Source organism: Patagioenas fasciata, chromosome Z (assembly GCF_037038585.1).
Source record: "Patagioenas fasciata isolate bPatFas1 chromosome Z, bPatFas1.hap1, whole genome shotgun sequence".
In the NCBI taxonomy this organism is placed as follows: domain Eukaryota; kingdom Metazoa; phylum Chordata; class Aves; order Columbiformes; family Columbidae; genus Patagioenas; species Patagioenas fasciata.
The window spans coordinates 53,174,420-53,456,048 of record NC_092560.1 but is presented as its reverse complement, the minus strand read 5'-3'; the positions used below and the strand labels follow the sequence as shown (position 1 = coordinate 53,456,048).

The 281,629-nt window shown below is 38.4% G+C and overlaps 2 protein-coding genes and 1 long non-coding RNA gene across 26 annotated transcripts; 2 read left to right on the top strand and 1 right to left on the bottom strand.

Moving 5' to 3' along the window:
• Positions 1-89,503: 89,503 nt before the first annotated feature.
• On the bottom strand, positions 89,504-180,740 carry CSNK1G3 (casein kinase 1 gamma 3). 23 transcript variants are annotated; one of them, XM_071802769.1, is made up of 17 exons: positions 180,357-180,740; positions 163,304-163,375; positions 159,448-159,860; positions 155,669-155,709; positions 154,137-154,187; positions 149,179-149,248; positions 122,090-122,238; positions 120,579-120,813; positions 112,702-112,787; positions 112,485-112,569; positions 108,214-108,416; positions 107,098-107,193; positions 106,002-106,097; positions 98,200-98,306; positions 97,814-97,837; positions 93,060-93,143; positions 91,699-91,810 (listed from the first exon to the last, which is right to left on the bottom strand). In XM_071802769.1, the coding sequence occupies exons 3-16, from the start codon at positions 159,623-159,625 to the stop codon at positions 93,086-93,088; spliced, it is 1,479 nt and encodes a 492-aa protein (XP_071658870.1). In that variant the 5' UTR covers positions 159,626-159,860; positions 163,304-163,375; positions 180,357-180,740; the 3' UTR covers positions 91,699-91,810; positions 93,060-93,085. The 23 variants fall into 23 exon arrangements, with proteins under 23 accessions (XP_071658865.1, XP_071658864.1, XP_071658868.1 ...); XM_071802771.1 differs by having other exon boundaries at positions 106,008-106,097; XM_071802770.1 differs by lacking the exon at positions 93,060-93,143 and having other exon boundaries at positions 91,619-91,810.
• Positions 180,741-180,913: 173 nt separating this feature from the next.
• Positions 180,914-202,824, top strand: LOC139826452 (uncharacterized). 2 transcript variants are annotated; one of them, XR_011736526.1, is made up of 4 exons: positions 180,914-181,175; positions 185,702-185,787; positions 200,140-200,208; positions 201,680-202,824. It is a non-coding gene; the product is annotated as an uncharacterized lncRNA (long non-coding RNA). The 2 variants fall into 2 exon arrangements; XR_011736527.1 differs by lacking the exons at positions 180,914-181,175; positions 185,702-185,787 and adding an exon at positions 190,539-190,770.
• A 954-nt stretch (positions 202,825-203,778) lies between these two features.
• CEP120 (centrosomal protein 120) lies at positions 203,779-243,654 on the top strand. The gene is made up of 21 exons (XM_065860711.2): positions 203,779-204,046; positions 205,427-205,583; positions 206,494-206,608; positions 207,428-207,569; positions 210,190-210,338; positions 211,536-211,733; positions 213,970-214,197; positions 214,442-214,649; positions 215,670-215,777; positions 216,985-217,162; positions 219,347-219,496; positions 220,342-220,524; positions 222,402-222,498; positions 222,584-222,736; positions 223,448-223,537; positions 224,025-224,117; positions 225,716-225,877; positions 229,370-229,492; positions 230,955-231,053; positions 240,840-240,985; positions 241,636-243,654. Exons 1-21 carry the CDS (start codon positions 203,995-203,997, stop codon positions 241,874-241,876), a joined length of 3,072 nt encoding a protein of 1,023 aa, XP_065716783.1. The 5' UTR covers positions 203,779-203,994; the 3' UTR covers positions 241,877-243,654.
• The last annotated feature ends 37,975 nt before the right edge of the window (positions 243,655-281,629 follow it).

Genomic DNA, 281,629 nt, shown 5'->3' with positions numbered 1-281,629 from the left:
TCAGTGATGTATTTCCTTATTCCACAGTTTGTGTTACCTGCTTATATGAAAATCTAATGTAAAAATATTGTTTCTCACCAGAAAATCACTTCCTTCCTAATGCATCAGAACCAGCTGACAATAAAATGCAAAAGCACACACTTCTGTCTCCTTGTCTAAGAATTGTTTTGTCATTATCTCTGATTTACCTAATTTTTCTGGTAACTGAGTCTTGTTTTATACTTTTAACAGGTTGACGTAGTAAGTAGAAGTAACTGTATACAACATAGGCCTAGAGGACCTTTTTGCTATAATGATAAATTATGTTGAGATGTTTGAAGCTTGGTGGCCCAGCCTACCATTTTCCTGTATGTTGCTATTATTGTGGGAGTTTCAGAATTCCAAAATTTTATTATTTGGATGAGCATACTAGTGCATTTTCTCATGCTCTGGTAAATATAAATCTTGCAAGTCTTATTGTTTAAATTACATCTGTCAAATTAGAAATCACACAAGCCTGGACACAGTGTAATTTATGCATATCTGATCGACAGTCTTCCAGACAGTTATGAGCTTTTAATGCTGTAGTATACTTCTATACAGAAAGTAAAGTTAATGTCTAGAGCCTAACATTTCTTACAACTTATTGCATCTGATACATTTTGGGTTTATGTATGTACTTTTTACCTTCCAGAAGGAATTAGGATTTAAAAGATTGCTTTGCCACATGTTACAGGAAAACGCATCATTCTTGTGTGAGGAAACCTTTTGTGTTCAAAGTCTCTGTTAATCACAGATATCTCTCAGTAGTTTGAAAACTGAAAGATTTATGGGTGTCATTCTGTAGGAATGCTTGGAAATTATTACTGCATGTTCATCCCAAATAACCTGGTATTTCCCTGCTTTTGTTTACTTACAAGCTTAATTGACTTGTTTGTACAAAGTCTTTGGATCTACTGTGCTGAAAATATGGCTCTAATCTCTCAGCTGTTGTTTGTGTGAAAAATTCTTGTTGAGGTGATTAGGCTCTGTGAAATAATAACCATTTATGGGAGCAGAAGTTGCCACATCATGTCAGATCTGGGCTGCAGCACCTTTTTTTCCTTTCAGCTATGTATTTTGTTGGAAGATCAATGAAGCCATGCAAATGTGAGTAACATACTGTAAAGAAGAGTATGTCTCACTATTTCTATCATCTTGTATCATGTGCCAGAGAGACAGCTGTTTTCTCCCCTACTATGAAGACACAGATGCATATTAAACTGTTGTTTCTGGCTACCTTTCAGAACAATAAGAAACTACACACCTGTCAGCTCTTGGCAAGCAGGAATAGCAAAATTACTAACTTTGTTTCCACAGCATTCTCTCACTGACAAACACACCACTGGCTTCATTTTTCTCTCCATCACTTCTCAAAAGGTTTAGATTTCTCCCTAGAGGCACAGAAGAATTAAGCAGTTTTACTACTGCTTCTCATAAATGGCCTACTTTTTAGAAAGGGTACATTTTTATGCTAGGCTTGCTTTATTACTACTTTTCTTATGGAACATTTTTTCTGCCAATCAGTGTTTTGCATCTGTAAGCCTTTGTGCTATATACTATCCTGCTTTCCTAAGGCAATCCAAAAAAGATCTGCAAGCTAATGGCTCATTTAGTGATCAATTTGTCACATAATATTCACAGATGTTTTTGTGGTAGTACAATGCTGGTAATACCCATGTGAATGATTCCTTCTCATACGTGGCTAGGTACAAGATTTGTTCTGTAAAGTGTAGTGTTGAGTTCTCCAGCAGCCAAGTTTCTCTCTTGCCTGTCAAGCTTTTAATCATGGCATTCAGTTTTCAAAATGAAATGTGAATAAGCATAGAAGAAAATTTCTGTCCTCAAGGAGTTGCCATAGATGACTGGGATAGATTTAAGAGCTGATTTTAAATTTTGGCTCTGCGTCTCATGCTTTTGCGATTTAAGGTAAATCAGTAAACTTATAAGAAAGCCATTTTTGGGTTTGGTTTAGGTTTTGGTTTTTGGTTTTTGTTTTTTTTTTTTTTTTTTTTTTTTAATTTGGTATACTAACAATAAAACCAAACTGAAAACAAAGCTGGTTCAAGACACCTTACAAAATTATTAAACACCTCTCCATGTTGTTTCTGCCCTCACTTTTCCCCTCTTCCCAGTTCTTACAGCTCCCTCCCACTGCACCCCAGGTTAAAAGCACAAACCAGGAATTCCTCAGAAAGTCTTTTACAAGGAATGTTGAAAACTTTGAAGACATTAATCTGAAATGATCTGTCAAAGATCCAGAAGAATGGAATCTAACTGAACTTTAACTACTTTATCCTACTTAAGCCGGAACAGAACTGCTGAGCCGAGCAATTTAAGATTCCCACAGCTGCACTAGCTATGTTTTCGTTCATGGTACTAAATTGTTTCCATTAGCCTGAAAAGGGTTATAAAACCTACAATCAATTTAGTTTCTGGGGCATTGTGTTTTGAATACCATTTAATAGGGTGTGACAAAAACACATAATTTCTCCACATGTTCTTACATTGCAAGCAGATTTTGCTTGGTACGAGGCAGTGCACCAAATGTTCTGGACAGAAAAATGTTCAGCAGAGAAAGCACTGGAATTGGAAAAAAAGGAATAATATCAAATAGCTAGAATGCCCAGGGCATGACAAGAATCTTAAGTACAAGAGATGAGCACAAAGGAATAATAGGAATCTTTATCATTCATTTGCTCATCAGCTCCACATTTGCTATGGATAGAAATCATTAGATTTGTTTAATGTAGGGGAAAAGAATAGATTCAAAAACTGAGAACATGAGTGAACCCAATTGGACAAGAATATATTTAATACTAATAATAATAATCAGAGATTGCTGAATATGATGAACAGCTGTGGGCAGAAGGAGGAGGATTCTTCCTTTCTCACAATGAACTCAGTGACTTGGATTACTTTATCAGCCTAATGCACGCAGAGCATTTTTGTTACATGAATAACCACATTTATTTTAATAAGACTTCTTGATAGTGGAGGACAGATTGATTTACTCACCTCTACTAATGCTCGTAATCTGTTTATATACCATACCTCTTTACAGTGCAGGCACTTTAGCTTGTGTTTTGTATTCACAGTGTACCTTAAATCAGTATTGCATGGGAAAATGAGACTGTTTAATCAGGAATTGTGAGTAAACATGTTCAAACAAGTTATAACATATTCCTAAGTGGTGATGTGGAAAAAAAAACATTGACCCATGACAGCATGTGCCTAACTGTGTTTTGGTGGCTCTGTATTTTGTGCTGAGGTATGCTGTAAAACATATGAATGATGACCATCAAAAAGGGAGTAAATTTGGTTTCTGACACTGTATGAGTTTAATTTTCTTTCCTAGATGTTTTATTGTTCCTTAATTTAAACTTAACATTTTTTAAGTGGAAGCAAAAAAAAAAAAAAAAAAGAAAAAAAAACAAAACACCTGACAAATTTCACTTTGAATCTAGAAATGCATTACAACGTTAACAAGCCAGCTCCTTGCTAACCAGTGCTGTAAGGTAAGGAATGAAGCAATGAACAGGATGAAATTGGATTGTGATGGTTGTAGTGCACTGATTTCAAGGTGTGCTTTTTAAATCTGATTTGTTCTTGCTAGTATTTTTAATATCCCCTTTTAGAAATCTTAAAAATTGGATGAGAATGGTTCCACATTGAATTTTTAAGCAGAGAACGTTATATGCTGCTAAAGGAATGTGTCATAGACATTTCTAAGCTTCTTCTCATTAGCATGCATTGTGGTTATTTAAGTCCTACATGGCAATAGATGATATCACTAGTATTTTGTAAGATGATGACAATAAAAGCCTCATTTGCTTTACTTGATGCATAAAAGTAGCAAGAATTAAACCGATTTGAGAATTGCTACACAATCTTTTTATGCAACAACATATAAGATGTGAAAATGTTGGTTCCAATGTGCAGTTTGTTGGCCTAACTGAAGCTAGCTGTTGTAAAGCAGAGAAAAATCACACAAAAGCAGAGCTCGAGGGGTATTAGAGAACCTATGTGAACCATCCTGTCCTCCCAAAGCTGAACAAAGTGTCCATTCCACCCAAGGGTGTTTCCTTGATCTGTTCTAACACATTTTAATAGAGGAAACTTAGCAGCTTTCTACATCTGTTCCAGTCCTTCTCCGTCCTTTCCACTGGGGAAGTTTGCTTTATACCTAACCTGATCTCCCCTACCCAAACTTAACCCTATACCTTTTCTCAAACTTGGTAAACATGGAGAACAGTTCTTTCATTTCTTTGTACTTGGGTTTTGCAGAAGAGAGTTATATTGCATCTCTTCTGTTCTTTCCTATCACCATAACACTCATCACCATTTCTTGATTTCCTTTTGTCCTATTGCTTGTTACTTGGGAGAAGAGACCAACACCCTCCTTGTTACAACCTCCTTTCAGGTAGTTGTAGATAGCAATAAGGTCTCCCCTTAGCCTCCTGTTTGCCAAGTTAAACAACCCTGGATCTTCCAGCTACTCCTCAGAAGACTGGTGCACCAGACCCCTCAGCAACTTCGTCACCCTCCCCTGCACTCACTCCAGTACCTCAATGTCTTTCTTGTAGTGAGAGGCCCAAAACCAAACACAGGATTCAAGGTGGGGCCTTGCCAGTGCTGAGTTCAGGGGGATGGTCACTTCCCTGATCCTGCTGGCCCCACAGATTCTGATACAAGCCAGGATGCTGTTGGCCTTCTTGACCACCTGGGCACACTGCTGGTTCCTGTTTAGCCAGCTGCTGACCAACATCCCCAGGTCCTTTTCCACCAGGTAGCTTTCCAGCCACATTTCTCCAAACCTGTAGCCTTGCAATGGGGTTGTTGAGACCCAAGCACAGGACCTGGTACTTGGTCTTGTTCCACCTCATACAACTGGCCTCAACCCATCAATCCACCCTGTTCAGATCCCTCTGTAGAGCCTTCCTACCCTCAAGCAGATCAACACTCCTGCTCAACTTGGCGTCATCACTTGGTATCTACCTTGTCACTTCAATGCTCTCGTTTCAGTTGAGCACATTATACAGGCCAACAGGATCTTCTAGGGCTCTCTACAGGGTGGAGGAATTCCTCTGTTTGTTTGTTGCATCCCAGAGTCCAGCGCTGATGAATCACCTTCTGTTTGTGGTTTCTCCTCATTCCCAGAACCAGTTACCACCTGGTCAGTATGATATATCTGCTACATGGCTATCCAGAAGCAAAAGCAGAATTTTTTTTCTATTTTTATTAAACTAAAAATTATTTTCCTTCTTTGCCATGTGTCCAATCCATGCAATCCTTATGATTTCAAATCGTACTTTCCAGTATGAATGAAAATTTGATACCTCATTCAGTACACAGCAAATTTAAATTTTCAGATTTTTTTTTTTTTGGTGATAATCATTATTGAAAACCTCACAGATAACTGATTTATCTCTTACTGTCCTTTTTTTACCTATCCTTTCTATCCCATACTGTAGCTTGCTTTTTACCTGTAATGTACTTTTTTATTAAGGAACTACTAAATCTGTGAAGTATTTTCCTCTTATCTTTGTATACACAGGGTGCAATCTACTGCTTATCTGAAGGTTCCTTTACGAAAATGAGTTGTCACTATTTTGTCAGTTTTCTCATGTAAAAATGACTGGTTACAGATAACATTGTTCAGTACCTGTAGTAACTATTTGATTCCAAGTGCTAAATACTTTTGAAAAAACAATAATCGTCATAGCTAACTTTGTTTTTCAGGCTTGGTTTCTGTGAAAGGGTTTTTAGAGCAAAATAGCTCATCCATTTTTGCAGAAAGGCTTTCAGGGTTTAGTGACCCATTAACTATTTTTTGATCTTTCTAGCATTGAGATCCACATGTAAAAGCAATAGGGACATGGATGTGTAGATGCAGTGTGATCACTTGTGTCATACAGAAAGGGTAAATAGCAGCATTTTGACTCTATCATACGTGTGTAATATGTTAATAGATTTTTTTTGAGCAAACTATGCAACAAGTGGTAGCAGAGATGAAGATCCTGTAAATGATCATAACCTTGGAAATGTAAGGAAATCAAAGAGGTTACTGCAGCTTGGGTCTATTCAGAATGTAGAAGGGATTTTTAAAAGAAATAATATTTCTATAGTTTCAAAAATATCTGTCATTTGAAAAAAATAAACCAGTTCATAGCATGATTGAGAATGGACTTTTTTATGGAGAAATGTTAGAAAAGAGTATAATTGCTGTTGAAATGCTGAGGGAAAAAGAAGTTTACTTCACTGAAGTGTGTTGGGTAACGTTGCTTCTTAACTGCTATACAGTTCAGTTCCTACTAAACTAGTATAGGAATAAAGAGAAATGTTTGGAAATTTTATGTAATCTTCTACTCCTAATACCCTTAATGATTGCAGAAAACTTTCCATTTTACTGAAATATAAAAGAACATTGAAGTATGAGTACATAAGTGTTAATTTTATCAATATTTCAAAGTAAGAAGCATTTTGAATAAGAATAAAGAACTTTTTTGACTCCATAGTAATGAAATAATCTAAACTAAATAAGGTCTGAGACTGATTTGATCCTAGCCAAAACTGCCGCATTTGTTATGATAATTTCTACAGATGTTTGGGAACTGTGACAGTTTGATGTAATCTCTGCTGTGTCAAGATGGAGACAATGCATGTAAAGACTCTACTTCTGTCATGGGAAAGAGTGCCAGAGAGCAAGTGACCATTGTCCCAAATACAAACTATGTGGGAATTCAAATAAACAGAAACATGAAGATTTTGCAGGGGAATGTAAGAAGTGGAACTGACAGCGTAATAGCAAGAAAGCAATGTACAATACTCTTGACAAGTTATGGAGCACACAACTTTTTCAATGCTGAAGCAGCTCAGTCCAATGGACTTGAAATATTTTGAATAACCTAACTATGGAGCACAATTACTAGAGTGGGTGGGGAAGAGAAGGTGGGAAGGAGGAAGTGTTAACACTTGTAACTCCAGAGATGTAAAATTTCACAAACTCCAGCAAATATAACAGCAACAGTTTAACCTTTAAAAAATGCCCTTTTGTTAAACATAATCCTTGGTCATTGGAATAAGGGACCCACACTTAAACTCTTGACGAGGAAGGGTTTGTGCTGATGTGCTCAGTTTTGTGGTGGAGTGACTGTTGTATCAGCCTATTTAAGATATCTGATATGGAAACAGAGCAAAACCCATGGAAAAAAAAAAGCAGTAGTGGACACGGTATGATTCTGTGAGTATCTAGATTGCCCTGGATGTTTGCTAGATGAAAATGAGTCAAAACACTACCAAATACATTTTAAACTCTATACAGTTTCACACAATTGTTGAAGAAAGTTGACTAGAGGTGGCACTAATAGCTTATGAAGACACAGCATTGTGAAATTTGGTTCTGTTTTGTGCTGGTCACCTATATGCATGTGGTTCTGAACATGCAGTTCTCAGCTGACTGATACATGCCTACCAGACTGATGAACTAACACCTGGTTGTGTCCCTGAAAGGGTCCTTCTAGAGAAATTTTACAGTTATAAATATTAAATCAGTTCTACATTAATTAAAACAACTGGGTTTTGGTTGGGTGTTTTGTTTTTGTTTTTTCCTCTGTGTGTGTGTGTTTGTTTTCGTTTTTGTTTTTTGTTTCTGTTTTCCCCCAGGAAGGGAGTGCTTATGTGAGATTTTCAAGATTTTCAAGACGTAAGTTGTTTTCAGTTGCCATCTTCCCCCATCTTTTTACTACTGCCTTTTTTTTTTTTTAGGTTAGTGAGAAAAAATACAGAATATACACCCAAATTATTCCAATTAATTTGTCGATTTCAAGTGTGCTTTCTTAAAATACAGTTGTCTACTATAATTGTTTGTGATATCTCCCAGATGGTTAAACTGCACATGACAAATCATAGTAAATCTGACTTTTTGTGTTTGAAAACCAGAGTTCTGTAAATGATGCAGTCACTACATGTGAAATACCTGTATTTAATAAGGACTTGTAGAAGCCATGCTCTGAGTATGAATACATTAAATTGCAGATGGCTTGCAGATTATGTTATTGATCATCTTTGCAAGGTCCTGAGACAAAATTTTGCAGATGAGGTTAAATATGCTGCAAGAGACATCTCACATTCCAGACTTCTTTGTGGTTCTGCTCCTCATTCTTTCAGTACATCACTTGCTATTACTGAGCTGAGAGCAATGATAATTTCACACCATTTTTGGTTTCCAATCTTTTGGTAAACAAGATGCATCTGAGAGAATGAGGACCCTGCTACCATACTTGTTCAAGAACAACACAGGATCTTCAGGCCACATATATGTGTAGCAATGCTTTTAGCATATTGGACACCACTCATATGGCACCCTGATAGGGCAGTGAAAGGCAGTGAAAGCTTGTGGCTCATGTTTCTGTCTCCTCACTTGCTTTGCAGCATCAGAATGATTCCACTGCTTGAAATGTTGTCTTTCATGAGGATATAGGATGGCAAGGAGGAAACAAGAAGCTCAGAGGAGTGAGAAATAGATATAATTGACAAATAAGAATTTTTAGTGGCTCATCTTCTTTTTTTGAATTACATGTCTCTCTGCTAGTCATTGGATAAAACATATAATCAGGTTTAAAAAGACAATAGTGAATAGAGGGATGCAGTTTGATGTTCTCAGACACTGAGGGTGTGCTGGACAAAGCTTCTGCTGACCATGTCTTCTTGCTCTCAGACATGAGGAGGAGAAGGACAAGAGGTCATAAATTTCATTATGGAGGTAAAATCGTTCTCCATGGAAAGTTCTCCAAGAAGTACAAATTCATGAGAGTAAGTCTCATGGACTTTATTACAGTATTATGTCAACCCCACAGAACAATTTTTAAAAATAAATTTTCCATAAAGACTATTTTCAGTTTTCATTAACTTTAAGTTAAATGCATTTACATTTGTTAAATATTTTTACCCAATTAGAATTAGTTAATTTTATTGTTGAATACGATGTTCTGTGATTGAAATGAGAGTTTGCTAGTTGATAGATTTCACTGAACAATACTGATTTTCATCCTTCTTATGGAGATATAAAAATTTAGTAGAACTAAAGTTAATTGAAATATCTGCTGAAACTTTACTCAAGAATATAAATAAAGTTTATAGCTATTTTTTTCTAAATTAAATGAAAAATGTGCAAGATGTTCATTCATAGTCAGAGTACTATTGCTTTGAGAATTCATTTCAGACTTCCACTATGGAAGAAAACTAGAAAAACCAGAACTTTAAAGCAAATAACAGAGATATTGAAAAATACTTTAAAAATATAGTTGAAGTTTTCTGAAAATCTGAATACCAGATATCACATAGCTTGAAAGTTCTTGAAGCTATTGCCTTCTTTCAGAAATTTTAGGTATGAAATTTAGTATCACATATGTGATTTGGTTATAATGCAGTGTACTTTATTAATATCCTGATCTGGGTTATGTTAATGGGTCTGCTGCTTTTTTCATCCTTGAAACTACAGATACCTTTGGCTGAGTTTTATAAAATGTGCTCCCAAAACATTATTATAAAACCAAGCATGCTCATTGTATGCGGAAAAGTAAGAAGCTGTATTCACAAGGTTTGTGTTTATGCACAACCACATAGTTATGTTTACATTTTGGAAATAAGGTGATCTGTTTGGACTTGTTGATCCGTACCTGGTCTAACTTCTATGCATACAATAGACCTCTTGCTTTGCAAAACTGGCTTCATACTTCTAACAGAATGAGAAACAGATTCAGTAAAGTGTTTGACATGTAAAGATATGTAACTAATGTAATTTTATGGCATTATGTAAATAATAGAAATTTGGAAAGCTGAATGAGAGTATATTAGCTACCAAGATGGTACCAATCATCTTAAGAAGTTTTTTCATTGTAAAAATTGTTAGTTATGAGGAAAGAATTAATTTAGCTCATATCTCTGTAATGAAAATAATATCCTTTACAGAAGAAAGCTCTCACTCTGCACTTTCCTTAAAAAATATATTTTATTCAAAGAGCCTGTTTACTTTCTGTTGGTGCTATCTGTAGAGATGTCAAGCAGACACCACAGTAGATCAAGTATCTGTTTAAATAAAAAAATTTGCTGCTGTATGAACTTTGTTGTTGTTGTTGTTACACAGATCCTGGACCACCATGGCACAGAATGTGAGTAACTTCTGTTTTCTTGCAGCCTTCTATTTAACAAGCTTATTGAAAGAAGGGTCAGCTATTGAGATTGCTGTAGCCTTGCCCACTTTCAAACAGTACCCTCATTTTTTCAACAACATCTGGATTAAGCTGAATCTTGCCATTTTCCATACTTTATATGATGGCCTCTGGTCCTCAGACTTTGTAATCTATATTCTCTCAATTACTGTGGATCTTATAAGTACCTGCTTCAATGAAGAAACTGGTTATTTAGTTCATTTGTATGGTGATGTTGATTCCATCTTGCAATATGAGCAGCATTCAGTTTGTCTTGTACCCAGTGTAATTTAATTTGTTATGGTTTATTTGGCACGTTATAATTTTAGACATATTGAATTTATATTTTTATTTTTATATGTACATAATGGAATTGAATCTCTTCTGTGCATTGAGTTATTTGTGCAAGCTGGTTTTGAAATGTTGATACTAAGGTGTTTGCTGGGTCAAACTATGTTGTTTAAAACTCTATGTCAGTTTTTGGTAGTTTGGATGACATAAGAATAGCACACCACAAAGGTAATTGAAAAACAAAACAAAACAAAACAAAACAAAACAAAAAACTAAAGGAAAAAAAAATTCAAATTGGAACAAATGAGAATTATTCAAGTTTCTGCAGTTATTAATGGCTTGTGTTAGAAATTAGGCTGATTTTAGAATTTATGCAGGGCTTTTTTTTTAACATGAAAAAATCATATTAATTATCTTAAACTATTGGAAAGAATCACTTTCCCAAAATTACAAACTCTCCTTCCAGAAATGAGGCTATTAAAGTATTTGCTCTAATGTAGCTGTTGCTTCCAGGGCTGCAGTTGAAACCTCACTGTATACTTTATCCAATGGTTTTGTGCTTTTCTCTGGAACACGAGAGCCAGGTTTTTCTGCTGTTCTCTATGGCCTAATCAAATATTTTAGGTGGGTTTGTTTGTTTGTTTGTTTGTTTGTTTGTTTGTTTGTTTGTTTGTTTGTTTGTTTAAAGGGATGTACTGAAAAGCAACTGATCTGTTTCCATTCATAAATCTCAAAGGCTATTCACTCCAATGCTTTAGCAAAAAGACTTCTAATTGCATCAGAAGTATAAAAAGTTAAATTCACAGGTGTTTGTTTGCTCTAATTACTCTGACCTTGATTTCAAAACCTGTAATTTGGATCTATTGAATCAGGGGAATTTTCTCTTCCAACTAGTTTTCTTAAGCCTGTTGACATTTGGAATTTCTTTTCCTTTCCATGTATGTTCTTCCTGACCATAATCTCTGAGTTTGCTCAGAAAATTGTTCTCCATAAGCACTTTGAGGCAACCTTTAAACTATTCAGGTCAAGCACCACCAGAAGGCCCTGTTATATCCTGGTACAAAATGTGTAAAAGGTGGGGAACATAAGCGCAAACTGTCCTGTCACTGTGCTTTACCTCACAAATTGTAGCTGCATGAGGGAACCAAAAGAACACTCTTTGCAGTACCATTATGCCTCTTGTGGGGTCCAGAAGGCCAATACTGAAACTGTTGGCATTTTTTTTTCCAATATTGCATTGAGTCTTGTTTCTGGACTCCTACTTGTCCAGTCAAGTCCTTGCTGGCAAATGTCCCTTCAGCCTCTACAAAGGGGATGATGTTAGCAAGCTTCCTGTTGTAGTTCATTCACCAATCCATTCTTTCTTCTTCTCTTCATTTTATAACTGAGTTAAACATTCATTTAGAAGGAATACTTTTGGTCCCTTCATGACTGAATCAACTCAGCTAGGAAGTAAATGTGAAAGCTACTATGCTTTTCTGTCGAGCACCTCAGTTAGTCACTTGCTCATATTGGATTTCATTGAAATAGTCTCCTCCGGTCTCTACCACACGCTTGTACTTTTCCCCAATGCAAGCCTTAAGATTCGTGGCATTTTTTATAGTAATTATCAATAGGGGAAATACATTATGCCAGAAGTCAAATAAGAATGTAGACAGTGAATCAGCTGTGTAATAGCTGGTTGCAGTTCTAGAGGGCTGTAAATAATCACTGAGAGCATCCTGAAGCACAATTCATTTTGACAGTGATGGCCTCATTGGTTAGAAGTTTTAAGATGACCTTTATCCAGTGGTAGGTTATGGATACCCTTCTAAAGCTGCGACACAGGGATGTCATAATTTGGCGTAATTCTCTTTAGACTGTTAAAGCTAATAATAATCACAACTAACAGCAACATGTTGGTTCTTCACTGACAAGGTGACAAAGTCTTTGAAAATTTCCCATTGCTGACAACACAGAATAAATGCATACTGAAGTATTGTGATTGTGTTATAGCTGTGTTTGTCTAAAACTGTAAGTGAGGAGAAGTTTGGTAATTTGTTAAGCCAAGTAATACTGTTGGAAAAACAGAAAATCCATTATGTATTGAAACAAGAATGGATTCTCCAAAACTTCAGAAAAACACTGAAGGTTTTTCTAGGATGTTTAGGGAACACATACATTAATTTACAATGACACATTTTTTCTTTAAACATTGCTGCATGTATTTCTTTGTGAATAAACCAAGATTGTTTAAGTGAGATTGTTAGGATTTCTTTCTCTGTGTTTCAGAATGTCTACGTTCACACAAATGAATGTTGTACTTTCCAGAAAAAGACATAGCATACAAATTTGCTGGATGAAGAAGGATAATCCATCTAATTTATTTTCTGAGTATGTAGCATACTGACTGATTAACCTTACTGGCATCTTCCTTCCACTTCCAGGGTGTAGCTCTGGGAACAGATTTAGTGAGAGACAAAGCCTTTGTTTTTTTGAGAAAATGCTCATTCTGATTTTTCCATTGGAAAACAGTGATAAGTAGTACAATCCCATGTGTAAGGGTGCTTATACGTGAATATGAGTGGCATAGCTATGTACATATGCTTGATATCTAAAATCTTTAGCAGTTGTGTTGTGGGAAAGACAGAGGTAGAAGGAATAATGAGTCTCTGACAAGAACGTGTTGGAGACTCCTGGTAAAGACAAGTCATTTCAATTATGGACAGCAGCGTTCTTAGGACACAGACCACACAACTGGGATTTGTATGTTTAAAACCCAAGTAGAATGGGAAGGATTAGAGTAAGATGTGAGCAATGACGAGTCTCAGTAGCTTGTATGGCTTTTCCACATTTTATGAAACAAATAGCTATTGAAATCTGAGCACACAGAGCATGTAGTAGATTTAGTAATGACAAGCAGTGTCAGCACACCATAATTAACAGAGTGGTATAATTTGTAAGGAATGTACTATGCAGTTTAACGCCAATGCAGAAAGAAGGGAAGGAGAGGAAGAATTGTTAGTCTGCAAAATCAAAAGTGTCTCATGCTTAGACGTAAACATTTTATTTCTCAAATGCTTATTACATTTTTTGTCACTAACAGAAGGCCTCTGTCATTTTGAGTCAACGCAGTGGCAAGCAAGAGTGAACCATGGAGATGACCTCTGTCCTTATGCCTCCATATTAATCTGAAAGGAAAAGTTTCAGCAGACCGTTTTTACTGTATGTAATTAAGCAATTCTGAATGCTCAGTGAAACTTGAATGATATGGCACAGAGCCTGGTAATATGACAGTTAATGAGATGAGACTTATTCTTATTCTGCCTCCGTAATAAGTGAAAGCTTTTGCCTCCAGATTGAGGGCAGACAGATACTGAAGCAGTCATTAAAAATGCTGAAACCAACAACAAGAGCACTGTTCTGTGTCTCTCTGTTTCATGACTCTCTCCAAGGAAGGAGAAACTAGATGAAATTAATACTTAATTATACTTATTCAATATCTCTAATAAGCTATGACATTTACATTCATGGTGGTGCAGACTAAAAAGGAGGCATTCAGGAAACTGCTAACAACACAGGAAGTGATTTATGCTGCTGTATCTTTCAGAGTCCAAAATATTCAGAATGGCTGAAGCTACAGAGTTAGTTTCACTCTGTGTCTGTAATAAGAAGATAATATTGCCTTGAAAATGCTTTTTTCCTTTTTCTCTACTGCATTTCTACACTCATATACTAAACAATTTTCCTTCGTGTAAGTATTCTATTTGCATTGGTGCTTGTGTATTTGCAGTGTGGTGTTCTTTGCAGCTATGTATAACGCATACTTAGAGAGGGGGCTTTCCAACAAGCCACCAGATTACATGATGTTGAGAAATTGTATTATCTGGATTTTTTTAATTTCCCAGATTAATGTTGGTACACACAACTGCATTTAAATTCTGTATTTTCAACAACTTTTTCCAAAAATAATATCACCAAAAAAGTGTTGTGAATGGTTTTCTAAATGTTCATTTATGTAGTATTAATACCAAAAATGTCAGTAATTACCTAGGGTTAGCTAGCTTGGTCATGTCTATTTGACTGCAATCCTAGAACTCTAGATACCTCCTTAGAGAAGAACAGTGACAAGACCATGTCTATATCTGAAAATGCAATCAAGGCCGGAGCCCTAAGCTTTAACCCAGGAAGCCTACTGAGACACCGCTGTTGTGTTCAAATTAGGGCTTTAGTCTGAGATTGAAGGAGGCAGCTGGGGCACATTCTTCTCCACACTGCTCTGTTCCCCTGGTGACTTGAGCTAACCTCTTTGATTTCTCTCTTAACCTGTTTACACCTCACGAGCATTCAGAGTCTCTCTTGCCTAGCTTTGTTGGCCCCCCTCCAGCTGCAGTGATTCTGAGATGCTGCCTGGAGACCATCCTGCCCCAGGGTCATGGTGTAAGTACTGGAAAAGTCTGTGGGTGAAGATGTAAACCCAGACTTATACACAGGCATACATTTGTTACAGGGGTACTGTATTGTTCAGTAATTCAGAATCCTCAAAATTCAGAGGAATTTTGATGTGCTGTCCAATGCTCAATACCATGAGCTTACTGTGTTTGTTTGTTTTTTTTTTTTTTAACAAAGATGCCAGTAAAAAGCCAAACTATTTCAAACGTTTTGAGCTCTAGAGAAATACTAGTTAATGGATGACTTTAAAGTTACATAGAGACTAGTCTTTGCTAGATGGAGTCCTCTCATGATTAGCAGTTCATACAAAACTGCTTTGTCATTTGTTCCAAAAGGAGATATATTAATAGTTGAACTTCTGATCCACAGAGAATTGATCTGTTCCATGTTTTTCCTAAAGAGAAAGTCAGTTTTGCAACAAGATCAGGAACTGCATGTGCCTAAGAAGTACTTCTGTATTTTGCAATGACTTTTGGAATTATCTCATTTCAGAATTTTATTCCACAGTTGAATTTATAACAAAAAAAAACCAAACAGTAAAACTTTAAGATACACTGTAGCATCAGCAGAGGGGCTTAACAGTTCAGATGTAATGTATTTTGGAGTACTACTTAGAGACATTTGAGCCTTGAACCTAGAAAAGTGAAACTTCAGGTCTCCTGATGATAACCCATGTAAGCCTTGCCTGAGAAAGGGTTGCAGGACTAGGGGTGTTATGGTATTTGTTTTTCATTGTCCTTTCCCATTGAATTTTATTCCCCTTGATTATTATAAATGCTGCAAATAGCAAGTGAATTCGTGGAGGAGGGGAATCAAGAACATTTTGTAATTCTTGAAAGGTTAATTGCACTATTTATAGACCTAACTGCAAAGGGAAAAAACTCTCAGAGTGACCCAGCAAGGTCAGTGTAGTAATAGCAACCTAAATGGAGCTCTGACCAGTCATGAATTACTGTCTGTGATACTGGAATGCTGACAGTTCAATCACAGTACTGTTTCAATAGAGAACTCCATATATTTAAAGCGCTGATACTGTTTTCCCTCTAAATGACAGCCTTGACAGATGGGCCGAAAGCACTGCAGACATTTGAACAAGGAAATAGAGAGGGAGCCTGCTGGAAGCAGGGCTTCACGCAGCCAGCCATGGATGATGAATAGAGTGTGATTGTGTCTGGCAGGTAGTAATATAGCTATTCATTCACCACAGAACACCTGGAGCACACTATATTAAATGGTACAAGATGGAGAGATTCTGTGACAGGAATGGGAAGTGTGAATCCCATGCTGAGTTTAGGTACTGCAATATAAAAGGTCAGGGGTCATGCAATATAAACTGCCTGAGAGAGGGCTGTAATTAAATTATTTGCTTACTAAAGCCTTTCTAATGTTTTGCTAACATGTTGCCAGGATCATTATTTCAACATGTCTGCATAGCTGAAATGAAAATAGCAAACGTTGCTTTGCTGACTACCATGCTCCCATTTTGTGTTTGGAAGCTCGCTAATGAAAGTGCAATCCGTATTGCACACAGCCGCATCAGAGAGCAGGGTGAGGACGGGCAGAGATGCCTGATGGTGTTCTGAGTCCTAAAAGCTATATGCTGTGTTTTCTTTCACATTCTGAAACTTGCATCTGACTTTATTCTAAGATGATGGGGGCCAGAAAGCTGCTATCTGAGACAAGCCCCTGGAGAATCAAAAGATACTGCACTTGTGGGTAATGTGGGATATGGAGCTATGTACCAATTTTGTTTTCGGTACTGTAGCTTTAAGTTCCTAAAATGTTGGTCTGAGCTGACAGAAGATGTCATGTTTGTCTCATAATGAGACAACTGTATTCAAAGCCAGACAAAATTCATTTTGCTAATTTATGTTTTGTTCTGTTTCTTTACTGAGTTGCAGATCATGCTGAAGTCTGGAATTGTTCTTTATATATATATATAAAACTATGAGCTGAGATCAGATCTGATGTCTGTATGAGCTGGAACTGAGCAGCAATAAATTGGCTTATTATATTACCAAGTGTTTTCCAGAAAGGAGCTACTGAAAACTTCCAGAACACTTTTAAATATTTTTTTGAGTACCCCTGGGATAATCAGGAAGGTTTTGGAAGATTTCAGTGGCTATTATCATGTGAGAATGTGAGTTTCCATTAAATAACATCGAAAAGGAAATCTTCATAGTAGTAACGTTCAAGTGAAGATTTTTACTGCAGTCCACGTCTTACTGAGCAGGATTGTTAACCAATTGCTTTTTAGTGTACTTTAATCTATCTGACCATTGACAACTCTTGAAATGTAATCACAAAAATGCAGTGTTCTTGTAAAAATATAGACAGCTAATGCACATATATTTCCTTATTTTGTATGCACAAAGGTGTGCTTTCATTTTGCAAGCGTAGGTGAGACAAAATAAAAAACCAAGAAGGCTTAAATTTTATTTTTTTACTTATTATTTTACTTACGGGGAATCTGGCACATTGTGTAATTAGAAATGTTACTGTGGAGGTGATCATGCATGATATCACTGTCCTTTGAGCTCAGATTATTAGAAAGTGTTAAATAGAAAGGTTTACATTGAAAACTTATTCCTTTTGTCCAAATTTCAATGTCTAATGAATTTATTGATTTTTTTTAACTAAAAACATTCAGAAAGGATGACTACCTAAAACCTCTCTGTTTTTTGCTGGTTGAAACATGTAATTTTATGCTAGCTACTCAACAGAAGTGTTTGAATTTAATCCCCCGCATTTCATGCATTATTTGACATTACACAAATAAATTGTTTCATTTTAAAAATTTCTATTTTCCAAGTAACACAGTGTATAGTATCAATTATTTATTTATTGAGTTTCAATCTTGTATATGCTAAAATTGTAAGTACTTTTTAATATTGTCTTGAAATAAAAATCAGAATTACATTCTGCCTTAGAATGGGCATTCCAGTTTCCTTTTTAATGTAAAATCAGGAGAGCAATGAACATTTCTTTCAGTGTAGTCAAACTCTTTGACCTCTGATTCCACTCCACTTCAGATTTTTTTGCTTCTACTGTGCCTCAGCATTTTATTATAGCAATGATGACATATTTCAAATTGTTTTGAAGTTGTCCTGCAAAATGTTGATTCTGATTGGTATTGTCAAACACTATGGTTGAGTGATTTTATTTAGCGTTACGCATATTTACACAATCACTTCAGATATCTCATGCAACATAATAATGAGAACCATACTTCTAAATATACACAGTTGACATGACTTGACTTGTCTGGGAAAGTCCTTGTGAAATGAAGTATTTAGTTGTTGATTTTCCATAACAAGACATTCAGCAGCTTTAATCTCAAATTAGTTTTGCTTGTCACTTTCTTTATTTGCTGAATTCTCTGGCTAGGTCAGTTGCTGTCTAAGTGCTTACTCAGTGACCTTTCATGAAAGCAGAAGGCATAGCAGGCACTCCCTCTTTCTCCTTACATTTCTAAATCTGGCAATATAAATAGTAGTGAAAGTATAACAATAAAAAGGAAAACAAGAAAAGAGGGAGAGGAGAGGAGAGGAGAGGAGAGGAGAGGAGAGGAGAGGAGAGGAGAGGAGAGGAGAGGAGAGGAGAGGAGAGGAGAGGAGAGGAGAGGAGAGGAGAGGAGAGGAGAGGAGAGGAGAGGAGAGGAGAGGAGAGGAGAGGAGAGGAGAGGAGAGGAGAGGAGAGGAGAGGAGAGGAGAGGAGAGGAGAGGAGAGGAGAGGAGAGGAGAGGAGAGGAGAGGAGAGGAGAGGAGAGGGGAAAGGGAAAGGGAAAGGGAAAGGGAAAGGGAAAGGGAAAGGGAAAGGGAAAGGGAAAGGGAAAGGGAAAGGGAAAGGGAAAGGGAAAGGGAAAGGGAAAGGGAAAGGGAAAGGGAAAGGGAAAGGGAAAGGGAAAGGGAAAGGGAAAGGGAAAGGGAAAAGGATGCCTTCCATCTGGAAATATTCACTCAGTGTGTCTGTAACTCTACACTGATGCTACACAAGAAATTGCCTGCGTTTTTAGTTACATTTTTTACTTATTTTATTTTAACAAACATTTTATCACAGTTCATTGTCTAAATTACTAGAAATATCTGCCTGTTACATTGATTTACTTGCTTTCCTTAATAAAGAAAGGGACATCAGATTATTTGGTGTATAAGGAACAAGGGTAATGTACAAACCAGTATCACTGAGTGTAAGAGACCTGCGAAGATTTCTGCTGAGGGAATTGAGGGCAATTGCAACCTTGCATTAGCAGAAACTAAATTACAACATCACTTTGTTTTGACAGGAGCAAAGATTTTTTTTCTCCCTCTGAATGTTTGATAGTTCCTTTCAGTATTCAATGAGGTTGCAGGTATAGCTGAAGGAAATATACCCAGTAAATTCACAAACTTTTCTGGTTATTTTAAAACTCTATATTGGAAAAAAAATTCCTCAACACGGTGATGTCATTATTTTTTTTTTTAATAAGATGAGAAAAATTCATCTTTTTTACTGAGCAGTTTACATCGATCTTGCTTTTCAGTGTCTCTAAAAAGTTACATGGTAATGGTCACCAAAACAAGGACTTTATGGACAGTTTACGAAGACTGCTGTGGCTGTAGAACAGTAAAGAGTAAGCTCTAATATGAGGCTGTCCTTCTCATCTACAAGAGAGTTTCTCCCAGGAAGAAAGATGTACTCGACTTCCATTCCAGTCAGTTCTTCCCTGAACAGTGGATACAGTTAAGTCAACTTTCTCCTTTTCCTATAGCAGTTCCATACAGCACAAACAAAAATTTTGCTTTTGTTTTGTTTGTGAGTCTGTCAACATCACCATGTGTCCACATCAAAGGACCTTTTTAGCACTATTTTGATGCTTACCTACAAAAATATTGACAAGAGGAAAAAGTCCAACACCAAAATCTCTTGTCCTGTGCATATTATATAAAGTATAGCAATTATTCCAAATAATTTCCTGTTTTTTTCTCATTTTAACAGTCTGATGAGATAGCCTGGTGAAATTGTCACAGTGGCATTCAATAGAGATGCTTGAAAGTTGAATACCTGTGTTTTTTTAGGTCTCCCATATGTACAGAACTTCTTTGTATTTCTTCATGTTTGCTATTAAATTGGATGCTAGGATGCATGTGGTGTGGACTCAACATTTTAGGACAGTGAGAGTATTACCAGCTACTAAATAGATTAGGAGATGGGGATTCAGGAGACCCTGAAATTTCCCTTAGCCTACCAGTTGCCCACAAGAGTCAGTGGACCATATGCTCTCTTCATATCAATGTCTAAAGCTGTGATTGAGGAACTTTCTTGACAGTGAAAGTTTGTTCTTCAGGTGCATGTGCTAACAGAGCAGTTTAACTGTAAAGTTCATCTTGTCATTGTCAGAACCACATGAATGTAAGTATGTTTGTTCAGCATTTGTCAGATCATGCAGGTGTTCTGCAATTTCTGAGAGTCCTTACTGCAATAAATGTCTCACTTCACTCACTATTTCAGGACAGAATCTGGCTCCCTAAGTATACATTTTTCTTGTTTGCTCCTGGATCTCTTCAGAGAAGGGAGAAGAGCAGAAGGAAAGGGTGTGATGTGGTGTAACATGATGCTCAGCTTTACACAGTAGTCTACTACTGATCAAAACATGGAAACAGTCACTGCTGGAAAAAAAAAAGAAACCAAGATTTTACTCTTTCGGTGAGTGCAGTAACGATAGACTACAAAAATATCCTACTATTTTTTGCTTAGTTCATAGTGACTACAGGACCACTTCCTTTCTCTGAGGAAGAGTCAGCTTGCTAGTCAGGGTATTCTCCTGGTAGTTAAGAGCCGTGGATTTAAACTTGGACTGAATTTGGGTTTCCTCATGTCAGGTGAATGCTTGTATCAAGTGCTTATTATGCTCTTTTTTGTTTGTTTATTTTCATAAAAACTTAAATCTTGTACTTGCAATGCCATAGAAGTATTCTTTTATTTCTTTTGTCACTGACAGGTAAGACAACTCAGTTATTCAAGGCAATCCGAGTGGCATGTGCAGGCCATAATCTGAGTGACAAACCAAGAATGTTCTTTACCGAAGGGAATTTAAAGGATCCTTCAAAAACAGAAAAACTATGCTCTGGTTTCAGCCATGTTCTTCAGATTTTCTCTCCCAGTGGAACCATCCCAGTTTAAAAATAAATGCATCATAAGGAATTACATAAGTTAGTAATAGTTGTATCTCCTCCTTCTCTCTCCTCTGCCCAGAACCAATGACCAGCAAAAACAGTTTCCTAGGCTGAGACCAAAGACTCCTTTATGAATGTTTGGTCATACAGTACCTTGGGGAGGAACTTTCTTAAGGAGAAAGTGTGAAACAGTTACTCCCTAACATTTTCTGTAACCATTTCTATTAGTGTCCTCTGCAATTGCTACTGATATATTCTCCTCCCACCCTCCTCACAAGCATATCTTTTTGATGAGATCGTGGGTCTGACACACTTTTGACCCAATATTGAGTACTATTTTCCTCCATCACTTTGGCAAATAATTTCTTTGGTAATTTATTATTTACCCAGATGTTTTAAGTTTGTATATCCACCAAAGGATGAATTTTATCCAGTTATCTACTAATATTTGTGGTACTCCTTTCTGTGCTAAGATTGCTGATTTTGGCAACATTCTACCTTTTTGTATCATTGCCTCCTTTAAGATGAATAAATGCCCTACTTCTTTACATGTAGAATATGCATATATGAGTTCTACTTTCTATTCATATGAGAATTTCATCACACTGAGCTGGGTTCTCGCTTTTTTTTTTTTTTTTTTAATTACATGTATCTCTGTAGCTTACAGTTTTTTGCTAACCTATTTAACCTATTGTGTTTCTTGAATCTCTTTTCCAATATCCAGGTTTATGGATATGGGCCTATGTTTATCACTTCTCTATGATAAAACAGTTTTATCAGGCCCGTGTGCTTTTCTTGCTTTGATCCTAATATCCACATGCTTTTCTTCCTCAAATGTCATTTCTTGTAACATAGCTTTTATTTTCTGAGCCGTGGCTTTGGAGCAGTCCACACTTTTTGAAGCTTCTGTATGGACCTGGTGACTTCCTGTACCACTTCTCACTGCTTGTACAACAGGCCGACTCTGGTTCTTCTGATGGCTTTGACTTGTTCCAAATCTCACTCATTATTCGATTTCATGTGACAATTTTGTATTTTCAGCTTCATGTGAGTTAGAAAAGATTCTACTTTTCTATGGTTCAAAATCACTTTTGTTTCCTACAGAAAGGTATTCTGAACCGGCCTTCGTTCTGTGTGGAACTCAGCACTGAAATTTATATTAAACAGTTTCATAATTACCTTCATCTCTGTAATTAACAGAATAGTATTTAATGTATTCCAGAACTGGCAGTTAGAAATATAACTGCCTCCACTCCATCTTCCTCTCTTCCTGACATCCACTAATTGCAAGTGTACAGTTGTGCTCTAATAAGCTGTATTTATGTAATATAGCAATATTCCAAATTTCTGTGAATTTCAGCTCTGAGGCAGCTTTTAACTGGTTCCTCCTGCTTTCATAATTCATTTATTTGGAGTCCAGAAATCACCCCAAACCTATGTCTTGGCTATTTGCTTTATTATCAGATACGAGCTTTTTTATAGACAACAACCTGTTTCAGTTGGTTTATGTCAAAACTTCTTCAGGCACTGAGAATGGAAGTGAGAGAACCAGAAATCTGAAAACGGCTTCAAAGGTATGGGAAAATAAAGTTGTTGGCACAAATCCAAAAATCAATTGGATTATGAAAAAAAAAAAGAAAAAAGAAAAAAAAGTGAAAGAGCGAGCTTGATTATTTTGTGGAAAGCTTTGTATCTTATCATGTCTTGAGAACAGAAACCATGAGCTAGTGACACAAATTATTCATTCTAGTCAGGGCCTTTGTGGCTTAGCACAGCTTTATAGAAAGGCTACCTGTTTCTTGGTGTATTTCTCAAGTGCCTAGAAGGTCTACTGGCTAGAAAGCCTGCTGGAGTCTTAGTTATGTCAAAGGGAACTACAGATACTTTGGAAAAATCAAACCAAACAAAACAACAAAAAACCCTCAAACAACAACAACGACAACAACAAAACAGGAAACAATTATTGTTTGAGCTTATTGTTTGAGCTGAAAGGGCAAAGGAACTACTGAAAACTCAAGACCTTTGTTTTATGCAGTTTTTTTTTGGTATTCCAAACCTTTAACTGCTATGGTTAAAGGTCTGGCCATGGTGTAGAACTTGATTGCTCTTCTCTTGGCAGAGGCTTGTGGCTACTGACTTATAGAAGTAAAGAAACACACTACCACTTGGCCCTGACAAGTTGAAAGAATCATCTATCCCCAAAAGCCTGAAGAGACTTAAATGTGCATCTAATGTGCAATATACTGTGGTGCTGGGACCTCTTATATTATGTAATTGAGCTTGCATTGTAGTGGGAGACAGAACAGTGGTAGTGCTGTATTAGTGTTGTGCCATGCAGACACAGTAGTTTTTTGGATGTATATCCACTGTCCTTTGCTATGTGTGCAGGACTATCATTTATCTCACTTCTTAGCCTATCATTTTTATTGGACAAAAATTTCAAATTTTTCAATATACTCTGCATTAAAGTAGGTGATAAGAAAACACTTGCTTGTTAGTGCAGCTTAAAGGGCTGCAGTCTTGCTTGTTGTTTTCATCTTGCGCTTTGCTCTGAAGGAAATGTTCCTGTTAGTAGACAATTACACATGTTTAAGTACAGAATCACACATTTCTATATGTCATAGAAAAGATTGAGTAATGTATTGGTTAAGTAGTTAAGAACTGAACTTGTATCACACAATGTTACAGACTCTTTGGTATTCAGTAATGTCTCATGTTTATTGATTGGAAGAAGTGCTGAAGAGTAAATACCTTCTTAACATGCTTTGTGGTGAATATTTTAACTGAGGAAGATTTCAGCTTCTCTGAAATATCATTTTTATTGTTTATAGTTGCTTTTCCTCTTCAGGAGTCTGCAAAAGGTATCATCATCTGGACTTTTTTCTTCTAACACATATCTCTCAAAGGTTTTGGTTTTTTGCTTTTTGTGGTTTTTTTGTTGTTATTGGTTTTTTGTTTGTTTGTTGTGGTTTTTTTACCCTGTACTGTTTTCCATGTTACTAATTTAAACTTTTTGTGTACTCTTAAGCTTTCATGTTAGTCTTGTATAACTCTTTCTGCTGAAAGTTTTTACAGTATTGCCACTCTATTGCTTTCGCAGTTTTGTCTAAGAAAATTTATATCTTCTGTGATTTCACGCTGCATATAGTTAAGCAGTTTCATCTCATTTCAGAGAGTTTCAATCACCTCATTTTTTGTCTGAAGTTTAGGTCAATAATTCTTGGTCTCATCTTAATAGGAAGATTAATTTAAGCTGGTTGTGGTCAGCATTACTCAAGGGAATGATCTGCAGATACTTCCTGAATTTGTTCTGGATATTTAATAATAACAAGCCCTCTGGTACACTCCAGAACTAGGTATTCTGAACCTGGTATACTGACCTGGATTCTGAAAAGAAGTTTTGTAATACAATAAATAATTTTCTCTCAAGCCAGATTTGCAGGGACTGTGTGAGCAGAGTAAAGGCTTATGTATTCAATCACTGTCTTACCCCGTGGCATGGGACATAGGGATGTACTGAGTGTTTTTAACTACGGAGAAACATTTTGTTACTCAAGTATAAGGTCACATTGGAAAAGATATCCAGCCAACTCGTCGGAAGTAAATGTCTTTTGCATGGGTACCTCCAATTTTGCGGCCTAGACTAAATGACTTATGGTCTATTTCAGTTCTATGGACCTTATCTGAAGGTGCAATTTGACCAATTCTGAGCACTGAAACAGGCTGCCCAGAGAGGCTGTGGAGTCTCCCTCTCTGGAAACATTCAAAACCAGCCTGAACGCATTCTTGTGCAATCTGCTCTAGGTGAACCTGCTTTAACAGGTGGGTTGGACTAAAGGATCCCTAGAGATCCTTTCCAACCCTAACCATTCTGTGATTTTGTGGTAATACAGTGTTCATTTGTCACTGGTTTTACCATGCTTATAGCTGTGTTCTGCAGATTTTTCATGATCTGGAGATTACCAGTGACACCTCAGGTAATTGTAACATCTTTGAGACTTCGTCATTTTTTTATTCAGAAAAAGATACGATTAGCTATCACTGTGATATCAATTACATAATAATCATGACACTTCAATGAACAATTCTATTGTCATTCAACTGTCTATATTGGCAGCATAGCATCACTGAAATGTTGATAATTATCCCTTACGTTTCTGTATTTGATGGCTATGGATACTGTAATTTGTGTGTTTTACAAGTGAATGTATTCTATCCCTTTTCCTTTCTACGCCATGTGAATTGTTCAGCCAGTATGCCTGAGACGGGAATTTATGTTCATAGGCTGTAAGTATGAGGCATCACTACAATCCATAACCAGGCCATTAGCATGCTGCTCGTGCGAGCCAGTGTAGCTACAATTTTCAGTGGCCTAATGTAACAGGTAATCATAAATTAGTATTTGCTTTGAAACAACACCAGGTTATGCAGTCTGCATGCTTAAGGAGAATGACTCAGTAACTAGTGCAATTTTGTAATGAAGTAGGAGCTCATTAAACAGATGCTATCTACTTCAAAGATCTACAGAAGCAGGAAACAAACCAAATGGAAATGTTTCAACAGAACACTGCAGTCAACCACAACAAGTTCAGGTTCATTTACTGTGGCAGCATCGACAGGAATTAGTCACAGTAATAATTGAATAGTTGCTTGCTAATTTATCTTTTTACATTTGTTATTGAATTTGCATAATGTGTTGATATTTTCCATCTTTGGTTACATTAAAATGCCTTCATCTGTGTATACAGAACCAGAAGACAGTGGGTGATTTTAAAATTCGTCAAACTGGAAGTGTTCAATGTCTATTGGTTGGTCTGTGTCTTTTAAAATGGTTTCTTTTTCATGGTTTGTGTGCATCTTTGCACATGCAGGCTTGCAATTAGTATTTAGGAAAACTGAAATGTTTCTTTCTTTATGAATCATAGGTGCAGGCATGTAGATAGGAAAAGCGACTAAGCATCCAGTATTTCTAGGAGTAATGCCTAAGAAATGGCAATGGATACTTTTTCAATAGGAAGAATAACCAGAAATAATAGTCCTTCAGAACTAAACTCCATGCATAGTTTCAAAGGTCAGTATTAGTTTTATAGTGTATTACCTGAAGGACATTCTGCTGACTACAGGGGCTTTGCAGCTGCCAGGGACCAACAGTACTGTATAACATTGTTATGTAATTTTATTTGAGACTAATGAGATGGAAAAAGGATAATGACCAGAATTTGAAGAATAGAAATAGGTTTTATCATAGCTACAACAATCTCTGATAGACAGAGAGTAGTGGTAAATGGGGCAGAATCTAGTTGGAGGCCTGTATCTAGTGGAGTGTCTCAAGCGCCAGTACTGGGACCAGTACAGTTCAATATATTCATCAATGACTTGGATGAGGGAATAGAGATGGCAGAGTTCTGGATCACATGTGGCAGGAACAGAATAGCAAGCAGAATCGCAACCCTGGACTTCAGTAGGGCCAACTTTGGCCTTTTCAAGCAATTGCTAGGGAAAATCCCATGGGCAAGGGTACTTGAAGGTAAAGGGGCCCAAGGCAGTTGGTTAGTATTCAGGGACTGCTTCTTCCAAGCTCAAGATCAGAGCATCCTGACATGTAGGAAGTCAAGGAAGGGAGCCAGGAGACCGGCTTGGTTAAACCGGGAACTGCTGGGCAAACTCAAGTGGAAGAGGAGAGTTTACAGATCATGGAAGGAGGGGCTGGCCACTTGGGAAAAATAAAAGACTATTGTCAGAGGATGTAGGGAGGCAACTAGGAAAGCTAAGGTGTCCTTAGAATTAAACCTCGTGAGAGGAATCAAGGGCGACAGAAAGAGCTTCTTCAAACACGTGGCAGATAAAACTAACACTAGAGGCAATGTAGGGCCACTGGTGAATGAGGTGGGTGCCCTGGTGACAGAAGATACAGAGAAGTCAGAGCTACTGAATGCCGCCTTTGTCTCTGCTCACACTGCTGGAGGCTGTCATAAGGAGCCCCATACCCCTGAGGCCCCAGAGGAAGTCAGGACAATGGAAGAGTTTGCCTCAGTTGATGAGGACTGGGTTAGGGAGCAATTAAGCAATCTGGACACCCATAAATCCAGGGGTCCTGATGGGATGCACCCGCAGGTGCTGAGGGAGCTGGCTGAAGTCATTGCTAGGCCACTCTCCGTCATCTTTGCTGAATCGTTGGAAACAGGAGAGGTGCCTGAGGACTGGAGGAAAGCAAATGTCACTCCAGTCTTCAAAAAGGGCAAGAAGGAGGACCTGGGTAACTATAGACCGGTCAACCTCACCTCCATCCCTGGAAAAGTGATAGGACAACTTATCCTTGGCACCATCTCAAGGAATATGAAGGAGAAGAGGGTCATCAGGGGCAGTCAACATGACTTCACCAAGGGGAAGTCATGCTTAACTGGCCTCATAGCCTCTTATGAGGGCATAACCAGGTTGGATACATGATGGCAAAGCAGTGGATGTGGTCTGTCTTGATTTCAGTAAAGCATCTGACACAGTCTCCCACAGCATCCTCGCAGCTAAACTGAGGAAGTGTGGTCTGGATGATCAGGTAGTGAGGTGGACTGTGAACTGGCTAAAGGAAAGAAGCCAGAGAGCTGTGGTCAATGGGGCAGAGTCCAATTGGAGGCCTGTATCTAGTGGAGTGCCTCAAGTGTCAGTACTGGGACCAGTACAGTTCAATACATTCATCAATGACTTGGATGAGGGAATAGAGTGCACGGTCAGCAAGTTTGCTGATGACACCAAGCTGGCAGGAGTGGCTGACACGCCAGAAGGCTGTGCTGCCATCCAGCGAGATCTGGATAGGCTGGAGAGCTGGCTGGGGAAAAATTCAATGAAATGTAACAAGGGCAAGTGTACAGTCTTGCATCTGGGGAGGAACAACCCCAGGTACCAGTATAAGTTGGGGAACAACCTGTTAGAGAGCAGGGTAGGGGAAAGGGACTCGGGGATCCTGGTGCACAGCAGGATGACCATGAGCCAGCACTGTGCCCTTGTGGCCAGGAAGACCAATGGCATCCTGGGGTGTGTTAGAAGAGGGGTGGTTAGTAGGTCGGGGGAGGTTCTCCTCCCCCTCTACTCCGCCCTGGTGAGACCGCATCTGGAATATTGTGTCCAGTTCTGGGCCCCTCAGTTCAAGAAGGACAGGGAACTGCTGGAGAGAGTCCAGCGCACAGCCATGAAGATGATGAAGGAAGTGGAGCATCTCCCTCAATAGGAAAGGCTGACGGAGCTGGGGCTCTTTAGCTTGGAGGAGGCTGAGGGGTGACCTCATTAATGTTTATAAATATGTAAAGGGTGGGTGGCACGAGGATGGAGCCAGGCTCTTCTCAGTGACAGCCAATGATAAGACATGGGGCAATGGGTACAAACTGGCACACAGGAGGTTCCACTTAAATATGAGAAGAAACTCCTTCATGGTGAGGCTGACAGAACACTGGAACAGGCTGCCCAGGGAGATTGTGGCTTTTCCTTCTCTGGAGACATTCAAAGCCCACCTGGACACATTCCTGTGTAACCTCATCTAGGTGTTCCTGCTCTGGCAGGGGGATTGGACTAGATGATCTTTTGAGGTCCCTTCCAATCTCTAACACTCTGTGATTCTGTGATTCTGTGCACAGCATTACCCCTTTAACGAAATAAACGTAAGTAAATGCTCAATATTTCCATGACCAAGGCCTGAATTTCTTGCAGTGCCATATGTCTGATGGTTGAATTAAGGCAAATCTGTTAACCTCTCTTTCTTGTGTCTCTGTTTCCTTAGCTGTGCTAACAGCTGAGCAGGCGAGGCAGGCAGGCAGAGACCTGGCTTGCAGCAGGCAGGGTGGCCGCGCTCAGTGCCCAGCAAATGAGACTGGGCCTGGTCGCGGGGGCCTGCAGGAACCGGCACGCAGGGCAAGACCCTCTCCATGCACCCCAACAAACCTGCCCGAGCACATGGAGATGTAGATGAAAAAGGCTTTATTGGGGGGAGCGGTCAAAAGGGCAGCGGCCCCTCGCTGATCACAGTGAGGATCCTTCCCACTGCATACGCCACGTTGTAGTAGGTCTCCTCACGCAGCACATGCAACAGGAGGCGGTAGAGGAACTCGGCGTCGCAGCAGGAGGCGTAGAGCACTGCAGCCGCCAGAAAGAAGAGGACAACCAGCTCCGGGATGACGAACAGCACGCAGAGCATCCTGTGGGGCAGAAGAGACATGGGAGACCGGAGAGGGTGGACGCCTCGCAAGCCGTTCTAGATATGGGATAGAGGGAACCCTTCTAGGAGTTCCACAGGCCACCTCCTCGGCCATTTCTCCTTGATCCCTTGGGCAGGCTGGGACACGAGACTCCACAAGCCTGGGAAAACATCCCAGCCCAGGGAAAAGTGACGCTGAGCACTTCTCAGCTTCCAAGGCAACAGGCGGCCAGCAGCTTGCCAGCAGCCTGGCTTGTGAGCCCCGCCGGTTGGAGCAGGCGTCTAGCCCATCATCCCAGCCACTGCCCAGGAGCGGGCCCCAGGACACAGAGGATCCAGTGGGGATACTCACTGCAGCCAGTAAAGGAAACCGCGTCTCCTGGCCAGCAAGTCCCTCTCCTGCAGGTCAACACAGAGCAAGGACACTTGTCAAGCACTGCCACATGGTCGGGACAGCCGGAGTTACACGGTGCCCCTGACCTCCACCTTGAGCAGGAGCGTAGCCCATGGTGGCTGTGCCCTCCATGGACCCCTCTCCCCACGCTGACCAGGGGCAGGGGCTGGCACACGCTCTCCTGCTTACCATCTGCTCTTCCACCACCTCTGGTAGCGCAGTCTCTGGCGTCTCAGCCTCCTTCATCTTCTGCAGATGGCTGTGGGCAACAGGGCTTGGTTGGATGACTTACAGACCTCCACGGCCACGCAGGGGTTCCCCTTCCAAACATACGCCACCCCAGGCAGGGATTGGGCTCCCCTGTCACACCCCCACCCATGGCCTGGCTCCAGCATTGGCAGCCCTGTCCCTGCGGGTGCTGCAGAGACACCCTGGAGGCCCGTATGGGGGCAGGGGCCCAACTCACCAGGCCTCTTCCTCCTCCACCTCCTCTTCAAAATTACGTATTTCCCGACGCAGCACCTGGGAGTCAGAAGAGTTGCAAGTGCCTGAGCCCCCTGTGGCTCACCGCCAGAGCCCCCACCCCAGGGCCTGTGGGCACCCCCCACCCGTTTTCCCCCAGCCCTTTTGACTTTACCTCGGTCTCCTTAATAGCCTGGTGCAGCAAGTCCACAGTCTTTGCATAGCGCCTTTCCTCCTGCTAAACAACGGGTGCACCATGCGGGCGGCTGGGCTGGGACACGGACACCCCCGGCCCTCTCCTGCCCCAGGGCCGTGCACGCTCGGGCCTCCTTCTCCCCTCTACCTGCTGCGTCTCTTCTCCTCTCGCGCCTCCCTCCAGACATGCCGCCTCACACTGCTCCTGCGGGAGAGGAGGGTATGAGGAGCAGCCATCAATCGGGGCATGGGGACAGCCCCACGAGTGCACTCTCCTCGCCATTATCCCCTCTCCCAGCTCCCTTCGGGCACCACCTTTGCCTGCCTCACGTCCCCTCTCCTTCCCAGCCTGCAGCCACTGTGGGCAGACAGAGGGACCCCCATGCCCAACTCGGGATGCAGTCCACGTCTGGACATGGTCCTGAGCAACTTGGCTCTAGGTGAGCCTGCTTGAACAGGGGCATGAGATGAGACAACACCATCTTCAGCGGTCCCTTCCAAGCTCAACCAGCCTGTGATTCTGCAAACTCACCTCACACTGGGCCAGCAGAACCTCCAGCTGCTGGAGCACCTGCTGGCAGTTCTCATAGGACGCCGCCGCAGCAGAGTTCTGCAAAGAGGAGCCGCATGGAGTCATTGAGCCCCTGACACAGCCTGAGCTGCTGGAGCTGGGGGAACATGGGCAGAGCAGGGGACACTGACCTCCTTGCTCAGCAGTCCTTCGCTTTCCTTCAGTTCCTCCTGATCTCCCTGGATGGGGAGAGGAGGGGTCAGGGGCTGAAATCTCACAGGCCCAGCCCACGGTGACAAGAGGACAACTCCACACCTACCAGACACTGCAGTGTCCCCCTTCGCCCTTGAGTCCCAGGAGAATCCTGAGACAGGCACTCCTCGAACATGTAAAGGTCTTTCTCCATCATGTTCATCTCCACTTCCTCACTCGTGTGTCCTGAGACTGCAAGGTCTGAGGGACACGGCTGTGGGCACTGTTGGGCACAGACACAGTTGGGGACGCTTCCCAAGAGCACCCGCAGCCGCGCTCTCTCGCGCGCAGGACACGGCCACACACGTGCACGGTCAGGGAAGACCAGGGCCTTCCGCTGCACAGCGAACACAGGACAGGTCGTTGGCGACTGCTCTCCAAACTCCTGCCCCGCAGCCGCGCTCTCTCGTGCACAGGACACGGCCACACAAGTTGCACAGTCAGGGAAGCCCAGGGCCTTCCACTGCACAGCGAACACAGGACAGGTCGTTGGCGACTACTCTCCAAACTCCTGCCCCGCAGCACCGAAGTTCTCCTCCGAATGCTTCCCCACCTCGGGGAGCAGCCGCTTTTATTGCCGCCAGGGTGCCCATGTCACAAACCCACAGTGTCATCGCGGTGACACGGCCAGCGCTGCCCATTGTGACACGGCCCTCCCCTCCCCGGGGCTGCTGGCAGGAACAGTTTTGGGCTCCAGCTGTGGCTGCCGGGGGATCAGGGCTTCCCTCGCAGCACCCACTCTTAGCACACAGGTGGAAGCGAGTGCGGGTGCCACGTGTCGGCATCTCCCTGTGGGCTTTGCCTGTTCCTTGACCGTCCGGCTGCCTCAGCTCCCCAGCCCAGGATCAAGCAGGAGCCAGACTGCGCATGTGCTCCCAGCCGGCACCTGCAGACTCTCTCACACACCCGTGCGTGCACACGGGCATGGACGACCACACCGTGTGGGCTCCAGCGCAGGGCTCAAGCATCCAGCCCCAGGAGGGAACTACAGCTCAGGAAGGGGAAAAATCAAGACTGGGGGCCTCTTCTCCAGCCTGGACAGAACCTGTGCTCTGGGGGTTTCTCTCTTGCTCAGAGAGCCGCAGCTGCTGCCCGCGGGGGGACGGCAGGAGGAAGGCACCCGACAGGCAGGCAGGGAACCCCGTGCTTCAGCTGCGGCCCTGCCAGCGGCTGCGTGCAGCGGCGCTACATTCAGCAGGTACAGGCCGCGTTGCTCCGGCCTCCAGCCAACAGGGCCTTCCAGGACGAAATCAGTAGATGCCATTTATTGCCATGAGTGCGTTTTTATACAGTTTGACCAATTCACGTGTCTCTTCAGTATTGATTATGAGTTACAGCAATAACATCTCATTGGCTAATTTTGCTATCATCAGTGTTACTCTTCTACAGGCTGCCCAAGGAGGTTGTGGCTTCTCATTCTCTGGAGACATTCAAAGCCCACCTGGACACATTCCTGTGTAGCCTCATCTAGGTGTTCCTGCTCTGCCGGGGGAAATGGACTAGTTGATTTTTCGACGTCCCTTTCAATCCCTAACATTTTGTGATTCTGTGATTCTGTGCTTCTGTGAATGTTAGTTTCTTATTTTCCACTGCAGACCTGTTAAACAAAACATCAGAAAGCAGGAGAAATATATGATTCCAGTGGCAATCTCTAATCCAAAATCAGCTTTAAGGATTAAGTCTCTTTCTTTTAAATATGTAATTTTGAGCTCAGTTAAGCCAATTGTGTACTAGTGTTCTGCCACAAAGGAACAGAAATGACTGACATACTAACATTTTAAATGTTGGCTTGCAAGCTGAAAAGAATGGCTCAACAAAATGCATAACCCTGGAGAATAAAAATGCAATCCTGAAGGTGAGGAACCTCCAGGGCAACAGAAGTAAGACATTTTTTGTCACACAGGTGCAAACAGAAAACTGCATTTTTTTTGTGCCCAGAAATCTCAGTTACAAATTGGGCAGTGTGGATGAGGTCCTTAGAATCGTAGAAGATCCTGAGTTGGAAGGAACCCATGAGGATCCTTGAGTCCAACTCCTGACTCTACACAGGGCAACCTAAAAGTTAAACCATATATTTAAAAGCATTTTTCAACTTCTTCTTGAACAGCAACAGGCTTGGTGACACTTCTCTGGAGAGCTTGTTCCAGTGCTTGACCACTCTCTCAGGACGAACTTTTTCCTGATATCCAGTCTGAACTTCCCATGTTGCTTTAATCTGTTCCTTCACAATCTATCACTGGATATCAGAGCAAAAAGATCAGCAACTTCCTTTCCACTCCATCTCATGAGGAAGCTGAGATTATACCTCTCCTCCAGCCTGGACAAACATAGTCCTCTCAGCTGCTCCTCGTAAGTCATGCCTTTTAGTCCTTCCACTACCTTTGTTGTCTTCCTTTGGGCATATTCTAGTATTTTTATATCCTTCTTATATTGTGAAGACCAAACCTACATGTAGCACAGGTGATACTGCATGAATGTAGATTATAGTGGAACAATCACTTCTTTTGACTGGTTAGCTGTACTGTGCTTAATGCACCTCAGGATATGGTTGGCCCTTTTGGCCTCCAGGACACAGAGTTTACTCACTCCAGGATAAACATCAACCAGGACCTCCAGATTCCTATCTACAAGACTGTAGCCTCTTATCCTGCAGACTATATGTACATTCAGGATTACACCACCGAATCTGGCATTTGTCCTTGTTAAATTTCACAGCTGGTGATTGCCTAGTACTATCAAAATCTCTCTATAAGGCCTTTCTACCATCAAGGGAATCAGTGATTCCTCCTAGTTTAGTATTGTTTGCAAACTTACTTAGTGTGCATTCAACTCCTGTGTCCAGGTCTTTAATAAGAACATCAAAGAGAACTGACCCTAAAATTGAGCCATGGGGAACTCCAGGACTAGATAGTAGCTAGGTGTTACCCCAAATACTACAACTCTTTGAGCCCCATCCTTCAGCCAGGTCTTTACTGATCATGCACGGATCATTGTGTACATGTCCAGCGGTATATTGGACATTTTGTCTGGAAAGTTACTGTAACAGACAGTATCAAAAGCTTTGCTAATTATTTTTTTTTAAATAAAACAAAACAACAAAACGTCGACTACCTTTTCTTTGTCTACTCTGCACGTAACCTTGTCATCAAAGGATATTAAGTTATTATAGTTAGGCTTGAACCTATGTTGTCTCTGACTGATGACTGCCTTGTCTTTCAGGAGTTTTTCGGTAACTCACAGAATAGTCTTCTCCATAATTATACCAGGTACTGAAGTAAGACTGATAGGCTTATAGTTACCATGGTCTTATTTCTGGCCGTTCTTGAAAATTGGAATGATATTTGCTAGCTGGCAGCTGACTGAGGCCTCTCTAGATTTCCGAGACTATTGATAACTAAGAGACATCTTGCAATAACATCAGCCAAATATTTCAGGATCATCAGGTCCCATAGACTTATGTACACACAGTCACAGCAGCAAATCCCATACAAATTCAAAGACAACTGGGAGTCTACCACTCCCCTAGCTGTGGTCATCCAGCCCAGGGCTCCAGGTATTCCAGGGTGCACCGCTACTCTTACAGACAGAGGCAAAGGCAGCATGAAATGTCTGCTATATTTTCATCCCTATTTGTGAAGTGGCAACCACCATAATCAAGTAATGGACTAATGTTTTATTTAGTTCCTCCTTTTCTTGTTAACATTCTTTAAAAAGCCTTTTTTGTTATCTACTGTAGTACTGGTGTGCTCCAGCTCCAAGCTTTGGCCAAACAAATTCTCCCTACAGTGGAGAACAGCATCACTACAGTTCTTCTGTGTTGCTTTACTCTGCTTTCAAAGTCCACACTTTTTTTGCCAAAGAATCCAGAAGAAGATCCCTGTTCAGCCGAACCAGCCTTCTGCCCTACCTCTTTGACTTCTGAAAAGTTGAAATTGCTGTCTCCTGTGCTCTTTTAAAAGGTGGCTCTTAAAAAGTGACCAGCGTTCATGGACCCAAATACTCTCTAAAGCAGATTCCCTTGGGATCTTACTGACCAGTTCCTGGAGCAGCCTAAATCCTGTTCTTCTGAAATCCAGGGTAGCACCTCTGCCAACAGTTTTTCTCATATTGACAAAGAATTTAAGCTCAAAAATTTCATCATCGTTGTGGCCAGGATAGTCACTAATCATCACTTCACCCACAAGACCATCTCTATTTACAAACAACAGATCTATGAGGGCATATTTCCACTTAGCTCTCTGAGTACATTTCTCAAAACGTAATTTTCAAGATGCTTGAGCACCTTGATGGGCTTGAAGAGCGGGCCCATGCAAACTTCATGAAGTTATAAAACGACAAGTTCAGCAACCTGCACTTGCATAGGGTCAATCCCTAGTATTGGTACAGACTGAGGAATGAAGGGATTGAGAGCAGAAAAGGAGAAGAACTTTGGGATCCTTGTGGATGAGAAATTGGGCATAAGCCAGCAACACATGCTTGAAGCCCAGAAAGCCAGTCATATTCTGGACTGCATCAAAAGACATGTGACCAGCAGGTTGAGGGAGGTGACTGTCCCACAATTCTGCTCTTATGAGACCCTTGCCTGTATTCAGCTCTGGCGTCTTCAGTACAGGAAAGACATGGATCTTTTGGAGAGGGTCCAGAGGAGGCCACAGAAATGATCAGAGAGATAGAACACCTCTGCTATGAAGAAAGGCTGAGAGAGTTGGGGTTGTTCAGCCTAGGGAAGTGAAGGCTCTGGTGAAACCTTATTGAGGCCTTTCAGTAGGACGGCCTATAAGAAAGACAGAGAGAAACTTCTCACTATAGCCTCTAGTAACAGAACAAGGGACAACAGTTTTAAACTGAAAGAGGGTAGATATAGATTGAATGTACAGAAAACAGTTGGGTTTTTTTTGTCATGGGAGTGGTGAGACGCTGGAATAGGTTGTCCAGGGAAACTGTGGATGTCCCATCCCTGGAAGTGTTCAAAGTCAGACTGAATGGGGCTTTAAGCAACCTGATCTAGTGAAGATTTCCATGCCCATGTCAGGGGTGTTGAACAAGATGCTATTTAAAGCTCCCTTCCAATCCAAAACATCCTGTGATGCTATGAATTTGCTAGACCTCTTCAGATCTGCTGTATGACACTTCCAGTTAACATCTGGAAAGGTGAAGTTGTTCATACGGTCAAGGGCAAATTATTTTGAGCACTGGGTTAAACCCTTATGGACTAATACATCAATGTCAATCCTGCCTGAGTGATCTATAGTAGACTTCCACAGCAATATCTGCTCTATTAGATTTTCCCCTAATCTTTACCCAGAAGTGCTCAACCATTTCACCGCTGCTGCAAGCACTGTGCAGTCCAATCACTCCTTTACGCACAGCACTACCCCTACACCTCTCTCTCCTGAAGAGCCTGTAACCCTCCATCACAGCTCTCCAGTCGCAGGACTCTCCCAACCAAGCTTCACTTAAGCCAAAGCTGCAGCAGCTCTGGGATTGAGCCAAAGCTTCCAGTTCCTCATGTTTACTCCTCAACCTGCAGGCATTCATGCACAAACATTTAAAATGTCCTCCATTGTATTGGGTGCATCATGGAGCAGAGTGAAAGTCCTCACTAGCACACTGTCACTCAAATCTTGTCATGTTGTCCCAGAGCTTATCACCAGTAACCCTGTCCTGCCTCACACCCCTGCAGCATCACCTTCCCAAGCCACAGCCTGGGCTTCTGCAGGAGAGGGCAGCCAGTGCCTCTGGCAAATGGAGGGCTGCTACACTGCAGTGCAATGCTTCAAGACATAGACAACAAGACATGCCACTGTGTTGAATCTTCATGCTGTGGACCCAGCTGAGACCTCAGTCCTTGAGAAGAAAAGCCAGCCTGAGAAGGCAAGCCAATTTCTTTGCCACTGCCACCTTGCACCAAGTGGCAAAGATGGGGTCAGGCTCATGTTTAGGGAGGTTCCTCTTTGTTCTCATTACACAAGCACCGAGATGGAGAAGTGGTGGGGATGCCTCCTCCTTGTTTCCCTCTCCACTCCCCTGCAAGCTGTAAGTAGCACAAGGACAGGAGCATCTCATGGCAGAGCTGGGAACACAACGCAGAAAGGGGGGGGAGGACGTGATGTGAAGTCAGACTTTGACCACCCTCCTGGTATAGTACACAAGTGCCTGAGCAAACCTGGATGGGAAGAAACTTAGGTGTGTGGAACATCAGGTGTTGGAGACAGTTCTTAGTTCATCCCTGAGCCTGGGCTGGAGTGGCCAGGAGGCATCAGCTAAGCCTGTCTGGCACTGTGGTTGCTGATATACCTTGACCCAGGCTGGACTTGGGCAACCAACCAAACAGACCTCCTGGCCCTGTCAGGGCACTTTGTCCTATCAAAACAGGCCTTGCTAAAAAAAGTCTGTTCCCATCTTTCTTATAGACCACTTTAAATACTGAAAGGCCTCCATGTAGTCTTCTCTACCCCAGGCAGAAAAATCTAAATGCTCTCAGCTGTTCCTCCAGCTTTCTGATCATTTTTGTGGCCCTCCTCTGCATCATCTCCAACAGGTCCATGTCTTTTCTGTACTGAGGCCTCCAGAGCTACATGCAGGACTCCAGGTTGGTTCTCACCAGAGCGGAGCAGAGGAGCAAAATCACCTGGCCATGCATTTTTGGTGCAGCCCAAGATACAGTTGGCCTTCTGGGCTGCAGGTGCACATTGCCAGCTCATGTCCAATCTTTCATCCACCAGTAGCCCCAAGTTCTTCTTCACAGGGCGGCTCTAACCCCTTCATCCCAGAGCCTGTACTGACTCTGGGTCTTGCCCTGACCCAGATGCAGGACCTTGCCCTTGGCCTTGTTGAACCTCAAGTGGTTCACATGAGCACACTTTTCAAACTTGTCCAAGTCAGGCAAGTCAACTGCACCACTCAGCCTGATGTCATCCACAAACTTGCTGAGGGTGCACTCAATCCCACAGCCTATAACATTGATAAAGACATTAAATAGTACTGGACACAATACAGTCCTCTGAGGGACACCACTTGTTACCAGTGCTCATCCAGACACTGAGCCATTGACCACTGCTCTCTGGATGTGACCATCCAGCCAGATTCTCATCCATCAAACAGTCCACCCAACAAATCCAAACCTCACCAATTTTGAGAGGAAAATGTTGTGTGGCACCATGTCAACAGCTTTACAGAAGTCCAGACAGAAGACATCCCTAGCCCTTCCTTAGTCCATTGAGGTAGTTCCTCCATCTTAGAAGGCCACTAGCTTGATCAGACAGAACTTGCCCTTGGTGAAGCCATGCTGGCTGTCTTGAATCACCTCCCTGTCCTCCATGTACATCAGCATAGCTTCTAGGAGGATCTGTTCCATGACCTTCCAAGGCACAGAGGTGAGGCTGACAGGTCTGTAATTCCCAAGGTCCGCCTTTTTACCCTTTTTAAAAGTGGCTGTGATGTTTCTCTTTTTCCAGTCACCAGGGACTTCACCTGACTGCCAGGACTTCTCAACTACCATAATGAGTGTCTTGGCAACTACATCAGCCAATTCCCTCAGGACTCTGAGATGCATCTCATCAGACTCCATAGACTTCTGTATATTCAGGTTCCTCAAGTGTTCAGGAACCTGATCCTACCTTACAGTCAAAGTGACTTTGCTCCCCTGGTCCCTGCCTTGCAGTTCATCCACTTGAGAGGTGTAGGAAGAAAGCTTGCCCATGAAGACTGAGGCAACGAAGTTGCTGAGTACCTCAGTCTTCTCCTTGTCCGTTGTTACCTGTTTGCCAATCTTGCTCATCAGGGTGGGTACACTTTCTGTGACCTTCCTTTTCTGGTTGACATACCTGTAGAAGCCTTTGTTGTTATTCTTTGCATCTCTTGTCAAGTTCAGCTCCAGATGTGCCTTTGCCTTCCTGACCCCATCTCTGCACAACCAGGCAGTGTCCTTGTGCTCTTCCCAGGATCCCTGTCCCTGCTGCCACCGCCTGTGCTTTTCCTTCTTGCCCTTTAGTTTGACCAGCCTGTCTCAACGCAACCATGCCGGCCTCTTGCCCTCCTTACCCCATTTCTTACACCTGGGGATTGTGAGCTCTTGTGCTCTATGGGAAGTGTCCTTAAAAATCTGGCAGCTCTGTTCTGCTCCCTTGTCCCTGAGCGCAGTTTCCCGGGGGTCCTGTTGACTAACTCCTTGAAGAGCTGGAAGTTGGCTTTCCTAAACTTCTGGGCCCTGACTTTACTCTTCACCTGTTCCACTTCCCTCAGGACTGTGAACTCCAGTCTTGATGTCAATGATTAGCTCACTTGTATTGGTGATGATCAGGTCCAGTACTGCATTCACACTGGTAGTGTCACTGCCACTGGCTCCATGGGGCATGAGGACAGCGATCTCTGCAGTGTTCCTCAAGCACCAAGAATGCATTCCCCTGGTCTTGTTAGGCCCCCTAAACCAACCTTTGTGACTGCCATCCAGCTGAAAGGCCCTGACAGCCATGGGCACCTACAGGTGTGTGTGGTGCTTCCTGTCTTCCCAGAAGTCTGTCTCTATTCTTTAAAGGACACGTGAAGCAGGACTTCCATCCAACAGATGCAGCTTTGAACATGGCTCTGCCAGGACCTGAGATTATAGCAGAGAACCTCCGGCAGTCTCATCCAGATGCATCTTCCTCCTGCAGCCCCTCCAGTTAATTCCATTGGACCCTCCAATACGTCCACTCCCTCTGCATGTCTTGTCTTCTTTAAATAAGTTCCAGTTTTCTTAAAAATAAATAAATACATTAATTAATTAATTAATAATGTTGTTTCTGTAAAAGTAACTGGAAAACTCTCTAAATGGCCTAAGTGAGAGTCTCCCAATGGAGACATTTGTTTTCATAAAGTACTTCGCACTCAGAAAGTTGGATGATGTAATGACTATTCCTTGTCCTTAGTGCATTATGTAGCGAAATACAAGTCATTTCCTCCGTAATTTATAAAAAGATAGAATGATCTGTGAATTCATATGCATACAGTGAAGTGAATTCAGAACTCAGTATTCAGCAACTACTACCACCTGGTACATTTTAACTTGCACCTTTCCTGGGCTACTGCTGAACACATCACCATTCCAAAGAGGTTGCTTTGTTTAAAGTGCTGGCTTGCAGGATTCCCAGTTTTATGCCGGGAAGGGAAAAAATAAATACACTCCATTCCCTCATCTTTCTATAGCCTGTTCAGACTTTCATTCGTGACTGTACTTAACATTTCTGAAAAGAGGACATAACAGCTGACAAATAAATGTCTGAACTGAAGTCAGATGATTCTTCATGATAAAAGAGCAGGAACTTATCCTGGGTAGTCAGATGCTTTACTAAAATGGATACTAAAGGCATTTTTACACTCAAATCTAGGCAAAAGGATTGTGAAGAAGTTGGTCAGTTTTGGATGTCAGTGATGGCTGTTCAGTGATTTCATTTAGATAATAATTGACTTGCTCCATTTCTGAACATGAGCATTCACTTTACACATAACAATCAGAAAAAAAAAACAGCTGGCAGCGCATGTATAACGTACTAGAAAACAGGGACTGCAACAGACGCCACAGTGACTCTGGCTTCTATGGTAATATAATTTGACAAATGCAGAGGGAGCAATGGGGCTGAGGACTAAGCACTGGCTCATACTTATAGCTTTCAGAAGGGAATCTCCATACCAAAAGCTTCTGGATGGAGATATGCAACACTGATAGTGCTGGGGTCCAGAGTTTACTGGCTAGCTGAAAGAGCTATCGTCCCTTAAGGCAATGGTCTGCTATTGTGTTGTTGCCCTACGGGTTTTCTAGCATTGACCACAGCACAGGAAATTAAAAATATGAATTGAGGCTGCCATGTAAAGCACAATAACTCCCACTATGTTATTTGCCATAAGTATTTTTTCCCATGTCAATCTAATTGGTGACTAGTGCTGTGTCATTTCTCTTCTACTGTTGTAAAGAAAATGTCACTGCCAAGACAATGCATTTACCACTTTACCATTATTATTTCTGGTGATCTTACTTTCTATAGTACTTGTTTTCTCAAATACAAATATAAAGAATGATAAATACAGATACCTATGTCTGTATTTCACCTCTGTACGTCTGCTGATCAGAAAACATGGCATCCCAGGCTACCAGTTCACAGAGTTGAGTTAACTTTCCACTCCCCTTTACCTTTTTCAGGGAAAAAAGTGCAACCAGATTGCACTGTGGTTTTTCACTGAAGGAGCCTCAGTGGAAATGAGCATTCCAGTCTGGACCCCATGGCAGATGAGCACAGATTCACTTCCAGACCCATGGCAGAAAGTGGACTGTCTCAGACAAACATATTTCAGTGTCTGGCAACTGAACAGAAAATCAGTAACTGAAGATGATTGAGAGTTCAGAGAGGTAGGTACCAGATATGAGTTGCCTTTGTGAAAACTAGAAAGAAATCTCACTGGGTAAGAATAACAACAACAGCTATAGCATTCAGATAACTGACAACAAATTGATGAATTTCTTTTTTTTTTTCTTCTTTTCTCCTATTTTCTTAAAGGAGAAAGAGTTATTAAGCAAGTGTACACCTTTTCTTTCCATTTAGTATAATGGGGAATTTATAACATTTTCTGTCTGGGATACTGCTCTAATGCTAGTGGCAGTATCAGAGTTATAAAGATTGTAATTTAGCTATACATTTGTGCTTTTGTTAAACCTGTAAAACCAGTTAAACCTGTAATCCCAGCTTCAAGTAAACTTGTTAGGAGCAGCCAGTTACACCCTTGCAAGGATGTATCACTAGTTGCCTGTTACATGTTTTCACTATTTTTTCACAGATACTTTCCCTAAATACATTACTCAAAGCAATAGCAAAGTTACTTAAGGCAACAGGAGCCCCAGACCAGAAAAAGAACTCCAAAAGTACAAATGCATTTGTCATAGACCTGTGAACCCTAAGATCCCTCTCACCCAAATTTGTTGCCAGTTTCATACCTGACAAGAGTAATAGCTCTATTGTAACCCTGGAAATCAACCTAACGTAACTTGGGTCTTTCTCATATCATTTGTTCAAGGTCATTTGCTGTCATGATCTGGTTTAAAATATGAATCACAGTAACAGATAAAACTAACTTCTCTTTCACTAACTTGGAAACTGAGGTATGCAGCTCTGTTCTTGGAGTATGTGAAAGTCTATGTAATAGGCCAGATCAATAGGGAGCTACCATTGTGTTGTCAATGTCCCTTCCTTTGATCAGGGTCCCACCAACTCACTTTCTGCATGCCCTTCACAGGCAAACAATGTGTTCACAGCATTAAAGGACTAGACAGCTTTCCAGATGTCATTTAGAAAACCTTCCTAGCCAAGGGGCAATGACTAATTTTGTGTTAAAACTCAGTTGGACAGTGCAGTACAGAAACACTGCAGGCCATGTCAAATACAAACACTGAATGCTTGTTTCTGTAAACTGACAGACCCTTGGGTTATGTGAGGTGAGTAGAGAATTGATGCCATTATGCTGTAGCCCTCCTAAATTCTAGAATGAATATATAATACAACAGTGTAATAGTTACAAACAACAGGTAGACGAAAAAGCAAAAACTGATTTCAGATGGACTGCCAGACATACAAGAACAATACAGGAAAACACAAGCAATTTCTAACCAGTGTGGAGCAACTTCTGTTTTCCACCTGTCTACCCCATGAAAAGTACTATGACTGCAAAGTTACATCAGACACATCTGTAAAAATAGCTTAGCAGGAAGACCAGTTAAAATATACAAAAACTTTTATTAAACAAAAAAGTTATGTTTCCATTATGCATAATTGTGCTTTATGCTACCTAGAAATGCATACAAATGTGCACACATGCATTCACTCACACAGCTAGGTTAATTTGTGCTGGAACTTCATCTTCTGATGCTGCCCAAAGGAGAAACTGAAATATCTTCCCCCATCCAGAATGGGCGCCTAGCTGTTTTGCAAACTGCCTAAGCTCCTGTTCACTAAAAACTTCCTACAATTAAACATATCAGATGTGACACATTTTGAAGTTCCTCCTTAGCCTAAAATAAAGTAAAAAGAAATTGACTGAATTGTGGGTCAGCAGTCAGCTGACTGAACTCAAATTCAGACCACCTTAAGTCATCATCTCCCCTTCACATTCTTTTGTTCTCCACTAAGTGAATACAAAATTCTTATAGTAAGCTTTATGTAATCCGCCTTCATACACAAAGAGAAGAGATCTCCTTTGAATTGCAGTTAGCCAGAATCTAAGTTGAAAGCTCAAGTGGAGAGAAAAAAAGACTAAACAACTTCTAAATCAACTTTCATAAAACTGAACGAAAGATAACTTCCCATTCCTGCACGATCAGGGTTATTTAAATGCCAACATAGCATATTAATGACACAAAGTTACAAAGCAATGGTACAACTGAATACTTTACAAAAATAAAAAACCGATTTATTAACTCTTCAGCCGAGTTATCTCATACCATGACTTTTTGTAGTGCTGCCCTTCAAACAGAGCTGTAGCTGAAGAGAATCTTGGCACTGAAAATGGCATACAGTGCAATAGGCGACTTACATAGCAGTGCTTTCTGCTAAAAGCATGTTGTGCTATCTTAGACCTACAATCACTGTCAGTGAGTTTACAGGTGAATTTCAATGAGGTCTGTGTTCTGGAACTCTACAATTCTATAGAAGAGTAGTTAGGACAACTTCATGTGGGTTTTTTTGTTTTTATAAAATTCTGTTGATTAATGTCTTCGCAAAGATACTTCAGGTCTGGTGTCCTCACAAAAGCCAGCTCATATGTTTCAAATCCCATTCTTCATTCTCTTATCAAGTATAAAATGGGATAGCTCAACAAAGTGTAGCACTGATGTACTTGGCAGTTGATGAAGACATCACTTAATAGAATTAGAAAAAAACTATGGTGGCAAAAAATAAAATCATTATAAACCCTGGCTTATGAATTCAATGTTGTTTACCATTACACGAAGAACCTAATACCATTTGTTAAAACTACAAATAATAAAAAAGCTCTTCTAAAATGTTCTTTGAAAAAAACAGAAAAGTTGTATGCTCATTAAGGATGCACATACTGAATATAATAACTGCATGCTATTAGTTCATATGACATAAGAACTTTCAAAGCACACAATCAGAAAGATATTTTGTATGGAAATCAAATACCTACATTCAAGGATCGTTGCCTGTATGAAAAAATTTCTTCTGTAACAGAAAACATTTATACTTACAACCTTTCCCCTCTCCTCCTCCCACAAATAAAGACACCACCTGAAATAATTTGTTCATCACTAAAAAAAAAAAAAAAGGGAATGAGTCACATATCAGGTTTCAGTTTAATGCATTTTTAAATGGCTGAGGTATAAACCCCTTGAAATCAAGTTTTATAATTATATGTTGATAGACCCTTAACTTTAATGGATCTTCCAAGTGCTTCTAGAGTAGGTGTTACTTACAATGTTGTAAAGTTTTTTCTAAAACTACAGAATTTCAGCAAGGCAGATAAACAGGTGTTCAAAAGGGCAACACTATTTAAACCTCACTGATTCATGGGACAGGCTGCAAGAAAAGTCAATAAGCTCTATGGAAGCTCACAGCAGAAACTGCAGACTTTAGTAGACACAATGCCACCGTTGTCTGAGGATCACCAATACATATTCATTTCCATGTTGTAACATTTCAGCTTCTGCATTTTGTACATGTTACCAGTAGTGAAATATATACCTCACCTCACAGGATAGGGTTTTCTTTTACTGGTATAGTTTTCATAGGGGATTGCGTATAATAAAATCCATTGCTCAGCTGTTTCATCATACACAGCAGTGAGTTACCTGTCACATAGTTCTTTTATTAGTCTAGCAACACCATTTCTTTTCAAAGAGTTAGGAACTGAGTGACTTCCCTCAGACTTCTTTGTGTAGAATTAAAAGCAGAAGATATGTTAGAATTTACCTGCAATATTACCCAGTGGTCAGAATCATCTTCCTGGAAATCATTCCACTATTGGAAAAGTAGCCAATAAACCATCAAACCACTTTATGTAATTGATTAGCATTTTCTGCTTGTTAACACACACACACACAAATCAATATTCTTATGGCTATGAGACCCAGCCTTAATGATTTAGTGAGACTGTAATTTACTCCAGGCAAAAACAACAACATAGAGTTTAAGTCTATCACAAAACTCTGCTTATGACCTTTGTTTTGCTTGATGTTGTTGCCACCAAGTTATGCTTAGGCAAAAGGGAAGTTCAGCACTAGCAAAAGCACAATAAATCTAAGGTTTCCTGATTACTATTTTTCATTCATCAGCACATAAATTAAAAACAAAAAAAGGAATCTTCAGAATAATTATAATTTATTATATTGGGATGAATCTTTTTCCCTTACACTTGATCTCCTTCCTTGTCTAAAACATCAATTTGGTGGCCATAAGAAAAATTCCTGATTAGGGTTAAATTCCCGTATTTTCTGGGTACCATCTGCTGCACCTGAAGATTATGTAGAGAAATGTTTATACCTTCTGTGCAAGGACAAGCCCTAAGATTACAATAGATGTGAGAGAGAAGTAAATTAGCAAGAGTTAAGAAGTGAGACAGTGCTTTAGCGTTGTTCTTCTTTGTGACTCATTGTAGGGATTATTCATTCAGTCTTTTTTTCTTCTTTTTACAAATTAAAAGAATGACAAGTCCATACTCGGAGTATAAAGGAAGTTATATTAATGAATACCATATTTGATACACTTTACTGTAAAGAATACTTTCAGATTAAATTTTTTGTAATGCTATAAAGAAGTCCATGTTTTTTTATTTTGTCTATGCCAATGTAGTTGGAAAGACTGTAAACCTACTCAGACCTTTTGTCACAGGTAATCTGATCTCTACCTGTAACATAATGGCAAAGAAGCAACCTTTGAGCAGTTTTGGATTTCACTGTGGTTGTTTTTTGCTGATTTATTTTCTTCTCACCTTTTCACTACTTTTTTCCCTTATAGAGCTTTGCTCTCATTACCATCAGTCCTGAAAAACTACATTGCCTTTAGATATAGTGAAGCCTAAAGAGGGCAGAAACAAGGACAGAAGACCTCTTCCACTGACCTAGACAAAGGGTCACAATAACGTTAAAATTACAGGTCCTTTAAAATGTGATGGTTTGATACCATCATGATATATTGTACTGCTACTCTGCTCTTCAATTCCACCCTATTCTTTATGTCCACAGGAAGCAGAATTCACAAGATTGTAGCTCTCTGAATACATTAGTAAGTTGTAGTCTTGTCCTTTTCAGTCTCCTGCTGGTTCATATGACAGGAACCAGTAGAAAGGATAGTTCACAGATCTTATGAAAGACTGCAACAAATGTAGAATCCTTGAGGTGGTTGCTGGGTCCCCTGCACCAACAAGCTTAACACAGTCACAATCTCCTTCAGTTTTTTCACTTTCTCAATCTTCTTTATTTTCCCTCTGAGTGATCAAGTGAAGACTGAGGGAAGAGGAAACCTGAAAGTGGTTACCCACACTTAGGGAGTATGAACTCATCCTTATCTTTGTTATCTGGTCTTCCTACCCCCTCCTGCCCTCTTGGCACTTTAGGGTTTAGACAAATCATAAAGTAGTTTCCATACTCTAACAAAAATATGTTTATCTGCTTTATTCCATGTGGTTTTGATACAAAGATGCATTGTTCTGTCAACAAAGCATAGGTCCTCCTGGCAACTCTCCATGTTTTCTTATTCTTCACTCTTACATATGCTAAATATGAATAATGAATCTACACATTTATTTGTATTTTCTCTCAGAGAATTAAAGTTCATAACTCAACCTTTCAGCTCCAGTATGTTGCTTATTTCAAGTATGGTTACAAAATATTATAAGGGTAGGAGAGTTGAATAGTACCTCGAAGAGGTTGCCTTAAGAATTAATTGGATTTTCATCCCAGTTTTATTTAGCAAATGTCCAACCGTTCTGCCAGTTTTCACAGCAGATCAGCATAAAGCTCTTTAGCACAGGTGTTTCTGGGACTGGGATTTGTTAGGAAAAATTTCTTTTTAACAGCTTCTGGCCATTTTAAAGCCAAAAATTATTCTAACATTTTTCAAGATCCTGTTGGAAATACCCATGCACTTCTTGTAGAGACACCTTGCCACAGATCTGATGATCTAAAAACCAATGTAAGTAATATTATGTAATATTTCCATCTCTAACGAGTACTTTATTTGTGGAATCTCATTTATTGCATTCATATATAACAGACAGTCAGTCAGCATAAACTTTAATCACACTTTTCATAATCAAATGATGAATGGGGTAAAGCTAAGCCACTGTGATGGGGACTAATTCATTTAAAGGCATGAAACTAGCAGTCTTTAGTTCATTTTAACACACCACTTCCACTGACTTTTTGCCAGATCTAAGTTACTGCAGCACTGCTTAATAACAATGTGTGGTTTCTGACATTTATTTATTGTGTACTAAAACCAAAATCAGGCTGGGTGGTAAGAGTTTTAGACCACCTGAGACGTCTTTAAATTATCAGCATATGGTCAAGTGTGGCAAGGACAGCAATATCCCAAATATGCAGTCATCACACTATCGGTTGATTCACCCTTTGAAGTTATAGATTCATTTTAGGGAACTGTTTTTCCCAAGTGTCCTTTTGAAAAATGGTTTGTTGGAAATCTTTTTATCAGTTAAGTGATGCAGAAATACTTGGAAAGACAGCAGTGATTTTAAAATTTTATTTTAAAGTGAGGCCATGTGTGCACAGAAAATTGATGGATTTTCTGGAATTAATTTACTTCTTTTTCTTTCACCCTCTTCTTTGCTTTGTGTGAAACAAGAACTGTATGTTTAGTGTGAGGCAACACCAGTTGTTTGTTTAGTTTTATGACTGTGTAGCTGTCAGTTTAAGATGTTTTTTATGTAGTAACTGCTTTAGAAAAACTACATTTTCTTTCAAACTTTTATTTTAAAAAGACTTTCCTAAGTGTCTGAAGGGTATTTAATGTGGGTAACAAGGTGACAGTGTAAGGCAACACCATTTTTACTGACCAGGAGACTAATCAGTCCCCTCCTCCTCCATCTGTATTGTCATTTGATGTGAAGGACACACTTTGTCCTCTGTCCAGCAAATCATTTAAGCATTTGTAGTCTCCTTGACTTCAATAGTATTATTCATGGGCCCAAAGTGAAACATGTGCTGAAGCGCTTTGGTGTATTGGATTGTTGTTGAGCAAGGGCAGCAAAGCAGAATCTAGTACAGAGCCCCTAGTGCAGGAAATACTGCAACAGTAATAGCAAACTTTTTCAGGAACAATGGCTTTTGAATTTTCAACAACAAATCTAGATGCAAAGAAAATTATGAAATACATGATTTTGCTTTTTTTAAAAGGTTAATTAAAATAAAACGAAACTTAGAATCTTAGAATGTCCTGAGTTTGACAGGACTCACAAGGATCAAGTAGAACTCCTGCCCCTGCATAGGACAACCCTTAAATTCACACTATATGTTTGAGGGTGTTGTCCAATCATTTCTTGAATACCATCAGGCTTGGCACCATGACTACCTCCCTGAGGAGCCTGTTCCAGTGATCCAGCAACCTCTGGGTGAAGAATCTTTTCCTAATGTCCAACCCTGTCACATCTTCCTGCCATTCCCTCAGGTTCTGTCATTGATCACTAAAGAGAATATATAGGCACCTGTCCCTCCTCCTCCCCTTGTGAGGATGCTCTAGTGCTCCAGGTGAGGGTGCATCAGTGTAGAGCAGAGCGAGACAATCACCTCCCTCACTTGGCTGGCAATGCTGTGCTTGATGCACCCCAGGACATGGTTGGCCCTCTTGGCTGCCAGGGCACACCATTGGCTCATGTTCAACTTGCCATTGACCAGAACTCCCAGATCCCTCTCCATGGAGCTGCTCTCCAGCATCTCATATCCCAGTCTGTATGTACAGACAGGTTTGCCGTGTCCCAGGTGCAAAATCCAACAATTGCCTTTGTTGAACTTCATGTGGTTTGGTTGGTGATTGCCCAGCTTTCCAATTTGTCCAGATCCCTCTGGCAGGCCTCTCTGCCCTCAAGAGTGTCAACAGCTCCTCCCAGTTTTGTGTCATCAGCAAACTTAGTTACTATTCCCTCAAGTCCTGCATCCAAGTCATTTATGAAGACATTGAAGAGAGCTGGCCCTAAGATGGATCCCTGCAGAATGGTACTAGTGACTGGTCACCAGCCCGACATAACCCCATTTACTAGAACCTTTTGAGCCTAGCCCATCAGCCAGTTGCTCATGCATTTCCACAGTGTATTTATCCAGCTGTATGCTGGACATCTTGTCCAGGATAATACTGTGAGAGACAGTATCAAAGGCTGAGATCCAAAAGGATGACATCAACACCTTGGTCAACGAGGTGGTTAACCTTGTCATAGAAAGAAATTAAGTTGGTCACGCAAGACTTTCCCCTCCTGAACCTGTGCTGGCTAGGACCAATGACTGCGTTGTTATTCAGATTTTTCCAATAAATCCCAGAATAAATATTCTCCATAATTTTGCCAGCTACAGAAGTGGGGCTGACAGGCCTGTAGTTGCCGAGGTCCTTGCTGTTGGCCTTCTTGAAAACTTGGACATTTGCCAGCTTCCAGTCAATTGGGACCTCTCCAGATTCCCAGTTGCATTGAAAAGTCACAGAGAGAAGCTGGTATTAAAAAGCAACAAAACCAGCCTTGATTTGACACACGATGCTATCTGAGCCAGAGGCACCCTTTGTGTGAATTGGGATAGGTTCAGAATACTGGAAATTTCCTGACAGATGCTGAGCCTCCAATTTCCACTAGTTTCACACTATTGTTAAATGTTTCCCATATAACTTATATTGACCCTCAATTTCAATTGCTTTTCTACTCTGCCAGTAAACAAAAGTACTCTGGAAAATTAATAAAGTCTTCATGAGCCAAACATTTCTACCAATATGTAGTTGACAGTTAATATATCAAACTTTCTTACCTATAGCCTTTAAACTAATGGACGAAATAATTCAAGCATTTGGAATTATGTTTTCTGCAAGAGACTGTCAAACAAGCTCCCATCCCACTGACTCAGTCTAGCTGAGATTTTCAAGTAACAAGAATTTCTTTTTGTGTACGGTACGGGAGTCTGAGAAGGACATAGACTGTTGGTATTGTGCTCTGGCCTCTCTGAGACAAGAAAGGCCACCATTAAACAAAACAAGAACAAGGGAGTCCTGTATCCTTCCCCTGCCAGACTAAAGACAGTAGGTCAAGGAAAAGGAGTGAATGGAGGTAATTCCATGCTTGGGGTGGCAGGCAAAATCCCCCTTTGCCTCCTTGCTTTCCCCAGTGCCTCTGTACAACAGGTACAAGGCTCTGAATGTGGAAGACCAGTCAATGGACGAGGAAACTGGAGGTCCGTCTACACCATAGGTGTTGACAGGATCAGAGAGGCCTACCCCATGTATCACAACTGCCTTCTCAGGGAAGAAAAGCAGGGTTACAGTTGTAGGTGACTGCCTTCTGGGGTGTACAGATGGTCTAACATGCCAGACAGACTCTCTTCTTAGGGAAATCTGCTGCCTTCCTGGGGCACAGTTATGGCCTTCGGACTACTACCTGTTGTGGGTTCACGTGGGTGGGGATGATGTTGCAACCCATAGTCCAAGACTATGGTAATCAAGAGGGACTTTAAGGCCTTGGAACAGTTGGGAAGGGAATCAGGAGCAAAGGTGATTTTCTCCTCTCTCATTCCAGTTGTGGGCAGTGACATTAGAAGAAACAAAGGGACACAAATGGAGAGATGCAGGTGAATGGACAGATGTAGTCTATTAATACATTGCTTTGTGGCTATGTCACCACCACAATTTCAGGGTTTTTTATAATGGAATGACCTACATGACACCAGATTTGCCGGCATCAAATGGAGTTCACCTTTCTGAAAGGGGAAAGAGTGTCTTTGGACATGAGTAGCCAGGCTCATCAACAGAGCTTTCAACTAGACATGATGGGGGAGGGGGATGATGACAAGGGGCCTGTGATGGGACAAGCTGTGGAAGGGGACACTGAGGATAGAGGAGTGGGGTGCTAGCAAGGACCTTCAGCCAGTGGCCCTGAGATGTGCTAGCTTCAGTGGAGCCCACCTGAAGTCTCATGCAGACAAGCCAGGGGCTCCTGAGGTAATAGTGGCCAACAGAAAAGCACTAGTCAAATACTTCAGAGGAATCAAGGGGTGTTCCTCTAAGAAGGTGTCACAGCCAACAGCCCTGCTGAAGTGGGTCTACCCCAATGCTCACGGCATGGTCACAAACAGGAGGAGTTGGAAGCCACTGTGCTGCTAGAAGTCTATGACCTAGAGGCCATTACTGAACATTGGTGGGATTGGTCTCATAACTGGAATGTGGCTATTGGTGGCTACAGGCTTTTCAGAAGGGCCAGGCAAGGAAGGAAGGGTAGAGGGGTTTCCCTCTACATCAAGAGATGGATAGAGTGTGAAGAGCTGCCTCTGAAGAACAGCCACGAGCAGGTTGAAAGCTTACAGGTAAGAATTAGAGACTGAGGCAATAAGGAAAACCTTGTGGCTGGTGTCAACTACAGGCTGCCCAATCAGTGGGAGACAGTTAATGAAGCCTTCTTCCTCCAGCTACAGGAGGCATTGTGCTCACAGGCTCTTGTCCTTCTGAGGGACTTCAACCCCCTCAACATATCCTGGAAAAGTAGCATGGTGAGCTGTAAGCACTCCAGGAGACACCTGGACTACATAGAGGATTGCTTCTTAAGCCAAGTAATAGACATCGCTACCAGCGTGAATGCAGTATTGGACCTGATCGTCACCAATACAAGTGAGCTAATCATTGACATCAAGGCTGGAGTTCACAGTCCTGAGGGAAGTGGAACAGGTGAAGAGTAAAGTCAGGACCCAGAAGTTTAGGAAAGCCAACTTCCAGCTCTTCAAGGAGTTAGTCAACAGGACCCCCGGGAAACTGCGCTCAGGGACAAGGGAGCAGAACAGAGCTGCCAGATTTTTAAGGACACTTCCCATAGAGCATAAGAGCTCACAATCCCCAGGTGTAAGAAATGGGGTAAGGAGGGCAAGAGGCCGGCATGGTTGCGTTGAGACAGGCTGGTCAAACTAAAGGGCAAGAAGGAAAAGCACAGGCGGTAGCAGCAGGGACAGGGATCCTGGGAAGAGCACAAGGACACTGCCTGGTTGTGCAGAGATGGGGTCAGGAAGGCAAAGGCACATCTGGAGCTGAACTTGACAAGAGATGCAAAGAATAACAACAAAGGCTTCTACAGGTATGTCAACCAGAAAAGGAAGGTCACAGAAAGTGTACCCACCCTGATGAGCAAGATTGGCAAACAGGTAACAACGGACAAGGAGAAGACTGAGGTACTCAGCAACTTCGTTGCCTCAGTCTTCATGGGCAAGCTTTCTTCCTACACCTCTCAAGTGGATGAACTGCAAGGCAGGGACCAGGGGAGCAAAGTCACTTTGACTGTAAGGTAGGATCAGGTTCCTGAACACTTGAGGAACCTGAATATACAGAAGTCTATGGAGTCTGATGAGATGCATCTCAGAGTCCTGAGGGAATTGGCTGATGTAGTTGCCAAGACACTCATTATGGTAGTTGAGAAGTCCTGGCAGTCAGGTGAAGTCCCTGGTGACTGGAAAAAGAGAAACATCACAGCCACTTTTAAAAAGGGTAAAAAGGCGGACCTTGGGAATTACAGACCTGTCAGCCTCACCTCTGTGCCTTGGAAGGTCATGGAACAGATCCTCCTAGAAGCTATGCTGATGTACATGGAGGACAGGGAGGTGATTCAAGACAGCCAGCATGGCTTCACCAAGGGCAAGTTCTGTCTGATCAAGCTAGTGGCCTTCTAAGATGGAGGAACTACCTCAGTGGACTAAGGAAGGGCTAGGGATGTCTTCTGTCTGGACTTCTGTAAAGCTTTTGACATGGTGCCACACAACATTTTCCTCTCAAAATTGGTGAGGTTTGGATTTGTTGGGTGGGCTGTTTGATGGATGAGAATCTGGCTGGATGGTCGCATCCAGAGAGCAGTGGTCAATGGCTCAATGTCTGGATGGACACTGGTAACGAGTGGTGTCCCTGGGAAGACCTTACTGTTGTCTTTCAGTATTTAAAGGGGTCTGTAAGAAAGATAAGGACAGATTCTTTAGCAGAGCCTGTTATGATAAGACAAAAGGTTTTAAACTAAAGGAGGGGAGTTTCAGGCTAGACATTTGGAAGAAATTTTTTTCCATGCAGATTTTGAAACACAATAATAGTTTGCACAGTTAAGTGGTAGATGCCTCATCCCTGGCCTCATTTGAGGCCAGGATGGATGGGGCTCTGAGCAACCTGATCTAGTTGAAGATGTCCTTGCTGATTGCAGGAAGTTAGACTGGATGACATTTAAAGGTCCCTTCCAGCCCAAACTATTCTAGGAGTCTAAGATCCCAACTCTGGAAAAAAAAATAAATTTAAAGTGCTAAAATGTGCAGTAAGTCTGTTGGATTTACTTTTGTTTTTTCAATTTTTCTTAATTTTATAAATATAATCACAGGACACGTTAATGAAGGCCAAATCAGAATAACCTCTGATGTAAATAACTGTTTAAATTCATTCATTTCATGTAGGGTAGTTACAGTCACAACTATTATTAGGGAAATACAGATGACATAAATGCATTCTGTGAGAATTGCTCTTAAAAAAAAATCTACTTTTCCTACAAGAATCTTATTTTTAATCAAATACACTTTACTTTTCAAGCCGGAAGCCAATTTGGTGTTGCAAATGTTTCTGCTAAGTGATGGAATGTGCAGTCATGCACCAGCAATTGAATCCTGAAATTCAGTTTGTCAGCTAGGCAAGAAAAAGCTTTTGGGTTCAAGCATGTACTATATTACAAGGGGAGGCACTTAAATACATGAAGGGGAGGCCATACATTTTATTTCAGAAGACTGAAATACATCTTGCAACGCGGAGCTTTGATGTTATTCATATGCTAACAATATACCATTTCCTCCAAGTGCTCAATACACTGGAATAAAAAGACATAATTTGCTGACATTGTGCTGAACACTTCCTGTCCAGAATACTGATCAATTGCCGTTCAGCTTCCAAAGCTAATCCACCCAAAATAGCCCTCAACATAACCTTTAAATTATTCTTTTAACACTTTTAAATTCCAGTTAAAATAATTTACCATTTTACAGAATAAAATGGTGAAACAAAGACCATAACTGTATTTTCACTCTGCTTCTAAAATGCAGTTCTAGTGCCCCAGGGACTCCTTTCATCTAGTGTAAGTGCTGGCATATGATGTGATTGTTAACATAGCTGGCCACCAGATGAAGTGAATTATCTAAACTGCCAAGGTTCCTACTTTCACTCCAATTTAAACATCAATTTAACACTGAAACTGAAGGGTATTATGAAAGCTTTAATATGAACCATTTCAGACAAGAAAAAGAAATAGAAGGATTTCTCAAACCACCAAAACAAACAAACAGGTAATTCATTGAACCCGAAGATGAGTTGGAAAGTGATCAGTGCACAAAGGCATGTCTATCTAACGCCCCATGCTGATAAATTAAGGCAGTATACTGAGGGCACCTTGCAAAAAATGAACCACCTGTATGAATCCACAAGGGCATTATCCAGAAGCAACTGTTATACCAAATGGTTAAAAGTGGAGCCTGTAACCAACAAATATTTGGTTACTTTTTCTGAGGGAAAACAGTTCATAGTACATTCTTGCCTTTATGATTACCATATTCAGGAAGGATTTTCTCCAGTTAAAAAAACTGTATTACAGATTTCTTTCTGTGAGCCACTTAATCACTTTTTTTCTCAGCTCCTTCCTCCTCCATATAATAATTCTCTCACTCTGCTCAATATCATACCCACAAGGCTGTGAGTTCTTCAATACAGCAGCTCTCTTTGCACAGTACAATACAGTTGCTGCTTATCTAAGGTACTGAAGCATCAATAGACATAAAATCCACAAGCAGTATTAATCAGTTTTCTGTGCACTAAGAAAATGTTCTAGTCTCAAAGCATGTGAGAAAATTCTCTGAGCAAATGTTCTGGGGCAAATTAAGTTTTTATAGAGAGAAGGGCCCACATCTTCAAGGATTTATGTGACTAGCTAGTGATTTAAAAATGAATGACTACTGTTAAGATATGGTTGTTTATAGACAGTTTGCGTAGGAGAAGAAAAACAATTGCAAAAAATGTAAGCAATAAGTCTAGTATTTCTTCCTCCAGTACTATGTAGTACTACAAGACGTGTTCAAATGAGAAGAAGATATTTCTAATGAGGTTAATCACAGTGCACACACTAGGCATGTACACAGCTTTTTGTAAAATCCAAGTTTATTACCTACTAGCATAAATTATCTTAGTCCTTTAGTGGGAAGAAATGCTATTTCTGCATTATACTTGAACAGAGAAAAATTTATAGGTGGATGAGAGTAAGAAATTACCAAAGCAAAGGAAAGCCTTTGAAGAAAATGCAGATATGGTTGCTGTGCTCTGACATTAATGAGACTGTGCTGGATATACTTTACCCATTTGGGTCAATATATTACAAAAAAAGAGTAACAACGAGATTGCAAACACCTCCCAGAATTATTCAGGATTGTGAGGATACAAGTTGGCTTCTAAAATTAAGAGGGAAAGAGACAAAGAAGGGCAATGAAACTGGTGAAGGGTCTAGAGAACAAGTCTTATGAGGGACAACTGTGGGAACTGGGTCTGTTTACCCTGGAGAAAAGGAGGCTGAGGGGAGACCTTATTGCTGTCTACAACTACCTGAACGGAGGTTGTAGCATGAAAGGTCATTGGTCTCTTCTCCCAAGTAGTGAGTGATAGGATGAGAAGGAATGGCCCCAAGTTGTGCCAGGGGAGGTTTAGATTGGATTTTATAAAAAATTTCTTAACATAAAGGGCTGTCAGTCATTGGAACAGGCTGCTCAGGGAAGTAGTTGAGTCACCATCCCTGGGGAAGTTTAAAAGACCATTCACTTAAATCTAGTGCTAAACCATGTCCTTAAGAACCTCACCTGTTGGACTCAATGATCTGGAGGGTCTCTTCCAACCAAAATGATTCTATGACTCTAAGTGACAGACTTCATGAGAGCACGATATGGGCCCAACCTATAAAATGAGTTGGATCACTAATTAAGCCAAAGTACTCCTCTTGGACTCTAAATGGGAGAGGGAAAAAAGCCCATTCTAACATCATTTACATGAACAATGGGTGTACATGGAACAGAGCACCAAGGCAAAAAGGTGGTGACTATCACTTTGAAGGAGATTTGACAGTTTCGATGGGATGAAATCAGTCGACATACCAATAGATGGTTTCTTTGTTTTACACTGGCAATTCTGTATTTGTCTCAGCCAACTAGCTGCCAAAACCTCAACTCTACAGCATAAGCAAGAAAAAAAAAAATAATTCATACTAGAAGGATGGACAAACTACTCTTTATTTACTCAATATGCCTGTATCATATATAGAGAGCACTTTCCAAATACGTCAGTGCAGGTTCAAACACATATATCCAAACCCTGGATTTACATGCTTTAGATGCCAGATCCTTTTCATGTATAAAAACACATGTTTTTCGAAGTGCCATAGATGAAGCAAAGCAAGTCAGAAAACTTGCAGCATTTACACATAGTAACCAAAATTTCAGCACTGGAACTTAAGGTCATCCTCCTGTTCACTAAACAGTTTGGTAGTTAAACATAAGCAAAATTGTAGGTAGTGAAATTTAAGTTAGTATTTCTAAAGGCAAAATAGTTTTCAATTTACTTCCACTTTGGGCATTTATGAACAAGAGTTAGATAGCCTATAAATCAAGTCAGCAATTTCACCATCTAGTTTAAGTGACCCCTCCCACTTAAAAGGTACTGAGAGAGCTGGCAGAGGTGCTCATCAAGTCACTTTCAATCATCAATCAGCAGTCCTGGCTAACCAGGAAGGTCCCAGTTTACTGGAAGCTGGCAAACATTACATCCATCTACAAGAAGGGCCAGAAGGAAGATCCAGGAAATTACAGGACTGCCAGTCTGACCTCCGTGCCAGGGAAGGTTAGGGAGCAGATTATCCTGAGTGATGTCACACGGCACATAGAGGACAACCAGGTGATCGAGTCCAGTCAGCATGGGTTGATGAAAGGCAGGTCCTTCTTGACTAAACTGACCTCACGCTATGACAAGGTGACCAGCTTAGTTGATGAGGGAAAGGCTGTGCATGTTGTCTACCTAGACTTCAGTAAAGCCTTTGAAACCATTTCCCACACCATTCTCCTGGAGGTACTTGTTGCTCATAGCTTGGATGGCCGTACTCTTTGCTGGCTGGATGGTTGAATCCAAAGAGCTGTGGTGAATGGAATCAAATCCATCTGGTGGAGGTCATGAGTGGTGTTCCCCAGGACTCAGTATTGGGGCTGGTTCTTTTTAATATCTTTATCAATGATCTTGATGAGTGGAGTAGGTTTGCAGATGACACCAAGCTGGGTGTGAGTGTTGATCTGCCTGAGGGTAGGAAGGGTCTACAGAGAGATCTGGACCAGCTGAATCAATGGACTGAGGCAAATTGTATTGGCTTTTGCAGAATACATCTAATCACTTTTTTCAATTTCCACAGGTACAGCCCAGTAGTTCAATAATATGCTTTTGTTGAAGAATAGCTATAAAAATTCATAGATATGTATTTTAAGCAAAACTATGGTTCATAAGTTATTTTTCCTCTTATACAACAACAACAACAAGCACCAAGAAAAAAACATCCATAATAGCTTGAGATAGGAAGGACAGATGGGAGTATGGGAATGGAAGGTCACAAATCTTGCCCTTCTCAGAAAAAGAGTAGGGATGAAGTTGGGGTAAGGGCCAGAATTAAACATCTCATACCAGATTATTGATTCCATCACAATATATATTTTGTTTTCCCACCTATCTCTCCTTTGACAAATATTTCAAACACTTTTTTTTTTTTAAACTCCTAGTTGATATGTCTTCACAAGACACCTAGCTCTAGGAACAGAACATACAATGTACTATGATATCCTGTATCGTGTATCTATTTCTACTACTTATTGTAAAAGATACAAATGGATCAGGTGTGTTACTTCAATACTGATGCCAGCCTACAGGCATATATTGCAAATATTGCCTTCTTATCAATGTGTTTATTCATTCCATCACACTTTTAATGAACTAGTAGTTTACCATTACTTTACACATCCATGAAATTCCACACAGATGGAATAAAACTGTAGTGTTTTACATAGGGTCCTCATAATTTGTGCATTTCCATCCTACTTTTTCTGAATCTCAGGCTTTTGTCTGTGTATGCATTCCTATATTTTTGTGGCTTTAGCATTATGTTTTTAATTCTTTTTTATGAGAAATAACTCATTGAAAGTGAAGGCACACAAACACACTTTCTGGACTAGCTGAATCAATGGACTTGCAAATACAACACCAGCAATGCTTGTCAAGTGTGGAAAGGAAGATACAATCAAAATACATACAAATACACAAAGGATTCTTACTTTTTCATATTCCTTTTCAACTTTCTGATATTGGACATTCCGCTCAAGACTCAAGACCATTTACAGTAGTTCCAAAATGCTGACATTGTTAATGCACAGACCTCAGCAGGACAAGGAGTGTTAAGGATGATTGATTGAAATTCAGAACATCTCACAAAATGATTTGTTTGACATACCCAGTAGGGAACTCTTGTTTGTTGAACTTATTATTCATTCATGTATTCATGAAAAAAAATACAATAAAAGCATAATCCCTCCATAGCGCCGGAATGATCACATTGAAATGAACCCAGAGCTTTGCAGTGCTAAGCAAGGTTTTTACTTTGCAACAGAACTGTTTTATATTTCAATATCATTAGCTGAGCCTAGAGTTTACATTATACTTGTAAATCAGCAAAGGAAATTTAACCTGCATTGTAATCTAAGGTTATGCTGAAAATCAGATATTAAAAATACACATGCATAATAACGACTGCTTGTACAGCTATTTTATTTTCTTCTTCCTAAATGATTTAGCAATTACTGTGTTGAAATGTAACTAACACTGGGAATCTGTTTGCGTTTTGACAACTAAAATATGGGTCAAAGAAATACAGAGGTAACAGATAGCTGTGGTGATTTGAAAGAAGTTCTTACAATAAACCACTATCAATAGGGAAAAAAAAACCTGTGTTCAAAATACTGAAAAAAATAAAGGACAGCAATTTAAGGGAAAAGCCTTTATCATAAGATCCAGCACTGAACAGCATCTACATTCACAAATGTGAGTGGGATATATTACATTTTCCAGTATAGTGTATCAAACAATGCTTGATTTTCCGTTCCATACTAGACTTTCCTATTGCTCCTCTTCCTAAACTAAACTTTTGGATGTTTCTATTCAGCTTGCACTAGTTTTACATTGTATATTCACATCCTGTCTTATTCTGAGAAGAAATACATTGACACATTGGAGACACTGGGTTTTGCATTACTAACCCCCATAATTTGTCATTTTCATACAGTAGATGCAGAGTCACTTGGCAACACAGTGTTACTGTATCTGACCTTGCTGTTGTCAAACTGTTGCACTAAACCAACTGGACCTCTGGAAATCTCCTTGTTTCTGCTTACTTCAAAGAGAATCTCCCCACCTCTCTGCTAAATGCTTGTAACTTGTGATAGATGGATAGGGTGTCCTTTCTGACTTTGCAAGCTTGGGTCAACTTTCCATTGAATACATTCTATCAGTTTTGATCAATCAGATCAAAAGGGTGAAAAAGCCTTGAGTTAACAAAGTATTCCTGACTGCATAAAAAATTATTTGGGAAGCTATAGCAAAAACAATTAGGCATGAGCCCAGCCTTCCAAAGCTGAGACTAAACAAAAGAGTAAGCTGTTATCTCAGTTCTCAGTATGAAAGTTGCAGGAATCCTGTTAGGGGACACGTATGCTCTTTGCCTTCCAAAAAAATGACTTACCTTGCATTAATCTGTGTTCCTATTCCTTTGCCTGTACAAAACACTTAAGTCAGTCAAGGTTGTGTGGTTTTTTCTGTTTCCTGCTTGCAAATAAAGTTGATGAGTACCAAACCATGTGAGGTTTTCGGTACAGAAGACTTTCTCTTCCTTTTCCTGTGATCTAAGCATAGGAGATTTGCATGATGTCACCCCAGCAAAAGGAAAAGCATGAGGTTTCACCCCTGAGTTGATGCCCTTGGATAGAATAGAGGAACAGCTAAGTCTGTAATGAAAGAAGATTTCAGCCTTTCTGAATAAACAGCACCTTCAACAAAGAAAGTGACTTAAGGTTGGCTTCAAAATAACATGTCAAAGAGATTTTAACACCATGCCCAGTCTCACTGTGTGTTGTAAAGGGTGTTGGGGTTTTTTATGTGGAAAGCTTTAAATATTTTCTTTTATTTACTGTCAATGCCTCGATCTGCTGTTACCACTGGTAAGCATTTTGCTATGTTCATATACAGAAAAATTAGTATGTATGCCTAAAAGACAACAGTACTATTTTCCAGATAATGGTGAAATAACAGCTTTTTAAAGAAACTTTTCTTCAATTGGGAAACTGCCAATTTGTTATCAGCTTGTCAGCACTTCACCAACTACTTCTGAAATAACTTACAATTTTTTGTATTTTGTTTTCTGCATTTTATTAATGCTATGAATTACTGTGCTGGTTCGAATGAAAATGGGCTAATTCTCTTCATGCAGTTAGAAACCTTTCTTTTTCATAGCTAGCATGTTCATTATTTGGACTTAGTTTGAGAACAAGCAGATAACACCCCAGCACAGAGTTAATGTTTCTAATTGCTCTGGTCTGAGAGCCAAGGACACTCTGAGTGCTCTGCCCACAGGTGTGAAGCATTGAGGAAGTGGGGCAGAGATGGGGTAGAGCTTGACTGATACCCAGACTGATCAATAAGAGTATTCCATCCCACTAGCATCATACTCCTTATTTAAGGAGCTGAGTGGGCTTTCCCCCTCTTCCTCTCTCTCTCTTGCTCTTGCTTGCCCTGGAGTGCAGCCAGGAGAGTTTGGTCTGGACATTTAGTCTGGCCTTTTGCCATTTTGCAGAGGTGTCTGGGCTTTTCTGCCTTTTTTCCTTTTTTTTTTTTTTTCCCCCCTCTCTTTTGGATCGGCTGCTCAGGACTGGGGTATCACTTTCTGGGACTGGCTGCTGAGTGTGGACAGAGTTCATGGGGAATTGCCTTGAGTAGTGTATTAGTATCTTTTTATTTTATTACACTGTGTTTATCTCAATCCAATTTTCTCCCTTCCCTTTTGATTCTCTCCCCTGTTGTGGGGCAGGGGGAGGGGTTGAGCGAGCAGCTATCATGGTTGTATTGTTAGCTTGGGTTATACCATGACAGACACAAATTAACAGGAAGCCTAAAAGCGTTACAAGCAAATATACACCAGCTAACAAGTCATTTAACAATAAAGCTTCCAACGCATTGGGGACATCTAAAAATGTCATTTCATATTCTATATCAGCATTACTTCAAATGGTGTTTCTGATTTGCGTCAAACTGGAAATTTTCAGAAAAGTGAAATTAGCTAACAAGTTCATAAAATGCAAAGCCTGAATTAAAAATTTATTTCAGTCAAATAAAAATTGGAAGATGCTTTCACTGGAATTAAATTGCCAAAAAACACATAACAACTCAATTCTCAGAAACATGTATAACCTCTTAGGAGCATCTGTTAACAGAAAATAAGCTCTCTGCATGATGGGGTGGGCGAACCTTTCTCTAGTTCAGTAATGGGAATAAAAAGCCTCTACTTCCTCATCTCTTCAGAGCTGGGGGTCTACAAAAGGGTCTACACAAGTGTGTCTGTCTTCTCTCTGTTCTGAGCACCTTAAGGGTTTCAATTAGAAACCCACAGTCTGGTGGCAAGGTTTTATTCTCCTTATCAAGGATATGCAATTTTTCAGGCTGATGTCTACCACGCAAAGTATACTCACACACCATCCTACTGTATCTACAAGGCAGAGCATACTGTTAGGCCAGCAGAAATATTGTTGTATTGACCTTGGGAAGTAGGATTAGCTATTTCAATAGTACTAATTCAACAGTATTGATGTCACTACGCATCTTTCAGAACTTTGATTAGCTCACTTATCTTTGCATAACACCATACTGAATTTTACACCATAACCCAAGAGTCACAAATATGCAATAAATACACAGACTTTCTGCCAGTTCTTCAATTAAAGCTCTTACAGCCAAGAGCTATTCAGATTCTCTATTTGGAGGAATCATCTCCCTTCATTCTCAGGCTGCTCAAGCAGCCTTTTTGACATATCACTCTCTCCTGTATTAAAAGTGTCCGATATCCATATAAGGTAGAAATTTGCAAGCCCGTCATCTTCTAAATCAAATAAGACCCAAAAACTGAGTCTTAATTTCAACTTCATACTGAAGATGCTTCTTCTAATCCTTATCTGCGAAATGCTCCATCTCTTCTCTTATACTCATGCCCTGTGGTCATTTTGCTTTAGCTTATTCTGAGTAAAGCTAAATTGACCTAATTAGCCTGCAACTGTTAATCATATATATAAAGTGATTTTAAATTGTTACCCTGTTCCATCTTCAATGGTTATTGTATACAATTTCCTATACTGAATGCTAACACAGGAAATTACAGTTAAGAACAAGTGATAGGTCAACATCCCAGACAGTATCTGACTCCTTTAGGAACCCTCCAAAGTGATACTGTAAAGCCTTCCTTCCCTCAAAGTCCTGATGGATTCTAATTCTCTTATTTTCTCAGTTCGTCACACCATCCTCTTCAGGCAAAACTGAGCTGAACCTGCTCTAGCAGAGAATGGTAGATTCTCATCAAGGAGGACTATGTATTCTGTGACAGCAGGTCAGAAGAACAGCAGAAGTGTGTCTTCTGCTGTAGTGAAGGCCTCTTCAATGGTCAATTCAATTAATTTAAAAAGTCTTGCTCATTCATTTCAGGAGAAAAAAGTTTTGCCCTGTTTAGCATGAAGTCACTACTTATTACATAGACAAACATCAGCCCATTACCCACTTCCTATTAAACCATTATTAAATTTCTAAACTTGTTAGAAAATCATTCCTAAAAAGCCTTCCACTGACCTTAGTGCAGAGAGATTAACATTAAAGTGTTTGGGAGCAGCAATCTTTCCTGCTCACGCCCAATCTTTTGCCAGCTGATTTCAACAAGGTGTGAAAATGCCAGTCATTAGGCAAGTGTAAGCTCCTGTCCTCACATGAAGTTCATTTTAAGATCAAAGCATAAGTCAGTGTAGCCATAGCAATAGCAATTTTATTTTAGCACACTGATATCCAAACAGTTACCTTGGAACCTCGCTAGAAAGACTTGGATAATCAGTTGTGATTATAACAGTTAAATGGTCATGATTTAAATCCTACAAATTGTAATTTTCATACATGTGTTTGTATTAAATATTTCTGTCTTTTGAGGACAGAACAAGTCGTGCTTAGCATTGTGATACCAGTGCAGGTCATTCAGGAAATAATTTGCCCTGATATTCACACAAGCTTCTTTTCTATTTTTTTCATCCTTTTTTTTTTCTTTTTTATTTATCCTTAACCAACAGTCAAGTGACATTCAAAACAGTAAACTCACGCTGTCTTTGGAGATCAAAGAAAATCAAGGAAATTACTTCCAATCTGATCCTGAATAATCAAACTTTCAGCTGTTTGATATTTCAAAAAGCAAATACATCAGCACCAACTGGAATTGGCTTTTGCAAAGTAATTTTTTTATCCTGCAGTCAAATAAAAGTACAATTAACTTTCCCTGCAAGCTGATTTTGGGAAAAAAAAAAAAGCAGAGACAAGAGAAAAAGAATGAAATAGGATGATCCCATGACATTTTATAATGTAGACTTGGTTATTATTTTAGAAAGAACCAGAATAAAATGCAATTTATTGTTTTTTCCCTGATTGGTGGGAGAAGCAAAAAGGAGGAGAACAGAGTGAAATAGTAGACTGAGCAAAATAAGTGTCCTTGAACAGATGACACTGAATGCTTTATCAGTACATATCAGAATATACTGTCTAGTGGTCAGAAAATCAAATATCACAGCTATGCCAGGGGCACAGTTGTTTTGTGGATTCTGAAAGGAAAACAAGTCCCCCAAATACTCACTTCAGCAGAACAAGCGCAGCCTTCTCCACTCACAGTCTAAGATACTTTCAGGCCTAAGCATAAGCTACACCTATTGCTCATTTGAACAATCAAAGCATGTACAAACCAAAACAATGTGTTGTTTATTTTGTGCCATCTGCCACCAACATGCCATAAACTTGGACAGCATAATCCATTACTCTTAGTGCAAGAAGAGCGTGAAGGTGTTCACTGTTAGCAAGCTTTTTGTTGAGAAAGTGTGTTTATTTTGTAATTGTTCAAAGAATATTCCAATTTGCTTATGTAACTTCTTGGAGGAATGTTGTGGCAATTGAGGGCTTGAAGTCTCATTCACTTGAAAAATCTAATGTATGATAAGAAAAAAGAAAATACAACAGCATGACCATTATGCTGCTGCAAAGCAAAAAAATGCCTGCAGTAAAAAACATCACACTGATTTAAGCACTGCTGTCAACATTTGCTTCTTTTAGGCCCTAAGGACCAATAAACTCTTACAGGGAAGCAAATCTGGGTCTTACAGACAGGCAAAGCTCCTAGTACTGATTATTCACAGTCAGGTCCCCAGGAACTCTTACCGCATTTCATATTTTTTCAATGTGAAAGAATGCAGTACTTATCTTGAAACCTCCTTTTTTCCCAGAAATGTAATCCACCAATAAAAATGTAACATCAGCACAAAAAGACCCACAGAACTGATGTTTGCCTCTGATTTTCGCTTAAGTGTTAAATAAATTAATATATGACTATCCACCTCAAAAATCGTTATCCAACAGTAATGTCCATAACCATAAAATAATATTCACTGGTGTGAAACTAAATTGGAAGTCTCTATAACTAGCCATAGCTGCGATAGTCATCACTGTCACAGCCTTCTTTTCCTAATTGCATATGTATTTTTGCTTCTGGATTAAGCAATTGACACAATGGAACTGAGTTTGATAGTTACTGTTACAACAGCTATCCATTCATTTCTTCTAGCTGCTTTTTTCATCTCCTTGAACTGTGAAATGAAAGGTAGTACCTTAAAAGTTAAGTTATACTGAGGTAAGAGAAAAAAGATGAAAGATGTAGAAAATAAATAGCTGGCTCAGGAGAGACCTGAAAATCCAGACCTGGTTCAGAGACTGGTATTTAAGCTTCTGTCTCTAACATGAAAGCTAGCTGCAGAGACTTTTTTGTGGAGATGCATCTGGCTGTATGAGGTAGGATGTCAGAAGTAATGGAGCATGGAGCCTTCAGATTGGAACACACTCTCTTTCAACCAGACGGAAAAGCAAACAGAACAAAAGATAGCTCCTTACTGAAGATGTAGATCCAAATACCTCACACATATATGCAAATGACAAACTGTAAATTGAGTTTCTCTTGGTAACGCTACAACTTTAAAACTCCAAATCTTGGATCAAAATGAGGGATTGTGGTAAAAAGGGGAAAGAAAGATATACTACTTGCATGTGACCATGTTTTGTGCAATGACAGTATTTTTAAATGGCCATTGGTTAATCTTAAAAGCGTAAAAATAATCCTGTAAAGACCAGAACTCTTGAGACTTTGTTTCCTACTGTGTTCTCTGATCTATACCAATGCACACAGCATGGGCAATGAACAGGAGGAGCTGGAAGCCATTGTGATGCAGCAAAAATATGATATAGTTGCCATCATGGAAACATGGTGGGGTGCCTCCCAAAACTGGAGTGGTGCATTGGATGGGTATAAATTCTTCAGAAGGGATAGGCAAGGAAGGAGAGGAGGTGGGGTAGCCCTGTGTGTTAGGGAGTGTTTTGATTGTCTGGAGGCTGATGAGGGTGATGTGAGGGTCAAGTGTTTACAGATAAGAATCAGGGAGAAGGCAAACAAGTCTAGGGGCTGGATGGGATCTACCCAGAAGTACTGAGAGAGCTGGTAGAAGTCTTCACCAAGCCAGTTTCAATCATTTATCAGCAGTCCTGGCTAATCAGGGAGGTCCCAGTTGACTGGAAGTTGGCAAACATTACATCCATCTACAAGAAGGGCCAGATGGAGGATCCAGGGAATTACAGGCCTGTCAGTCTGACCTCAGTACCAAGGAAGGTCATGGAACAGATCATCCTGAGTGATGTCACGTGGCCCATAGAGGACAACCAGGTGATCGGGTCCAGTCAGCATGGGTTGATGAAAGGCAGGTCCTTCTTGACTAAACTGATCTCACGCTATGACAAGGTGACCGGCTTAGTTGATGAGGGAAAGGCTGTGCATGTTGTCTACCTAGACTTCAGTAAAGCCTTTGAAACCATTTCCCACACCATTCTCCTGGAGAAACTGGCACCTCATAGCTTAGATGGATATGTTCTTTACTGGGTAAAGAACTGGCTGGATGGTTGAGTCCAAAGAGCCATGGTGAATGAAGACAAATCCATTTGGTGGAGGTCATGAGTGGTGTTCCCCAGAGCTCAGTATTTCAGCCATTTCTCTTTGATATCTTTATCAATGATCTAGACGAGGAGATCAAGTGCATCCTCAGTAGTTTGCAGACAACAGCAAGTTGGGTGGGAGTATTGAACTGCTTGAGGGTAGGAAGGTTCTACAGAGATATTTGGACAGGCTGGATCAATGTACTGAGGCCAGTTGTATGAGGTTCAACAAGGACAAGTGCCAGGATCTGCATTTCAGTCACAACAGCCCCAGGCAACTCTACAGGTTTGGAGAAGAGTGGCTGCAAGTTTGCTTGGCAAAAAAGGACTTGGTTGGTTGACATGCAGCCAAATACAAGCCAGCAATGTGCCCAGGTGGTCAAGAAAGCCAACAGTATCCTGGATTGTATCAGAAACAGGGTGGCCAGCAGGACCAGAGAAGTGATCATCCCCCTGTACTCGGTGCTAGTGAGGCCCCACCTTGAACACTGTGTTCGGTTTCAGGCCCCTGACTACAAGAAAGACATTGAGGTACTAGAGAGAGTTCAGAGAAGAGCAATGAAGCTGGTGAGGGGTCTGGAGCACAACTCTTATGAGGAGTGGCTGAGGGAACTGGGGCTGTTTAGCCTGGAGAAAAGGAGACTGAGGGGAGACTTTATCATTCTCTTCAACTACCTGAAAGTAGTTTGTAGAGGGGTGGTTCTTGGTCTCTTGTCCCAAAGAACAAGCAATAGGATGGGAGAAAAGTTGCACCAGGGGGTGTTTAGATTGCATATTAGGACCAATTTCTTCTCTGAAAGGGTTTTCAGGCATAGGAACAGGCTGCCCAGGGAAGTGGTTGAGTCACCATTCCTGGTGGTGTTTAAGAGACACGTAGATGAGGTTCTTAGGGACATAGTTTAGAGGTGGACTTGGCAGTGTTGGTTTTATGGTTAGGCTCAATGATCTTAAAGGTCTTTTTCAACCAAAATGATTTTATGATTCTATGATTCCCTTGTTTACCAACAGCCCTGATCTTCCCTTCAGTCTCTGTGGTTTATTCCCAGTAGTGAGGTGTATGTGCTTGCTGAGGCTGGTGCCAAATGAACAGTAATGGTTGAGCTCTGCCTGGTATTCCTGCCACTGATCTCTTTTCATTGATTTTAATGCATCTTTCAAGAATGTAATTATCTTTGAGAAATTGAACTTTCTTTCAAAATTGCTTGAAACTGACCAATTTTTGGCAAGGACAAAGGGAATTGACAAACAGGTGGCTTCATTTTACCTTCTAGGTCTTTCAACAGTCACTCGTAAGTACGGGTGTTAGCTTTTTTGCTCATGTGTTCTTGGTTTCCTTGTCTGTTAGAGAGTTCAAAGAACCTAGGCTGGCATGTGCTCTAAGATACAATTTTTACTAGCATTAATTGAATGGGTGAAGTTATTAATTTATTTTGTCCTGACTTTTAATTCAAATTCAGACATCCTATTTCAAAAATTTATTTATGAGAAGCAGCAGCACCATAACTGCATACAGATACACAAGGAATGCAGTCCAACTGTATTATGTGCACAGAAACCAGACAAAATCCCCTAGTTTGCATAATAGTGTTCAATTCATGTTTTACGTTTTAAAATATGCACAGAGTACTGCATGTTCAGATGTTCTTGACATATTTAGTATATGAAAGGAACATATTTTGGAGAAAAAAGTCTCAAGAGTAGAACTATCTGAAGAACTGTTAACAGACATAGATAGTGTATTTAAGATAGAACAAGCAGGGCAACACCAACAAAACGTGATCAAAAAAAAGATATGACAAATGTATCTCAATTCAATCTCTCTCTAAATCAGCAAAGCTGAGAAACAAAGCATTACATTTTCAAGTACATATAATTAGGCATACTTAACCCCATCTAAGTAGTCATTCTAACCTTGTACATTTCAGTAGCAAGTGGACTGGTTTGTTATCCATCCTGTAGATTCAAATGCATATTCACACCCACAAAATAAATGGGAAAGCAAAGAGATTATATGGAAAGAATCCAAACAAATTGAGAAGGAAAATCATCAGCTTCAGGGAGAGCCAAATCCATCTCAGCAGAATTATTTACCTCTGAAGATCTTACTGTGTTATAGTTTCTTATTCTTCATAAGAAAGGCCTTCAGTTTTATGAAAAATAAATATCTTCCAAACCATGAACAGATGCATTTCAATGCAAGTCATTTTATTACGAGAGCTAAAGAAAACTGTTAAAAATTAGCCTCATCAAAGAAAAGTAAACTAAAGAAAAGCAAACACTTATTTTACTATGACAGTTCAGATGCTATGTTACATGTTCAGTGATAATCTCTTACATTGAAGGACATTAAAAATAACCAATACTCAACATATGTCATGAGTTCATTAACTTTCTGGATGCTAGACTCCTGTCAGGTCTCAAAATTATACTGATCTTTTTACATGAACACATTAGACATGCAAGATGTTTCCTAGGATGAGCTGAGGCTGCCTTGAAGACCAGCAGTACATACGTGACCTTGAAGGCCACTAGTGTTTTTTGTATTAACAATGTCTATGAGAAAATAAAATCAAGTTTAAGAAAGTAACCATACCCACGAGAGATACAGACCATGGTTTGAAGCTGAATCAAAAACATGTTCACATTTGGATTTCATAATACTGTAATTACAAGACTGTAGGTCATAACTGCAGAACTGTTTTCAGATTTCAAGAGCTTCCTTTTGGTTGCTTTGACCTCGAGGTTAAATGGTATAAGAATATTTTGGGTTATTTCTGGTAATTTTGTCAATTGAATTAGTAATAAAGAAATAAACATTATATACATAAAAGTACCAATGAGAAATACATAAAAGTACCAATGAGAAATACAAGGAATCTAATTAGGCCTTCAAGTTCAATATTTACACATAGAAAGTTAATTTGACCCCAAATAAAGTGCTTCTGCTGAAACAGCAGTATGCAAATAACATTTCAGTCCACAAATGTAACTGTTGTTTAATAAGCTCACTGAAAAAAAAAAAATAAAAATGCATGGTTTGGAATTATTTGTACAGAATAACAAAGACATTAGCAAAATATTTCAGTCAGACCTTCCAAATCTCACTACTCTAAGTTGCTCCATCTTAACCACATTTTAAACACAATGAGACTGAGCAACTATAATCTAAATCATACACTTACCAGTCTTTTTCCCACAAGCCTTGAAGTGTAAAAGTTACCATGGAAACAAATTCCACATTTCCACAAATCGGAAGAGCCAGTTAAAAACAAAACAAAACTAAAAAAAAAAAAAAAAAACAAAACCAAATATTAACTCATTGCTAACTATTCAAGGTATAAAAATGGCAATGGCTAACTAACTAGATTGCAAGCAGTCAGGAATAATGAGAGGGGCACTCTCATTAATTAATTAATTAATTAATCAGGCATCCAAAATAGCATGGGTCTTAAAAAATAATAAATAAAAAACCCACACTGTTTCTTCCAAATAATTATTTTTACAGTGTATTTACAACGTGCTGTTAAACTGTTAGTGTGTGATAAGAGTGCCACTAAACCACAAATTATCCCTTCACCTGTGTGGAGGCAGAACTCCTGGCTGAAGCTTTAGATTCAATCAGCATATACTCAAAGTGTCGCCTGCATCAGAAAATTACAGAAGGATTTAATCTCTCACAGCTCTGGTTTCCTATCTATAAAATGGGGATGGCAGTGCTTGTAATAGCAGATAATTCTTGGGAGAGGTACTGCTTAATGTCTATCTGCATGGATACCTAATCATGTAACGTCATACAACCACCATATTGTGCTCTATTTATATTCCACGATGCTTATCTGTGACTTTGAGCAATATAAAGAAGCTGTAACTCCCAAGGTCATCTCTTCTGTTTATAGAGGTGCACGGATGCATCTCCTGATACCAATTTTTTAACAAGGTCTGATACATTTCAGATTATACATGACCTAAAAGCATATGAAAAATCAAAACACAAGGGATAGAAGCCAAAAACATGTACAACTGGGGATCACTTATCCTTGTTCGACTATTTCTACTATTGGATGAATTAGGACTGGAATTCTTGTTACTTCAGAAGTCCTTTTCTCCTTCATAGGACATAAAAATAATCAGATATGGTTCTGATATGGGATTTTACTTGCAAAGTCTCCTGCTTCTGGGTGATATGATTCTCAAAATATCTAGGGTTGGGGGGTATTATCATCCTGTTCAGTTTGACATCTAATTTATCCTCTAAACCCTCGTCATTCATTTTAACCTTGTTTAATCACTATATTGATCTTAAACATTGTGTCTTCTGAGAATGCCAATGAATGTGACAGTCCTGATAATGGCTTATGTCATGTGAATCCCTGTCAATTATAAACCAGCTTCAAAGCACTAATGACACTGGAGTAAATCAGATAGTAACTGTTCTTAACCTAAGCCAGATTTGAAAACACAATGAAGAACAGTTGTATCCAGGTTTTTCACATTTTTTTTTCAGTGGGTATTTCTAAGAAATCTTTGAAATGCGGCAAGCTATTCATCGGGATTTTTGAACTTGTACAGTAAAGAGTCCCATTAACTGAAAAGGTTTAAAATCAGGACTACACTAGGAATCAGCAGATCTTTGGAATGCATTACAGCTTTATCCTGACTGCATCAGAAAGAATACAGGGGACGGGGAAGCCATCTCATTTCTGGTTTTTTGTTCACTTGTTTTGTTTTTTGTTTGGGTTTTATTTAACTATTCCATAGTTTAAGAAATTTATTGTAAAACAAGTGTTTTCTTCAGCCTCAACTGTAAAACAATAAGGCTACAAATAAAAACACAGCAAATATCTAAAGAATCTTTACATTTTTTACTTAAAAATAAAATTTAATAAATATTATGGGGATTTAATTTGTTTTCTTCAAAGTGTGCATTAGAGGCAGACTTTTTCCAGTACTCCTCAAAAATATATATGGCTACAAGAGGAGGTCGTAAAACTTCAGTATTATTCCTCCATGCTGCTTCAGTGCAAATGTTGAAATTATTTCTAGAAATTCAATCCACTGTTATAAGTGACAGTTACTAAAATCAAACCTATTGTTAAATACAGTTTTATTCTTCTTTTGTCCTAAAAGTCTTTCACTTGATGAAAACCAAGAATGAATATGCTGGTTTTTTGCTATAAAAACGCAAATTTGCAAAAACATTATTTTTGGAATATTGAAGACAAATCACAAATTTCACAAAATTTCTCAGCATTGTCTGCACAGGATAAACATTCACTGTTCTTACTAAGAAGTACATTTTAACATTTTCAGATGAAAAAATTGGGTGTTCATGCAGCTTTAAGACATTGCCCCAGTTTCAGATTAGCTAACATCTCTGGTCATTGAAGAAATGTCAGTGGTAGAGCTTATAAGCAAAATCCTTTTAGCATAATAAAAGAAAAAAAAAAAGTAACAGATACTAAAGGAAAGAGGGCAGAGACAGCAAGAGAGAATTGCATGTTTCTCAAGAGATACAGCAGAGAGGACACTGATTAACTGACACCATCTAAACCAGAATATTCTAAGGGTGTTTAAGGGGCAAAATAACTCTGCTTCTTTCTCTGCTAAAAATGTACACTAACTATCATTAAAAAACAAATAAACAAACAAACCAACCAACCACCTCAGTCTCTGATTCAATCTTCTTTGTTTCATAAATCTTTAAAGTACCTCTGTACTGTTTTTCTCAGGTCCATTCTCCTGATATGGTTTGATCACCTGTAACCCTGGTCTCCCTCTGAGGCTGGAGACTTAATATCTGTTTTTTTCTACATCTTCTATCAAGCAGGAAAGGAATAAGAAAATCTTCAATGATTTTTGCTTTTATAAAGCGACTACCATTCAACTTCTAACGCATTACTGCTTTCTTAAACTGTTTTTCTCATATAGCAAAAGGGGGCACACACATTTGACCCAACATTAAAAGCCATATGCTTTAGCAATTCAAGTAATTCATATTGTGCCCCATTACCTGCCATGACAATTGATGTACTGTCTGGCAATCAGTACGCATGCAAGTTTACAGTGTTATTCTTCTCATTTTGGAACAATCACCTAAATTTAACATAGCCTTTGATTTTCTAACAAACAAATCTTCTGGACTACAATCCTGAAGTTACCTCAAACTGAACTTTGTATATAAAATCATCACTAGTCTGCAACTCTACGGTGTTTCTCGAGTTCGCTTCACCTTTGCTTCAAACTCATTTACTTTCCCAGTAGAAGTCATGTCACCACTAAGATTAACACGTCAGTTTTACCACAAATTTTATCCAGAAACATTTCACAGTAACTTCAAGTAGCCAATTACAAGACATATTCTGGTGCACAAGGAGTGAAATGAAAAAGTTACCCTTTAGGATACTATAGTCCTTAGTTCACTGATGATGCTTGAACACCTTCTACAAACAATTCTTCTTTACTACACAGGATATAAAAAAACATCTTACTCCCTAAATAATGCACATTTTGTCTTTAAACAAAAGTTGCAAAATAGTTCAGGTTCTTATTAATACAGTACTTCGTACTAAAAGCATAATACCTTTTTTATCTGCATTCTCTTCCTGTCACAAGTATTCTTTACACAGACTCTTGCACACTAAGCTTGTTTGCAAAACGTAGATTCTTCATTACAGAATTCACTAACACTCTCCTTATGCATAACCCTGGAAATCTGTAGTACACTAACCCAGACAATAGTATGTTGCCTCATTTCCTTAATTCAAGGCTCATTTGATTAAGTTCAGTAACATGGAAAAGTCCTGTGCATTTTTAAGTTTAAACCAATACATTTTAACATCTTGCATACGTAAAATATTGCATATCTGTCATAAAATTCTCATATGCTAAGAATGGGAAAACTTTTTGAGAAATTTCTGGGTTTCATGTTTTGTGACACTTCTCTTGAAGGTTTAGACATGAGAGATACTTTCTGTGGTCTCATACATAGTCTGAAAACACGTTCACTCAAGTGAACTGTTGTAGACTTTCATCTTCTGACAACTGCCTTTTTAGTCACTCTGATTTTAAGCCAACCAACTTCCAGCCATACCTCTGTTTTCACTAGGCATAGAGAACTTTGACCAACACGTGGAAAACACCTTAGACTGTAACATCTTCCAATCTCTCAGAAACCAGACAACCACTAAAGAGAACATTAGCATCAAGCAACAGTTTCACAGACTGTGAGAGAGGGAGCCCTCACGTCTGTGAGAACAGCTGACAGCTTGCCCTCATTTGAGGAAGCATTAGCAATGCCTTCCAACAATAGTCCCAAGTCTATTCCACTTCTTTTCCACAGTGGCATAAAGGGCACAGATAGCATGTTCAGCTGCTTGTACAGATCTTCTTAGCACACCTGAGACTGCAAATCAGAACACGAAGCAAAACTCTATCAGGGTAGGTTCTGTGTTGACATGTTCCTGCTTTCATATCATCAAACTGTTGTGAAAACCATTCTATAACCATTCAAATTGTACCTACAAAGAAAACTGAAAATAATAGAAATAGAAAATAGTAGAATAGAAAACTGAAATAGTATCTCTTCTTGTGGCCAAGAGGGTCAATGGCATCCTGGGTGTATTAGAAGCGGGGTGGTTAGTAGGTCGAGAGAGGTTCTCCTTCCCCTCTATTCTGCCCTGGTGAGACCACATCTGGAATATTGTGTCCTGTTCTGGGCCCCTCAGTTCAAGGACAGGAAACTGCTGGAGACAGTCCAGCGTAGAGCAACCAAAATGATGAAGGGAGTGGAGCATCTCCCTTATGAGGAAAGGCTGAGGGAGCTGGGTCTCTTTAGCTTGGAGGAAACTGAGGGGTGACCTTATTAATGTTTATAAATATACAAAGGGTGAGATGGCACGAGGATGGAGCCAGGCTCTTCTCAGTGACAAACAATGGTAGGACAAGGGGTAATGGATTTAAGCTGGAACATAAGAGGTTCCACTTAAACTTGAGAAGAAACTTCTCCTCAGTGAGGGTGACAGAACACTGGAACAGGCTGCCCAGGGAGGTTGTGGAGTCTCCTCTGGAGACATTCAAAACCCGCCTGGACACATTCCTGAGTAACCTCATCTAGGCGTTCCTGCTCCATCAGGGGGATTGGATTAGATGATCTTTTGAGGTCCCTTCCAATCCCTAGCATTCTATGATTCTATGATTCTTCGCACTTACTCTGTACTATCAGAATACTTGCTTTAAAATTGTGTCCTTGCAGAAAGGCCTTCCACAAAGCATCTGCTTGACTTAGAACACACACATATTAATCCCTAAAACATAATACAATTTGAGAAGAAATTGAAACAAAAAATTCTGTAGGGAAAAATCAGTTAAACAAAATCTAATAAATATAAATACAACCCTAGAGTTACAGATTGAAGAGACTTTTTTGTTGCTATCCTGTCAAATGTTTAACCAATGCCAGATTACTACCTTTGCTCTTTTATTTATCTTATCTGCATTGTTGTTTTCCCAGGCTACTACAAACATTGCATAAAGTCATGTCTATATGGTAAGTAAGTTCTATCTGGTTACCTAGGCACAACACAAACCATTTTCTATGAACATAAGAAACTGAATGTCTAAAAATGCAAACCTTAGAGGAAAAAAAGACAAGTAAGGTTTTCTGCTAGAATGTATTATTTATATTTAACATTCATATTCTCCTGACAATTTTTTAAGCAATGAAAGTGAACAATATTTAGTGTAATTTAATTTTAAATCTTATGCTAATAGACAGTGATCTTTGAACCTTGGAAGTTGTGCTACTATCCGCATGGCAAATGTAATTATGGAATTTGATTTCTTAAATGTTGTAAACAATGAAACTGCTTTAACTGACACTGATATATATATTTGTAATAACTTCTGTGTAAATTAAAAATCAATGCCAATTTTGGATCCCTGGATACTATCTTTATCGAACTGGATATTTCTTTAGAATTGCAGAAATAGGGAAGAAAATGTTTTGCTGGATGTGCAATATATATTTTAAGTCCCAGTGTAGTTTGCATGCATGCAACTTATGTTTAGAGCTTGTGTATCTCACACTCACATATACAAAGACAAATCCCATTAGATCTAGGGTGCTGCCAGAAGGTTTTCTTCCAGCTGATATTTGATTGTCAAGCATGCTTCACAATGACTAAGTGGGATATCATTGTATTATCCAGCACCAGTGCCTCAGTGCACCACAGACATTCAAAACACGGCTACAAAAAAAAAAAAACAAACAAACAAACAAAAAAAACCACACCTGGAAGTAGAGTTATTAACTTTTTTTTCCTTCCAAATTTTTATTGGGTGATCTAGATTTAGCAAAACTTTCAGCCCTTTGGGGCTTTCAAATACATATTTGGCAAACATTTCTTATTTTATCATTTTACTTTGTCCTCATACTCATTAATTGAATGCTGGAAAGCAAACTACAAATACAAGTATCTAAAATAAAGTTACAACTTCATACCAAGGGCAATGTTTTTGTTTGGCTTCAATAAAAACATTTTGTGATCTGGAAAGACGTATTCTTTATGAGTTCAGGTAGATTTCAGTCTAGGTTTTTAAATAGTTGCTGTGGGGAGTGGAAGACAATCTTTGTGATTTCAGCCCTCCAAATCAGCAAGCAGAATTGCATAAAATGTTTTTCTATTGTCATTAAAAAATCACAATAACTTATATTTTTTCCCTAAATTAAAAGGGATAGAGGTACATTTTGAAATGACCTTTCACATTTAAACAGTGTTCACCATTTTAGCTACATACTAAATAAAGGTAGATTGAGTAACAATGAAGAGAATAAGAACACTCACAGCTCAAAGGTCTTGCCCTCACACACAGCACTGGGCCACATCTGATCTCACAGTGGTTTATCCTGCTGTGACTGCACAGACTTCATTAAGCTTCATCCTTTATATAAACACAAATGAATACACAAATAGAAAGCAAAGAGTTGCACAGATTTTACACGAGAAAAGGGGCGAGGGGGAAGGAACCTCAATCAGGAAGCACCCAGCTACATCTCCAGTTCTGTTTTCAAAAGCTGTTTGTTCACATTGTACTCCAGGCAAGAGAGCTAATTTACACCATATCTGCAAAGCAGCAAAATCAGTACAATATTATAAAATACTAGAGAAATTTTGCTTTTCAAAAAAAATAGTATTTCTCACCTGTAAGGGCAACTCAACATGACCTAAATTGAGTCTTTAAATCAGAGGCATTGAACCAGAACAGTGTTTATAACAATTTCTTTTTGCTCCATGTCAAGTGGAGAACTCTCTTCCTTCTTGGATCCTTCCCTAGCATTACTAGTCTGTCATCAGAATGTATCCAGGACTTGCACCCCACAGTGAGAATCATTATAGTCCCTCTCTCTTCAGGTTCCTTTCAGCAAATTGTATTTGGGAAGAAGGGGGGGGGGAGGGAGAGGGGGGAACAAAAACAAAAATACCAAACACCAAACTCACAAACAATAACAAACAAACAAACAAACAAACAAACAAACAAAAACGGAAAGCTTCAAACCATACTTAATTTCTGTTAGCTTGCTAAAAGAAGCACATTTTTGTAATCGGTAATTTTACTATAAGCATCTTCTCATTAACTAATTCCTTTTCTAAATAAAAGACTAAAAAGAAAAAATTTATGAGCTAGATTTTGTAACTGCCACAGCGGCCCAGCATAACCCAGCATACCTGTGGTTATATTTTACATAACAAACAAATCTTCAGCTTGTAATTTGCTTCTGATGTAGCCTAAAAGCACTTTATTATATTAAAGCTTATTGATGCCTGTAAGGCCATTTTACCTACAGCTATTTCAAATGTAGTGAAATAATGCAACACTAATCTCTAAGACTTTTATTCCATAATAGATGTTTTTCTCACTAAATCAATTCAAAGGCTAATTGGGGTGGAAGGTGACTATCTCTAGTGGTTATAAATACATTTGCATTGCTATCAATCTTTTTACACAACGGATGTTTAACGAGGCTGAACAAGAGCTCAGCCTGGCCTTAGAACGGTAAAACTCGACTCAACATGTAGTCAATGCTGCCCTCAAGTGGCACAATTCGCAGTTGCAGCACTCGGTAGTTTCCAGCTCGGATCTCCTCGCACATACTCAGTTCCCACACACCAAGAGGAGAGAGGATCGCGAGAAAGAGAGAGCAGAGATGATGCTTTTGCTCAGCTCCATTTTGTTCCGTGGGTTCCGGCGCCCGAGCAGCTCTTCCAGCACGCAGACACTGCTGTTCAACCTCCCTCAGCTCTGCTGGGTGCCTGAAACTCGACCCATTACCATCTGCCCACAGTCAGGGATGTAACGAAAAGCAGCAAACACCCCCGTGACAGTTTAAACCAGATAAGCCTTGCCTCAAGGTCTAGACAGACCGGAGAAGGTTATTGATTCCCTAAGTGCACCATGGATCATAGTCTTTGTCCATACATTCTAAGTCACTCAAAACATCTATAAGTGCATTTCATCCTCCTGTCCAGGGAAGAGTCCTCTTGTCATCTTCCGAAACAAGCTTACTCACATGTACAACCCAGGGAAAAAAAAAAGGCACTTTGCAGTTGTATTGGGCACTTAAGATAAGGTGCTGTATATACTCCACAAGTTCCAGGTGTCACAGAGAAACAAGAACCAACAATGCCCATCACATGACCATCTCAAAGAAATTTACAGGCAAAGATGTTTAAAATATTCCTGTGAGCTGGACAGAACAGGATATCCAAAATATATAAGTCCAGTTTACTTTCCCCCAAAAAACAATGAATTTGTCTGAAGCAGGTGATAAGGCTCTCCTTAGACAATAAACTTTAATAAATATTTTTGGGCTGAAGCGTGTTCAAAAACACCTTTACAACTTCCACCTAATAAGAAATATAGAGATACGAGAAAGAAACCATCTGTTTTTCTACCAGGAAGGTTACTTGGGGAAAGAGCTATTTTGTTTCCTTGGTTTGCCTGTGACAGAGTCAGATTATCTGAGCTCAGTGGCTCTTTCCTCCATACATCATTTCTGCATGGACAGTTTGCAATGAAGTGTGTATTGCTCTTGAAGAAAGGGTGACCTAAACCAATTATTTTGCATACATCTGCAACTTTTACCCATCACCAGCCAGACTGTTACAAGTATTATCACTGGAAGGATCATACATAGTGAATGGCAAATATATAATAAGCAAGCAGCCAACACAACCTTTATGAAGTTACAGTATTACTAGGTGCTCTCTAGAATTTTACAACCAGAAACTTTAAGTAGTTAATTGCTGCTATGATAGAAGACTGACTGGGTTTACCGAAGCCAACTATTATGATTCCAGAATTTTGCTTCCATGTGCCTAATGTTTCAGTAAACAGTTCATAAACCTCAAGTTGTGATATTAAAGCAGCAGGCAAGAAACTTGTATTCTGTTTTCTTTTCTGTATTCATTAGTACTGAGCATTTCTGCACATATGCAGAAGACACTATTTCTTCTGTAAATATTAATGCAGTAGCATGGTACTTCACATTGCAAGTAAACACAAGACTTTGTGTCAATGAATACACAGGCTAAAACAAGTATTGGAATAGAAGTGGAAGCCTAAGGGAAAATAGCATCATGAAGACAGAGAAAACGAATAAAACAAAAATAAAATAAGTTACAGACACATATGTGTAATGGCAGCTGACAGCACTTTCCCTAACTACAATGTAAATTTACACTGTTTGAAAAGAATCAGGGGATATACTTGTCAGATGGTCAGGGGAATTTTAAAAAAAAAAAAAAAAAGCAACAACACAAAGAAACATATTTTAAAATCTTTGAGACTTAAGCCAAGAATTCACATTGGGAAATTAAAAAAAAAAAAAAGTTCAATTTAGCAGGCCTGTGGCTAAATAAGGACTGAACTTTACAAGCAAAAGCAAACTTCCCTCAAATGTGGCACCATTAGTATTGCTCATTTCATGTGTTCTGAGATCACAACTGGTGTCACACTGACATTTTTAATTTCTGCCTCAAGTACTTCTAAACAAAGATGTATATAATTAGAAGACAACTGAATACATCTTATCATTTATTAGTTGCTCAGAAATCAGTATTTTCACTGTTTATTGGACAAATATAATTGGCTTGCACAGTGTAAGCAGACGTGAAAAACGGGAAACTAAGTATGTATAAAATATGCAAGATGTCAAAACAAGCATTCCAAACAGTAAAAGGATAGCAATTGTCCATTCCAGATTTTCTTTGATATCATGACATATTGCAATACATTATCAACAACAATTAAAAAGCAAAACAAAACAAACAACCAACCAAAAAAAATCCCACACCCCTTCACCTGTTTTCATTCTTCATTTCAATTAAGCATGTTTGGAAACACTACCTTTGAGAAAAAGTAATCAAAATTCATTAGAAATGTCCTTGTAATCAGCTGTCTATGCTGAGAATGTTTGTAGTTTCTGATAAGCCATCTTAGTTTAAATACATTTCATTAAAAGCTTCACAGTTATTGAGCCAGACAACCTTGTATCTTCACAGGAAAGACTGACTAGAAGCAATCTGCTGAGTTTCCACACAAACTGATTCTGTGCTTTTTGCTCTGCACCTGCTTTTTGCAGGTTATGACAGCTCACTGCTACATTGCTGTTGCACTAGCTTGCTTACTGAAGGTTAAGGCACAAACAAGCACAGTATCAGCAAGGACCATAAACCAACGTTTTACTTATAGGGAATATTTGGATTTAAATCACTAAAACACTTCCGCAACGATAAAATTCAGTGCAACCACAAAGTTCAGCAACCACAAAGTTCTATGTTTTTATTTTGATCTAAGAGCAGCATTCAGGTTTAAAAAGATTTTGTTGCATGGTAAGATCATTCACATGGAAGCAGATGTGGTTTGTCTGCTGAATCAGGCCCTAATTTATATCACATTTCATCCAGCAGAAATGCCCTGTTTTTGCTGTAACGTGTTACCATCTATTAAAACAAAATTGGAATCTTTTCAGTCCAACAGCTTTCCTTAAAAGACTCGTACAGGCAGGTCTGACCTTTACATTACAAATTTCATTTCATTGTAAGCTCTTACATTTATATTACTGCTTAACATGAAGTCTCACTGAAACGTGACCTGACAATTTCTATCTCTATTTACTCAGGCTAAGCTTTCTGCTTAACAACCATTGGGCTAAAAGTGTAGTATCGTTACTGTAGAAATAATATTTCCTTCTATTTCAGACAATGAAGGTCATGCTAGCTTCACATAAAAGCACATTTTTAAAATGTTTTCCAATTGTGGCATACATTTTAAATTCCTAGTTAAAATCACCTATAACAGAGTGTTTGCCTAAATGTTTTTTTTTCCCCAACTCCCTATTGTCTCTTTTAAGTCATGTATACAGTTTTTCTTTAGGCAGAAAAATAGTTTTAGAAATATGTAGATATTTTTGTGCTCTGTGGATATGCTTCCATGCTCATAGAATATGCTCTGTTGTACAATTTTAAACAATATACTTTCAACAAGTTGTAAACCACAAATATTTACAAGATAGTTCTTAAAAATAGATCTACAGTCTTTTTAAAAGACTAGTTACATGAGGGTGTCAACATTTATAGCAGTTCAACATATTAAATACAAGGATCAGTAGTTGGGTTGTTTTTTTTTTTATTTGTGTGGGTTTGGGGTTTTTGGTTTGTTTGTGGTTTGTTTGTTTGGTGATTTGGTTTTTGTTTGGTTGGTTTAGGCAATGCATTTTAGCTACAAAATTGAGAATTTTCTGAAGCACTTACTCCATTCCTGGTCACAGTTCTTGATAAAGCATATTTTATTTGGAAATTACTAATGATTTCAGTTACAAAGCACATATAATAAGAATTTTCAAATGCCTAATCTATGTGGCAGTATTGCAGCACAGTTAAATTAAGTATTTTAACACCCATAGCAGGAATTCTGTTAAAAAAAAAATAAACAAATCAAAACATAAAAACAAACAAACAAACACCACACCATGTAAAACTAATTCAGCAGCAATGTTTATTTTGTGTCTGTCTGTTTTGGTCCAGGGCTTCATCTCTTCCTCAGTCATTCTATGTCCATCATCCCAGACAGCCCAGCACCCATCTCACAACAATTCCTATTTCCATACTCCTCCATTCCCACAAGTAATTAACTCTCTCAAAAGACTGGAAGTCTACTGGAAGTTAGCTTGGGGAAGAGAGGGAAACATGAGCATCTGGTGAGTATGGTTATACAAATGTTTACTGCCAAAGTCTTACATTTGTACAAGGATTGAGATCAGGTGAGGCAAATATCATATTTGTGAAAATATGGAACTTGAGAGAAACAACCTCAATACTAACAGCAACCTAACTGCAGCTTATCAGCTGTATACAACGAAATCCAGCAGTTGATTTAATACACTGTAGTATGCTGGCAAAAAAAAACCAAACAAACATTAGATGGAGATGGGGTGGGTCATTACTATTATTTTCACTGGACATACACAAATTGCAACTAATTGCAGAACCCTATGGCCCATTGTTGTACTTACGTGCAACCTATAATTATGACAGGTCAAAACAGACAGTATATAGCTCAAGCTACTGAATACATAGTACTTGCAGAAAGACATGGTAGATGTCCCGTCCCTGGAGACATTCCAGGCCAGGCTGGACGGGGCTCTGTGCAGCCTGATCTAGTTGGAGCTGTCCCTGCGCATCGCTGAGGGTTGGACTGGATGCCCTTCAAAGGTTCCTTCCAACCCAAACTGTTCTATGATTCTATGACAATCAAGTTTTGACCCATCAGCTCTATTACCAAGTCCCTCAAAAGCTGCATCAAAAAACCTCATCACATACTAACTGTGGAATGTTATACATCTTTAATGTTGTACATCCAAAACACGAATATTCACTGTCTTATACGTTATTTGTAGACTTCAATACTGAGAATCAGTATTACAGAATGCTTACAGTGTGATGTTATACTAGGCAGGACAAGACAAACGGCCACATGACAGAACAGTTTAGCTGCTACTGACATGGTTCTTGTCAAGGTTAAATTCTGCCTCATGGACCAAATACAACATAGGAATTAGTGTAATAACTCCTCTCTAGAATATATCCCTCCAAAACTATTTGACTCTGGAAGAATGCAGACCACTGAGTTCTATATGTTAGTATTTGAATGGGTGACCTGCTAGATAGCAATTCCAACATGAAATCAAGTATCATTGTGAAGCACCTCTAATATGCTTTCTGTATTAAAACAGAGGAGTTGTGTATGACTTCTAGAACAACTTCCACATCAGCAGTTACAGTTGCATGGATTGTACTTGGTTAGTGTGCCAATAACTCATTCAAGCTCACTTATGATAGGCATACCATAAAGAAAATCTTTGCAGCCAAAAGCCTGAATACAATTATCTTCAGAAGAACATAAAACTGTCTATCAATAGAAATCATACTAAAATGAATGGCCTTTAATACTAGTCCTAAAAATGCAGTATTGAATCGCCTTAATTTTCTGGATCATTCAAATGAACACTGGAACATATCACAGCTTTTGAAAACTACATATATAATGATTGGATTTTTTTTCTTTTAAATATCTCAAATCCTAGTAGGCTTTTAACCTACTGCCTCTTAATTTTTCCCCTCATATTCCTTTACACACAGTAGGCATAACTCAACAAGTTTTATACAACAAATACACTCAAGCTTAGTGCAAGTTTTTTGCCTTTGAAGAACCAATAATTGTTCACGTTATGTGTACATACATGTAGAATTTTAAAATCTGGCTTTGATCACAAACCAAAAAGTGTTTGATGCATAAATCTCTAAAGTGTGACAGCAATGTAGGAGAGGAATGAACTGGCTTCTTATATAACAGTCCATATTATAAAGTCATGACTTTATAAGGTACTGGAATTATGAAATATAATTCAGATCTCAGAACTGACATGAAGTTAGGCTATCAATTCATCTGGTATGCAGACAAGATACACTTTTTAATTGGATAAAACTTTCAGACAAATTTTATATGAGACTGTACTTTCAACTGTAATTTTGTGCAGTGCATATGGATGAGTAATGCAATACCTAGCACATGTGGTAAGTACTAATTCAAGAACATGGCTTCCTTGCAGAGACTCAACTTTTCTTCAGAATGCCATCCTGACTGGTGAACAGTCTTCAGACTAATCCCTATAGCCTACATTTGTTTACTGGATTTTGTAAATATTATTCTTCATAAAATATGAGGAATTCATATCTCTGTTACGAGAAAAAGTCTATCAGTCTTTGGAAGAAAAAATATTAATACAAGTTTCCTTAAAAACAAGACAAACAAGTTTTAGAAGTTTCATCTTATTATTCAATAAATTTTTCACTACTGCTTTCTAATAGCTCAAAGATGTAGCTCACTTCTGTGCTGATCAAATCAATCCCATCTCAGTAATTGCTAACTGATCAATGAGGCAAATCAGAATAACAGGGAAAGAAAGCAGACATTACCACACACATTTTCTCTAAAATAGGAAAAATCTCTTTTTCTTTAATATGGGTATAAACACTACAAAGTGACACTGCAGTAAAATAGCCACATATTTTAATAGCAGATCTCTTCAATTATGCCAAAAAACTCAGTTAAAAAAAAAAAAAAGTCAAAATTTTAGTGCTGAATTTGCATTTTTGGTATTGTTTTTTATTGGAATTCTTTTAAGTCAAGACTGTTGGTCTCCATCAGATTTTATTTAATTATCCACTGCTATTAAGTAAAATGCAGTAATACTACTCAGAAATATTTAAAACATAGCTTTTAAAACCATTGCATATACAGGGTATTTCAAAAATATGAACCTGATTTCAAAGCACAGTGATTTCAAATTGGGTCCATCTTTATGCAACATCCCACACATGGTTACATGGTTCTCTGAGTAAACTAGACACTTAGAGCAGTAGCTGGTACAAACTTGTTCCTAGCTGTGTCCTCTTGGCTTGACTAGCCACATTTTCTTAGCCCACAAAGTACTTCTTTCCCAGGCTACTGACTTGAACAGCACTGCAGGGTAACAGCAAAGGTCTGTCGACTTGCAACTTGTATCTGCCTGTGCCAGGCTTTCAGAAATGCCCTGGCACTTGGAGGAAACCCTCCTTACTCTTCCTAAACTCCCATCAGTTAGCTCTACTGAGAGCATCCAAAGGCTTAGTTGTTCTCATTTAGTATACATCAAGTAAGAAAAGTATTTCTAAGCTTGCAGCAATGACCACAGGACCTGTGCAGTCCATCTCATTTCTTTGAAGGGGAGCTCTGGTGAAGCTGATGACTCTGCATTCCTTATCTTTCCAAAGATGTTCTGTAAATTTTTCCAAAGCCACCAGTTTCAGTCCATTCAGTGGGTTGATGATTGCATCTGTGTTGTGATTGATGAGGAAGTCTTCCAAAAAGAAGTGGTGGAGCAGATCACTAACCATTTCCCCTTGGATTACTGGGCTTTCATTGTGGTTCCCATCCCTGTCTTCCGGCTCACGGGGCTCGGTACCTGGAGCACAACTGATCTTACTATTGAAGACTGAGACAAATAAGGCATTTAGTACATCAGCATTTTCCTCATCCTCTGTCACTGTGTCTTCCCCTGCATCCACTAGAGAACGGAGTTGCTCCTCAGCCCTCCTTTTGTTGCTAATGTATTTATAGAAACATTTCTGGTAGTCTTTTATGGCAGTAGCTAGATTCTGCTATAGTTGTGCTATGGCCCTTCTAATTTTCTCCCTCCATAACTTCACAGCATCCTTCTAATCCTCCTGAGTTGCCAACTTCTTCTTCCAAAGTTTATAAATTATCCTTTTATTCCCGCATTCCAGCTGCAGCTCTCTATTCAGGCAGGTCGACCACCTTCCCTGCTGGCTCGTCTTCAGCACACAGGGACAGCCTGCTCCTGCGCCTCTAAGATTTCCTTCTTGAAGAGTGATCAGGCTTCCTGGACTCCCTTGTCCTTCAGCACTGCCTCCCAAGAGATTGTGCCAACCAGCCGCCTAAACAGGTCAAAGTCTGCCCTCCCAAAATCGAAGGTAGCAGTTCTGCTGACCACCTCCTTATTCCTCCAAGAATAAAAAAATTATTATAGTATCATGATTGCTATGTCCAAGACAGGACATAGGACATGTGTCACACCTCCCACAAGTCCTTCTCCTTAGACAAAATGGTTCACTGGGGCATCTGGATTCAAATACTCTCAAAAGCAGATTTCCAGGGGACCTTACTAACTAGTTCCTTGAATAGCCTACACCCTGCTCTTCTGAAATACAGGGTAGCACCTCCGCTAACAGTTTTTCTTATATTACCAAAGCTCAAAAATTTCATCATCATTGTGGCGAAGATAGTCACTAATCATCACTTCACCCATGAGACCATCTCTATTTACAAACAGATCTAGGAGGGCATCTTTTCCACTCAGCTCCCTTAGCACGTCTATCAAAAAGTAATCTTCAAGGCTTAGAGGAGTGGGCGCATGCAAACCTCATGAAGTTCAAAAACAGTAAGTTCAACACCCTGTACCTGGGTTGGAGAAATCCTTAGTATCAGTACAGACTGAGGGATGAAGAGATTGAGAGCAGAAAAGGAGAACAACTTTGAGATCCTGGTGGATGAAACACTGGACATAAGCCAGCAACATGTACTTGCAGTCCAGAAAGCAAATCATATCCTGGGCTGCATCAAAAGACACATGGCCAGCAGGCTGAGGGAGGTGATTCTCCCCCTAACTCTAATCTTGTGAGAACCTTGCCCAGAGTACTGTGCCCAGCTCTGAGGTCCCCAGTACAGGAGAGACATGGATGTGTTGGAGCGAGTCCAGAGGAGGCCACAAAAATGACCAGAGGTATGGAGCACCTCTGCTATGAAGAAAGGCTGGGAGAGTTGGGGTTGTTCAGCCTAGGGAAGTGAAGGCTCTGGTGAAACCTTATCGTGGCCTTTCAGTATATAAAGGGGGCCTATAAGAAAGACAGAGAGAAACTTCTCAACATAGCCTCTAGTGACAGAACAAGGGACAACAATTTTAAACTGAAGGAGAGTAGATTTAGATTGGATGTACAGAAAAGATTTTCTTACTATGAGGATGGTGAGACCCTGGAACAAGTTGCCTAGAGAAACTGTGGATGTCCCATCCCTGGAAGTGTTCAAAGTCAGATTGAATGGGGCTTCAAGCAACCTGATCTAGTGATGTCAGGGATGTTGAACAAGATGCTATTTAAAGCTCCCTTCCAATCCAAAACATCCTGTGATGCTATGAATTTGCTAGACCTCTTCAGATCTGCTGTATGACACTTCCAGTTAACATCTGGAAAGGTGAAGTTGTTCATATGGTCAAGTGCAAATTATTTTGAGCACTGGGTTAAATCCTTATGGACTAATACATCAATGTCAATCCTGCCTGGGTGATCTATAGTAGACTTCCACAGCAATATCTGCTCTATTAGATTTTCCCCTAATCTTTACCCAGAAGTGCTCAACCATTTCACCGCTGCTGCAAGCACTGTGAAGTCCAATCACTCCTTTACACACAGCACTACCCCTCCACCTCACCTGCCCTGCCTCTCTCTCCTGAAGAGCCTGTAACCCTCCATCACAGCTCTCCAGTCACAGGACTCTCCCAACCAAGCTTCACTTAGGCCAAAGCTGCAGCAGCTCTGGGATTGAGCCAAAGCTTCCAGTTCCTCATGTTTACTCCTCAACCTGCAGGCATTCATGTACATTTAAAATGTGCTCCATTGTATTGGGTGCATCATGGAGCAGAATGAAAAGTCCTCACTAGCACACTGTCACTCAAACCTTGTCATGTTGTCCCAGAGCTTATCATCAGTAACCCTGTCCTGCCTCACACCCCTGCAGCATCACCTTCCTGAGCAGTGGCCACGGCCTGGGCTTCTGCAGATCCAGGCAAACAGTGGTGTCTTAATGCTGCAAGAGCAGGAGGCAGAAACTTAGCAAAAATGGCCTAGAGAAGCCCTGCAAGGGGTTTTGCTGAGTGCTGCAGAGGAAAGAAAAAAAAGTCCCTCCTTCTTGCACATGGGGACAGCCTGCTTCCAAACCTCTAAGATTACCTTCTTGAAGAGAGACCAGCCTTCCTGGACTCCTTTGTCCTTCAGCACTGCCTCCCAAGAGACTCTGCCAACCAGCCTTCTGAACAGGTCAAAGTCTACCCTTTGGAAGTCCAAAGTGGCAGTTTTGCTGACCACCCTTCTAACTTCGCCAACGACAATAAACTCAATCATTTCATGATCGCTATACCCAAGGCAACCTCCAGTCGACTAGTGCCCCCTAGCCCTTCTCTATTTAACAGATTCAGCAGGAGTCCTTCCTCGGTAGTCTCACTAACCAGCTGTGTCAGGAACTTGTCTTCCATGCACTGCAGAAGCCTCCTAGAGTGCTTCCTGTCTGCTGTGTTGTACTGCCAGCAGACATCTGGTAGGTTGAAGCCCCCCATAAGAACAAGGGCTAGTGATCAGGAGACTTCTCCCAGCTGCCTGCAAAATATTTCACATGCCTCTTCATCCTGGTTGGGTGTTCTGTAATGCAGGGGGGGAAGGAGGGTCTGGTGTTAGGGGTTTTTTGTTGGTTTGGGTTCTCTTTTATATATATATGTGTGTGTGTGTATATATATATATTTTTTTTTTTTAACAGTAGTTTTAGATTTAGTAGCATTTCATAACAGGATAATATTTCAGAGGAAAGTTGTGTAAAGATGTAAATGTCTTAAATACCCCATATTATAGTATGGGAAGCCCCCAAAATATGCAGTAGAGCTGTGTTTTGAGTAAGGTTCAAACAGATACAGTAATAAGATATGAAACAGTCTGTCTTACAAGAACAATAAAAATTGAGCATCTGAGAACTGAATACATCTTTAAAACTATACTACCTCAGTTACTATCATTCATTCTGAAAACTTGAAGAGGAAGATATCTTCAGAAAATACACTACTTAATTTGATCAGACAATCAATGAAGCATCTTCACATTCAAAATATCTTTCAAAAAAGCTACTAAAAGCTCCTAAAAAGCTACTGAAAAACACACAGGGGTGTATTTTTTAGCACTCAGGTGTTAAAATTCCTCTTCAAAATTTTGAGGAAAACTTTTGTTTTAATAAAAAGAAAACATGAACTTGAAAAAATTTTTACTTGCAATAGTTCTGTGTAACAGCACGTGAATGACAAATCTGCTTATAAAGCAAAGTGCCAGCAATCTTAACTAGAAGTCTAGCAACCAATTTTGCCTATAAACATTGCTCTCAAATAAATATGCCCTTTTTCATATCATATCAAATGTTTTACAGCTAGGAACAATCATGTCCACTGAATAAAAGGTTGGAACTGAAAAACTAACTAGAAGTCTGCTTTTTCTAGATACCTACCTGGCAAAATTAAAGACACATTTATTGCATATGTCACAGTATCCGTAGCAGCTTTTATTCTAGGTAGCACAGACTGCATAGACTTCAATCCATGGAGACCCTGAGTAGACTTCCTAGTTACAAACACCTGCATTCAAGTCTCGTCACTCTATTGTTATCATTAGATATATTAAAGCATATAGCAATAACACCTGTTACCTAAGCAAACATAACTGCAATGTTGAGGTAGCATTTTGAGTAACACACTTCCAATTTCCTTGCTGTCCAACAAGATCGAAACTGTTCAGCAATTCTTAAAATAACAGCTCCCACTATTTCATCCAAGACTGTAGCAAAGGGGGGAAAAAGGCAAGTTTTAAAAAACTATCTTTATTTTTTTTTCTTACATTTAAACTAGGATGTATTTCATTAGACACCCAGCCAATACTGACTCCATTAGTTTAGTCAGGAAAAAAAAAAATGCAAATCATAATGACATAACCTGAACATAGCTGCATTAGTACTGACCATTTTGCTAGAAGAAAACTTTCTTCAGCATTTAAATCAAGCACTTAAAAAATATTGCTGAAAAGCAAGTCCCTAGACACTGGTCATTTCAGCAAACAAAGAGCTTATATACACACTTTCTTGCTATGTGTATAGAGTTCAGATTATATAAACACTGTACAGGTCAAAAACCTCTGAGAATAAAACTAATCAGGTGTGTGAGAAATACACATACCACATGTACTTAAAATCTTATGAAGCAACAAATTTGGTCGAGTACTACAAGGAAGGATGTGTTTTCATATGAGAATGGTCAAGTAACCTACCATTTCAGTTCAAATAAAAGCAAAGAAGTAACTTCATGGGTTTGAGATAACCAATCACACAAACTGGTGGAGTGGAAACTTATGACCTGTTATGTTTCTGTAGGCCAAGTTCAGGCTTTTTCAAACTAAAATTTAAGGTCACGAACAGTAATGGTGACAAATATCAAAGTATACATATGAGCACATAATCCAAACAATAAAATATACTTTGAGCTGTTAAGGAAAAATAAATTACAAAATACAGTTCAAATACTTGTAAATGCAGTAATGAATTTAAAGGTGTGCATTTATCTTAACATATATTTTAAATGCTACCACAAAACGGATTAAAAATAAATAAGTATGCCAAAAGGCATATGTGGATAGGAAAAAAAATGCTAACTACGTCTTGAAGAACTAAAAAAAATTTATATAATCTGAGTTTTGGTCAACAAATCTGTCTAGTCACATTTATTTTTCAAAACCTTTCTTCAATAACTGGCAACTAAACATGAGAAAAGCATACCTCTGTCACTATGGCTTTAAAGAAGCATATATTTTCTGAAGAAAATATAAAGTGGGCTGCATTGTCCACAGAATTGCTGGTTTGTTCAGACTGCAGGCACTTCATTGGACTGTGGGGAAGTACCTGACACTTCCTTCCTATCCTACTATAGTAGTGACGTTACACTGAAAGACAAGAAATTTCGAAGAAAAGAAATTTCAGGAAATTTTGGGTGCTATGTACTAGTATGCAGAGAAGGGAAAAGCCTAATTCATTTCCATTGCATTTGCTTTCTAAATTAAAGAGTAACACAATTTACAAACAGATCTTGAACATTACATGGCACATACATATTTTTGGTTTAAAGATGTTGTCAATCATCAACTACCTTAGTGAACATATAGGCTTTAATAGTGATTCCACTGTAACCAGATTCACATTTATTTCTCATTTTATAATTCCTCTGTAGATCTCTTTTGAAGGTATTTCAACCTTACTAACATAACTGGAAGCACAACTTAAATTATATAAACTTCTGTATTCTTTGTATAATACACACACTCTTGTCATTTCTAGTGTACTACAATTCCATTGTAGGCATAATAAAAGCAGGTTTTCAAACCTAGAAGCTACTGGCAATACTTTGTTCATCAGTATCACCAGCATTTAGACAACTGTCCACAGCTAAATCAGCATCCACAGTATCTCTAGACAGTGACTGTACCACAGGATTACAGACAGGGTTTAACACTGACACAATTTGATTACATCAGTAATATGGCAGGAAAAAAAAAAAAAAAAAAACCACAAACAAACAAAAAAAAACCAAACCAAAACAAAACAAAACATGGGTCAGAAAGGAAAACATTTTTCTATGGTTGTACATCTGTATTTTTCTTCTGCATTTTGGAAGAAAAGTGTTTTTGATACGCTGCCATGAATTCAAATAACAAATATACAGTATCTGTCTTCAGCTAAGACACTGCTAGTATTTCCTAGGACAGAAAAAATACTTTTCAAGCTTAGTTTTGCTGAAGATACTCTTCATTTGTACTGTTTTCTTGGTCCATTGGTTGGTGGTCAAAGAAGCACTCATATTTGACAAAACCTTAAAGCTTTCAGAATAGATGAACAGAAGAAACAAAAGATGGATGAAGGAGGACCAAATCAAAGCACACAGGCATGACATTGTTTCTAAGGGAGTCCTTGGAAAACGTGTGCTCATTATGGAGGTTTTCTTTTTTTTAGGATCACAAGACAGTAGTTGAACAAATAGGCAATTTCCCATGTTCTGCTTGGTTCTAGTCACTTGTGGCGCTGAATGGTTTTCCTTTTCCTCCGCTTGAAAAAACAGCAGCACCTGCAGGTGTGACATGAATTACATATGATATAAAAAGAAAACACAAAGTCAAACTCTGCTTACTGTATTTGTTTCATTTGAAGTATGTAGTTCAAGTATATACAGGACCATAAAGAATACATTAAGCTCTATTGCAGTTGATTAATTTATTAGTGAAAGAAACTGAAATAAGTATTTTTGCCACATTTCACTTTTTTTTTTTTTTTGAAAAAGGTTATGAAATGAAAAACGTTACAATAAAAATAGCTAACAAGTAGAGTATTGTATGAGGGTATTGAAAGCATAGGCATTATAGGCTGACTTAAAAATGTATTTGTAAGAATAAGGAATGTTCCATTACCTGAGTACTCTTTCACATTAACTGGTAATATGCCAAATAGAAGCTTGAGCTTAAGACTATGTCACCTGAACTGCATATTTAAGACACTACTGTTGCTAACACAAGAAAACAAACTGAGCTTCCTTTGTCAACCAGAACTTAGAAAAACCTTCTCCAAGGATATTCCACAAAATATTTTAGAAGAATTCATGAACAAGATAATGTTCAGATTCAATGCTGTGATGATATTACTACTGTGAAAAAAAATCACAGCTTTAAGTGTACTGACATTCTCTCTTGTCTTTCATTGCAAAGGAAACTAAAATTGACAAAGACTGCAAATATCACTTAGCAAAAAGAGACAATCCAAAAGTAACTGCAAAAACAATACAACAGGAAAAAGAATTGGAGGGAGTTAGACATAGACAATACAGAGGAGGATTGCAGAAGTCCAGGAAGTATTTTTGAAAATAAACTAAAAAGGAAAGCAACAAATACACAAAGAATAGTTTTTCATTTGCACATAATGTTAGCCTTATTTTAAGCAACAGTCAGCTCCTGAACACCACCTTTTAAAATAAACCTTGCATTTAGTAAAGTTTTCACAATTTGCAAACAAAAGTGAACATGCAGGCTGTCTACCTTAACAGAGCCTGCCCCATGGAGTTCTGCAGTTTGGTTACTGAATCCTCACCTGCAGTGCTATATACTCAAGAGCCTTTCTTAAACCAATGCAATGGAAGTGAAAACCTAAATGTACTGCATCAGTAACCTATCAGTAAGTCCTTAAGTTCACCAAACATTCTGTTGATTTAGTTTGGAATATGGGAAATGGGGAAAGCATCTGAAGAACAGGGAGAATAAGTGTCTAAAAATAAGGTTCTATAGGGGATCAGAACAACATCCAACGTAGGGGGAGACAGAAGTTACCTGAAGAAGGGCACCCTGTTGCTCAGTCACTGAAAAAGTAGCAGTGGGCAGAGGCAGGCCAGGGCTGCTCTGAGAGTTACATAACTTTTAGTAGAAAAAAACATTGGTTATTGATAGAGAGAAAGTCCAAAACTAAAACTCATTAGGGGAAACTACATAAATATTTTTACAGATCGCAGAAATATACTGTATTTATGAACTTCAAAGTACTTCTAAATGAGACATAATTGTTTTCGAAGGCTAGTAGCCATCAAATGCAACCAGAATTCTCTCATAATTACTAGCCCTTTTTATTAGCATCTGTCTACAACCACTAACATCCATTATCACTTAAGCTTTGAATTTATATGCAGATGTATGGAGTCCAATTTAGTTTAATCCTTCCTTCACCCCAGTCTTTTCCCAAGGATTTTATTTGTATATATATATACAACAAACATCGTATTTAAAAAAAAAAAAAAAAAAGCATTTTACAGTGCTCCTTCCCTTTCATTGTGAATTATCCTATGATACTGTAAACGAGGAAATCCTACCCTAGACTGTGATGGTAAATCACTTTTGTACTTGTTTCAGATTAGGAAGGCTAAAAGAAATCTTATAGAAAAATTTTCTCTTAATTTCAGTATATACAGGACACAGGTTACGTAAGTAACTGTAGGAAGATCAAACTGTCTCAGACAATTTATATTCTAGAAAAACAATACAGGATTTTAACTTTTCACTGTTTAACCACATTTTGCTTATATGGAGCATGTCTCAAGAAACAGCAGATCACATTTCTAATTCACAAACACTTTAGGTTTTCTTTCTTTCCTTCCCAGAAAATTTTAAGCCATTCTTGATACAAATCTTATACTGTCCTTCATTCCTTCTCCACAGCCTATTAAATTTGCTACTTCTCTGTCAACCAGGTAAGAACGACATCATGCAACACAGAATTCAAAAATTCTATTCTTAACCAACATAAAGCACTGCTTTTTTAATGGCCTCCTGGAGTTCGCATAATACTCTTGCAAAGACTATAATTTCTATTAATAGCTGGTTTTTTTCTGTTGTTATTGCTTGCGTTTTGTTTGTGTGGTTTTTTGGTTGGTTGGTGTGTATGTGTGTGAGGTGGGTTTATTGTTGTAAGAACTAATCAAATGCATTCTAGTTCAGAGAATTTCATTAAGTGCTGAAGACTGTTATTTGGTGTGGGAAAATAAATCCCTTACTAACATACAATATACCTAAAAAACGCTAAAGGAATGCAAGTTATGTAGAGCATTGTAAACCACAGAACTGTCTTGGAAACTTACTGAAATGTATATTTATCAGCCGGAGAGTGTTAGACCTGCAAACCTTCCAAGGCCAAATATACGTCATTTTTAAATATATTTACATTTACATGGGAATAAGACAGGTCAGACTACATTGCTGGTAATAGGTTTTATGAAAGAGAAGTAACTCTGATATTAGAGATCCATAGTGCATGATCTCTTGAAGAGTATAAAAGAAATACAGACATGTTCTTAAGAATACTGTCACTAGAGGGTGTCATTATCACTTTTCTATGTATATTACATTGCTTAAAGTCATACTAAAGCTACAGATAATGGTATTATTAACTAGTATTAAACCATGAGTTTATCATATTAATCAATACACAGGCAAAACGCATATGAATAAATGCACTTTGAAAATTTCTAATTCTAGGAAAGAAACATTTTTTCTTTAAAGAAAGCATTTAATGACTACTAACCTCTTTCTCTGTAGGTATTAAACATTTCTACAGCAGGCAGTATAATACCAATTTTTGAAACCTGAGAAACAACTTAATTTGCCTGTACAATCCAAAGTGACCTTTGAGATATCATCTACGGTAGCAATCTCCGTATTACGGTTACAAAAAACTTCTTGTCCTTCTTAAAACATTATCATACTTTTTTTCTGTTAAATACCCTCCCCTCTATCACTTGAGTACAACCTTGGCACAACATGCTAAAGCAACATCAGTTCTCGTTTGTGTTTAGATGGCTGTGGTTTTATATTTGCCATCTAGCATGTGGCAGCACTTAACTGATTATTATCATGTGTTTAAAAACGCAAAAAGAATGCGAGATGCAAAAAGGAAAGAGCATATCTTTTCCTGTTTGTCCTCCTCTGTCATCCCAGGGCAGAGCGTCTTAGTTACCAAATTACGCATGTTTCATAGATGCAACTGTTCTGATGTCTAGCAAAGAGTTAACAAAATAAATGTTAATTGCTCAGTGATAACTCAAAGACCACCCATACAAGACAAGATGTACAAGTTTCAGGGCAGAACAGTGATCAGGTTAGTTTTCTCCCTGTTTTACAACTCCAGTAAGTAACAACTGAAATAGTGCTGAAAGTGTTTTTTCTAAAAAAAGCAAAAAACAAAACAAACCACACAAAGAAAAAAAAAAGGCATAAAACCCAAACCAACAAAACCCAAACATCAAAAACTTCAAAACCCAACACCCAATGCTAAGCTGTGCTTGCTGTACATGTTTGCTGCACAGCAACACCTGAAGTGCATGAAGATGACAAGGCATAAGATTTAGCATATATACTGCATGTGAGTACATAAACATATAAGAAAAACAGGAAATGTTGGATGTATGTCCCAAAATAATGCAATGCTTACTGAAAAAAAAACCCTTCTACTTTCTGATTTACAGTATCTCACTGAAATGGTAACAGAAGATCTAATATTCAGGTAAGCAATATTTGTGTTCATAATTAAAACCATTCATGATAGGGCACCTGTTCTTCAGTCTTTTAAATGAAGATATAGTGATGCTAAGCTGCTAAAACTATGCAAACATCTAGAACAAAGAATGACATGTTTCTAAAAAAATATTCCAGTTTGTGTCCTCAGAGTATGAGGAAATGTTACAACATTAAGATATCAGCAAGAGACATTAACTTTGTTCATACTGTCAGATGGCAAAAAGATTATGGAAGAGGCATAAAGTGAGAGTCTTCCGATAAAACAATGTCTCCTTAAAACCAAAAAAGTCTGTATCACGACATGAAAGATACTGATCCTTGCATTTCCTTACACTGTTCAGCAGTATAAAAATCTATAAATGGATTTTTAAGTGTCTCACAATATCTTTGGATTACTTAAACCTTCTCTAGTATTGCTACTGAGAAAAGATGTATACTTAAACACTGATGTCTGATAGCAACGTGGGGGAGGTGTGGGTGTGAGGGTGTTGCTTTAATTACTACCAAAATACAGAACAACTTCTACTCCCGCAAATGTGGAATCTGCAGTTAAAATAGACACTACTGGAAAACTAGTTTGTCTGTTTCATACTGAAAAATAAGATCAACCTAAAGTGTAGTATATTGAGACTAGATATTTTGTCTGAAACAAAACCAGTGAAGAGAGAGCCAAAAAGGTGATGGATAGCATATTTGTCCATCAACTATTCATACCAAAGGAAATGAACATCTACACTTTTAGAGTAGCTGTGGCATCTTGCCTTCTGAGAATTCTCTTACTTTCTGTAGAGAAGTAACCATTGGTTTAATTGTGCTAAGGACTACTCAAAACTTAAGATATCTAATCTTTTCCTCTGTGTACATAAACTGGACATAAGGAAGGTTATGACTGCACATCTCCAAAGGGAAGAGATAGGGAAGTTCTCTATGTGCAGCCTACCAACATCCTTGCTCCTTGTGGTCTGGATTTTTTTTTGCTTTAAATATATGTTTTAGAAAACAGAATTATAGAAAAACCAGAAAAATAATACTACAGTACTCTGCAAAGATGGCAGATAAAGAACTGGTGTTCTCAGTGCTCACACAAAACTAACTCACAAGTGTGGCACAACAGGCACTTCTATTCACGATTTTTAACTACACATGCACATAAATCTTACACATGAAAACAAGAGCTTGCAGAACAATCACTTCAAGAAAAAAATCGTACTTTGAGAAACTGCCCCTTATCTAAAAGTTAGGAAAAAGGGCCCTACAAAACTTACTGCTATTAAGGAACGCTTACTGGATTTTTCTGCTACTTATGTATCCTTCATACTTGCATGCTCCCGTTTGATGATAAATGAGATGCATACCCTTGTAAAATTCTATTCTAAGCAAAATTATAAAAGAAATGTCAAAAGTTATACCGCCTTTAGCTATCAAGAATGTTTTTCAATACTATTTTGCAAGTCTGACTTTACTACTCAAATATATATACACTAGTTGTCCATCACATGTTAACAGACCTTAATGTTTTCCTCTTTAATTACACTGTAACTTTACGGAACCTTGAAGTCATGTTTTAGTAATTAGTTAGCAGGTTGTCAAAGACTAATCATCTGGGAAACAATGTTTACAGCGATAACGGCAAAGTTCAAACATTTGGTAGCATTTATTACTTGTTGATATAAGCCAGTTACTCTCTAGATGTTAAAATACTAGCTGAATGCTACAACATCTGAAAAGAACAATTCCTCCTCTAAAACAGGATAGTGGGTAAGGAAAAATATTCTACTACTCACTAAAAAGGATTAAATAAAGTACACCACAGACTACATAACTTAAAAGAAAGCAAGATGTGAAGCAGGTAAAATAGCCCCTGAAGGTGGCCATTTGTAAAACACTTGTTTCACAATAGTGAAACATGTTTTGTGATTTCCAAATTGACTTATTATTTTAAAGTTCTCTGAAATTAGTTTCAAACTAAATAATAAGAACAAAACCCCTGGGGCTATTTCTGCCTGTGCTGCGGAACTCACCACATGTTCAATACTTTCTGGCAGCTATACAGAAAGAAAGTAAGGGAAAAAAGAGAATCAGAATACAACACAGAGGAAGAATCTTACATTTTTCATACATAACTTTTGGTAGCCAGAAAATGTTCTTAAAATAAATATTTCAAAATCAGTTGAAATGTCAAAAATGCATGCACTTTTCTAGTGTGGAGAGATGTGTTATTGAGGGCTCAGCCTAAAAAGCATAAGCTACAGGAAGTCTATTATTTAAAGCCAAAATTACGTATAGCACTATAGTTTTGCCCCTTACCAATGGCTATTCAGTTTAGACAATATTTTTTAATAGCTATACAAAAATTTTGAAGAAGCTGAGCACACAAGATCCAAAGAATATAAAAAGATGGACATACTTAGTTTCATCCGTTACTTCTACTTCTGCAGGAGCTGTGATGGGTGCATTTGAACGGCCTGCAGTTGGGTCATCTGTGTTCAGTTCTCCATTTGTTGAGTTTACTACCTGAAATCACCAGAAATACCTGAAATTATGCTAGTGCCAGACATACATTTGTCAATTCCCAAAGTCATAACACATCTCCAAAAAACAGTACTTTTCACTAATTACATAACTCTTTTGATTCCAATAATAGTGTATTTCCAGGTTTCATTACTACATCCCTGCACTCCTGCAACTTTACTTTCATATATACCCGTGGAACTGACATCTATGTGACAGACTCAAAGTGAATGGACTAAGCAAAGCAATTCCATTCCAGGTTTGCTGATCTCCCTCATGTCTCTACAGAGCCTTAAAGCAAAGGTACTAACTACTTTCCCAATATCAATTCAGCACATCTTACCCTATCTCTGCTTCGTTAGTATATCTAAGCTCCTTAGGGGCCCAATTCAGTTGATCTCAGAGTACCCACCAGAAGAGGGGAAAACCAAAACATTTTCTAGATATAAGAGTGTAGATGGTGTTAGGTTTTCACTCTTAGAGCACAAAAACACTTACTACTGTCAAAAAAAACCCAAACCAAAACAAAACATTAATCTTCATTTCCATTAACTTACTCTCAAATTCCTTTATAAATTCTCCAGCCACCAGGACAGCTCTGGTTCTCCGGGAATGTTTGTTCTGACCTTAAACCAAATGGAACCTAATATTTCCTCTCTCACTTCCTGACATCTTTCCTGCATGACAAATGGAGCTAATCCAGAGGCCTTTCCCTTATTCACCTCACAGAACTGGCCAAGAAGATGGTTAACTGGATAAAAGACAAGTGCGCATCTGGTCAGAGCAGCTGACACTGGTAACAGAACCTTTAAAACTCAAAGAGGTCTACTAGCTAAAGACTAGCAGAAAATGATTGGACTAACAACACTGAACAAAAGTATCGTTCTGCCCAAATAACGTAAGAGCCAGCAGAAAACATCCGTAAAACATAATCAGCTAGAGGAATGTGGTCTGACAGTAGTTCATAGTTCAAGATTCTTACCAGCCTGATGGTCAGAGATTAAGGTAGAAGAAAGCAGAGAGAGGGAAATTAATCATCATCATGTTACTATCCCCCTCACCCTTCCAAGTTCTCTTAATGGAGCAGCTACATCTCATCTGTTTATAACCAGAGCTAATAGCCTTGCCTACTAAGGTTTGCTTTCCAGTTCCTATTACAACTAAGAACCGAGCTTCAGAAATCTGGGGAACCTAAGCCATTTTCCGTGTCATATGCCTATTTCAGGCTGAGTTTTCTTGGTTTTTTGAGTTTCACTAAAATAGAAGCCACTGCCAGAATACTGTGCAGCCCAATAACAAAACGAAAGATCTCTGAGATTGCACTAATCAAATTACTTAAATTTTGGTCAATATAACTACAGAAATTTTGGGAGATTGGACTTGATTTCTGTGGCGACAGGTAGGTCAGTGAAGTTTCAGCCAGGTGGCTTAAGCTTAGTTTCATATAATTTAGGATGGCAGAAGCACTAAACATTCAGTGACAGAAATAGGTAGGAATTGTACTAAAACATCGTAAGATAGGGGGTCAGGCATCTTAAACGCAACATGCTGGGATAGCAGATTTTTTTTTTTTTTACAAGTATCTTAATATTTGTTGACATCATTGTCCATATTTTCCAGCAAGGGGAAAGTGTATGATCCCAAGAATCTCACCAGGCATCTTACTGTGCAGGCAACTTCTTTCTTTTTTATGAAATATCCAGTTGTAACAGTGATAAGCTGAGCAGAAACATATGGTGTTTGCATGGGAAGTACTTGCTAAATAAGACAGGATCATTCATGAAAATGTAAGGGTAAAAAAATGTGCTCAACTTGTCTATCAAACGTATTTCGGATCCAAAGGATCTAAATCATAGCTACATAACTAATCACAACGACAGCCTGCACTAACCCATATACAGTAATGCCATCCAATTAAGATTGTGGTCAGCCTTGTGTGCAGTCCTAATCATTCCCGATTTCTGCTCCATTATCTAAACTTAAAATGAACTTCTCTAATGAGATCCTCAGACCTCTTCTCAGATTTTAGTAAGAACATTTGATAAGAAACAGAAGCCTTGTCTTCAGTTTTCTCCAGGGCAGGGTTCATCAAGAAACAACACAACAGGTATATGCCCCTTTCTGGATGGGAAGCATCCAAAACCCATACACCTTAGCATTCCTGATTGTTTTAAAGAACAGATGACAGTTTGCATAGGTATTTGCAAGAACTCCTATTTTCTTCTCTTTTCCTACAAAAAGCAAATGAAAACATTTATGATTTTTACTCAAATATCAAACATACTCCCCAACTCCAGCATCTATGGAGCTTTCACATGGCATTCTCCTTCACACTTCCTTCCCAGAAGTGCATGTTCAATCATTCACCTCTGTCTTCTTGAAGGAGATTCAAAAAAGGGGATCAAACTCAAGGATTTACACATTCTTCATTTGAACTGGAAAACATGAAAGCGGGTAACTAAAACTCCTTCCTACATAAATAAACTAGGTATGAACATTATTTTTCAACAATAGGTTGAGAAAATCCATCTTTCCCTTCTGATGGATAAAAAGTTTGACAGGAACAAAACTGTATCTAAGCATGTTTTTATAGTCTGTCATTCTATCCTGACTAGAGGAAGTTTATTTTCGAAAGGCAGGCAAAAAAAAAAAAGGCTTGCTGCTCTGGTTCATGGATGGTTCTTATCAGTCTTTGTCAACAACTCTCTTCTGGCCTCTTTGGAACCTCTCCTGGCAATTGTTAAAAGAACATGTGCAAGATTTAAGCAAGTCAAAATCAAAAAACTCTGACAGATTTTGTTTTAAAATCACAGCTAGTTAAAGTCATACTAATCTAAGCTGACTTCAGCTTTAAAGGAGCAATAACACTCTTCTGCTTGGGTCAGCGCACTGTCATACGGTAACAAAGAGTAAAGCTTATTTTAGTGTTTCCCAATACATTTATATGCTTACAAAAGAGGAAGTCTTTCCTTTCAAGACAGCATTTGTCCTAAGGTATTTTTTTTCTTAATTTAACAATGCTGTTTTCTCTATTAAACTTTGACACAAACTTTGTGGAAACCTTCACACCAGATGGCAGAAGACTGTCTTGCCTCACTTTGGTTGATCTCTATCAAAGAAAGAGAGACATCAAGGAGAAAGAGACCTCAGTCTTGCCCATATACATACACCAGGCATATCCAACAAATACACAACCCAACATGACCAAGTACAAATAGCTGTTGCATGGCTTAGTTTAGATGGGAAGAAAACGGCATTCATCTTTCTGGAAAGAGTTGTGATCTCTGAAAGCGTAAGTGAACCAAAGGGTATTGGTAGTTAAAAAAAAAAAAAACAGCTTCAGTCATCCTTCTCTGGAATCACAAATTCCCGGAGTTTCACTCTATTCTACTACTGCTGAAAAGAGCTCTAGGAACAATCTTAGTAAGATGAAAAAACAAGAATTAATACACCTGCAACAGAGTCAAATATTTACCTTTTTAAAAAACCTAATAAAGCATCATTCAAAGGCATACAAAAGTTAGGCAGGAATGCTTCAGTTCCAGTATCAGTAAGGGTACAACTGTATGTTCTTACAACCATAAATTCTGTAGCTTGTTAAAATAACCTACAATGCTGGAAGTTCATTCCCTGAACATTAACATTTTTCCATGAATATTCACAGAATTAGCTCTCTGAAAACTACTATTTTAAACCAAGTTTCACATTAGAAGTGTTGCAATGTTGAAGATTAACTTAAGCTACTCACCTATATACAAGTGAGAGATTAACCATTAAACTGAAAATCTAAACCAATTTTAAACATTTTGATAACAGATCTTATCCTCCTTCAAATTTAGTTCCTTCAAATTATTCAGTTCTTTAAAAGTTTATATAAAGAAGCATGTGTGTCACATTGGCTGTTTCTTGCTATCCTCTATTCCATAACGCAAACAAATTTAAAATACTAGACCCAGCTATCTAATAATTAGATCTATTAATTGTGGAACAGATTCGTTTCTTAGGTATACATCCTTATGAAGCTTGATAAAGGTCAGATATAGCAAGGCAGAGTTGAGCCTGAATACCAGTTCTCCAAATGGTAAATCGTCAGGCTAGCCCTGTGCTTTATTTTGGATTAGTATGTGAACTAGTCTTTTACTTGCTATGTTCAAAAATCTGTCAGAAACTCTCTCATAAGACAGATTTTGTTGTTTTTCATGCTTCTAATCACAATAAGAAATTGAAAAACATTTAGAATCACAGAGAAAATAATCATTGATTTCATTACCGATCTCAGTAACTGAATTCTTCACCCTTCAAAAAATATAGCCAGCCTTCATGCCCAAGCAATTAATTAGTGATATTACAGAATGCTACATTTTACCTTCAAAAAGCTTCCAGTTAAGACAAAAGATAATAATAAAAAGAATAAAAATCATAAAAATCATAAAAAAAATTAAAATAATTTTAAAAAATCACACTATCTTTTTAATACACAAAAGATTAAGGAAATTTATTTGTTAAATCTAACACATTGCTATCTTGACTTCTTGAAGAAGAGGTGTCTCACAATGCAAAACTACTTCCATCAAATATCTAACCTTTCAAGCAGTTCCTAAGCACCTTTCAAGACCTGTGGCACTTCACTGGGAACTCTTTAACCTGATGTCTTAATCTAACCTTCTTTCAAAGAATTTCTAAATGGGAAAACAGAAAGAGAAAGGATAAGGGGAAGGAGATAAGCTAGCAAGTGAGGAAACAAAGTCATGAACAGATTAGTACAGTCTTTCTGAGCGCATAAGCAGTTTGAAGTTCATGTAGAGAAGGAAACAATTCAATGTTGTACAGCTGACTTTTTTAGGAACTGAGGCAAACTTACAAACTAAAGACACAGGAAGTTGCTGAATGAAATGCTGGGAGGTACAAGGTGCTCTCATTAATAAGGCTAGAGCAACTAGAAATACAGACTGCCATACTACAGCTTGTTTATCTTATTCTAAATACAGATAAGAGGAAGAAGAGATGTGAGCTATTTCTGTAGGTCTTCCCTTTACAACTCAATTTGCTAATCGTATTTGAACTTTAAACACGAACTGATGCTACAAAGTAAAATTAGACATTGAGCATATTAATATATCATTAACATAGGTCTAGAGAGTTTGGGATAAATTAAAGTAGCACAAAACCAGAATGATCACTGTTAATGAACAAACCATTTAGAACCTGAATGTTTCCCACTTCAACATGATTAATAAGAGCATAAAAAATATGTACTAACACACATACATTCACATCACTTGAATTTAATGTCACAGTGAAGTATCACTAACATGATTTAATAATCTTCTACAAAAGGATTTTAAAGATGACATCAGCAGTAGTATTACAGATGAGTGTAGCAGTGACCTATGAAACATTTCATTGTCACTTTAAAATAAAATAAAATTATCTGCCAGGTTTTCATATATTGCAGAAAAACAGATAATTCAGCATAAAACTGATCTCAAAGATGAGCAACGACTCACTAATGTCACACAAAAAATAAACAGACTTCAATTTCATACCTTAGACTCAATTTTCCTTTGAACAATTATCCATGGCGCTTTTAGAATTAGTCTTCTTGGGTGCAACTAGGTATCCGGCTAAACTAGCTAGCTAATCGTCCAACTCAATAGCATGATTCAGTTAGTGTCACTACAACAACGGGGTATTTGACAACAGTCAAGGGCTCAAACTTCAAAACTGAAGATACTATGTGGTTTTATAAGTGCATTTAGTGAGGAAACAATCACGTTAAAAACCCAATCAAGCTGGCTTGAAAATACTCTTGTGCACAACACTTGATCTTCAAAGACACAGACCAAAAGTCTGCAGTTTGCCACACTGCTCTTTTTACATCGCAGCTCTGTAATCTCAACTGATCTAAATGATCTGAACTCAGAATACACATATTCTTTGAGGAAAAAAGAAAGATCGTTACATTAACAGAAAGCAGTACTACCAGTATTTCCTAGAAAATGTTCTCTCCACCCCCAAAAGGCATTTAATATATGTTAACATTACAATGTAATAACATCTCTCGTGACTTGACAGTAATTTCTAAAGCAGCAAAATTTAGAGAATGTTATATTTGAATTGTGTTTCAAAGCATTTAAGACACAGAATTTTCACACTGGTGAGACTACAGCATTGTTTTCTTTAGTCTGGACTTCTCATTCTTCAGGCATTGAAAATATTTTTCCAAACCAATATTCAGAAGAAATACATGTAACTTAGACTGTCAGAATCAAAAATGCAGCAGACAAAACATTTTTTCCCTACATAACCCTTTAAAATAACAATTATTTTCATTTCAGACCAAAATGTCAAAACCCCATACAGAATTTGCAGCTGGCATTCTGAATCACAGAATGTTAGGGATTGGAAGGGACCTCAAAAGATCATCTAGTCCAATCCCCCTGCCAGAGCAGGAACCTACATGAGGTTACACAGGAATGTGTCCAGGTGGGCTTTGAATGTCTCCAGAGTAGGAGACTTCACAACTTCCCTGGGCAGTCTGTTCCAGTGTTCTGTAACCCTCACTGAGAAGAAGTTTCTTCTCAAATTTAAACAGAACCTCCTGTGTTCCAGTTTATACCCATTGCCCCTTGTCTTATTGTGACACTCGCCCTTTACATATTTATAAACACTAATGAGGTCACCCCTCAGTCTCCTCCAAGCTAAAGAGACCCAGATCCCTCAGCCTTTCCTCATAAGGGAGATGCTCCACTCCATCATCTTTGTGGTTCTGCACCGGACTCTCTCCAGCAGTTCCCTGTCCTTCTTGAACTGAGGGGCCCAGAACTGGACACAACATTTCAGATGTGGTCTCACCAGGGCAGAGTAGAGGGGGAGGAGAACGTCTGTCGACCTACCAACCACCCCCCTTCTAATACACCCCAGGATGTCATTGGCCTTCCTGGCCACAAGGGCACAGTGTTGGCTCATGGTCATCCTGTTGTCCACCAGGACTCCCAGGTCCCTTTCCGCTATACTGCTCTCTAACAGGTTGTTCCCCAACTTATACTGGAACCTCTCCTTATGTATTATTCCAACCATCTCATCCCTAAATATATTCAAAGATAAAGACACTAAAAAGTAAAAATTAAGAGTAAACCAGTAAAAGAAAGCTCTTTGATGATTACATAAATTAATAATAAAGGAAAAATTCTTGATTCCTGCTCATTTTTCCACTGATAAGTGTGAAGTACTGCCCTGGGAAACATTCTTCTAGTCAACTACTGTTTAAACAAAAGTTGCAAAGTTGCATATTTGAAGTCTGCTTAAGGAATAAAAAAACATCACTTGAACAACACTGAATTCTGTCAATTGTGTTTTAGTTGCTAATACAACTAAGTAACACATCAAAATTCTAAACTTCAGCTGCTTGCACTCATCTAAGCGCATATTCCCTCAAAAAGAGACAGTTTCTTCAGTTTAGGCTTCCATTAAGAAACATGTAGCAGAAATTCCAGTACAAAAAGATCCATACGCTTATGCGCCTGTTCTAATTTCAGATTGAGACTTGTGAAGTAGGTTATGGTTGGAACGTTCTGAACATTATTGGACAGTAAACTTAATACAAAAACATGAATCATGTCATGCACTACAGGAAACTATAACAGTGTTATATAATGCAAAAAGATGGATTAAGTCATGGAAAGAAGCAGAAAATACCTGTACCGAGCCACCATGTCTGTCAGCTGCTAGATGAGCCCGCAAATGATGTTGATTGGCTTGCTGTGAGTCCCAAGCTGCCCTATGGTCTGTCGACTATCATTTTTTAGTGCATTAGGAATATAAGGAAAAGAAGAAATAAAAATTCAAAAAACAAAAAATTCATGCATTAATTATTATATATTATTTTTAAAAGCACAAAACCACCACAGACTCCACTCCTATAGAGATTGTAGATCAACATTATCTCCATACTGACATATAACTACACACAAATTTTCAAAGAGAGGGAGATAAAACTCAAAATTTCTAGCAAGAAACAAAGTCCACCAACACAATCCTGTAATCTACCATAGGTAAATGGACACAGATCTAAATTCCTAATATTTTTACCACCTGGGTCATTATCATAGAATAGTTTGGGTTGGAAGAGACCTCCAAAGGTCCCAGTCTAGTCCAGCCCCCTTGCAATGAGCAGGGACATCTTCAACTAGATCAGGTTGCTCAGAGTCCTGCCCATTCCAACCTTGAATGTCTCCAGACATGGGGTATCTAACACATCTCTGGGCAACCTGAGCCAGCGTTTCACCATTCCTAATCTAAAAAATTTCTTCTGCATGTCTAGCCTCAATCTACTGTATTTTAATCCAAAAACATTACTCCTTGTCCTATTGCAACAGGCCCTGATAAACAGTCTGTACCCTTCTTTCTTATCCTAGTTTAAAAAAAAAAAAAAGTGAAAATGATAGAACCCCACACATGTTACAGCCCCTAAAGATGATACAGCATATGGGGAAGAGACAGTGATTAAAAAGAGAGAACTAAAAAAAAAAAAATTTAAAGAACTATCAGCAGAGAGAAAATCCACTACTGATTTAAGCTATACATTTTATCACAGCATCAAACAAGCAATATTTTAGGACATTTTAGGATCTACAGATTTAGAAATACATTAACATGGACCTACTTTAATCAAGGAAAAATCAATGAAATCCTGAAGTTAATTTTCTTTTGGAGTTCTAATAAAAGAACAACATAGCACAAATAATTAGATAAAAGACAAAGTAATTACGATAATCTTATATGAACAGTTTACCTGATTTTTGGATTGTTGCATTTTTTCTCTGTGCTGATAGGCTTCTCTGTTTGAAGACAGTGCAGGGTCTGAATGTATTGAACCCACCGGAGTAGGCTACAAATATAAATAATATGTAGCAACTGGTAAAAAAACAGATTTCTAAGTCTTACGAAAAGTTACTGGTTTGTAAAAGAAATTAATCTTTAAATCTGGCAGTTTCCCATAACCCAAAATGATCAAATTAAAGTAAATATATAGTGAAGCTTTTGCTAATACCAAAGAGAAAAAGGTAAACCAAGACTTACACCATTTCACGAAGTAGCAATTCTGAGTACTATCAGATATTAATTTTCTGAAAGACTTTAGGCTTATATTTTCTGCAGTTAGCAGTTAGGACATTTTGATGAAAGCCTGAAGAGAGGCTTAAAGCATTTTTTAATGCTGAAAAAACATTTAGCAATAAAATACTACAATTCTTTCAGAAAGTCACACAAGGAATTTCAGGGTAAAATGTATAATCTGAAATCGTTCAACCTACACACACAGCCCCTCCTCTACTTATTAAGAAGATGCAAGGAAAAATTTGAGGTGTTTTGAAAAATTCATCTTTTACCCTTTAAGGAACTGAACACAGTATTTTTCTGTAACTTCATATGCACTGTGATCAAAACTGATATTCCACATCGTATTTCATTAGAACTATGCATATAAAGCATAGCCAGTTTCTTCATAATGAACGGATAAATATCTGGAACATACCTCAGATGCAGAGAAGTGATTGCTCTACATTTTAAAAACACTAGGAGCAATAAAGTCCTCAAAGCAAGAAAACACATGCAATAATGACAATCTCTTGCAAAATTTTAAATCCCTTCAACTCAGAAACAGTTGTTTCCAATTGAACAATTTACTTTGATATTAAGAGTAAGTTTGGAAGAAGACCTAATACTAAATACCACAGCCAAAAGATAATGTTTGGAAATGCATTTGAAAATGGGTTTGTAATAGCAGCTGTTCACAACTCTAACAGCAGCCATGAGATGCACATGCGTTCTAAAACTCAAGACCAACATTGGCTCAAAACTGATCACACAAGGACCCCCAACATATTACTAATACCTTAACTGTACTCACCAACTGTTTGCCAATCCAGTCATATTCATAATCAAACATATAGCCTTTCCGATCAAGTAAGTCTGTGAAGAGCTTTCTTAAGTAGTCATAGTCCGGCTTTTCAAAAAAATCTAGCCTTCTTACGTAACGTAGATATGTAGCCATTTCCTCTGTATATATATTAAAAAAAAAACGCACAATTGCCATACCTGTTTTAATGGCACCTAAAAACCGGTACTTAGTTTTACACTTTGAAGCAACTTGTACCTCTCACAATTAGTAACAATATTCTTATGGATATACGGCCATATTCTAAACATATCAAGTGGCTCCCCACTAATTTTCTCTTGGCATTACCTGTCAAGATCTTCCATACAACCTTCCAATTCTGATGCACAGTGTGTGAAAAAATTGGGAGAGAAATGCTTCTACGTTTTAATTTCTTTTTTTCAATTAACTGTGAAATGACAAGCCTAAAGAAAGGTAAAGAAGGGGGTGTATGCATGTGCAGAATGGACTATGTCTCAAAAACACCTGTTACTGGAATGTAACCTTCCTTTCTATAAGAGAGGACAAACATGTACATTCTGAAGGGGGCAACTCCAATTGTCCTGGCAAAAAACACTCGCTACAGGCTGTGTTGAGCTCTATCTGTAGTATGATTACAGAAGGTTGCAACAGCACTGAATGCTTCAGGCATCATGTTATATGAAGGTGGTGAGCAGAAGTGGCAAATATTCTGAACAGAAACCCTGCAGAGAAATACCAAGGTTACCTGAGCTATTGTAGAGTGATTTCTGACCAGTGTCAGTTTAATAGAACTGTTTAAATACCATGTCAGCATACAAATGGAGATTTGAGTAGGTATTACAGTGAAATGATAACATTGTTCCAGTAGTAGAGATGAGGGAGATTTCTGAAAGGGCCTGGGCCTGGGCCTGTAAAGATAAAAGGAGCTTTCCTAGCCGTTAAAGGGTGCACTACCAGCCAGAACTTTCTAGTTAAAACAAGAGTGCCAGCATAAACCTCATGGCTGTTAAGTAGAGCATACAGATGTCCCATTCTTGATAATGGGTTTAAGCCAGGAAAGGCTTCTGAGACAATAGCTGTAAGGAACAAGCATTCTTCTGGACAGAGGACACCAGAATCTAAGGGATGAAAGGGATGAACAATGAACATCTGAAGCAAAAGTTTCAAATCCTATTGAGAAACTGCTCAGTTTCGTGATTACCTTTGCAATAACTCCTGCAGGAATCAGCAAAATGAGGGCAGGTGGAAATAAAACAGTCTGAGAAAACAGCAGATGGTGGGAAGAGATACACATTAACAAGCATTCAAAAAGACGAAGTCCTACAGGTCCTTCCAATCCAGTAGGTATTATAAGAAAGAACTAAAGTACTAGAGGAATGAAGAGTTCAACAACCTAACCATATTGAAATTTTGGTCCATTCAGGCTGCATCCATCCGCACCTTATTGTTACAAGAGGAATAGTAAACGGAAAAAAAATCGTACTACAGTGGCTTGAAACAGAGTACTGCAACAACTTCTCACAATCTGATATGGATCAAGTGAAGCACTTGACGTGAGTCCTGGGACCCGATTTCCTGATGGACACAGCTCTTAAAACCTAACTTGTTTAGGAAACTTTGTAGTTCATGAAAGAGTGGGAACCCACCCACTCACAAGCCATCCTGAGAAAAGCAATGACTCCTTGCTCTCAAGCCAAAAAGGCTGTTTACATGGTCCCAAAGTACAAAAGAAAGCACCTTTATATGATCAGAATTGTCAGAGGATGAATAAGGTTAAAAGTAGGTGCCTCCAGTACTCACTGATCCTGTGAAGAGGTATGTAGATCAGAAGCAGTACAAGAGTATCACTGCATACTCACCCTGACGCACCCATGACATTTCAATAAATCTGGAGAAGCTGACATTTCATGGTAAAACAAGGTGCTGTAAGAAGCCTGTCTTTTGACAGAGGATGGCTGAGAAGTGAAGAGACTGAGCTATGCTAAGCTAAACTCTTTTGGAGATAGCAGGGTAGAAAGAAGGAGAAGTGAAGGTTTGCGACCAGCTTATTAACAAAAAGTTGTGAGGCAGCAACATATTGGTCCTGTCAGGAATTCACCACACAACAAAGGTGCCAAGACATTCAAAATTATTCAGTTCTGACAAAACCATAGTATTAAGCACTATGTTTTAGGCATGAGCAGATGGAGCAGTGGATAGGAGGAATTCCTTGGCAGAATAGAACTGAGTCTTCAGCAATACCAGCCAAAGAGACAGTTTTTGAAGAAGGCTAAGACAAATGCTGACACGTTGGTGGATCTCTTTAATCATTCTCTCCCAATATAAACCAGAAGCCAAAGCAGATATGTCTTCAGAGGTATGAAGGTTGGAATTGAGTCATATAACGCAGCTGAATCTGTTACAACTGGCTGACTCAAAAAAATCGAATACCACCCTAATCATGTATTTGAAGCAGAAACTCCAGAGTTTGAATCCTTGCTCATATTTTGTACAAGGCTTGAAATAGCAGTACTGTTACACACTCAAAGACAGTACAATTAAATGGAACAGGGGATGAAAAGGTAAGTGCTTCACATGTGACAAAGACTAAAATATCTTTCACTGATACTACAGAATTCTCTTGCCTTATGGAACACCAGTTAGCTCAGTCTGCAGGCTGACTGAAAAAAATTGAAATGGTGATGGATGTACTCATTTTATTCTATGTCCTAAGTGACAAGGAGGACAGGAAAAGGTGAAAAATCCTCAGATATCTGATATGCAAAAACTTCCACATACAAGAAAATATTTATTATTAAAAAGTACATGCGTACTGTCAAAGAAGTTTATCTTTCATGCCCTCCAAGGCCAAATATCTTTTCCTTGTTCCATTTTCAGATCTAAGCCTGTCAAAAAGTATGTACTTCATTAAATTTGGTGAAAACAGTCCACTAGATATATGGAGATACCCATGCATAATTATTTCCAGGGATTGCACCATATACACCTAAAGTTAGATATTTAAAGGACTCTAGAAACTACATAACAATCAACATGCAGATAAGCATGTACTACTGGATACACAAGACTTACATTTCAGAATACGTTTTTTTTCCCCTCACATTTAAACTCTTTTCAATTCACTAAACATTATGTTCAGACATTTGCTCTAAGTTCTGTGAAAAAAGTCAATTTCACTAGATTATTTTTTTTTTAATATACAGAAGTGAAATAAAAAACATAAGAAAAATTGATAATAGACCGATTTTTACTACAGGGTTGGAAGGAACTTCAGAAGGCCATCTAGTATACCACCCTATCCCATAGCAAATCAGTTACAGCCTTGTCTGACTGGTTTGCTTTCACACAACTCCAGTCAAAGCAACTCCATACTCTCCCTGGCAATAGTAATCCCTTCAGGCTCTTCACTTTGCATATAAATTTCAAACTCATAATTCCTAAGTGTAAGAAATATCTTCATTTATACAAGACATCAAAAATACGGAACAGATCCAGCACAGATCTCTCTGAAATACTGTTTCATGTTTTAAATTTTTTACACTCTTCTTCCCATAGTAGGTTCTTTGTGATTATGCTTTAAAGATTACTTGTGAGGCTACTTAAAAAGAGTGTCAAAAGCTAAAGTACTAAGATTTCATGACATAAAACATCTGCCTGCTGTCTGCTGTGGATATGATTTCCTTTCATAAGAGGAAATCAAATCAGTTTGTCATAAGCTATTCTCAGCAAATCTATTTTGCCTATCAGTGACATTGTGATTATTTTTCAAGGTGTTTACTTTTATTTTGGCAGAATTGTGTCCATGTCATACGTGTGTATTCCCCTGTCCTGAGCTGATTAGCCCAACTTCTAAAAAATGTCCTATTTGCTTCTCTCCAATTTTCCAATTGATTCTCCGTGCACGTAAGAAAGATTAGAAGCGACACCTGAAAGTACTTGAAAGTTATTTTAAATACTATTTCAAGCTGTTCCTAATGGAGTTTGTTTTTAAAAGGGACATATCAGTTTTGAGTTAGAAGACTTGCAAAATTTTGTATTACTTTTTTTAATGTTTCCTTTATAAGAATCTGTCTTTGAAGAACACCAGCATTAGCTTACTGCTGCTTCAAAGGATAACTATTGTACCTATTACAACAGTACATAATATATGTATTTGGAAGCATTATTTTATTTAACTTTTTTAAACCAGATATTAAACAATTACTTATGTCAGTTTCATTTTATAAATCAATACACTACATTTTATTAACAGCAGATATTACCTGGGAAGTTTTCACACAATACTTCTATAGGAGTTGTTCGTTTTGTGTCTCCAATTTTCTGGTAACGTTCTTTTAACGTATCAGCCTATGACATAAGAACAAAACAAGTTTCTGAAGTTATACAGCTTACAGACAAACTTCCAAAAAGAAAAAAGATCATGGCAAGAAAAGCTAATGATCTGATAACAGGATACAGGAATATATCAAAAACCACTACCTTTAAACCTTGCCATGGAAGGCTTCCTCTGAGAAAATACATAAACATATGACCTAAAGCTTCCAAATCATCTCTTCTACTTTGCTCTGAAACAAAATTTAATATTATTAGAACATTCAAATTTCAAATTTTTCAAAGTACATTCCATATTATTTTTAAATAAAATCCATTATTCTTAGGAAAACTGAATGTAACAGAGAATAGCATGTCTTCAGGTAACTAATAGAAAACAGATTTTTACATTTTCACCCGACTTCGTTCTGTAATGCTGTTGAAACAACATTTACTCAGTGTATTATGTTTTTTAGTAACAGGTAGTATTTACCTCTAACTTTGATTTCCTCCCTGACAAGGAAGAAAAGCAAAATATCAACATTGCTTCTACTCAGTATTTTCACTATGCTTGAGAAAATGGAGAAACAGAGCAGAAAAGTAAACGAAAAAGTATTTGCTAGATTTTGAACACAGGACAGTTAATAAAAGCAACCTGGTTTTGATCTGATCAATACAAAATATTGACACAAATACACTGCATTTGAAAAATAATTCTTAATCTTCATATAAAAAGAATAATTTATTAATTACTCTGTCTTCCATTCTTCTCATTTGGACACTGAGTAAACACAGTATAGCAAATGGACAAGAAAATACCAAACAAATATATGGTAATTTCAAAGAACGGGCTACATCTAGGCCATTATTTCCTCACACCTCTGCCAGTCATACGAGGCTCCTTCATACTCATGTCTCTTTAACTCATTTTCATGTTTCCAATTCCCTTGTCAACACTCTTGGTTTTGTCCACTCTTCCACTCATTTTCTCAGTGAGAAAGCCCAGACAACCTGGGCTTATTTGAGTTTCTCTGCCAACCCTGCAACATTGCAATTGCTGACCACATGCTATCCTGATGCAACCACATATGTTAAGAAGAAAGCAGATTTCTATGCCTGACAGTTTTCAGTACACAAGACAAAATGACTCCAGTTGCCTGCAGAAATCCTGTGCTCTTTACGAGATAGGGTGGAAATAGAGATAATGAGTACTTCATAAGCACCACTCATTACATTCTTTTTCATAGGAAGCAGATAATGTTCTGAATTCGGACAGAACAGAGCTCTCACAGGAAGCGGGGAGGGGACACAGACAAGACAGCTGACCCAAACTAGACAAAGGGGTATTCAACACCATATGATGTTGTGAGGAAGAGAAGGAGAACAGACCAACAGGTACTGCAGCTACTCCTACCCTCATGCTATACACTGCAGCTACTCACACTCAGGTGACAGGCACTGAGGTTGAACCAGAGAATCAACACATGCTGCTATCAGTTGCCTCTACAGAGAAAAGAAATACAGAAAAAAACCCAGCCTGTGTAGTGAGGGATGATGATGAACCATGGTCATCACAAGATAAAGACAAGAGGCAGAATCAGAGATAATCACCTGATCCCTATTGCTGAGTGAGCTGTGAGATACACAAAAAGATTTCAGCTGCTATCTCAGTGAGGACATTGTCATTTGGCTCCTCCGAGGCTGGCTTAATTGGGCCAGTAGCCTGGAATTAGAGGATAAGGAAGCAAAACACCTGGGATCCTTGTCAAGGGAAGGTAGCATTAACAAGGTGACTCGGAAAAAGACAGAAGCCCTCAGACTCTGGTGGTGACTTCTGCCAGGCGTGAAGAAAAGTTATCTCTTCCAGTAAAATGTTCCCTCTCACGCAGGCAAATGGATCACCATGGAGAAAGGTATCTAGTACCTGAGGGAATTAGTTGTGCTGGAGGTGATTTGCAATTATCCTAATAATGAGCCTTTACCCACAGACACAGATGAAGTTCAACGCACACAACTCGTGGCAGAAGTTTCTATGGAGCACACCATCATTGTATGTCAGCTCATTGACAGTAATGTCCTGGAAAGACAGCTGGCCAGCTCCAGCAATATGAAGGAAGGCTTTCTTCCTCCCTACAAGCCTGCATCTTGGCTATGGAGTAACTGCCAGACATTCTAGCTGAGAAACTGTCCTGAGAGTTTCAGAAATTTGAGGGTAAGTTCTGCTTCCCACCTGTACAGACTGGTATCTCAACTATTAGCAGTCTGTTCTTCAGACAGAGTAGAAAGGCTGGTCTTACTTCTGAGTCTCTTAAAGGGACTTCTGACTCATTTTTACAAAAAATGAGTAATGAATACTACGACCAGGACTAGAGGAGCCCTGGCTCCAGCCATGGGGAGCAGAGGGACAGGTTTACAGGACAGTGTGGATTCCATAGCCTGGCATGTGAGACCCCCAGGAGTACAAGGCTCTAGTGGACACTTGTGCAGTATACCCTAATGCCATCCAACTATGAAGGGGCAGAACCCATTATTTCTGGAGTGACAGAGGGATCCCAACAACCGCATTAGATGCTGAAGTGAGTGTAACTAGGAAGGACTAGCAAAAGCACCCCATTGTGACTGGCCCAGGGGCTCCACACATCCTTGGCACAGACTACCTCAAGAGGGTATTTCAAGGATCCAAAAGGGTACTGACAGGCTTTTGGCATAGCAGCTGTGTTGACAGAAGACATTAAACAGCTGTCTACCTTGCCCAGTCTGTCAGAGGACTCTTTTTGGTTTATTTTCTTACAGGATATGGAGAGGGTTCTCTTATTTAAGAACTAAAAAAGGTTATTTGATTTTTTCATGGCCTTTAACTGACACTATGCTTGAAAAATAAAGTGAATGCTTCCTTTACTTGAAGAACTTGTGTTCTAAAAGTTATGTTTAGAAAGCTCAAACCATGCTATCAAGTGTTAAATACTCATTATAGGAAGTATTATTATTTACACTATAAGTCATTAAATGAAAAATAATTTAATCTAATCTTAAAGCTCTTTGGCTCTAATATAGTGTAACAACAACACAGTTTTAGTCTTACTTGGTGAATAATATTAAAGCTAGCAAATATGACAAGCTTACAGTAGTTCAGCTACTTTTTACACATCCTTTTACTACGTGAATGCATACGGAATTAAGGTCAGCTTCATATACAATGCATTTTTGGACAGGTAAGTGGGGTGGGAGGTCTTTCACTATGTTTAAATTACCTGAAATATGCTAATATACTGTTTTAATTAAGACACTGCTCCTTATCAAGAATTTCAAAACTCACTGACATCAGCGATGGTAAGACCTGAAGTAATGAAAAATTTGTCATCACTGTGGTTACAATTAAAAAATATTGTAGCATTCTAGTACACAATGCTGTATTATAACAGTAGGATTCCATTTTCGAACACTTAATAACTGCTTAAATAAAGCTGGGACACATTTCTTTTCTACCATGGGGGAAAAGCCAAAATGTGTTCTAGTAAGGTAGTTCTCAGAAATGGTTTCAGTACCATTGTGGAAAATATATTCATCTGAAAAAGGAAAAGATTCCTATTTTTATACAACTGTAAAGCAATAAGAAAAGTATATTAGTTTAAGCTCATAACCATTACTTCCAACAAATATTAAATAAAAAAAATAATAAATAAAACCTTTTATCCATCTGACAAACTTTCAACTGCAACTGCTAAATCAGTAATAACTTCACGTGGTGAGAAAGCACAGAAAGTTTTCTGCTTTGTATGTACTACAAGAAGATGTATTACTGGTACAGGTTGCCTAAAGAGGTTGTGGAGTCTCCCTCCTTGGAGATATTCAAAAGACATCTGAACACTGACCTAGACAACCAGTTCTAGGTGGCCCTGCTTGAGCAGGAAGGTTGAATAAGATGACCTCCAGAGGTTCCTGCCAACCTCAACCATTCTGCAATTACCAGTCCACTACCGGAATCTTTCTTATTTGTCAAGGGCCACCAGACACTTCTGTAATGAGGAAAGGAAACACAGTGGCCATGACGCTATGGCAAATGGGGATGATGATTTAAACTCTTCAGTGCTGAAATATGTAATCAGTACCTTCTAATTTTGAGACATTTTCTGAGACTCAAACCAGCAGCTGAAAATGCACAAAACAGAAACAGGGTAATATCCTGATGCCAAGAAGCATCAGTTGAAATAAGGAGAGATTCCTCCCGCCTTTTTCCCCTGTCCACATGAAAACATGCGGGTACAACTGAAAACAATGATAGACTGTCAGCCAATATCTAACAAAACAGACCTTTGGAAGCTATTGGTCGCTGGCTGTGGAAGGTGAATATCAGATGGCTGACAATGAGCTTGGCCTTCCCCTAACAGTCAGAAATTGCAGCTCTGTGGCATGGATGACTGAACACTTCGTGAATCAACCCGTGAAACTTCACAGTTTTCTAGTGCAGTTCAGAGGTTTGATAGCTTTCATACTTAATGTTGAAACCTGTAGTTGTTCATAATTTTCTCAATTATCAATTTGGTCTCCTTTCCATGACTACTACCAATCATCATTTTTTCCTTATACAAGTAAACGTGACCTTCAGTGGTTCAACTTTTAATTTGCTATTGCACTGCAAGCTACAATAAGCTGCTACACAATTTCTTGTAAAATTTACTTTCATCAATTTATTTAAAACCTTGGAATTCTTTAACTTTCTACCACTGTTTTCTACTTAAATAGAGAGAATATCTTTCGAAGGAATCATTATTCACACTACTTTCTAAAGAATATTTTTGCTTAAAAAAAAACCCAAACCTTGCTCATCAGTGAAGAGTTGAGTAGAAAACTATATGAAGTAATTGACATACATCAGGTATTGAAAAGGTTCCAGAGAAGGACAGAACGTCTTGACATCTAAATATGGAAACCAGGGCTATTTAAGTACTTAAGTCAAAATTCAAAACTTGGTCCCTTCTACTTCTCCGCTCTGTTGTCCATGTCAACCTTGTTCACAAATTGCTTATTTGAAGGAAGGATCCTTCCAGAATTGATTTGTATTATCAGAAAAGGATGTAAGAATTATAACAGAAAAAAAAAAACTCCATCAAACTACCAAGACTCAACTTGCCAGCCAAAGTAGTTTTCACTTGTTTCAACTGTTCGAATACAACATGACAGTTAAACTTTGTATGTTGATTTAACTTCTTTAGGTACAAAAGCTTTAATCTCAAAAAAAAAAAAGAAAAAAGAAAACCAAACTGGGTAACTGTTTCACAGCTGCTCTGTTACATATAAACTCACTTAAAGTTAGTCAAGCAAGTTGAATTCTAGGATGCTCACAGAGTCAAAAGTCTCAGCTGCTTTTCACAAGACTTAGTTATGTTCTAGATATTAGATGTGTTTCTTTGACAAATGATATTGTTGAAATTTGTGCACTTCTGATGTGTAAGTACAAAGAATTACACCAGTGCTTCACAGACTTAGCAGAAACTACCTAAAATATCTGTTACTTAAATTAATACTCTACTTTCTACAGAAGCAATTCCATAAAACTGAGCAGATATGCACAACAGCCCAATCTCCCACCTTTAAAGTGAAGCAACTATTGTTTTATTTTCAGAACTTCCCCCAAAAAGCAAGTATATAAGGAAGGTAGCCACATTGTGAAGATGTTTCCAGCATGTTAATCTGCCAATGGCGTTTTAAAAGCAACTCAGAAGTCTGCCTCACAAATCAATTTTCAGTTACAAAGGTACACATTAAACAGCATTTTTTCCATTTCCCTAACAAAATACATAGTGTGTGCATACATAAAAACTAATTTAAATTTAGGTGAACGCTACCCAAATGTAACTCCCATCAAGTAACTGGGATTGCCTTTCAGAAATTGTCCAAGTCAGAGATTTTTGACCACATGCTTCTAATAATCTGGAGATTTTATATTCACTTACATATGGATAAATAACATAGCCATAGCTACACTTGCTTCTTTCTCCCTACTTATTAGAGAAATTTGAGGTTGTTTTAGGAACCTGTGGAAAAAGCAAGATCAACTGACGTCAGAATCTGCTTGCAAATCATGAAATTAAATTCTTCAGCTTTGGTTGTGAAGAAACAAATAAGCCAGAGGATGCGAAGATGCATGTCAGGTAAAATACAATTAAAAACTGATTTTAAATTATAAAGTAATATTTAGTCATGTGAAATCAAAATCCTTTTGAAATGTCAACATAGAAAAACGTATTCTTTTTACCACCAGTTAAATGCATCTGCTTAAGTCTTACTCCTATCTGTTCTGTAGATTTGTAGGTTTTGTTTGATTTGAAAAAGCTCCAGGTCCTTCAACTTGCCTGGAGATGCTGAAAATTTCGCAAGTTTTATGACTTGAAGTGCTGTGGAAGGACATGTTGTAAACACAGATCTACATTTGCCATGGAATGCACTGAACAGTAATTGTTTATATTCTTTCTCTACATTCTCATATAAAAGGTATATCTGAAGTCGGTTTAGTAGTCAAGAAAGTTAGTCAGATCTTTCATTCCAATTAATTTTGAGACTAAGGCAGACAAGAAGAGAAAGGCCGAAATAGACAGAAGAGCCTCACACTAATTAAGTAAAAAAATTTTTGCCTATACATGAGGTAATTCAATTCCGTATTAAAAAGGCATAAAGGCTGAACACATGTGCCTATTTATTGTTCTTTAAAGGATATCTGTTATTACTTCATTATTAAAAAATACATTAAATTGAACTACATTTGAGGTGCTGGAATGTGTCCAAAGAGCTGCTGAAGGGTGTGGAACACAAGTCTTATGAGGAGAGGCGAAAGGAACTGAATTTTTTAGCCAGGAGAAAAGGAGACATTACTGCTCCATAAAACTGCCTGAATGGAGGTTGTTGTTCTCTTCTACCAAATAACAAGGGATAGGACAAAAGGACACAGCCTCAAGTTGCACCAGGGGAGTTTTATATTGGATATTAAGAAAAATGTCTTCACAGAAAAGGTTGTCAGTCATTGGAACAGGCTGCTCAGGGAAGTGGTTGAGTCAGTATCCCTGGAGGTGTTTAAACAATGCACAGATGAAGCACCTTGGGACATGGTTTACTGGTGGACTTGATAACAGGTCTTTTCCAACCTAACTGACAATATGAGTCTATATGTTAAGATGATTTCACCAGCTACAGTTGCTAGCCACAAGCTGTTATAGTCTGATTTTATTGATAAAGCACCTCATTACTGTCTGTAAAATGTGAAAGGTTTCCCATCTGCCACGTTAGTAAAAAAGACCTTCGAACGATCAGTGTTGTGCAACGTATTTTATGACCAAAGAGCAACTTAATTAGTGATTACCATACAATGATAAGCAACTGGCTTACACAAATTCAAAGGTGTCAAACCTGTTTTCCCTAGAAAATCTCTATATAACTGAAAGAAAGACCACTTTGAGTGCACCTTGTTCCAGCTAAATTTATGCAATAACAACTTACCTCTCTGCATATATCCTATCATTTCTTTAGCTGATCATATTTACAATAGCATAACCCTCAGTTATTTTGACAAAGCCTCATTAAGAGCATAAACAGTAAAGAAAAAAAACAATAAATCAGCAAATATAAGCTACTTTTATTCCACTCCATGGTGCATTTCAGCAGGATTAAAAAAAATGGCAAGGTAGCATTAAAAACCTGTGTTGTTGCAATCTGTTCACTCTGATGTCTTTAATAAGCGTATCTACTTCCACCCCACCTCACCATGGTATACTTCTAATATGGAGACGAAGATACACCTCAGATTTGTGTTATGGACATATAAGAAAAATAACATTAGTATTTGCTGAGACATGACCATGATTATTAGAGAGACAGAAAACCTTATTCTCATGAATAGTATTTCCATAAGGACCAAGTATAATTTTGTATAGTACACAAATCTTGCAGTTCTTAATGACTACAGACTAAGAAAAACTACAAATCGAAAACAAGATTATTTCAGAGAGACGACAGCTGTTGCATTGTTTTCAGCCATTAAAAAGCACACATACCTTTTCCTGAATGTGTATTTATACTCATGTATCTAGCTGTTCCTGTAAGGCTCTTGTGTTCTCGATATGGTATGTGCTTCTTTGTTTCTGGATCTATATACTCCTTTGCCAAACCAAAATCTATAATATGAATAATATGCTGGGTTTTGTTTCCAGGTCTTCCTATTAAGAAGTTCTCAGGTTTTACATCTCTGTATATCAAGTTCTTTGAATGGACATATTCCATACGAGAAATCTTTAATAAAAGAAAAAAAAAAAAATTAAGTCTCAGGTTGCCACATCACGGTAGAAGCTGAATATCTTACATTGACTTTATATTTAGAGGAAATCACCCCACATAATCCCTTAAAAACAAATGATTATTGCTCGTAACAATGTATCTCCCAATTCAAGTCAATGAAAATTGTACACATCCCCTAAGCAGATACACCACTTGGTGTATTGGAAACTTCCACACTGGACATTAGATGTGAATCTGTATATAACAACAGAAGTTATCTTCATAAGGATAGCTGACACCAAGTATGTTCTGTGCACATTATAACCAGAAATTATGTCATCAAGCAGTGAGGAAAGTTTCATATAGATCTATTACATATTAAAGGTATAAATTAGAGAAGCACTGAAAGCTCACCACTATGCATATAACCTTCGTTCTAGCTGTATGCTATCAAAATTTATATCATCAGAAAGGAACAATAAGTTTTAAATGAGAATGATCTTTAGGACTGTGATGCTTTGAGCATTTTAGAAAATTAACTTCATGCTCTTGACTGTAAATAAGCTGAATATGTCTATATGTCTATAGTTGCAGGCCTATTATACAACTACAGTCGTTTATAACAGCTACTTTCACACTACATGGTAAGAATGTCACTATTTATTTATGGAAGTGGAGGCTTAGTATCATTAATATTTCATAAGAACATATTTAAAACGTATTGTATCAAAGCAAACATGCAAAGCCTTATTCCTCTTTCTCTCTTTTTCTACTCCCACCACCCTCAGGTGGGAATCAAATCAGTAAGTCTTCAAAGAAAGGGAAAAAATCTTCATTTGATCATTTTGTGCTATTTTAGTACTTCTGGAAGGGTTTGGGGTGTTTTTCCTTCATTCGTCTGCTTGCTTCATGAGAATGCCAAGGAAAAATATTTACACTATTTAGAAGTCCCGTCCAACTGTTCTTGTGAATAAAAATTGTTTTTGTTTCATGGACATTTTCTTTCTAATTTTGTCAAACTAAAATTTGCAATTTCAGATTGTGACTATAAGAACTCAGAAGACATAATGAAACTGCTCTAATGTAACAATTGTTGAAAATCTACAACAAAGTAAATGGAAGTGGCATAAAACAGTCTCCCCACTAAAACTGTATCATAGGCTCTTTAGAAGCCACCAACACCAATTTAAAACATGAAGTGCAAATCTCTTAAGTGCAATAAGCATTTAATCCACTGAAAACTGACTTAAAGATTCTAATGAACACTAAAATTAACATCTATTCTACTTACCAACTGTATGGCTATCATAAGAACGGTTTTAAGAGAAAATGTCCTACCACACAAATCAAATAAATCTTCCAGACTAGGTCCAAGTAGTTCTAGCACCATAGCATTATATTTGCCACATGGGCCAAAATAGTAAACCTGAGGTATTCCATCTGTAAAAGGAAGATAAAAAATAATTAAAAGGAGGTAAATAAGATTAATGAACATACCAATAAAATTCCTACTGCATTTCACATTGATACAAAGTTAAAAATACAGTTTTCAAACAAAGCAACAATAAAAACTTCTAAAAATTGCAGGTAAGAGATACAATGAGTATAACAAAGGTAGCACAGGTTTGTTAAATATTTTATTAATAACATGTATTTGACTTGTCAAAGATTTAAAGCTTTATATAAAAAAATAAAATCAGAACCTGTCTGCTAGGGTTTTTTTAACAGTAAATTGAATCAGGATTTTAAAAAGGTATAAAGAGTTGTTTAAATAAGCTCCTTTTCATAAAGATAGGTATTTAAATTAAGCTTTTAAAATTAAAGTTATGATAAACCTATATTCAGGAACAAAACCTCATTATATACAGAAATCACTTAAAAATCCAAAAGATATTATTGAGTCTTCAAGTTTAATAGGACATTATGTCAAGTTATACATAAAATAAATATACCATAGGTGACAAATTGTTATAGTCATCACTTGTATTTTTTTTTTTTTGCTCAATGTCCTGGTTTTGTTAAAAAACAAGTTTCTCTTTTAGTGAATTTGCCTGTCAGCTAAAGCCTTCATGTTAGCTGCATTTTCCTGGAGAACCCAACACATGTTTTGGTTAAACCTAGCAATGGAATGCAAACTTATTGATAAGCACGGATGGACATCTCACGAGAGGGGCAACGAGAAACTGATGTCCGAGAGACTGACCAACGGTGTATAACATTCCATTCACGTGAATACTTCATATAAAAGTGGGAGATCACGAGGATCTCGTCCCTTTTCCTTTTGCCCTTTTTCCCTTTTTTCCTCATGGCTGACATTAGGAGAGGACCTTGCTGGTCGTCCCTGCGAACTGAGGCCTGGTGAGAGACTGAATCCAGCTCCGGTTGGCTGCAGAGTCTAATCCAGGACTTTGGGTGCTGGCTCTGCAGTTGTTGAGACTTACAAGATTGGTTTTGCATATTTTGTATTATTTTCTCTATTCTTATTAGTAGCGTTAGTAAAACATCTTTAACTTTTCCAACTCTCTTCTCTCTGTCCTTCTTTCCCTCCCGATCGCCTGTCCTGAGTGGGAAGGGGGGAGAGGGAGGGGAGAAAGGGGGAAGTGGGGGGGGAGAGGAGGTTAACAATACATCTGCCAGGGTTTGATTGTCACCCCGCAATCTTAACCCTCGACAGATAATTGGTGCCCAACGTGGGGCAAAGAGAAAGGGGTAAATGTGGAGATTTTTGGCTTTTCTACTGCTCTGACGTACCTTTCAATTTTCTTGGCACGGTGCCAACTCATAGAGTTGTGATACTCGTGCGTCTGTTTGCTTTGGGTATTTTTTAGTGGTATTAAGGCAAAGTGAATTACATTGATTCAAAGATGTTATGGCAAAAGTTGTATCAGTTATTTTCTACATTGTGCTCACTGATCCCATATCTGTGTTGGTGTTTCTTTCTAAATCGAAGTATTCATTATATAACAACAAGAAACTGGACAGCGGTCATGATGATTCTGTGTGGTATGGCACTGGTTTATTTCATTATACTGCAGCCGCTAATGAATTTCTACTCGCTTCTGCTTTACCTTGAAAAACCTCCAGGAGAGATTAAAGAGCAGAATGGCTCTATATTTGCTAATTGGTCAAGCGAATATTTAGAAAGGCTGACTAACAATACTTTCGTGTTTTCGCTAGGACAGTTTGCAAATGTTTTATAGAACTTTGAATATCCTTGGAGCTTTGATAGAACTGTGATGGTGTTATCTGGTTTGCTGAATGTGTGTCAGCTTGTGTTACTGTTACGAGAAATGAGGTTCAATAGGAGGTTTGCGTCTCTTTTTAGTCCTGAGATTTGCGGTGCGTGTTCGGAAGCTTTAGCAAAAAGCACTCCTAGCCGCTCGAGAAAAGGCAAAACAGCCAAAGCTGCCACTGCAGCCACTGCCCCCCCAACCGCAGCTTCACAGGCTGAAGCTACAGCTCCTCCACAGAGCTCCTCTGCCAAGGTCTCTGCAGATAACGTTACTTCTCCAGCCTCAAAGGCTAACAAGGCAGCCCCCCCGTCTTCACACACGGGGCACTGTTGCTGCTATAACCACAGCAATCACTGTGACAGTCATTCAGACTCTGAAAATGAATCAAATGATGGTGAACCCATATCAGCATCAGTTGCTGGTTGTAAGAAAGTCACTAGAAAGACTACCCGTGCAGCAGGTGATGGCACAGGGCCAACATCAACCCAAGAGACATCATCAGGACAGGGTGGAGATGAAGTGACCACCACTCGGTCCTTTTCTCCACGTGAGCTGAGAGATCTGCGAAAAGACTTTAGTCGTCGTGAAGGCGAGAATATTTTAACCTGGCTGCTGCGATGCTGGGACAATGGGGCAGAAACAATTGAATTAGAAGGTGGTGAAGCCAGGCAGCTGGGATCTCTGTCAAAAGATTCCACCATTGACAGGGCAATTTCAAGAGAGTCTAATGCCGCTACTCTCTGGACCCGACTCCTGGCAGCTATGAAAGTCAGATTTCCCTACAAGGAAGATTGTATATCCAAGTTAGGGAAATGGAATACTATGGAGAGAGGTATCCAGTTCCTGAGAGAATTAGCTGTGCAAGAGATCATCTATCTAGGACCAAACAGCCAAGAGGGGACAGACCCAGATAGAATCAATTGTACAAAATCTATGTGGCGCAGATTTGTACAAAGTGCACCACCTGCATATGCTAAGTCATTGGCAGGAATGGTCTGGTCAGCTAGAGGTGTACAAGAAATTAATGAAGTGATTGAGCAGCTCCGGTACTTTGAGGACAGCCTTGCTGGTTCAATACGGGCTTGTGTCTCCGCTGTGGAGAAACTGTGTGAAAAATCTGATGACCGGTTTGAAAAGCTGTTGCAAGAAATCAAAGAGCTCAGAGAAGACTCGTACTGTTCACGACCTGCACAAACCTATGTTTCAGCTGTTAGGAGAAGGCGTTTCCAATCTCGAGAGAGAGGGCAGAGACAGCCCACAAAAAGAGGTTCACTGTGGTTCTTCCTACATGAGCAGGGAGAAAACATGAATAACTGGCATGGAAGGCCTACCTCAGAACTTCAAGAACGAGTACGTGAGATAAAAGGAAAAACTCCTAGGAAAGTGGCTGCTCCAGTTTACAAAAGGAGCAGAAGAGATTCTGATGCTCTTGAAGGAACCTCTAATTCACACCCAGAGACTGTGCAAAACAGGAATTAGAGGTGCCTTGCCTCCAACCAGGTGGAGGAAAGGGATAACAGAGTTTATTGGACTGTACAAATACTATGGCCTGGTACAACACAACCCCAGGAGTACAAAGCTTTAGTGGACACTGGTGCTCAGTGCACAATAATTCCTTCTAATTATAAAGGAACGCAATCAATCAATATTGTTGGAGTGACTGGGGGATCCCAGGAACTGACTGTTGTAGAGGCTGAAATGAGCCTAACTGGAAAAAACTGGCAAAAGCATCCCATTGTGACTGGTCCAGATGCTCCGTGCATCCTTGGTATAGACTACCTCAGGAGAGGGTATTTTAAGGACCCAAAAGGGTATAGGTGGGCATTTGGTATAGCAGCTGTGGACACTGAGAAAATTGAACAGCTGTCTGATTTGCCTGGTCTTTCAGATGACCCTTCTGTTGTAGGACTGCTGATGGTTGACGATCAGCAGGTGCCAATTGCTACCACGACGGTGCATCGCCGGCAATATCGCACCAATCGAGACTCTTTGATTCCTATCCAGAAGCTGATCCGTCAATTGGAAAGCCAGGGTGTGATCAGTAAGACTCGCTCACCTTTTAACAGCCCAATCTGGCCAGTGCGAAAGTCTAGTGACGAGTGGAGACTAACTGTAGACTATCGTGGCCTGAATGAAGTTACACCACCACTGAGTGCTGCTGTGCCTGACATGCTAGAACTGCAATTTGAACTGGAGTCAAAGGCAGCCAAGTGGTATGCTACAATTGACATTGCTAATGCATTTTTCTCTATTCCTGTAGCAGCAGAGTGCAGGCCGCAGTTTGCTTTCACCTGGAGGGGCATCCAGTATACATGGAATCGCTTGCCCCAGGGGTGGAAACACAGTCCTACCATCTGCCATGGACTGATCCAGACCACGCTGGAGCAAGGTGAAGCTCCAGAACACTTGCAATATATTGATGACATCATTGTATGGGGCGACACAGCAAAAGAAGTCTTCGAGAAAGGTGAGAGAATAATTCATATTCTTTTGGATGCTGGTTTTGCCATAAAACGAAGCAAGGTCAAGGGACCTGCACGAGAGATCCAGTTTTCAGGAATAAAATGGCAAGATGGCCGTCGTCAGATCCCAATGGATGTGATCAACAAAACTGCAGCAATGTCTCCACCTACTAATAAAAAGGAGACACAGACTTTTTTGGGCGTTGTAGGTTTTTGGAGAATGCATATTCCTGACTACAGCCACATTGTGAGCCCTCTCTATCAAGTGACTCGTAAAAAGAACCAATTTGAGTGGGGCCCTGAACAACGACAAGCCTTTGAACAAATTAAGCGTGAGATAACTCATGCGGTGGCCCTTGGACCGGTCCGAACTGGACTAGATGTTAAAAATGTGCTCTACACCGCAGCCGGAGATAATGGACTTACCTGGAGCCTCTGGCAGAAAGCACCAGGAGAAACCCGAGGTCGACCCTTAGGTTTTTGGAGTCGAGGATACAAAGGATCTGAGGCCAACTATACTCCAACTGAAAAGGAGATACTAGCAGCATATGAAGGAGTTCGAGCTGCTTCAGAAGTGATCGGCACTGAAGCACAGCTCCTCCTGGCACCTCGACTGCCGGTGCTGAGCTGGATGTTCAAAGGGACGGTTCCCTCTCCACATCATGCAACCGAAGTTACATGGAGTAAATGGATTGCACTGATCAAGCAACGAGCTCGAATTGGAAGTCCCAACCGTCCAGGGATATTAGAAGTGATTACAGACTGGCCAGAAAGCAAAGACTTTGGGATGTCTCCAGATGAGGAGGAAGTAAAACGTGCTGAAGAAGCACCACCATATAATACGCTTTCAGAGACTGATAAGCAGTATGCACTGTTCACAGATGGATCCTGTCGTCTTGTAGGAAAACATCGAAGGTGGAAAGCTGCTGTGTGGAGTCCCACACGACAAGTTACAGAAGCCACTGAAGGACAAGGTGAATCCAGTCAGTTTGCAGAAGTGAAAGCCATCCAGCTGGCTTTGGACATTGCTGAGCGAGAGAAGTGGCCAATACTTTATCTCTATACTGACTCATGGATGGTAGCAAATGCCTTGTGGGGGTGGCTACAGCAATGGAAGAAAAGCAACTGGCAGCACAGAGGTAAACCCATTTGGGCTGCCACACTGTGGTAAGACATTGCTGCTCGGCTAGAGAGGCTGCCTGTGAAAGTTCGTCATGTAGATGCTCATGTGCCTAAAAGTCGAGCCACCGAGGAACATCTAAACAACCAACAAGCAGATCAAGCTGCTAAGATTAAAGTAGCTGAGGTGGACTTGGACTGGCAACATAAAGGTGAACTTTTCCTAGCTCGATGGGCCCATGATGCTTCAGGGCATCAAGGTAGAGATGTAACATACAAATGGGCTCGTGATCGAGGGGTGGATTTAACTATGGACACTATTTCACAGGTTATTCATGAATGTGAAACTTGTGCCGAAATCAAACAAGCAAAACGGTTAAAACCTGTATGGTATGGGGGGCGATGGTTAAAGTATAAGTATGGAGAAGCTTGGCAGATTGATTATATTACACTTCCACAAACACGTCAAGGTAAGCGTTATGTACTTACAATGGTGGAAGCAACCACTGGATGGTTGGAAACATATGCCGTACCTCATGCTACAGCCCGAAATACTATCTAGGGCCTTGAGAAGCAAGTCCTTTGGCGGCACGGTACGCCAGAAAGAATTGAATCAGACAATGGTACTCATTTCAAAAACAGTATTATAGACAATTGGGCCAAAGAACATGGTATTGAGTGGGTATATCATATTCCATATCATGCACCAGCCTCTGGGAAAATTGAAAGGTACAATGGTTTGTTAAAAACTACACTAAAGGCACTTGGTGGTGGAACCTTTAAAAACTGGGATTCACATTTAGCAAAAGCCACTTGGTTGGTCAACACTAGGGGATCAACCAATCAAGCTGGGCCTGCCCAATCAGAAATTCTACGGACTGTAGAAGGAGATAAAGTCCCTGTAGTACACATGAAAAATATCTTAGGAAAGGCAGTCTGGGTTACTCCTGCCTCAGGCAAAGGCAAACCTATTCGTGGGATTGTTTTTGCCCAGGGACCTGGCAGCACCTGGTGGGTGATGCTTAAGGATGGAGAAGTTCGGTGTGTACCTCAAGGGGATTTGATTTTAGGTGAAAATATGCAATGCTGAACTGTATGATGTGAATTGCCGCACTAACAATGTTTAATAAGTGTCTTTCAGATCAAGACAATGGTGATGAAACTAGAGCTAGCTTCTTCGAGTGGCGCCCGACACCTTCTTCGAAGTTGGTGTCCTTAACCCACAAACAGTGGTCATGAGATGCACTTGTACCATTTTTCCTGCCCTGGGAGACTGTTGTGGCAAAATGAACTTAATGAACTTCTCAAAGGATGGTCCACTGATTAATTACTCCTGTGTATATATGTACATATGTGTATATATATAGAGAGAGAGAGTAGTACTGATTAATTAGATTGTATTGATAGATTGTATTGATAAGGTTTAAGTATTCAGTGAATGTCATATTATAAGGGGTGGAATGTCCTGGTTTTGTTAAAAAACAAGTTTCTCTTTTAGTGAATTTGCCTGTCAGCTAAAGCCTTCATGTTAGCTGCATTTTCCTGGAGAACCCAACACATGTTTTGGTTAAACCTAGCAATGGAATGCAAACTTATTGATAAGCACGGATGGACATCTCACGAGAGGGGCAACAAGAAACTGATGTCCGAGAGACTGACCAACGGTGTATAACATTCCATTCACGTGAATACTTCATATAAAAGTGGGAGATCACGAGGATCTCGTCCCTTTTCCTTTTGCCCTTTTTCCCTTTTTTCCTCATGGCTGACATTAGGAGAGGACCTTGCTGGTCGTCCCTGCGAACTGAGGCCTAGTGAGAGACTGAATCCAGCTCCGGTTGGCTACAGAGTCTAATCCAGGACTTTGGGTGCTGGCTCTGCAGTTGCTGAGACTTACAAGATTGGGTTTGTATATTTTGTATTGTTTTCTCTATTCTTATTAGTAGCGTTAGTAAAACATCTTTAACTTTTCCAACTCTCTTCTCTCTGTCCTTCTTTCCCTCCTGATCGCCTGTCCTGAGTGGGAAGGGGGGAGAGGGAGGGGAAAAAGGGGGAAGTGAGGGGGAGAGGAGGTTAACAATACATCTGCCAGGGTTTGATCATCACCCCGCAATCCTAACCCTCGACACTCAAATACAAGCATTTTCTATTTAAATTGCAGTGCAAGTCTTCTTCTGTCTCCTCTTATCCTGTTATTTTTGGCTTCTGTTTACATAGCACATAAAATAAAACATTTTCCTTGAATGTGAGTTAGTCTATTCACAAAATCACAGAATGGTTGGTGTTGGAAAGGACCTCTGGACATCATCTAGTCCAACCCATCTGTTAAAGCAGGTTCACCCAGAGCAGATCGCACAGGAATGTGTCCAGGTGGGTCTTGAATGTCTCCAGAGAAGGAGACTCCACAACCTCACTGGGTAGCCTGTTACCCTCCAGAGTGGTGCCAGATTTTTTTAATGTAATCATAAGAAGAGATAATGAAGGGGATTTTTATAAGTTTTTCCTCATATTCATATGGAACCTCCTGTGCTTCAGTCTGTGCCCGTTGCCCCTCATCCTGTCTTTGGGCACCACTGAAAAGAGTCTGGTCCCAATCTCTTGACACCCATCCTTGAGATATCTATAAGCATCGCTGAAATCCCTGTTCAGCCTTCTCTTCTTCAGGATGAACAGACCCAGCTCTCTCAGCCTTTCCTCATCAGAAAGATGCTCCATACCCCTAATCATTTTTGTAGCCCACCACTGGACTGTCTCCAGTCCACCTTAAACTGGGGAGCCCAGAACCGGGCAGAGAGAGAGGACAATCACCCTTGACCTGCTGGTTACACTTTTCCTAATGCACCCCAGGATATCGTTGGCCTTCTTGGCCACAGAGGCACATTGTTGACTCATGGTCAACCTGCTGTCGACCACAACTCCCAGGTCCTTCTCTGCAATGTTGCTTTCCAGCAGATCAACCCCTAACTTGTACTGCTGCCTGAGGTTATTCCTCCCCAGGTGCAGGCCCCTACACTTGCCCTTGCTGAACTTTATCAGATTCTTCTTTGCCCAGTCCTCCAGCCTTGTCCAGGTCTCGATGAACAGCAGCACAGCACTAAAACTCTAAAAACCACAGTATGGAAGTTCGTGGTATTTTGTGGTTTGTTTTGTTTTTTTTTTTCCTCTGGGTTTTTTTGGTTGGTTTTGTTTATTTGTTTTGGCTTTGTTTTTTTGTTTGTTTGCTTTTGGTTTTTGTTCAGGCTTGTGGTGGGGTTTTTTTGTAGTGTTTATTTGGTTTGGTTTGGTTTTTCAATCTAGATTTCTAATGAAATCTATGGTAGACTGAGTCTCATTAATTCACACTGCATGAAGGACAGTTTTTTTTAATGTAACCATAAGAAGAGATAACGAAGGGGATTTTTATAAGCCTCAAGGGGAACCTATGGTAAATATTCACCCTGTTTTCACTTCTGAAGCATCACACCAGAGACAACTCTTAACTTCTTAAATTATTTTAAAAATTGATGTCCAGTAAAAATCCATTAGATGCTGTTCTTACTGTCAAATCATTAACTTGTTTTAGAAGAAAAAGATCTTTGAACAAAAATCTCACATTTAAAGTTTTATACTAACAAACAAAAATTTTTACATTTTAGTGGGGGGTTGCTTTTGTTTTTGTTGTTTTTGTTTGTTTTTTCCTTTGGTTGGTTGTTTTTGTTGTTTTACTTAAAAAATTACTAAAATAAAAATTAAGTTCAGAATAAAATATACATAATTTCCAAACACTATATATGGGATCACAAATATCCTACTGTATGTTCAGGTAACAATTCCTTAAATACTTTGTAAGCAGGTATAAAATACATCTACCTAGGAGGGCAAAAGGCAAATTTCATGTTAAAGCTACACTTGTTTTCAAATTCTGTACAGAGTCTAAAACGTGAGCTGTCATTCTGATACCTTATTTCTCATTCTAACGTTTTTCCTGTTGTAAAATAAGCGTTATATTCTACAACACAAAACACTTGGAGAATATATTAATTTGCTGTTCATAAAAACTACAAAAACCTAAGACTGTACTTTTGTGTTGAAAAATTGATTTTTTTTGAGTTTTCTGTGGCAGCATTCCAGAAACACTGGTAGGGTTGTCTTGAAAACTAGGGTAAGAAGTCACGTGTGTTACACTGAGAAGATTTCTTACTATGTACTCGGTTACCAGAATCAGAGTCTCCTGATGTGCACAGCTTACAACAGCAAACTACATTACCCAAAAAACTACTTCTTTTAGCTTAAGAGAAGCATAATAAGCATGTCCATATAACACTTCTCCTGGCTAGGCAGAAGAACGATTAAAAAACAAATCAGTTAAACATATCTAAACCTTTAGCAGAGACATAATCATTTTTAGTTTCAGTTAGCAGTGTACATAAGATCACCCACATCATTAGAAAGTGCTTCCTGAAAAAATATTTGACAAAATAAACGCAGGCATCAAAAGACTGTAAATGTTCTTGAATAACCTCAAGCACGGCATTTACAATTATGCTACCAACAATGCCACGTTCTCTCTTTATGTTCATATATCTTCATATATAGTCATATACTTTATCAATAAGATGAAGAGGATATAGATTCCAAAAATTCATACAAAAATATTCTGCACTTCCTGACTATATAGCTTTATATAAACACCTACCTTAAAAAGCCAGGCAGTCTCCAAGTTTGAAAATATCAAAATTTAAAGCCTTATGATCCAATTTTACTTCAGCTTTTTTGTACATATGCATAGTGTGACTACATAATAAAAAATAACTTGATACCACTGCCCCTATACTTCCTCATATGCACAGGATCTCTTCCTCATTCAGCAGAATAAATTTTGTTCACTTAAGTAATCCACCTATTCTGGATTTTTTTTGCTCTTCAGTGTGTATTCTCTCTGTTTCACTTACTCTAAATATTCAATAGCCTGAAATTGAAATTTTCCTTTCATTTGAGCTTTTTCTATGCCATCCATTGCTACAATAGTGTACAACATAGAACTACAAAATCTGTTTTCGGAATAGCGTAATGAAACAACTGGATTCTGTCTTCCTTGTAATTGTGTCCACTATAGCTTTGGGTAAAATTACAAAAAAAAAAAAAACAAAAAAAAACAAAAAAAACCACCACCTTACTGTTTTAGCAAAGCAAAAAGCAAATGAATGCAGCATTTTTAAAAGCATTTTCACTAATCTTTTTTCCTAGAAGTGAGAATAATGAATAATGAAATAATGAATAATGAAATAATGAAGAATGAAAACATAGCCCCTAAAAACACAGTTTAACCGTTCCATTTTCTGAAGACTAGAGCTTTCATTTACATTTTAAATATGTATTATCAGACACATATTTATACTAAAATACTTAACATGCATAATCATACGAATTTCAGGAAGACTTCACAAGAGTAGCTCATTGCTACTAAAGAAGGAGCACATTGTACACTACATCAGAACATGGTACAAGATCGTGTTTCAATTCTAAAAATATCATCCCTACATTGTACACATAAGGGGATATCTTAATTCTAGAATTCCAGCTTTCTGCCTCCACTTTCTGGTGTGGTAGAATTACACACGGAGATGTGGATGTATCCCCAGCAGCAAATTCAGTTATCCAGATATACAGACAAAAACAAAACAAAACAAAACACAAAACAAAACAGAAACCACCCAAACAAAAACAAAAAAAGCACCTCACAAAAAAACAAACAAAACCACAATCTAAACCCACAAACCACCTAAGCATATAAAGAGAAAGAAAAACACTGGGAATCTGGAAGAAAGAGTACCACTTGTAATGGCCTGAGATGTCTTCTGAGAATCTCTGTTCTTATATTTGCATGTTTAAAGACATTAACTCCAAAATACTTTCAAGAGAAGTTAGTTGGTGTAAGAAAATGAGAAGAAAATACTGGGAACTTGTAAGACACATCCCAGTCTTCTTTCTGCGAAATTAAAGAAGTCAGTGTTCTTTGGTATCTTGTGCTCAATAACTACTTTGATTACTATGCAACCCTTTCTATTAGGTTGACGGATCTTCTGTCCCATTCCCAAAAATCCTTTTTAAAAATAAGTACACCACTACACTTCCGCCCAAATTACGTGCAGAATTCAACACCTGTCACACTGATGTCACTATAAAATTACAAATAACTTCCTATTCTTTCACCAACGAAGAAACTTATCTGTGACCAAAAAATATTGTCACATAGTAGCACTAAATTACTTGAACACTATAACAACCAATTCCTTTCTAGGTTTACAACTCTGAATACAGTATCGTTATTTTCAGATATGAGTCACATTTGCTTATCTTTTGATATTTTTACTTGCTTACAAGTAAAATGTTTTCAGTGGAACAGACTCAATTTACTAAAGCCATCTACAATGCTTTATGTGATGGTCCTGTCATAAAATTGTAAATCCATTTTAAATCAATATGACTCTCAATAACATTTGACTCGTGGCAAAAGCAAGAAAGTCTGGACTTGGAAATCCACTACTTGCATACTGCTTGGATCCCAGTTTCTTTTTCTGGAAAAGTTAGTTTTCATTAGCCACCTAAAAAGATGGCTGCTGTACACCAGTGGTTTCTGAAATAGAGTTCAAACACACAAAAAATGCACAGGACTGGGGTACTGGAAAAAATATTAGAACTTTTTTTTAACCTAAAAACAAGAAACAAAGCATTGCTAATATCAAAAATACATCTTGACACTGAAGCCCTCAGTCAGATGGTTGTGTCACATGCAGTACATGTGGAAGAGATTCTGGCAGGAGAGTGGGAATGGAGAGATGATGACAGCAATGTATTCATTTGTCCATTTTTGGCTTACTGTAGTTTACATGTGCCCAGTTACGTGGATTATATTGTGTAGTTTTCATTAAACTATCCTTCACAAAACAAACAAGCAGCTTAAAACAATTCCTACAAAGAAACCACATATTGAAGATAAAGCTACTAATGCTAGGACAAGCAAACAACAAAACATCAGAGCTGACACTTCTACTCCTTGTAAAAGTTTATTTTCAAGAATTCCTTGAAAAACTAACTACAGGAGACTATCATCTTGTGCCTATCAGATCAAGAAAACTGCACTAAGTATTCAATATAAATTATCACACTCTGGTAAAAATTGTGCATCAAAATATCAATTAAAAATATTATCAAAATACAATCAAAATATCAAGTAAGTGTCACATATCCTCCAGTTAGTAATTTTCTACCATAAATGCATAAACCGCAATCCCTCCAGTATTTTACTAAGTCAGACTTACACTTTGCTTTATATTCAGAAAGCAGAAAAGGAAAACAAGTGATGTTTTCTCCTTTTCGCAGTTTCTTAGGACTAAGTAATGAGTTACTGAATAGAATCACCTCTGTCATCTGTCAAGACTGGTTCATCACTTAAGTGCTTTAGTCCATCATGTTTATGTAGATGATGTCTAGAAAGTTTTTAAAGCTGACAAGTCTGACTTCCTCTGAAAGGATGACAAGATAAAAACATCAGAAACCTGAGGCTACATGCTGTTTGCTGCAATTATCTACTCCAACATACATAATGAGTAACATGAACACAGATCAGTATCTTACAGCAAAAACTCCAGCTACTTGCTTTAATGCAGATACTAGGTAGTAACCTCAATTATTGCACGTGTGTCTTCATTCAGAAAGAAACAAAAAACAAAAAACAACAACAACAACAAAAGTAAAAGCACAAAACAAACAAACAAACAAAAAAAAAAAATTAACAAGGAGTAGAGACTGACTGTCAAAAAATACGTAACACACAGGACAATGGCAATACCACTCACACTTAACCTTGTGTTCCCAATTTACCACTGACATAATGTTGAGCCATATCTTGGCAAAGTAACTCTGTAAAATACAACCTGAATTTGTAAAGCTATCAATCAAGTACGCAGCCTTTCAATGCTTTTCAGTTTCTTGTAATATTAGCTTCCTTCTAGAGTTTCCTCTCAGACAGTCAAGAAACACACCTACTGATGTGATCTGCATTGTATCTTATTGCTTAGATTGTTTGCTAAATCAGATCCATAAATGTCAGTAAAATACACAAGATCGCACTTGCAGAACAGGCTATTCCGTATCCAGCTTCCTACATCCCACTGTCTTTTACTTGTAGTTCTAATTTTCATATGTGGCTACTAATTGGACACAAGCAAAACACCCTAAAGTGAGCAGTTGGAAGATCTGCAGTAACAGCCATCATCCATGGCACACGTGTACAGGTACTCTGTCAACAACGCAATTCAACAACCTGCCACAAATACAAGTATGCCCTACTAAGCCTACAGAATCTGGCCAGAATCCTCTGACAGCAAGCAATTACAAAATCCAGAATAGTGTCATATGTTGTTTTTGACTTGAAGTAATGAAGCATACACAGAGGGCAGTATAATTTCTGGAAATGTAGCACTTCATAGCTACTGAAACCATTCTCATTCATGCACTGTAGAACTCTAAAAATGGAACAAGACACTATAAAAGAAATATTATTTCAGCACTGCTGAAATGCCATGTTGGAGGCACACACTGCAACACTTGGACTACTTTTTGTATTTACAAATACAAAAATATATTAACAAATATAAGAAATTGTAATATTTTTCTATTAAAATTGATCTAATAACTATTTACATTACTAAAACACAATTAGATACACATTTTTATTGTAAGCCTTATTAAATCAAATATACTTTTATGTTGCATTCACCGTGTTCTGTGAACTTTACCATCAAGCTTTCTTCACAGCTACATCTATCTATTATATTTTATCCAAAAATCACTGACTCTGAAATCTGTGTTTGATGTCACATTCCAACATCAGTGCAATTCCTTTTTATACTTCCAGGCTTCTTATGGCCAGTAATTATTGTTTCTCAGAAACATTAGCATGAGCACCTATAAGTTTCATCTAAATTTATGCAGCTGCCATTCTTAGCAGATCTTTCACACTTATTCTAGGGAAAAAAATTACTTTAAATATAATTTGAGAAAATTTTGTACATTTCCTTAAGCCAAATGCTACAAAGGACTCCCATAAAACAAGAAAAACTGCCGACAAAATTTTTTATCACTTAAGCTTATAGCTTTTGTCGGGCTCTATTTAAGTAATATATTTGCAATTATCAATATTGTTCATTCACTTAAATGTAAATATTAGTATATTCACATTAAGAACTGAGCAGCTAAACCCTCCTGTTAATCAGCAGCCACAGAACTCAAAACTGAGTCAGCTTTTTCCCCAAACAACTCACAACAAAACCACAGCAGTCATTACAGGTATTAACAGTACCTATGAACAGATAACCCTTCAGTCAAAAGATTAATAATTTGATTCAGGTTAAGTGCTTTTAACAAATTTTTAAATCAAGCACAGAAGATGACTTGCTAAGTTCACCTGCCCTGTGTTTTTATTATTTGAAATAAAAAACTAACTGCTTGAATTTGAGATTCAACTAACTGCTTATTGTTTATTTTCCTACATAACAGCCAAAATCAAAGTATTACAAAAGTAATAAAGTAGGACAGCATTAATAAAAAAAAAATTAAAATAATGAGGTTTAGAGCAAATTCTCAGTTACTCATCTAAGACTATAGCTCAAAGCAATGTTCATGTAAAGTTACTAAAAAAATCACTTTGTATTTATACTGAATAACTTTTAGCGAAATAAATGGGCAGGTTATGAAGTGAAACAACTCAAAGATACACACATAAGAACTCATAAAACATTATTTACATACATAAAACTAAGACTACCCTGAACTGAGTTACTTGCTATCTCTGTAGCTAACAGCTAGGCATTTTGTCTTCAACTTCCATTCCTACTAATTGTTAGAAACATAATGCATTTTAGAAACGAAATTATATTTTCAAATCTGAAGCTTCAGTAAATTATTACCATTTTAATTAAATAGTGGAAACATTCAATTAATTAATAGGTTTGCACATTTATCACATTAGAGTACTCTTGCAAAAATCATTTTTTTAAACTCACTTCGAACCCTGCTAACTTCCATCATTTTTACCCTACAATAAACAGCTAGTGCAGGCTGACAATCCCAAAGTATTTTGAAAAATACAGAATGGGGTAAGCTATTTTACATTGTTTCTATAAGATCCACAAACAAAAATGATCATTTGTCACATTAATCTAGATATAAGTCTAGCACTACAATAGGACTTGCTACTGAGATACTTCCTCATGATGTGGTAGAATATCAATCTAGGAAATAAGTTTCAATCTACCTATTGAGAAAGGAATTAAGACCATAAGACATGTCAAAGAAATAAAATTAACTAAAATGTTTCACTAATAAGGTTTTTAAATTCAAAAAATCTCACATTAAAAAAATTCTCAGCTTTACTGTTCAATACTCAAATTCAGCCAGCAGATACTGATTTTTCCCCTCCCTTGGATCCTCCTAGTAGGAAAGCACACTGAATCCAGGTGCAGTTGAATTATGGGTATAGAACATCAAATACATCTACAGTTCATCTTCGTAGCATGAGGAGAAAGACTGGCAGTGTACAAGATTAATGTAAAAAATCAATAAAAAATACAAAACTGTTTTCTATTCATTCTAAAAGTCTTAGTGTGATTTCAGGTAAGAATTCAGCTATAGTTTTATTTGTAGTACTCCGTTTATCATAATGTATCAGTTTTGTTACCACTTATACTTGGATGTTAAGAAAAAATACTTTCAACTAACATTTTATTGGATAGTTTAAATTCCACCTCCAGGTTGCTCATTCAGTTCACTAGAAATTTCTGCGTACTGACTAAATGATCTCTAACTTCAAGAGGAGAGTATGCTCACAGCTACTGAATGACAGAACTATGGCAGAAGAGGGACACCAGTTTTCATGAAAATCTCTACTGGTAAATAAAACTTAAATGAAAGTTAAATAATGATGCAACTAAAATAAGTCACATCTTTAAACCAATTTTAAAACTAGTTTTAATAACTTTCAGACCTGTTCCCCTGAATAATTAGAAATGTTTCAAAATAATTCCAAAAGTCCACAAAGTGTTTCCTGTTTAAGAAAGATTCGTCACATTTTTTACCTGTCAAACATCAAAATACTATTGCACGCTCACAGACATGTTCAGTGAAAAGCATATTTGAGAGTAAAATCACAGACAAGACTTATTTACGACCAGATTCTCTCCAAAGGAATGCAGTTTCAATATCTCAATCCTTTTTTCTGCAGGTCAAAAGTACTTCTTATTAAACAATGAATACTCTCAGTCCAAAAGTCCTGTGTATATAAACTGCACATCTATCACATTTAATGTCTATTTTTGCCTTGGTCTTTCAGGGAAGAGACCTATAAAAGATCTCCTGAATTTTCTACACTCGAGTACATCTTCCATGTCATGGCATTCAAGAGGTAGAATAGGAAGACTCTTACTATAGAAATTTATAATTAGAAAAAATGGTCTAAGTCACAAGATCATTAGAAAAGAAAGAAAAAGGGATATTATGTTTCACAGAATCACAGAATGTTAGGGATTAGAAGGGACCTCAAAACATGATCTAGTCCAATCCTCCTGCCAGAGCAGGAACACCTAGATGAGGTTACACAGGAATGTGTCCAGGTAGGTTTTGAATGTCTCCAGAGAAGGAGACTCCACAACCTCCCTGGGCAGCCTGTTCCAGTGTTCTGTCACCCTCACCGTGAAGAAGTTTCTTCTCATATTTAAGTGGAACCTCCTGTGTTCCAGTTTGTACCCATTGCCCCTTGTCTTATCATTGGCTGTCACCAAGAAGAGCCTCACTCCATCCTCATGACACTCACCATTTGAATATTTATAAGCATTACTGAGGTCACCCCTCACTCATCCCAGCTCCCTCAGCCTTTCCTCATAAGGGAGATGCTCCAATCCCTTTCATAAACTTCGTTGCCCTGCGCTGGACTCTCTCCAGCAGTTACCTGTCATTCTTGAAATGAAGGGCCCAGAACCGGACACAATATTCCAGATGCGGTCTCACCAGGGCAGAGTAGAGGGGGAGGAGAACCTCCCTTGATCTACTAACCACCCCGTTCTAATACACTCCAGGATGTCATTGGCCTTCTTAGCCACATAGGCACATCCTGCTGTCCGCCAGGATCCCCAAGCCCCTTTCCCCTACACTGGTCTCTGACAGGTTGTTCCCCAACTTACACATTTTGGCTTTGTCAATGTCCCTGTTAATAAGGTGACCCTGCTAACTGAGTAATGGTCAAAGGTTATTTCTAGTTTGCCTTTTGCCCTTAACATATTTTAAAAAGCCTTTGTTGTTGTCCCGGACACTACTGGCCAGCTGCAATTCTAATTGAGCTTTGGCTGCACGAATTTCCTCCCTGCAGAGGTGAGCAGCACCTCTGTACTCCACCCACGACGCCTGTGACCTGTCATCCGCTGACCATACTGTGGGGAACAACAGTGGGTGCGTGGATTCCCTGACGGAGGCCATGGGAACAGAAATTAGCCTTGAAAATATTAAGGCCTACCCGTGGGAAAGATGGGAGTAAAGGAGCATCCGGAGACATTAAGGTGTACCCGTGAGACAGGAGGGAGTAGAAGAGTAACAGTGATGAAGGCAAAATTAGCCAATGAGATGTTACTGCTGTAACTCGTGACCAGTAATGAAGAGACACAGGAACTGGTCAAACTGTATAAAAATGCACTTGTGGCAATAAATGGCATCTACTAATTTCACTCTGGAAGAACTCGGTCTATGTCGTTTGTCCATCTCAACCATGACACCATGCCATTTATATTTTTTGTGACATTTCAAGAAGGAGATCCCCGCTTGACCAAGCTGACTTTTTGCCACCCCTGCTAGAATTTTAGCATTTTGGAATTGCCCAGTCCTGTGCTTTCAGTAGGTGGCAATTAAAAAGCATCCCAACACCTTCAAAAGCATCTTCCCAGGGATTCTTACTAAGTAGTTCTCTGAGCAACGTGAAGTCTGCTCTGTTCATATGCAGAGGTCAGGTCTTGGTGCCTCTTTTCCCCCCCTTAGCACTGGCTGCCAAGGAGGGAAGGCCCTGTTGGCTGGAGGCCGGAGCAACGCGGCCTGTACCTGCTGAATGCAGCGCCGCTGCACGCAGCCGCTGGCAGGGCCGCAGCTGAAGCACGGGGTTCCCTGCCTGCCTGCCGGGTGCCTTCCTCCTGCCGTCCCCTCACGGGCAGCAGCTTTGGCTCTCCAAGCAAAAGAGAAACCCCCAGAGCACAGGCTCTGTCCAGGCTGGAGAAGAGGCCTCCAGTCTTGATTTTTCCCCTTCCTGAGCTGTAGTTCCCTCCTGGGGCTGGATGCTTGAGCCCTGCACTGGAGCCCACACGGTGTGGTCGTCCATGCCCGTGTGCACGCACGGGTGTGTGAGAGCGTCTGCAGGTGCCAGCTGGGAGCACATGCGCAGCCTGGCTCCTGCTTGATCCTGGGTTGGGGAGCTGAGGCAGCCGGACGGTCAAGGAACAGGCAAAGCCCACAGGGAGACGCCGACACGTGGCACCCACACTTGCTCCCGCCTGTGCGCTAAGAGTGGGTGCTGCGAGGGAAGCCCTGCTCTTTCTGCGGCCGCAGCTGGAGCCCAAAACTGTTCCTGCCAGCAGCCCCGGGGAGGGGAGGGCCACGTCACAATGGGCAGCGCTGGCCGTGTCACCGCGATGACACTGTGGGTTTGTGACATGGGCACCCTGGTGGCAATAAAAGCGGCTGCTCCCCGAGGTGGGGAAGCATTCGGAGGAGAACTTCGGTGCTGCGGGGCAGGAGTTTGGAGAGTAGTCGCCAACGACCTGTCCTGTGTTCGCTGTGCAGTGGAAGGCCCTGGGCTTCCCTGACTGTGCAACGTGTGTGGCCGTGTCCTGTGCACGAGAGAGCGCGGCTGCGGGGCAGGAGTTTGGAGAGCAGTCGCCAACGACCTGTCCTGTGTTCGCTGTGCAGTGGAAGGCCCTGGTCTTCCCTGACCGTGCACGTGTGTGGCCGTGTCCTGCGCGCGAGAGAGAGCGGTTGCGGGTGCTCTTGGGAAGCGTTCCCAACTGTGTCTGTGCCCAACAGTGCCCACAGCTGTGTCCCTCAGACCTTGCAGTCTCAGGACACACAAGTGAGGAAGTGGAGATGAACATGTTGGAGGAAGACCTTTACATGTTCGAGGAGTGCCTGTCTCAGGATTCTCCTGAGACTCGAAGGCAAAGGGGGACACTGCAGTGTCTGGTAGGTGTGGAGTTGTCCTCTTGTCACCGTGGGCTGGGCCTGTGAGATTTCAGCCCCTGACCCCTCCTCTCCCCATGCAGGGAAACCAGGAGGAGCTGAAGGAAAGCGAAGAGCTGCTGAGCAAGGAGGTCAGTGTCCCCTCCTCTGCCCATGTTCCCCCAGCTTCAGCAGCTCAGGCTGTGTCAGGGGCTCAATGACTCCATGTGGCTCCTCTTTGCAGAACTCTGCTGCGGCGGCGTCCTACGAGAACTGCCAGCAGGTGCTCCAGCAGCTGGAGGTTCTGCTGGCCCAGTGTGAGGTGAGTTTGCAGAATCACAGGCTGGTTGAGCTTGGAAGGGACCTCTGGAGATGGTGTTGTCTCATCTCATGCCCCTGTTCAAGCAGGCTCACCTAGAGCCAAGTTGCTCAGGACCATGTCCAGACGTGGACTGCATCCCGAGTTGGGCATGGGGGTCCCTCTGTCTGCCCACAGTGGCTGCAGGGCTGGAAAGGAGAGGGGACGTGAGGCGGGCAAAGGTGGTGCCCGAAGGGAGCTGGGAGAGGGGATAATGGCAAGGAGAGTGCACTCGTGGGGCTGTCCCCATGCCCCGATTGATGGCTGCTCCTCATACCCTCCTCTCCCGCAGGAGCAGTGTGAGGCGGCATGTCTGGAGGGAGACGCGAGAGAAGAGACGCAGCAGGTAGAGGGGAGAAGGAGGCCCGAGTGGGCATGGCCCTGGGGTAGGAGAGGGCCGGGGGTGTCCATGTCCCAGCCCAGCTGCCCGCATGATGCACCCATTGTTTAGCAGGAGGAAAGGCGCTATGCAAAGACTGTGGACTTGCTGCACCAGGCTATTAAGGAGACCGAGGTAAAGTCAAAAGGGCTGGGGGAAAACAGGTGGGGGGTGCCCACAGGCCCTGGGGTGGGGGCCCTGGCGGTGAGCCACAGCGGGCTCAGGCACTCGCAACTCTTCTGACTCCCAGGTGCTGCGTCGCGAAATACGTAATTTTGAAGAGGAGGTGGAGGAGGAAGAGGCCTGGTGAGTTGGGCCCCTCCCCCCACACGGGTCTCCAGGGTGTCTCTGCAGCACCCGCAGGGATGGGGCTGCCAATGCTGGAGCCAGGCCATGGGTGGGGGTGTGACAGGGGAGCCCAATCCCTGCCTGGGGTGGCGTATGTTTGGAAGGGGAACCCCTGCGTGGCCGTGGAGGTCTGTAAGTCATCCAACCAAGCCCTGTTGCCCCCAGCCATCTGCAGAAGATGAAGGAGGCTGAGACGCCAGAGACTGCACTGCCAGAGGTGGTGGAAGAGCAGATGGTAAGCGGGAGAGCGTGTGCCAGCCCCTGCCCCTGGTCAGCGTGGGTCTCCCTGGGGAGAGGGGTCCATGAAGGGCACAGCCACCATGGGCTACGCTCCTGCTCAAGGCGGAGGTTGGGGGCATCGTGTAACTCCGGCTGTCCCGACCATGTGGCAGTGCTTGACAAGTGTCCTTGCTCTGTGTTGACCTGCAGGAGAGGGACTTGCTGGCCAGGAGACGCGGTTTCCTTTACTGGCTGCAGTGAGTATCCCCACTGGATCCTCTGTGTCCTGGGGCCCGCTCCTGGGCAGTGGCTGGGATGATGGGCTAGACGCCTGCTCCAACCGGTGGGGCTCACAAGCCAGGCTGCTGGCAAGCTGCTGGCCGCCTGTTGCCTTGGAAGCTGAGAAGTGTTCAGCGTCACTTTTTCCTGGGCCGGGATGTTTTCCCAGGCTTGCGGAGTCTTGTGTCCCAGCCTGCCCAAGGGATCAAGGAGAAATGGCCGAGGAGGTGGCCTGTGGAACTCCTAGAAGGGTTCCCTCTATCCCATATCTAGAAGGGCTTGCGAGGCGTCCACCCTGCCCGGTCTCCCATGTCTCTTCTGCCCCACAGGATGCTCTGCGTGCTGTTCGTCATCCCGGAGCTGGTTGTCCTCTTCTTTCTGGCGGCTGCAGTGCTCTACGCCTCCTGCTGCGACGCCGAGTTCCTCTACCGCCTCCTGTTGCGTGTGCTGCGTGAGGAGACCTACTACAACGTGGCGTATGCAGTGGGAAGGATCCTCACTGTGGTCAGCGAGGGGCCGCTGCCCTTTTGACCGTTCCCCCCAATAAAACCTTTTTCATCTACACCTCCATGTGCTCGGGCAGGTTTGTTGGGGTGCATGGAGAGGGTCTTGCCCTGCGTGCCGGTTCCTGCAGCCCCCCGCAGCCAGGCCCAGTCTCATTTGCTGGGCACTGGGCGCGGCCACCCTGCCTGCTGCAAGCCAGGTCTCTGCCTGCCTGCCTCGCCTGCTCAGCTGTTAGCACAGCTAAGGAAACAGAGACACAAGAAAGAGAGGTTAACAGATTTGCCTTAATTCAACCATCAGACATATGGCACTGCAAGAAATTCAGGCCTTGGTCATGGAAATATTGAGCATTTACTTACGTTTATTTCGTTGAAGGGGTAATGCTGTGCACAGAATCACAGAGCATTAGAGATTGGAAGGGACCTCAAAAGATCATCTAGTCCAATCCTCCTGCCAGAGCAGGAACACCCAGATGAGGTTACACAGCAATGTGTCCAGGTGGGCTTTGAACATTTCCAAAGGAGGAGGAACAGGGCAGCCTGTTCCAGTGTTCTGTCAGCCTCACCATGAAGGAGTTTCTTCTCATATTTAAGTGGAACCTCCTGTGTTCCAGTTTGTACCGATTGCCCCTTGTCCTATCATTGGCTGTCACTGAGAAGAGCTTGGCTCCATCCTCGTGACACTCACCCTTCACGTATTTATAAATGTTAATGAGGTCACCCCTCAGTCTCCTCCAAGCTAGAGAGACCCAGATCCCTCAGCCTTTCCTCATAAGGGAGATGCTCCACTCCATCATCTTCGTGGCTCTGCGCTGGACTCTCTCCAGCAGTTGCCTGTCCTTCTGGAACTGAGGGGCCCAGAACCGGACATAATATTCCAGATGCGGCCTCACCAGGGCAGAGTAGAGGGGAAGGTGAACCTCCCTCGATCTCCTAACCACCCTCCTTCTAGTACACCCAGGATGCCACTGGCCTTCTTGGCCACAAGGGCACAGTGCTGGCTCATGGTCATCCTGCTGTCCACCACGATCCCCAAGTCCCTTTCCCCTACCCTGCTCTCTAACAGGTTGTTCCCCAACTTACACTGGTACCCGGGGTTGTTCTTGCCCAGATGCAAGACCCTACACTTGCCCTTGTTACATTTCATTAAATTTTTCCCCACCCAACTCTCCAGTCTGTCCAGGTCTCACTGGATGGCAGCACAGCCTTCTGGTGTGTCAGCCACTCCTCCCAGCTTGGTGTCATCAGCAAACTTGCTGACCATGCACTCTATTCCCTCATCCAAGTCATTGATTAATATATTGAACTGTACTGGTCCCAGTACTGACACTTGAGGCACTCCACTAGATACAGGCCTCCAACTAGACTCTGCCACATTGACCACAACTCTCTGGCTTCTTTCCTTCAGCCAGTTCACACTCCACCTCACTACCTGATCATCCAGACTGCACTTCCTCAGTTTAGCTGCAAGGATGCTGTGGGAGACTGTGTCAAATGCTTTACTGAAATCAAGATAGGCCACATCCACCGCTTTGCTATCATGTATCCACCTGGTTATGTCCTCAGAAAAGGCTATGAGGTTGGTTAAGTATGACTTCCCCTTGGTGAAGCCATGTTGACTGCCTCTGATGACCCACTTCTACTTGATATGCCTTGAGATGGCACCAAGGATAAGTTGTCCCATCACGTTTCCAAGGATGGAGGTGAGGCTGACTGGTCTATAGTTACCCAGGTCCTCCTTCTTGCCCTTTCTGAAGACTGGAGTGACATTTGCTTTCCTCCAGTCCTCAGGCACCTCTCCCATTTCCCACAATTTAGCAAAGATGATGGAGAGTGGCCTAGCAATGACATCAGCCAGCTCCCTCAGCACCTGCGGGTGCATCCCATCTGGACCCCTGGATTTATGGGTGTCCAGATTGCTTAATTGGTCCTTAACCCAGTCCTCATCATCTGAGGCAAACTGCTTTCAGGAAAATATTTCAGGAAAACAACCTCATTGTCTTCCAGAACTACTCCTTCACATGCTAATGCCCCTCACTCCTCCCCATGCCATGCCAAATAAACTGGGACTGCATAAGCGCTACAGGTATTTATCTCAAACTTCAGGTTATTTCACACTAAGCATGAGTCTGTTGTAGCATAACCTGTGGAATTAATAGTTCATATTTATGAAAAATGAAGTTCTGTTTACAGGATATAATGGCTCCACTTACAAAATTGGGAAAGAAAGGGAGCAATATTCGCTTTTGACCATTTGCTTTTCAAACAATTTTTTAGTAATCACTTGTTATTAATAAACATGTTTGCACGTACACACAAGGAGAACAAGCAGAAAGTCTATTTAATACCATTAAATGCAAAAGAAGCAGTCCAAACTCAGGTATAAAGCTATCACCAAAATTACAAGAAGTGTTGTACCAATGAACAAAAACAGCTAAGGAAAAGTCTACTTAATCAGGATGAAGAAAGCCTGCAAATATGGATTTTTAGTAGCTTGGTAGCCAGAAGGCTCCAGACAACTGCAACTGCTAGTACAGCCAGTAACTACTTATCAGAGAAACTAGCAATTGCTCACAGTTACTACACTTCAAATTTCTTCTAGGAATAGCAGCTATTTTTATATGTCCTACAATGGACTCTTCTGCCATATGCACAATGAAGATACGCTTCCTTCAATCTACTCTCTGATAAAAGAGAGTAGATTGCCCATAAAGCAACATTATCTGTATGGATAAATCTGACATAAGGCTTTCAGCATCTCCTGTTCTATATAGAAAGGATCAGCTGCTACTTGACTTCACTGGCTGGTCCATCAATTTTCCACCAGCATATTTTCAAGCTGTTCTGGTGACAAAATTTTTTACATCTACTCTTGACAGCAAACATATATGTCCCCAAAAGAAGAAAAAGAAAAAAAAAAAAATCATTAAAGTAAAACCAGTTGGTTCAGTTGGTTTAGATTATATGAGGACAGAAATTATATAATTCTGCAACTTTTTTTTCTGAAAGAACCTTAGCCTGCAAAACTTTCTGGGCTCAAAGGCCCAACTCCTGCAAAGATACAAAAAGGTAGAGTACTGCAGAAAAACAAGGAACCAGTAATTCTAAAATCAGTGTCATGTGGGGTGCCTGAGAAAGTCAAACAAGACTCAAAAAAGAGCTTACGGGGTTCTATGGCTGCTGAAGGGAGCTTTCACTTTGGAATACAAGCAGGTTACCTAGAAACCAGAGGTGGTCTATAACAAGTTTATTCATAAATATTGAAGGTGGTTAGTAACACGTCAGTTTTATCTTCTCGTTTTCATCTCAAAGATCTCCTTGTCTTCATGTAAAGGATCAGAGGAATCATTCTCCCCTATAGCACTTCAATAAGGGAACAGTGAAAGTGATGAAGTTATTGCAACCAACCAATAGGGTTACAAAGACTGAATGATATCAGAATTAAAGCATATTAACTTTGACTTGCCTACATTCTTACATTAAACACAGTCCCTCAGTCTAACTCAGTAAACAAAAAGTTAAACTAAGTTACATTTGCTAAGACATTTTTCCCAAGAAACATTCCCATATGGGTTCCTACCTCTGAGAAGCATTGCTTATTGCCTGTAGTTTAAGCTAGTAATTACAGATTTATTCTTATCTCCACTACACAGCTCCTTTGCAATTTTTGATACCTAAATATTGGTTTTCACAGTTCGATACTGTCCCTAACTTGTCGGTTGCTGTGTTTCATTAGTTAAGCGATTAAGATCTTTGCTTTCCACTTATCAGCTATTTCACAACGATAATCTGGTGTATGCTGATGATTCACAACTACTTACAAAAAAAAGCAGATATTATGCCCTGCTGCCTTTCTCCAACTCACAAGCATGTAAGACTCAACGCTTTGCACAGACATTCTGCAGCTTAATTTTCCATCTATGAACAGAAATAGTTCTTTGTAAGACATGACACTATCTCAAAAGATTTCTGGTTGCAGAGCATTCATACTACAGCATCAAAGTAAAAAAAAAAAAAATTTCTATATGGATTGAAAGTATTTGAAAGGACATTTCCCTAGAGAGGGTCTTAAAAGAAAAATACAAAATTCTGAAAGTTAACTAACTAGAGAAACACTATCCAGTCTCTGCATCAATGAACATATTATCACAAATTTTGGAAAGTGAAGGTAGTATTCTAAAAGTAGTAACATTCATCATAACACACACATTCAAGGTAACAAAATGGAAGTGGTATGGGCATGTTGATTTTGTATTCCCTGACTTTCAGAGATTTCTTTTCAGCTTAAATAGTATTTTATTCTAGTTTTAGCATAGCTTTAAAATCACCATTACCAAATCCAAGTTGCCTTTCATAAAAAAAAAAAAAAACAAGTGTCCCTGTATATAAAAAAAACTATTAGTAGTCAATTTTATACAATAAACATCTGCATTAGTAAAAAAAAAAAAAGTAACTAACCACATGACCTATGAAAAACTATTATAGGAATAAAAGGAACATTTTCAAGGAAAATACATGATTAGTTTTTTTTCCTAGGGTATAACTGATTTAGGGAAAATTTGTACTAACTTTTCTACTTAAAGAAGCTTCACATCTTGCTAGCTGACTAGATACAGTTTTATGAAAGGCACAAAATTATGTGAGAAGTTTTAGATACTGCTCACCTATAAAAGCAAAAGGTGAGAATTGTATATTTGAAGGGACCATCATAAGAGTACTTCTGGGTATAAAGGGACCACAGGGAGCAAAATGACAAATTACAATCTTAAACTGCATTTAAAATTAAACTTTAAAAAAAGCATTTAAGACGCTTAACACTAGCAAGCAGTAATATGTGTTGTTTCAATGGAGGTAAAACTGAAACTGAATCTCTTTAAGTATCATAGTAACTTCACATAAAAATATGTGATTAATAGATTAATTATTTGGCAATTTATAGTGTTTATTCAAAGAAAAACTGGGAATAGTCTAAGACTGCTTAGTTTAAGGTACACCCATATCCACACGAAGTATGTAATATTTAAGACTTATTAGTCTTAGGATTTCATATACACACTTTAAAGAGTAGAAGAAAAATATCTCACAATACTAGAAAAATGTATACATTAATCCACTGCTACATGGGGCTTTTTTCTGTTTAAAATAGCCAGAGACACTTTAGTAAATAGATTTGTACGCCTAACTCAGAAAACTTCTGTCAAAAATTGATACTGGATTACATCACAGTAAAATGCATGACACTGCTTTTTACCTCCAGATCCTAGCTGCTTGTAGAATCTGTATTCCAAATGTAGCTGTGGTGCTCTCGACTTCATTGGCTCCTGATTTAAAAACAAAAACAACATTTAAAACAAAGCCTCTCTGCCAAAGCCTAGAAACTAAAACACTAACCTACTACCAGTCAAACTAACCCTACTGTTTCTAAGCCATATGTAAAGGTTTACTGTTTCACCCAAAATGACTGGTAATTAACTAAGAAACCTAAGCCTGGTGAAGCTAGGGCATATAGGGACATTCACACCTTGTATTGCTCCAAGGGACTGGGGTCCAACATATACACCCAGTCTCAAACTCACAACAGAACAGCTAAAAAAATTATCTGCCTCTCCAAAGTGCGTGGGTGATGTATCTTACAGCTCTCATAAGGTAGCACTGACATGCAGCTTAACAGATTGAAAAGACTCTCCACACACTTTCTACACAATATAGACATATCTTCATAAAAAAAAAAAAAAAGATTAAAAATTGCTAGGATCTTGACAAAAACTACCAAATCCTTCCATCAAATAGTAGTATCTTAGTATAAATTAAGTGGCAACATCCTAAACTCTAAATTTAAAACAAATCAAAAGTGCAGTGGAATAAATTTGTAGTTTGAATAGCTCTTTTCACAACATAATTTACATAAATTAATGAAATCTTAGTTCTGTGGCAAGGTCTAATAGAATAAAGTGACATGAGATCAAGCACAGGAACACACAAGCAGCCTAAATGAAAGCCCTAACTTTAATATCTTTATCCTAAGATTCTGAAAGTAATTTCATAGAGCACCTTTTAGAGGACATGCCTGGTTTCTTGCGATACAGAACATCTTCCAGTGTATCAGTGATAATGTGGATATTAACTGTGCGTTAGTCTTACATTGACTGCTCCGAATAGAACTGCAGCACATAATTAGTAAGACTGTAAATACACTTAACAGCAATAACTTATACCACTGGATGTCAGTTTTCAGTAAAAGTTCGGACAAGGTGCTCATCTCTTTCTTCACATCACCTGCTCCAGAAGCTAACAGTTTAGTAACCTGTGTTGTTTCCCAGTAGCTCATCCAGGACATAGAATCCATGAGCCAATGTGCAATCATGAGAAACTTAGTTGTCTTCCTCCTCAAGCAACCTTCCTCGAATAATCAGGTATTTCAAATTGCTGCTAGTCTTACAGCCAAAGTCCTTGTCAGGATAAATTTACACATGTGATTTTGCCAGGGTGCCAGAGGTTGAAGCCTGATAGTAAAGAGGGGCCAGTGTAACAGTTTCTACAAACAAAATAATTTCACATATGCTTTTTACGCTCCCGAGCATTCATCCTAGCTGAATACTGTAGTTCTTTGCAAAGAAGGGAGCAGGAACTTTCTAAAACAAAAAGATGCTGATCCTTCACAAACCGAATATCTAAGTAAGACTAACTGGGTCACCAAAAGGCCTTTCTTACAGTTAATGAGAAGAACATATGAAATTTGTTGTTACGTATTAAAAACAGATAACCCTTGACATCTTACTGTAAATGTACACCTAAACAAATCAGTGTAACTATCAACCTTCAGTAACAAGCTTTCAGAGGTATAAGAACATCCACTATGAAGCAAATTACTGAAACATTTTAACCTTTATAAAACAGAACAATTTAGCTACTATCTTGCCTGCAGTAGCATTGTACAAATCTGTTAGTTACAAAATATACCACTCTCTACATTGTTTCTAATTAAAGCTTGTAATTCTGCCTGCTAAGAGGAAAATAGTCTATAAAACTCCACGTTCGTAGAATGTACCAAGACAAGACACTGGCTTATGAGCAGTTCAATTCTATTCAAATATAGTTTTTCCTCAATTGATAGTACCTTAGCAATTTAATCACCATTCAATGTTATAAGATGGTCCCATAATAAGGATGAAAAATAGCCTGAAAGTATTAAATTTATGCAACTAGATGACAAAAAAAAAACCAAAAAAAAACAAAAAAAAAACCCCACACACCAAACACACACAACTTCCAATTTTTGACATGTCTTTACACTTCTTGAAAAGAACACTACTTCATTTGGTCATTAGCAGGAAACAGTTTCAACAGGCTTCCAGAAGGCAAACATTCTCAAACAGTCAAACAAATCTAACTTGACAACTACACACCAACCAAGGACCAAGTTAAACCCTGCCTACCAGAGGCCAATTATACACTGTTACTCCCTCGAGTAATGGGTGAAAAAATGCAGTACTATGCACTTGTAGTCCATTTATTGGCTGACAGGCTTCTGGAAGGAGGCCTAGAAATCTTCCTGACTGTTCAGTAACTCCAAATACACAAAGAAAATGTAATCTTTTATTCAACAAAACTTGTGACAGGAAAAGCACAATAAGCTCCTCTCATAAAATTTGTTTTGTTCCTACATATCCCTCTTTGCAAAATGCAGTGAACTGATAAATGGAAAAAGACAGATAGGTACGCATAAATCAAGACAAAAATATGTTAAACGCAATCTTCTACCGTAACATAAGAATGAAGAACACACCACTGCAACTACATTTTTATTAATAAGTCTAAAAAGCATATTCAAGAATAAAGAATAAACGGCAAATCATGGTTCTGTTTTCATTAGTATTTCAGTACATTTCAGCATCTAAAAATAAGCTTGGGAACATCCAACTGTTCAAACATTATCTTAATCCCAGAGGACTTTGAAGCCAAGCTCTGCTCTTAGCAAAAGAAATTAGTGTATTTTGTTTACTTAAAAAAGCTTAGGTCTTCATTAAAGTATCCTAAAAGAACCATTCTAGAATTTCTGCAATGTTCTGTAAACAACCTTCACTACATTGCTTTTACATTCAAGTCTAATTATTTCCAAGCTTCTATATTAAAACTTAGCTAATTTTCTGTGCAAAAGGGCATTTTTCTCTCTTAATGAGAAGTCAGCATCTCGCTGCCATCGAAGAATTAATGTGCAGTTTACCAAGCACCATTACCCGAGCATCAGAAACAACTGTTCCTTAGTTCAGAGAGGTTGAGTAAAGTTTTTCTTCCCTTTTTTTTTTTTTTTTGTGGGATGCTTACACATTCAAACAAAAGGATAAAGACACCTGAAACGTGAAATTTATTTCAAGTTCATAATGCAATTTTTTGCAATTATTGTGTCAAATACATCAAATCAAACCCTATACAGCTTCCACGATATGCTATTTCCCTTCCAAACGGCATTCAGAAAACATTTACTTACTCTAAGGTTAGAAATTTTCAAGAAATCTGATATTAACCCAAATCACAATACAAACATTTAACTATTATGTCCTTTTCATGTTTTCAATCAGACAGTGATAACTCCTACTCAGTATATCTTCAGTTTCTGCTTTGTATTTTCTTAAGCAACAGCAAATAAAAGCTACTTTCAGAAAAAAAAAAAAAAAACACTTTTAAATTCTTTAAAAGGTAGGGCTCTTCTTACAGGAAAAGATCAGTCTATTGAACAGAGCTGCACTTGATTTGGATTTACTGTCGCCTTTTAAAGAGGTTCTGAAATTGTATCATAATACTATCATAATATATTATAAATGGTATCATTTTATAAATGGTATAATTCTAAACTGTAATAATTCTTTAAAAAAAAAAAAACAAAAATGGGGGCAAGGGGGAACATTCTGGCCTTGGAACCAACTACAATCTTCTTCACATGCACCCCATTTATAATTTCAAGGATTAAAATCTTAACAGTTGAATGATTAATGAATCAATGAATTAAAGATTACAGATTAAACACAGCAGTGACTCCTGCACATCCTTTAATTGGTATTTGGTTAGTGGTTAAGCATCCTACAGAAGAGATAAGTTTGGGAAATAGATAAATTTGTCAAAGGGAAAAAGAAGAATGACAGAGAGGGAAGAGCTGAATAGTGAATAGGAGGGTTAAATGAAGTCCAGGATCCTGTAATAAAAGTAGTAAATCTAACAAAAAATGAAGAGGTGAGCAGGAAAGGTACAGTTCATCCACACCAAATATTTATTGCTGAAGAACTGTGTGATCAGATAATAATTTGTATATTCACAGACCAGCAGAAACATAAATGTCACTAGACTGTGCAAAACAGTTCTTAAGAGTCTCACTCCAGTTCTTAAAAATAAAAGGTCTATTCTAACCTTTCAAACTTGAGCACCTGTCCAACCAGAACAGGCCATAGTGAAAGAAGTCAGATTAAGAGTAAAATGTTGGAACCATAGTTATTTTCCCAGAATAAATATACATTTACATATAAACTTATATATTAAAATGCATACACTGTATGAGCCTCAGATCCCACACAGAAAAATTACACGTTCACACTATTTCCTTACACAAGTAAATCCTGAAGTTGCCATAAGCATCATAAATAGGAAAATACTTGTATAATTTTGGCTACAATGGAAATAATAATTCAACACAATGAAAAATTTAAGTCAAACAGTAGTTATAAAATGCACTTACTTCTAACATCAGAAGCACTACTGCAAGCTGCTGTATCATTGTAGTTATTATAACTCATTGTCTCGAGCAAAACCCACACAATCCTCCTGCACTTGAGTATATAGTTACCATTTATACACAAAACATCTGGCACAGGAGATGCTCTGCTGCTCACAAGAAAACACTATGTCAACAATGGAATGCTATCATTAGGAATACAAATATGATTTTAGGACACCACAGGAGAGATATCAGCACAACTGTATTTCCAAGGGTAACTGCTCAAACCAGCAAACATACATAATTCAAGCAATCCCATCCAGGAGGGCTAAACTTGAAGTACAACAGGTGCAAAACAGTAGAAATTAAGAGTACTTCATTTAGAATAACTAAACAAAGACTGAGCACAGGCCTAATGAGTGCTCTTAAAGCACAAAGGGAGTAAGTACCAAAGACAGACAAAACTGTCAGGCTTACATTTTAAAAAGGAAAGAATGGCATACCACAAGCAAGTACAACCAACCAACTTTTAGAAAAAGGTCCTGGCACTGCCTCTGGTAGGAAAAAGAGCAAAAAAGAAAAATTCAATTAAATCCTACAATGCGATGCAGCTGCTTTTAACAGACTGAACCTTGTGACACAAATTCCTTCCCATTTAGAAACAAATACAAAAGAGCTGAATGCTATTAAAAAAAAAAAAAAAAAAAAGTGATAACCACATTAAAAGAACCTATCTGTTAATGAAAGTATTTTTACCTTGGAATGATGATGCAAACTCCAGTATTGATTTTCACTATGATTACTTACATCTGCTTACTGCAGAGACACTACAGCTTTTCATACCACTAATGGTAAAGTTCACTACGTATTCACAGTTCTTTAGTGACTTTGAAGTCAGTCACTCAGAAATGATAATTCAAGCTTTTTATACAGCTGTAAATGAACAGCTGTAAGATTGAGCAATTTGGAAACAAGCGTAGTTTTTTTTCCCCTTCTATTTTCCTTGGAAGCTGAAATGTGCTGATATAGTAGCTGAGTTTATAATGGTTGCATCTATAATACAAATGGTTTTACCGAAACTCACAGATCAGATTTAAATGTTCTCTTGCTCTACATTAATTAACTAATTAAAACTCTAAAAAAAAAAAAAATCACTATTTTGCAAACTATTTCTGAATGTGCTTTATAGTATATAGTCTTTAACTAGAGCAATTCTCAATTTTCAAGTTGTACCAGACATACAGAATAAGTTCAAGATATTTTAAGATCATTAATTTAAATCTGTTATAAAACACATTAAGCAACAAAACTGCATCCAATGTTGCTCTTTCAAAACATAAGGTGGATTTTTTAAAATCTGTAACTGCTGCTGAAATAAGTACGTTTCTCAGCAAGGATAGTGATACAAATATTTTTCAGGAGTTTATAGCATACATGTCCAACACTTTTTAGATTCCCCACCTAAAGCCATGTATTTCTATTTCTGTTTCCATAATTCCCTTTTTATTTTATAGAACGAGAAAGTCAAAAATTCTGTCCTACTGCAGTAAGACGAAGTTAATCGGAGTCCTAAAATTCCTTCAATAACAAGAAGTAAACAACTGAATTTCATCTTTAAGTACTTTGGTTATGAAAACGGTCATCAAGAAGTTAAAAGTGTCCCTAAGCAAAACAGGAAGTAAACCAAGTACTTCTGACAAAATATTTAGAAAGAGCAGAAGAGTGACATATTAAACAAAATATTCAAATCAACCATGTTTGTAGGTGAAGGAAATATTTTACACGTAATTGCAAATAAAACATGTGTACCAAAACTTTACAAACATAGATTTAGCCTTTAGAACAGTGACAGCAATTAACACTGGTTTTATTCAATATGGCCAAAGTATATAATTACATCTATCACCAACTGTCTTCTAGTCAGTTGAAAACATACAAGACTATTAAGGATTTTAATTAAAGAAGTCAAATCATTAAATATGAAAGTTCTGATCAGTTTCTCATCCCAAACCCTTTAAAAACCAAACAAACTTACCAGCTTAATTGCCACGTATTCATTTGTGTATAAATTTTTTCCTAAAAAAAAGAACAAAGAAAAAGAATGTGAGACATTGAGTTTCCTGTTCAAGAAAAATTCCATCTGAACCTCAAAAAAGTCTTTGAAACATTTTTGACCTAAGGTGCTAACTATTCTGGTATTGACTTGAAAGTGGCTCTATTAGTCCGATATCATACTTCAAAGAGAACTTTGCTCTTGAATAATATAAAAAGTGGCAGTTTCACTGAGCGTGAGTTTCAGGTATTTCACTACTCTTGCAAAATTTTTATATACTAGAAAAGCTTGAAAATTATCACATTCCACTATAAGTGGAAGGTGATATTCTATATTTTCATATTTATTTCTGAAAAATATATAAAACTTACATTAAAATTATCACATGGATTTGGAAGACTAGACACTAATTAAAGCTAGAATTAACTAGGAACACTTTTTCCCTCAATTTTCTAATTTACTAAGCTTAAAATTACAACAAACACTGCAAGAATATTACTGAGTTCAATGCCTACTTCATTTGGAAAATGTATGTGTTTCTTTAAAAGTGACTTTAACTGGATAAGCATATTTCAACAAGCATGACTTCAAACTGTATAAAATGACTAAAATATTTAACAAGCTTTACAGGTGTAAAATTTTATAATAGTGGATAAAGGAAAAAATAAGTTGTCACTTTCAACACTTCATTTCTCTACAGTCTTCAAGTTGGTTTAGTACTTGTTAACTTTAATGACAATCCTACTTTTTTCTCTGTAGTATTACTCAGGTCTGAATTTCCCATGTTTAGCTCAGTTTTGTTAAATAAAACAAACAGGGAAAAGACATGGATCAAGACAAAGAAGTTCCCTGCAAAGACAGTTATAGTCAAACACTATGATCTCAGCTCTAATCCTTTTTTTTAAAAATAGAGTACTCTTGCAAAGCTGAAAAGTATTTAAATCTTGTGTCTGTTAAGGGGTCAACTTTACAAACAAGCAAGTTACCCACACCCTGTAAAATAATAAACACAAAATCAGTATAGGCAGCATACCCTAACCTGACCACCAAAAGAATGGATAACTCCAAGACCTATTTAAGGACTAGAGTAGAAGTCCAGGCATCTTAAATAGTTTTCTTATGATCATTTGAGTTATATTTTTGACAAGAAGTGTACTTTGTGTGAAGTTGCTTCAGTGTCTTTGCATGCTATTACAAACCAGAAGATACTAAAAAACACTCCTGAAGGGATCTGGATCATTCAGTCTATTAGGTATACTAATGAGCTACTGAGGTAGATATAATAACAAATACAGTTATAGTTAAGTGTCTGGATACCACGTTCCAGTAGCCAAATGCAGTAATTACAGTCTTATCACTCTGAATAAACATCAGAAGGCATGTTATAACTTCCCATGTGGGGATTCATGACAATTGTCTCTTTAAAATACGGAAGACAGTAGATTTGACACTAGTAGCGATCTATCTCTAAACAAAGAACAGGTATTGCATAATGCATTACACGTGGCAGCAACAAGCCTTCTTTTACTACCCCATCAGTTTCCCTTAACTATAACTCAGCAGAGCTTCAAAGATTAACAGCTCAATATTAAAAAAAATTAGTCATTTGCAAGTTAATAGTTGCACATCACAGACACTCATTTGCTGCATACCACCAACTTACCATTTGATCCACAAGCTATTCCAGAATTCTGGCCATTCCTTTCTTCTCAGATGGAAGAACTACAATGGCTACTGAATTGTAACTGAACTTTTATCTCTTGAAGCACAACTTCACTGTTCTTTAAAAACTTCATTCCTCCTTTAAATCTTTAAGATTCAACCCTAAGACATACGCTCAAAACATATTCCAGCTTGCAGAAACACATAAACTGCTCGTGTACATTATTGTAGTAAGGATGCCCACTTTAAATTATCTGCTACTGCAGTAATGCAAATGCAAAAATAGCAAATTTAAATCAGAATCTGTAATACCCATCTTAACTCCTGCTTTCAGTAACTTAAATTTAAAACATCTTACTCAACAAATAACAATAAATAAGGATTTGAAATATCTACAGTATATGTAAAAAAAGTTGACATTAAAAAGGCAAAGCCCGAACTTGTTCTGGTGGCTGTACACTACATTATTATCTTCTTCCTATGTCCTTTACTTTTTTGTCCTATTTTATTTCAGTACTATCAGGCTTTAAGTCTTAAGTATTTTAATATTGTATTTAGAATGAAACAGATTATTTCACTCTGTATCTGCTGCAAGGAAATGAGCTAATCTGACATTGATCTGAAGTAGATAATCAGCTCTGTGTGTTATGACCACTCCAAGACAGTAAAAAGAGATAGGAAAAAATTTACTAGTTTACAGTTGTCTTCAGCAGTAAATGTGACATTAATTATACTAGTTTGATTTAGTTCACAAAGAGGTTTAAAAGAAAAATTATCATTCAAAGCCAGTTTAGAAAAGGTTAGGAAAAGCCAAAGACAGAGTTGAAGTTTGACTTGTGAACTGCAGAGGCACATATATAACACCGTGAAGGTCAAAATAGATCTATTTTGTTCAACTATTAATAGGAATAACAAGAGTACCTCTTATTTAGACAGTGTTAATTTCAGTATCTTCAGTCAGAGCTCCAGGAATATTACGTTTCATCCCTCTGCAGTATTAATATGTGAAGCTTGTTCACATTCTAACTTGGACTAGATATAAGGCCCCCAGAAAGCACTTTATTAAAAACATGTTATATTTTATCCATGTTATAAATATGCATATATAAACATGCTATATTTTATGCAAGCACTACATTAAAAACATTGTCTGAAGGACATTGAGTACTAGTTCCACCAGATGCAGATCATCAACAGAAACACGTCACCTACATAGCCCACCCTGCTCCCAAATATCCTACTTTAGAACCCATCCTTCTTTACACCTTGAAGTAGTGCATTAACTCAAGCCTTCTAGGAATACAGGAATATATGCTTGTCATAATGGTCAAGTTATCTTTGTTAACACAAATGGAATTCCCAAATCTCGAAAAGCCCTGCTAATCACGCCGTCATTCCAAAAATTTAAGTCCCAAAAACTAAATATATACTCTTCCAAAAGCCCACACCCATAACTTAGCATCCATTTTAATAAATGGTAAAATTTCCAGCTTTGCTGCCCAAATTCTTCAAACTTCCACAGGTCCTCCTCAGTCTGCCCCTTCTTCACTATTTGATTTTCATCCATTTGTTCAGCAGGAAACTATGTGAATTAATTACTCGTCTCTCAGATTCTCTCTACACATGGATTCTCACTGTCCCAGCCTACGAACAGCTCACTGTTTAGCCTCACTACACTGCTGTGGATGGAAAGGAAATGAAAGAATAAAAGAGCTTGCCGCTGTCAAAAACCCTGTAATGCCTGCTACATTCTACGATACACTGTCTCCAAAACCACAGAAGTATAATTCGGACCTACAGGAGGAGGATGTATATCACTTACACTTAGCCCCAAATATATCTCAGAAAACTGTCTCAGGAAGCCAGGAAAGGTAGCAAAGTACAATAACCATGAAGTAATTTCCAGCATCCTCATAGAGACAACTGACTGAATTTAGGATAGCACTGCACACTTATAAAACACTTAGTCTCAGAAACTCTCCTGCTACGGAGATTCTTAATGTGTGACAGAGCTTGCACTGGCCAAGGTCAAGCCAAGAAAGGTAGGCAAGGCAAATTTAACCTAACTGAAGGTAAAGTGAAATAAACAAGGATCTTACCTAACCGTAGTTCTCCAAAATTACCACATCCGATTTTTTTGCCAACTCTGAAGTTAGGGCCAACCATTAAGACTCCAGAATTTGAAGAACCAGTTCCACGTGGATTATGGCCTGACCTCCCACTAGGCCGTGCCATTCTTTCATCTGACTTGTCCTTGTCTTTCCTTCTATTATCCATGTCAAGTTTACGGTACTCCACCTTGATTTCTTCCGCTTTTTAAAAATCAGTATAAGTAATCCCAGATGGCCAACGTGAGAATGAAAACATTACCAGTGAAGTGCCTCGCTGGTTACTGTAAGTAGTCAATAGCAGCGTGTTCATCCCATTCACAAAGCCTTGGTAGCATCTGTAGTAAAAGTATTATCTCCAGGATGCACAACACCAGCAGAACTTACTAGTTTTTACAGGAATTCTGTTAAAGAAAAGAAAGTTACTCAATACAGTAAGATTCTTGTACAAAACTACCTCTCCCTCCAACCCATCATACAATTAAGTTACAACTAATTATATTTGCTTTACAGATCCTCTATAAAAAGCACTACTGGAAGGTTAAAGCCTCTTAATTCTAGCACATAATGGCAAAAGATATTGGTGTGACTGAAGTACGCTAAAAAATCTCAAGGCTTAATGCAACAGATAAGTAAAAAACAAACAAACAAACAAAAAAAAACAACACACAAACAAACAAACATACAACTACATCCTGAGAAGGTAAGCACACTTAAAAACTGACATTTAGACACTCATTGAATCTTCAGCTGCCTGTGCCAAAGAAAGCATTTTACTTCTGGGGTTTTTTTGTGGTGTTTTTTTTTTTTTTCCTTTACAAGTAGTATCTGTTGATCTAAGGAAATGCTCAAGCTGCATAATTATTGAAATTACAGAAATATATTCAAAATTAAAATGATTCAATTATCTTTTCTAAATCATTTCTGAGATGTACAACGTATAAACACATGGAAAAGACACTTCAGTTCTTTCAGTAGCTCCTAGATCCTGAAAATAGAATATTTTTACTGATTCTCCCCTGCACCTTTTAATTATGTCATCAATCTGCTTCCCCACTCCACTTGTATACCATTTAGCATCATTGTCTAGACACTAATTGCAACATGGATTACAGCAAAAACATAATGTTAACTTACTACTACAATTAAGAATCCAAAGAAAGCTTACATTTTTGTCTTGCCCATAAGAACAGTGGATATTGTTTTCTATTTGTCAACAGTGGCTTAAAACCCAAAAATTCACGAGATAGTTGTCTACTACATAGGAAAATTTCAGGGCAAATTAAATATCTGTTCAAAATTACTTTGCTACAATGTTGGGAATACACTGCAGTAAAAGAAGATATCCTCTGAAAAAATAGTGCATTTCATGTGCTAGAGCCTATTTTAAAGACAGTCATCAGGAGCTTAGTTTAAACACTGTCAACTGAAGACATCTACACTTCTTAAACCCATTTCTAACAAATTAGTACTCACATCATAGCTTACTACAATGTTTCAAAAATAAAAGATCCAGTAGAGAAAAGAAAACAAATAATACGAAAAACTACTCAAATACTTGCATCTACTGAACCATGGATATTCATAGCATGGTCATAACTCTATAATATTTTTAAATCTCTAAACAGCTGACCAACCTACAATCTGAACAAGGAAGCACATGGCAGTTCAACAGGCAAAGAAACATGATCACCTTACTATGAAAGATGGAATGAAATAATTTGTCTGAGAACAATAAAAAAATGCAAATAGAGGTTCCAGTCCAGGTAGTCTTGCTTAATGCAAGTGAAAAGGACCTGAGCAGTGAGTAATGAATGCAGTGGTGTGGTATGGTATAGAAAGACGCATTTCAGATAAAAATACAAATGTGACTACAACTTTATCCTGTACATTCAACCACTACTACAAAATACCCTTAAGTGACTTTCCAAACCACACATCTCAGAGGAACAAACTCAACAAGGGAACCAGGTGATTTTTCCTCACCCACTGTGCTACAAAAGCTAAGGAAGAACTGAAAAGACTAGAAACAGAGTGTCTTGAGATAGTACTTCGGGAGCACATTTAGCACTTGGAAAGAAGGTTAGTATATCTGATGCAGCAGAATTGCATAAAGATTTTATGCAGCAAAGAAAAAATAGTTATGTTCCATATCTTCCGTTGAGTAATAGTAAGATAAGCAATTCTAGACTTTTTAGTGCTAATACACTGACTTCATGGCAAACAGAAGTAATGCATCTAAGCACAGCATTTTATTGCCATCAGCAGAGCAAGAGCACCTAGACAGTTACTAAAACAATGCTTTGGTAATCTCGGCAGCAGTGGAAAGCCAAACTTCCTCACACTATTTTCCACATACCAAAATTTTTATACTGCCAAGTACTAAACGATTTCACTGAGAACAGTAACAGGATAGAAAGGCACTATTACTTCATACCAATGACACCAACAGGCTCCACAACAGAGCACTAGGACTACAGAAGGGACTAGGTATGCAGGCAAACCTGAAGAAATCCAAAGCCGATTTCAGAGTTAATAAGATTGTTAGCTTACAAGTTTTATATCGCCTACTTGTTGACACATATACAATAACTAATCACATGTCAAATGAGTTTAAAGTTGTATTCTTCTAATGCATCACAACTTCACTTCAGAAGGATAAAACAGTTCTAGTTTTGTCATTTATTTAAGATTCCCCCATTTTGTCTCCATATTTAACTGTCACTTGGGCACAGCATGTACCCCTGCTAACCAAGACAAAAACTTACCTATAACAGGCTGGGTTCTGCAAGTGCTGGAAGTTGTGACGCATCAGGAGCATAAAATTACAAGCAGGCAATACGAGGACAAAGGGCACCAGAAATTCAGTAGCAGCACTAAGGCTATGGTGAACTCTAAGAAGGCAATTGTGAGCCAAAGAAAGTACATCATCACTGGAAAAGCTTCCAGTCCCACACTGTTTCAGCTCACGTAGCAATAAAGCAGTACTAGAAAAGCCAAGCTGGGAGCTCAAGGACAGATTTTGTATTTACGCAAAGCATATTAGCTGCTCCGCATGTATGTTTGTCCAGATGAAGCCTAGGAGTTAACAAGACACTAAAGCTTTGCCAGTAGGAAATTAGTTTGCATAATACATTTTTAACATACCTGTAATCACAGGAAGATCTTAAATTTCTAAAGTCGAAATCATAACCAAGCCCACCCCTTAATAGTATTTAGTTACCAAAGATTAAGACTTGCAATACACACAGAATCACTTCAAAAATAATCTGTTCGCACACCTAAATATTAGTTTTGTAAATGGTACTAGCATTTTGAGAGCAAGATACTTTACAGTAAATAGTAAAAACTGATTACTGAATTCCTTCCTAAAAAATATTTTGTCACGTTTAATTAATGTATTATTGAGTGTTTTACTGAACTTTAAGGTAAAAATGCATGAAATGCATTAACAACATAAATTTCAGTTTCCAAAAATGTATCCTAGTATATGGATGAAACTATTATATGATAAATTACAGATATTCCAGTTGCATTATGGTTATGTTTTTTTATATAAACTGAAATTAGCACCTTTTATCAGACTCCCGCTGAACAAATATCAGAAGCCCTGTACATTTTTCACACAGTACATGTCAGAAGGAAGACACAAAAGCATTTCTGTCACAGATCTCTAGGACACAAGCATTCTCTTACAACATTTCCTAATAAAACAATCTGCAGCTAATTTGAAATAAGGAGTACACTTAGGTTTTCTTCATATTAAAGTTTCTGTGCAACGCTTTTATGTATTTACCTTAGAAATACAAAAGGTATTCGCAGTTCTGTTTATTTACACTGAACTTACCTATGGCATAGTTTTACTGTTGATGGCAATATCTTTTCTTCACCATAATGCTCACATTCTAGAGGAAAAGCACTAAAAGGCAAAGATATATATATATGTAATATTTGCAATTACTTGGGCATGCAAAACCTTCTGATATAGAATGCAAGTACATTACAAGTGATGTGAATCACATTAGTTTTCCTAGACTGTTATGGAAGATCCAGCAGAGTTTTTTTGAAAACTAAACATAATTTGTAGGGCTCAGAATTCAGACACTGTTCAAAAGTATGCATCATTTAAAGTGAAAAAATAAAACCTACAGTGTAAGCATTCTAAATTCTTTGCATAATCATTTTCTTGCTCTGTGCTAGCTATAGGGACTATATTCTCTTCACACGCAATCTGCCTGAAACGTGTCATACTTGTCCTCATTTCACAGCTTGACTTTCTGTTTAATTTTCATTTTTCATCTCTGCCTGCATAAATGAGCACACTTGACCCTTAAGCTTCAGCGAGACATCAGGGAATATTGTTAGTATTTAAATAAGCCTTCTTGTTCAAAAAATAAAAAGATCAGTATAATGGCAAACACACCACCACAGCCAAGTTAACAAAGCAATGTCATTGTAGTGAAATGGCTATTTATGATGAAGTAGAAAGAGGAAGAGAAGGTAAAGGAAGACATGAAAAAGAGTCAAAATGGTGTTACATAGCAGGAAAAGTAATTAGCTCCTAAGCAGAAATCAGATCTACAATTCATATAGATTGAAGATAAAAGGTGAAACAAGACTGGAAGACTTTTAAGGAAGTGGTCACAGTAGCTGAGATGCAAAACTAATAGCAGTTAATAGAGGTTTTCCTTATCAGATGGAATTTCATAAACATTACTAAGCACTGTAGAGAGACTGCCTGAAAAGCAAGGAGAGGAGTGATAAAGACAAGCAAGAAGAGTGAAGGCAATAGCTAGATACGTGTTTCAGTTGACTGATAGCAGTCATACACACAACACCTTGAGAAGACTAAAAGGAATCTCAGCTTCAGAAATATAAATAAAATTGATGGTAAAAGACAGACAGGCTATTTGTGTCAACACATGGCTTAAATACAGGACCTAGAGTCAAATTAACCAAATACATATGAACTTAGCCAAAATATTATAGTAATACCATCCCAAAACAAAATCCCAGTTTGCGATGAAGAAGCACACAGGGACAACTGCATTTGCTGCGTCCGTAGAGAACTATCTACTTCTGATAGTACTTGCTTTCCCACATTTTATGTAAGAAGTCAAAGGCAAAATTTAGTAGCATGGATCCACCATCACATTGGTGTGGCTAAACTGCTAACTCTGAAAGCACAGTAGTTACTACCAATTCGGAAGGGTTTGTTAACTTCTCTGCTCCATTAAATGAACATGCTACAATTCACCTACATCCATTACCACTTCCAAATTTTTGAGCACTTGATTTCACAACTTCAGTCATGTTCTGTCTTACCACAATAGCTGATTAAATACTTCTTCAGCATAGCCAAGACAAAGACTAAAAGATCCATTCCCTAAATATCTCTACTGTTTAAAGGTTAGATGAGCAATTTTGTGGTATTTGAAGGACTGACAGACAACTTAATGGACAAGGGAATTCCAACTCAGAAAATCCTGTTTGAAATGTTCGTTTTGCACTCTCTCTGCTGCACAAAACTCTACACAGAGAGCAACTGAAAGAGTTTTAACAGAACTATACACTTGTGTTAACAAAAATGATCCTTCAATTCACCACTATACTCAAACTATTTTTTATTTAAATCCATGCTGTGTAGTTGTATAAACCTGAATAACTAGGAACACTGAAAACCCCTTAAGAATATACACAGAACCAGACATACAGACATTAAAATTAAGCAAATATCTTCCTTACAAATTAATTCACTGTGTGAAAATGTCAGTATTTTTTTCCTCTTAACAAATAGATTATGATCTCTGAATGATTTAAAGAGTACTTGCCTAAAGATCTAAAGAAAAGTGTTTAAAGGCACTGAAAAAAAAACAAAGCACTGTAATATTATATACATGGTGAATAAAAGGATGTTAGAAAAACATATTCAGGCTCTATTCTGTCCTCTCTTCCACTATATGCTCACTATATTCAACAATTTTGCTGCTATTGTTCCAAATTCACACAGCACCCAAAAGAACACGTTCTATACTAAGCAAACATATGCTGCTACAGAAAACCTGTGAAGCTAAACAATCTTCACCTAAACCTGCACTAGATAAATTTTCCTTTAAATCCTCTTAATCTTTTCCTTCTTGATTCAGTATTCAGAAACCAATGGAACAGTGCAAGAAAAAGCAATAATTACACAAGGCCAACAAAAATTTGATAAAATCTTCTAATTATATTAGGATTAGAGTTCTCCAAGTGCCCTGGAAACAGCTGCCAGTTCTCCAGGTTCCATCACTAGCAAAGATCATACACACCCACTGAAACACAATTTCTTTCACATCTACTAGTGAAAAAAATCTCAAAGCCCAGGATGGGCTGGTAATTTTAAAGCACCATTACATTTCTTTATCACACAATTATTTCTAATTTCTTGCACAGCCACACTCATGTAAGAACATCCCATTCAAAGTCTGGTTTAGGATCAAGGGCAAATTATTGCCAGAAAGTGGCAGGCTGCTAAAGTCAAAATTCTAATACAGGGATTGGCACACAGGAAGAAGTTACACCTATAAAACATTGCGGACTTCCTTAGATTACAAAGATACATATCTACACATCTCTAAATCTCAGTTGAAAATGTCCAATTTAACACTACTAAAGACTATACATCACATAACAATAACCCTACTTCAGTGCAATAATGACTTTCTAGGACCTTATATAAGGCAGGGTAAAAGACTAACTCATTAAAGCACCTCCTTTATTCATACATCTCTCAAGTGGCTGTCTGCAGCAAGGGCAGCACTGTAATTACATGCAAGTTTACATATTCAGAGGTGTATGTCATAACAATGTTCACACTCAAATGTGCAAGTCACCTTTAAAATAAGAACTTACTAACTACTTCACTCCTTTTCACCTTCCAGATTTACTCTTAAATAGACCTGTTAAGAGAACATTAAAGCTGCTAAATAAAGCATTCCATTGTCAGGAAGTGACAAAATTAACGAAAAATGCAACCATAACTGCTCCTTTAGTTAGGTATCATATGTATTACCTTTCAGAGTTTAATTACAAAAATCCTGCATCACTGCTAGTATCAGAAAAAGCATATGATAGTGCAAGTGTTAGGGAGAAAAAGTAAATATTCCATTAAGCAAAAAGACAGTAAATAAACACCTCTGATTTTAGCACAAGGCATTTAGAAATTCACTCAGTCTCCTACATTTTCATACATCTTCAGTTTTTCTCACTCCTAAAGCTTCTTTGTTCACATACTTCTATTCCCAAGGTCTTATGCTTTTTGGCACTGACATCAATCTAGCAGCAAAGCTTCTCCTTACACCTTCTAAAAATGCACAGAAAGTTTCTAGTGCCTCTGTCACAGATCTCCAAGAGCCTTCCTCTAACATTACATATAGTTTTTACTGAATAATTGACCTACTAAGTAGCCTTGTTTCAGATGGAGAACAGTCACATTCCATTTCCAGTATTCATTTGAATGTTAAGAATACTTTTGGACCGCAGATAGAGTAACATGGAACTTGATTTTGCAAAACTCCTTTAGAAGTATTTAACAGTAGAAAAACTGCAATTCATACTACAAATCTGAAATCAAGCTCAGAATGAGATCTTCATCGGTAGTTAATCAATACACAAGTCAGATATCTAATCAACTGTTTCTAGTATTGTTTGTATGCCTCAAGGAAAGATTAAATTGTTCTTTCTAGCCCAGCTATGAGACAATTGCATCATTTTCATTCATTTTTATATACAGGTCTCCATGCAACAGAGGACACCTGCGAAATTTCAAATCTACAGCAAAAAGGTTCTTAATTGAAGAGTCCTTGAAAGTTTAGGATAGTTTATAGCCTTGAAAAACCCTTGGGATAGAATTTGAGTTAGAAAATAACTCTAAATTTCTATATCATTTAGTCAGAATCATTTTCATTTACTTAAAAAATAAATCCACTATTTAATCATTAAATATTTGATTATTCACATAATCTTCATGTCACCCAAAAAGCAGAATTGTTATTCCAACAATTCATATTACCAGTAAGTTTGTCTATACCTTTATTTTCACACAAATATATGCTTTTAATATCAGTATCACATGACTTTGATGGTTGTTTCTTTTTATCACTAATTTGAGCCTGAACAGAAAAACACTTTCACATACAAACTCCAAAATAAGAGATATTAAAAAGTTCATTGCGTAAGTCAATTAAATGTAACCAATCCAACTTTGACTTAAGAATATTATTTCATTATTTTACAGATTTCAGAAGCCAGAAAAAAGGCAAGATCATCAGCATCTCAATCAAAATTGAGAGTGAGAATGCTGAAATATTCAGCCCATAGAACTTCCACAGATGCTACTTACTCATGAGCTTCAAAAAACAAAAACAATTCCAAACTAACTTCTTCTGACGCAATTTTGTTCTCCAGCTATCGATGACCAGGCTGCGAGAGTTGGGTCTCTTTAGTTTGGAGAAGAGGAGACTAAGGGGTGACCTTATTAATATTTATATATATATAAAGGGTGAGTGCCACGAGGATGGAGCCAGGCTCTTCTCAGTGGCAAACAATGATAGGACAATGGGTAATGGGATCAAGCTGGAACACAAGAGGTTCCACTCAAGTTTGAGAAAGAACTTCTTCTCAGTGAGGGTGACAGAGCACTGGAACAGGCTGCCCAGGGGGGTTGTGGAGTCTCCTTCCCTGAAGACATTCAAAGCCCGCCTGGACACATTCCTGTGCGACCTCTCCTAGGCGTTCCTGCTCCAGCAGGGGGATTGGACTAGATGATCTTTTGAGGTCCCTTCCAATCCCAAAAATACTGTGATACTGTGACCTGTATAAAAATTGCTCATTACTGTATCATTATAAGCTGTTCTCTAAATTTAAGCTCAACATAATGAAAACTTATTCATTAGTAACTCATTTTGTTCACAACAATGTAATCCATTTGATTTATATAGGGAATTTCAGTCTAACTTTTTCAAGTCTAATGCAGCCTAATTTTCTAGATTTTTTTAATCTTTTAACATCATATATATATACACACACCTTGGCATTATCTGCTCTTTCCTTCCTACCATTTCTAGCACATCTCAAGATTAATCATACTTTCAGATGTTAGCTGATTCATCTAAGAACTTTTTCTTCTCCCATTTCTTAAGTACTTATCCTCGTGACTTCAGTCAGGTAAACCACTACCTTGGAAACACTGCAAAAGAGCATGCAAATCCTCTGAAGCAACACCATTCTGCCCCACAGAAAACATTATTTTGCAAGAAACAAGGACAAGCTTTTTCAGTTTTGCATAAGAGGACTGGTGTCTCTACATCATTAAGATGAAAAACATGTGGAACACACAAGACGTGAAGATACACCTGAATCACATCTTACACAGCATCCATATTCAGTTATAAAAAACATTGTTCACATTTCTTTCCCCGCCACCTTGTCTTTCAAAATACTGAAGACTTGATCATGTATATGCTACGCAATACACTAATGAGTTGCAAATACTTCCAACAGTTTTAGCGGAAAAGAGGTAAAACAAGCAAAGCAAGTACTACTTCTTGATCATATGCATACCAAACTCTTCACACTTCAGAAGACACATTTATGTAAGAACGCAAACATAATACCCTCATTTCAAAGGCAAATTAAATCTCCTTATAATAGATCATGCAGGAACTCAGGTGTGCAATTTGTTTCTCAGTATACATGGCCCCAAAACATACTGGATTTGTGTTCTTCAGCACTCCAAGGCAACTAACAGATCATAACTACACTTAAATTTTGTTTGCATTACCAGCACTTCCAACAATGTGATGCTTGTATCTCAAGTACTTTCTATGTTACTACTTCTGTCTTTTTTTACTTAAGTCTCAAGTTTTCCACGGATTCTTCTGTACCCTTTTTATAGGAGGACTACAGAAATGCTGCTCAACATTGTAGGGAAGAAATTCGTGCTGCAAAAGCTCAATTAGAATTGAAGCTGGCCAGTATTGTGAAGGACAATAAAAAAGCCTTTTAAAATTGTATTAATGGCAAAAGGCAAACTAGAAATAACATTTACTTCATGAGCATGGTCAGCGTTATGTAGACAAAGCCAAAATGTTTAATGCTTTCTTTGCCTCTGTCTTCAACACTGATCATGGATGTGGGGGCTCCCATAGGCCTGGGCTAGAAAACCATGGCTGCAAACACGCAATCAATCTGGAACCTGTACAGGATCTGCTACTCCAGCTAGATCCCTACATGTCAATGTGGCCTGATGGGATTCATCCAAGTATGAGAACAACAAGTGTATGGCTCCAGCCACCTTTATGATAAAGGAAGATCAATACTAATATGACCATCTGGATGAATAATACTAACATGATTAAATCACAGCAATTAGTCAAACAATAAGGGCCCTGGACAGGTTATACCGAAGCATGTTTTTTGGGAGTATAAGAAGCAATAGCCCAGGCCAGTGAGAATGATACCTTGGGCTGGAAAACTGTCTCCCTCTGTATGATGTGTGACTCTTGGGCCTGGGCATGTGAACAAGTGGGTTGAAACACTGTCCACAAGATATGCACAGGAATGTGACTAGAAACAGTCACAAGATGAGTGTGGTGTGTTTGGAACAACATTTTTTGAAAAAGCATCCTGTCTAACCTCTTGGTCCAGGCCTGTATCTGTAAACCTATAAATTGAGAATTGTTAATAAAAGAGGGATCAGATCAGATCAGCTCGACTCAGCTCTACCTAGCTTTGCTCTGGCTGCTAACAAGACCTCTGCATCTGTGCATCTCTGTATGCATCGTTCTCATTGATGTATACAAGGGCACATTAAGAGCTGCCTGACGTCACAGCGAGAACTCTCTCCGTGATTTTTCAACGCTCTTGAGAATCTCAAGACGTCCCAGTTGACTGGAAGCTGGCAAACGTTGTCCCAATCTACAAGAAGGGCAACAGGGATGACCCTGGCAACTACAGGCCTGTCACCCTTAACTTCTGTGTCTGGCAAAATCATGAAGAAGATTGTTCTGGGAGTTATTGAGAAACATCTGAATGACAATGCAGTCATTGGTCCCAGTCAGCATGGGTTCATGAGGGGAAAGCCTTGCTTGACAAACTTAATTTAATTTCACAACAAGGTTACCCACCTAATTGCCCAAAGGAAGCCTGTCAATGTGGTCTTTTTGGATTCCAGTAAAGCCTTTGATACTGTCTCCCACAGTATTCTCCTGGACAAGATGTCCAGCATACAGCTGGATAGATACACAATACAAATGGGTGAGCAACTGGCTTATGGGCTGGGCTCAAAGGGTTCTAGTAATGAGGATTATGTCAGGCTGGTGACCAGTTACTAGCACGGTTCTGCAGGGATCCATCTTAGGGACAGCTCTCTTCAATGTCTTCATAAATTACTTGGATGCAGGACTTGAGGGACTGCTTAGTAAGCTTGCTGATGACACTAAATTGGGAGGAGCTGTCAATGCTCTTGAGGGCAGAGAGGCCTGCCAGAGGGATCTGAACAAACTGGAGAACTGGGCAATCATCAACCACATCAAGTTCAACAAGGGCAAGTCCCAGATTTTGCACCTGGGACATGGCAACCCTGGCTGTAGATACAGACTGGGGTATGAGATGCTGGAAAGCAGCTCCATGGAGAAGGATCTGGGGCTTCTGCTTGATGGCAAGTTGAACATGAGCCAACAGTGTGTCCTGGCAGCCAAGAGGGCCAACCATGTTCTGGGTGTATCCAGCACAGCATTGCCAGCCAGGCAAGGGAGGTGATTGTCCCGCTCTGCTCTGCACTGGTGTGGCCTCACCTGGAGCACTGCGTGCAGTTCTGGGCGTCATAGGATAAAAAAGATACAAAGCTACTGGACAGTGTCCAGAAAAGGGTTAAGATGTTGGTGAAGGGTTTGAAGGAGAAACAATATAAGGTGCGGTTAAAGTCACTTGGTTTGTTCAGCCTGGAGGAGATGTCATCGTGGTCTACAGCTTCCTCACAAAGGGAGGAGGAAGGGCAGGTGCCAAACTCTTCTCTTTAGTGACAAATGACAGAACTCAAGGGAATGTCAGGAAGATGTGCCGGGGAGGTTTAATTTCGACATTAGGAAAAGGTTTTTCACCCAGAGGATGGTGGAGCACTGGAACAGGCTCCCCACAGAGGTGTCACGACCCCAAGTCTGACAGTGTTCAAGAAGAGAATGGACAATGTTCTCAGACACATCATGCAAACTTTGGTCTTGTCCTATTCAGGGACAGGATTTGGATGTGATGTTCCTTGAGTTCCTTCCTACTCAGGACATGTTATGATTCTATTCTGTTTACTTTTACAGATTTGTAAGATTCTCCCCACATAACATTAAGTTTTATGTAATTGAAAGCAAGCCTACATACACACTCAGTCCACAAACAGAGAATCACTCAAATAAGCAGCCTAATTGAAAATACAAAGGTAAGTCTGAGTGGATTTCTCATTAATCAAAATTTACACAGCCAACCTTTCTAAAAAGTCACATTTTCCTGTCAAGTTACATATATAAAAACATTTTCCTCTTACAGTATCCGCTGCCACACACTATTTTCAATAACAACAATGAGTTCAAGATTCTAGAACGAGCTTTTAAATTTGCACATATATAGCTATTTCCCCATGGAAAGTTCATCAGCAAACCACATAGAGTCACATATAATCCTTCTTTAATACATGAGATCTAAAAGAAAAAACAGCTTTGTTTATTAACATTTAACTAAATCTTCCTCTATACAAAAGGTAATAAAAAATATCTTTATTGAAGTTTGTTTTAAGAAGTCCATTCTGGTTAGGCTACTGTAAATTTTCTTGAAAGACTACTACCTAACCAACAATAATGCAGCCTTCACCATCACCCAACTGCCAGTTCTGGTCAAAATACTGTTACACCAGAAAATGTATATGCTACTCAGGGACACCCCAATTCACTACAGTTTTTCCCCAAATGACAGACTGGATTAACTACATAAAAATTAAGATCCCCTAACAATCTCTTCATCTCTGTAAATTTAAAATGAATATCAACTAAGGACTGCTACTTTCTGTTCAGTGCACAAGCATTTATGTTTTCTCACTGACTTTTCCTCTAAGTTTGGACCTAATCCACAAATCACACTTCATTACAGGCTTTCAACACAAAATCCCACTGACTTCACGTTTAAGATTTCACGCAACTAAAAGCATTTACTTGGTTTATTTTTTTTTGTGCATGCATCCTTCTTGCAGTATCATATAACCATAATTTTAGAGTAACAACTGAAAGTCAGTTTTCAAGAAAGGAGCGGTGTAACACAAGGAATAAATAAAAAAAATAATAAAGACAGTATTAAAGTTTATTAACTAAAGAGCAGAGAAAGGATGTAACTGATGGTTACACAGCATTCCAGTAATTTGTTTTTCTCACTTTTCCAACACCACCTCCACACATATTTAAATCGGCTATGTTGTTCACAGCTGACAGAAAGCTAATGCTGAGCTAGCTAATGCTGTACAATGGATGCTTCAATTTTCTACATCAAACATTGTACCATGTGCACTCACCTGTTATAGCAGAACAACTGGAAGGTATAGATTTGCTTAAAGCTAGGTTAAAGAAACAGTGAAGTTGAACACATCTAAAAGCTAGAACACAAAGCAAGGACAGCGTCACATTTTGTCTAACACCAGAACTATGTCTGAAGACAAAATTAAGCACAACGGTGAAGCACTCCACTGTGACGTGGGGGGAGAAAAAAAAACAAACAAACAACACAAACACACAAACAAACACCCAACCAAACAACACCACACAAAACCCGACACATTTTTCTAAGAGTCCAAAAGACACTAACTCTTTTCCAGTTTAGAATCTGGATAGAATTAAGTACATAGTTTGTTCTGGCATTCCACGGTGACTGCGAAAAGCAGTTTTCAAAATGAAAAATCTGGTTAATTCACTGAGACCAACTCCTCCTCACCTTTACCTTTAATTACTTAGTCATATTCTGCTATAAGAACTTAGAGAGGAGCCAAATTCAAGATAAACTATTTCAACTCTGGATTTTTTCAGCTTGAACTGCAGTCACATCAAACATTGATTACTGTGCTGCGCTCCTGAGAAACAAGCCTAGAAAATAAGACATCACGTGTTTAGGCCTGAAAGATCATTATTTGATCCCATAAGACAGTTATCTATTACCAGTAGTACTGAACATTATTCCTTTTTATGATACTAGACCTTCAAAGGCACATACTTCAGTTTCAAAGGCTCTAGCAACATAGAACTAATGAAAGCATGTTTTCGTATCTCTGCCTTTCCTTATTTTGACCTTACCAAATTCATTTGCCCTCTCAACTCTTCCTGAATTACTTGTAGTTTCTTCCCCTATAGCTCTTCTTCTACTTTAGTGCAACTACAACTGTACTGAACTGCAGCTCCAAGTGTGCTCTTCCATATGTGGCCAGTATGGATACATGCACTGGCATCTGAGAGGAGGGAAATACTCCTTTGTCCCCCAGCTCAGACAAATCCCAAGTGATAGCCCTAGCCACCCTCTCACTGTTAAGGTTTCCTCCTTTTTCTGGATAGAAGCAATGAAAACACCAAAAATCACAAGTCGGAAAGTCACTTGATGTTAAATTTCAGCGCCTGGCACCACAGCAATCTCCCATCAACATGACAGAGTAGGTTCCAGAGAAGTTTTGTTCCATTCATGCATCCCAGGATTGAATGCAGTCATGACTTAATTTTTGTAGAATTTCTTTTAAACTGTCAGCTCTGTTGGACTGTTCTAAATGATGTTTCAAAACCTTCCATAAAGTTTTCTTCTTGCTTTATAAGTTCAAAATGGAATTAAATGTTACAGATAAAAAAGCCTCAGGAGCCACAAAATTATAATCATGCCAGCCACTGTCATATTTATAACAAAAGATACGTAGTGACACAAATTAAAAAAAAAATTAGCCACGGTTACGATCTTAAGTTTAACCTCCTCATATAAAATATACTTAAATCAATGACTTCGTATGAAACTCAGCACAAAAAACAAATCTCTCAAAGTTTTATACAAAACCAAACAACACTGAATACAAAATAATCTGGTGTAAATTAGAAGTTCAGAGAACAAAACAACCTGTATGCTACCAGCATGAGTTCTGCCAGCATCTGAGGGCAATTGACTAACTACAACGATTTTAAACAAAATTCTCATGCACTAAATGAAAAATTGTCAGTATCTTGATGCAGGCACTGTGTAGCAAACTCTCAGTTTACTACTCAGGGAGACTAAGATCCAGACTAAGCAAATGGTTCCTCAAATGTAACAAGGTTAGTTAAGCTTAGCTCTCTATAGATTAGTGTTCAACACCCATACAGCCTCATTTGTATTAACTTCAACTTGCTGGAGATCTTCCATGTTTCCACAGAATTCCCAGGTCTTCCTCTGTTACATCTTGAGCTCTATTTTGCAAAACCCCTAGTTTCTTCCCACAATAAAACTATCATCTTCACTTCCCACTCAGCAGAGAGATGTACTGTTGCTTGCCCAGTACCACAAAATGTAAGCTGAACAGCTCTCAAACTACAACCACACAGAACAGGTAACATCCTTCCTTCACTGTGGATAGTTACAAGTATCTATCTACTTACTGTCACCTGTAAATTCAAGATTCATCACTTGTTTTCTCTCCAGATTTAGAGATTCCTCAGCCTACAGGCAGTAAACATTAAATAGAAATAAGAAACTTTCACAACCTGATACCTTGAGCAATCTCCTCCTGGAATAATGTAAGAAACTAATGACTAGCAGTTGCTTGAGGCAACCTTCCATAGAAAGAGAAAGGAAGAATGCTTCATACTGGACTTCTTCAGTTTCAGAAGCCAGTGTTTGCAAGACACAAATAAGAAAATATTAGTGGTTGAGGTGAGAGTGAAACATGTCTCCCACGAATCCCAGAGTAACCATGTCCCTAACTGCAAACTCTACAATATTACTTCATCTTGACAAGATTACTGCAGAATTATATATATTATATATACTCATTATATTCATCATATATAATATCTGTTTTTATATGAACATTATCTACATTTAAACTGACATCAACAATACCAAAGATATCTGAAATTAATTATGTATTTAATTTTGAGCTACTGGAACTCCTCTAAATCAACAATGAATACTTTTAGAAGATTGCTTTATATCATTACATTAAAAAGCTGTTGAAATATTAAAATTATTTAATGTCTTTACACATAGAAATGCAAGCTGCTTCATTTAAGTCCAAATATAAAGATCTAAAATGAAAAAATGTTTAGTGCCTTAAATGCAGAAAGGTATTCAAATACCTGTCAATAGAGACGATGACCCTTTCAACAGCCCGCGATGCAATTTCAATGACTCCTGTTTCACACAGGTTTGCTGCATCTCTTTAAACTACAGCACCCTTATGCTCAGTAACCACTATAGGCTGCCATCCAAACATCACCATTAACTATGCTTCTGTTCCATCTACTTTCTATTATTGTACATGATTTACTGAATAACAAGCATGGTACCTCAAGAATTACTCAATTAATAAACAAAAAGGTGTGTCAGACCACATACTTTAAACTGGAATCTGGGCCTTGCTTGTCATACATCTCTGTACTACTGAAGAGGGCATTATCTTCCCTTGTTATCATCCACATCCTGACTTAATAAAAAAAATAAAATAATTTAAACACGTGGTTGGGTATAAATTCCCATACAGCCAATTACAGCCATGTAATCTAGAAAAAAAAAATCCTTTCTAGGAAAATGACATCAAATTACTAACAGATTTTGTGAAATAAAACAGTTATTTAAAGTCTTGGTATGTTAAAAATTAAACAGACAAGTAAGCTTGCAAGGACAATCATAAAGCATGGAAAACACTGTTGTAATTCCATTAGTGATGTTCTACACAATGTCAGATTAAGCAATAAACCTACTTGAAGTATGCAAATCTTACCTCTGTGTCTGTCATGGACTTCTGTGACCTACAGTCATCTGAGTACAGATTTTTGCAAAGACAGTTCTGACTTGTCATTATTATTTCCTCCCATTCCTAACTCCACTGCACAAGGCAGCAATAGGATACTAGACACAAAAATAGTAAGAAAATAAAAGTCATCTTTCCATACCTACAGGGTATGCTTGTTCTGTATAAAACACCTCTCTTCTAAAAGCCAAAAGTGGATATTATCTATCTTGTATTAAAAAGCTTTCCTAAAATGTCTGCTGAGCTTTTACATGTAAATATACTCAAAAACAACAGATAAAGGAATAAAGAGAGAGAAGACTTAATGACAGGTAACTACAGCAAAATGTGTTCAAACAAAAATTCTAACAAATGCAGGATAATGTATTTGAATAAACATCCTAGGAGGATGCACTGGTAAACACACTTTTAATATTCTGAAAGTGTTAGATACTTAGTATTTTAAAATATTTTCTGTCCTTTTTCTTTGAAAAAAATCATCCTACTCATTCATTCAAGGTAGTGAACATATCTATGGAACAGTAGAACTAAATAGAACTAAATCTGATCAAAATAAATTAATCTATATTATTTAAACATAGCTGAGTACTTTACTACTTACTAAGAGTTTCAGAACTCCCTTTGAAAGTACAGCTTTCAAAGAGCTCTAAATAACCAAAATCCAAACCAATTCTAGAGCACAGACTGCTGTCTAATGTCTCCTTTTCCATATTCTCCCAATTCCGATGAGGAGACATTCCACTATAAGTGGCTTACCTAAGGTCACAAGGAAGGACAGATGTTCCAGTTAGTGTCTTTTATCTGTGATCATCAGCCTAGCTTTTAACTACTTTCTTACTACTCTGCTTTTATTTATGCAACTATTTAGCTTAAACACATGCATTTTCCTTCACTGAACTATTTCAGCTGTGGTTCACAAACCTCTAGAACACCAGCGACAATGTCTGGGAAGCTACTCTGAACCATGCTCAGAAAAACAAGCTCAGCAGCAGCAGGCTTGATTTCACTGCATTGGTTCTACAGCAGCACTTAGGAAGCATTAAAATGCTTGCACAGAGAAAGAAAAAAAAAAAAAAGAAAGCCAGAAAGTATATGGCAATTAGATAAAAGTTACTTATTCTTCATCTTTGAATAGATCATGGAAAACAATTACCTAGAAATCTCAAAACACTTCTGAAAGAACATTAAAGGCCCAGAAACAAGGCAAACAACATGTTGTAATTCTTAAGCTTTTACCTATTTTTCTAGGGTACATTAATTGCTCCCTGAGAATATACCATTCCATTTCATTGCTAAATAACCCTCAGCTTATCACGATGACTGTAAGATCAACTAACCACAGTCTGCTGCTGAAAAGTCCACTCCTCTACTAAACACTGTGTCAGCTCTTTTGCCCATACAGCTGCAGGTGGGGTATGCAGGATCAACTGAAAACTCTTGCAGATAGCTTCCAGTTGAATCAGTGAGCTTAAACTGTGAAGAAGCAGCGCCCTAAACTCCTCCACAGATTTGTTCTCCCTGTGATTTGTGTATGTCTTTAATTGTGTTATTACTTTTGTGTACACTAGCCCAAAACCATCAGTTAAAAGTAAAATGAAAAACGTAAGAAAAGTACCTATATGTTTGTTTACAACAGACTGGAAAAAAAAAAAAAACACAAACTGTTTAGCTAGTATGAATTATTAAGAAAAGTTAAGATAGTTAATGAAGCTGATCAGTACCCTGTTCTTTAGAAAGTAGTTTCCTGTAATTACAAGATACTGGAAAAAAGTAACCACTGCCATTTCTCTATTCCTCACATTTGATCTATTATTGCCTTGAAGTCATAACTAAACTAAATTCATCTTAAACACCAGAATACTTCTTAATATTTCATAAAACACAATTTTAAGACAAAAGTAAAGATGTTACAAATACATGTAACTTGGATACTTCTAATCACAGAACAACTTACTGTAGTCATTACTGAAGCATAGACAATTGAATTTTCATAGAACACACTTTGTGAATGCAGATGGGATGCTAAGTATTGATACACTGCATCAACTTCAAAAACATATTTATCTAGTTATGAGACTCTGAAAAAGTGAAAAATTGCCAGAGGAAGTAAATTCAGTCTTGTTAATTGTACATAACTGAACTGGATAAGGAAAAACTCTTTTGCAGGCCCAGTGATTTTTTTTTTTTTAATGGAAGAATAACTTCAGAACAGTTAAGACAGGGCCTGTAAGTCTTCCAAACAAACTGGTTGAATCTCCTAACTAACCTTGAATATCTTCATCTTGAACACACAGAAAGGAGGAAAAAAAAAGAAAAAAAAAAAAACACACAACACAGAACCAAAAACCACTTACAGAAAACCTTACATATCATTATATCAGAACTCTTACTCTAGATTCTGCAATTCATTTACATTTTAGAAGCAATTATATCCATTTGGTTCAAAAGCACATTAGCAACACACAAAGATTAATTTCATTAGCTGAAAGTCATTCTCAGCTGATGAACTAATCTGCTGTTTGACAGGTAGCTTCTCTGTTTCAGGCCAGCACAATAAAATACCACTTATTTCTATCCTAAATGTTGTTTCACTTGTTCAAACTTGTCCATTCAAAAGAAATTGACAGAAGCATGTTGAGGTCAGTAGAAATTATCTCCTAAAATATAGTTAACAAACCTCTATCTCATCTTTTCCCTCTAAGAGGAAAACTGCATTATTCCCATCTTGGGGTTTAATATCCCAACACAGCTCAGGATAAAATGCACCCACTAGACATTAGTGTTCAGAAAAGGTGTGAGTCTACAGTGCAGATAAGTTGTTTATTCCTACAACTGACTAGTCATAAGCCAGGTTAGCAACATTTAATGCACGTAACAGTGTGCTTCACTTATTATCGTGCTTAAGAACATGTCAATAAAGAATAATTTTACACAGTATATATCACTACATTTATACTTACAAAAGATGTTACATACAAAATGCATAAAGAAAATACCTTCATTTATTTTCCAACTCCTTTTACACATAGCAAGTCACTTTAACACCCAATAAGGTTTTGACAGCTACGTCAACAGAAAAGCCTCAAAATAAGCTCTGTGAAAGTTTCACAGCAAATCACCTGAAACATCACTCTTAGAGATTTTAATTAATTCAAGTTAAAACTATTACACCCAGAGTGTTTATAAATAACTTAAAAAAAAAAAAGGCACTGGCAGGTCAGTTTGCCTGTAATATGCTAACCTGCTAACCGAGCCAGTACAAACGCACGCCAACAACCTGCTTCTACAGAACAGGAAAACGAACTTACTCACTTGTTCCTACAAAAACAAGTCAGTGTTCTGTCGGACTAACCACCACCGGCAGCATCGAAATCGGCGATTAGTCAGGAAACCAAATAAGCCGCGAGCAACACCTCTTCGGGAGAGGGCGGCAGCCGGAGGTCTCACAGCGGCAGCTTCTGTCACCCAGGCGAGGAGACACGGGGAAGTGAGGGAGCCTCCCACCGCCCGCCGTGGGTCGCGACCCCTCGCTCCGCGCTGCCGGCACCGCCACGGCCCGCACTAGGAGGCGTTAACCCCGCGGAGGGACGCGCAGTGTCCCGCCGCCCACCTGTACGAAGCAGTGCGGCGGCTACGGGACCGACGGCGCTTCCCTCCCCCCGCCGCAGGCGATCCCGCCTGACCAACCACCACCTGCAACCGCCGCGACGCCCGCACACAGGGGGCTCTGCCCCCCGCTTCGTGGCGACCGGAGGCAGGGGGAGGGAGCCCGCTACAGGCCTCGGCCGAAGGGAGTGTTGCGGTCGCCAACCATCGACGCCCTAGCGAGAGGCGGACAGGGACAGTTACCTACCGGCTCCGCTGAACAGCAGGAGCCGCTGCGGGGGGTCTGAGGGAAGCCGGCTGCGCCGCGCGACACGGAAGAGGCTCGGTGTCCGGCCGGCAGAGTCAACGGCGAGCCCGTCAGCTCTGGGCACTGTTCCCTGACCCTGCCCTGCCGCGGCAGCTCCGAGATAGGGCCAGCCAAGGAGGGCGCAGCCGGGGAGGGGTTCCGAGTCAAAGGGGAAGCGCCGTCCGTAGCAAGCGCCCGCCCCTTCCCACCGCGGCAGGAGCCCCGGGCGGGCCGCACCTTCGCCCGGATGCGGAGGGGGCGCGCGCATGGGCAAGGCCTCTCGGAGAGGGAACGGGGAGCGTTCGGCCGAAAGCGATCGGCACCGCTCGCCCCTCGCGCGAGAGATTGACAGAACCCGCCAGCCACTCGGGAGATGAGAAGCGAACGCCAGGCCTTCGGAGGGGGAGGGGTCGCTGGTGGGCAGAGGAAGTAGCCAATGAGAGAGGGGATGGGCGTGGCGACGCGAGGGAGTGCGCTGGGATGCGCCTGGGCCGTGGTGTGGGCGGTGAGGGTGCGCGCGCTGAGTGTAGAGTTTCTGGCGGTTTGCTCCTCAGCGCTGAGGGGCGGATATCGGTCACGCTGCGGCGGGCGGCGGCGCCAGAGGGGTCTGGTTGAGGGACGGCGCTTGGGTGTGCTTACGGCACCGGGGGACGTCTGACTGCCGACCCCTAGCCCCGCTAGCCTCGGTGCTTCCCCTCAAAACTCAGAGATCCGGTTTAAAGAAGGCGGTGGCGGGTCGTCCTCGGCACGCTGTGAGCGCCTCTCTTCTTTTAAGCTTCGGTGAGCTGATGCTCTTTGCCGCACTCCTTGCTAGAGAGGCAAAAGTAGCTGCTTGAAATGGGAAGGGCTGGGTGTCCGGGAACGGCTCAGTCATTTACAGGCCACAGCTGCCCTTGATTCTGTGCTGCATACTCCAGCCCAATATCCTTTGACATCGCACTGCTCTCATTTACTAGTTGCTCAAAAATGATACTGGATGGGTGAGATTACACACTGCTGACTTCACTCAGGCGTCGTGCATTCCCTATGTCTCAAAACAGAGAAATGAAAACCCCACTCTTGGTTGATGGCTGTGAGAGCTACCATGTAAAAGTAAAAAAATAGAATTAAAAAGGCTATATAATAGAGTTTGTGCCACCACTTTTGCAAAAGGAAAAATCTTTAGGCCTTTGTTCGCCAATCAGAGGTCAGCAGCATGTTGACCACTGAGGGTCTAAAGTTTTAAGTAAACCTCTTTTTTTGGTTTGTGAACTTTAAAATAGCTTTAAAAGTTTATTAACGGCTTTTTTTTACAGTCATTATAAATATGGAGAAGATGCAAAAGATAAGTGTTGGACCTCCTGACAGGTCTTCAGTATTGCTTGCCCAAATCACTTGTTAGGGAAAGTCTGCATCTTTCCAGAACCTGGAAATCCTTGCAGAACAAAGAATTAAAAACAATATAGCTGCAAGAGACTTTAAGAAGTCATTGGCTTAGCCTTGTTTTCCTCAACTGTACATTTGCCAGCCTCAGCAGACATTTAATTATGTCTGCCAAAAAATCTCCATAGGCCATCCATGCTGTTACTCCCATTAAGAAATATTTTGCTGGTGTTTAACTGTTATTTACTAACTGAAGCCCATTGATAATTGTCTTGTATTCATACTAAGTATTTTGTGGTGTAGCTAGTATATAAGGCAGACCACATTCATTTCCAGAAATGTGTAACTACTCGCTTACCACGTGGAGCACAGATTCACCTTCAGAACATTTAATTTTCTTCCAGCTATTCATCTGGTCTTCTCTAGCATCACACAGGACGCGGTCTTGGGACAATGCAGAGAGCTTTGTGCTGTTTTGCATTGAAAGTTCCCTCTCTGTAAAAGATGATTTCATCGAATGGGAGTGAGCATGTACTTAGTTCGGATTAGTACTGCAGGATTCTGTTAAACATGCATTCCACTCTAACAAGCAACTAAGCAGAGACAAAAACAAGTCTTGCGTTACTGTGATTCCAGTTGTTTGGGGTTTTGGTTTTGTTTGTTTGATTGTTTTTTTAGAATCTGTCCTCGAATTTTCTATTTACTTTAATCCAAAATGGACACATTCTCACTAATACTAATGTTGCCTTTCCCAGTGTTTTCTAAGCAGACTGTCATAACCTAACAATAAGTGGAGATTTATTTTTTATAAAAAATCTGGAGAGTAGTTTTCCAGTAAAGTTATTATTTCCGACATTAAGAAAAGCGCAATTCATTGACTTTTAATTCAACTCAACAGGTTACTTAATCTGTAACTGTAGGATTTAGGTGAAGAACATAAGGCAAAAGGGAAAATGTCTTCCACATCTCAGAATTTTGAACAAAACATGCATCTGTTTGGAGTGGTTAGAATTACAGTCAGTCAGGCTGCAGTGGTGAAGAAAGTAGATACTTACTACATGTAAAATGTGTTTCTACTCTTAGTCTTTAAGAAAAACACAGACTACCATGCTGTATGCCAAGTACATAAAACAGAAAAGGAATGCTGTAGCTTCAATTTTGTAATGTGATGTACCTTGTAGTGTACATGCATGAATGCTGTTTCAAGCAAAGAAAATGCTGAGATAACTGCGCTTGTTCAGACTTCAGAAAAAAAAGTTTGAGGGAGACCTCAGCACCATGTTCCACTGTTTAAAGGGTGGTTACAAAGAATATGGAGACTCACTTTTTACAAGGAGTCATATGGAAAAGACATGGGGTAATGTGTACAGGTTACTTCTGGGGAGATTCCAATTGGACACAAGAGGGAAATCGTTCACAACGAGAACAATCAGCCGTTGGAATAACCTCCCCAGGAAAGTGGTCAATTCCCCAACACTGGACACTTTTAAGATTCAGCTGGACAGGGTGCTGGGCCGTCTTGCCTAGGCTGTGCATTTTGCCGAGAAAGGTTGGACCAGATGATCGTTGTGGTCCCTTCCAACCTGGTATTCTGTGATTCTATGATACTTTCAGTGTTTAGTTCCAGAATGAGCATTACTGCTTTCATGGAATCCTTTGAAAATTTCTGCATACACAGAAAAATAACAGAACTTGCCAGATGCCTATTTTCAAAGTTTTTTATTTATTAAAAAGTACGTCATCATAAAGTTGACAAGATATTTCATCCCCTGTAAAATTTCAACTTTCATTTTAATATCATTTTTCTCTAAGATTTCAGCAACTGTTTCCAGAAGCCTACAGTACTTTGATTATACAGTGTTTTTCTGATGAAATTATTCCTCCATGCCATGTTAAAATATTTAATTATTAGATACTAGTAAGTTAAGAACTCACACTAAAAAAACCCAACAGGCATAACTTCTGACTTTTAAGTATTGCAGTTCAGGTTTCCCGTAACAACGGCTCTTTCAGTTTGTTAAGATTTTTGTTTGTTTCACACATGTGGAAGAAATAATCATATGATTTGTTCTTCCAGCCAACGTTTTAAACTCATATTCAGTTCTTAATATTGGTATTTTGTCCACTGTCATGTGTCTTGAGCCAGTCAAGATAATTCAGAATTGTTGCTCTCACTGTGGTATCTTGATCACAGTCCTTTCAAATTTCTGCCATTCAGTACCCTGTAACTTAATCCATGTACCTAAGAAGATCCCAACACCTAAAAACAGAGCTAAACAAACAGTACTATAAGCTGCTGCAGTAAATTGATTCTTTCTTGTGGATCATCCAAATTCTGTTTGACTAACCTTTAGCTGAAGTTTTCTGTTCTAGAGTAAGAGTTCCTAGTGAATGATAGAAAAATTACTGCAACATAGTTAACTACATAGTGATGAGCCAGCACTTAGCCAACTTTTAGCCCTATGTGGAGAGGTAGTGGCGGGAATCTGTTACTGCCTGCTGTAAATATGTGCCTACAAACAAAGAAAACAAACAACACCGGGTACTTTTCATCTGTTCTAAAGTTCATGCGGTTTGGCAGCACATCCTGTTTGTGACGGAGATAGCCTTACCTGGCTGGACTTAGCAGATTGGGGTTGAGGTACACTTTTAGGTTCCAAAATTTCAGGATCACAAGGAACCTTTTATAGTCCTCTTCTGAGTGTAGAAAGCACAGCTAACACCGTGTGACAGAAGAGTGGAGCTTGCTTTCTGCTGTGCATGACTGGAGAGCCCAGAAATTAAGCAGAAACTCATGTGATTGCTGATGTAGTCCTGTCATTGCTAATGATGGTGGCAAAAAGCATGCCCAGTTTGAGAATCACTGTAATACGTCATCCTCATACATCATACAATATTAAGCAGCTGACAGAGTGTCATTACTTTAAATAAAAAAGCAAAAGTAGGCTTCGTCTGTTTATGTCATCTGACCCCCACACAAATGTGGTATTACTTTCTTTCCATAACCCTGAAGTTGTCAGTTGAGCTGACTTCTCAGCAGTTTGCTGTTCTCAATTTTTCTTCAGAAGAACTCCCCGTAACCTGGAGGGAACACTCCAACATGAGGGAGAGATGTGAAAAAGTGCTGTGCTTAGGCTAATCCCTTCCATACTACTGGACAGCAATGAGCTTTTAAAAGCTGGTAAAAATCAGAGTTGCACAAAGAAAGCAGAAAGAGGACATACAGATCTTCACAGCTGCTATGCCTCAACTGCATCAAAATCTATTTCAGTACAATTGGGGAATTAGCCTATTAAACTGTAATGAAAACATTATAAGTTATGTCAAGTGAAAGGGCTGGAAAGGCCACACACATGAGAACCACATTATGAGGTAAAAAAACACAGGCACTTTGGCAAAATGCTGGAATTCTCCAGTTTGAGATGGTGATAAGTGATCTGATTGTTGATCTAGGGCTGTTTCATATACGGAGAGGATTTTGTTTGAAGCATGTAATCATAGACCTTCAACCAATTATAATCCCTTTGTCATTTATCCAAGAGTTTGAACAGAAGTTCTGTATATTTTTCTTCAGGTAAAAGTGGTAGTCAAAGCTTGAAGTTTAGGGAAAAGAAAAATTGATAGATTTCTCCAAAATTTGTAAGAAGTATTTGAAAAGGTTTTCTGCCTCATAAGTACATTGAAAGCTAAGCTTTCCAGTAATTGTTGAAAATAAAGCTATGTCCTTGTGTTAGAATATTTAGAAATAAATGTATTGATTTTATTATTAAGCTACTTCTTCATTTTCATTCTGTGATTCCAAGTGTAATTAATTTAACTGAAAGCTGATACTGACTTTTAAAATTTAGATGTCTTTTGTTAATATAAAGAGGTGTGTTTTAGAGAAACTTTTTTCAGTAGTATATACTTCCTTATATTCTCTTTTTCTCATTTTCTGTTTTCAGTACGTTTTAGAAATGTCTCCATAACTCTGCAAGTTGAATTTAAAAAAAAAAAAAAAAAAAGAAGATAAAAAGAAGAGGAAATACTGGTATGATGTAAACATTTTCAGTATTTTTCAAGCACTGCATTTTTGTGTTTATTTTCCCCTCTCTTAATGTAACGATCAGGAAGTAAAAATGAACTATTTATGTGTTTCAAGCTATTCCACAATATTTCCACTTCCTTTCATGATAGTGATTAGTCAAATTCTAGGAGTTTTAAAGTGTTGCATTTGCTAATATATTACAAATTACACTATAAATTGCACTTGTCTTTTTGTGCCAGCTCCTGAATTATTCACAATCTGGCTTCAACAGTATTTGTAGTTCTTCCCAACCCTCTCCCTTGAAGAAAAGCAATGAATAGTCTTTTGCCTGAATCTAGATTTTTAGCCTTTTTACCCCCAATGCCCCACTCTCAAATCCTGTTCTCTAGTTTATTAATTGTTTGAATTCTACCTTAGAAAATCAATAGTGAATTATTCACAAAGCACTAATTCTTAGCACACAAAGAGTACCAAGAAGGCAACTGTTCTGCAATGCAAAAGTTACATTTTCCAACCCTTATTCTAGCTGCTGTTTCTCAGTAACTGACTCACGCTGCTCCTTAATCATTTCCAGAATAGGTTCTGTGAACAAAAAAAAAAGGAAAAAAAAAAAAAAAGGAAGGTTTATTAGAATCAGCTGGTAAGAATGCAGAATAAACATTCCTTTTTTTGTGTAGACACTTCGGCCTCCCTCTCATCATCTGTTAGAGCTGTTGCTCTTCCCCACTTATCCAATGATGTCCTTCATCGTTTTCCAAAGGAAATCCCACCACTGTCTCTATTGCCTCTGCGTCCCATGAAAGCCTCTCAGTTTGAGAAATGAGGCAAAATGTTTCATAATAGCACTGAGTTAATTTGTGTGCTATTGAGTATGGTGCAAAGTCATGCAATATAGTAGGATATCATTTAAATTGAAAGTATGTGGGGGAGCAGAACTATATTCAGAGGAGGGGACCCATTAATTAGCTTGCAGAATCACTGCCACTCTTTCTCAAGGCCAATTATTTTTCTTTCAATGTCATATAACATTATCAAGAATATCCTGTTACTAATTAGGAGATCACATATTCCATAATCTCTGTAAGTCAGATTTCCTGCACACATCAATGGCTTTGTCCATTTCAATACAAAAGCCTCTTTTGCTTTGGGTCACCTTTCCTTAAGAATCTTTTGGAGTCTGTATCTGCCATTAGTTCTGTGTATACCCTAAATTTGACTTTCCAAAATCACGAGAGTTCCTTTTGTCCTTTACCCTTACATACCAAAATCTATGCTGTTTATATGCTTACTTACATTCCAGGAGTCATTTTCCAGCCTTGTTCTACAGAGTGTAAAATTTCCATTTTGCCTTTTCTATAAAACTGGTTGGTTGATTAATGGAAAGTGATGAAGGTGCCCAAGTCTGTCACTCTACTAAACAAACAAAACAGATTCTACAGGTTTTCAGTTTTGCACTTTTTGGCTTCCTAATTATCCTCCCAATGAACAGCATTCTGCTCATTGACACTAAAAATATCCCTGAAATTGAGGAATTGATCAGATACAGAGCTACTTGGCAGAATTATGGCTATGCTGGCTACACCAAGTGGTTTTTGTACAGTAGAAGCTAGAGAATTCACTGAAGATTTGTATCCCATTATACTGGCTCTTACAAAAGTGGATGGTAGTGCATATTTCTCATTAAAATGTTAAAAATATGGAAATAATATCCATGGTCACCCAGGTCGTGCTTTCCTGTTGGAAATAACTGATTTTACAGTAGTAAAATTCATATTCAGATTTGTATTGCTTTTGTTTGGCTTCCTAGATATAAATATTGCACTGGATTGATCACTGTATTTTATGTTTTCTCTGAAAGTTGAAATCAGTGAACTGTATTTCAATAAAAGGAAATCAAGGCAGAACCTGGCCTTAAGAAAAATAATTTTGCTGCCAACTTGCATTCAAAAGGGAATTCTTTTGGCTTCATTTATGTTTCTATCTCTGCTATTGATTTCTTAAGAGTTTCTTCCACTACTTATGAATTAGAAAGCTTTGAACCTTTATTTGAGCATTAACCCTAAAGAAAGCCTGTGTGTCCTTTTAAATTATGAGTATTAAATTTCTGGAAATTTGATTCACATGGATTTGGAGGGCAAAATAAGATTTCCTGCTCCATACAGAAATAGAAACCATTTATACTGTCAGCTGGAGCATGAGAAATGAGGTACCAATAGCTTGGCTTCCTTAACATCGTTGCCTTTTCATTAATTCAATAAGAGTATGTTTTTAAGGACTCCTGATGTGTTCTGTGTTACTGCTACTATATAACATTCTCCTGAAACTCACTAATGATGTGCTGAAAACATGACTTTTTCCACAGAACTTGTCTTCTTTATTCATGAAAAGTAATAGTATAGTCAGTAAAATACTATGTTTACTATGACAAAATCAAGGACATTTCTGTGAACTGCTTTTCTGTGAAAATCCTTGCACTTGTAATCTACAAATTCTGGCAACTGCTATATAAAAATTGGATTGTGTGAGAAGGGTAAAGAAATAAATGTGAGCTTTTTTTTTTACAAACAGGTTGCTATACATAAATGGTTGGACTGTTTTGTTTTGTTTTGTGCAGGTGTGTCCCAGGAATTTAGATATTACTTTAATGAATTACATTGAAGAGAGAAATTTTCGTCAATCCAAAATCACATAGGCAAATTTCTAGTTTGGGGGATCACATTTTATCCTTACTTATATTTATTTCCAAAGGTTGCAAAGGTAAAATTATTTACATTCCTATATGAGCAAATGAGGCATTGGAATGTGACTGGCTTGAAGCAGATAGTGGATCCCTGAATTGACTAGCTTATTTATCTCCTGATTTTCCCTCCTTCGCTTTCTGAAGAGGTATCATCACATGCTTTTCATTTTCATCTGAAAAAAAAAGGTTTACAAAATTTCCCTGTTTTGCTAGGAAAATTACTTTGATATGACACATTGTAACTGCTTTGTATTCAGAGCAATACCATCTGAAGAAACACTAAGAAGAAGATAACACTAGACTGACTTAAAGTCATACTGAGGGATTTCCACTGGAACCAGCAAGACTGAAAGCCTGCAGCATCTTTGGAAACAGGCCCTAGGCCTCTACATGAAAACAAAGGCAAGCAGTGTTCCACAGCTACCTCATTATTTGTTCAAAGAACCTGAACAATCAATGCACAGGGATTTGTAGGAACATAGCAATCACTTATGAGTCTGCCCCCACATACTTTCCTAGTCACTGATAACTTTCAGATCAGAGAATTGCTTTCCTTTTTTCTGTTTAGTAACATTCAAGAGATTTCCTTTACAATTAGTCCTGTCTCCACTTGAAATAATACCAAGTTTTTGCATTGACAACGTCCAATAGTGAGGAGATTCACAGAAAACTTAGCTGCTGTCTGAAGAATTTTGCTCATTTTGAGCTTGGCTAGTCCTGGCCTTGGCTCTTTTGTTAGAAGCCCTGTTGAATTTATACCACCAGTGATTTTGCAACCTCTACCATGACCCTTACTAAATTGCCTTTTTTTCAGACTGAAAAATCCTACCTAACCCAGTTTTCTTTGTAAAGAAGCTGTTCCATGCTTTGATGATCATTGTTACCCTTCTCTGAATCTTTTTTAGTTCCAATACGTCTTTTTCTGAGATAAGGGGATCAGAATGATCCTCATGTCTTATTTCATATTGTTTTTCAAATAATTCCTAACATCCAATTTTCTTTCTTAGCCTCTGTAGAGCATTAAGCTGAAGTTTTGCATGGATGTTTCCTGAACTAACGTCCAGCTCCTGCATAATTATGGTCAGCCGATCATTTTATATGTAAAGCTAAAATTGTTTTTCGCCATGTCCATTACTTTACGCTTGTCTATCTTGAAGTTCATCTGGCATTTCAACTCCTATGTGATTTGGTCTTATAAGGTACAGTGTTGTCCAGGAAGTTTTATCATGAGATGATCTAAAAAATCAAATTGGTACACATTTCTATGATACAATTCAAATATACTTCAAGCTTGAGATTGTAGTTATCCTTTGTTTTTAAAAAGTGAAGCAGCATTGTAAGATGAAAAAGTGAATGACAAGGCATTTATCTTAAGAAAACTGGAAATTTCATCACATTAAGTTTGGTACAAGAAGCTGACACACTACTGAAGATATTATTATTCTCAGTGCATCCAACTCAAATAAAACTTACTCTTTGAAAAGAGTAAACACTTCATTATTTTCAAAACACTGCACTGAAGTTTTGGTTTTTTTCATTCAAATTGGCCATAAATCCATATCTTCATTTTTCCATGTGGCAAAATAATACCTCACAGTGTAGTTTTAGGTAAAATCCACACTGTGTAAAGGCATTTAGTCCCAATTCCACTACATACCATAAGCTGTAAACAAGAGTATGAATGTCCACTTCCTGGACAGAAGACTATGGTGAACTGTCTAGCAGGATGGGGCTCTCTAAGGTTTTTGAAGTTGTTGAACTTGAGGAATAATGGAAATAAGTGTCAGGACAAAGCAAGCATAGGAAATACTTTCTGCTGGGAGGAGAGAGGGGAGGAAGGAAATGCTTCAGGGGGTCTGAATCAACTTACTTTTGTTGTGAGAAAAGCGTGGCTCATCTGTTCTTAGTGTAGTTAATAAAAGCTCTGGCAGTATTATTTCTCCAGAATCAGAAATGCCAGAAGGAAAAAAAAAAAAAAAAGAGATTGATCTTACCAAGGTATCACTGAAGTCCACAAAATCTAAACAAGGAACTATGTGAATAACCAAAAAACCTACACTGAACACTGTACACTCCTGAATTAAACATAATGAACTATCTTTATGCCCAAACAATGTCTCCAGACCCAGAAGAAAGGTAATGAACAAAAAGGCTGGGATTCTGCCAGGACATATCTGCATCTGGAAATAGATGTCAAAGGAAGAAGAGAAGAATTACTTGGAAGGACCACCCCAAGGTTTGAAAAGGTGTCAGAGATAACACCCTTCTATTTTAATATTTTTCTGAATCTTGGCAGTATGCGTTTGTGTGATTTTCTCCTGGGGTGTGACATCCTCCAAGCTTTATGTTCTGATCAACTTTACAGCTGCATATTCCTAATATAAATCCCACAGAAATACTTTCACAATTTTCCTTCCAGTTTTAGTTTTAGTAACATTTATAATTATCTCTTAATAATGCTGTATTTTCCAGCAATATCAATCTAAAGGTACTGAGTTATCTTTCCGCTGTAATTTCTCTACTGCTATTTCTATTACAGTAATTTCATGGGGTAGAACCTTGTAGAGATATAATTTGGAATCTATATAAAATTTATTACATATTCCTATCAAGCCACAGCCTGTAGCTGTGCTTGTGGTGTATGCTACAGAGTATAGTGATAGATGTCTATTTTACATTTGTCCTGATACCATTATTTCTGCTATTATTATTCAAATTATGTAAACTTCCATATACTTCACACAAATTCTGTTTCCATAGAATGGATTCTCAATTATCTTACTAGTTATATGCCTCTTATTTTTCCTCTGGCAAAGCTAGCGTAAGTGAAACCATAATAATATGTAGAAATTACAAAGTCTTTTCTAATTCTTCCTATTCAGTTAATGTGCTATCTGTTCTTGTATAACCCACTGTAAAAATTTTTATAGCAACTCTTCATACTTTCTCAGCCATTTAGATAATTGTGACAAACAAACAAACCACCAACCTCCTAAGCAATTACAGCACGAGGAAATATTTTATGTGTCGACACACAATATTGCCAAAATCAAATAGTGTTGCTTACCCATTATATTTTGAACATTCAGCCAGAGGATAAAGGAACTGAACATTCTTTGATTCTCCATCTGAACAGTACTACTATTCAAAGGAACCATTTCCCTTCCTCAACTTTCTAGCTTTTCTAGAAAAATATACCAGCATTTTATCCAACTTTGTCTAACACTGCTTTTTGACTTCTGAGAAATTTGTTCCTTATTTTTGTGACCTGTAGTCATGTAATTTCTTGAAATAATGAGCTAATTAAATCTTGAAATAATAAATTTTATATTGTCAATACATATATTGTAGGCATCTGACAATTAGACACAAATTTAAAAATAATGCTCTAAGAGGCCCTTAGAGATCATTTCCAACTCCGTGTTTCAAGACTACACCTACATTAACTCAAACAGAAGCTTGTCTAATCTTTTCTTGAAAAATTTCCAATGGCCATGTAATTGAGAATACAGGCCAAAAGTCACTCTTGCCTTTAGTACTATGCCAATCATAAATTCTATACTACTAAAAAATTTGGGACCATCACAAAAAAGGCTTCATTTTATTTATGTGGATGATACTTATATTATTATGTTTCTTCTCAGAGAAAGGAAAACAATTGACTTATAATTTAAGTTTAGAAAAGGTATATAATCAATAGTTACAGCTGAACTTCTATAGTAAAAAACAGAGACATGAAGCTGAGTAAGTCAATACTGAAGTAGCTTGATCTGAAATAAATTAGTTGATGTCCTAATCTAAAACCTTTTAAAAGTCAATGTCACTGTTGAAAGTTGAATGCTGCCAAGCATTGGAGTGTGTGGAAATTTAATTGATTTATATGTAAGCACTCAAAATTATGGTTTTAAAGGCCTAATTACAAATGCATATACAATCAAGATGTTCCAAAACAGTGAGTACTAGGAGCACACAGCTAAGTGTAAACTAAGCAGTCATCTAGGAACAAAAGGAAAATACAAGGCAAAGTGCTGCCTGTCAACTTTTTTCCCTCTGCACAGTGTTACATTGAAACAACAAAAGAAAAATTGTGTGTGTAGCATTAACTTCCAGGGAAATGATGACAAAATAATTATATTAATTCACTTATCTAATAATTTAATCTACCTTTCACTTGAAAATTAATAATTTTTATTCATGTCAAATTATTTTTCTTTAAGTATGAATGTGATTATTTTGTTTTGTCATGGAATGAAAATATGAAATACTCATCAGGTATAATTTCCTCTCTCAGTATATCACTTTTTGAGATCTGGAGGACATATATTTCTCCACGATGTAGAATGACTGTGAGCCAGTTGTAAAGTTATATGCATTCTCGCTCTTGAGAACAAGTCATGCAAAAAATTTAAGGCCTGAACAATCTCAAGCATATGAATAGCTTTTCTTCCACATGAATTAGCCCATTGACTTCACCAGGACTGTTTACATTTTTCAGGCTTGGCAGGATGAGGATTATAATTTCTATCATGTTAAAAAAAATAATAAGATAAAACCAAGGCAGAAATTTGTTAGAATTAAGAAATCACAAAAACTTGTCCAATTTTCCCAGAATACAATACAGTGAAAACCCACTGCAAATAAACCAGATTTAAATATGCAGATATCCAGTAAAAAGAAACATTTTAGAATTACTGCTTCTCCACGCTTATTATCATCTCCTAAACCAACATTCCCCAGTGTATCTTTTGTTGTCAAAGCATGCTTCTTACTGACACATGCCTTTGATTTTGAGGTATTCTTGTGATCTTGCTTAACACCTTACGTGGAGTCCACCACCCCATTGGTGACAGTAAGAATTGTGCCCTTGACTTCAGTCCCAGAAATTCCTATTTGGGAGCCCTTACTGCATGCAAGTAAAAGGCAAATTATTTTATTAAAGAGATCCATCCTTAATGTGAGCATGATTCATGTTTTAAAACAGTTAAATCAAAAGTACATGGTGCTGACACACAATAATGCTGCATGCTATTCTTGATAATACACAGCACCAATAAGATAGTTTTCATCACAGTATTTGGGTGAATAAACTAGGGGGAAAAAAAAAACAACAACAAATAAATGTACAAAACTCCTGCTTAAAAAAAAAAATACTTCTAGTACACTTTCAGTATTTTCAGTGGATTGATATAAATCTAAAACTTCAGATTAAAAAAAAAATCCTGGAAAGAGATCTGCTTCTCTGATTTAACATTTATTTCAGCAATACAAGTACAGTTTTCAAGCACTTTAGAACACGCTTTCAGATTTTATTTTAATTTACACTGCTATATTATTCACTTAACACTTTACCCTTAAAATCTTATCCAAGAAAAGGACAAGCACCAGAACATCCTAGAAATGATTTCTGAATTAGCATCTAATTCATAGATCCTTCTAGAATTCAAAATAAATATATTAAATTACTAAAGACTTTTTTCAGACACTGAGGCTTACTGATCTTCTGCAGAGAGATTTTGTATTAGCATACAGCAGAAGGTATTAACTTGCAAATTTGTGCAGTATATTTATTCATCCTGGAGGTGGAATGATATGGGTGTCATCTTCTTACCACTCTGTATATTACTAAAAATGTATGTCTTGGGAGAAGTGTCCTTTGCAATCTAGTTATTCTGGTTGCATTCCAGTATAATCCCAATTGATTCATTCTCATTTTTTCAAGGTTATTTAGAGGATGTAAAAATAAAAATACAAGCACTGCTAAATTTTACTTATCTGGAACTGTAAGTGAATACTATTGATTTTTACATTTCACTTTAAAAATTTAATAGTATTCAGACTGAAGGCAGTGGCAAAACTAAAATCCCTTGAATGAGTACTAAAGAAGTAGGAAAAAAGTAAAAGATTCCAAAATAAATTATATCTTGTTTAGTCTTTTGACACTGCCCAATTGAAGCAAAGGATTTAAGACTTCAAAATGTTTCTCTGATACTACTATGAAAGCAAGAGTAGAAGGGAAGAAGCCAAGCTAGATCACTTTAAAAGTATTCAAATGCACTAGCAAGACAAAGTTCTTGGGTTTTCAACAATAAATTCTTTGGAGTGGGAAAAACATGAGACATGCAGGATATTCAGTAATGTAATATTCTATACTAACATAAAATTAAACACTGTCATTGCATGAAGTATTCTCCAACACTTATGCTAGGTTCCTATGTGAGGAGTCCTGTCAGAAGAGTGTTATGCTACACAGACAGTTGATAATTGATTTACCTTGCTGGTGAAGAAGAGAGCAATAGACAGTTTTTTCCTTTAATATCTGTCTACCGTTTGTACAAAGGAACCTTGATCCCTTTCTGGAGTATCTAGGAATTAGTACCTGTAAAAAATAGCTATGGCTGATTTATGACAGTTCTGCAGTAGCTCTCAGTCTGTGCATTCTCATGCTACATTAGATGCTGTTCAACACTATAATATTTAAATAGTTAATGTTGATGATCATTTTGTAATAGATAATAATTACAATGGCCACATTTTACACTTCCATCTCATGTAGTTCAGATAATGATACACGATTTCTAACAACGGCGAAAGAAAGAGGCCTCTGACAAAAAGGTAACTGAACCAACAACTCTGGTTTGTAGAAGTACATAGAGAACGCAAACTTTGGATAAATTATATTAGAGCTAAAGAAACATTCCCTGTTTCTGGCTTCAGAATTTCATCTAAGCAGTTTACTTGGATTTTACCTTTCTCATTAAGAAGCTATTTAACAGAAGCCATTAGCAGTACTATTCAACAGTACTGACTGCATTAGAGAGTATGTTCCAGAAGAATCTCAGAATCGCTCGTAGGTAGTGTGAATTTATTTATTAGGGTATTTTTAAAAATTATATAACTTTAAATGGGCCTTGTATTATCAAGTAAGATTAAATGAGTTAATTTAAACCTAATTATACCTAAAATACATCTTTCTTTTCACCCCACTGAGTGCTACTAGTAGTCCAGAGAACAATAATTCTAGTTTACTGAAATGTAAGATCAGGTGAAGATTGGTCACTGGATTCAGCAACTGCTGATGGTATTGCAATTCCTGTAAATGTGTATTTAGAGAAGAAAATTAGCATTCTAGTGAGCAGAGGAAAGCACTCACTCCATAACAATTGTAACAATATTGTTCAAACTAAGTGCAGGCCACAACGTGTGTTACGAAAGTTGGTTGTTTTTTTCTGGTACTTAGGAGGGGCAATTCTTACTATTCCTATTCTTAAAACTATGCTAAAATATTTGTTTACATTCCCTCTCTCACTTTTCAGCCTGAATGTAAAAACAGATCGAGATCCCTTGCAAAGTTTTAAACTACCAATAGGATTGCGTAAGCTGAACATACACATTCACCATCTCTTGTGTGCATACACACTACAGATGTGGTTGACAGGTCCAGAAGTTGGCAATATCGTATTCGTAAAAAGTAATCTTTCACTAAAAATATTTTTCAGTTTTATACTAATTATATGGGAAATAACATATTTGACAGACTTTAATAGACATGATACTGTGGATGTACGTTGTATAATTGCATGAGGATCACTGAGGATAAAGAGCTATGTGTTTGTATTCTTTTGTTTCAGTTTTCTGTAAGATTTCTTCAAGACTGAGTGGATGATAAAATTCTAATAACTAATACCAGAAATAATATTAAGAACAATATAAAGAAGCAAAGATAAGCTCCTGTGTTTCCCTCTGAGAAGTATTGTAAACCCTTGTTAGAAAACCTAGGGATGGCTGAAAAGCTTTTCACAGAGAACACTACTGAGCATAACTGCGGAAAGAATCAAAGCAGGGGGCTATGCATGGCACATTTACCTAAACAGAATTTGTAGCTGCTAGTTCATGAGGGTCAGCTATTTTTTTTCCCAAAATACTCCACCCTCACGAAAAATCAAAGGGGATCTTTTTTAACAAGACTAGGGGGAAAAAATGTCTACATTGTGTCTTGTCTGCAGTTCTTTTTGATAACCACTGTAAATATGGGTAGCACGTCTGCCACTGTCAGATTGGTGAACTTTGCAGTGACATAAAAGGAACATACGCTTGCATCCAGTGTACAAGCTAATTTGCAGCCAGTTTTAGATCACTGTGGTGATACTTGATAAAAAGCTGATAATGCTATGCAGCAAACAGTTTGGCCTTTTCTGCATTTCATTTTTAGATACTGCATACAAGTTCAAAAGTGATTTAGCTTCTTAAAAAGAAGGTAATTGTTTCATGCTGGAAGTTCTGTTGCACTTAACTCTTCTTCTAATCTGTACCAATACAGTAAGGAATCTTTGAGAGTTGTCAAAGTGGGCAATGAGTCAAGCTTCTGATTTCTCTGTCCTTATAGTCTGACTTCATTGAACACAAATGTGTTGAGCTCCAAATACAAGGTCAGGAAGAAAATGCATTTTCATCCTTGGGTATATCATTGGGGATTTCACTCCATGTCCCTCAATGAAGTGAAAGCCTTTGATTCTGCCTTACTGATGAGGGAGGATGTGACAATTTCTGGAGATGGTGGTGAAATTAATATGGATGTAAGGATTTATATCTTTGGAACACTCCATGTAGAAATATAAGAAAGCTCAATGGATAAGTGAAGCCAGAAAAAAATACCTTTTTCTCACCAAGTTTGAGTTGTAATACTGAGAACCCATATAACACACAGCCTCCAGTGGCCCACACAGAACTGTTTGCAGCCACAGGCGGAATCATATTGCCAAACTTTTTAAAACATGTCAGAAAAATGCAAATATAAGATGATACCTTAATGGTTATACATTGTGTGATGTTCTTTCCCCTTGGAATCAGTTACAACTAATGCTGTAATGCAACACCTAACATTGGTGATAGTATAAAAGTTTTTTGTTACTATGTTATGTTCTTAAAATAACATATAAAATCAAACGAAACCCGTTAGTAGTCACTAATAGTATTTGGTAAACTTTCATAAAATCTATAGAGCTAATAGGCAGTTTCTAGCAAAAGGCTATTTTGCTGAAATTCAAAAGTTATTTTTCAAGCAACTATGAAAAATGTATAAAAATATGAAATATAAAAATACAGTCACAATGTACTACTTATTATGTCATTTGCATTGCAAACTTTATGGCTAACTAAAATTCCCTCTGCAGTGCTAATTAAGAAGGTGTTCATTTCACATCCCAAATTGTTTTGTAATGTTCATGCATGTTGTTAAATTGCTTCTGATTTTCACAATGCATCTAGTAGTATGTCAGCACTTGGTGGAGGTTCCTGAATGCAAATTGTGCTACACTGTAGTGTGCTGCCAGATGGGACCTATTGACAACCGATTGACAATGTTTTAACAATTTTCCCCTGAAAACAAAACTGCATTTCCAAAATTATTGATTCCATTAGCCTGACCTGTTCTTTTACCATTCAACATCCAGGAAAAGTTAATAACAGATATTAAAAAAACTTAATGCATTCATAACTCATTAATATTTTAAAGCTGAAAAATGGCTTTTAAATGTCTAAAATAATTACAGGACAGTCTTGTTCGGCATGTAATACAGTTAACCTGGAACAAATCCTGCAAATTTAACTAAATTTGGACCATTTTTAGAATTTACTGGGAAGAGATCCTTCCACCAATATCACAGATGTAGTGTAAGACTGCTTGGTACCTAATATGAAAATGAGAAATCCAAGAGGGCATTAGGAAAAACTGAAATATCAAATGAGTAAAAAATAATATTTATAATATCATCTAGTCAATTTATGCACAATGTCATATATTAATACAATGTGGGTAATTACTGAATTTTGTTTCCTTTTTAAAGGTGAGTCAATTCAGGCATGTATTTCCAAACATTTCCAGTGTGTGGATAGTTGAACAATTCCAACTGAAATCTATGATAGTTGTGAGTTTGCCATACTACTGAAAAATCATTAATAATGTGTTTTAAATTAGATATCCAGAAAGCAAGATGAACTAAATATGCCATTTCTGGTCCATATATGATGCAAGCTGTGCTCCAAAGGATTTAGCCTTAAAGGTGGACCTAACATGGAAACAGTTCCAGCTTAAACCACAACAGCCTGTACTGATGACATTAACAGAAATAAGTACTGAGTTCCTGTGGTTTCATCTCACAGACACCAAAATACTGAAGTGAAGCTATGGCACAAAATACATTTATTGTATACTAATTTTCTATACTCGCATAATGCTAAAAATTTTCAAAAAATAAACAGCCATTTCTCCATTGCTTAATTCTCAGATGATGAATAAAATCCTTGTTCTTCTGTAAGATGCTGCTGTGGTGGGTTAAGCTTGGTTGGCTGTCAGATGCCCACCCAACTGCTCTCTCACTCCCTCTTCTCACCAGGAGGGAACATGCCCTGCAGGAGTGCCCAGCCCTATGCTGAAGGGGGTCTCCCTGGGTCCTGGCAAGGAAGGGCTCTGCTGGGTTCCTCCAGGCCGAAAGCTACTAAAACTTAATAACTCATTAAACCATTTGTAAATTTTTATGTAATTGTAACATATTGGGTACATCTTTTTGAAACACTCTGTATAATTAGATCAAAAGTAACTTTTCAGATACAATACCATGTTATGGATAGGACACCGTATGAAATGTGGAAAAGAGGATTAGATTCATGGCTTTATCATTCATATGCATCCCTGGGCAATTCATTCAATCCTCCTACTACACAGTCATCCATCTCCATAATGGGATTAAAAATCCTGTCTCTAACTCTCTGTTTATCTGGTCCGTTTAAGACTAGATGCTAACACACCCTGGCAGAGTTACCAGTTACAAAGATAGTTTATGTGAGCAAATGCATACAAATGCAAGTATGGATTGCTGCTTGCTAGACTGTAGACTCTCTGGGACTTTGTCTGTCTTTTTCTGTGTATCACTTTCTATGATCTATACAGATAACTACAGTTAAATCATCCCTGCCTTAAGGATCAGCTTTAGCACACTTCCAGTATTCTGGTCTTCAGAGCTAGAATATTCACACCTGTTATTTTTTTGCTAAATAGATGTTATATACATATTGTCTGTATTCTGCTCTTCATGCCATATAGCAGAGACTGGTTTCTAACTTAATCCTCTGTAAGGACCTATGATATATATATACACAGAAATTTGAAAGCAGATCCTAGAATGTGACTTGCATCACTTGATTTTAGTGTCACAATCAACAACATGTGCATTCATTTGCATTTTTTCCATGTACCTGAGTGCCCCAGAATATTAGTGAATTTGTCAAGAATATTATGTTGCGCATCTGCACAGACAGAATCTTAAAAATCACTTATTTATGGGAAGGAATATAATCCCTGAGTTGGAAAGGTAACTGAGTGTCAGCAGTATTTGATTAATGTCATTCCCTCAGGGCAGAACAACAGTACTGATTCTTGTCATAAGTAGTTTTTGTTAAGAGTACATAACTACATTTCCCCATCCATTTGTTAATTCCTACTCTGAATCTTCCACTTGCCTCTTTGTAATTAAATTTACATTGCTACTTGTGATAGAGAAATTAAGAAAAAGAGTTGTTGCACTGAACATACTTATTTTCCTTTCTTTTTCCTTCACTAGCATCTAAAGAATACTTACTGTATAACCTTAGCACAGACAAGCTGATCTGAACTCCTGTGCAGCATCCAGGTAATCTTTGAGTCCATGTTCTCTTTTGTTTTTTGCTGGATGTGCTTCTGCCTACTCTTAACCTATCAAGTTTAAAATTAACCACATGAGTATGTGCTATTACCAACAGTGGTTCTGGCAGCAACCCAAACTGGAATACCAGACCCAAGTGACTTTCTCTTAAATTGTTGTAAAAGTATCTCATTTTAGCATCTTTGCTGTCACTGACCACAGACTGAAGAATTATTTTGATGGTTTTGTCCTTAATTTCTCCTCTCTTTTACCACACAACATGTTCAGCTTTGCAAATGGTCTTTTTGAAAAAGAAAGATGGTATCTTGATTTTTATTAAGACGAGCAAAGCCTAGTGTATAAATGAAAGAACTAAGGTTCTCAGATTTTTACTGGCCTATCAGGTTATGCAAGCCAAAATTATTCCATTCTCTTCGGTTAAATGACAAAAATCCACCATGTTTGCTGTTCAAATATGACCTGAACTGTGCAGAAGACCTTTTTGGTTGCACAGATATAGGAGTCTGAGCCTGACCACTTGGGACAAGATCCTAAATCCACTGAAGTTAACCATTCAAAGAAACCTTCTCACTGATTCTCATGGATTCTGAATTAGGCCCTTAGTTTCACTTCATGTTTGAGTTTGACCTCTTGATTCTCTCAAGATGCAAGGATGCAAGGAGTTTCGAGGGGGTGAAAGAGTGATAAGGGGAAACTGATGATATAAAACATTTCCTTCATCATTAATCGTAAGGAAATGACATTTCCTGAAATTATTTCAACTTAAATTTCAGTCACAGTGTAACCTTTAGGATGTCTTACCTCTAGACAAGTATGTTAAAACTTCGAAAAATGTAAATGTCTCTAAAAATATGAAAGCATTGAAAAATAGAGTCCATGAAACATGCTCACTTTTACTGAGGTGGTTTGTGGTTTTTTTGTTGTTGTTGTTTGCTTTGTTTTGCTTTTTCCTCCCAAAAATGTTGATTGGAAATTTTCCTCCCTTCAAATAATTAGGATTTGGCAATTCTTGATTCTTCAGTTTTAGCAATACTTATTAGGCGAAAAGTGAGCAGGTAAATAACAAGAGATTGAAAGAAGACCATCAGGAATGTATCCATTGATGGCATTTTCAGATTTTAAAATTCATTAGCCACCCTCAGTCTTAAGGAATTCCTATCACAGAAATTTTCACACAGAATCTCACCTGGTACTTTTACCAAAAAGGTCTAGAAAGAAACAGAAATAATCTGGTCAGTTACATGAACAGTCCTGGAAGTGTCACAGGAGCACTTAAGGGAGATCCAGAACATATTCCAATATTCTTCAGGATGCTACAATTTTTTTATCATAGAGTTCTAAATAGTCCTAGATTTGAAAGAGGTACAAAGCCATTGTTTTTGTACCTAATTTTGTACCTAATTTGGGAATACACTGGATATTCATTATTCACGTATGTAACTGTCTTTTTCCTTTTCAGATCATTTCAGATCCCTTTCAGATCCAACAGTTGTGGTGGGTTGACCCTGGCTGGAGGTCAAGTGTCCACAAAGCTGCTCTATCAGTCCACTCCTCAGGTGGACAGTGAAGAGAAAATACAATGAAAGGCTTGTGGGTTGAGATAAGGACAGGGAGGGATTGCTCACCAATTACCAGCAATGGCAAAACAGACTCAACTTGGGGAAATTAATTTCATTTATTACCAATCAAATCAGAATAGGATAATGAGAAATAAACCCAAAACTTAAGACACCTTCCCCGCTTCTCTCCCTTCTTCCTGGGCTCAACTTTCCTCCCAATTTTTTCTACCTCCTACCCTACAAGCAGCTGGCTAATGTTCAGTCAACACCACAGGATCCTCTCCCACCAGGCATTTTTCCAGCTACTCTTCCCCAAGCTTATAGCATTGCACAGGATTGTTGTGACCCAGCTGCAGGACCCAGCACTTGGCCTTGTTAAACCTCACACAATTGGCCTCAGCCCCATGATCCAGCCAGTCCAGATCCACCTGTAGAGCCTTACTACCCTCCAGCAGATCAATACTCCCACCCAACTTGGTGTCATCTGCAAACTTACTCCCCTCATCCAGATCATTGACAAGGATATTAAACAGAGCTGGCCCCAATACTGAACCCTGGGGAACACCACTCATGGCCGGCTGCCAACTGGATTTTATTCCATTCACAGTCCTTTGGGCCCATCCATCCAGCCAGTTCTTTATCTAGCAAAGCGTACGCCCATCCAAGATACAAGCAGCCAGTTTCTCCAGGGTACAAACTGTAGCACTCTAGCATGGAATAAACTCATGTAGGTCACCAGAAGACATGATTTCCAGGAATCACACCAAAAGAAATCAACAACAACAAAACCAACCAACCAAAAAAAAAAAAAAAAAAACCAAACAATGCTGCCAGGTAAATTGTACATTTTTGTCATCTTTTGTGACTGTTTCCTCCCTAGCCAAAATTACTCATTTTTCAGGTCTGCCTCCATGTCTTCTTTAAAAAGTACCTACAACCTGGTTTTCAGAAGCTGACAGTGGTAGATATTGAAGAACTCAGAAGTAGAGACTCATCATGCCAGATGCAGTGTTATACAATAAAAGATGCCACAACAAAAAGCACCAGCCAGAACTGAACTCAGATTCAACTCAGAAATAAGAAAGTGTGTTAAGCAGTGTTTCAGAACCAGAATAAACTCCTGCAAAAGAAAAAGGGTTCTCCCTCCCCTGTTGTTTGTGAATTGTGACTCAGTATCTTTCTGGAATATGTATGTTACTAAACCACAAGGATTTTATGTCAGTGCAAAGTTTTTACTAGGCTAACATACACAATATTGTAAACATAAAAATGCTTTATTTGCCCTCACAGTCAAGGCATACATGTAATTTGGGACACTGGGGACACCAGTTCCTGGTATTTTGGCTTAACCGGTTGTTACTTCCTATCTTTATATGGAAGACAGAATACTTTTAAAATGACCCAAGCACAACAAAGCTGCACATTGCCAGATCAAGATTCAGGTTGTCCTGCCCTGCCACTCATCACAGTGCTTAAGAACTCCAAAATTAAACCTCTCTGTTTCAATGGAGGATGTCTCTAACGTAGCTGGTATTTGTTGACTGGCAATGAGAAGTGCTTGTGAAACTGCAATGCCATGTTTATATTTTTATTTACTTCTTCAAGTTTTCAATTACTTTTCCTCGAGTTGATAACGCACACAACGTGCGTTTTACCTCCCGGTTGCCACGGCACTGCCGGTGACCCGCGAGGGCACCCTGCTCACGGCTTCCAGCCTGAGTCACAGCAAACACCACAGCTGCTCAGCCGCACCTCCAGCCTTGGCTGAAACGCCCCAGTTAAGACCCAGAAAACAGACGGGCGACGAAGAGCAGCCAAAAACAGCCCTGTAGGGCGGCCCGCCCACCTCACACACCTGCACGGTACCACCGCCCGACGGGGCGGGGCCAGCGCGCTGGGGCGGGGCCAGCGCGCTGGGGCGGGGCCAGCGCGCTGGGGCGGGGCCAGCGCGCTGGGGCGGGGCCAGCGCGCTGGGGCGGGCCGGTGGCCGTGCCGCGACGGAAGCGGTTCCCTGTGTGGCGGGCGGGGCTGCCGTTGCTAGGCGGAAGTGCGGTGGCAGACGGCAGTTGGAGTTTAAAGGCTCTGAGGCGGTAAAGTGACGGTCGGTGGCGGTAGAACGGTAGCGTGGTTGTTTGGGCTCCAGGTGTGTCATTTGCTCCGCTTCGGGAGCGGCTGCGCTTCCTGGCCCCGCAGCAGCGCCGGTCGGAGCGGGGAGATGGTCTCCAGAGCCGCCGATCGGCTGCTGATCGTCGTCTCCGTTCTGGAAGGTAAACGGGGGAGTGGGGGTCCGGCCTCCTGCTGCTGGGGGTCGTCACCTCCGTCCTGGACGGAAAATGAGGGGTGGTCGCTGCCTCTGGATGTGTTTTGTCTGATGGAGTGAGTGGGATAAGCCAAGCTGTACGTAATAAGCTGGTAATATTAGGAAAGCTATAGACATACATATCTTAAAGCCGGAGTAGCCTATCCCTAGTTTGTTTCTGGACATATTTCCCCAAGCAATTATTTAAAAGGAATGATAAAAGGGCCCTTCATTTCCCGGAAAAGAATTCTGTCTTTTAGTCTGGTAAATCTTGTCTGGTCGGCGGTGTCTTTCAGGCCTTGGCTCACTGCCGTTCCCCGCGGATGAGGAATCATTTGCTGCCGCCTCGTAGGTATCCAGCCGGTGTGCGGGCACAGGCAGCCCCGCGTCGCCTGTGTCCTCTCCGGCTGCCGGCGACAGCATCGCTGGCTGCCTGCGTGTGGGGTCTTTTCAGCCGAGCCACTCTTCAAGAGAGCTTTGGCCCAAAACAGTGGCGTCCGGCCGATGTCTTGCGATGATCAGGATGCTTTCATGTTTCCTCCTTTTTTAGCAATCTACTGTAGCCTTTTTTTAGTGTTGACCCGAATACCTGGTTAGTCATCCTTAATCAAGTAGTTCTTCAGATTACTGAGGTGTAATTAGTGTGTGTGAATGCTTTCTCTTAGTCAGGTAAATCCTCTTCTCTCTGCCCGTTATTGTAGTTTACCAAGGTAGTTTTAAAATAAGATACTCTCCTACAACATGCGTGTAGCCCCTCCCCACACTCTGGTACATGTTCATTTTATTCATTTTAAGTGTTCATTTTGTCATTTAAATTATTAATTGGAATATGAGGTGATGCTGAACCCAGGACAAATCCTGTACAACACTGGGCACTTTCCTAATCTAGTAATGCTTTTTTTTTTTTTTTTTTTAATCCCCCCAGCAACAGGCAGTTGGAAAAACACTTTTCACTGCTTTCATTGGATCGTGTTTTGGTGCTTTGATATGGGACAGTGATGAAATCTGCAGTAGAGGCAAAATGTTCAATCTCTGTCTCGCCTGTTCCCTTATTCTATTCCAAATCATAGATTTCTTGAAATTTAAATCATCCTAGTTGTCTCATTTCTTTCTTTCTTTGTTAGTTAATGTATTTCTGGATGTTTCACAAGTAGTTTATTTCATGTTATGTTTGTTTTTCTGCATGTGGAAAGACTTTTTTTTTTTAATATGAAGAACATAGCTTTAGGGTAGGCACAAAGAAAATGATATGGGAAATGTATTTTTATGTAATTGGTTTATGGCATAAAGCTGAGCTCTCACTCTTTTTCTTTTTGTGATGGTGTGTGGCAATTACACTCTTTTACAGGGCGCTATTTTCCAAAACGACCCAAGCATATGCTTATAGTTGAAGCAAAGTTTGATGGTGAACAGCTGGCTACTGATCCTGTAGAGCATACAGATCAGCCAGAATTTGCTACGGAATTGGCTTGGGAACTTGATAGGAAAGCACTTCATCAGCACAGGTAACATTAAAAAGTGAAGTCTAAGTTTTGATCAATTTTAATTTTCTTGGTTTTTTTACACCTGCTGAAGCACAATTTTTATGTTACTGTCATCTGATTTTTTTTTTTTTTTTTTTTTTGAAACTTTCTTCTAGCTGTGCACTGATCTACCATAATGTTGCCACAATGAGCAAAAGTAGTATGTGGCAAGATAAGTGATGTTTAAAATTTAAAAAGGGTATGTTTTTATACTACTGAAAAAACCCCAAGAGTTTACAGCAAGTTAATAATGATATAGGCCATGTATTGGATTTAGGCTTTCTTATGTATCCTGTGACACACAATTCATTTCAAGCCTGAAAAGCCCAATGTCAGAAGAGCTGAGAAATTGAATAAGGTTTCCATAAATGTCGTTTGGTTTTGACTGACAGATTACAGTATTACCTCTATATTTTCAAAGATATTAAAAAGGCCATATTATCTTTGATTTTTAATGAGAGAAAAATACGTTATGATAGACACCTTATCTATGCATATAAGTATAGTCAGGTGCTTTGCACAAAAATCTATTTTGTAAGTAATGTTTTTTAGCTACCCTCACAAGTGAAATTCCAGTTTCATGTAAGGTGCAGTGCTTATTTCTTGTACGTGGATGCGATTGAATTTATTTGTCACTAATGTCTTTTTAATTGCACTTGGGACTCTGTGAGACTCCAATATACTCTTATTACAAAATTAATCCACTTGTTAATTCTCTCACTTAGTGATGAATTTTTGGTACGTTCAATATAAACTCAGTTTCTCAACTACTAAAATTAGTTACGTAACAAATCTTGTATCGTTGGTCTGCTTAAAACTTAAGAATTATTATTCTGAACTGACTACAGGAATAACTTTTACATTTTGGATTTCAACTGAGTTGTTCTTTCAGGCTGCAGCGTACGCCTATCAAACTTCAGTGTTTTGCATTGGATACTGTATCTTCAGCTAAAGAGAATATAGGCTATATTGTACTTGATCTAAGGGCTGTGCAGGAAAATAAGCAGGTATGTTATTGGATATAAAGCTTTTAAAAATTTGCATTTTGACAACAGTACTGTTACGGATAGAATTTGAATTAAAGCACAGACAAAGCTTTTTTTTAGAGGAGAAACATCTTGACTCTTAAAAGAACATGGGCAAATTAAAATACTTTTGTACTAATCTTTCACATTTGAATTTGAGAATTAGAACACTTGTAAGCAATACTTTTAAGCAATTTCATGAATCAGTGGGATTATCCAAGCAATTGGTATTGAACAATTTGAGTCTTCATCATGAGTCTCAAGATGTTTTTTTAATAGGTCTCTGTGGAAGATGTTAGGCAGTCAGAAGTTAAAGCCACATAACACAGCATAGAGTAAACAAAACGCAATTGTTTATATAAATTTGATTAATCAAAATTGTGTTGTGCTTGATCAAAACGTAACTCTGATGTGGGTCATAACAGGACTCTGTCCTATTTTGACATCAAACTTTTTAAGAATTTGTGAACCATGTAACTTACCGTGCACTTTCGGTTTGGAACTAGAAGATTTTATCTTCTAATCAAAGATGTATAGCATATTTTTCTTGCTAACTTGTTTACTGTGCAAATCAGGGGAGAGAGTGTGTTCACCTGGTCTTCCAGAAATCATTCTATAAAAACATTTAATATAATAGTGCACTCAAATCAGAAGAAACTTTTGGAAATAAAAATCAAGGTATATTTTTGTAGATGATAAAGTAGAAATGCTAGAGCAAGTATATTTTTTCTTAACCATATTATATTATTTTCCTGATTTTTTTTAAATACTTTTTCCAAATTTTTGTTTTTAATTATATAGACACCAAAATGGTATCCTCTGCTTAGTAACAAGTACACTAAATTTAAATCTGAAATACAAGTAGGTGTCGTGTTGGAGACTGATTCAAAAGCAATGCTTGATGGTTTTAAAGCAAAGGAGGCACCCCCTAGAGAAGGGAAGGGTAAGTAACATAATGTCTCTCACTTGGAATTAAAAATGTTTCTGTGCTAGATGAACATCCCACTGTTCCAAATGAGTTGTTTTGAATATCAAGAGAATTTTAATTTCATAGTATTTCCGATGCAAATCCTTTACAGCTGATTAATGTACCTTGCAGTAATAACTTTACAAGGATTCTTTATTGTGGTAACAGTGTGACTTTCAGGTGGATGGTGTCGTGAACCAACTGGCCTTTAAAAGAAGAATCAGCGACTCATCGTTTACTCCTCTGGCCATTTTATCCATATTTCAGGGCTTTAAAAATTCTGTAATAGAAGAAATAAGAAAGGAGCTTCTTTACAGAATGCATTTTCAATAGTTTGGTGTTGGAATTACAAAGTAGTACCATATTTCATTTGTTGGGTAGGCTGCTTCTCTTTTCTGATAGGTTTTTCACCTAACCTATATAATTCACTACTTAAATGACTTTCTACTGATAAGTTTTGGTTTTTTTTAGCAACATCTACTTTAACTGTTGGGACTCATTCAATTTATGGATTCCCTTGTACATACAAAAGTGATTATTGAAATTTACCAGAACTCAAATATTAATGATAGTAGGTGACTTTATGTACAGTGCTTTTCAATAATTTCTTGTATCTGGAATTTTTTTTAATGCAAGTTAGTAGTTTAGAAAACAAAACCGACCTTTAGAAATTTGATTAAAAAACTTCTAAACCAAAACCAGATTTACCTCTCCCCTCATTCCCCATCCAAAAGCCTATCTACTTCATTTCTAAAAACAGGCACTGTTACAACTCACAGATTTTCTCCTAGTTATCTTATGATACTTTGCGTTCTTGCCCCGAGGATAACTGTTCCCTAATTCTAAATTCGTCATCTGCTTGTCATGATCTGTGGCTGTGGTTTTGTTAAAAAAGTGGTCAGTGGCAGTAAGTGTTTTTTAAGGTTTCTGGCCCAAACTTTGACTTGACTGCATTACAAAAGTGATTATGGTAGTATTGGTGTAAGCTAAGTTAATACACTGGAACTTCATTCTTTCAGGTTCACAACAAAGCACAGGAATTTTGCATTCTGTAAAACTTGTAAAGGAGGCTAGGAACTACTGTAAATAATTTATTAAGATGCACTTCCCTTTTGATCTTTCTGCCCAGAAGTACTCCCACTCCTGCTGACGCTGGCAGAAAATACAATAAATCCCTTCTGCCTTCACCCAACACTGTCTTCCACTTCTTTTTGTGGAATAATTGATTCAAACATGTTTGGTTGCTTTTCCCATTCTTCTGTCATCTCAATATTAGTCAAAATCATATTTAGGCAATGGAGGAAAACAAAAGTAGAGATTTTTGCAGATTTAAAGTTAATGGTCCAAGCACTGAGTATGGCAAAACTAGACTACCCAGTACTCAGGTAGTTAAGGAGATGTTTTAAGTTTAGGATTCATGCACTGTGATTTTGAGGTTTTCTCTGGTGGAGTATTTTGGTTCTTTTTCCCTTCATTGACCAAAGTGGTCTAATGTTTCCAGTGCTTGAAATGGAGCCTTTTGGTTCACAACCAAAAGGGGCTGTGTGATTATTGTTACTATTTGGTGTAACTTGAGGTGCTTTGAAATGTATTGAATTACTGACACTGTACAGTAGAAACTAGTAAACCAGAATACACTGTCAAATGCACTTAAGACTTTAGGTGAAAAATATATAAATGAAACATTCCACAGGTCTGTGGAATGAGACTGTGTGCACATACACAGGCACATCGCAAGAAAAGCCAGAGGCCACGGATGCATTTGCAAAGAGCAAGTTTTATTTTAGTTACCTCTCTACTGGGGGATCTCCGAAGCCACACCTAAGCTCCCAGGCAGAGGTGACACAAACGGGGACGCAGGCGCTGGTCAGTTCAGCCCTGCTGGAAGATCGCTGGGCCTGCTGAGCTCGCCTGTATTTCAAGGCTTCAGGCAGGCGCAGCCTCCCGCTCTTTCTCACAACAAAGCAGGAATCTCAGACACAGTGATAAGGTGCCCAGAGTTTCTCCCAGGCCTGTGTTATCTAACACAGAGCTTCTACTCATCAAGCACACAAGGTCAGTAAGACAATTAGTGTGATGTGTGTGCTTTTTCTACAGACAGGTGCAAGTCACTTGAGCGTATTTACATTTAACTAACCTCCTCGCCAAATCTTCCGCTATATCCCCATACAGAGACATCCTACTTCTTTCAACAGTTGAACAGATTGTCATATGCAGTTAGTGTCTTTCAATTCTTTAGTGAGTAAAATAAAGACATGATAGAATCGAACATAATGAAATAAAGTTTGGGTCACTGTAATGTTACTCACTGTGATATTAAATAAAAATAGGCACTAGCATTCTGTCTAGCATAATGTTCAAAGTAACATCTATACTCCCTGAACAGAAATTAATTTCTGGGTTTTTTTGGTAGCTATAGCTAAGTATACTTAGGGACTATTTTAGTTTGAAATGCTTTGGAACCAGGCATCAGTATCTTTTCTTATAATTTTTCTTTCCACACATATATAAAATTGTAATTTTACCTTTAATTATTGTAAGATTCCTGCACTGATTAATAAGCTCAACAGTTACTTACATTTTTTTTCTCTCTTAGCACCTGCCCTTCTTTCTGCACTAGACTCTAAAAGTATTGTACCAGTCTTGAATGAGGAAGAGGGCTATCATCAAATTGGACCAGCAGAGTATTGCAGAGACTACTTTGTCTTGTCTGTAACTATTGCATTTGCCACACAGTTGGAACAGGTTTGTTTCCTTGCTATATGTTCTTAAGAGGTACTATCCTATGTTTGTATTTTCACCCTCTCATTTATTTCTAGTTAGGATTTTTTTATTGTCTTGTAAGTTTATTGCAATAAATAGACTTGTCCCGTAATGAAATACATATATTAATTTTAATTTTGAAACTTTATGTAATATTTACATGTCAAATTACAGGTGAAAGATCGGCATTCTTTTGGAGTACTAAAATTGTATTTACTTTAAATGAAGCACTTTTATGAAGTGTGTACATTTATACTACAGTGTAGTATTAAAGGTAGGTGTATGGATAATATCAGTGTTACTCAAGTTCAAACAGAATGAAATACCTTTCAAATCCATAAGATATATGAAACAGTAGAGTTTGTGTTGCCTAAGGGGAGGACTTAGTAGCTAGGGTGAAGTGCCATGCTTATGTGATTATTTCAGCTTTAGACCTCGGGTCCTGTGTTTACACTGTGCTGTACCACACTGGTACACATTGTCTGATTTAAAAATATAGGTATGCCTGAGTTACTGTGAAAGTAATGACTCCAAGCTGGCATGATTTTAATTGATCTATAGTTCATGGTGTATGATGAACTCTTTTCAGTCTTTTCATCTTTTTTTCTGAGAAAATAATTTTCCGTGTCAGAATTACAGGGCTTTGTAAAGTAAATTTACTGTGATCACTCTGGGGTAGCTTGTGCCTTTTTAGGCATTGAACTCACAGTCACAGTGGCTGCCAGCTGAGGTACCTGTTTCTGGCTGTTCCAGTCTTTTGTTCAATTGCCTATGTTATTATATAACTCGGTATCTAATTTGCATTGTTTGTTTACACTGTAAATATTTTGTGGAAGCACTGCTCATTTCTGAATATTTAAGCAATGCCTGACATTATTGAGTATATCGTGTCAGTTACAATCCTTGGTGCTGATAAATTGTAAAGTTAGATCAAAATGAGTCACTTTGGAAGTTATTGGTATACTTCTAAAGAAGGGTTGGCTGGTTTGTTTGGTTTTTTAATTCAGTTTAAGTATCAAAGTTTTCTTTGTATTTTATATGTGTAGTGGAAACTACGATTTAGGTCAGCTGCTCAGTAGTTTGAGATCACTTTAAGCTGTTTGATTTCTGAGCTAATGCTTAAGGATTACTGTAACTGTACATTAATGAGAGATACATTCTTCTCTGCATCTTTTTTAGTTAGTTCCTAGTACTATGAAACTTCCTGAACGACAGCCCGAGTTTTTTTTCTACTACTCATTACTGGGAAATGATGTCACAAATGAACCTTTCACTGATTTAATTAATCCAAACTTTGAGCCAGAAAGAGCTTCAGTTCGAATACGTAGTACAGCTGATGTCCTTCAAGTTTATCTTTGTGCACAGTCAAAGTTGCAGGTAAGCTGATTCTTCTCAAATGTGAATGAAAATAAGTAATGAAAATAGATAAATAGAATATGGCTCAGGCTGGAACTGGAAAGCATTTTTCTTCACAAAACTAGATTGTATTACAGCATTTTATCTCAAATATAAGTTGATTCTCTTGTTGATGGGAGGGAAACCTTAGAAGCAAGTTTCCCAGTTCAGATGGAGTGCAGTCTCTTTAGTATGGTCACCACAGTAAGCTGTGTTACACATTATGATAAAAGGCATTACAGAAACATGATATTGCAAAGAGTTAATATGGCATTCTCAAGAGCTTTGAACTCTGGGACTTACTCTGCAATCAGACCATCTGCAACCCACAATCCTGCTTGTGCTGCTTGTGATAGCCTCACCCACACCAGCTGCTCAGATCACACTTGCCTAAAATCACTGCCCTCAGCACTCTTTTTGAATAATAAAGGGGGGGGTCTGGCTTTTTTCATGCTCTGTAACCAAATGCTATTTTTAAATATACTACAACCCTATTTGGGCTGTTAGGGGGTATTGCTTATCTTTAGCTATGCCTTTAAAGTGAGGCATGGTTTAGTGGTTCAGTTGCCAGTGTTAGGTTTACAGTTGGACTCAATGATCTTAAGGGTCTTTTCCAATGTAAATGAGTCTAGGATTCTGAATATTGGGTAGCACTGAAATGGTTTATGGCAATCTGTGTCTGGCTCACACTTAACTCATTGCAAAACAAGAGAACTTGGTTGAGGGTAGTACAGGGTTTCTAATAACATAGCAGGTAAATGGGACAGTGGTAGTTATGCAAAGGAAGTATTTGATCTGGACTCTTTTGAAGTTGTTTCTGTACATTTGTACAGACCATTCGAGTTCTGTTACCCAGGTTAGTTTAAAAATATTTCTGGTTAAATCTTAAATTGTTTCAGATTTTTTTGTCTCAACTTTAGATATTTTTCTTCTGACAGCTTTTGGACAAACATATGCACTGATGTGTTTGGAATTTAATCTTAATCTATGGTCCTGAAACTAAGTATTTAATGTAGCATATATTATATATATGTGCACATGCAGAGACTTATGCATGTTTTCATCATGTCAAAGAATGGCGTTTTGAACCAGAGTTGTCTGGAAGTCAGATCTACATCTGGTTTATGGTTTTCTTTGACTTCTCACTCAGCTTCTTAACATTCAGGATATAGGATCAGAGCACTGTATTCTGATCCTATATATATATATATATATATATATATATATATATATGTATATATATTTTTTTTTTTTTACAAAAATGAAGATTTTTATTGTAAAAGGTGCCAGCTGCCAGACAAGGGTGGGTGTGTATGTGTGTGTATATATATATATGTATGTATATATGTGTGTGTGTGTGTATCTTGTATGATTGTATTGGTATATATGTGTATGTGCATATATAGACACACACCTAGGCCTGTATTTTGGCAGTTGACGCCTTTTAGCATTAAAGTCTTCATTAAGTGTAATAAATATTAAGGATCAGTATACAGTGTTCCGATCTTCTAAAACAGAACTGAAGTGACTCTTACTTGGGAAAGAGCAAGTTGGTATGTAAGTTTCAAAAAGTAATGCTTACTGAGGAAAATAAATTACACTAGAGTGTGTTGGATTTTTTAAGAACCATTTCATACTTGGGTGGAAAATATTAAATATTATCATAAATTAGTATAAAAAGTAGTATTAGAAAGTATTATTATACTAAGCTGTGGAAGGAAGAAAGAGTTGAGTTAAGTTTTGAAAAAGGGAAAATGATTCTTGGCAGGAATTAAGAACAGTTATTTAATTTCAAAAATCCGTGCTATCTAAGTGGTGTCTAAATGTATACACAAAGGCTGAGCTTTCAAGTAGCTTTTTTTCTTTATGTTGCAGTCACGTATTTTATATGCCTATTCAATAAGGGTAAGAATCTGCACTGTGTTTAGAAGTCACAGGCTATTGAATCTTTCAGAAGGGATAATACGACGCAGACCCTCAGAAGGGCAGTGCAGGGATCTGCTACTGTGCTAGCACTGGGCAAATCCTACCTGCTCAATACTGAAATTTCATAGCTGTTTCATACTGCTCAAAACACTTGTTCTCAGCATAGAGGGACTAGACTATGGATGATTAGTTTACTAACAGTAACATAAATATAACAAATTAGAGGGTGAACAGACAACTTGAGTGGAAACGCACGTGGCAGTTATTTTCTAGCACTCTTGTATGTACACAGATCCACCTTTGCTGTGGGGACCAGTCTCTTGGAAGCACTGAAATACCGCTTTCTGGGCTACTGAAGAAAGGAAATGTGGAGATTGATCAGCACCCTGTGGCAATAGAAGGAGCATTTGTCCTTGTTCCACCCAATAAAGCTAAACAGAAACTGCCACAGATGCCTCTGGATATGGCTCCTACTGTTGGGGTATCTGTAATTCTGCAAAGGGAGAGTACGATTGCCCAGGTATAGCTTACTCATTTATTGTTGTTTTAGACAGTGTTGCACAGTTTAATGTTAAAATACAGTATTTCTAGGTCATATTTGAAGATGTAAAAGAAAACTGGAAAGAATAATTTGCTTTATGTATAGAATCCTTTTATTACTTTATTTTTCTATGTCAGAAAAATAATCTCAAACTATAAAAATGTTGTAGACAGCATTTCAGTATAAGCCATCATCAATAAGACAACTATGTCACTTTACTCAGCCTTTGATTCCCTTAAATGCTCAAGTGGAACCCAAACAACCACAGGAGAAAGTTCTTTCACCTATTACTGGAAAAAAAGAGGGCCTGCAGCAGAGATCCCAGAACGTCCCATCCCAAGATGACCGCTCTTCTTCAACAGAAGATGAAGCAACAGAAAGTGAAGTGGAAAGTCTTAAGTTTGAAAAAAGCATGAAACCAAAGCAAAATGGTATGTGCTATACAGTTTTTTTCCTCAGTTGTCAAGTATGGTGTTATGTCATGTACTACTCACTTATGATGATATATTTCAGGCAAGCAATAATTATTTCCATAAAACAAATAATAAAAGGAGGAAAAAATATTGTGATTTGAACATGGCGGTTGTTGACAAACCGTGGAAGACCCAGATTGGGAATTTTGTAGTGTGTAGTTTACAAGTGATGCTGATGACCATCAGCTTGAGAAATAATACCAGACATGTTTAGAATTCCCTGAATTTGAGAGTGGGAAGGTTCATTACAATAGCCTTGAAGAAGCTGCTCAATGAGGAGATGTAAAAGTTCGACCATTTCATTTATTAAATAGAAAGGCAAAAGAAATGTGGGATTTTTTACTATGTGGATAATAAATTGTGAAAACAAACTTTCATACTATACAGATTTCTGGGCAACACCAAGTATCTGGTTTTCTTGTTTGTTTATTTTTACACTGTCCTTTTGTAGGGACATGGTAGCCCACATAACCTTCTATTACTTCCCTTGTTTTGTTTTTGGTTTGGGGACTGCATTGGTGAAAAGCTAAAGAAGAACAAGAGGTGAGAGAGGAAGAAATACTATAATGATAGAGTAAAGCTCGGAAGAAAGCATATTAGTTTGCCAAGCATTACTAAATATGCATCTTCTTAAGAGATGATTATGAATAAGCTGCATGATTATTTTTCCGATTTGTATTACTGGTTTTTTGGTTTTTTTTTTGAGATTGGTCTTAAAGACAGCCAGTTCTGTAGAGGAAAATCTGTCTTAGGATTTGCTTTCAGGATTTGTCTGCTAATCCTAACTGATCTTAACTGAGCAAGGATTAAGTCCTTTATGTGGAATGTATCAAGAATAAGAATCGTGAACCCAGCAGCTGGTTTGAATCGGCAGTTAAGAAATCTAGGATTGTGCTTTTTTTATTCATAGTAATAATAAGTTTACAATTCTCCGTTTTGGTAAGATATAAAATATATCATTTCATGTTTGTCTTTCAGGGCTGGTGACTGAGTCTTGCCAAGAGGTTAACAAGTATACTGAAGAGCTTCCAGTTTTTAAATCACAGGGCAGAGCAAAGACACCTCTGTCAGATCTGCAAAATTCCAGTAATGTACAATTTATCTAATTTATTACATTGAATGAAACTTGAGTATGTTAGCAACTTAAATGAATTTTAACAGTACGCTGATTTTTGTTCTCTTGTCTGTCACAGCGTTAAACTCCTAATCAATCTTTCATTGCATCAAGCAATCTAGTTACGTTTTATCTGAATCACTTAATAATGAAATAATTTTATGTTGTGCTAACTAGCTGATATTGAAGTATTATTGTTTTCTTCTTCTTTATATTGTGACTGTTAATGCAAATAAAACACTCAAAAACAAGCAGGAAAAAAGTCAATGCTAGCAATGATGTATTTTTAAAAAATATCAAAAATGGAAACACTTTAGATTATTACGGAGAAAGAGGATCAGAACAACTAGCACTTGAAAAAGGTAGTTGCGTTGATCTCTGACAGTTTTTTTGCCTTTTTTCTCTTTTACTATCTGGACACCTTGTCTGTAAAACTTGTAGTTTGACCTTTTACGCTTAGAGAACAGTATTGGGTTCCAGTGTAAGGACTTGAGAAGCCTGGATGCAATTGGACAGGCACTCACTGTGGCTCTGCTTCCTAAATTGTAAAATAGATGTCATGGTAGTTGGGTTCTGATCAAAGGGCATAAACAAATGTGCTTTACAGAACTAGCTAGAGCATTTTGGTTTATTTCAATTGTTAAAAGTCAGCTTCGGACCAGCAGTTGATGCTGTCTTACAGGACCACTGTAACTGACTTGATGCTCTGTCTCTTTCAGTCCCAAAGCAAACCAAATTTCTGCAAATGTTTGGTTTTTGTTTTGTTGTTAGCCCACCTCTTCTGCATGCCCTCAAGCTGGCTAGGAACAATTCTGTGTACTTTTGAAACTGAAGTATTATAGCAGCCTTCGGAAGCATTTGATACCTTGGGTCTTTGTGTAAACTTCTTCCCTGAGAAACTTACATAGCTCTGAAGATTAATTAAAAGGAAAAAATATTACAGTATCCGTTAAGACTTAAAGCATGTTTGGTTTGGTGTTTTTTCTTTGGAAGCAGTAAGTTAAAAACAGAATAGCTAATTTTCGTAACATTGGCTTATATTACAAGGAATTTAAATCTCTTTGGCAAGCAACCTATCTGTACTTGCATTTAAAATGTGAGACTTGTCTTTAATATATTTGTTATTTGTGGCAGAAGAAATTATTAAAAATACACACAAATTCTCTTCTGTGTTTTCAGCTCATAAGGGTCCAGTTGCTGCATCTCAGCCCAACCCTGTGGGTGCATCCAGCTCTTCTGAGCCTGTGTCAGCACAGAAAATTGTCATTCCAGCAGCCTCTCACCATTTTTGCTTTTCAATAGACTTGCGAAGTATCCGTGGTTTGGAAGTTGGTTTTCCAATACATTGCATTTTAAGGTACAACTTAGTATTGTTCATCTTATTATTGGTGATAATGGTACCTTTCTTTTTAATACAAAGCCTTCATAAGCTGAATGATTGGTGGCAGTGTGCTGCCTGATGCCTTTTACCTTTATGTAGCTGATTTTCAGTAGCAGAATACTTTGAAATGTTCATCTGGTTCATCACTAAAATTCTGACCATTACAGCATTCAAGATATTTAGCACTTCACCTGCACTGTAATTAGTATAAAATCTTGTCTGAATATCTGAGCTCAGACAATGCAGATCATCATTCAGTCCTTAGAGAGAAGGAGGGTTGTTTGTCTCCTTACTTTCTGGCTACCTTCCCAGCTGATCGAATAAGTGATTTCTGTAGCTTTCGATTTCTCCATCAAGAACTACTTCTAGCATTTTAGTAGGAGACAGATCACCTGGTTTGTGTGTGATAGTGAATCTAAAGTAAGCACATTCCAGTCTTAAAGTGAAGAAACGTTGTAGTAAATCCATTATCATTCTGAGAGGTAATATCAGGGGTTTTTTGTAGTCATTGCATAGAAGAAGCAAAGCTTAGTAGGGAGAAGTAGCATATTTTGTTACATTAATTTGTGAGTTACGAAAAAAGATGGTTTTTGGATACGTGAGTTTTGTGCTTGGAGTAGAAGTAGAAAACTAGCAGTGCTGGTTTGGAGCAATTCCTTAGAGATTAGTTTGTTGCTGATGTCAATGTGAAAGAAAATATGAGAGCACTTTTGGAGAAAAGCAGATGTTAGCTGGAAGGTGAATGCTAAGTTAGAAGAATAACAACTAAAAAGATGAAGGACCAGTTAAATGTAAGGAGTTTTGTTTTAGTTTTTCCCTAGTGTTTTAAGATAAAGATTTAATAGATACAGGGAGAATTTTTTTTAAGAAAATAAAAATCCTGCTTTGTGGAATACTAGTTATTAATGAGATATGTAAATTCAGTGGTTCGTACCAGTTTTTACAGTTTGCCTTCTAGTTTCCATTAGGGCCCTTGCACGTGATGAAGCTATCTTTAAATGATTTGATTTGAGAGTTGAGTATTTGTGGCTGTGGAAGTGCATGTGCATTTGCTTAACATTTGTTCTGATAGTTTGGTTCAATACAGTTCTAACTTGTCACCGGGAAGTCTATTTGTGTTAATGATTCTTGGAGTTTAGTCTTTGATTGAACTAGGATGAAAAGGCAGGGTTGAAGTGGAGTATTTTAGAACACAACTAATATAGATTGCATAATTAATGGTTTTCCATATAGTCTATATGATTAAATAGTATGTGGAAAACAACATAGAATAAATGGAATTTTGTCACACAAAATCTTTTTCACATAACTTTCCAAAAACTAATGCTTCAGTGAGAACACATGTTTTGCTGTTCCATGCACTTCAACTTTACAGTTAGTTATGAATATGGAAAGAAACTGAAGAGGAGAAACATCTAAACACATAAATGCTAAGAAAAGTTACAGGGTAAAAAAATTGCATTTTCACTGTATACCTGGAGCATTATTTCATTCAGGTTTAAACAGGCTCTTTAAACAGTTCTGCACAAACAGTTGAAGTATGGAATTTTATTAGTGGCAGCATTTGATGTAGCATTTATTTTATTAGTAACTTAGCTGGAAGCTGGCATCATCAATTTGAGCAAAGCTCAAGAGATTCTTAGTCTCCCCTTTGTTGTAGTTTATCATACACTGAATTGTGCCAGTAGAGTAGTACAGGTGTCTTTGTAAATCATGTTGGTAAAATGGTTCATCTTTTAGTGAATTGAACCATTGGAATTAAAAATTAAATATTTCAAAAGTGACAGAAATTTTCAAATGGTTCTGACATTGTATACATATGTATACTTAGTTATGAATTATTACATGTTAGACCAGGCTTAGCTGTAAATACAGTTATAAATGTTCCCAAGTAGCCATCTGCATCTGAATATAATATTCCTTTCTCTTATTTCTCTGCTTTCTTTATATAATAATTGCGGAATTGTAATGAAATTTGAATTGATAGTGTTGTGAACATACAGGTTATTAAAGCTCTTTTGTCAAAATAACAGGAAATATAAATGAAGGTGGATCAGTGCTTCAGTAAAAGTTGTCTAAATAGGTTTTCTTGTAGAAGGTATATGAAAAAAATATTAATTTATTAAATTATTTGCTTGACTTTGTTATTGTTTCTGTTAGGTACTCGTATCCGTTTTTTGGCAGTGCAGCGCCTGTTATGACAAGCCCACCTGTAGAAGTCAGAAAGAACATGGAAGTCTTTCTTCCACAGTCCTACTGTGCATTTGACTTTGCAACCATACCTCATCAGCTTCAAGATACATTCTTCAGGTGATAACTTGCATTCTTTTTACCTTAATTACACTTTCTCTATTTTTTTGTTGTAAATGCAGTCACAAGTTCAAATGTTTTACTTAAGATCATTAGTTTGAGAATTTTGTAAAGATTCCATGTGTTAATGCCAACATGTATTTAAAACACTGCCTTTCCAGTTTCTCTATTACTTACATTTAAAGTCAAGGACTATAAAATTCTTGTTTTTCTCTTGAGTACGTAAGCATGGATCATTGCGTACAGAAACAAGTGCTGCTGTTGTAAGGTGTTAAAGGTTGATAGCGTTGTTTTAACAAAGTGTTACTTCAAATGAAGTGGGTAAGTTTTTCTTTTTAATGCACAATGACTATAGGATATCTTTGAACATACAGCAAGTATGTAGGAAGTACGATGTTGAGGACTATGACACAATTTTCCCAGTAGTCCCACCAGTTTACAATAACTGGTTAAAATGTGAAATAAAGAACCATCAAAACAGTGGTATTTTTTTTAAAGAATAGGTGGAGGAGCTATATTCTGTGAGTGGCAGTGACTAAAACTTATTTATAAATGAAGATGACCTAGGTCTCTTAAGATTATTCGGTCCATCACTTTCACTGCAGCGTTGTTCTTTCTAATAATTTGAGACATGGGTGATAATCTGAACAAAGTGAGTAAGTGATAGAGAAGATACAAAATCAGTCTCATTGCTCTGTGAGTGAGGGGCATCTAACTGCGTGACAAATGTGACCATCACTGATTTGGGAAGTTACTTGAGAAAAGGACTGCATGTTCTACAAAAGAATAGGAATGCTTTGTCTTTTGTGTTGATGGCTGACAGTAAAATCACTTCTTTATTTCAGATTACCTCTGCTGGTTGAATTGTGGCACAAGGATAAAACAGCTAAAGACTTACTTCTAGGGGTGGCAAGACTTCAGCTTTCAGATGTTTTGGCTTCAGAAAAAACGCGGTTCTTGGGTGGTAATGGTGAACAATGCTGGCGTCAGACTTGTAATGAAACAGTCAGTGTCACAGCAGCAGAAGGGTAAAACTATTACAAAAATGACTACTTCTGTAGCAAATTTTGAAGAACTGTGTGCTTAGTATTTCCCTGAGAAGGGGCAAACTCTTCTTGTTTACCTCTTTGAGTAGATAAACCAGGCAGAGAGTACTGCAGTATGGGGGTGGGAGTAGGCATCCAAGAGATGAAAAGTTAAATTTCCACAGGCATATTGTGCAATCCCGCACCACTACTAAAGTCATCATAATAAACCTTCATATAATCACAATCTTGGGTAAGCTTCACAGACAGATTAAAGAAATAAATAATTGGAAAAAATGTTACTGAGACACTTCTTCAAGTTACTTAACAATTGCAAAAAACTCGTATTGCAAAAAAACAGTTAAGAAATTTGTCCACAATATTCTTTTTGATGCAACTGACTTCAGTGAAAGTTAAGAGGACAGGTATATCCATAAAGTGAAGAGGTTTCCTGTTTCAGGATTATACCCTGTGATAGTAGCAGGGGTTTGAGCTTCTGTACATCAGGAGAAGCAGCAGTGATATTAGTTAATATTCTGTCTGAATTGAAAGAAAACTGACTTTGTTTAAATTTTTTTGTGTGAAAGCCAGCACAGCCTGATTTGTTGTGAGTTGCTTTGTGATCCTACTGTACATTAAGGTTCACACTTTCACTAATAAGGTTTGTTAAAATGAAACCTAGTTTTGCGCAGAATAACCACCAGATGGCATTCTAAAAATGTAATCAGGTATCTGAATATTACTCTGCTAATACCTTCCTGGCTTTGGTCTTGTTGCTGAGACATTCTTTTTACACTGATATGTTGAACTGATTTAATTACACAGATTTCTGAGGTCAACTATCTTGAATCTTGGTTTGTTTTTTTTAATCAATGACTGGTAGAAAGTTATCAGAATTTAATGCAGTAATTTGTTAACTTATGTGGAGTACGAATGTTTGTAGTTTTGTGGGTTTTTTTTCCACTTGCAAATAACTGTAGAAGATTTCACCATTGTAAAAATACTTTACAAAATTTCTGTGAAAACCACAGACATGGTTAATTCCTGCAGCTTTTGCTTGCAAATTGCTTGATTCTTAATTCTGTGGCTTCCAGGCTTCCATAACTGAAATGATAGTTTTGTTTCTGGCCAAGTATGGGTCTACACTGCAGTGTACTTTCACGTTCAACTAGTGATAACTTTCAGTTTCATGACTTATGTGGATTCTTTCTCTTGATATCTTTTTGTGCAGAAAACTATCTTTGTTTACTGCATTCTGTCTGATAAGAGATGAGACAGGCAGAGACACACTCTTCTACTTAAGCAGAAACTGCAACAAATTTGAAATGAGTTTATTAAAGTATCTGTTATCTAGCCATTTTTTTGCTGTACAAAAGCAGGTAGATATTTAACTTCTAATGGAATTAAAGCTGTCAGTTTTCTGAGCTGTTTTTCTTTTTTTGTAATCTAAGGATGGCTTACCACACATGATATTGTAAGTGACTTATTATACTGTGGATAACTGGGCAGTTACTGTCAACAACAATACCTGTATTCAACAGATATTTGTTAAAGATTTAAAACTACAGGTACAACTTTGGATCATTCTCTTGTTACAGATACAAGTTGATTTATAGTAAGCTGTTATTTAAATAGCTTCCCAATGACAAGCTATGTGCTAAAGTCAGAAAAAAATATTGTAGATGTGTAAATCAGTCCGTAAGTTAAAACATTATACATGGGAGAACATGTTTGAGCTCTTGTGTAGTCAGCTGTTAGTCTCTGAATTTACATGGAACCTTTTTGGACTTCAACTTTGCTGTTTTCTGTGTGTCTTACATTTCACTTTCTTTGTTTTTAAGACTGTTTTCATTAAAATAATATTCTGTCGCTGTTTATAGGTCAGGCAACAGAGTAGCAGAGCTTTCATATGCTATCACTTTGGAAGACTATGGGCTTGTGAAAATGCAAGAAGTTCTGGTGTCAGATTCTTCTCAAGTAAATGTTACATAAATCTTACCCTTTTTCCTTTGAACACTGAGAAGTTGCATTTCCCATTAAAAATCTACTGTTATTGTGTCAGTGTGTAGGTGCTGGTCAACAACGGCATGTCCCTCACATTCAGCCTCGTTGTGCCCCAGAAAACCATCCAGAACCTCGAGAAACTCTTGAATACAAAGCAGCATTGGAGTTAGAAATGTGGAAGGAAATGCAGGAGGACATTTTTGAAAATCAGGTTTTTAGTCTTTCTGTCTGTTTTCTAAACTGCATGACTACCAGCAGAATTGATCAGAGAAATATTAACTGCATCTTTCTTAAACTTTGCCAGTGTTTCAAACTAAATTTTACTCATATAGAATATTGAAACTTCAGATATACACAAATATTCTCCATACTGTTATGAAATAAGTTTAATTCTTTTCTGTACAGTGACTGAAGTAGTGAAATACAGAATACTCCACAACTTCTCCGTACTTTTTTTATGAGGAACAGTAGATACTTGAGATTCAGACTATTGATGTTAAATATTAACACTGCATTTATTTTCAGTCAAAACCCATTACTGTTTCTACTCTTAAAGTCATTCTACTGTTGAAGTCATGCTAAGTGTTTCTAGAGTTGCATGCTTCTTTTCAAGATATACTGAGAATCTAATATTTACTTGTTACAATATTTTTCTCAAACTTGGGCTACCTTTCATTTTGTGCTCAAGGGTAAGACATTTCTTTCACTGTCAGAATCATAGCTTGAGTTATATAAATCAGTGTACAGAACTTAATTTTTAAATATTTTGCTTCAAGACTTATTTCTGCCAGTGCTCTCTTCTTTAAAGTTGCACTTCCAACAATATTGATTTGGTTTTCTGTTTTGGGGTTTTTGTTTGTTTTCTGTTGCGGTTTTTCTCTTTTTTTTTTTTTTTTTTTGTTTTTTTTTTTAATTTAAAAAGCTTAAAAAGAAGGAAATGGCTCATATGCAAGCACTTGCAGAAGAATGGAAGAAAAGAGATAGAGAGAGAGAAGCATTAGTGCAGAAAAAGGTAAGACTCATTCTTACACTTGCTGAAAAACTCATTATAAATCTCATATCACTATAAAATTTGAAAAATACTTCATAACTATAAAATAGAACAAGGGGCCTATGGTTAGTCTTCGCACCTGCTGGTATGCATGTATCTAGTCTAAAGCAGTACAAAAAAAAAATAAAAGTAGCCCTTAATCCTGGAGTACTTGTTAGAAATCCTTTAAATTGGCTTGCTATCTTTGGTAGCTTTTCAACTTTGTCTTTTGCTTGCATGGTCAAAAAGCACTTCTACAGCCCAGCTGTGCATGAAAGCTGTTAGCCTTCATTATGTTAGAAAGAAAGGCTCTCTATCATTAATTCTTCATTAAGAGCTGGAATTGTGTTTTATATGGAAATTTCCAAACAAAAATTGTCAGTATTTTATACAATTGCAAGAGTAAATTCTTTGCCTGCCTGAAAGATTATTTCTGTTTCAAGAGAAAATCAAGCCTTTGTTCTTTTAGGTAACAGAATATACTGTTTTGGAAGAACAACTTCAGAAAACTCTGAGAGATCTGGATAAACGAGAAAGACAGCTTTTTAGTGCTGAATCAGAGGTAAAAAGTGGTCATTTTAAACATAGAAATAACTCATGCTTTTTCTAAGATTTGAGATTTCATAGAGACAATTTTGACCTGTGTGTAAGAACTGAAATAACTTAATCCATAGTGGTACATAGAGGAGCACTAAGAATTTAAGCTAAGTTTCATTACAACTATACTTTTTTGCTGAAATACAAATTCAGCGAACTTCTAAATAGGTTACTAGAATTACAGAACTGTACATGTTCTATTCTTAATAGAACTAGTATTGGTGTAGACATTTATGTAACACTAGCATATCTCCGTTTTAAGTTTAGTGCTGTCAGGTGAACACTGTACCTGTTTACAAGAATGCCTTACTTCAAACAGCAATTACTAGATTAACTGTTGAAATAGGAGGTGACAAGAATTGCAGGGGGAAGCTGCAGATGTACGGGTTTTGTTATCCAGCAATTTGGTAGAGTTTTGGTGTGTGTGTTTTGTGGGTTTTTTTTGTGTGGTGTTTTTTTTTTTTTAAGGTGACAGACCCAAAGAAGATGTGGGAGAAACTAGTAGGTACTACTGTTTCTAGGACTTGCTGAACACCCTCAAGATGAGGAAGTGGGATGTGGCTCCTCAGGGAAGCTAGTTGTATGAAAAGAGAACATAAACTGCATATTTTCGTACTTTGGAACAAACCCAATACATTGGAGTGATTTAGCATCACAGTGATTTAGCAGTGCAACAGCTCAGATTTATCTTTTTATCACATTGGCCCCTTCTGTGGTTGTGAACAAAGTCAAGAAAGTTCCCAACACAGGGGCTGGTTGAGCCTGTGTCTTGGTCTGTACTCAGGCTGTCTGTACCACTCAAGATGCAGTTTGTGCTGCAAATAGTGTCTGACTTTACCTCTGACATCTGTGCAAAAAATCTGGTGATTAGGTTTGGCCAAATGCATTTCAGTCTGAGTAAAAGTATTTATTTTGAATCTCATACGTGTTTGCCTCAAAACTTTCTGTAAATTTAGTGACATAGTGACTTCAGGGTTTAGAGATAACAGAAATCAGTGAATTCCAAAAGTGTCTAGACGAAATGATGTAGGATTCATTTTGCAATTACACCGTTTGAGAAATGGACTGTTGGAGGAAGTTTCTGTTCAGCTAGCAGTTATCTGGGCCAGTGAAGTCTTTTTAGAAAGTTTGAGTATGTCAAGGACTTGTGTTCCTGTTTAGTTCAATCAGAAATTCTTTCAATATGCTCAGTTTGAAGAATGCAGTCTTGCTGATCTAAAGACATCTTGACTGTAGCTGTGACTTCACTGTTTCTGCAGTAAAGGGGTATATTTAGATTTTTCATTTGTGGTAGAAAGGTGGATATAAAATTTGCCTTTATCACTCCCATATAAGAAAGTACAGTTGAGATATAGATTGACGTTTTTGCAATAGTCAAGGAAGGGTATATTTGTAGCCCAAATACAGTGTTTTGCAGATCATTAATTAAACTGAAAGGCAATGAAAGAGTCAACATATATATAATAATTCTGTTCTGTCACGAACAGTAGTAACAACTGTAAGAAAGGCTCTTAGAATAAAGCTTTTGCACCTATGGATTAATATAAATGTCTCGTTTTTAAGCTTCAAAGAGTGAAGAAGGAGTTGCAAACAGAGCATGAACGAAATCTGCAGGAGCTACAGGATTCTGTGCGGCGAGCCAGAGAAGAATGTGCACACCAGGTTGAGCTAGAAAGGTCAAAAATCAAACAGCTGGAAGAAGACAAGCTTCACTTACAGCAGCAGGTAAGTACGCTTAAATGTTCTGCCTCAATTATTTACTTATTGAAGTAAGCATTTTTTTTTAAATTAGTATACTAAATTGAGCAATGAGTTTGAGGCAAGTCCATTCTGGCAACTTTGTAATAAACATTTTATCTCTGTGGTTCAGTGGGCTACATGCTGGGATCCAATTCTGTCAGTCTTGCTCAGTAGCAGGGCCAATTTTCAATGCAGTGGTAATATATTATTTTTTTAACACTGAAAATCAATCTGCAATTACAAGTATACACTACATATAGAACCTGAACAGCAGTATGTATTTCAGTAACTTAATGAGTTGTTAGCAATTAACATGTAGCAAAATATTTAGGTAACTTGACTATGCAGTTTGTTTTATGCTTTCAATTGCAAAAGGGTGTTTCTGTTATCCTTATTGGGTTGGGGGAGGAATTATGTTGTTATTGTGATATTCTATTCTGAAAGTAGTAGTTTCAATAAACTGAGAAAATTTCGACTGCATTCTTTTGTTTTGTAAGCTAGCTTTTGCACTAATGACAAGGTTAGTCTAGCTATTTTTCTTGACTGTTAAAACATACTGTAAAATTTTAAAAGTTAGTAGTAGCTTTTTTGAGCAGTTACAATATTAGAGATTTCATTTGTTGTTAAGTAAATTGCATCTTAACATGTGAATGTTTTTGAAAGTACTTGGTTTATGTAGATAAATTACTTCAGTGTGTTTCATTTCTGATATCTGATAGTGATATTCCCAGAACAGCTCTGACTAATTGAAGAACTGTATCAGCCAAATGCTTATTTTTGTATTAGGAAGAGTTGTGCTGGGGTTTTGTGGGTTATTAGTTCAATATTAAATACTGGTGTTCACCTGCTTCTCATGTCAGCATATGTTAAATAAAGTGGAGTACTTTTTAAATATAGCTAATACAAAAAGTGCTGCTAATCTTGGATATTCTACTGAAGAATCATTGAGATTAGCAGTTTCAAACTGCAGAATGCAATCCACTTCAAAGTAGTAAGTGGATCACTTCTGTGTTGTACATGTGGGAAAGCTACCAATTTTGTACTGGTCCAGACAAGATAACCAAAAGTTCTTCAGGCTCAGGCAACCAAATGCCACCATGTAGGAGTCATCTTTCAAATTAATCCTTTTGACTCTTTTTAACTAGATTTTTTGTATTCAGAGCAGACATATTCTATCAGACCAAAGATCCAGTTAGCTCCACATTCTGTTGCAGCAATGGTTGCATTTAGGGGGCAAGAAAATAAAGTGAAACAATGAGGAAAACAGTTTTGGTATATCCACTAATATCATTAAGAGTTACGTATACGCTCAGCCAGAGGCAGCATTTCATATTTCTAGGCATTAGTGAGAGCATTCTTCATGAACTCAACTGATCCCTTTTGAAAAGTATTTCTATTTCTAACATTGCAACATCCTGTGGCAGTGAGTTCTGAGATTTAGTTTTGTTGTATGTTTAAAAACTCTTGTTCATTTTAAGCTTGTTGCTTAGTAATTGTGAAGAATCCTTTAGTACCTGTGCTGCATGCCATTCCTGATTGCTCAGGTGTCTGTCATAGTCTCTCCTCCAAACACAAGCCCTGCTGTATTTTTTTTTTGCTTTGTATGAAGGCCATTATTCCAGCTGATCATCCTAGCTGTCTTTCTCTCTGCTGTTCCTGCTATTGTGAATCTCATGCTTCAATATGAGGTGGTCATTACTCCATACTCTGCACAAGACAAGTTTTTTTTTTCTCTTGTTTTTCTGGGTGGGGTTTTGTTTGTTTGCTGTGGAGTCTTGCCATAGGATGGTTCCCTTGGTAATGTCCACAAGCAGATAATTTCTGTTTCTACCAGTTCTGATGGGCCTCTTTTTTTTTTTTTTTTACCTTTTTGGATGTGGGTGTTTGTTTGGTTTTGGTTTGTGTATGTGTTTTGTTGTTTTTGTTCTTTAACAAGGAATGTTCTGGAGTAAATTACAATTGTTCTAAACAATATCTTTTAATTTATTCCTTACCTTTTAAGATGATGTGTCCATACACAATTTTCACTCTTGAATTGTAGAATTCTCTAAATGTCTAACCTATCTGGAGGTAAGCCACACTATGTGCAAGACAAGACCCTTGAAGCATCTACCTTGAAGAATATCACTCTTACTTCCTGAATAAGGAAGCTGTGCTTTATTTGTATTATATAACTGTGGTTCCCTAACAGTCCACAACCTGAGGACTCATGAGAAATTCAATTTTTGAAAGTGTTTTCAGAACCAAACAAGAAATTAAGCATGATTGCAGAAGTTCTAGAGAGACCTGGCATTTTTCATAGCTAAAGTAGTTACTGTCTTTGGCACTGTGTCTGTTTGTCTGCTTTAGAAAGAAAAGTGAGTTGTGGTTTTGTATGGCTCCTTAGTATGGTGTTTGCTTTCTTACATCAGTCCTTTAAAAACAATATATGTAAAAAGCAAAATTTTGGAACAAAAATAGAAGTGACCCAATTGGAAGATCCAAATAATTAAAATATTTATGTACTGATAGAAGAAGTTGTGGGCTTTGAAACATAAGTTAATTATCTGAAGCATTTTCATCCAGTATTATAAACTGTTGGATACAATCCATGGAAATACTTATATTAACTAGTTGGACATAAATACAAGTGGAACATTTGGGATCATATTCTGTGATGGAATGCATGAGTTCCATAGGTGTATTATGGTATTTATAGTTGAATAATATTTAATAGAAGCAGAACATATGCTATTCTTAGAAAATATCTTATTAGAAATTAGTATTTTCATATGGTATGATGAAAAGATCCTGTTAAACATTTGATTTACTTAAATACTTCACTACAAAGAAACTATGTATTGGCATTGGTTTTCAAATTACCCATTTTAAGAGGAAAAGCAAAGCTTTCATTATAAAATCTTCATGAAACGTAGAAATACACAGTGAGGGCAGAGGTACATAGCGTTAAGTCGTTAGTCACTGAAGTCTTTCTACTTCAGCCTTTCTTCTAAATCATTATTTGGCTGTACAAAGTACTAGTAGTTTCCTCTTCCAGACATTCCTAAGTAAGTTATGCTGGTGAAACTGAGTAAGTAAAAAAAATTCATGTAGTATATAAAACTGTTGGCTTTGTTTAAAAGATGTGCGTAAATTTAAATAGTTTTGTTTTCTGGGTTTCTTCTGCAAGTAATTTTAAAAATGTGAACAGTAATGTTTATAAATCCTGATCTTCTCTATATGGGGGAAAACTTGTTTTTTCTTTCCAGTACTGAGCAATGATTCTCTTTAAAATTTCTCCTATTAAAACATTGCTGTATGCCATCAAGAAATCGTTAATTCCAAATGTGTAGCTTTCAGTGTCTGTTCTATATCAGATAATTGACAGTAAGATGTTTGTTCCAGGGACTGAAGAGTAACTTAAGTTCTGTAACTTAATTCTTTGTCTGTGAATGGGTTTTTCTGCTAACTTGCATTCTATCTCTATCTTTAATGTAGCTTTATGAAGCAGAAACTAAACATAAAACTTTGGAGAAGGAGTTCCAACAATACAAAGAACAGCAAAGTAGTAAACCAGAAATCCAGCTACAGTCGGAAATAAATCTTCTCACTTTAGAAAAGGTATCTTGGATTTTTCTAGTCTTTGAAAACTGTTACAATTGTCTGTTCACTGATACAGGAGATGTAGAATAATATTGCATGATAAACTGGTTAATTTCTCCATTTTGTTTTACTTTTTCCAGCAATTTCTTCAGACTTTAAATATTCAGACACAAATAAGGCCAACAGTAGACTTATTTCTATAGAGTAAGCAGGAGAGGCTTAGGCAGGAAAAAACCTAACCTGTATCTTTAATTTGTTTCCACCTTGATTTATCCTGAGGGCTATGAGCATTCTGTTTATAGAGCTAAATAAAGATGAGGATTTTCTTGTGAGGATTAATTTAGACTGGTGTTCCATTATCTGCATTGTTTGTTTTTTTTATGAAATATTTCTGAAAAGAGATTGTGTTCTTATTATTGGGATGAAATCACTGTCATAAGTTCACTTCTTAGAAATTGTACATGCCTTCTGTGGAGGATATTTTGCTTAATTAAAATGACAGATATGGACATTTAATGCTCAGAATTGTTGTGAGATTTGAGGCAAATTATTGACTGAATAAGCTGAAAAAACATGAACCAGTCATCTTGGCATGAAATACTGTGTTATATCACAAGTCTGCATGTTACTGTATGCTTGAATAGCTTCTAATAATGCAAGCAAATAATTCAAAATATGCTTCTGTTTCTACAGACTTTTAAAACTCTTAGCCTAAATATTTTTTTTACTTTTGTTACATTTTTAAAAAGTCAGTGCTTTAAGATCTCCACAAATGTAATAGTAAATATTTTTTTATCTGATTAAAAGAAAACGTCACTGCCTTTGAGTTATTAAGAATGCTTCATTTCTTGGGTTACTGTGTTCGGTGTGCTTCATAACTGTTTTCATTTGCCTTTTAATACTGATTATTTTTTTTTGCACAGAATGCAATGTACTTTTAGTGTGTAACATTTTTAAAAATATTTATGTCGATAGTAAGAACAAAGATTCAGACGAGATAAACAGTTTTAAAAGAATGATTTGAACAAATGTCTATTTCAGAGAAATAGTGTAGCACATATCTTCCATCAGCTGCAGGAAAGAAAAAATCTACCCACCTTTTAAAGGCAAGATTTATCCACCAGTGTTTCTGTTAAATTAGTGTTTATAATCTTGCTTTGGAAAAAAAAAGGGGGGGGGGACAAAGGAGTTGCTAATTTGAGAATCTTAAATTTAAAGGTTATGTCAGCAGATTTAGTGCTAAAAACTTATCTTTTTCTTTTTGTATAGACGGCTATCCAATAAAAATAAGGCTATATTTTAAACAAGAAAATGTTCATGTGCCATAATATTTATGTTATCTTATATGACAGCTTTGGATGATGTTGTATGCTGTGCTACATAAACACGTTTCTTAAACCAGACCCTTTGTATATATATTTCTTTCAGTTATTATTACTGCTGTTATTGCTTCAGCTGATATGATTTTAATTGCTTTTAGGTTGAACTTGAAAGAAAGTTAGAGTCAGCTACCAAGTCAAAGCTCCACTACAAACAACAATGGACGAGGGCTTTGAAAGAACTTGCAAGGTTAAAACAGGTATGCAGGTTTTCTTAAGTCGTATGAGACAACCAAGTTAATGTAGTGTTGGAAGCTACTTCTAATTACTGTTAATTAGTGGTGGTTTTCATTTTATTAGTGTTTGTCTTTGCAAAAGTAAAGCTCTATACCTACTACAAAAATGAGAATAGCAAAGCTGGTTTGAGTTTGACATTGAACTCAGAAAAGACCAAGACTCAGGATTGCAAAGGCTGGCATAGCTAAAAGCAGGTGTGATTCAAAAAAATAAAAGGTTTATTAATCTCATTACCAATAATGCTCAGTTGGCACTTCCGCAGAAAATATTTTGCACCTGTCCCAACCGTCTTGGTCAGTTACAGTCCTAACTGTTCTGTATTTTAATTATAAAATGAATGAAGAATAGAGATGAGAAACAGATCTTAGCTTTCAGAAACAAGAGATTAAGGTTTGTTGAATGCTGTGAACGAAGTAAACTTCCCAAAAATTTAAACTGAAAGTGAAACTTTATTCTGCTTTTGGAAATCCTAACCTCATGCTAACATGACATACTTTTCTCCTGCTGTGTTTTATCAGAGCTCCTGCGTGTGTGCATGCATGTATATGTGTAGATAGTCATACACATATGACTTGAAAATACTCTCTTGAAACTTGCAGGTGTAGCAGCTTTATTCCCTCTGAATCCATATGCCTCTGTTTTGTCATTGCCTGTCTTTCCTGAATTATGGCAAACATTAGCTAAACTATAGTTAAGAATGCAAGTATTTCCATTGGCCTTGACAAACAAATTAGTAAACTGTTAATCCCTGTTGCTGAACAAACCTTGACACAGACATAAAACTTCAGATTTCAAGTTTAGTAAAAGGTTTTTATTACCTGTAGTCACACCTACTTCCTGCTTGAGGAAAAGTCTTTTAAGGATTATAGTTTCTACTTCCTTCCTACTACTAGAGAACTGAGTCTTTGGAGAGTAAAAGGCTAAGTTGACTGTCTTCTAATTGATCATTACCTTTTTTAATCTGTATTTCTCTTTGAAGAGAGTGAATGTGCTGTATAATTACTATTAATAATCAAAAACTCATCTTTATTTGCTGTCTTCTAATCTGTCCTTTTTTGCCTAGTAGTAAAAATAGTAATGAATTCTCATCTTGAATTTCTAAAACGTCTGTGCTTGACAAGATGATAGGAGGAAAAATAGAAATCTTACCTCTGATTAAGATTTCTTTAGCAGCCATGAAATGTTCAGGATAACTTTCCTTACTGCCATATTTAAAAATTCCTGTAGAATAAAAGAGAATGTTACCTTCCAGATTAACGCTGGTGTATATCAATATCAGATTTGTATTATAAATTTCATCACCATAGACCTGATGATCTGAATTTATTAACATATATAAATGGTTTCAACAGACCCTCTTGTTGAAAGTCTGAGCCGTAAAATAAATTGGCCTATACAGTGAATTGTCCTATGTAAAACTTTACTACAGAACAAACCCTTTCAAAGTCGTTTCTTCTGTTTTTTGTACTCCTGTGCTTCATCTTGTACTTAGCCAATTGATAAAGGATTTAAGTGACTTTAAAGAGCCAAATAAAAGTTGAAGCAGAGCTGATCAAAAACCATTTACTGTGTTTTAAATATAAATTTGGAAACTGTTGCTTCAGGAATTCTAGATTTGCTGTAGTTCAGATGATTTGTGCAATTGTGCATAGTTTGACCAATTTCTTGTTTAAGTTGGATTAGTACCATGTTAATTTTGCATTGCCTCTGGTGAATAGCCACAGGGCTGTAATCTGTGCCAGTAATTTGTCACACCAAAGCTCTCCAGAGAACTATACAAAACATTTGTGTAGTGAGGATTAGACGCTGAAAGCCATATCTTAGATTGTTAATAAATGTTAATGACAAAACCCAGCTGGTAAGTCTTGGAAAAGAGATCTAATGCTTTGTGCCCATTGCCAAAAAAATGTTTAAACAGAGATTTCCATTACTCAAAGGTGACCTAGTACAGTCAATTTGTGAATTAAAGAAGCATAATCTACAGGCTAAGCATTTACTAAAATGCTCTTCTGATTTGCAGCCATAAAAGTCAATGTTTCCTTAATTAAAATTTCCTTTTAGTTTGGAGCTAATTCTTAGCACACATCTGTGATGGCTTTATATTTTGTAGAGTATGAGATAGGGAGTACATAACATAGAGAGGTATGGGACTGTTCATAGAAAATGCTCTAAACTTCTCCATGTCTAGGATTTTGAATGCTAATCATAGTGCCAGTGGTAACCAAAAAAATGAGGGCACATGCTTACCTTTGTTTAACAGAAGTTAACTGAATTCAAACACAGTTTGTAAAGCTGAGTGAAAATAGACTTTAACTATCTACCTTTTCTTCCCTCTTTGTTACTCAGTGTAAGTCTCTATTAATACTTTATTATTCAGCTTTAGGAAGACAAAAGTGTTAACAAGTTAACTACCTTTCAAAGTTTTCTGATTGGGAGATCTCAATACTACACAAATGAGACTTCCATAGTTTTGATGTATGTGAACATTATTTCTGAGAACAATCCATTTACGCAAAATTGCATACATGCTTACAGAGATCTTGGATCCTAAATTGAGTTCCTGAGTGCAAGAAACGTTTCAGAACAAAAATCAAAGCTGACAGAAGTGTCATTTTCAGCAATTGATTGTCCGTGTTATAATCTAGAAAATGAAACTTTCTGAATTTACCTGCGTATATTATTTAGTGTTCTGGGAGAAATAAATTTGTAAGTCTTTTAATGTGTTTGTGCCCTACGGATCTGTTAAACCAGCACTGTTGCATTTGTTTAAAACAACACAGACTGTATTGACTGGCTGATGTTCACTCTGTCTTGTCCAGTGTCTTGCTTATTCACTCAGTAATTAATTTGATTAATTTATAAGTAATTTAGACAAGGATGGGATGTAAATCTTTGTTTAAAAAAAAAAGCACAAAAGGAAAAAACCCACAGTTGTAGGTCCAAGTCTTGGTTAAAAACTGTGTCTTGAAACCATCCAGGCCCTCCTACTGACTTGTCAGCTCTGGGTTATTTTCAGAAAACTTTACTTGAGTTCCTTAGCTTCAATCATAAGTTTTTCCCACAGACTTGCATGGTATGTGTGAGTGGGAGAGTGAATAGTGGCTGCTATTTAGCCATTGTTTAGTCTAGTGTATGTATGTTTACATCTCCCTTTTGGATTTATAGGCAGCCATGGCAAAATAAAGATTGTGCTTCCTTGATTGAAGAGCCTCTTAACTAAAGCACCTGGTGGCATACAGGGATTCTTTTATGATCTGATTATAATTGAAATTTTGAAGTTTTTTTTATTATTGGTTAATTTTTATTTAATGCTGATAGTCCTGTAGTACTGTCGGTGTCAAAACACGACCGAAGTTCCCACCATGCAAGCTCCTGGAACAGTATCCCATGTCTCAAGCACTACATTAGAGATGCAAGCTGATGAAGAAAAGTAGTAAAACATTGAAGTAAATTATCTTACAGCTAGTATGTGGCTTTGTTTGGATTGGCTTTGTTTTGTTTATAGAGATGTAACAGAAGGATGGCAGAATATCAAATTAATTAGAGACAGGAATATTGGTGATAAGCTTTACCAAGGGGGAAAAGGAAAGAAAGTGAGCGATGGTAATAGTGTGACTAGCAGGGCTAGGTAAGTAGTGGAGGAGAAGATACCTGGGCCAACTACAAGTATATTTGAAAAGGTAGTTTTCCAAGTAGTTTGCACATGATACTCTTGGTTCATCTGTGGCTGCTTACTGTGGGATAGTTGCTGGTAGTGGCGACGGAAGAATAAAGTTTCCAAGAGTTCTGTGCTTCTAGTGGGTCTTGCTTTCTATCCATAAAGTTGCCTTTAGTCCAACAGCTGATGATTCTGGAGTGTTCTCTTATCTGAAATGTAAAAATGCAGATTTCTAAAAATTTAAAATTCTAACAATTCTTAAAACGGCTGGAGTGACTACAATAGGCAGTTGGAAATGAATCTAGAATGTTGCTTATTTCAGGATGTATTGTAGGAGCATATTATCTCTGGAAATGTAAAGTATGTCAGAAAGTCTTAGTTAAGAATTTTAAGCATGTGAGTATGTATGTTCAAACTTCGTATTCAAATATAACTTAGTTTTCAAGTTTGAGCATAAAACGAAGATCTTACAAGCAGCTTTAGAAATGTTGGACTGATTGATTAGTACCACAAATGTGTGGAAGTGCTTTATTAATATTAGTTTTTAGTTTTGGAAGAACTCACAGTAAATTCTGCTAAATTTCAGGTACTACTATACAGTACAGTTTCATTCCTTTTCTGGTTTAAAAAACCAGTGTGTTTGCACAATGGATTGTTTAACTATGATGGAAAAAGTGGGTTTAATACCTGAATGTCTGATACAGTGGCACCGGTTTATCATTCATGACTGTGAATAAGAAATCCTTCTATCTCATTGTCACAAATGAGTCTTTTTGTGGACCCTCAACATGTAACAAAATTGTATATAAATTAGTTCAAAATCAGCATCCCTCACTTCTTACCAAACAACTGTTTTAAATTCTTGGCCATCTTCTTGTCTTGATGGATTTTTAGGAAATGGATTCCCGTTGCTCTGCTATGAATGCTGCATATATAGTGCAAGTTTGCTGCTATGCACCCTACAAATTGTTATGACAGACCTTTAAAGTAGTAAAAGACTGATGTTGGGAAAGACATTTGAAAATTACTGACTAAAAAGTGTATAACTTAAGTAACACACAGGATCCATCATAAATGAATCTGCAAAATCCATTCTCACTTGCTTTTGTCTTTTTTCCAAGTTGGACTGTCTTAAACTGAACACTGGGGAAGTCTTGCCTCAGGAAGTGTGTTGGTTTTTTTGTTTGGGGATTTTTGGTGTGGTTTTTTTTTTTTTTTTTTAATTTTAACTTAATATAATTGTGCTTAAATGTCATTATTCAGGGCAATGACATGGCACACTAAAGAAATTCTTGACTTTCACTGTTACAGAACTAAAATTAATCTTGTCATTTCCCTCACCCCTCCCAAACAAGGAAATGCCAAATATTTGTCATGTTTACATCACTGTTATATTAGTAATAAAAATAAATTTCTATTCACATTTATCTGAAAGCAAGTCCTACACATTGGACTGGGGACTGATGTACTGATAAACCTTTCTTCTCTGTGGTGAAAAGGAGAATTTAGCACGTTCTTTATGCAGACTTACTGCCATGCAAATCTAGGGCTATTATCCTAAGCAACAAGCATGTTCACTAGTGGCACTGATTTTTATTTTTTTAAATACAATTTTGCCAGTGGAAAACATCAAAAGGAACAGGAACTGAGCAAGGGATTCTTCAGCCTTGCTTTTCCTATACCTCTCCTTGGCTTTTGCATCATTTTCTCTTTTGTCCTTGCCTTGGTTTTAATAAACATCACTAAAGATGTTTCTATAACTAAGTCATTCAGTGGGGGCATAAAGGACCAATGTATTAAATGAGAAGCCTTCTGATCAGTAGAAAAGCACTAGGAATATTGTCTTCTTCCAGGTCTGATTGAGCTTTGGGCTTTGTTCTGTTAACCTTCAGTGTATGTACTTCTAAAGTATACTGCTTTGAGTTTAAAATACATTTTTTGCTATCATATTGCCACTGTGAGCACATTGCTGAACAGCAGAAACCTCCAGATCATTGAACTTTCCTGTTTCAATTAGTAATGTGTCAACTTGTCATGCAACTTGTAGTCCCACATGCTTCTTGTGGCCAGCTCACAGTTATCTTTCCTCTGAAACTGCCACTGTAAGAATACTTGCAAAATCTTTCCATGTAGATTACTCATAATACACTCCCCAGACTGAAAAACTGCATGAAAGACTTCTATTCAATGTAGTCACAGCTATTTGATGATTTGTGTGTATTGCCTTATTATAATCTGTTTCATTAGTAGGCTGGGATGTAATTTTCTGCTGACCTGTTGAAATCTTGCTGTGCTAGTAGTAAGAGACACTCTGCTCTGCATGAATTTACCAGTATTTTGTTTTTAGGTGGTGTTTGCTCAATGTACCTTCAAAAAAATTCTTTTGTAGAATTACTGAGATACAAAAAAATTGACAAACTTACATTAATGCCCCAGCTTTCCATGCCAGTAGTCCTAGTCTAAAATGGGACAATTAGAGCATGAATAAACTGAACTGAAAGAGTAAGAAGACTTTTTTTTTTCCAAAGTGAATACTGTTCTTACTGTCTTCAAAAATGCACTGGGCTGAGGCTAATTGTGTCTGCAAATCAGTGTAGGTAGAAAGTCTAAAAAGGAGAAAAAAATGAGATAATGGCTGCTAGAAGTCCTCACTTCTGTTAAAGATCTGGGTTTTTGACATCACCTAAAAGGAAGATGTCAGCCTCATCCTCCACAGTAGTGAGGTTTTTTCTGCAGGGGACACAGTTTGCTTGTAAATTGCATTCTTATATAATTTAGTGTGTGGTCTCCAAGACTCCTACCACTTTTAGATAATACAAAACCAGATTGTACTAGACAAATTAATTCCAAAACCAGAACTTGAATATGCAGGATGTGCTGTATCTACCATGGGGATAAGTATAGCAAGTTTCTTTAGACTTGTAGTGTGATCAGGAACAGTAGCTAATTACGAGACTGAATTACTGGATTCTTTACCTGTAGGGACAAACAGGTGGAAATTTCTAGACTTGTTTTACATGTACAGGGCAACAACTGCTCTCCTGAGGCTAAAGTAGAACTTTGCAAAGGAGATTTAACATACTGGAAGTTTTAGGTCACGTTTCCCCTAAGCTATTAATCTCAACTTTTTTCTTTTTTTTTTTTTCTGACAAACAGCAGTATTTTAACTTGTTTCATTTAGCAAAGCAAACAACTCGAATACAACTATCAAAATAGTTAAGATAATTATATTCCTCCTCATAACCCACTGTATGCTTGGAATTTGGCTCTGCTGTCTGGATGCTGTTGCCTATCCAGCTATTTGGAAACCAGATAATATCATAGTGATATTTGCTGTGACTTTAAAAAAAAAGCGCCCTCTGTCTTTTCTTTGTTAAATAATTCAACAATAACGCTTGATTTGTAGCAGTTTTAAAAATACAAATATCTATCTTAATTAAAAACATTTGATGATTAAGAAGCTCCTAATATATTTGGTATATTACTTAAGTGTTTAATTTTCATTCTTTTAATAACTTGAATCATGTCTCTAGTTGGAATTTACCTGATTTTAGCTTTCAGCCCCTGCTTTTGATTGAGTAGGAAAAACAAACAAACAAAAAACTAGCCAACTGATGTGAAATATCAATCTATCCTATACATAGGTCAGCAGTAGATGCATAAGATCTTGAAACTCAGCTTGGATATCTTTGAGTGTCTTCCAGCTGCTCTCAGTCAATTAGTTAAGTACCTCATGAACCAGCAGATGCATTCAGGGTATTCTGTTTAACAGACATCAGTGAATGTATTCTTGGTTTATCTGTTTCCTTTTCAAATGAATTCATATTTTTGTCCCCATAATATCCCACTCCTTCACATTCACTTTTTCCCCACTGAATAATTCTGTACTGGCAGCAGACTGTTTATTCCAGAATGTCTTCCTCATTTATTAATGTATCAAAGAATGGATTCTTCTGGAGTCCACTGTTACTTTCTTGCTCTTGTGGAAATGGTAGCCTTTGTCTGGTCTTGTAAACCCTGTGTAATCTGAGAGGACTCCTTCTGTGACAGCTTAGTTTTGTGTTTAATTGCAGGTGATTTCTTTAGTGTTTTTGAGTCGTGTGGTTGGTTTGTTTTTGTTTTTAAGAATAGTTGGAAGTGTGACTTTTTTACAAAAACTGGATTCATTCTAATAGGTGTACCCATATATCCTGTTAGTTTTGGTTTTGGTTTTAGTTGTGGTTTCAACCAATTTGGCCATGGTGGAAGTAAGTGCTGCTGGTAGTTGCTGGATATTCTTATTCGTTGCGGGGGGGGGGGGTGACGGGGGGGGGGGGGGGGCAGGGAGGAAGTGGAGAAAGAGTTATACCTGTGGTATCAACACTGATTTTAGTGATATGTTATATCTCCAGTTAGTCTTGAAGCATTGTGTTTTAGTTTCCCTAGAACTCTTAAACTCTTGGATAAATATCAGCTGGCTGTAGTGACTTGTTACTATTTGCTGTATCTGTTTGTATATTCCTGTTCTAAAACCTATTGTGCTTCAGTCTGAGAGTCTTCAAACCTGTCCCATGTAAGAAAGGGAGCCTCTCACATGAGAATGTTCTTCTGCAGTGAACTCTTAGTGGGGAAGGAAGGACTATGGGCTTATCTCCCCTGAGTGTGGGGGGGTTTTTTTATGCTTCAGTCATCTATCAGCTGTGGACTCCTTGGCAGGATTCATGGTTCTGGTTTCATTATTAGTATGTGTCTCTTTAACAAGTTGTTCTTCAGGCTTTCTGACCTGTCCCACTGTGTTTCTAACATTCGATTTGCCTTGTTAGTGTATTGAATTTAGTATCAAAAAAATGTATTTGGGGGGTTACATACATGCTGTGGTTTCTTGTGAAGTACTTAGCTTATTGCATTGCCTGATCATATTAACAATTAGACTCTTTGTTTATACAAATTCCTTGTGAAATTCAGACTTTCCTATCACTTACTGATCATCAACAGGGAGCGCTTAAGATGCTGGGAACTGAGGTTCAGGAAACTACCAGAGTAAACTCTTCCAAATATTATTAGGTTGATTGTGTAATGAATACACTCACATGTATCAAACAAAACTATCTTTTTTTTTTTTTTTAAGCCCATAATAAATATAAGACTGATTGTATTAACAATCAAATATTTCAGATGAAAGCAATGTCAAAATTACAAAGGTAACCTTGCAGTTCACAATATATCTAGATCCAGGATGTTTGTGTAACCTTCTGCCTTAATTTTTAACTATTGGAAGAAACACCATTTTAACTCAAAGTCTTCTGTCTCATTCAGAGTGTAAGGCTGACTGCATTGAGTTAGTGCGCAAGGTCATATGGAAAATTACTGGGAGGAGAATGGGTGGAGAGAGGACCACGCTTCTCATTAAGACATTTTAAAGTCACAAATTGGTAGTGGACTCAAACCCTAGTTTTGTTATAGTGTCTGTAGAGAGCTTAAAATTCAAATAAACCACCAAAAAAACCCGCGAAAAAGACCACCAAACAGACAAAAAAAAAAAAAAAATACACTAAACTTTTAGAATGGATAGTTTTCATTAAATCAAACAAATAGGTTACCAAAGACTTTACATAGACCTAGGCAAATGTAAAAGGAAATGTCACCAGAGCTTTTATTTCAAAGCTTATTTTTTAGGTATGGAGCTGATGATGGAACCTTCCTGCAGCTATTTAGCATTTTTCTGGGATATTTTGTGGGTTGTTTGTTAGGGGGATAGGGGTGTGGTTTGGTTTTAAACTTGTAATTTAGAATACTGTGTAGCAGAGGAATAAATGTCCGTGTCTTGAGCAGTTCCACAAGTCTAAGTTTTATGTTTACCATCTAAACCAGAGTTTCTAAAAGGTTTTGTAACATTTTTGTTATTTTGTTAATGGAACTGGGTTTCAGCTGATCCAGCGTGGATGGGTTTACTACCCTTGTGGTAGTCACTGGTCTCCCGCATTTCTAATACTGCTGGACACTTAATTGTCATTACTTCATTCCTGAAGTTTTTCTCATGTCACTATAATTAGCACTTCTACATCTAATCAGGTAGTCAATTGAGTTATGTTTTTACTCCTTCCCACATTAGCGTGAACAAGAAAATGCAATGGCTCACCTTAAAAAGCAGCAACAAGAGTTGGAGCACATGAGGTTGCGCTATTTGGCAGCAGAAGAAAAAGAGCTGGGTAAAACAGACCGACAAGAGCTGGATGATATCAGAAATGAACTCAACAGGTATGAAAGCATTTGTAAGATTCCTTTCCCTTCCCTCCTCCCCCATTCTTTCCCTGCCATCTGCTTTAGCACAAGAGAAGGTTCAGTTAAATCAAGATTGTAATTGACTGTCAGTCCAGTGCAAGAACACAGTTGAGTGTCCTTTAGGTAAAGACTGCACGTTTATAAAATGCAACAGTACTGCAATATAAAAAAATATATTTTTAAGGCCACTGTTATCATCACAGTTGTATAGTGTCATGCTTTTTTCTACTTAAAACCTTCAGTTCTAAGGATAACTACTGAATTAATAAAAGAAAGAGGCAAGTTTTATTTATATTTTTAATACATTAAAAGTTTTTATCTCCCTAATGTGGACCTCTAAAAATTGTCTGTAGGGGTTCTGTATGTTGAACTCTTAAGTGCTGTTTGCATAATCAAAATAGGAGCCTTACTAGCAAGTATTATAGTTGTATGTGTATATAGAAAAGGTATTGTTAGAGTTTAAGTATTACATTGTTTTACTTGTTCCCTAGAGAGAGGATAGTTTGTTGCCTTTTATAGATTTATTTTACTAAGTACTTCAGTATATAAATAACCTACAGACTTAATATGAAAACCAGTTGTCTTTAATATGGCACATCCTCTGATTCTTATTTTGTCAACATCAGGCTAAAGCAACAAGAAGAAGAGAGAAAGCAATTGCAGGATATTAGAGATAATTCTGCTGCTCGAGTGGATAGTCTTCATTCTAGAAAATTAAATGATAACATGGATGATTATCTATCTCGTCTGATAGAAGAGAGGGATACGCTGTTGAAAACGGGAGTATATAATCATGAAGACCATATTGTAAGTGAACTTGATCGTCAAATCAGAGAAGCTATTGCAAAAAGGAATACCACTAGATAAGAACATACAAAAAATTGTTAAAAAGGGCCAAAGTTCGAACAGTGAGTGTTTTTTAGAAACGTGTACTACTTTGCTAAATATGTAAGGTCATTGTAAATACTTACAGCGTGTGAAGTTAAGCACAGTAGTAAGTTTTACAGGGACAGTGACTGTTTTTTAATGTGTTTTTTTTTTTAGTTATGTGTATACGTGTAAATATATTTATCTTGTGTATTTTCTTTGAAAATATTTTGTACTTCCTTTTGCATCACCCTGGCTAGGTTTATTTGTAATCTTTTTAATATTCTAACATTTTTGAGCAATACTATAATAATTTCTTTCAATTTATGAAAAGATCTCTTCAGCTATACTTGGGAAAAGTTACATAAGCTGTGTTCCCAGACAGAACTCTTAATTCTGAACCAAAGTGCAGCACTGGCCAAATGTCACTTTTTTTACTAAATCACAAGGTAACCAATTTTTCTTCCTCAGCTGTAGCTAATATAACTAAGCTGTGTAGTGAATAAGAGACAATGGTGGGGGGAGGAGGAGGGGAACTTTCAAACCCTATGAAAAGGAAACTGAATCAGTTAACTAACTAGACTGTTGGTACAGCATGAAAATCCCTTTGCCCTAGCACTCTTGCAGATAGGCCTGTAAGGGTGAACCCAGGAGGGTACAGACCTTGTTCAGAACTATACATACATTCTTACTTCCATCGCTAATCAGGAGAGATACTTGAATCACTAATTCAGTGAATTAATGCACTTTAAAATTCTGAACACATACATAAAACAAGAGCTTTTAAAAATAAAGAAGTTCCCCTTAATTGAGACCTAACTACTTTATTTCAAAGCATGTTACCTCATTACCACTTAAATTGTATGTGTAGGTTTTGTTTGACTGTATGAACAGGAGCAAGCTCAAGACATTGAATGAAAGCAGTTTTGGTTTCCAGCCTTCGTTTTATTTCAAATCATTTTTGGTTTACAATCATTTGTGCAGATCTACCTAATATTAACTTACAACACTGTCCTTTTAGTAGGCATGATTGTCTGTTCTGTAGGCAGAAACTGGATAAATTTGAAAAGTTGAACTCTGTTTGAATGTCAAGTACAGAAAACATCTTATAATTGGTTAGTTTTAGAAAGAACAAAGATACAAGTGCAAAAATTCTTCTTTTTAACATAAAATCAGCGAACTGCCATGGACATAGCCTTCCTGTTTTGTATGATATTAATTACAAAACTGACTTTGCCTCTAGATACATTGTTTTGTTTTGTTTTGTTTTTTCTCCCTACCATGGACATATATTTGTTTAGGCTTCTTGTATAAATGCAGATCATATTTCGTGCAGAATTATCAATACCAGACTTCATAAGAAATACTTTTATAGTACCTTGCACACTGTAGTGTATATTTCAACTTGGTGTGCTTAAAGACAAAGCAAACACCTTCATAAATCCAATACAAATCTGTGAAAAGTCCTTCTACAGATTTTTTTTTTTCCATCATGGTTTTGTCATATTACTGATACATGATCATGTGTAATTATTGTGAATGAATCGAGGATGTTCTGTTTTGACAGGAACACTTGCTCATGCTGTTTTTCAGCTGCTTGCTCACTTGTTAGAAGTGCAGTTTCTTCTTCAAACGCTGGAGGGTGCCTTAGACTTAAATATCACGAAGACTGTGTTGACTAGATATTTGTAACTGGTCACATTTTTTGAACTGGTATTCTACGACATTTCAGGCGTGTTACTTCATTTAATAAAAGTTCAAATTTTAAGTAGTAAGAATTTTGTGGGTGTTTTTGCTATGTTTGAACAAAAATCTCTATTTCTGGTAATATGACAGTGCTTGAACTCATAAAATTCAAAAGTTCAAGAAGTTCACTTTCAAAGTTAATTTCACTTTTCTATTTGTAATTGACTTGTCCATGGCTTGTAAAGGAAATGGAAGTCACATTGCTGTGGGGTTTAAAAAGGAACCACTCAGGTGAGTTTTCTTATTCAAAAGCATATTTAGCATTTTTTGTTATAGTCACTACTCTTCAGTGTTCATTGTTTGTATTAGAATGAGAATTAATGATACTTTAATGTGTTAATTTCATTTTTTAGCACAATTTTTCTATATGCTTCAGTCTGAATTACTATAGAAACAAAGTCTGTATTTGTAGTAGGTATCTCCAGCAGAAATGAGCACAATATTACTTTTTTAAAAGTTATGTTGCATTTCATTTAAAATGGTTTTGAGACACTAAAAATGTTATAGTTATTCAGTGGAAAGACCAAATACTGTGTTTAAGTCAAAAATATCTTACCATTTTTATCTTAATCTCTCTTCATGGCAAAAGAAATGCTATTTGAAACAGATGCATGAGATAACGAGCTTATTTTAATTTACCCAGCATAAAAAGACTGCTGGAAATGAAACCCGTGTTTACAGGTTCAGTCATGGTTTCATGTGCCCTAAAAAAGGGGTAGGAAGAGGAGCAGCAGCAAGGCCCTCCCCTCGTTTTGGCAAACTCCTGCTATTGATTTTATTGCACCCAGATTTTCACTAGGGAAGTTGATGGAATTGTTTCAAACAAGTACGCTTAGCAATATGTTTCTGTGAACCCAAATGCCCGTAAAAATTACGAAATGGGGGGGGGTGGAGGCTGTTCTATGTCAGTCCTGTTCCAAATCAGTTCCAGCTTTCATCTGCCATACAATTCAGTCCCAGAAGTTGCAGTTGGATTTGGGTAAGGAAACTTTGATTTTTATCCTATATTTGTTCAATCCAGCCTTTTAAAGGAAAAATGCTAGCCTGTGTGAAAATGAGAGCATTCAGAAACACTGTTCTTTTCTCTTCTTTCTGTTAATCTTCAGACAGAGGATCCCCTCCTGTCTCTGTATGTGCTAATTGTTCTAGCAGGAATGCAGACCTGCTGTTACCAATCTTTACTACCAATGAGTTGCCTCAAATTAATTAATACAGGTTTAAATGTAAGGCAGCAAATCTGTATGTAATATGTTTATGCAACTTGATATGGAACATTAGCTAAGATTTAGAGAACTGTTGCAAAGAAATGAACCTTTTTCCCCTGATAATTGTTTGACAGTCAGAAAAACAGTCTCTAAATTCTTATTTACTTAAGTAGTGGAATGCATTATGAAAAAATGACAAATTATTTTAATAATAAGCACTCTTTTGCTTTGAATTATTTAAATACATAGTTACATTATTGATCTTTCCAGTATATTGTTTTGGGGGATGAAGCTATAACCACCATTTCTGTAATATTTTAAAGTTATCCAACACTTCTAACACCAATAGACTTTCAAAAATGGTATTGTGGAAAAGAAGCAATGTTATGTCTGGCACTGAGGTTTCAAGTATTCAATCCATAGTTCTCATTCACTGAAGTTTAAATGCTTCTCCCTTCCAGCCACTGAGATAAACCTTAATGCACAACTAAAGACGGAAGTCCTTTATCATATCTTCTAAGTGCTACTGAAGTATTTATACCAGTCCCAGTTATTATGTATTTATGCAATTATTTATTTTGCTACTACTGTGCCTAAATCATCGTGACCTGTGTCAAGGCTTGGATAGGAAACACTAGCACTGCTGTTGTTAAAGACAAAACTGTAGAAAGGCAGCTGCATACTTAGATCTCATTTGTTTCTTCAGGGGGTTGTATTAGTAGTGTTTTCATTAGAAATGTTTTTACAGATGTTGGCTATCCAGATATGAAGTGTCTGTGGTGGAGAGGCAGTCAGGAGTTTGGCATTCAAAACAGAAAGGAAAAAAGTCAACTTTGAGACACTAATTTATAGAAAAATAATTTACTGACTTTCTGATGTGTAAATGTACAGTAACCCCATGGCGGCTTTAATGGAGAGTAATTGAGTTCTTGCAAGTACAGTTATTTTCTATTCTTAACTTGAAGAAACGCTGCAGCCTGTCGTTCCCCATCACTGAAGACTAAAATAGTCTCCATTAATAATGCTTCTGGAAAAGTGACACCCCCTGCTTTGTAGTCCAGTACTCTTTTTTTCTTTTTTTTTTCTTCCCCCCAAGTGAAATACTTGTAGTAATTTGACAGCATTTTAAACAGTTTATGTATTACTACAAAAAACTTTTGTTCTAACAATATACATAGAGAGTAGATGATAATGGTAGTGTAGTGTTACTGAATGTTTGACCAAAGGCTTTTGATGCAGTTACTGAGATGGCACTGACAAAATAATACGGCATCAAAATTTAGAGGGGGTTTACTGGGGCAGATGGAGTCTGGTAGAACAGTCTACAGCCTACTACTGTCATCACAATTATTGTATGGTGCTCATAGCTTTAACTGTACTATGAAAATAACTGCAGAAATTGTTGTCAGAGCACTATGATTTACTGTGATATCATGAGTGTTGTTTCACGAATACAAATGTAAATAGGACAGCAAAATGAAGTCATTGGGTTTTCAGTTGAGCAGGTAATCAAGCCAATAAATGTTTTGTAGAATTTAGGTTTAAGTGGTAATGGTAAGTCATCGTACATGTTTGTATTTGCTTATAGCTTAGCATAAGTGAGGCGGATTTGGTTGGTTGGTTGGGTTTTTTTCACCTCTGGAGGTACGGAAAATAATTGTATTGATCTCTTGTTAAGAAACATTGGTTGTACAGGACACTGGGCCATCAGGATGTTCACGTGAGAAGGCTATTTTTGGTAACAAGACTAATATTGTCATACAATAGGTCATCCAGATCAGGAGTGAAAGGGATAATAAGCTATTATTTACTTTATAATCAGACATCCATGTGTGAAGTTTCAGTCCCATTCATACTGGGCATGATGCTTCTCATCTAAACGAATAAGACAGCTTAATAGTTTGGTCTTACAGCTAGCAGTCTAGGCAAATACTGCAGGTATGTTTCCATGAATATCAGTGCATACCTGATGTAAACCACAGAGCCTACCTGTTTCTCCAGGAACTGTTCAGGCAGTGTGGAGGGTATGTTGTTTGAACTATATAGTGTTTTCTACTCTTGTATAGCAATGATGTTTTTTACTGCAATTTTCCTGACTGTGGATGTATATTGTGTTTTAAATACTCTAGCTTATTGATTTATCCTGACTATTCAGCTCAGAATCAGACCATTGCACTGAAAATTTGGGCCAATAACCCAAAATAAATGAAAAAATTAAGCAAGACCACACTGCTACTACAAGGAATTGGCAGGTATATCTCCATAGGTGTATCTCCATGAGAGCTCTCTGCTATTTGTGGAAAACCTTGCACACCTCAACAGCACCCTTCTGTGCCTCTACAGTGAGTTCTACCTGTCCAATCCTACTACAGCTTGCAGAACAGATGGATTTTTTTTCTCTATCTGCTTATTGCATGTATACAAGAAATCATTAAAATGTTCTCAAAGTTTTGCCTGAGAATAAATATTTTTATGCTAGTGATTCCTATTTCATTTACATATATCATTGTCAATGCAGGTGGCTTCTAATAGACTTTGTAGAAGTAGGTAGGCTTAGCAAGAGGACATCCCAGAAAGCATTTTCTCTTTAATACTGTGTAAGGGAAGAGCAACGCTTTTCTATCCTGACCAAAAACTTGTTGCAGTATTTGGTGCAACATGGCAAAATCTCTCCTGATCCACTCATGAAGGGGCTCCCACTGATAGACTGAGGGTTGGGCACAATGTCTGTGATTTCTCTGCCCATCTTGGTTATAGGGGTGTTGAGTGATCTTGAACAGGGCTCTGGGCCTCCACTTCCTATCAGCAAAATGAGAATAATGTGGGAAAAGCTTTTCTGTGTAAGTGGTTCACAACTGCATTGAACTCAGACTGTCTGTGCTGGATACGGTCATCTTAATGCCCTAAAAGCGGTAGTTACTAGCTTCTGCTGAGGTGCTTCTTCAGAAAATTAGTACAAGCTATTTACTTTGCCCTTTTTTTTGTATATAATCAGCATCTTCTTCCATTCTTCTGGCTAATTACCAATTCATTTGAAAGCTCTAGAAAAAAAGCAAAAATATTTCAATTTTTTTTTTTTTAGAACTCTTGATTTCCAGGGAAAGTAAGGAAGTCCAAGGCTGCAGACTTCCAAGAAAAGCTAGGTTAATCTTATTAGGAGATTAATTAAATAAAATCACTTGATTAGGACAGAAAAAGTCAAAACATCTGAAGTTTTGGGCCTGCCCCAAACAAGACTGTATGTTATATGGGGCAGTACTGTTCACTTTTGTCTCTCTTGATAAGATGGAAGTGATTCTTCATTACACTGATACTTTGATGAATAGCTAGTTAATGCTTGAGTTTACAGCTGTTCAGAAAATAAAAGGTCAAACATTGTTTGCCATATCCCATCTATTGAGCAAATAAGTAATTGCAAGGGTTTTAGTGAGAAGTTTTATGGGAAAATCATTTTGTGACTTATTAGTATTGAAATACTAATAAAAGCAAATCCCTACTATCCTAACAAATGTGACTGATACTGTTGGAAATGAGTCTTGAAGGTGGAGGGAGGCCAACACTCAGCAAAGGAACTCTCAAATGCTGTGAAACCAATTAGTTATGGCTGAGCAGGATGCCTGCACCCCCATGCCAAATGTGTCTGTCCCCACGAGACAGTCACAAATTCTCCGTCTGGGTCTGGAGCTCAGCACAAAAACTCAGGGGCAGCAGCTTTGCTCTGCTGCACTTGCCATCACTGCAAAAAGATGCTATTTCTGCTACTCACAAAACCTAAACCTCACCTTGTACAGCAACAACTTCCCTTTTTTTTTTTTTTTTTTTTGTCAGAGTGGACTCTTGCCCTTTTACCTGATCCTTCTTATCACATGTAGCTATGATGAAGAGAACAGTGGATTTCACCAGCAAACAAATAAATCTGGGTCGTTTGTTTAAAATTAATAATAATAATAAAAATATAATTAGATATGCAGAGATTTTGTGTGCTCCTTTATATACTTTATATTGAAAGCAATCTTGGTGAGGTAGTTATTTTTAAAAAGCAGCATCTACAGAAAGTAAATTTTGGTTTTCTTATGGTTTTGTTTTGAGTTTTGGTTTTTAAAGAGTTTTTAGTACATGCTCAAGCAGTATTTCACAGAACTGAGATGGTTTTTAAGTTTTATTTTTTGCCCTTCCTTTAATGCTCATTGAATAAGTCATTCACATCTGCACCACTTCTCCCGGAAATGTCCCACCACTATAAAAGGAAAGTCTCTCAGCTGAAATAAATGCTTGTAGAAGAAAATTTTTTTAAAATAAACAAACAAATAAAAGACTCCCCATGTGTTCATTTTACTTGCTGCTTGTTTTACCACTCAAGATTCAGATAAAAGTGCATTTCATGCTTTCTGGAATGCAATCTGTTACAGAGCATGGACAACATACCAACTTGTGTACCACAAAATAACAAGCTTGTATGAGTCCCGGCAGGGCTGCTGTTTATACTACCAGATTCAAACTTTAAGTTAGATAACTTCTGGCAGTGAAAGTGCCCAGCCTGTTACTTATACACTAATTAATCCTGACTCAGAAAAAAATGAAGTCCACTTAGGGCCTCTACAGTCTTAGCTTAACTTTTATACTGTGCTAAGAGATGATTTACGGTACTTCACATTAAAGACTATAATTCTTAAAATCCTTCTTCTATGTCAAGCATTAGGTCTTTAAATGTTAACACTGTGTTTTTACACTAAAAAATAGCAAGGAATACAGGATTGAACTACAAAGCAACTTTTAGTGAGCTTAGATCAAATTGTTTTCTATTTAAGCTCACAAAAGAAGAAAGAAAACAGTGTTGTCTACTCTTCTAACAGAGGAACAAGGAGTATGATGAATAACAGTATGAAGTAAACAGACTACCCCATGTGGTTTGAACGTATATATGTGTATATTTAAATAATCTAATGAAAGAAGGAACGTGCTTAAGATAATCCATCCAGGTTTCCTTAAGGCAGAGAGACTTGCTTTATCTTTCTTCATTTTCTTCTGTAGCACAGAGCAGTATTTCAGTGGCTCGGCATCCGGATTATGTAATGTTATTTTAATAAGAAAAAACAAAATTGTCTTTGGGGACATGAAAGGCAATGTGTAACCTGGTTCACAATATCTTGCATTTCTGATTCTCTTATCCTCATGAAGCAAAAATCAACCAAACAAAATCCCACCATCATTTGCGGGTTTCCTTGTGGAGTTTTCTGAAATCTTGCATTTATTCATCTAAGTCTCATAAATACATATTTTTAAAATATCACAAGCTCAACTCCCTTTTCTAGATCCATTTTTGTTATCACAGTATCTATTTTAATGGCTATTAAGCTACAATGTACGTACCTTATCTTTGTCAGTTAATGTATCTAATTCCACCAGCCCAGAGGGAATAAACCTGAGGCTAAAGCCTGCAATATATTAAAGAATCAAGAACGCTTATGCAGAACAAACAGAGGATTTAGCTTGGATAAACAGCAGAGAGCTCAGCGTCTTTTATGTCCAGAGCTCAGGACTGGAAGAAGAAAATGACTATAAATCATCCCTGTGAAACAACATAACATAAATGTTGTATGTTTATTTAAAACTTTATACAATCATTTATCTGGGCTATAGCTCAGTTTCAAAAAGTGCTCTGCTGTAATGAGGTACTGAGACTAGCAGTGATCAAGAGTAAAATGATATATAGTCTTCAACCAGAATTTGCTTATGGGAAGAATGGAAAGCACTTAAGCAGACACCACGTATCTATAGCTAGTAGATCAAGCTGGAGGATAATGCAATAATAACAAAAACTTTGATAAATTTTTTCCTGTTTCTCTTCAAAATATCACATTTCTTGTAACGTGACATTGTTTTGAGAGCTAAGCAGCCAGCAATTTATGCCTTAATTTTCACACTTGAATAAAGGCTGATTTGTTGTCAATGTCTGAGGTATGACATGTTGCTCCACAAGACTTAAATTAAAACAAAAACCAAAATAAAACCAGGCCACATCTTTGTCTGGACTTGCATTCCAGGGAGAAACACTCTTTAAAATGTGCTGCTGTTTTATTCTTGCTTATAGCAAGCACTCCTGTGGATTAGTAGATAGTAATTGCTGATTTTTTGACTTAGAGGGCATTGAAGAGCCACTGATGATATATTTGCTGTCTAAGGAGACAGACAAAAAATAAAATGTGGCTTTTACAGCAGAAGATTTTCCTCCAAGCACTTTGCATGCAGGAGTACCCAGAGGGCAGCCTGGAGTCTCCCAGAAAACATTTGGCCCCAGGGGTGCCCAAGCACCCATCGTGTACCAAATGGGGTTTAGCCATGACATCCCAGTTTCAAATGTGCCCAGCCAGAGCTGACTCAAATTTTGTTGTGTGTGAGCACACTCTTGCCCGCAGCAATTTCCGCTGCAGTATTTTTTACCTAATATTTCAGTGTCCTTAGGGCAGATGTTCATTCATCCATGTCTTAGGGGCACGGTTTAGTGCCAGTGTAAGGTTAATTGACTCGGTGATATTGAGGGTCTCTTCCAACCGAAACGATTCTATGACTTCCAGAGCTGATATGGTGGCAACTTGAAGCCTAAGCTGTTCTGTGTTACTTAAAGCAATTTTATTTCTGTTTGCAGGACAGCAGATTCATTAGTCATTCAATAATTAACTATCTAAAAAGTATTAAATCTAACTGCACCATTTGCACCTTGATTTTTTATTTTATTTTGTGGTCCATGAAGACAAGGACCTGTAGAGATGGGGCTGACTGAAGCAATGTATCTGCTGACAATAACATCAGAGGTGAAACCTTCTTCTCTTTCTGTTTCCCCTCCACAGCTGACAGCACCCTGTAAAACCGTGCCATAAAGAGCACAAGCTCATAAATACTTCTATGCCTATGCAGCTCCAGATGTTTTCAAGCAAATATATTCATTATGTCAATAACAATAAAAAATATCACTTATTCAATAATTCATAATGGTTTCAGAGCTGCTGGAGGCTAGTACAGATCACTTTACTTTAGATAACTTATAAATGTAGATTATTTCCATGACAGACTGAAATTACTTTCTGGTGAATATTTATTTGAGTTTTAATTTTCTTATTAACCCAGTATGTTCTAGAAAAGAAGGTCGCGGTGCTACTGTCTTCCTCATGCTGCTCTGCAAGTAACAACATTTTTGAGAACTGTTTCATGAAAGCAAGGTCTTAAACATTTCTCTACACCATCAACACCAGAGCAAACTCTTGGCATTTTTTTTGGTAGCTGAGAGCATTTTGTCATTTTGAAGTAAACACCTCCATGAGGAATACAGAGCACTGTGCTTCTGCCCTCTTCATGGGAGCTGCTGCCTAAACCCTGGACCAGCCCTTGCAAAATGTACCTCTGGCACCCAGGAAAGCCCTGGCATAGCTGGAGCATCCGTGGTGGCCGAGGCACCCAAGGGAGGGCTGGGGTGAGAAGGGGCTCCCCTTCATAGCGAATGGGAGATAGAATGATGTGCCAGATGCCAGGGGGTGCAGGGGAGCCCCATTCCTGCTCCTCCGATAACAACATCATCAAGACCTCTCCAACCTTGTTCCCGCTCGTGGTTCATCATGCGGGGTGATGGCCTGATCCTGTTCTGTCCTTTGCCTGCATGTGGTGCATTCTGAAACAGAAATGACATCGATATTCTTGAAAAAAGTGAAAATTGCATCTGTGGTTTCCCACTCAGAGTAAGGAAGAGCTGAAATATCTCCCAGAGGGCAAAAGCAAGGCAGTCAGAGTGTGAAGGAAGGGGCAGGAGGCAGGAGGAGGAAGAAGGACCCCCTACCCAAAAACTGGACCCATGCCTGTAAGGCAGGCTGTTTTCTTTCTCTTTTTCCCCCAGGTAAACTATCAAATTCAAGATTTTCTGTTACTCGTGTGTCTATATCCCAACAACCCCAACATTTTAAGTGAGATCTGTTGCGATGGTGCTCAAACCCTGAAGAAGCATCTATTGTGCATGCAGAAACACACACAGGGAGCAAGTTTAGGATAGCATTTCTAGCTTGTTGTTCAAAGTTAATTTTTACAAGCTAATAGGTTTTCAAGTTTATTAACAATGAATTTACATTGAATGGGAATCATATATTCTATAATTCTTAACTAAGGCATTGCTTTATTAGTTTAATTTTGCACATGCAAAAAATATGCGACCGCTGGAACCCATAAATACAGATGCGATTAAAAATAAACCTTGCTGTAACACCAATAAAAGCTAGCAACAAATATTTGAAAACTTGAACTCAGTACAAATATGCAAGAAAGCCACGTGGACCCTGGTCGGAGCCAGTTTCTAGGCAGAGATGGGTGACAGCAGAGCATACCCGAGGCCACACACCCCTGGCCGGAGCTGGGGTTGTCCCTGAGCTGTGCAGCTGCACTGCCGAGTCCCTGGGCCCTGCGGACTGGGTGCAGGGAGGCTGCCATTGGAATCCTCCCTCCCCCAAATCCAAGGCTGCCAGGGGCATTCTTCCTCCCCACATCCGCACTGCGATGCTGACGGCTCTTCTCCCCAGCCTGCCACACTGCTCGCCCCAACACCCTGGCTCCCTGCGCCAGGGTGGACAGAGAGCACCCTCTCACTTTAATCACTTAAGAAGTTACTTATGATACGCAACTAAATATTTAGTTGTGCTGAGGACAGCTTGTCACAGACAGCTTTGTTGCTAATGTATACAAATGCTGGTATGGCTCTGGCTTCCTCCCTGCGTACACAGAGCTACACACACTGACCACAGCCTCAATAAGCTGATTTATTTGTTTCAGTTATTTGATAAGTGCATCATACCTCAGACCCTAGGAAACCACTTTAGGAGGATTATAAGTTTTATGATGTGAAAAGATTACCCTGAGTGTGCTGAGCAAAGTTTATATTCAGAGACTGCGCAGGAGGTGAGGCATTCACAGACTGGGCAAAGGGGGCTTGATAGATAGAAAAAGGATTTTCTTTGTTGCTGCACATCTTGTTGGATTATTTTTTCTCTTTTCTTCCGTTACAAAAGTAGCCCCAGCAAAACCCTGAGTTGTTAACCTTGTGACTCTCCTTTGGCTTCAATGGGTGTTTCAGGTTCTGCACTTTTTTAAAATAGGGTGCAATCAGTTCACTGGCAAATGAAGGCAGGGGCAGGGAGAGGAAGCTGCAAGGCTCCTCCTGAAGGGGAGGTCCAGAGAGGGTGGCTCATCCCAGCTTCCCCCAGGGCTCCATGAGCACATCACCCAAAGAACATCACCCCAGGGAGGCTGGTGCAAACAGGGCACCTGTGGAAGTGCTGGGTGCTTGCCCAGTCTTTGGGGGGGCTGCACCATCACCCTGTCCCAGGGCAGAGAGCAGCATCCACCAACCCCAGGTAGAATAATTATAAATAGGAGGAAGGTTAATAAGCAAAATACTTGGTGTATGTTTCCACCTGCCCTTTTTAAGGGAATGGACCCACCCGGCGAATGTTTGGTATTGTACTCTAGCAGTGTTCTCATATTAACACAGCAGTGTGAGGTGATAGAAAAAGAAAACAGCAAGAGCAAGTGAAGGTGGCACGCACAGAATCACAGAGATCTGCAGATCTCAGAGAACTTTGCTCAAGTGCTGGGGCAGCAGCCAGGGGAGGGTGTCTGGGGATTTTGCTTTCCCACAAAGTGCTCCGACTCCTTCCCAACCCCATCCCCTCTGCCACAGCTGCAACATGGCCAGATCCCCAGCTCCAGGGACCCCCTCACCGCCTCCCCGAACTCCCTCCACTACATGTTCGGGTGCTGCTTCCCAACAGAGCTCCATTAAATAATGCACTCATGCCTGGCGTCGCGGGGCCCGCGGTTCTCTGCTGTTACTAGAAAGGCATTCATATGATATTCTGTCTCCTGCATCTTTCATAAGGGAGTTTTTATGTGTCACCAGAAAGTACTGGGTAACATACTTTATTAGCCTCATGATACTGCAGCCCATCAATACTTGTCGAGGCCTGATGAGATCATGCTACAATTGTTAATCAGATCAGAAGAAAGAGGTGGAGGAGTGAGAAATACCTTCAGGAAAGAGTCAATTAGAGAGAACAGTACCGCAGGTAAGCATGCAATGTGTTTTTCAGTATGAAACAGTGGGCAACTGATCAGCCCATCACTGAAGTTTAAAACTAACTTTTATGTAATATCAGGCCTGCCTTTTTTCCAGAAGCGAAGGAATACTACATTAGCAGAACACATTTGTGATCAGCAAGTGGACCTTTCAACCACTATCAGCCTCCTTAAGACCCATTATTTAGGAAAGCACTTTTGTGCTTTCAACACATGGAGTGTTGCTGGGACAGTCTCATTTATTTTTTATTAGGCTAAAAGATTTTGGCTTTAAGAGATTGCCCAGCATGGCTCAACATTGATTACTCATGTGGAAGGGTACCCTTGCCTTGTGTTTTTCCTCTTGAGTGAGGAACAATTTGCTGGGGAGAGAAATTATTAGTTCTGACCTCTCTGCATCTTCTCCTTAAAAACTCAGAGCAGAGGCTGATCCTGCTGCCGAAGTAATGCTGATTATTGCATGGGCAAGGTGAGGGGTGCGGCAAGACTGGTGATCACCAAGTTGCATTTAGCAGTGTGGCTCCAGCTGACATTTGGTTTTCAAAACATTTGCTTGTGCACAGTTCCTCTCTGCTGTATTTTTACATCCTGCTCCGGGTCAGAGGAGGGTAAGGTTTTTATGACAAAGAAGTGGAGGTCAAGTGGTTAAATGACTTTTTCTTGAATGGCAGCAGAAGTCTATAGAGCTGGTGCCAATGTGTCATCCCCCCAGATGCTTATTTGAGTTCCTAGGAGTCCCCTTAAGACTGTGATCTGAGGCAAAGCCCAAGATAACTTGGTGACACCCTAGGTGAAAACCATATAATTTACAGAACCTCGTTTTGCACAGCAAGCCCAACATGAAACAAAATGTTCAGTGGTTTACGTCCCTCAGAGGCTGATGACACATCCCAGGTTGTTTGCTCAGCCCTACCAGGCTAGGTAGCACTTTGTCTAGTTTAGGAAGTAAAAATATCTGCACCTTAGATTCTCCTTACTGATTTGATGCAATATGTGAAGAATTTCAGGAAAAAAAAATGAGGAAAGAATGGGATAAGACCCCAGTAACTCATACTGGCAGAGTACTTGCAACACATCTCTTTATACATGCCCAAGGATTCAAACAGGACTTAATTTTGCATGGCTGGGACTAGCAGCTGCCTTTCATTGGTACAAAGTTCAGTCTTTCAATAGGAAAAAAAAAAAAACAACTAGAAAGCCTATTGCATTGTTGCCAGTGCATCAAGGTCCTCCTCTATTAATTTGAGTTCTAGGGACATCATGTTGGTAATCAAATGGATGCTAAGCAGGCCTAGCAGAACAAATGCAGAGGAGAGAAATAAGCTATAAGATAGCTCTCGCAGCCAGAGGTACCCACCTGAATGATTTCAGAGTTCCCAGAGTTATTTTAAGAATTTCTAGCAGAAAACCCTTGGTCTGAACTATGTCAGCACTTCTGAGAGAATATCTAGGGGCTTTTGGCAGAAGGTACCTCATCCACAGTTAATACGTTCTCCATCTTCACGGCACAGTGAATACTGACTTACAAATGTTAGGTACAGCACCAACCTCAGGGCTTCCATGTGGTGGGAGGATTAGTTTTGAAAAGTATGCTTCCCTCCACTGAAATGAAATGAATGAACTCAGTGAGTATAAAGAGAAGTGGGAAGGCTCAAAAAGATTCCAAGTGGGGGAAAAAAAAAAAAAGGCATTCACAAATCAGCAGATGCTGTTACAAGACAAATATAATTAGTTTCACTAAAAAGCACTTGCCTGTATTTCTGAGCAAGGGAATAGAGATAAGTGCATCCCAATGACATGCAAAAATGTTTCACAGAATCACAGAATGTTAGGCATTGGAAGGAAGCTCAAGAGATCACCTAGTCCAATCCTCCTGACAGAGCAGGAACACCCAGATGAGGTTACACAGGAATGTGTCCAGGCGGGTTTTGAATGTCTCCAGAGAAGGAGACTCCACAACCTCCCCGTGCAGCCTGTTCCAGTGCACTGGCACCCTCACTGTAAAAGAGTTTCTTCTCATATTTAGGTGGAACCTCCTGCGTTCCAGTTTATACCCGTTACCCCTTGTCTTATCATTGGTTGTCACTGAGAAGAGCCTGGCTCCATCCTCGTGCCACCCACCATTTACATATTTATAAACATTAATGAGGTCACCCCTCAGTTTCCTCCATGATAAAGAGACCCAACTCCCTCAGCCTTTCCTCATAAGGGAGATGCTCCACTTCCTTTAATCACCTTTGTGACTCTGCACTGGACTCTCTCCAGCAGTTCCCTGTCCTTCAACTGAGGGGCCCAGAACTGGTCACAATATTCCAGATGTGGTCTCACCAGGGCAGAGTAGAGGGGAAGGAGAACCTCCTTCGACCTACTAACCATTGCCCTTCTAATACACCCAGGGTGCCATTGACCCTCCTGGCCACAAGGGCACAGTGCTGGCTCATGGTCATCCTGCTGTCCACCAGGACCCCCAGGTCCCTTTCACCTCAACTGCTCTCCAACAGGTCATTTCCCAGCTTATACTGGAACTGGGGGTTGTTCTTGCACAAATGCAAGACTCTACGCTTTCCCTTGTTATATTTCATTAAATTTTTCCCCATCCAACTCCCCAGCCTGTCCAGGTCTCGCTGGATGGCAGCACAGCCTTCTGGCGTGTCAGCCACTCCTCCCAGCTTGGTGTCATCAGCAAACTTGCTGACCGTGCACTCTATTCCCTCATCCAAATCATTGATGAATATATTGAACTGTACTGGTCCCAGTACGGATCCTTGAGGCACTCCACTAGATACAGGCCTTCAACTGGACTTTGCCACATTGACCACAACTCTCTGGCTTCTTTCCTTCAGCCATTTCACAGTCCACCTCACTACCCAATCATCCAGACCACACTTCCTCAGATTAGCTGTGGAGATTCTGTGGGAGACTGTGTCAGATGCTTTACTGAAATAGAGATAGACCACATCCACTGCTTTGCCATAATCTATCTACCTGGTTATGTTTCCCTGTGACCTCCAGGAGCTGCTTATCCTGCTCGGTATATGTATTTCTGTTCTGCTCTAAAACGAACAGAGGCTATACATTTAACATTAGCAACCTACTTCCAGGGCTTTCCTGAAACATGGGTAGTGCCGAAACCATCCCTGTGCAAGGCCTGATGTAAGTGATGACTGCACTGGGTGCAGGGACAACAAAGCTGTTTTAAAGCATAGATTTACTGCCCACTGATTAGCACAGTTCCTGCAGGCTCCATGAAATTCTTTTGAATAGATAGCAGACACAAGAACAAAGCTGAGAAATCAAATATAAATCTGCTTCCTCAGAGAAAAATCCTGTGTTCATAGTTTACTCCTATTCCTTATAGAACCATTCCACGTAACGGTGGGTCTGATAAACAAACAAACAAGAGCAATAAATACACCTGTTTTGGTGGAATATTTGAGTCTAGAAGGGACCATTAGATCATGCAACCTCATTTTTGTTTATCGGAGTGCTTCACATTTCATCCAGCTATGCCTAAATGGGGCCTAGTAGCCTCTTTGGCTGGAGAGCACTTGCCTTGGCTAAATAACTTCTTCCAGAAAGATTCTCAAACTTAATTTGAGGATGTCAGTTTGAGCACTAAGCATCCTGCCTGCCCACATGCAGATCCTCCATCTCAGGATGATGGAAGGAGAGTTCTTCAGCTATTCTGACAGGGCCAGATCCTCAAGCAGCCAGCAAGAGGCAGGAACATTTTCTAAACTCATTTGCAAACAATTTTCACTGAACACTTCCGTAAACCTTCTGGGCTCTGTAATTCTACACTGGGTTTGATCTCTAGCATTTTACTGGTGATGTATCTTGGCTTCATCTCCTGCTTCCAACACTGGAAGCCAAGTTTTGAAAATTAAACTGTTGGGTTGACTATGGGTTAGATGTGCTCTTGATCCAAGTACAGCAGTTCTTAAATCTGTTTTTACTGATTTACAGTGAAAACAGCCTTTCAATGGCTCTTTGCAGTTTTTCCTCTTTTTTCTATCAGGAAAAAAAAAAAAAATCAGTTCCTTTAAACTGTTTTGCTTTGTATTGAATCCTGGAGTCTTTATGGACATATGTGGCTCTGACTATTGTAAGACTGACATTTCCAGAGCTTTTAAGTAATTCCCCTCCACCCCCTGCCAAGTCAGTCTCATGGCAAATGAGTATTTCATGTGAATAGAGTAAACGGTGGTGGAAAAAACTGAGAATGTGCAATGTTCATTAAAAAATATGATTACGTGCAACGGAAGTGATAGATATATAATTTAAGATTCTCCTAAATTGGATAGCGGTGGAAAAAGTAAGCAGAAAAGACTTTTTGTAGGAAGGTGTCCTTCCTAAACAGGGCAGTGAAGAGACATAACACAGTTTTTTATTTAAAATCTACAATTTATTTGTCATGGACAATAAAACCTGGTGAGATGGGGGTTTAGTTAGTTTAGTTTTGATTTTAATACACAGGAATCTTCACACAATTTTGGTTTATAATCTCTGGACCTCAAGTGACACCTCCGTCAGGTGCCTCCGTGTGTTCTGTCCCTGCCATACAGCAACATTCTCTTTGCATTTTGTCATTTCTTCAGCCAAGAGGCCACCACTTCGCTCTCAGTCCTGAGGTTGCTGAGTGTACTGGCACCAAATTCAGCAAAAGGGACTTCCTGTGCCCTTAAAATAAAATGCAGACAGGAGGCAAATGATGAGAGATTTCCCACCTGTGTCACATGGGGTAAGAGTAATGTAAGTAAAACAAAATATATATATATATGTGTGTGTGTGTGTACAAAATATGTATATGCATTTCTGGGTTTTTTTACTGGCCTGTGTTACTCAATTTTTGCCTGTCTAATAATACAACAGTGTGTTAGTTTAAAGCTAACTTAGGAAACTATGTAACATAGGGGACTCATAACTTTTTATACTCTGGGAACTTGCTGGGGCACTCAAAGTGTTCCCACAATAAGGTGGACAAAGTGTTTGTTGGTGAGACATCACATGGCGAGTTTAAGATGCCTATCACTCATCATGCTACTTTTCTATTTTTTCCTAGCAATTCATTATATCTTTTGGGAAGCTACTTTACCTTAGAAAACTGTTGCAATGTAAAATTATATCATTTGGTCTGGTAAATACAAACATGACATTTTGACTACTTTCCCCACCTCAAATACCACAGAAACTCAGCACAACTCTCCACAGTCAATCATCCTCATCAATTGGACAGGTACTGTTCTGCTTCGCACTAATTTAAATTAGGATGTGTTTGCATTTCTCATTAATTTGTCAGCTTCCATTTGGGAAGCATTCTTGTACAATCAGTGGAAGTCAGTAGGTAAACCTAAGTATTTGCAGAGACTATATCTAATGAGAGCATTCAGGTAGCTGTTGACAGTAGGTGTCACAGGGACAGGAGTCCATCCTTGTAAAAAATGGGTGCAAGTACACGCACAAATGTATACACCCTCCTCACACATTCACACAGCCCTTCCCTCTTCTGCTCCGCAGAAGCCCTGTGCCTATATGGACATACACGGACACAACACATGTGCAACACAAGAATGATGCTGAAGCTCAAGCATAACTTTCACATATGAATAAAACTAATGGTACTATTTAAATACAATAAAAACATGCAGGTTCACCTTGCCAAGTTGTGCAAGGTCACATTGCAATGTGTCGGCTATAAAGATTTCTAAGGAGCCTGTTTTCTTGAGTAACAGCAGTTGGAGAAATGCACTTATCTGAAGAATGAGACTGTTTCTGTAAATCAAGCCATAGCCAAAGAGCAGTTACTTAATATCCATTTTCCACTCCACCACTTTGACTACAGCACACACACTGGACTGAGTCCTGCTCAGGTCTCATTAGCAGTCCACTCAAATCAATGCTAGCACACCTGACACTGTGTAAAGGTGGAAGATAGGTTGACTCCATGTGTGTAGGAGCAGGAGGGTTTGCTGCTTTCTACACACAAATATTTGTACTGTTGTGACTGGGCACACAAGTCCCATGTAAGGGGACAACCAATTTTGAGAATGGGTCCTACCAATCACAAGTTTCTCTGCGGGATAGCCTTGAGCCGTGCAGGTTTATGGTCAAACTGACTCGATGGGAGATGATGTAAAGCTGATGAATAGAAGCATAGAAAGCATTGGGTTCACAGCTACCACCTTTTCAGGTTTTATCGTTTCTCCTACACCCTCAGATGACACATACTATTAACAGGTGCCCTCGTGGCTCACAGTCACCAAGGAGTGATCACTGAAAGCCTTTCAGGGTACTTTTGAGATGCATGGAAGATTTTTCCTTTAAACTTTTTACTCACAGCTGCCAGGACCTGGGAAGTAAGCAAGGCTCCCATCCATCACAGCGTCCTGAGACAGGGACGCATGAAACTGCCTCAGCTTCCTCCAGTTTGGAGACTACTGGGGTACATTAAACACAGCCACTTTGGGAATTGCCTCCTGCACAGAGCTACCGCAAGAAGAGGTGAGGAGCAGCTGGGAGGTGGTGCAGCAGGGTCCGATTCCAGCCCCCGCAGGATGCAGGGGGAGTGGGAGCCGGTTCCTGGCACCGAGCTGATCCCCAGCACCAGCTGATCCCTGGGACTGATATGATCCCTGGCACTGATATGATCCCTGGCACCAAGCTGATCCCCAGCACGGATCTGCCCCCCAGTACCACACTGCTCCCGGCATGGCACCCAACGCCCACACCATCGCACTGGGGCTGCCCTTGGTGACTGCCCAGCTGGGCTGCCTGTGGGCTTGTGAACAGCATGAGCATCTGTAAAGTGTTTTTTACAGATTCTGTTAAATACTATTATTCACAGGAAGCCTTAGAATAATCTAACACTACATTTGCCTCTAAGATATAATAGATGTAAATTCTTTTTTTTTTTTTTTCTTTTAATCATTTTAATGCGATCATTTGTTGGGCCTTAGGGTAAAATTACATTTCACAGCTCCCTTGTTCCCATGCTATGGTAAAAAAGAGATTGATGTCTGAAATTTCAACTGTATTTGTCTTACAAATTTGTTTGACTCCCTGGAGAAAAATTGTCTCATATCATTTGAAGGCTGGTAATTCCTTTGGAATGACCTCTGTGTTATAATTACAGCAAGAGTACTAGCATGTAGCTGGGCAAAGTGAAAGTTAATGTTCTCTGTTTCTAGCTTTGTTATTTTTATTAAACTGCTCCCCTTTAAAAGAAATACCTGGAGATACGGACTTATACTCAAGAGGGCTTTTTGCAGATAACACCGAATGTCTTTTTTCCTGCAAAACACTTGCATGCATTAACAATTATCTGAAGGTTGCAATGTATTCTTTAAGTCATTGTACATTTCTGGAATATATTAGCAGCATTGGAGAGTGTAACATGCCGTTTGCCTCAGGATTATTTACTTTATCCCAGTTCAAATGTTTTGAAATTTTCTGAAGATATATTCAGCCATGTCTTACGTTGTTTTTCTATCATGATATGGGATTGAACTGAGAATAACCTAAATATACCTTCTCTTTAGGGAAGAAAATCCAGTGGAGCTGGGAAGAAATCTAGAGAAAATAGCAAGCAGATCGAAACGCATAGTAAATCATACATGCACTTGAAGAAGTAACGAAAAAGGTGACGCAATTTGGCATACTGCTTTGTCCTATTTGTGCTGATCTCTGTGGACCACAGGTAGGTGCTTCCCAGCCCTCAGCCTGCACAGTACTGGGGCCGCATGGGGGGGTGAAGGGACAAAACCCTCCCTGCCTCCACAGGGGACTCTCACTGCTGCACAGGCACAGGGATGTAGAATTACTGTTACCATTATAACGATTTACATGCTCAAACACTGTCTGCCTCAGCAAAGTGATAAATACCTCAAAATATACATTATAGGGTCTATTCTTGATTTACAAGGTCAATTACCTACACTAACCTCTGTTAATGCTGGTGGGAATTTATTTTATAAATCTTCAGCACACCCAGAAAGGACATGGGAGTTAATCTGGTGTGATTTTTCTCTCACGAGGCACAACCAGCATCTTACTTCCTTCAACTGTAGCTACACACACTTTTGGGGTGATATTTGAAGGCTAAAATACAGTTTGGTGAGTTGGATGGGGCTTCATGCTTCATTTCAAAACTAAGCACAGACTCTACTTAATAAATTTACTATGCTATAATACTAAAATGGGGACATTTATCAATTGTTATAATAATATCTGAGATACTATTGGTATTTTTTTAGCTTCTAACTACTCTGAAACTGTGATATCTTATAGTGGACAATCATTATTTATTACTTGATAGGTTTTCTTATGCACTATGGTCTTAGACCAGCCCAGTTACAACACTGTCAGTGCTCTGAATATTGGAACTTTCAAACATTAGACTTGCCCATTATGAGTATTAAATGATACATATCTGTAACTGTTTAATAATTACTAAATATATATGTGTATATGTATATATATAAATCCTCCATCTATTTTTCCTATGCACTTTCTTGAACAATCTTCTTGTTCAATGTCCTTGAACAGTGTCATCCTTCGTCCAAACGGAAATATTCAGAACCGAGACTTCTGAAACTGGCTGATGAATCTTCAGGGATAGCCCACACAACCCTATGCTTATAGGCAGCAACAAAGTCTTGATTCAGGTTCCAGTAACTGAGTTCATCTCTATTTTCTTTTGTGTATTTGCTGATGATCCTAGACAGTTATGCCTAGTTTTGAATATAGTAACGGCAATATATAATTTTACATTTTTTGTCTGATTTAAAGCATACAAGGTTTTTGTTCAGTTAGGATAGGAGGGGCTCAAATTTGTGTCATAAATGTCCTAGAAAATTCACAAACATATAGGCACAAAGTCCCCGAAAATAAAACTTCCTAAAATCCTTTCAGTTAAATGACTTGATATATTTGTAGAGCAGTCTTGCATGGAGGCAGTCTGGTGACAGAATTAGAGGAAAATGAGAAACTTTGTTGAAGCATAATGACAATTAATGTTTTGGCCATTACACTTGATGGATCTGTTGGAAAAACAGTTAAAGTGCTTGCTGCATTAATGTCGGCTGACATAACAATTGTTTCCAGAGAACCAGTCTTCTGAATCCTCATATAAAGCACTGGGGAACTCGAACAACACAAAAGAATGTAAGGTTTGAGCAGAATGGGGGCAGGGGAGGGGAAAAAAAAACACATTATATAAGTTCGTCTACTTCCAGCTCATTTTTCCCCATTGAAATAATGAACATAAGGGTGTCTCAGTGGCAGGCCAAGCCAAGTTTGGAGAAAGCTTCAAGACTGCTGTCTTGAATGTAAGAACCATCCCAGGCATTTGTCAAGCTGCACCAAAAGAGTCTTTAATCCATGTTTCCAGCCTTACATTGAAATGAAAACTGGTTTATAGGGCGAAAGGTAATAAAAACCTTGGGAAAAAACTGATCTCCTGACTAGTTGAGAACTGCTAACTTCGCTGAGCTGGGAGGAGTCAAAAGCAACTCGAAGAGACTGGTGCTGTGCATGCACAGCAGGAAGGCAGAAAGGCAGCAAGGCGGCCTTGATCTTTTTCTGCAGCACTAGCCAGCTGCTGTCCTGCTCAGTGGAGATGGACAAGGCAAGCAGCATCCCTCAGTGTTACAGCCTCAGGGCCAAACACACCATCACCCTGAAGTTTTCTGTTCACGTCCATGCTAGATTGCACTTCAGTGCCCTGGCACCAGCCCTGCCACAGGGGCCCCCAAGGGCTCCCAGAAATCCCACACCCTTTGTAAACTCCTTTCTGTAAAGAAATGTGTCTTTTTCTTTTTGTTTTCTTTTTTTTTCTTTTTTCTTTTTTCTAAGTGCATCATATAGTTCAGATACTACAGAACAACTTTATTTGATCTGGACCGACTGGTGTTTGAGCTGGCAACAACCCACAGAGGTCCTCTGTCATAGTTATCATGTTGCATGCACTCATTAACATCCTTTTATAAAGTAATGGACAGAATATGTGTAACATTACCAGTTTTTCACTAGTGCCAAGCCTGGAAGAACTCAGAAATCAACAGAAAAAAAGAGTTTACACCACCAGTGTAAATTGGAAGACACTTCTATCACTGTGCCAACACTAAAAAGGAATAACTTTTCATTGTGAGGAAAGACACCTTCATTCTCACACCACATGTGCACAAAAACATCCTAATGGTTTCCTACAGACTGGAGACTTATTCATGGACAATGTAGGAGAATATATCATCTCTATCTTCTCTTCCCCATTTCATGCTTTACTGAAGCCATGTAGGAGCCTCTGTGTCATTTCTTTGGAACCATTCATATATCACAATGGTGGAAGGATCTAAAACACATATTTTGTGCAAGGAGGAACTTTGTAGCTTTTGCATCAACTTCAGCATCCAGCTTTTATGATCCAGCACAGCTGAGAAGCGGCTTTTGATGGGGTGACCCTGAGTTCTCACCCACTACTTTGGCTGTGATGTGTGAGATTGTTCTTCCAGTTTATTGCAGTGGCCTTCAGAGACAGCTGTGAATCACTGTGACTAGAAAATCTCCTTACTGAATGTTTTTTGAAAGACCTGACCCAGTGAGGGCAAGTCTTTAATGACAGAGTTTAGGTTTTAAAGGTTTCCTGGCCCTCAGACATGGGAACCCTGCAGGCTGCTATACTCCCAGCATGCATGCTACTGACATATGATGACTTTCCATAAGTTTTAAAGTAGCTAGTTTCATTACTGAAAATGCTTAAATAGCCACAGCCTGTATTTCACAAGAGAATGGCTCTGATTAGACCCAACTGCATGTATGTTGCTTTCATCACGGAAAGTGTTAGCCTATTCTAATCCCCATTGCAAACCTCATTTTAGAAGAGTCCACCTGCCCTGCCTCTAACATGTCCATCTTTCCTCATGTGGGAAACATGAGGAAAACAGAAGCCTATTTCCTTGCATGGGAAACAGACTACTGGAGGACCAAACTCTACAACAGCCTTGCAGTGATTCAACTTAACACAAATGGAAGATCATTCTTGCTTGTCAAAGGCCCTGATGGACATCATGCTGTCCATGTCTTTTCCTACACTGTGTGTTTGGGACAGGTTGAATGAGCAAGACACAGCCGTGCTTGTGCCCCATATCACTCTTTCAGAGGGGCGGCAGCAGCTGTGATGTTGTTAGACTCTGTGAGTTCCCCAGGCTACCAACAGAGATTTTTCAGAGGGAGAAGTTCAGGAACAATTTAGAAATTATAGACCAGATCATACAGCTAACATAAAGCTTTCATCAGTCGATAAAACAGGCTTTTCTTTTCATAAAAAAAAAAATGACTCAAACCTTTTTGTCTTATAAAAAGAATATTGATGCTGGAACTCAGAAAACTTTGTCTGAACTTTTATTCTCTCTGCTTCTCTTTTCATTTCCTGTTTTTCTTTTCTTTGTATGTGGTGAATGCTTTCATGAGAGCTTTAATGCTTTTTGATCCACTTATGGGTGAGGTGCCTCAAATAACACTTCCATGTTGCCTATCTCGAATTTCTACCAGCAGGTCACCAGGCAGCTGTGACCTCCTAGAAGCTGTGAGAGGGATGTCTTCATCAGGACTCTGTTTCCTCCAGAAGAGAGGAATAACATGAGAGATTGGGTGGGGAGAAAAATTGCACTTCAATCTCCTCCAGCATTTTCAAGGCCTCTGGAAAGAGCATCGTGAGTAATGCATATAGTGAATGATCTTCTTGCTGGCTTTGCAAGAAGAAAAACATCCTTTCTGTGAAGCATGTGAGCCGATATCACAAGGTGCTTCTGCCAGGCTCCAGCCAACACACAGAGCAGGTACCATAATTTCCCATTTCAATTAATTTTTGTTTCCAGGTGGAAACCAGAAGCTGATTGCCACTCCTGGCTGAGTCCACCTTGCCTCACGTTGCAGCCTGCAGAAGTGCTGGTGATTTCACTGCTCAGGCCTGCCGCCCAGCACTGACCACAGGATGCACACATTGTGACTGTCTTATTAAATGAAAGCATTATTCAGGAAATACTTAGCTATGTTTTCCCTACATTGGTATGCTGGCTAAGCTCTTTGCAATTAAAATCTTTATTGTAGGTAGAAAAACAGTGTTTATATCTGCTTGTATTATGCCTGGTGGTGAGGTGTCTGCTACTAATTACAGATCTTCAAAGATTAATATGAGAAATAATTACAGAAGACAATTACAGATGTTTTCCTCAAACTAGTGCTGCATAGGTAAGGCAGAGAGCATCTCATATGATTTGATTACTGTTAAATACTGTTAACCTCAGGTGACATCATGGGTATTTCCTGCAAAAATGCTACTCTGACTTTTGCTTATGTAAATATTTTAGGCCTATCTGTCAAGAAGTTATCTGGATACACCAGTATTGGTCCATGAACAACAAAAAATAAAAATTAAAATTAAAAAAGAGAGAAATCCATCACATAACTTATTCTTAATGAATAATTTGGCCCAGTTGATCTCTATCTCTGCACAGGCAATACTGGACAGTGACTGACAGCTCCGCGGGTGATAACAGTCAGGAAATCAACTCTCTACAGCATTGTCCTCTTCCCGTGACTCAAACTTTTCCAATTTAGTAGTAAGAGATATTAAATTATTGCTTGGTAGTTGATTGAATGTTGTGGTACCTGTTTTCAAAACATTGTAAGTAAAAATTGATGTGATTTTGAAAATGGAGAACTATTATATGAAACTCTTTAACACCAAAAGAGCTTCCTGGACTATGGCCATAAGCTGCATTTGTTCAAGTCAATTTTGCATTAATCAGTGTGCCTTGAAGATTACGTCCTATGTTTTTTTATTTAGTGGCTCATATATTTTAAAAAGTGCCTTTAACTGTTTTGATGAAACACATTAAAAATCCACTGTAATGCCTAGGTGGCTGACAGTGTTAATATATGACAGGTACATTTGCCTTCACAGTTTAAATAATCTGGAGGAGATGCTTGATTATTTATTTTTAAATTTTATCACCAAAGATCCATAATATCTGAAAATCAAATTTATGGTACTTGTCTCCAATACCCTCAAAAAATATTAATGAATGTTTTCCAGTCACTCAACCACAAAACCAGACTTTTAAATGAAGTTTTCCAACTGGAAATTATATAAATGATCTGCTGTCCTTTTGCCCTACTGGGAGAAGATGAAAATTAGCAGAGGCAGTTCTCTTTGTTACTACGGAGCACACAGACAAAGAGTACTCTAACATTTAGCAAAAATGCAAAAGTCAGCCCGTAGTAGATTCCATTTTTCTAAATACTTGCAGATCTGATGCTTTTTCTATGGGCTGTATAAACATTTTTGGTCACAAAATACAGATGGACTTCTCACAGCAACAAAATTTTGTCTGAACTTCCTAGGTTTTGTGAAGAAATCCTGCTGTTGTGGGCGGTCCTGCTGTCAGCAGAAGCAGTCTCACCTCCACTCCTGGGTGCAAAGGTGAGTGCACATGTGAACAAAGGTTTCAGGGTTCAGCTGTTCATTTCAAAGCTAAGATAAGCGTGTTTGGGCAGATACATGTTGTCTTGAATACACAAAAAACAAGCATGAAGGGCAAAGCAGTGTATATATGCTGCTTTAGCCAGAAAAAAAACCTCCTGAAACCTCACATTGTCATGGGCTGGTGATGCTTCACTGCAACTGTCCTCTGCCATGTCTGTGGAGGGAAGGGCTCTCTCCCTCCCTGCAGCCCAGAAGAAAGTTAATTTTCTGCTCTAGGTAGCAAACTTCAGAGCCATGGACAGACCTCCGGATATGACCTTGGAGGTGGCATCTCTTGGGCCACAGCAGAGCTGTGTGAGCAGATGGAAGGAAGAAAAGCAGAAGCAGTAACAGTAAGAGATGTGTCATTCAATAACTCTTTAACAGAAGTCCAGATGGTTGGTTTTTCAGGGGGTCTTTACAAATTTGTTTTTAAAAAACCCCAACATTTTCTCAGGCAGAAGACCAGCGCCAGGTTCTGCAGTGAGAGCTGCCTTGTTCATGTCAGAATTGCCTGTCTGCTGAGCTGAGCTACTCCTGGGAGGAAGCCTTCTCCTGCGATGGGGCCACCTTGGCAGGAAGAAAGGATGGCTATAGGAATTCACACGTGCTTGAGGCCAGGAAGGAGGGACCCAAGCTGTGAATATGAATATTCACAAAAGGTACACCCACAGCTGAATGTGAAGGACCAGCTTCATCTTGGTCTACATTCTGAACACAGATTTTATTTCGTTACTAGTCTATTCAAACTAAATTGTCCATCTCTATTGATTTTGCCCGGTGGGCCCCATCTCACACCTTTTAGTCTTTATTCAGGCTATATGCCCATTGACTTCAGTAAGAGCTGTGCCAGGATAAAGATTGAATGAGGACCACAGGATTCAGGCTGAATATCTTGAATACCATTTAGATATGATTTTCCATATAGAGATTCCTATTTTTCTTTAAATAAAACCATAAAGAAGTAGGGGGATGATAACAGTTTTAGTGTCATGATTCAAAATAACCACTTCTCAAATATGTGTGTGAGATGGAAGATAGCAAATGAAACTTTTGAAAGAAATACAGTCTAAATGGGCTGGGAGTGGTCAACAGATAAACAAATTCTGGTGGCAGTGAAGTTATGTGAATACACAGGAATTATTTAGTGCTTTCCCCCGACTATGAACAGGACCACACAAATACAGGCCTGTCACAAAATATATATATATATATATAGGGAATGATGACTCCAATTCATTACATTTAGCGGAATTCCATGTGTTTTGCTGGGCTGCTGACCTATTACAACAGTATTAAAATGCACTAGGGTGCATATTTTAAATTACAGAGGAAATATGAGGGGAGCTTTTAAAAGACTTTGCATGTACAGCCAAGTCCATCCTTGGTGTAACTCTCTGAGTCCACACTTCCATTAAGGCTGAGTCATGCCCTAGGACTGGAGCAGTTGTGTTCAATGACTGTGAAAGTCATACAGCACATTTTAAAAACTGTTCTCCAGCCATGTTTGAGTTACTCTAATTTTGAATTATCATGTAGTTTCACACAGCTTCCCATGCCCACCAGCTGTTAGGGGCTTTATTGAGCTTGGTCATCATTTGTTAAAAACCAAGGGAGTCTTTAGTAGCTCATGGTAGACGGGACAGAAGAAAAGATGTGAGAGCTGCAGACAGAGGCTTCGAAGAAACCGCATGTCAAGCTGGAGCTCTAATAAACTTGAGCTCCCTTATCTCGATGACCAGCTCTCAAGTTGAAACTTGTGGAGTTTTCTTGGCCTTCCATCTAGTTCTGACCTATCCTGTGAGAGTATGTGGATATTTTTGGCTTTTTAGAATATACTGCACAGATCACAGATCAGAAAAATTACAGCTGGCAAAAACCTTACCTCGTTTAGCCTGTCTGCCTGTCTGTGAAGTATAGTTCCCTGGAGTCTGGTATTTTTTTGTAGTATTCATAACACAATCTAGAACTAGTGAAAATGGGAAAGCTTGTCCAGAGAAGTCTGTCATTTAGGTAAGAAGTTGATTTGGGGTTTTTTTGGTTGTTGTTGATGTTTTATTTTCCCTGGATAAAACTCACTAGAATTTAAACGGCTCTCCAGCACCTCTCTGTACAAACTAGACACAAGAAAAGATTTCTGTGGCTATTTATTTTTACAATAGCCTGTGCTTCAGACAGAAAAAACATGGCAGCAAGAAGGGGAAGGAGAGCTGGTGATGGTGCGAAAGCAGCTCCTAACCACCATCTGAGCTGATTTTCATTTGAGGTGAGAATTAAAGACTATTGCACAACATGTGAATACCGCAACACAATAGAGGGTGTATTTGGCATTTGCACTCCAGTAGCACTTCCCAGTTCATCAAAATATACAGGCATACATGAATAGTCTCCAAAACAAAACTGTAGCAATAGTATGGCAACATATTCAGATAACAAAATGTAAAAAACATACAAACCAAAACAAAAGCCAAACCACACTTAAAACAACCTTCAAAGAGCTTGCAGATGCTTCTAGCTTGGTTGCTTCTAGATCGCTCAGGCACCACAGGCATGCAGCAGCACTTCAGGTGGGCTCCTACAGTACCTGCTCAGAAAGAGGGTTTGTAAGCGGCAGCAGTCCCTCAGGGGCTCTGGTTGTGGTGGGTGCTTTCTCCCTGCTTTCCTGTCCCTTGTGGAATTTGCAGGCTCTGCCTTCTGGACACTACGTGGCAAATGGGTGGGTTACAAAACAGCTCACCCTCATTCTGATAGAGTGATTTGTGCGACCGCTGTCACATCATCAGAAAAATTGTATTAAACTTCCCTTTCTCTAGGTCAAAAATTAGAAAAACTGTGAAAAATAGCATCTATATTTCTCTTGTTCAGAATCATCATTCCAAAGAACAATGTAATGTTTCACAAATTGTGTGAGCCTTGTTTCATAGATGTTTTTTTAACAGGTCTGACTCTGCTTCATTAACTGGTGTCTTCTGGCATAACACTTTCACCCATCAAATTTACCTGTTCTTAGCTGCCTTGAAAGAAACTCCAAACTGTGAGTAGTAGTTAATACTTCTCTCTGTACCACATCTGGTATTGTTTAAGGTTATGCATAGTCTCTTAGTAGAGTCTAAGTCATTTTTCCTTTCTGCAGTACAAAATGAAACATATTGATTATAATTTGTTTCCACTCCATTTTATCTTTTTTTTTTCCTCAAAACTTGGAAGAAAATATTCAAAAAGTATTTTTCTCTAGTTTATTTCCTTAGTTTCTGTAACAAACAAGTTTATATGAAAACTAACTTTGAATGAAGGCAAAAGGATAAGTTTTGTTGTAGTTTTGCCAAAAAGCGTGTTTTCCCTTATGAAAATCCCCTAATAATCTCCAAAAATTGGATAGAGATCTCAAAGTTAGGGCATAGGATGTAAATCCAAGCATACCCCAGAGTCCTGCAGCATTGTGAACCAACCTAATGTTGCTATCGGGCTTATCAGACAATTTTGTAAAACTTGTGCATAGCTTTCAATAAGACAGACTAAAGGCCCTGAATCAGGAAATGTAGTTTTGTTATCAACAGACAAGCACAGCTGTATAACTCTGAGAAGGTATAAAAACTACACAAAGCCAATGGGAATTACTTTATTCCTAAAAGAGGGCCTGCAAGGGAAAAAACAATGGGTGACAAAAGTTCTTGTTGCTCTGTGACCCTCAATAACTGTTCAACTGAACTTACTTTTCTGTTTTTCCGTTTTCTCCTTTCTTACTTGAAGAGCTTTCTTACTTGAACAACTTTAAGAATCCAGTTAGTTTCTGTAACAAAGCTGGCATCCAGATAATTAAAAAGAAAGGAAAAGGAGTTTGCTTATTGGAGTACTGGTTTTATATCGCTTTCCATTTGGAATTAGTTGTTCTTAATATCTTTCGTCCTCTGGCATTGTAGGGGAAAAAATAACAAGACGGTTGCAATGATAAGCGTCAGCCCAACCTGAGGGACCTGTAGCACTAGCCAGCTCCCACACCAGGTGTCTGCAGCGGCAACTCACCTAACCCTGAAGTGTAACGTAGTACAGGCACTTATGGCCTCTTTTTCCCTTCATCATACCTCTCCTTTACGTTTTCCACCTCTGCACACTCCAGCCACATCCCTGGTCCGGATGAGGAGAAGGCTAAAACTGCGGCATGTGCTATACAGGGCACATCTCCCTGACACAGCCTGAAGGACTATTTTAAACTCTAGAAAGTCAATGAAAGTTTTGAATTGGGTTTTAAATTATTTTCTCCTGTCACATTACCTTTAAAATAATTTCCCTAACTGTACACCTTTCTCACTCTTTCTGCATATGGAGGAGCTTTATTCCAGCCCACTGCCTACACTTTTCAGCGGTGTTCTCCAAACTTTTTCCATCTCTATAACTATTTCTTATTACTTCTGAAACAAACACTTGCATTCGCACCATCACCAGCTCTCCTTCCCCTCCTTGCTGCCATGTTTTTTTTCTGTGAGCAGATCACCAGCTGGACCCTGGGAACAGGAGAAGAGGAGAGTGACTGACAGACTTTCACACTGCTGATGGTGTTTGAATGTGCTTTATGCAGTTTGGGCAGGAAATGAGAGTAAGCAGAAGAAACAGTAAAATGCTACAAAAATAGGGAGTCTGTCTTCTCAATTAATTCCTTTGCTTCTGTCTTCCTTAGTGAATATAAGCCTTAATGACCTTATTAGGGAGTGGGGTTATTTGAGAACAGCTTTCCTGGCAAGGACAAATAACACTGTTGGGACAAATAACACAGTTATACCATTCCTTGGCCTCACAGCTGGTGATTTTCCATTTCTAATAACACATCCAAGACTTGCCTGTTTTGATCACGAGTTTGCTCTAATAGAGAGAAAGGCAAACACTTCTAAAGCATTATTTTCATGGCAAGTAGCTTCTTAATGTTGTTAAGGTTATCTGAAATATAAATATAAAGAGAGAATAAGGCCCAAATGTCTTTCCAGACTGCCCTCACAGAATGACAAGTAGGAGCATCCAATACAGAGGGTGTGCACCTTCTTTTCCATAGTGAAACTGCATTTCTTGAACATACTTTTCATGAATATGAGACATATAAGTGCCACCAGCATTACCCTGCACTTCATTGTATTTGCAGTACCACAGGATGATGTATTCAGAAATATCTGCAGGGAACCAAGGATTGTCAAGAGGATTTCACATAGGAAAACAGATTATCTAAAGGAGCAGCTGAAATGTATTTCTGTTCTGAGTGTCCCCTAGAGCCTAGCTAGTAGGGACATTCAGCCCATAAATATGGACTAAATTCTATTTTCATAATTGATTTGCAGTTTATCTTTAAGTGTTAAGGAGGCCAGGTGGTTCAGCAGAGACTGCATCTTTATTCCTGTACAATAAAGTCTGTGCATACTGCACTTTGGCAAGTTATACCATGGACAGTTGAGGCTGATAGGAATCTGTGTAATAATTCTCACTCCATCATTTTCAAACATTAGTGACTTACAGGCCCTGATCTTAGCTCTGAATTTGCTTTTGTTTTCATTGATTTTGTGGAATATCTCATGCTTATTGCAGTAGATTATCGAGATCCTAAATGATGACTCATGAAGCCGAGAGCAAGGTCAATGCCACTGGGGTGAAAGAAATGAATGGATGCTGTTGGACATTCTTTGTTCTTTTCTGTATCTGTTGTTTGAACCTTTTCATTGCACATAGACCTTGGGAAGTTTGGGGATGTGATTGCAAGAAGTATCTCTATGGCTCAGAGTTCTCTTTTATCTGAGTAAATGTGCAGGGGACTAAGGAAAGGAAAGATACCAGGGATTTCATTTATTTTTTAAAACTTCTGTGTTTCCTAGGTAACGACCTGATGCTGGCCCAATAACAGTGGGATCCCACTCCTTACAGGAGTAGGCCAGCAGAAATTGAGATAGCATTATCTAAGGCAGTTATGAGCTTCTAATAGTAAAAATAAAAAGTTCAACCTATATTTAGAACACATTTCCCCTTTGTCTTCTGGAGGGGCGCAGAATCATTACTCTCTTTATATTTATTTATGGTGCTGCTGAAGAACTCTTCATACTGTCTTAATGCCTGGCATTATCTTTCCTTAGGGGGCTAAGTCACTCACAGCAAACAATAGTGGATCCTTTGAGAAATACTTTCCATATTGCATAATACTGAACTTGGGAAAAACGCTTCACTAACTTCAACCACAGTATGTTTTTTAAGGATGAAAACATAATCCAATTGGTGTAAAGGAGTTTGCATGGACTTACTGTAATAAAGGGGTCTTCGACAGAATTAAAACAGTGTTATTTCTTGACCATCTGAAGGCTGCCTGCTACCATAGACACCACAGAACATTGTGTTATACAATATGCAGCCGTACAGATTGCATTGATTTGTAGTTTGGTGACTAGGAAGTGACTATCAGTGTTTGGATGACTGAGAGCTGCACTGACACAGACAGATGCTGACTGTGGAGTCAACATGAATGTGACATGAGCCCTTCATAAACCTCAGCACACCAGGAGGCCCCACTAGAAATCATGCCCAGTTGCCTCCTGCCAATGGCAGTGTCCATGTTCTAATGGAGTACTGGATTTTTAAGTATTGCAAGGTCAGTCATAAGGCTCCATGTGCGTATCCAGTAGGGGCAAGAAATGAAAGTAACTCCAAGGACAAAAAGATCTGACATCTAAGCAGAGAGACTATTTCTACTAAGCAGGAAAAATATCTGAAAGAAACAGATTGGTAACTGAAACGCTTCCTTGCTGCTTTTGGTATTTTGCTGTTGCCACCATTGCAGCAGTCAACAGTGAAGCAACACATGAATGGGAAAATACTTGGTCACACAGTGACCTTCTGATCAAATACAATACAAAGTGCAGCTCCTAGGATTTCCAACATTTATAAGCCATATAGAAGAAGCTTTGTTACATAAACTTGACAAATCTATAGGGCCTTTTAAATTCTCAAATAAGAAGCCTAAGAAATTTATGACTGTGTTGCTTGATGTGGAGGCCAAGTAAACTCACAATGTTGATCTTAGTTGTGTTTAAATTTCTCCTGCCTTCTGGCATTTTGAGGTGCGGTGGAAAGAAATCATTTACTCGTAGCAGCACTAAGCATTTGGAAACACAGGGGTATCGTGGAAGAGTATTGCAAATATAAATTATGTCACACAAGTGGTCTCAGAACTGGGGGTGGGTAAGTTTCCTCAGACACTGCAGATCTGTAGTGACATGGGTGGGCACAGAAGACAAACAGTCTCTGAACAAATATTGAAGCCAGCCCCCGGCTTACCAGCTTTCTGCATCAGCTTACATTAATTTAAAATACGGTTGCAGGCAAACAAATAAACAGAAAGCTTGAGCTTCCAAACCTTGTAGTTCGTTGCTGAAAACATAATTGTATTAGTTAGATAGTTGGTATTTAAAGACATTCTTTGTTAATCTATATATACAAGTTAATTTCAAACATGGTTAAATTTGGGGTGGAATACAATATGTGGGCTTTTTCTTCCTTGACTTTTGATTGCTCAGCTATTTTCACATTTAGGAAATAATCTAGCCAGCTTGGCACCCCATTAGGAATCAGAGCTTACTGAGAGCTTGCAGAGTCCCTGGAGCAGGGCAGCAGAGCAGTAAGGGTGCAATTGCCCTCTCTGAGGCAGCGTGTGCTGAATGGAAGCTCTCGGAGCAGAATAACAGTCATCTGTCTCCCTCAGAAAGGTTTGGTTAGAATAAGCCTATTTTTCATTCCTTTACGGAGCATTTAATTTTAAACGTAGGGTAAAGACTGTCAAAAAGTCCCAAGTACTACTGTGTGTTAGAACACGAGCCAGGTGATCTATCATGTGGAAGATTACCTTGATTTAATGCAAGGCGAAATGCAGTATGTATGTTGAACTCCGAGACAAATGAAGCACTTATCTGGAAAGTAATTTTAATGAAAAAATGAGGTACATGTTCTTCTGGTGAAACTTATTAAAGTTAGACAGTAAGATTTCCTGATGGAAAGTTTCCTCCTTGTTTTAAAGAACTCTTAACTTTATCACCTTCTTCCCTTGCTTTTCCATTTTCTTTTCACTTACAAAAAGTTTGAATCTTTTGAAAAGAAAGAATTTATAAAGATTAGGGAGAGATAGAATGAGAGTGAATGCCTCTGTGTGTACCTGTACCTATACAGGGAAGAGAGCTTGTACTTGTCATCCATGAGTTACATAGATCAGCAAGACTGTATGCTGCAGGAGGCACTTATTGAGAAAATTGTTTTAGACAAAAATAGTATAAAAATCACAATAGGTTTTTATTGCTTAAATCTGGCCTAGATCTTCAGTAAAGTGTGATTAATTTACTTGTGTTTCAAAGCCACCTCCTAAAATCACTGTAAATCATACACACTTCCCAGAAAGAAAATAGTAAAACCATTTTTTTCCATGCAATCAGTATTTTTTTCCTATTGTTTCTTTTCTTTCATTTATTTTCTTTTTTATGTCGTCATTAAATATATATATATATATATATATAAATATATATAAGCTTGAAGAGGCATGCTTACCTTCCCTTGTTAGAAATTCTTGTTCTTGTACTGTGCACAAGACCTCAGTAACAAAATCTTATGTAAGGAAAGTGTTCTTAATTCTCTGATCAAAATTTCATGTGGTTCTCTCTGGAAAAGGCTCGTCACTGAAGTTTTACATTTTAATGAAATGAGATTCAGTATTTTTCTTTGTTTAGTAGAGTATGCTAAAAATCCTTAGTAGCACGGATTGTTATTATTAGTAATCCCATTTTTGAGAATCACTATATTAAAATGCATTACTATGGTTAGGCAGGATCGCAGATAAATTTTATTTGATATTGAGATTGAATAATCTTTCTGAAAGTTCTCTGCATGTATCCTCTGAACAAGAATATGATGCCTGCAAAAATAGGCCAGTGAGGAAAGAAAAGGGTTTGGTAAGGCTATGTTTATTGTTCAATAAATCACAGTCACTGTAAGTGACCTGCTGACTTCAGGTTCTTTAGGTCAAAGAACCCCTTGCTATTTTGCAACTTCACCTCTTTGCTGAGCCTCTTAATCAAAAGTGTAAAGCCAGAAAGAACATCAAACAATCAAGAGCTGGATGATTGGATTGGTTATTTTAAATGACTACAGCTACAGTTGTGACAGATTTGGGGATAGATTGCATTGTCTCAGCCTTTCTAAGTAGGCTGAATAGGTTGAGTATTTTGGTCCGCCCATCCCCCCCCACAAAAAAATAAATGAAGCCATCACTCCAAGGTATGTTGACAGACAATTAATTTACTATGCATGTAAAAGCTGCAGGGATTAAAAAAAATGTCAATTATAATGACACCTCTGCTAAAAATAATAATAATTTTTAATGGCTTTACTACACTAACATATATTTGGTGTGCTATTTTATTACGGCTTTTATCCTAATGCAACCTGGTAATTTTTGTTGGTTCTTGTGGTGTTACCTGTGCTGCTAATGACACATTCAAAGGTGAGAAGGCTACAAATCAAATTACAGCACAAAGAAGTGATGACTAACCATACGTAAATAGTGGTGTAGATCCCTTTTCTCTTCTGCAATTTCTGAAATCTGTGGATTCAGTAATGATAAACCTTTACTGGGATGGAAGCCAATCTGGGAAGTTTTACATTTGAAGGCAACCTAGAAGCATATTCAAGCAGCTGTGAGTCTGCAATGGGATTTTGTGGGCAGAGAGCCCTTGTACTTAGGCTGCCAGCAGAAAGGGAGTTAGCCCACTACCTTATTCAACACAGGAAAATCCTAACCCAGACAGCTACTGGCAAACCAAAACGAGGGAAAAGAAAAGCTACACGTGGCTTGAGATTCTTCCACAATCTACAGTATGACTTGCTAATACATGATAAACTGCACAATGCATTACCTTTATTAGGTCTTGACTTGGCGTGAATTAAGACCATATGAGCATGCAAGACTAAAAGAGATAGATGATTTTTGCAACCACAGTAAAATGTATAACAATAAAGTAAAAATTAACGGTGTTACTAAGAAGATTAAACAGGAAAAAAAAAGTTAGACACTGGAAAACCATGATTTGTAGTGTATAAATGTTCATAATAATTTGCTATAATAATTAGACTTAGGAAGCATCTCTCAAAACACTTTTGGATGAAAAGGAGCTCTTGAAGAAGAATCATGCACAAAACAGTCCATTTTGTAGAGACACTCTGAAGCAAGCCCTCTACTTTTCTTGAGAGTAAATTCTGGGAGGGAAAAATGAAAAATAATTTGAACAATCTTTTTTTAAAATATGCACTTGGAAGAAGATCTTCCTCTAGGAGCTCTACTATTAGCATAGAGCAAAGAAAAACTAGTAAGACAGAAGGCAGACACAACATGCTTCTGAATTTCCCTAAACTTCCCAGATCTACTTACCTCCCATTAAAGAGCAGAGCAGCCTCCTTTCTGTCATTAGCTAATTAAATAAAAAGAAGTTAAACAATCCAATGGTAGAGAATCAGATGCTGTTTTCAGTTGTATCTGCCTTCCTATGCATGGAACATATATCTTCATCACATGAGCAATTTCAAAAACTGAGATGGGAGTTACACGGTGTTCTTATCGCTGACTGATCAGACGCTACTGTCGCATTTCATTGTGTAGAACTATGGTGCAGTATCACAGCAATATGTTATCCCCATTCTTGAAGATCCTATGTGTAAGCAGAAGAAATTGGCTTTTTATGCTTTGAAGAGAAAGTGAAGGAAGACTCAGACAAGCATGCAGACATTACAATTATGGATCAGTGCGTGCATTTAATTGTGCTCTTATTTTTACCTGATAGAAAGTATTGCGTATACAAAAATTTTAATTTACTGGCTATCTAATTACCTTTTATGCCTTTTCCCCAGATAAAAGGCTAATGAAAAAAATATGCTAAATAGCTTCCAGAAGAATATTTGATCACTAGTAGTGTGTGCACTGTAGGCTAAAATGTTTTTGGCTCCCTAAAAAAAGAAAAAAAAAATAGGTTGAAGGCTCTGCATGATTATTATACTCTGACTCATTCCATTGAAGCTGAGATTATAGAAAAAAAAGTATATATGTGACTTATTTTGCCAATATAAACAAATATAAGTTTTTCTTTAGTCATTTGCAAGTTTATTTGTAGAAACTCTAGAGAGGAAGGGAATGATGGATGCAGTAATGTCAGAGGGGAAGAGAAAAATAGAAGCATAATAGATGGAAATGAAGGGAGCCAAGATGGGAGGGGGAGAAGTGTAAAGACTGGAAAAAGTTTAAATCCATGTGGAACTACTGCTAAGATTCATCTACTGTGATAAGTCATGGAGAAAACATTTGGGAGAAAGCTAGAGTGATCCAGCTATGGCTACAAAGGCATAGGATTCATAATATGGCTTTCCAAGACAGTGGGTGCCTCTCAAGTTATGTTATCTGTAATAAAAATAAAAATTGAAAAAAGAAAAAAGATATGTTGATGTAGCCTTCAAAGGTGAGATCTACTGAATTGATTTTGATCCCTTTTATGAGAGACTATAAGTTCCTTTCTCCTCCTCATGTCCTTGGACTAATTCCAGTCATGCTTGGATGTCTAGGTCTTCCACAGAATTAGTTTACTGATGGCCTATTTATGTGGATGGGAAACAACCGATGGCTATGCCCAGCTGTCTGTGGTCTTGGTTGGTTTCATGTCTATGCAAATTATTCAGATTTAGAGCAAAGAAGCTACCTGTGGCTATCTCTTGACTAGCTGGTCAGCAATCTATCTCAGGATGGCTACCAGGAAGTATTAAGGAGAAAGATAAAATTCCTATCCAATGCACCGGCTTGTACAGATCTTATTCTTAGGCACCTACTTATTGTTGTACGTTGGCTTGTGTATATAGATTTTTCATCAGACAACTGGGTACATTAAGCACCCAGTCTCATCCAAAAGGCTATCAAATCTCTTGCAATTGTGGAAGATGAGATTGACCACATCTGCTGTCTAAATGTTTTGCTGACTGTCCTTTAGCAAGTAGGAAAAGAAGTGAGTCTGAGGTTGGGAGAATCAATGTTCAGCACATGGAAGTCAGAGTGCAGCTCCAACATCTGTGTGTCGTCAGTTCAAGTATAGCTTGGGTTTGTAGTGTTAAGAAGTCACTGGACTTGTTTTAACTGGCAGATGCTCAGTGGTGCCAAGGAAACTACCTAAGTAGTGTGTGTATTGACTTGGTCACTGCTGATCTCTATATATTTGTTTGGGACCAAATGTCCACTTTATTGAATAAAAAAACCGCAACAACCAAACAGTAAAACCGATGTTGTCTTGCTCTGCTGGTCTCTTGTACTTTAATATTGGACTGATTCTTCTCTGGATCTCAGTGAACACATACAGGGACAAAAGTAACAAGGCAGCAAACTCCTAGCCCTCAGGCCAGCTATAAAAGTTCAGGAAATGTGTTAAAAGAAAAATATTAGCAGACCTCAGTTCACCCTTCCTAAATCATGCACCCAAAGAGTTGCAAGAAGGTGGACCCCAGTACTCTTCTATCATAGCTTGGGCCATTAGCCAAAGGACTTCTCCACCTGCCACCCCCTTTAAACATTTGTGTCACATTAGCTCATGAAAGATTACATGGGTTTGGTGATATAACCTCTTACAGCATGACTCAATACAATTTCTTGTCATAAAGAATTTTCCTGGGATGTATAGAAGCTTGCATTGAATGATTGACTCTCCCTGCTACTAATACTTGCAAAGCAACAGGCAGTCTGCTGGCCAATTTACCTGAGTATTTTCTCAAGTACAGTAGTTTTGCACAATTATTCTACCATGTTGGTTCTGGTGCTTATGTAAAAGATTACATAACATGAAAAATGATAGAAACTGACATATTTTTCTCTTACTCAAGTAGTATTTTTTCAAGTGGAACAAGGGGTGACTTTATGAACCAATCAATGCTCTTTGAGATACACAGTGCTAGTGAAATAATGTTTAAAAAGGCACTGAAAGACCCTTGCAGCAGAGCATGGTTAATGCTTTTAGCTTTGGTCTTGGAATGATTTTTTTTAAATGAGCTCAGACATCACATCAACTGCAGTTTTGAAATTCTTAGGCCACTAGATGGTGATACTTGTAAATCAGGATTCAGGTAACGAAACAAGAT

Coding starts and splice junctions, on each gene's coding strand:
- CSNK1G3 (XM_071802764.1), bottom strand. CDS start 159,625: ATGGATAATAGAAGGAAAGACAAGGACAAGTCAGATGAAAGAATGGCA. Junction 149,249..154,136: donor GTTGGTTGTACTTGCTTGTG/GTATGCCATTCT, acceptor TTTTTAAATCAG/GAGCCAATGAAGTCGAGAGC. Junction 106,098..107,097: donor TGCAACAATCCAAAAATCAG/GTAAACTGTTCA, acceptor AAAAAATGATAG/TCGACAGACCATAGGGCAGC.
- CEP120 (XM_065860711.2), top strand. CDS start 203,995: ATGGTCTCCAGAGCCGCCGATCGGCTGCTGATCGTCGTCTCCGTTCTG. Junction 229,493..230,954: donor ATCTTCTCACTTTAGAAAAG/GTATCTTGGATT, acceptor AATTGCTTTTAG/GTTGAACTTGAAAGAAAGTT. Junction 231,054..240,839: donor AACTTGCAAGGTTAAAACAG/GTATGCAGGTTT, acceptor TTCCCACATTAG/CGTGAACAAGAAAATGCAAT.